This window comes from Rissa tridactyla, chromosome 17 (genome assembly GCF_028500815.1).
Source record: "Rissa tridactyla isolate bRisTri1 chromosome 17, bRisTri1.patW.cur.20221130, whole genome shotgun sequence".
NCBI lineage: Eukaryota > Metazoa > Chordata > Aves > Charadriiformes > Laridae > Rissa > Rissa tridactyla.
The window spans coordinates 1,647,296-1,935,653 of NC_071482.1; the positions used below are offsets into that span (position 1 = coordinate 1,647,296).

General features: G+C 42.2%; 3 protein-coding genes and 1 long non-coding RNA gene across 19 annotated transcripts in view; all 4 read right to left on the reverse strand.

The window, feature by feature from the left end:
* Positions 1-3,367, reverse strand: part of ANKK1 (ankyrin repeat and kinase domain containing 1) — a 7,171-nt gene extending 3,804 nt beyond the window's left edge. The window contains exons 1-3 of the mRNA XM_054223130.1: positions 3,180-3,367; positions 1,121-1,415; positions 549-700 (exon numbers count right to left, since the gene is read on the reverse strand). Of these exons, the coding sequence (XP_054079105.1) occupies positions 549-700; positions 1,121-1,415; positions 3,180-3,367 (635 nt within the window). The remainder of the gene's footprint in view (positions 1-548; positions 701-1,120; positions 1,416-3,179) is intronic.
* A 2,008-nt stretch (positions 3,368-5,375) lies between these two features.
* Positions 5,376-9,214, reverse strand: LOC128918709 (uncharacterized). The gene is made up of 3 exons (XR_008469667.1): positions 6,122-9,214; positions 5,754-5,943; positions 5,376-5,506 (listed from the first exon to the last, which is right to left on the reverse strand). It is a non-coding gene; the product is annotated as an uncharacterized LOC128918709 (long non-coding RNA).
* Positions 9,215-29,464: 20,250 nt separating this feature from the next.
* Positions 29,465-46,390, reverse strand: TTC12 (tetratricopeptide repeat domain 12). Of its 8 annotated transcripts, none has more exons than XM_054223181.1 (21): positions 46,263-46,390; positions 45,651-45,802; positions 45,041-45,071; positions 44,406-44,483; positions 43,794-43,915; positions 42,902-42,961; positions 41,863-41,934; positions 41,074-41,134; positions 40,606-40,794; positions 40,108-40,177; positions 38,907-38,995; positions 38,340-38,508; positions 36,860-36,952; positions 36,586-36,649; positions 35,471-35,605; positions 34,929-35,030; positions 34,109-34,177; positions 33,195-33,296; positions 32,211-32,310; positions 30,628-30,853; positions 29,466-29,743 (listed from the first exon to the last, which is right to left on the reverse strand). In XM_054223181.1, the coding sequence occupies exons 1-21, from the start codon at positions 46,324-46,326 to the stop codon at positions 29,668-29,670; spliced, it is 2,124 nt and encodes a 707-aa protein (XP_054079156.1). In that variant the 5' UTR covers positions 46,327-46,390; the 3' UTR covers positions 29,466-29,667. The 8 variants fall into 8 exon arrangements, with proteins under 8 accessions (XP_054079159.1, XP_054079156.1, XP_054079155.1 ...); XM_054223180.1 differs by having other exon boundaries at positions 34,109-34,216; XM_054223182.1 differs by lacking the exon at positions 41,863-41,934 and having other exon boundaries at positions 34,109-34,216.
* A 9,761-nt stretch (positions 46,391-56,151) lies between these two features.
* Positions 56,152-201,055, reverse strand: NCAM1 (neural cell adhesion molecule 1). 9 transcript variants are annotated; one of them, XM_054223112.1, is made up of 24 exons: positions 200,698-201,055; positions 113,046-113,120; positions 111,330-111,548; positions 110,443-110,586; positions 109,430-109,567; positions 108,814-108,931; positions 108,139-108,308; positions 107,141-107,283; positions 102,050-102,079; positions 97,461-97,611; positions 96,666-96,850; positions 96,210-96,306; positions 95,264-95,434; positions 94,104-94,235; positions 92,833-92,847; positions 89,935-89,970; positions 87,598-87,639; positions 82,744-82,746; positions 74,790-74,914; positions 73,029-73,209; positions 62,366-62,573; positions 61,830-61,946; positions 59,227-60,009; positions 56,152-56,410 (listed from the first exon to the last, which is right to left on the reverse strand). In XM_054223112.1, the coding sequence occupies exons 1-24, from the start codon at positions 200,747-200,749 to the stop codon at positions 56,290-56,292; spliced, it is 3,456 nt and encodes a 1,151-aa protein (XP_054079087.1). In that variant the 5' UTR covers positions 200,750-201,055; the 3' UTR covers positions 56,152-56,289. The 9 variants fall into 9 exon arrangements, with proteins under 9 accessions (XP_054079087.1, XP_054079081.1, XP_054079088.1 ...); XM_054223106.1 differs by lacking the exons at positions 59,227-60,009; positions 82,744-82,746; positions 87,598-87,639; positions 89,935-89,970 and having other exon boundaries at positions 200,698-201,047; XM_054223113.1 differs by lacking the exons at positions 59,227-60,009; positions 82,744-82,746; positions 87,598-87,639; positions 89,935-89,970; positions 92,833-92,847 and having other exon boundaries at positions 200,698-201,047.
* Positions 201,056-288,358: the final 87,303 nt, after the last annotated feature.

Below are 288,358 nucleotides of genomic sequence, written 5' to 3' on the forward strand. Positions count from 1 at the left end.
TAAGGAGCTGACAGATTACCAGAGCATACATATGTAGCTTTGCGTAAGTGAGCTGCAAAGTGCTTTGACCAAAAGGAAAAAAGTAAAGTTGAAACCTTTTCGCCACCTGTTACTGACCAAAAGGAAGCTGAATACTAAAGCAGACTGGCAATATTACAGTTGTTTTAAAATCAATGTAAGCAGCAAGTGCTATGAAAGAGCAGACACTGTCTGTTCTGAGCTCTAATCTTACTCCTTTTCTATAATAACGTCCAGCAACCCAACAGGGTGTGCTGGAACCTAAGGCAATACAGCCTGCCGCTCACATGGGATCAGTGCTGCACAGGGGCACATCTGGTAAGAGAGAGATGTTTATCCACAGAAAATCCCACTTGCCATCACTGAGGTTGGAGTACCACGTCACTCACAGCGTGTTCCCCACCAAGGACATTATGCAAAGCAGAGAGCCAGAATATAAACAAAGCGAGGCAATGTGCCAGTCTCTCCTGCTCTGCACAAGAGCTAGGTGGCAACCCTGTGTGACCACTGAACAGAAAGGCAGCCCTTACCTGTACACATCATATTTGATTCCTGGGGGCTTGCTGTTCTGGAGAAACATTTCTGGTGGGATGTAGCTCAAAGTGCCTCTCAAAGCAGAGCTTTCAATATATTGCATTCGGCTAGACTGCTCCATCCATTTTGATAGCCCAAAGTCTGAGATCTGTAATCAGAAAAAAAATCAGAGCATCCCGCGTAATGCTCACCATCTCACCCCTCCTTATTTTAGCTGGGAAACACCTCCATCCTTCACGATCAGGGATATAAAGAGGTACCTAGCAGCTGAAACTTCATAAAACCCTGGTTAAATTGTAGTCAGTGCCTTTCACTTAGTCCAGGAGATCCGCATTTCCTCCTAAATTGGAGCCTTAAATTCCCGGTTCTGGCACAGATTACTTGTATGCTCTTGAGAATACCATGTAAATTGTTTACCAGCTGCTTCTTATAAGCCCCACTGGTCAATCTTTCACTGAGTGCTCCTGAAGAACCTAACTTATTAGGATTCTGGACTCATTTGGCAAAAATAACCTGTCTCTTATTTGAGAAATAAGCTGTCACTACAAACACAGCACTAAGGTCATACCTTGACATGCATATTCCCATCTAGGAGAATGTTCCCTGGTTTTAGATCTAAGTGCAGCAAAGGAGGTGTCATGCTATGCAGGAAATTCATAGCCAGGCTCATCTCATGGATAACCCGGAATTTGAGCTGCCATGACATTTTGTGAGTGGGAAGAATTTTCTCCAAGGACCCTCTTGCCATATACTCCATTACTATCCCCAAAGGACTGTTGCAGACCCCATAGATGGTGACAATGTGCTGGAATTTGATTTTCTCCATCTTGGTTGCCTCTTCCATTAGACAGTTCATACTGGTCCTGGAAAAATAAAAAAGAGAAAAGTGGAACCAAGACATGCTATCAGTTGATTCACAGGCTGTTACTGTATAGTAGCTTAGTGATATCCAGCAGCCCTGTCTACCCCAAAAAGATTCATTCCAATTTGCCCCTTGAATTGGTGATATTGCAACCACACACATCATGATCTTTCACGGATTAAAATCTAGCATACAAGGTGTTATGACTTTTGAAAACGAGCCAAGGATTGCCTGGGCAAATTCAACCACTAGGCTCCTAGAGAAAGCGATCCAAACTTCCATCTCAGTCCAGCTCTTAGAAGACCTTCAGTGATCACCGAAAGCCTGGTCCACGTGCTTGTTTTCACACTGTGGTGAAATTCCCAAGTGATGCTTCCCTGAAAGCATGATGTCAGGAGCAGGCACAGCATGGTGAACCGTGCCTTTTTCATACACCACATGTCCACACGGCAGCCGCAGTGATGGCCTGCACGCTTCTTGCGGGCAGCCAGGGTCCAAAGATACACTAACCTGCTGAGCTTGAGTATATGGAGGCTTGTATGGCCAGAGGGCATGCCTTGGCCATACCTATACCTCTGGCTGAAGCTTTCTGTCCATGAACATAGTGAATCTGGTCCCAGAGGGAGTCTAGATGTGTCTGTCCATTATTGCCAGTTTTGGCAGACCTGTTTCACTAAATCTTTACATTCTCCAACCTGCTAAACAAGTTGGGGTGCCTGGAGCGTGCTGACAGCAGCCAAGCAGTAAAGTGCCAAAACTGCATTTAAAAAGCACACCCTGGGAATGAATCTGAGCTTGCAACAACATTATGCCAGGCCACTAATAGCTCTAAACATAGTTCAGCTAAGCAAATCCTTCTGCCAGACTTCCTCTAGAAAGCTCCCCACAGTGAAACGTACCTCTGTATTGAGGAATCTCAAGTATTGTCTTTCCAACTGCAGAAGAAAGGCTTAACACAGGAAGACAGTTGTAACCTGCAGCATAGAGGATTACAGATTGATTCTTCCCCCTCCCAGGAAAATGATGGGTGTGGAGAAAGATTTTTAACCAGGCAGGATCCTTCCAACTTGAACAAAATACAATTTTAGAATAAATAATTTCATTGTCTTGGTTGTTTCTTCAGCAGGACTGCCTATATTGTATGTGGTATTGGTGGTGGCCGCGATTACCTAGCTTTGTTTTATCTCCAGACCCAAGGTAGTCAGCAGAAGAGTCTCTGCAGGTGAGAGACAGAGCAAAAAGTAAACTGAAGGTGCAGGTGCACCATTGAGAGAAAAAAACATATTTGGAGGGTAAGACAAGTGAGGGAGCAGAGACCTTTGCTAGCCCAGCAAAAACAGCTGGAAATTCTCTGTCTCTCAGCATTCAATACGGTGATTTTAATGACTAATTTAGTTTAATATATACTCATTAGTCCAAATGTCCGGTGAAACCTGCAAACAAGTAATCAGGATGCTTTTAGGCACGTGCCCATGTTTAGTTTAAGATGGCTACACTTCAACCTCCAGATTTCAACCCCAATTGTTCTGAATAAGCGTTCCTTTCCCACTTGCACATGCACATCACGCACACACAGAAAGAAGGAATGAACAAACGAACTCCAGATCACTAGTGTTTTTTCCACTCCCTTTAGGTACTTAAAAACCTTACTTCCCAGGGAGAAGTAGCCACATAAAGATTTCCTTCGGGGTTTTAGCACCACATCACCGCAGGTGGCTCTAACTGACAGCTTGAACTGCTGAGTGAAAAGAAACCGCATGGTTACCTCTCCACGCCGGAGTCCTGCAGCAGGTATGGAGAGCATTTCACTGCATAAACTGTCCTCCACCTCTTGTGCTTGACTTGGTACACATGCCCAAAGCCTCCGCTGGCCACTTTAATCCAGTCTTCTTCAAAATCCTCCTTATTAAAAACAGTTAAGCTGCCCAGTTGCCGGTCTTTCTCCGAAGTCATGACAGAAAAGGCAGCCTGGCTATCTGCCTCCTGCTCAGGCGGTATCAAAGAAGAATAAAGGAGCTCTTCCTACTTCTGACTTGCATAGGGAAGTAGGGGGTTACCTGAGGTGAGCGATGTTACTTACTGCCAAGAGGTGGATCCCAAGTGTCACTCTCATTTGGTAGGCAGAGGAGCTACATTACTTAATTACAGGCACTCCTGCCAGCCTCCTGCGCTGAGCTTGGCCAGGCTGGGTACATGTCTACACTTCCATAAGGCTGCCCTTCTCTTTCACATCAAGCACTGGGTGGGTAAATGCTGAAAGAATACAAGATGAAAAACTGTGCAACGCAACAATCCTTTAGCAATTGCACTGTGCTGAAGATGGGATTCCTCACCTGAGGCACGAGTGTACGCTGAGTGAAAGTGAGACAGACTGATATTTCAAGGGAAGGAAGGCCTTACACAGAGAGAAATCCACAAGGCTCCTATGCAGCACTGCATGTGACCTGGATAAAGAAGAAAAGTGGAAAACACTCCAAAAAGCTGAAGTACAGAGAAGACCCCAGAACTAGCATGTGGCAAACATGAGTGTATGAACCTGAGAAAACACTTAAACAGAAACGCAACTAACATGGTGAGCCAGAGCGATTACCTCAGGGATAAAGTATGCCATCAAATGCCTGCAAAGGGCATTTGAAGAGACAAGCGAATACTGAAGAGCTGGTCTGAGCAGTTTAACCATTGCCATGTGAGCACTAGTAACAGCTTTTAGTTGTTTTGTACCTTGACTCCCCAAGCTGTAAAAAGGGTTTAATGACACTCATCTGGGCCTTGGGCATATATGTCTTTAACAGCTTAACAGTATGTAGATAAATCTATGTTAAATACAATGTGATGCTGGTTTGCTTAGCGCTACTGCAGTACAAATAATAATTAGTATTTCTGAAGGGCAATTATTATTGAGCCTTGATCTGAAATTTTTAGCTAGACATCAGACCTGAAGAAATTCTTGGAGGAAGACTGATCCAGGTGGAATTACAAGCTACTTCTCTGTTACAGTTGACACAAGGTGCTCTGGCAATGGCCCATCACTAACTGTGAGGCTTTGGGGAAAGAAGGAAAAGGAAAAAAGCCAGCCAGGCTCTGCAGCCTTTTAGGGGAAAAAAAAGCATCAGAATCTGCCACAATTATAACTAATTCCCTGCCCACTCCTTGGCTGCTGCCCACCAAGTGTGATGCTTCTGGCCCAGGTACCGCCCCTAGCCACCTCCACTCCCACTTACCAGCACTCACCTGCCAACACAACTTCAGAGCGGAGGACAAGCGCGATGGGGGTCCATTCGATAGTGGTCAGGCACAGGCAGGACAAGACCTTACCGAAATGCTCAAGTTTTATTGTAGAAAGTTCAAGAGAAGATGAGGGACTGGAGAAAAACACTCCACAGTTGCAGAGTGGCAGCAGCACAGCTGCTACTTCACTTCCTCCACAGACCTTACAGCTGTGCTGCATTTCTTGGCAATTAGCTCAGGCACCTTCCAGAGTCTGTCTCAACTTTAATGGCATTAAAATAAAAGGTTAAGAAGTGAGACAGTCACGCTGATCATTTACACCTTTGTTGACAACAGCAACTTCCATTTCTTGAAATGAACCTTTCCTGCTTTTGCCCCAAACTGGGGAGCAATTTTACCCCAGTCCATGCCAAAGAACACCTTGACTGTGGAAATGGTGCTCAAGCTCACTAGTTTGCAATTGTGATGCTTTCTTTTGAATTTCCTAAGGTGCAAGCTTGCAGTGCTGCTCTGAAGCAAATGGGAATACTGCAATTATCCATAGCCCTCCTCAGCCTCCTGAGGCAGAACGATAGAGGCTGTGATGGTCAGGGCTGTGGCCTTGCCCGCCCTCAAAAACCCACCCATTTGCTCTGCACACATCACGTGTGCGGTGCAATTTTGCTGGCATCAGCTAAAGTACAGCTAGGCAGGAAAGTAGCTAAAGCTAACACACTAACACACCATCGGAGAAAGCATTTTATTGGGTGCCTGCAGCACTGAATAGCTGCGAAAAGGGAGACAACAGAAGCTGTTTCGGGACAGGGAGAAGGAACATCTTCTTCCAGAGGCTGAGGTCCAGCGGCTTCCTCGCCTGTGCAAGTGCTGAAAGAGAAGCATTCAGAACAGGGGAAACCACCTTAAAATCCCTGCTCCCGAGTACTCGTTCCCCGGGGTGCACACAGCCTCAAAGGACACTCTGGGTGTCTGCGCAGCCCCTCCACTCCCCACATCTGGTGCAGCAGTATCAAGCTACAAAAAGTAGTTTTGAGACAACTTTGGGAAGTCACATCATCTTAACACAGAATCGGAGCACTCCTAAAAATCTCGGGAACTGCCATGAGCCAAGTACCTGCTCCAGAGGCACAGAAAACATCCCCAAAGGGCCAGGGATGCTTTAGGCGACCGCAGCTCCGAAGACAGGGAGATCCCCTGCCCAAGAGTGCCTTTCTCGTGCCCTTTCTTCAGTCTGCTGCTGCTCCTCTTCTCCCTCGCTCTTGCCTGGCGGTTCCTTCCACAAACGACGGCTCCACCATCAGCTGCTGCAAAGGCAGGAGGACGCGCTCAGGACCGAGAAGCCCCCGCTTCCTGCCTGGAGGACAGAGGGACGCCGGGCTGGTCCCCGCAGGGAGCTCTCCAGAGCACCGTCCGACCCCGGCCGTCCTCCCACCACACACCCCCACCCCCCTGCAAGAAACCTCGCAGATCGGCTTTTCTCACCACATTGGTGTTCCAGTCCCAGCGCTGCCGCCTGTGGAGTTCCAGCTGGTGCCAGAGCTGGGCTCGGAGGTGGACGCCCTGGGCAAATAGGGCTGGGCATGCACAGTGGCGGCCAAAGAGGCTGCACCCCTGCTTACAGGGGGCTCGAGCCGCTGCCTGGAATTCAAAGTGCCTGGGACTGCAGGGAACTGGTCCGGCCCTGACTTACAGGGCAGCCCTGGTCCCAAAGGCCCTCAGAGGCTCCTTCTCTCCGATTCAGGGACACCCTGACCCGCACCCACTAACAGGGTGGTCACCCCACACCGGCTGCCAGCAGAGCACTATTAAGAGTGTACTTTCTGCCCTGAAGGCAGGAGACCCGGCAGCAGTGGCTGGTAACTAGCAAGGGCTTTTCCTGGGAGGTTTTAGGGGCTTGGGCAGAAGAACGTTCTGAGGTGGGTTCCTTGCCACTTGGGAGAAGCTGCCGCTTCAATGCAGAGCAGCTGTTTGGGAAGTGGCTGGTGTTTGGGGCCTGCAAGTGACGCTTGCCACCCTAAACCTGCTGCGCTGCCCTGCCCTGCCCTGCCCTGCCCTACCCTATCGTGCCCTGGTCCCCTTTGCCTCTGCTCTCAGCTGGGGAGAAAGAGAACCCCTGGGGAAGGCAAAAGCTGGGGGGGAAGGGGCCCTTTCCACGGGCCTGCAAGCAGGGCCCGGGTCCTGCCCAGGAAACCCTGGCACTGGGCTTAATGTCATTGAACTGGGCCGCCCCCCCAGAAACAGGGCCAGGGCCTCTCCTCTGTAAAGCCCCCAGGATGCTGGGCACCACGCGGCGCCCAAGATGTCTAAGCCAAGGGGGGTAGGGGGCGAAGGGGGGAAGGACGGCCAGAAACCAGGGACCGGGGACCGCCGTGGGGAGGTCTCTCCGAGGGCCGGCTTCCCCCTGTTCTCCGGGCGGAGGCGCTTGCACTCCTGTGAAAAGACTGCACCGTCCCCCCCAGCAACATCTCCTAGACAAGAAAGAAAGAAAGAAAGAAAGAACAGGCATCAAACGTGTGTGTGGAACCACGAGGCAAGAGCGAATAGGAGGAGGAGTGGCAGGCTGAAGAAAGGGAAAGAGAAAAGCAAAGTGAGGCACTCTAAGCAAAGGGAGCTCCCTGTCACCAGGGATGCAGTCAAACAAGAGCATCCTTGGCACTTTTGGGAAGGTTTTTATGACTTTGGGGGAGGTACTTGGCTCAATGCCGTTCCCTGGGTTTTTAGAAGCCATTGCAATTCTGTGTTAAGAAGATACAACTTCCAAATTTTTGCCCTTGAAGGGCCAGGACCAGGGACACCCACCTGACTACAGGGGGTCCCTCCCAGCACATCCTGCCAACTGCAGGGGACACGCACAGCCCTATTTACAGGGTGGTCGCCCTCGGCTCGGCACTCCCAGGGCACGCCCAGGGCTGACTTACAGGGCAGCCCTGGTCCCAAAGGCCCTCAGAGGCTCCTTCTCTCTGATTCAGGGGCACCCTGACCCGCACCCGCTAACGAGGCGGTCACCCCACACAGGCTGCCAGTGGAGCACAAAGGCTTCCAGACCTGGACCCTGATTACAGGCAGGTCGACACCCAGGGAGCCAGAGAGCTCAGCCTTCCCCCACAGCAACAGGAACGAGACTCAACAGCCAGGCAGCGGAGCTTCACAGCCAAAGGCCCCCATGCCTCTGAAAGAGATACCCGCCTGATTACAGGGGGTCCCGCCAAGCCCAGGGGACAGGCACAGCCCTACTTACAGGGCGGTCCCCCTTGGCTCGGCACTCCCAACAAGCTCCACAGAGCCCGAGGCTCCAACCTGCGCCCCACTTACGGGCCGGCCAGCCTGGCTGCAGCACAACACCATCTCTTCGGGAGCCCGGGGGGGACCTCGACCCCAACCACGGGGAGGTCACCCTAGCCAAAAGCAGCGCCAAAGGCAGGCCTGCACCCTCCAGCACAGCACTTCCTCAACCTGCACCCTCAAAAGAGCCAGGGAGGGCTCGTTCCTGTTGGCTGGCTAAAGCAGCCTCCCCAGCCCTGCTTACAGGGAGGACGGGCTGCTCCTGGGGACACAGGGCTCCACGGACTCGTGACACATGCCCCGAGTACGGGGCTGTCACGCTGGCAGGTCGCCAGCAGGACAGGCAGCCGCGCAGGCAGAGACCCGGCCCCTGACTACGGGCAGGTCGCCTTGACCGCACTCTACGACTAAGCGGCTTCGCTCTGTCCTTAGAAAGGAGGGGCAAGCCCGGACCCTCCCTCCGCTCGTGGCCTCAGAGGGGACCCCCTTTTTGCTGCACAGAGCCCTCTCTCCCTCCTGGGAAGTTTAAGCTAAGTACGCTGCAGTAATTTTAACAGGGGCCTAAACAAGAAACTCATTTGCTCTCTCACTCCTACAGACACAGACACAGACACAAACAGGGACAAACAGAACTTCTGAGAAGGGAGAGCGAGCTCTGCGCAGCCCCTGTGTCTGGGGAGCCATCCCTACCAGCGAGCGGGAGGGGAGAGCCTCAGACCCACCCCGTTGGGGCTGCATGGAGGCGTGAGGGGCCTCAACACGCCAAGGGGCTTCACGGGTGGCCAAGGGGCAAACAGCATCACGCGCCTGACTCCCGGGGGGCACACAGGCCAGGCCGCCAGCAGACAGAACGCTGCCAGGGCCGGAGGAGGGAGCTGGGGAAATGGCCCTCCCTTGCTTACAGGGTGGGCTTGGGGTCCAGCAAACTCCATTTCCCCCTTGGGTGCGGAGACGGTGGCCCTTGCCCTCCTTACAGGGTTGCCACTCACTCCGGGCAGCCAAACCATAGGGCAACATGGCAAAAGGCCAAAGACCTGAGCCCTGGTTACAGGGAGGTCGCCCAGCGCAAAGCCAGCCGGGGCACAAAGGTGCTGGCAATGGTCTTGCGTGACCACAGACCCACTAACAAAAAGGTCCCTTTGCCCAGAGCACCTTTGTCCTTCCCCCTCTCCAACCTCCCACTCCTCCTCTCACCCGCTCTTGCCTCGCACTTCCTCACCATGCCTTGTGTTTCTTCTCCAGGAGCTGCTTCCAAAGAAGGAGGGCACACTCAAGCACCAACTCCTCCGCCCGGAGGAGAGAGGAATGCCAGCCCCCAGAGGGAGGTCCCCACAGCACTCCCCAGCCATCCTTCCCCCCTCCTACCCTTTACCCCCCCAGGCTCAGCCACCTTAGACCTATTTTTGCCACCGCCATAGTACCCAGTGGCCCAGAGGGAGGCAAAAAAACAGAGGCCACAGCTCCGCTTCCGGGGCGATGGCCCAGCTCAAGGCAATAAAATGGCCACCCAGAAACAGGGCTTCCAGGGCAGGACCCAGGCCCCGCTTGCAAGCACAACCCAATGCCTGGAAAAGGCCCCTTCCTCCCGCGTTCCCCGGTGGTTCTTCTCCCAAACTGCTCCTGGGGCCAAGAACAAAGACAAAGAGGCCTAGGGCAGGGCACGCCCAGCCCCACACATCCCAGCCCCACGCCTCTGAAAAGCCGGGGCCAGGGGCACCCGCCTGATTAGAGGGGGTGCTGCTGAACACAGGGGACAGGCACAGCCCTACTTACAGGGTGGTCCCCCTCAGCTCAGCACTCCCAATGAGCCCCACGGAGCCCAAGGCTCTGACCTGCGCCCAAGTTACGGGCCCGCCAGCCTGGCTCTTCCCCTCTTCAGGAGCTCCACTTCCCCCCCAGGTGTGGAGATGGTGGCTCTCACCCTCCTTACAGGGTTGCCCCTCTCTCCGGGCTGCCTAACCATGGGGCAACATGGCAAACGGCCAAAGACCTGAGCCCCGGTTACAGGGAGGTTACCCAGCTCAAAGCCAGCCAGGGCACAAAGGTGCTGGCAACACCCTTGACCGACCACAGTCCCTCTGCCCAGAGCGCCTTTCCCTTTCCTCCACGTCAGTCTCCTGGGCTTCCTCCGGCCCTCTTCTCGCTCGCTCTTGCCTCGCAGTGCCACACGATGGATGCCTCCTCTGTCTGCTCCACCAGCTGCTGCCGAGGCAGGAGCACTAGGTCAGAACGGAGGCACGCCGGGCCCCGTAAGGAGCTCTCCTCAGCACCCCTCGGCCCCTGGAGGGAGCTCTCCTCAGCACCTCCCGGCCCCTGGAGGGAGCTCTCCTCAGCACCTCCCGGCCCCGGGCCGTTCCCCCCGGCCCCTACCCCGGGAGGAGTTTCTTTCCCACAGAGGCTGCGGAGCTCCATCGTTAGAATTCAGAAGAAAAATTTCCAGATTTAGAATTACTTACCGGTGGAAGAGTCTGACAGAACCGCCTGGTCGTTCTTCTTCACGTCCGAGAGTGACGCCGTCCCCCGCAGAGTCTCCCCTCAGCACTGCCCGACCCCCGGAGGGGGCTCCTCTCAGCACACCCGGTCCCCGGAGGGAGCTCACCTCAGCACCGCCCGACCCCCGACTGTCTTCCCGCCCCTACCCCATAACCCCTGCCCCGGAAAAAACTCGGAGATCGGCTTTTCTCACCGAATTGCTGCTCCGCTGCTCCCTGCAGGGACGAGTGCGAAGTGCCTTCCGCTGCTCTGGCCGCTCCCGGCGGGGTCTGGACCCTCCGTACACCCTGTGACGATGGGCGACCGCACCTCCCCGGGACGGCACCTGAGCCCCAGCCCTCCCCACGGCGCTCGCAGACCCCCGAAGGCGATGGTCGACCCCCGCTCGCCCGCCCCGAGACGATCGCGGACCCTCCCCACGAAGTCAGTGGCCGACTCCTGCCCTCTCGGCCGCCCCGAAGCGACGGCGGACCCTCCAACAACGGCGCCGACCCCCGCCCGCCCGCCAGCGACGGCGGACCCTCCCCAGACGGCGCCGACCTCCGCCCGCCCGCCCTCCCCGAAGCGACGGCGGACCCTCCCCAGACGGCGCCGACCCCCGCCCGCCCGCCCTCCCCGAAGCGACGGCGGACCCTCCCCAGACGGCGCCGACCCCCGCCCGCCCTCCCCGAAGCGACGGCGGACCCTCCCCAGACGGCGCCGCCCGCCCCGAAGCGACGGCGGACCCTCCCCAGACGGCGCCGACCCCCGCCCGCCCTCCCCGAAGCGACGGCGGACCCTCCCCAGACGGCGCCGCCCGCCCCGAAGCGACGGCGGACCCTCCCCAGACGGCGCCGACCTCCGCCCGCCCGCGCCGGCGGGTCCCGCTCCCCTTCCCCTCAGGTGCCCGCGCGCCCCCTCACAGAGGCGCGAGCCCCCTCATAGAGGCGGGAGCGAGACCGTCGGCGACCGTTGGCGACCGTTGGCGCCCGCTGCGCGTGCCCCTGCCCCGCGAGCCGCCCGCGCGAGGGGGCACGCGTCCCGCGCCTGCCGCAGCCTCGCGCCCGCCCGCGGGGGGCTCCGAGCAGCGGCAGCGCGGAGAGACCGCAGCGCTCAAAGTGCCCCGGGAAAGGGGAAGGCCCACCCTCCTCCCGGGGACTTGATGCGATCGCCACAACAGGGCTCTGGGCAAACACTAGCCAGGGCAGGAAAAGCGAACCGGCACCAGCAAGGAGATCACGTCCAGTCTCACAGGACCCCAGCAGAGAGAGGCTCCGCTTTCTGAAGTGAGGTTTCATGACACACGCGCAGAACAGGAAGGTGCTTGATCTTCATTAACAGGGATTTCCACCGCCTTCGTAAGGGTCTTAGGTCTTAACAAGACATAGGCCGCGTTTCCCAGATCAGCAACAAGCGCAGACGCTGCTCGAGCACCTGAGAAGAACTCTACTAGGCTCTACCGAAGAGCGACCCGCAAGTGCTGTTTTCTTTCTTTACGAAAGAGCAGCTGCATCTCTGCCACCTCCTGGCGGCTCAGTGCCTTGTCACAGGACTGAAAGGTCAGCCTGTAGCAGAGGCTCTTCCGACCCGTCTCTGACTGCTGGAAACTGTCGATTAACTGGATGGATACGACCATTTCACCTGACACCTGCCTAGCAATGGTGTGAAAGGCAACCTCATCAAATTGTTCCCCATCAGGAACCCAAAAGCTGACATCATGCACACAGGCAGGTGGGCAAAGAGAAAATACTTGAAAGGCCACATGGCAGTTACCTGCTGCCTGCACGTTGACACCCTCTGCATTGAAGACAGTCAACACAAACCTGGCTCTTGCTGACACCGCCAAGTGTGTGCCAGCAGTTGTGCTACTCTGTCCTTGGCTGAGGACGTGTCCCACCCTCACCCACTGCAGAGCTAGAAGGAAAGCCAGACAATAAAGAAAATTCTGCTCAGACAGTCAAAAATTTTAGTGCCAACAAAACATCTGCAAAGTGGTAGAAAGCTGTATCACAGCAGTTGGCATAGCACTCTATCTGGTTTATTTAGCAAAAAAAGAAGGCAAAATGCTGCTGCTGACCAACCTCTAGGGTGGTTGCTGACCACTCCCAGCTCTATGACTCTGAACCCCCTCACCCTGAGATACTTGTGCCACCCCTCACAGCAAGATTTATGCTGAAAGCGCCTTCCCTGAGACGCTCAATTACTGTACTCAAAATGGTTGCTGCCAATCCTTTGAAGACGGTTCCCAGCCTGCCTGAAGAGATAAATTGCCAAGGTGATTGCTGACACCTCACAGCGAGGTGGCTGCTGACCCCCCCCCCTCCTCCCAGCCATGGCCCCCATTGTTTCCAGGACGCAGCACCCTGCTCTGCCCACAGCTGTACCTGGGCACCAGGTCAGACTCCTTCAGAATCACAAAGTGCTGGTATTTGTGTAACGGAGAAGCTGCTGTACTTCAAATGTGACTGCATTTCAGGTACATTTTAGTGCAAAAAGTAGTACGGCTTTTTACGTTGTTATTCCTTTACCTGCTGCTTTGTACAGAACCTGCTGTGTCAGTCTCAGAGACACTGTTTACAAACTTATTTCAGGAAAGAGAACAGTCCTTTGGTTAAAGAGCAGGGTTAGGGCACAAGAGAGATTAATTCCTTCCTGACTATATCAGGGTAGTGATGTACATGTGCTTTTATTTGCTTTATGCCTTGATTCCCCAGCTGTAAAAAGGGTTTAATGACACTGGTCTGGATCTTATGTACATATGTCTTTTATGACTTAGCACAGTGACTATCTCTGTAGGTAAGTCAATGTCAAATACAACGTGATGCTGGTTTCCTCAGGGCTACTGCAGTACAAATAACAATTAGTATTTCTGAAGGGTAATTGTCATTGAGTTTTGACATGGAATTTTTAGCTAGATATCAGACCTGAAGAAATTCTTGGAGGAAGACTGATCCAGGTGGGAGTGCAAGCTACTTCTCTGTTGCATTTGACACGAGGTTCTCTGGTCGTGGCCCCTTTCCTGCCTGCATTCTGGCAACAACAGTAAATAAACTGGACCTAGAAGTTCAATGTGGCGAGTTCTTTTCATGTGCTTTCAAATCCAACCTTATGGACAATGCTTTTCCACTCTTAACTTTCTTCCACTATGTGGATTTTACAAACAGGCAGTTAATGGAAACTTGCTTCCATGAGAAGTGAAAAAACAGTACCATGAATAAAGCAAAAGAATAAAGGGACTCAGTTCCTTAGACATGAGAAAAGGTGGATCTCCGGAGCTCTTGGGTCCTGTCCCCATTCCCAGTCAATAAACTTGGTTTTGTCATTTTTCCTAACAATATGTTCTCCTTGATGACATGGCTCTAGTCTACAGTGCTTTATTTTATGTGGCTCTTCTGCACCCCAATATCCTGTCTGCTTTCCTGTTTCTGTGAAGAGACTGCATGCTGGTGCTTGCACATACCACATTAAGCTCTGCTCTCCCTTATAGCTGAACCACTACTACAGTTCATTCTCCAATCTGCAGTTTGTGGACTTGCTCAGGTGGAAGGAAAGAAAGGAAGAAGGAGAGACGTGCTTAAAGCAGAGATTGAATATCTTGCTCCCTGGGTCAGCAGAAGCTCTACAAAAGCAATACAGCGTGCAAAGCAAAATCAGTTGCTTTTCTGATCATTGTAGCAGTTGCGTAGGATCTGCAGGATCAGTCAGCTCTCGTAGTTCACAGGCCACGGATTTCTCCAAGTTGTGGATAGCGCGTGTTTTTGTTTTTCTGTCTATGATGTAGCCAAAGGCTTATGAAAGCACTGCCCAAGACAGCAAAGCCAGTAAGGGATCCCAGCAGAATGGGTACCAGCATGGCAGAATCAGGACCTGGAAATAAACAAAGAAGTAATCAAGCAGTGCACAGCATTAAGAGAGGGAGGGGGAAGAAAAAGGTTAAACTCCCATTCGTCTTTATAGCATGCCGAGCAGGTATGGCTGTTTCTTTCCAGCGGGTAGCCTGAATGAGTAGTGCCTTTTCAAACACATGACCTTCTTTGTCATAAGATCCCAGCAGTAAATACTCTTTGCACAAAAAAAGTAAAACCATAAGAAGGTAGGTGATTCTCAGGTATGATGCCAGTGAATTTAAGAAGTCTCTCATGCTCATGATGTACAAGGTTCGACATCACTCCTTTCTAATATCTGGACAACATCTAATCAACATTAACCAACTGATGCGTTTTACCTATGAACAGAAAGAAAAAAGAAAACACTCCTGACTCATGACCAATCTCATTCCGCACCTAATGTTCTCAAGTTAGATTTTTTGTTCAGTTACCTGTGAATGTTGTTTCCTCTTGCTGTACTACATCACTACCTCTAAATATGGGGACTCTTCCCTAAGCTCAGTACAAAAAATGACTGCATTGCTCTTTCATTCTAGAAGGTGCAAAGCTAACAGAAATCAATATTTAAAAGGAAGTCCCTATACCTTGACTCCTCCCATCTCATCTCACCTAAAACCCAGCCACTTGAAGGAATGAGTTAGTGAATATCTCTCACAGTTATTTTAATGACATTCCTAATCCTCAGTCAACATGTTTCGCCAAAATGCCAAGATGCAGGAAAAGTCTTTTCAGCTAGAGGACATGCTGCCTTATTTTTTCCCCCCTCTCCGCCTCCTAAAGCTTCAGTTCCTGCAGAGGATGCATTTGGCTGTGTCTCCTGTCTGAAAGTCTATTGGATCTGATACTGAGTAACCATCATGTTTGGAATTTAGGAAGGCCAAAGCAAACATGAGCAGTTGTTGGAATATAATCTAGTCATACCAGCTGGCTGTCAAGAAAGCTGTTAAAAGCGTACTGTTTTTCTTACAGCAGGAAAAGTCGAACAGAAATTTCTGCAGAGAGGTACAGAGAAAGAGAGAATCAAAAACAGGAGACCCACTTTCCACAGGTTTATATAGAAACTTGTTCTTCGTTCTCAAAACTGGACCAAATGAGATCAAGTTGTGCAGGTTTCCATAGCCGTTCCTGTCACCTGGCTGGAGAAGTGGCTCCACACTTTCAAAGCAGTCCTGGGAAAGACATAAGAAAAACATTTGAGAGCTTACTGGCGCTGCCTGACCAGAATCTCCTGCACTGGTGACTGTGCGCAGTCCACAGCAACCACAGTGCTGATTGGAGCAGGTCTCCTCAGATCCGGTCTTTGTCCAGCTTTGCTCTCATTCCAAAAAAGTGAGATGCCTAATGCTTGAACCAGCTCATATGTAAATCCCTATTCCCTAATTCCGTTTCCTTAGGGATTAGCAACTATTGCTACCATTTCATATCATTAACTCATCTTCCAGACTTTTAGCAAAGGGATTGACCAGATATGGGGTGATCCTCACATGGTGACTTTGTTACAGGAGGCTGAGTTCTTTCCCAGAGAGCCCAACTCTCTTTTCAGGACCGATGGTTGTGTCTGCAGGCCAGGAAGTACCGTTAGAGCAAGCAGGGCATATGCAAGATGCAGACATTCATCCTTCACGTGGCCATACAATGATTTTCTAATTTCTGCCAAAGCTTCATATTAAAAGCAGGCTCGGCCTGACTGGCTGAATTTTGGGAGCTTTTCTAGCTCTACTATGCAGCTCAACCACTCAAACTTTAATGAATCTGTCTTCTACAGCCCTCTCAAACGCTTCTTTGCACTACTTCTGTAGTGCTGTACCCTTTAAATCCACAGCATGGCCTATGGCTAAGCACAAGACACTGTGCCAAGTGTTTCACAGCAGCCTTATCCCTAAGCCCTCCAAGCTTGTGGAAGCCTGAAAACTTCCAGATCCCAGACCCAGGACAATCCAGACACCTTTCACCCTTCACCTTTGAACCCTTTCACGTAATTCTGCAATGTAAAATGATACAGTTCTGCTAAGCTTTTGCCTTGTGATTCTCCTATAAGGTTGCTACTTGCTTGTTTGTTGATACTGATTACGTGTAAAGTGAAAATACAACACTGTGAGCTCAGTTAGCTTAATTGAGAGTAGAAATTCAGCTGGGGAACTCTTTAAGAGACACAGAGTATGCAGGAGCTTAAGAAAGTACTGTATGAGCTGGAAGGTGGAGCTCTATAATCCACCATCAAGATTCTTTACTGAATCGACTGTACTTGCTAGAAGCACCAAATCTTTCCAAAATTTCCTTAGACGGTCAGAACGGACCTGTCCCACGTACCTGTTCACATCCTGTTTTGTCATGCAGGCAGACATTAAGCTCACAGTGCAAATAGGCCACTGAGTGATCCAGCATCTGGAACAGCTGGATGGTGAAGCTAGCAGCTCTGGATTTACTGCTCTGCAGTAACTGGATGTGTCTGCATTCAAATGGCAACCTGGCAAGGACAAATAGCAAACAGTTTCAAATTCCAGCTCTCCCTGATTAAAGGCAGGGAAGAGGGGGATCTGCTCACACAGGTCTGCACAGGTTCTAAGACAGATACGTGCATCTACAGAGTCAGAGTTAAACAAAAAATCCACAAAATGTCAGCGTCTTAGGCTGTACTTGTCCCTGCTGTAGAGGCCACAGTCCTAGGGCAGCAGAACTGTTTCTTAGAGGTTGATTTTGTTACAACCATTAAAATGGCTGCTATAGTGTGATAATCATTGCCTGACCTAGACACTGCAGAGGTGATCTCCCGCCATAGCCGACACAGGCAAATCAGAAAGCTTTTACTGATGACAATAATGTGTAGCACTTCAAATGCACATTTTACACCCCCCAGTGGTTTTACAAACATCGACTAATGAATCCTCCAATTTCCCTGTGTTCAACCCAGACAGGTTAGGCAAAAAAAAAATAGCTGTGAAATGCTGATGGGGAAATGGAGGCCTGTGGCGAAGCCTGGCTCCCATCCTTGGACTGCTCTGCTCCACTCCCAGGCCGTGCCATCCCCTAGCAGAATGTGCAGGAGGATACTGTAAACCTGACATCTGTGACAGCATGGTGTGGAGAAGCGGGATGGCTTCTTTACATAAATCAAAGGGTGAAGGGAGATTTTTTTTCCCCCTGAGGGTTCTCCGTCTTATCAAGCCCTTGGTATTAATTACAAGACAGCTAAGGGAGCAGAGCACTCTCAGACTCATTGTCACTGCTTTGAGCTTACTCTCAACTCCAAAGAGACACAGGATACAAGAGATGATAGGCTCCTCTAAGGACCAGCCCATTCCCAGCCCAGGCCCTTTGAGCAGTGTGATGCTGCACCCACCCCTGTGGCTCCATGTCTGACCTGCGGAACAGGCAGCACTTGCCACCTGGTCCCCGTGGGCTGGCAGAGGGTGTCACACAGCACGACCGGACCTGCAGCATGGGCTGGCTGCTGTTGCTCTGCACAGTGATTAGAGCCAGGAAAGTCTCCTGGGAAGGCGCCGACCCTTCGCCCGCAGGGTCTACTTCTGCAGCAGGGTGCAGGCTCATCTGCACGGTGTAGTTACCGGAGCCACAGACATCGTCACTCACAACTGCAAGGCTTTAGGGAAAGAAGGAAAAAAAGCTGAGGCCCAGCCAGTCTCCACAGCCTGTTAGCACCAGGGGTGAGTTTCCTCAGTAAGCTGAAACAAATGAGCAACACGCAGACCCTGACATGACAGAGCCTCCCACCTCCTGCCTCTCTGCACAGTCATATCATTTGAACTGAGGGGAACTTGGAAGTGTTTTACTGTGTGGGAATATCTACCTCCTTTGCTAGCGCATTTGAGCAATATCAAATGTTCCCACTTGCAAAATTTTATGTAGATTGGTTTTGGGAGGAAAGGCAGGAGAGTCAAAGGCTGTTGTGACAAAGAAAACTAGGTCTGAAGGACAGTATTAATATCCAAAATGTGAAAATCCCCCCCCCCTTTTTTTTTTAAAATGTGATATCATTGCTACGTGAACTAAGTGTTTTTAAAGCCACAATACAGCATACCCATGTTACTGAGCCCATGGAGCAATTTAGATACTAACCTCCCCCTTCTTAAATCACACAGCATAAACATGCAACAACTACTACACTGAGGTAATTACCCATTCAGAATGGTGGCATGTGACTGCAAAACCCTCCTCTGATGTGATTCACTCAGCAGTGCACTGGGCTCTGAATCCAGCAATGTTAGAACAGTTACTAAGCCTTCAGCTGCTTCTTCTGTTACTTCATTTGTTCTAACTATCTCTTCTGCCTCTGTGTTCAAGAAGAGCCTGTCTGATTGCCCAGTGCTGGCAACATCCAGCAAGGAATTCCCACGTGGTGTAAGTGCTACCAGGCTCTGAGGAGAATATGAGGGGCCCTCTGGGCTTGGAAGGAACTGGATTAGATCTCTGTCTAGAAGCATCTCAGCATCATTGACAGCTACTTTATTGGAACCAGTGGACTGATAAGTAACCTTATTTACAAGCCTGTTAGCAGAGACAGAAAATGCTTTTGTTGTAGATAGCCCAGTGGTGTGCATAACAGTGTTAGGGCTGGAATGACCAGTCTCATGTTCAATGTTATTTTCCAATGTGCACTTCTCCAAAGTGCATCTTGTTGATGCCTGATGTGATGAAGACAAGGGTGCCTTCGTGGGCAGCTGGCTATCAGTGGCTGCATCTCCTTTCACTATCATGTCCTCATTCTTCCCCATTGATGTAGAGACCACAGTTGATTGGTTCACTCTGGCAATCGTAGGCAGCACCATGCTTGGGTCAGATCGGATAGCTGATGTTGGCAGGGGAAACGTTTTTTTGGTTGCAAGTGAAGTAGTGATATAATCATCCTTAGCTGCAGAGAGAGGAGTCATTGCTAATGGAGACCGTGATATGGTCTGGATCAATTTAGGCTGTGTCTCAAGAGCAATAATAGCTTCTGCAGACACAGATGGTTGTACTGGAGTTAAACCAAACTTATTCCCAAGGGGTTGCTGTGTCCTTGTGTTAAACATGGCTGACAGAGACATGCTTGTTCCCAAGACTTTACCAGTTCCTATTTTTTTTGAACTTGTGCTGATTTCAGTTGGCTTTGTATTTTCTCCCATGTTGGCTTGTGAGAACAATTTAGTAGGGGCTTGATGGATTTGGTCACGTTTCACAGCTGATAGCAGGGGAACATATGGAGACACAGGTGAAGGTGGGCTTGAAGGAGAGTTGGTATACACCCTTGGATGGGTAATTGCAGCCAGAAGTTCCCCAGAAACTGCTGTTTTCATTTGGACCTTCATTGAAAATGGAGTATGTGCTGGTGCTGTTGTTGGTCTCTCTGTCATTATAAAGGATTTAGGAACAATGGGAGTAAATTCCAAATGTTTAGTAAGATCAGGTTTTACAGAAGTGGTGAGGGTTTGTGCTGCTTTAGCATACATAGTGACTTCTCCTGAACAGGTCATGCTGCTCGCTGTTGAATCTTTGCGATCATTTCCAGCTGGATGTGCGGAGAAAGCTGATGATGTGCCGGGTACAAACTGAACTTGTGATGGCAGCTTTTGAAGAGACTCAGTACTTAATGGATTTTGTGAGGTGGACTGCAAAGGCACTATGCTCGTGAACATCTTTAATGGGTATTTTATGGATCCAGCTGAGCGCAAAGTTGAACACACTGTGCATTGTGCATGGGCAGAGGAAGGCGTGGTTGCTAAGCCTTGGTGATGGCCAATGGTTTGCAGCATTTGTTTCTTACTGTGCTGAACCTGACCTACAGATCCTGTGACAGTAAATGGATATTGGGCAGGCTTCTGAAAATCAGGGAGTCCCTTTGCTGACAGTAAAGGAATTACAGAAGAAGGAAGTGGCTTTTCAGTGGTGAAAAATACTTTGGGGGAAACACGGGGGCTATGCTGTGCAGTCTTTACTAATGGTGGCGCAGGGGAGCTGAAAGGCATTAACACACCGTTAAGTAAAAGCAAATCAGACACCTTGGCCTCTTGGGAATTGGGAACAGGTGCTTGCATCTCTTCAGGCAGCCTGTGCAGATGCATGGCCTGCGCTGTAGTGCTCATCCTCACCCCTGGGTCCAGCAAAAGAGTTGATGCTGAGGTAACAGTTTGAAACAAACTAGCGATGGGTGTATGATTAGGATTAGTTAGCACTGACTGAGAAGTTACTTTTGTTGTCTCTGCTTGTTGGTTAGATGCAGCGGAGAGAGTAGTTTCAGGCCTCAAAGACTTAGTTGCGGGGTAAGAGGAACTAGTTTTCATTGGGGTATCATGGCTGCTTTCAGTGGTACCCAAATTCAGATCTTGCTTGTTCATGAAGAATAGGGCGGCTTTGTGATCATCTTCACCCTCAGGAGAGGGCACTATCTGTAAATCTGGTCTATCAGTGGGCAAAAGTATAAATACAGGCTTAACCAGAATTAAACTAGAAGGACTCAGATTTTTTAAGTTGGCAAGGTCCAGCACTGAAGAGTTTGACGCTGCCAGGATTTGATGAATGGAAATCAGACCCCCAACACTGGTATTTGGGAATTTTGTAGGTAGAGCGGAATCTTGCATGGGCTGCAGGCATATCATGCCATTAGTATTTTTAAGCAGGAAGGACAAGTATGGGAATGATGGTAGCATTGTAAGTTGATCAGCTCTAAAAGCACTGAGGTTTTTGGTAGCTACATAGTGTGACATACCGAACTGCTGCGCTACTGCTCGTGCCAGATATGCTGGGATCTCATCAGAAACACTGGGCACCACCGGTTCAGGACGCGCTGCAGTTGAGCTGGACTGGATTCCCTGTGCATGGGGTGAGGGCAGTTTTGAAGCAAAAGTTGCCAGGCTGCCAGCTTGCTGGATCTGGGAAGCTGAAGCGGCAAAGCTGTGAAGAGGAACTTTCTGGTTTCCACTGTCATGCAGTCTAGAGGGGCTGGGGACTGGGGTGGCTTGTGGAGTCAGCAGGGGAGAAACAGTTTTATCCATCTGTTGTGGGAGACTTTTCTTTCTCTTGGAGTCTTCCACTGTGCTCATCTGCAGCATCATAGGGAAGGCTTCCTGAGATGCAGGATGGGCAGAAATGCCTTGAACCTGAGATTCAGAACCAGTAAACGTGGATGAAGTTGGTATGTGAAGTCCTTTCCCAGCAGAAGTGGGGATGCCCATTCGCTGCAGTCCAACATAAGTAGGAAAAGATGTACCTGGTGGATGAAGCCCCGCAAGAACAGAATCAAAAGCGCTTACAGGTTGAAAGGCTGCATTCTCAAAGGTAGATGTACTTGGAAAGAGTGTGGATGTTGCTCTTTTTAGCTCTTTAGTAGTTTGGGAAAGTTTTAATGTAGAAATCCAGGACTGGGTTAGTGAAGATGAATTAGCAGAAGTCTGCAGGCTCTCAGGGGATCGGGGTTTTTCAGGTTTACTTGTCATTGTCCGATGATTATCTCTTTGCAAAACTAGAACTGTGATGTCTTGAGAGCTCCTGTTGCTTTCTTGGGAAACGTGTTGTTTAGTATAGTTGAGAGTCTGGGACAAAGGGAGGGGCTGTTGTTTATCAGTTGTGCTAATGGGCCCTTGAAATGGAGATGGAAGTAAGTCATCATGAACTAGAGCTTCCAGATGCATCAATAATGAAGAAGAATGTATGATGCCCTGTGGACGTGTCTGAAGAGCAGGGAACTGGGTTGGATGTCCAGAACCATTTATTACAGCTGTTGTTGAGTTTCTGGCTTTACTACCTGTTGTTTCTTGCTTCAGAGATAAAATAGGGGAAAACGGAATAACGGTTGTCTGTGTCATTCTGGAATAGACTGCATCAAGGTCCCCTGAAGCTAGCTTTGGTAGGAATGCAGAAGTTGCAACTTTATCATCCATATTCTGCATCTTCTTCAGGTATACAGGTGTCACACCAGCTTTCCTGTCAGGCGGGACTTGTGGATTTGTGTCTTTTGGCCTTTTGCTAGCAGGGGGCGTTCCTGGTGGTAACCAATCCACACTTGCACTTTCAAGAGCAATATTAATTCTAGTGGGAAACGGAGATGCTGCTATTTCTTTTCTTGGAGGATGAAAATATACTGTTGAAGTCAGAAGAGACGTTTTAGGACTTGGCATCTCCATCTGCTTGCTAACAGGAATGGAAAAGATAGGAGAGTCTCGATGTGTCCCTCCACTGAGAATGGGCTGGGGCAGCCCAGCACTAGAGCTGGTAGGACTGAGACCAGCTTCAGTAATATTTTCCATTTTTCCTTGCAGTGAGCTGTCTGGCTGTTCTGGATGCGTGGTAGCCTGTGATCCTTCTGTGGAGACACGGCTGCTTATGCTACTCAAGAGCTTGCTAGGAAATGCGTGCCCATCCTGGCGCTTTAAAGCTGCTGCTTCTGTGTGCAGTTGCTCAGGCACCTCCAAGTTTCTAACCAACTCCTTAGGCAGCACAGCCGTTCTTTTTGCAGCTGTCTCTGTATGGACAGGAATGTAGTCAGCTGTCATTTCATTGGTAGGGTCAACTGCTGGACTCTGAAAATTAAAGGTCACCTTGTCTGAGTTATCTTCTGTAATGGAAAACACTTCGCTGGGCACTGGGCTGCTCTCAGCTCTTGGTTGGACTTCTCCAGCAAGTCTCAGGCCTAATACATCACTTACATGATGTTCATTCCCAGAGGCACCTAGTGAACAGAAAAGAAGCCTATTCAGTTGTACATGAACTTTTAACAGCTTGCAGCAGCACTTTGCAACAGGCTGAGTGGGAAGCGTAAAGTTAAGCGGCTACCGGCTCCATTCAGAACGGGAGGGAGGATGGGTAGTTCTGGCACTGACATTCTTAGAGCCAGCTGCTATAAATCAGATCCTCTGCTGTTTATATTCAATGTCATATGAAGGATGACACTTCATACTCCTGCCATTCTGATGCAAAGCATTAACCAGCCAGAGAGGAACCCTTTATTTTAATTGTATGAGGATATAAATGACAGCCAAAGATGCAGTGAGAATGAAACTCTCAGGTTGCCTGAGGACTGGCTGGTAGCTCTTTAATAGCAAAGCAAGATTAATATATACGTGAATGAGCTCACTCACCTGTCCCTCCTTAACCACTCTTCCTCCCCCAATATCCCAGTCCTGCGATGAGTTTCTTTATTCATACTGGGTGACCAGGCAGGACAAAGCTGGTTTCTTTTGTGGAAGTGACACAGAGCAGACAGAAGACAATAATTTGTCTATTTTTACCTTCTCAAATCAAATGCAGACACTTTGTCATTTAAAGAGGCAGACCTATGGTTTAAAAAGCTATTTTTTTATCCACACATTTTACTTTTTTCTGTCTTCACATTCAGGAAGTTGATATTCCCAATTATACTTTCAAAACCATGAACTAAAATATTAATGTACTTTCCTCTCCAAAAACTTTAAGCATTTTCCATTAGGCTCCTGCCAGCAAATACATGTATCTAAAAGCTAAAAAGTGATTATGCGTTTAAGTGTTATGCATTTCAGTTGTGTTTTTTGACAAAGGCAAAGCAGAGGTTTAGCAATTTTGCTTCAGATGAAATCCCTGGGGTTGGCATCCAAGTAAGGTGCCTTAAGAGGAGATTACAACTTCTCTGTGGTCATTTGGAGAACCAGTACCACTTTCAGTCAACAGTGAGCAGGGTAAGCTAGTATAAGGGAACCCAAAAAGCTGATGCATTGCTAAAAAAAGAAATAGACGTTAACAGATGATGAAGACTGATATGGTAACCTATAAAATATTTTGAATTGTGGTTTTGTATAAAGAAATGGAACTCCCATGGTTTAGCCCCAACTCAGCAAAGCAACACAAGCAATCTGTCCACAAAGGCATGCACTTACTGAATCAAGGTGGTGTAAATATCTACAAATACACCTTTGAGGGGGACAATGTCATTTAAAAAAACCCATAACAAACAAAACCCGCAAACAGAATGAAATTTCTAATTATGTGGACAATTCTTTGACACTTCTTCCCCACGAGTTTATCTTTACTGAAGAGAATAGTCTGCCTGAAAACACAAGACTGCTTTCATTTAGCCAAGTTAATTTTATGTACGCTTGCAGGGTATGCTCACATGAACACAATAAGAGGCAGAAGGCAAAGGACTGACTGGTTCCCTGCAATGAGTGACAGCAGCCGGAGGAACTCACTTGAGGCATGACAGCATCACAAACTCATCATTGATTTCATGCTGTCAGAAATATTTGGCAGGACAGCTGTTCCTAAAGAAAATGCAGAACAATGTGTTACTGCATGGTGAAGAGGGGAGCCCATGCTTAATGTGACAAACAGTGGTGCCTGGAAAAGCATATTCTGAACAAGACATAAGTTTGATCCTCAGTCCTGCTATGGACCTGCTCTGTGAAAAGTGACTCTATTTTTCCTTTGCTTTCCCCCACTTGAAGGGGACAATATATTCTTTCGGGAATGGACTATTTCTTAGCTTGGGTAAGAGCACAGCTATGTCCTGATTTGAGGCCACTAATACTCCCATAACACAAACCATTTAAACTGTATCTTGAGCCTTACAGCGCAACTGCACAGAGAGAACTTGCTCCTTCATCTCCTTGTTGTTACACACCTGAGACTGATGGCATAATATTTAGCATAGTTTTTCTGCTCACGGATAACAGAGAAAAAGAAGGCAGAAAGACAGCAACTGAGATTAGAACAAAACACATCACTCACCAGATAGATCCAATAGTCCAGCTGCAATCAGAATAAAGATAGGGAATTCTTCCTGCATCTCGAGAAGCAGCTCCTGAGTCACCCCAAAAACAATGCAGACAGGAAGCAGCTTGCTAAGGAGTCACTGTTGCCTCTTAGCAGTGGGTTTTTGCTGTGTTTGTTCTGGAAGGGCAGAGTATTGGGTTACTTTATAAGAGTTTAGGCCAGACAGCAACCAATAATCTGTTCCCAAAAAAAAAAAAAAAAAAAGAAAGAAAAAAAAAAGAAAAAAGCCTGCACCAATTGGAATCAATTGATTTCTAACAAAATAAGAGAATGTTCACATGCATAGCAAAGATGGAAAATGTGACTGTAAACATAAGAGGTTGCCTATGCAAGGCAGTTCTTTATCCCTGAAGACAGAGTTAAAATGCTACCTTGAGTATTGTGTGCAGTTCTGGGCCCCATCGTTTTAAAAGGATGTGAATGAAGGTTCTTGAATGTATCCAAAGGAGGGTAACGAAGCTGGTGAAAGGACTGGAAGACACCTCCTCTGTGGAGCAGCTGAGGTCTTTGGGTTTGTCTAGTTTGGAGAAAAGGAGGCTAAGGGTTGACCTTGTGGCTCTCTACAGCTTCCTGAGGAGGGGACAGGGAGAGGGAGGTGTCGAGCACTTCTCCCTGGGATCCAGCAATAGGATGCCTGGGAATGGCTCAAAGCTGCACCAGGGGAGGTTCAGACTGGACATCAGGAAGCATTTCTTTACTGAGAGGGGGGTCAAACATTCAAACAGTCTTCCTAGAGAGGTGGTCGATGCCCCAAGCCTGTCAGTCTTTAAGAGGCGTTTAGACAATGCACGTAATAACATGCTTTAACTTGCTCAGCCCTGAAGTGGTCAGGCAGTTTGACTAGATGATTGTTGGAGGTCCCTTCCAACTGAACTATTCTATAACTCTAATTCTACGCAATAAAAGGGTCATAAGGTTTTGCCAGACAAAGATACACAGGGATCAGTCTGGATCCCAGATAAAGACACTTCACTAAAGCAATCCATTTATACAGGTATTTGGCTTTGTGAGCCCAAACAAGATGGACATTCTCTCCCCATGACCCTCCAGGTAGGGTTAGGCCATGGAGAAAGGCTGCTGGCAGTGCTGCTTCTATTAGTCTGTCAAGCCTACTGGATCCTTTCTTCCCTAGGCCCACAAGTGTTGGCAAAGCATGTTCTTAATTCAAGAGACATGGAGAAAAGCCAACACACACTGAAGAGAAGCAGATTACAGTACAGAAACTAACCCCATCTGTCTCAGAGCAGCCTGAACTAACATTTTGATGAGTCAGGAACGAGAACCATAGTGAAAGAACAAGCAGGACAAACACTTTACAAGCACACAATTTAAACTTTCATAATAACAAAAAAAGAGACCAGAGGCTGCTTAGACAAAATCACCGCTTTCACCTTTAACTGTAAGGCCCTACTGTCCTTGCAAATATTCACCTGAAAATAGCAAGTTGTATACATTAGGCATCTTTTTAGTGCCAGACACCTGCACTCACAAATAGTGACAGAAACTCTTGGAGACAGGAAGTTTAGAGCAATGCGATTTAAGGAGACGAGAGAACATTATTACATAGCCATGACTGTTGCAAGTGAAGTAGAAATATGTAAAAAAATGAGAAGAAGTCAGATAAGTAGCATGACAGCTCAGAAAAACACTGCAAAAGACACTGAGGACGAAGTGATTGCTCTTGAGGGAAATAACAATAAACCATTATCCATCCTTCAGCAAATGATAAAGTGTAGTCTAGCAGATAATACAACAGGTTAAGTGCTGACAGATATGGTTTCCAGTCCTAGCCTTCTCAGTCACCTGAATGGGGTAGCCAAGGTCAGGTCATTTCATCTTTTTCCCACTCTCTAAGTTGTCTGGGGAAGAAAATTATCCTGACTGGCATTTGTATAGCACCTAACACGCAGGGCCCTAATTTTAGTCAGTGCCTCTACCGAAAACCAGCACACAGTGATTTGTCATGTTAGCTAACACGATAAATGCTTTCAAGAAGGATCAATTTCCAGAAGTTCCGCATCTCCAAGATGTGTTTTGCTTCTTCCACCAGTTGACAGTCTAACCATTGCCTGGTCTTTTCTTCACACAGCTGACAGTGAGGCCAAGTCTGTACTACTGTGTTACCCAGATTAGAACAGATGCACTATTTTACATCCTAGGCACCGTGATCAAAGTTTGTGATCTGCAATTCAACCCATATCACATTGTTTGACAGATGAACTGAGAGCAGCATCAGCAGATTTATCAGTACCAGAGCTGGTACTGTTAAGACTAAACAGCATGAAACTTTACAATTATAACTAAAGCAATAATTCTGCTAGAAACGGTAGTTAGTATACTCGCTCTCTGCAGACCGCTTACCCTTGAGAAGGCATAGGTCTCTTCCCAGACTGTCATGAGTTACACTGCCCGAATATCAGTCAAGAACTATTCCTGAACCGTAAAATCTGCTGCAACGGTTTTGCAAGTATAAAGATGCTACAAAAGTGATCCATAAACCCATGGCGACTCACATCTAGGATCTACCAGCAGGTTCTTTGTTCTTCACATAGGACTATAGCTTGTACAAGCTCAACGCCTCTTCTGTAACTGCTTGATTGCTCACATCTACTTCCCATCTCCAAATGGCAATAGTTCCTGTGGCAACCTCATACATTCGCAAAAATTCTGTGATAGCAGTTCTTTTTGAGGAGGACAAATCAGGTCTCAAACACCTTGTGCAGAAGGAAGTTAGAAGCAATTTTCTTACCTGATCACCATTTTCTTCTGGGGACAATAGCAACTGGTGTGTGAAAGGTTCCATTAAGCAAACCCCAGCTTGTCAGTCAAAATCAAGAAAGGTCTTTAGCTTTTAGGCTTTTAAGATGATTTTGACTCTCCTGTAATTTTCTGGTGACACAGTATGCATGCTGTTCCTCTCTGACATCCTGCCTCTGTAAACAAGAGATTCAATAACTCTTTTTCCTTAAGACAATGCTTGGCCTTTGTCAGGTTTAGAGCATAGTGCCTATTTGGACTTGAACACTACATATAGTATTTGTTATATATTTGTCTTGGCAGGGTGTAACTTAGTGGTAGGAGTTTAAAAAAAAAAAAAAGACAGTGAGATTATCAATTGTATGCTTTTCACTGTGTGAGGAGAAAAAACAGGTGCGAGAATTTCCTTCTCCTGAAGTGGGAAGATGATTCAGCTGCTATTTTGAAAAGGAGATGATATAATTTGTCAGCCACTGTTCTAAACGGACAAGATTATATAAAGAATAGACACCTACAGGTGTCAAGAAGGCTAATTGAAGAGCCATTTTAAAGTCAAACATGACTGGCCTGTGCTTCTTCATGTAAGTGTAACACTTGTTTCCTGTGTTCAAAACGAAGGCAAAAAAGAAATATTGTATTTATGGCCAAAGTCCTTGTCTAGCCTAAGTTACAAGCCTTTAATATAGATTTGTGTCTACACGCACCTGTTTATTTACAAAGAGACTATTTGTTAAATTTGACAGGTTTCCGCCAGCAGTACTATAGGTGCTGTTCTGTTAGCACCAGCACCAGAGGCCTCAATAGATATGCTTTCCAGAATCATCTTAATCACCAACTAAAGCTGTGGGTTTTTTTAATTCACAGATGATTTACTTGCATTCCTAGTGCTTTGCCTTGATTCTAAGGCTTTGTTTTACAGATGATGATGAACTTCAGCAATAAAGCTGCTAGGCTTTAGCACAGAAAGCAGGCTCTTTGGAACAACTTCTCATTCACGTGTTTTAAACTGCCTTTTTGGAAGAATACACAAGAGGTAAGAGCAATGCATTACTACCTTTCTTTTCAAATTACACTTGCCGTTAGCAGTAATTAATTTTTGACCTCTCCAGAAAACACGGACACTAGAATGATGTGCCATTTGTGCTACCGTTTAAAAAATGAATAACTGTAGCGGAGATGTGCGATGAACAGAAGGCGCCGTGAGAAAGTACTTAAGATCAGGAAGGTCAACTACTGTTCTTACTCCACACAAAAGTAAATGACAAAGGGATCCCGTTACACTTACTATCTTTGTAAAGCTAATGGGACTAAAATAAACAGCCCATAGTTCATACACAAACCTCATTGTCATAAGTTATCATTAAGACTCAGCGCTTAGTGCAATTAAGACCAACATATTTAAGCACCTGAGCATGAGGATAAGGTTTAAGCAAAGTGTGGTGATATCACATGAGATACTGAATCATAATCTAGCTACTAGAGGACAGGATAGGGGGGTAGGAGGGGGAAGGATTCTTCAAAGTCACAACTCAATTTATTTCTATTTTCTTCTAATGCACTGGGTACCGGACCCAAACTGGAAGTAGACAAGATGAGCCATTGGTCAGTGATTAACCGTCAAGGAACTGACCAAGAGAAAGTTCAACATCATTTATTAAAACAAACACAAGCTTAATACAAGCTGTTATTTTAGTTTTTAGCCTAGATAATAAATTAACTTTCTTCTCCTGGCACTTATATTGATATTGTTTCACTGGCTTCTATAGAGGACCAGCAAACACTTTGAAAAGGGACTGACAAGTTTATATTCTTTGAGTTAGTTTTATTAAAGGAAAGCAGAAAATACTCAACAGCAAGTGGTATTAACAGCACATTTCAAAGTTCTTGAAGACTTCAGGTGCTATGCACGTATTTCATAGAGGAGTTCAGGATGGCCAGTCCATTGAGTTTCCGCAGTTGAACAATATGCCTGAAAAGACGACAGAAAGGTTGCTCTGAGAGAATATAAGATGACTAACAAGGAAAGTTTTAAGCTTCCACTGCTTTGATATACTGCATGCCCAAACCATCAGGGATATCTAATGCTACATTTGATAAATTCTTCCCAAAGTAGCGTGAGAAGCAGAGTTTCTAGATTGCTATTCTCCACAAAAAGGAAAATGAAAGTTCTAAATAACTTCAAATAGGTGACATTTCAAATTAACAAAGTGAAGAAAATAAGGTGTTTCCCTTTTATATCTCTGGAGCGTTTTTCAAATCTCAGAACAGATATTTTTTCTATTGCTCATTTGGAACCTCCAGCAGAAGCAAGGTACTTAAACTTGTGGAATGTAAGCACTATGGCCGTGCTTTCTGTAGTGGTTCAGGATGTATAAAATAACCAATTGAACTCAGTTCCTCTGTCTGGAATGCAGTTCAAGTCCTAATTGACAGTTTGCAGCTAGATAGAGAGCTTGGCATACTGTTGGCAGGCAGCAGCAGACATTCTTTGTTGACATTTATACTTTTGTTTTGCTCTCATTATTGCTCTGACCTCTACAAGCTTATAACATTACTCCTCCTCCTACCAGCAGAGGTAACATCAGAAAGCAATACCAAGTGAGCTCTTTGAAATACGTTCAGACAACTAACAACACAGGAACCCTAAAGCAGAACTGTGGGGAGAGTACCACAAGTGGTAATTCTAGTTGGAGGAAGGGTGTTAGATTTCATGGGGTGTTTATATAAACTAATCATCTGCCCTGTACCTGCTTGCTCTACAAATAGAATCAACTTACAGTAGGCAGTTTTTCAAGAATCATCACGAAATAACAACCAGATGGTGCTGGAGAACAATAGTCTTTTTCACAATACCTTGGTTCAGCGACACAAAGCTTCCCCAGGGCAATCGCTGCATTCTCCTGCACTGAAGTTCTTGTAGCATCACCACCAGCATGTTTCAACAAAATCATCACAACATTGGAATTCAGTAAGGATGTTGCTGCTCCAGGAACTACAAGGCATTGGCCAAGGCAGAAAGCAGCATTTCCCACAATAATTTCGTTCTCTGACTCCAAGAGCTTCATCAGCACACTGAACTCTGGGAAAAAGTGAGATTAATTGTACAGAAAGCACACAGATTTGTTCAAATAGCAATGATATTTTCTCCTGTTTTTACCTAAACTCCTGGAGAGTGAGCACAGTTCCATGTGGGGCATTTCCCCAGAAAACCTGTAGGAGCAAGGGAGTTTCATAGGAAGGTTCAGGACCCAGGATGCTGTCTCAGCTTCACCTGCCTAGATGCCCCTCTCACACACTAAGAGGTTCTCCAGCATGGAGCCTGTATTTCTGCATTTGTTTAATAGTTCTCTGAAACTGAACATGCCACCTTTGCTGCTAGCAGGATCTTGCGCTGGCCTCTCACCCCACCATAATAGCAGGGCAAGCACAGAGCAGAGCATTTACAGTGCCAAGCTAAATGTGTTAAGACAGAAATGCAGCAGCTCAGCTCATCTACTCCTGTAATCTATACTAATGTACAGCAGCAGAGTATTTTGTCTATACTCTTGACACAGAGTTGTATAGCTCTTATTGGCATCTGCTGGCAGGGATGACATAAGTAAGAAATAGTGACTTTTACAAGATTAATACCCAGAGCTTTGGGGGAAAGAATGAGAGTGTTACTGCTAATTTGAGGAAATGAAAGTTTGATCTACAGATGACAGCAAAACTAATATGGGGTATACAAAAGGAAGATGATGTTCTGAGAGGCTTTTAATGAGTGAAAATCCTTAGGGTTCAAGTTGAACTACATGAGCTGACAGTTTCTTGACAGGTTCAACCATTTAGATAAAACTAAGTATTCTCTGTTGTAGTTACATTAACAGTAATTGAACCTGGATTTTAAAGCAATCTAAGTAGCGTTATACCACATGACTAGAGCAAATATACTCAAAAATAACCTAAGACACCTAGTATCGTCACTCTGTCTCCACTCCTATTTCCTTTTAATACCAGGCCAAATATCCACATGTAAATTGAAGGAAATTATAAACAGCCTCAGCCTCTGGAAATCAGATGTCTAAATGGAGTTTGTTATTTTGGCCACTAACTTTGGGAAATTCAACCCAATTCAGTTAGAGTTTATATGTGTATTTTGAAAAAAGTGCTTATTTCTGGCCCTGAAAAAGCACATCAAGCCATTTTTCTAGAGTGAAGTGCAGTTTCTCTAACTCAGGCTCATTATCTGATGTGCCTATTTCCATCCACACACAGAGCTAAGGCTCATTAAGCACTATTTCAACAGGTAAAAGGGCACATTATTCAGAAAACACGGCTAAAATCTTGCAAGAGTAAAATCCAGTGTTCAGTTCCATTCTAGAGGGGAAGAAAGTAATTGGATGATACTGAGATTACATTTCTGCATTCAGCCTCTAAGTACTGAAGTTGTCACTTACTTTTATCTGACTTCACGAGATCTTCTTGAGCTTGTCTGTTACTTCTGGTGCAGATGGAAAGGGTCTTTATACCATAATTGGATGCGATCTGTCCTCCAGCCTAGATTTGATTAGAATAAAGCATACATTAACAAACATGCAGTTCATACCCCAACTTACTCAAGGTTACAGAATAGCTTAGGGTACCAAGGAGATAGTTAGGTATTGCTTACACCTAAGCTCGAATACCAAACTAAGACCTTTGTAAAGTATATATTGCAAGGTGAACACGGGCTGAAAGTGACAGAAGAACCATCTCTTTCTTGCCAACAATGAACACACAAAATTCCCTGAATCTCTGGAGGCCAGTTCCTTTCAAACTATTAACTCTTCTGATGCTTGCTACTTACAAGAGTCAAGCTAAGTGTTGCAACCTTTTTCTAGAATAATTTTATCTGCGTCATAGCAAATCTGTAGAATATGCATCGGGCTGGGTGGATATACATTCTGCTAGATACACAGATATACAGCAAAACAGTGTCTACAGATTAACATATGCATATATCTAGGGAAAAATTGCTCCCAAGCTTGATGTAGCACTCACTGATAATCAGTGGGAAGGGCTCCATTGCTTCTCAGCTGTCCGAATTAGATCACACCAATTTTAAGCTTTAACACTCCAACTGGGCCTGCAGTAGTGGAATCTTGAATTTGCAGGTCTCTGCGAGTAAAGCTGTGCACAGGCATCTGGCTCATATGGAAACAACTGAAAACCTGGGCTACGAACCAGCCTAAGGAAGCAGTCTGGTCTCCAAACTGGCTACCTAGCTTAAAATTAAACTTGAGAGGGCTGTTTCAATGGACAACACAGATACAGACACATGCAGCCAGAGTGACTGCACAGGTCTTTCTCCTAGGGAAAGGAGGCCAAACACAGGGGCAACTATGGTTTTCTTAAGGGACCATACAAGCAGAAATAAAGTGAATTCTGTTAAGTTAATTTACTTTCAAGAATTTGATCATTTTCTTCACCACCCCTCCTTTCACTGCTTCTTCTACTGCTGACAAGGATGCTGGCAGGATGCGACTTAGCACTCCAATGGCTCTCTAAGTAGAAAACAGTGTGAGAGAAGGAAAAAAAAAGTTTATTTGTCCCAACAACTTTAAAGGAGTTTTCAAATTATTTTGTTTTTGCAGATGGCAGAATAAAACCAAAGTAATTAAAGTGGTAAAAGGAATAAAATTACAGAAATATAATGAAGAACATCTTTAGGACATGGCTTTTTTATTGCTTACTTGAAAGTGAACTCAGCACAGCTTCTAAAGACTCAGTGTAGAGAGAGAGAAGACCAAATTGAGATGAGGACAACGCCCTGGTATGCTTATTTACTGAAATAAATTCCTAGTAGAAGCCAGCCCAGCACGGCTGGTATTAAGTAAAACAGATCAGAACGATTCCTCTGAGTTCAGAGCAGTGAACGGACTCCGAGTCCACATCTGCTCCTATCCACTTGCCTTGAGTAACTGCCATCTGTTGGAGTTACACACCATTAATAGGAGTACAATCTCCTATGTGTGATTCACATATAAGAACTGTAATAAGAAACAGCTGCTGAACACCCAAATCGTTCTTGGTCGTAGATTGATTGAAGAGTTTTATATTGAAAACCATTGTAAGAATGATTTGTAAGAGCTTTTATTAAGTAGGTTTCAAGAGAACATTGAGAAAATCTTGCATCAAACAATAAAAGAAACTGAATAATATAAGTGGTATATTGTTTCTTTACCACTAATAATTATGAAAGTTTTAAGCTTCAAAGCCTAGTGTACAGACTTGCATAGGGCAGCAGTTTGTACTGAAGTGTTCAGGTCAGGTCAGCCAATACAATCTTTCATTAGTCCACAGATACCCCACTTACTGTCACAATCCTTCCATCCTTTTCCCTGAGGAGAGACATGCACTTGCCACTTATGTCCACAGCAAAGTGCTGAAACAACAACGTGAAAAACTCAGGTTCAGCTGATTGCTGGGAAGTTAGAGCAGAAATGTGTTAATAGACAAAGTACAAGAAAGAATCCAATGGAGATCAGGGCACACATGGCAGTAAGTTACTAACACTTCAACACTCAGATGTAACTTAGGAAATTCTTCTTTCTTGACGGAATTCTTAGCTTTAAGAATTAAAATCTTGGTACATTTTGGAATGTACCAAGCATCTAAAAATATCCCATAACTGGAGACCGATGCCAAACAAAACATTTATACCACTATGGAAAGGTACTATAAGTACTTTACACTGTATTTTTTCTCACAAGTCGGTGGGTAAATGGAGGGTGGTATGTGGATGAGAGTTTTTTTAGTTTGTAGCTTACTTAAATTGTCAACTACCTTAATGATAACCTTAAACCCCAATAAAAATTAAAAATTAACTGAACACCAGCAAAATCCAAGGTTGGCAGCCTTTAAGCGCTTCAGCACACTTGATGTGAAAGAGGGCTCCAAATCCATATAATGCAGTCAAGCTCTTTTCCCTGTACAGGCTGGAAGGTTCACAATATTCCACGGTCATTCCCTCACCTGTTCAATTTGGATGTTCTAGTATGACTTCGATGACTTGCATCAGGCCCATTTACAGTGACAAGGAAGGAAGATGCTCTAACTGCTCAAGCAATTCTGAATCCCTGAGGAACTGATTATCAGAAGAACCCTACCAAAGAACATTCACAGATCTTGTATACCTGGATGATCCCATTTGATTCAAGCAATAAGTTCATCATTAGGCCTAGCACTGCAAACAAACACTCCTGGTATTTGGGTGTGCCGACATCAAAGCATTCATCCTGTGTACAAAGGAGAGAAGACTGCAATCGATTTAGAGGTTCAGAATATGCGCTGTGAGCACGAAAGCTAATGACACTTTTTCGATAAGTATTCGTTCCTGTGTTTGTTTCACTTTGGTATCTAAAGCTGCACACTCCAAACTTCTGACATTTAGGCAGTTAACAAGATCCTTTCCCGCTCTCTGAATTCTTTAGTTTCTGCAGACTGAGTTCATACTGCATCCTTACATTGAAAAGGGCCACTTACAATAAGGGACCACTCACTCTCCCCCACCCATCTGTCAATCCACAACTTATGTGGACAATTGACCGCTTTGAGACCTCTATCCAGATTTGAAAGATTTCAGTCAAGGGTTCAGACAGATATGATCACACAAGTGCCATTTCCACAGGAGACAGGGCTGAAAACACTATTCTAGGGAGTTGTCAAGTTTCTTTACCACAAGCTTTAAGCATGCCTGCCAGCACTCTTTGCACTCGGCCATCTGCATTCGAATGACTACATCTGCACACAGATTCCCCATGATGCCGATGCAACGGGCAAGGGCTGCCTGGTTCACCAGCTTGACAGAGGTCTAAAAACAGAAGAGTGGAATAACAAATTAAGAACAAATGACAAGGAAACAACAAATAGATGTTCCTGTCCCTCTGACAATGGAAAATGGGATTCCAGAATCTCTTACCTATGTTAAATCCCAACTGTCCAAAGTTTGAAAATCACCTTCATTTTCACAATGAATCTAATGATGTTTTAAGAGTCTTGGGAAAAAGTGACTGGATTCTGTGGTCCCTAACATGAGTATTTCCTACTGTCACTTACTTAGGTCACAGAACAGAACAGCCTCTGCTGCAGCTTAATTCCAGTAAGGTATGTTCAAAGGCGAGAGGCCCAAGAAATGTAAAAATGCTGTAATTATTACATTGTCTTAGTGCTCATTCAGAGAAGCGCAAGTATTTTACTTTCCAGCTATATCTGCTGTTCTGCAACAGAACCAATCTTCCCTATCATCTTCCCTCTTCCCGAGGACAGCTTTCTGTACCAACAGTATTGTAAGCTTGTAGTTTAAATAAATGATAACTAGGAAAGGGATCTGAACCACTAAACATCTTTACCTTGTGACCTAATGTCCTCTCTTCACTCTGATCTCTCAGATTAGAAAGAAACAGAAAAAAGCCGCTATCCAAGATATAACCAGTTGGTGACAGTGGATTAAAGTCACATTAAGAAGAGTGTAACACAAAGCTGAGTGTGAAATCCCAGCCTGACAGATTACCAATGGGAATCTGCAACCAAGCTCAGAGTTTTCACTGAATACAAAACTAGTAATGTGCAGAAATGAAGCACTAAGTACTGGAAATTGAGAACATTTTCCTGAGGAAAGCGTATGACAAAATTGGATTTCTTATGCCTACAGAACTAGAGACACAGTAACTACTCTAGCTCTACACAGAGGGGTTCTATCTAGGAGCAACTGGCTGTAGAACTGGAAGGAGTGGTCATAAGACATATTACACAAAAGTAAACCAGAAATATAGAAACTGAGATCTTTCATACCAGCAACTGGGTGAACAAAGGTAAAACACTCGTGGAAAGCATGAGACGACATTGGGTTTTGAACCTGTTGGGGGATAAGAAAGCCATATTTGGACACTTAAAGCTTTAGACAAAAATCACAGATAAAGGCAACACAACAGCAACATAAAGACAAGGTAAACATCAGTCAGCAATGTACCCTCACGCAAAGACGACCAAGAGCCTCTTATCACTTGCTCATTTAGTACATTTCAACGCACAAATTTATAAAAACGAATGGAGAAATGCAAATTACCTTTCCTCCTCAGTTAAATTGGATAGTATGTTCATGGCACTGCTAGCCCTGGCATCAGTACTGTTGACAAGCATCATCAAAATCTGCAGCCATCTGTTATTACGAAAAACCAACAAAAAATATTATGTCAGCTTTGGTTTAATTATTAAAGATCAGACTTGTATTTTAATCGCACCAACACAATTTATGATCCTAAACTCCTTTGTGTTCAGTAGGGTTTTGACCAAGCTGGATATACTAGGCCCTGCAAACATGCTCAGTAACCTAACTGCCATTAGAACGATATTTTGGCACTAGATTCTCAAGCAATATTGTCCCTTTTTGCTGAAGTACGATGATTTTAATCCACATACCAATTTCTGTCAGCATTACAACATTTCGTCAGTATGTAAGCTTCACAGACATTTGGAACTAAGCTGCTTTGCTGCTGGCAAACATCTTAGGGACAGACAAGTAGAATGCAACAATGAGGACCAAGAACACCATCAGCACAGCCCAGTACTGAACAGCTTCAATAGATTGTAAAGACCTGCAGGGAAAGTCAGCGTTGATGCTTGCTTGTTGATGGCTTAAAAGGATATGCTGAGCAAAGCCAACAGTCTTTGGAGGGGTTTAACTAAAAAGCTTTATAGTAGCAAAGAAATATTAATCTCCTGCCTAAATAAAACGAGCATCATGCCATGCACCTTTTGAGCTTTTGGAATGGCATGTGTTTGCGGCTGTGGAATTTGAACTGCATACAGTTCACAGGACTTCAGATTGTGAACCCATAAGCTCTGCAGAACAGCAGGGGGGTTTCCACATGCTCCTCTACTGGGCCGAAATCCTCTGCCGCTCATCTCCAGATTTGCAGCACAGTAAAAGAATCTAATTAATGTTGTATATAATAGTGAACTGTGTAGAACTGTTGGAGAATCTTTTCTATTCATCTGCTACTTCAAACCATGTAGTGCAAACCAGTAAATTAAAATTTCTCCTCTGCTTAACTGCGGAAGGAAATAGCAGGACAATAGGATTAAGGTGATAGAACGTTGTTTCTTTCTCTACTCAGTAAGTCATGGCAACATTGAAGAATCATAAATACCAATTGCCAAATGAGGAGAGAGTTGCAGTTTGAAACCATGAGCTATTAAGAGACAATAGTGTAAGCTTCTGATTGAGTGTTAGACAAACACACACTTAATGGTTTTAAAAAAAAAAAGGTAACTATGCCTTAAAATTACATGAACATCCTCAGGAATAAGCCCTTTCTACTTAGTTTCACAGACATCTTCAGATAAAAAGTTTACTGAAGCTTTCCCCACACACCTAACTTTCACTTTTGCTTAACTAGGCCTACCTATCCCTCAAGGACAGAAGTCTCAGTGTCATTAAGTTCTTTTCAGAAAGCCTGTCACCTTGGTGCTAGTGGAATGAGTTTTGTACATCTGCGAACCCAGGCATTAAGGAAGTCTGTCTGAGGTATAGTAGTGTTTATTACTTGGTTAGGTCCTGGTGCCTGACAAGCAGTCTCCTCCCATTCTCATTCTCTGAGTAAAGAGAGATTAGTGCCAATGTCTGCTTTTGGATCTCCAGTACTCCAGAAGAAAGCAGTTTTGGCAGCTGTGCATTCACATCAGGGTAAGTCAGTAGAAGACGCTGATTTTCTTCTGAAAAAAAGAGAAGATTTAAGAGCAATGTCACCCACAATGGCACCTGCATTACTCTTATACTTATTTTTTATATTATACTCTTTTAATAATTTTTTTTCGTTAGGTACTGATTTAACAGGTTTAAGGTCTTTATTTCATCCACTAATGTGCTCATCTTGCCTAATACTCCTGCAGAGCAATAGTAAGGCAGAACACCCACTAATCTCTCAGCTGCATTGGTTCAACACATACACTGGTGTTTGAATTTTTACTCTCACTAGCAACATGCTCTTAGGCACCAAGCATTTCTTCAAACAAAAGTGCTCTGGGAAAGTGATGTTCATACCAAATAACAATTTTAGACACAGTAAGTGTCTAACAGTACATTAACAATGATGTTTATTACATAGTTTTACCATTCCCAGTGCAGACAGCTTGCCAAAGGAAGAGAAGAGAAACAGACAGATCCACTTCAGCAGCGTTTTTCCTCTCTGCACAGAAGCCCCTAAATTAGAAATGTTAGTTTGTAAAAAGAGCAAAGGACAGATCAAACAATTAGCTCTTTGGCAAAGCCCCACAGAGACAAGGATCTGCCATATGAGCAATTAAGCTCATAAGCCCTAAACCCAGCTCATTGGTTAAACATTTTTCACACCATCAGACTTGTTTTCCAGAGGACCTCCTCTGAGACCAGATTTGTGATCTACTAGCTCTACTCTACCTAAACACAGGCCCTATACAAGCATTACACAGCACAATACAGGTGATAAATTCAGTTCTGCACTGAGACAGTTGTGAATAGCCAGGGCGTAGTAACTTCGTGCAAATTTGGAAGTGCTTCATCTGTTAAGTCTATTTACAGCCAACACCCAAAATACTGATGAACCCTGAAGAAGTTTCTGTGCTGCAGTCCCACTGACAACCTTAAAGAATAGCTCTCCTGCTCTGTTCAACCAGATCATGCTGTTCTGAACCAACTTAGTTGTGCAAAATTTTCAAATTGCATGTTTTGCACATCTTTCTTGTTTCCATTATCTTTCCGAACCTGACTCAAATATAAAATACCTCAAAAGACAAAGTTTATAAAGCAATAACAGAGAAATATTAGTCAGATTTGTTTCTTGATTACTGAAACACAACATAATGGCAGCCAAGAAAATACAGCAGCACAAGATATAGGTCCCCAGAGATGATGCTCTTCCTTGATTACAAGGTAGACAGTTTCACAGGTTCCATTAAAAAACTATATGGCCAAATATTTACTGATACTTGGTGCTGAATATAGCACCAAGGAGTCTAGCCAGGTATACTTAAAACAACTAAGTGCTTTCCGATGTTCTTTTATATTAAGTTTTTTTACAAACCTGCTCTCACCATGAGAGATAGGGTAACCGTACAGAAATATGAGACAGAAGCAGAAATTCATTAATTTTGTTCACTGCATCTAAGGCAGCACTGTTTGTACAGGAGTCAGATATAAGTCAGTCCATTCAGACATTAAAATATGTTATTACATTATCTTTTGATCATTTCAAGAGGCGATTGTCTTTCTTGAAAACAGTATTTTCATTTCCTCATGCTGTAACACCCTACCGTTTTCCTTTGGAGAGCTCTTACCGTCTTACAACCTCGTTGTCTTTGAGGATACTGAATCCATTGTTTGTTCTAAATAAAGTTTGCTCAGTGCCTGAAAAATTCAGAGATAAACAAATCAGCTCTATGGTCCACCTGGCTAATGTATCATTGTGAAAGCAGACTCCTGCTCTCCTGTGACAGAGTGTTAAAAGAAAAGGTCACTGCATCAACAGCTTTGGAGAAAGAACATCGTTAAAAGAGGGGAAAAACTCCAAGAATGATACTGAAGTGGAAACAGCTTTGAAGCTGAAGACTGCTCTAATTCATGCCTGGTGCTATAAAGCACAATTGAGTTCAAGTTAAAGGCTTTTTAGGAAGACTGAAACATGAAACTGGCTTTGCAAATCAATATGCTTTAACAGAGAATTACAAATATTTCAAACAAATGAAACACTTCATAAGAGACACAAATCCATAAGAAGTCTTAACAGCTCAGCTACAACATTGGTCTAGTTCTAAAAGATGTATGTAAATACTTACAATCTTTAATGGCTCCTGTCAAAAGTCTGATCCCTCCTGTATAGTAGAGGATATTCTGGTCAGGCCTATCAAGTTTCTGCAGCAATTCTTCTATGGACAGAGCAGCCAGCTTTCCAGACTCGACTTCCTTCATTGCTCTCTCTTCATCTTTCATTCTTTTTTCCTCCAAGTTTACCTCATTCATGCAATCTTGGAAATTGAAAGAAAACAAAGCATATCAGTTAAATGTTTTGATCTGGTCAAGTTGCAAGATAAAAAAAAAAAATGAAGTAGACTGCGTGACAGAGAGCGCACTACCTGATAGATACAGATCAGGCAGTGAAACAGAGCTTGAAGAAGAAACGATCAGAAACAAAAGCTACATGAAGAGACTCCATCAAAAGTTCTGAAGAGCCGAACAATGGTTTCCATTAAGTTCCATCTTGATCAGAAAACAGGGACAACAGTGTAAAAATTTCTATTTCTTACCTTTAAATAGGCTTTCCTTTTGGGGATCAATTTGTAAGATCTTCTCATAACACTGCCTGGACTTAAGAGAAAAGAATTGGGCTCTCAATTTAAAACAAAAATGGGAAGATTATAAAAAGTATATCCTAGTCAAAAGTCACCCGATTGAAGCTCAAAAGTTCTTGGGACACAGTCCTTAAGTATGAAAAATAAAATTCATGGAGACACTCAAGTCAAAATTTCCATAATTAAAACTGTAAGTTGAATGTTATTCTCAGTTCCTACATCTAACTGCTGTTTCAAATTTAAAGGAAAATTTCAAGTACAGAACTAGGAACATACTTGCAGGAACAAAATAAGCAAAGTTCCAGGGAGAAAACAGAAAATGAGACATAGCATTAAAACTGCAGGAACTGTAACTATCACTAGGGAACAGACTTGCGCATCTTGTATCTTTATCTTGTATTTGTGCATTTTGTCTGTCTTGAGCATATGCTCAGAATTAAGCCGATCACCCAGCTTGCAACAGGGAAGAATCTTCCTCACAGATGAAACTCAAGGTGGACTTCACGTAGACTTTTATCGTCCGTGCTTTATAGTTATTTTACTAAGATGTGGAAAGAAGACTTGATTTTAGAATTATCAGTCTTTGCAAAGCACAAAAAATTTCTCTTGGGTCTAAAGGCTCAACATACTTTCATTTGTCCAATTGTTAAGAACACAAATTTCAATTTCTCCCTCTCACCCACAACATCCCGCCAAAAGCACAACAAAACATGGTCCCATAGCCACAAGATTTAGTCTGCTTACCTCATTGAAGTGCTTAAGTGCCAGGTGAGCTTTCCCCATTAGAAAATAGGCTTTAATACATTTTTCATTGCACTATGTTAAAAAAGGAATTATTAATTATGTGTTTAGAAATTTTAACCTTTAAATATTTTTTCCACCTTCTGATTAATAGTTATAGCTGCCCAAAGTAACTGTAAGCACAGAAGAGAGTATTCACACTGTCTACTAGAGGCACCTAAAGTTTATATGATGAGTTTTTACCTCCAGGTACCAACTTTCCTTCCCAATGCAAGGAACATAGGCTTTGGTGTGGTTAAAGGTGAAAAGCAGCTGGTGCTAATATCCTGCCCAGAAAACCGCACTTTGGGCAATACAGACTGTTACACAGTTAGGCAGTGTTAAGACTTGTATCAACTAGTCTATAACCACAGAACTTCTATAAAAACAGAATTTCCGTACGCCTTTTGATCAGTTCTGCCAGGAATTAAATAAGCACTGATTTTCACTAGGTGTGCACAAAAAAGAAATATTGAGGAAACATCTAGCTCAACACTAACACATGAGGTGATCTTTTCCAGTTCAGTTATGTATCAAAAATATTGATTTCTTTAAATGATGCTGCTGATATTATTAATAATCTGTTAATTGTGGGCATCACTGATGTAACACAAATGAATCTGGATTCAGCTCTTTAGCATTTTATATAATCTTTGCCTTTTGCACCAGATCTGATCTTTGTAAGCTTAACGAGTCCCCTTTCCAGTTGTAGAAGGATGGGCACGATACTGTATGCCAATGTGTGCAGTTAATATTTTATTATCACTTGTAACAAACTTTTTAATTGAAAGCTCTTAAGAGCTAGAAAAGATTCTGCACGCAGGCAGCACTGAAATATTAACTGCCTTATAACATTCAAGTCAACTTGGGATGCAGGAAGCTGTGCAACACGACCACATTCTTTCATTTCCATTATTAAGTTGTCTCCATATCATCAGTTACACAGAAAATCACCTTCCAGGAGCACTTGAGCTGATCATAAAAGACAGAATCCTGAAGTTACCTTTAATGCCCATTCACAGTCATTGATGGCTTTTTCATACTCCTGCATCTTCAGGTAGGCCTGAAATAAAACCAAGAGAGTCCAGGCAGGAGAATTAGAATACTTCAAAGAACTTAGTGGCCACTAACTATTATAAAAACATTAGTTAATTAAAAAAAAAAAAGAAAAAATTAGACCGTTGATTTGCTTAGACATTGATTTTGCAGTACAATTACCAGCTGTTTCCTAATTTGTCTTCCATCTCCTTGGAGTTTGTAATTTAGAATAAATTTAATAAAACAAAATCAATGCACACATATGGATTATACAAGGCAAGTAGAGAATGCAAAGCAAGTGTTATTCTGCAGTTATAAAAGTGATTCCTAAAAAAAGAACTTAAAAAAATCAGAGCATTTAAATAAAACTATGGACTAGAATGTTTTTTTCCACTTATTCTGGAGGAGCAGGGGTTCACCTGTGCCACATCCAAGAAAGAGGGGACATGAACACTCTCTCAGGAGGGACTAGCCACAGCAGAACTAAAGCCTCCGAGGGATTCAGACACATCGATCACGAGGGAAGAATTTACACCACTAATGATCTTCTTTGTGCAACTCTTTCATAAAGTTTATAAGAAGATTAAAACCTTCAGCCTGCACCGTCTCGCTGTTAACTTCTAGCCACAGTAAAAATTTACTGTTGATAATATGTCAGCAAAACAAAACTCATTAATTCCTGGTAGCAGAGGATGGCCAAGAAAAATTGCTTGCTCCCTTTTTTAAGCTTCTCTGTAACGCAGCAAATGTTCCCTTTTATGAAATTCACTGAGATAACAGAAGAATCCTTTTTGGGTTGTATCCTGGCAAAGTAACACTAAAAGCAGTATAGTGGTAGCTCATTTCCACATGCTGACCTGTGCTCTGTTTGTGTAAAGTTCCTGCTTATCTTTCAGTATTTCCAGACCCTCAGTGTATCTCTGAATGGCTATGACATAGTCTCCTTTCCTGAAGGCATCGTTTCCCTTCTCTTTCAGAGCTGCAAAAGAACATACGTGCATTCAAAATAACATTTGGGTTTTATTTTCCCAAACGGTGACTGCAGAAACAGAGACCATATTCTCCTGTTGGAATGATCATCAAAATTCCAGTCCAGCTCCACTGCAGCTGTCTTCAATAACCACGATTTGCATGGGGCTTCTGAGCTATTCAGTGCACATGATCTCCATCCCTTTTTCTGAGAGAAAACTGAGATTTTCTCTTGCCCAGCCCAGCTCTCAAATACTCAAACTTGCTCCCTCCATCCCAAACCCTTATCATAAGGAAGACAGCATGGAAAAGAACAGAATGCAAACTCTTAAGTATATAACCCTGTTATACCCAGCTAATCAATGCTCTGTCTCAGATAACAAAAGCACTGTCTCAGTGTGCATAAAAATGGCAATAAGTAGCTCAATAACCTCTTAAATCAGCTCGTTCCTGCTAAGTAGTCTGTGAAGGCATTAGGTAGAAAAGCCTTTAGCAATTACCATTTGCTAAGTGTTCGTTTCTCTTCCTTCGTTTAGCTCGTTCTTTTGCATCCTTTTCCAAAATTGCCAGAAAGCCATCTTTGAGCCAGGACAGTTGGTGGTATTTTAGTTTAAAAAAAAAAGAGGGGGAGAAAAAAGAAAAAAGCAAGCTTGATTAAAATCAATCTACAGGTGAGAAAAAAAGTGATTTCTAAGGTATTTCTGAGTTCTTTCTCTGCAAAGGAAATATTAAGGGGATATTTCAACAATTAAACTGGAACACGAATGACAAGCTATTACACATAAAGACCATGTTACCGCTCAGGATTTGCATACTTGGCTTGAAGTATCTCATCTCTAGAGATAAACTCGTTTCCTTTTAAATTCAGAAAACTAACTTTTTAGATGAGAGGCCAGAATATGATAACAAACTATACCAACAAGCTTCCTACCTATGAACAAATACAGCCATACTGGTAAGATCCTTGAGTGTGTTCCTAGGTCTGACTGCATTTTGATTAAAGTCACTAGAAAAAGTTAGCTTTGACTTTGGCAGGAGTACAATTAGGTCTTGCAGGAAGTAACCACAAGCCTTACTCCGTATCTGCTAAAACAGGTTGAAGAGATGCTAAATACTAGAGGGAGCACTGTCCTACCTGCGTTTACTGCTTCTGCATTTGCCACGTCCTAAAAAAAAGAGAAACACAGCACATGCATGTACACATAGAGACATTTTAGTAAACCCCATAGCAGCAAAGGAACACTTGGTTAAATTGTTCAAAGCCACAGAGCCTCTGAAATATCCAGATTGATGCATATTAGGAATATCAAAATAACACTTAAACAAAGGATGGTAAGAACTTAATTATTTTTTACATTACCAGAAACCTTCCGTTTGTATCTTTAATGAGGCAAGTCACCGAAATCCACACCCTACTGCAGGAATCAAAGTCTAATGAAATTAACAAAGAGACTCCTGTGTCTCAACTACTTTTGCTCAAGTTCCTGAAGTACAAGTAAAAGCTACACGTTACAGCAACTCAGTGCTTACGTACAACTTGGATAAATCCAATTCTGTGTTATTAGTAGTCTTAAGACAAAGGCAATAACCCAATAAGATAACTAGTGAAAAACAAAGTCAAATTCAGACCATACTTCGTAAGTTTTGTGCAAGATTTTTTCTCCTGGGCAAGGAATGTGAATTAATGTTATTTAAAAGACCTAAATGGCATACAGCTTTAACTTCAAAGGGAAAAAGACTCTTACAGAAGCTTGTGTATTGATGACTGTTCTGTCCACCACAGTCTTGCTTTCTTCCTCCTTGCTATTTTCTTGATCATGGAGCCTTTTCTCTGCCTCAGCAGTGGCTTTTTCCTTGACACCAGGGTCCGTAGAGTTCAAGCCCTGCACTAACTCGGCTAAAAAGAGGAAAAAAAAAAGGAATATACACACTTGACTCAGTGGACCTAGAAGGACCAGGAGTTCAGTTGTGCCTCTGATGATATATGCTTTTGAAGGCACTGGTGACCAGGAAGGTCTTTATAAATGGAAACATTTACAAATACAACTTCAGCTGACTTCGGAGAACTACCTACAGCTTCTGCTATAGGTTTAGAAAGCAGCTCGTGGCACCTGCAAAGCCTGACCACACCTGAGCTCACACTTTAGTATGGAGACGCCATACTAAACAAACTCGGCGCGGGGGGAGCGGCAGTTTTCCTCTTTTCCATTCCTTTTCTGCCTTCCCTTTACCCGCCCCTTTTCCATTCCGTCCCTAGCGCTCTACCTGAAGAAAAGGGCCGCCGCCGCCGCCTCCCCGCGCCGCCCCACGCCCGGCCGGGGACGGTCAGCTCCGCCCAGGCCCCGTGGCACACTTACCGATATCGTCCACACGGCGGAGGAACCGCTGGAAAGCCTCCTCCTGCTCCCGGTCGGCCAGCATGGCCGGGAGCCACCGGCCGCGGGGACCCGCCGAACCGGAAGACGCGCAGCGGCCACGCCGTTGCCGTGGGGACGACGCCGGGCTGCCACGCTCGTGACGCAGCGTCAGAGGGCGGGGCGCCCGGGGGCGTGGTTATGCAAACGAAGGGGCGGTGCGTCGCCGTCCGCCATTTCGCGGCCCGGGTAGGGATAACAGAGCTACAGAAGGGGCGTTCCTGCCTCCTCTCTTGGCTGATTTCTTTTGAATGCTCTTTTAGAGCTATGCTACAATGCGGAAAAAGTACACTTTTATGTTTGCACTGTACGTCAGAGCATTAAGCAGGCGGTTTCTTTTCTTCCTCCCCGTATACTCCTAGGTAAAATCCCTTTGCCGGCAACCACGGCTTATGTTTCTGCTGCAGCATAATGGCTGCCAGGCCCTGACAGGAGCTGCAGAAGGCCCCAGAAGGTCCCTTGACCAAAGGCCTGCCAGGTGGCCCATAGAGAAATATCTATAGCACAGCACGGCCACTAGCTTCATCCTGCCTTTCCTTGCTTAATTTCTGGCTTGATAACTCGGAGAAATGCTTCGCTGGTCACTGAGGTGAATATGCTCCTTTTCCCTCTGCTAAAGAGGTCAGCCTTTGCCTGGCAGCCTGAATGTATGCAAACCAGAAGCGAGATCTGCCGCTGCCTCCTGCTTGTTGGTTTATCAACACACACATCTGGGGTTGATTTGGCTGAGCGAGGAGGCCAGCTGCCCCGCTGGCAGCTAACAGCAGGGAGCACATCAGCAGAGACACGGGCATGTCATTTCTCCAACGAGCGTTTAAGATCCTTTTGGTCTGGCTTGTTTAAAGCTTGAAGTCATTTTCTGTTCATACACAGGGGAAAGGAATGGGATAGCATGGGCAAAAAATCAGTGCAAGGGACTCCTTTCGTTAATATAAAGATTAGCTGAACTGAATTGTAGCGAACGTACCAACGGGGAGAGGGAACCTGAAAAAAGAAACGCAAACACTCATCCACAGCCAACGCCCTCTAGCCCGCATTGCCCTGATTTTTAAACCAGAATTGGATTATTTTTCTTTTAAGATATCCGTTAAGGACTGGGCTTTTCTCAGTCTTTGACTGGGAAGGGGAGAGACTGGAGTCAGCTGAGGGTTAAACCCTCATTCAAAAGGGGCACTTCTTCCCTCCAAGTTAATGGGATCAGAAGGTCTCAGCAGCGTCTGAGAAGCGGACACTTGACAGCGAGGACTTCCGTATCCTCTGTACTATCAGACAAGGTGGTGTGTCCCTGGGAAGTAGGTTGCAGGGTCTGGGGGGGTCTGGTGCCCAGGGAGGCTTCGTGCCACTCCTGGGAGCCAGCGCAGCCCTTCCCGGGGTGGGACATGCAGCCTGTCACCAGTGAGACAGCCAGAGGGTGGCACCATCCTCCAGCACAAAAAGCCGCTGGCCAACTGAGAGCAAACACTTTTCCTCTTTGTTGCTTGTGTCCCCAAATCAGCCTCCATGCTCCTGCCAGCCAGGCTTGTGCACTGCGTGTGCCGCCAAACCCAAGCTACCCACCCAGCCGTGCTGTGGATGCACGGTCTGTCCGGGTGGGTGATGCCACAGAAAAGGAAACACGGGCTGGCTGATCTCCAGCAGCACATACGATGGCCCAGAGACACATCTTTCAACCTTTTCAGGCTCTGAGGGCCAGCCGCCCTTGCAAGAGAATCCTAGCCCTCCTTTACAGCACGTGGCCCTGCTGGGATGTGTCAGGCTCGTGGTTCAGAGCAGTCTTGTCCTCCAGCTTCCCCTCACACTAGCACTTCACACAAAGCATGTCCCCATCAGAACAAGGACGTGCACAGACATGGCTCCAACAGCCAGATGGATCTTTGTCGCCACTCCTGGGAGACGCTCTAGGGTCATGTTTTTTTCAGAGCTGGAAGATTAGAGGTGGCAGTTAGTGGAAGCTGTCAGCCACCAAAGGGAGTCAGAGCATCACTGAATCCCAGCTGCACTGCCAGGATATTTTAATTCCAGACACGTTATAACCCAGCCATCTTAGGAGAGAAAGGCGAGAAACAGAGAAGGAGAGAGAGAGAGGGGATCTGGCAAATTTCAACGTGGCAGTGTTGCCTAAGGCGAGGGATACCAAGAAGGGCAGGCCACTACTGTGTCTGCTGGGCGCGAAATTAGAAATTTCACTGTGAAGGTACAAACCACAGCTACGTTCATCTGCCTGCTCTTCAGTGTCCTGCCACACTGCCCAGGAAGGGAAATGCTCTCCTGCACTGCGTGTGCCAACGAGGTGCTGAGCTGCCTGACTCCACAGGCAGCGTGTATCTCCTGTCCCTTCCATACCCTTTGCTGCAGGAACTGCCAGACGATCCCTTTCCCCATCCCTCATGCACCAAAACAAAATAGCTCCCTTCTCTCTGTTCACTGCAAGACAGCTCTTGCTCTTGCTTGCATAAGCCTCCATCCCAAAGGTGGCGTTTTTCTTCTCTAATGAAGCTGTTTCAAATCCAGCGTCCATGGTGCCCAATTATAAATACTCATGAGGCAATAGTTATGTCACTGGGATGCTTAGCAGACTAGCTTTTATTTGTTATCCTAGAAAATCTGGGGAATAAAGCCATAGTAGAAAGAGTTCGGCTTGTTGGTTTTCTTTACCTGCATCTTTAGTTCAGCTTTCCCTTCTCTTTCCATCCCAGAAGTTGCATTTCATTCTGCCATCAGATCCATTGTTTATTTCTCCCGTCCATCAGGCTCTGCAGGAGGGCTACAGAAGAAAGAACATAATTTGCTAGCGCTGCATGGAAGCCGCTGCTCCCTCCCAGTGCTGTTCACATGTTCCTATAAAGTAACTTGCAGAGCAGCCAGCAGACGTGGTGCTGTACTGCTGTAGGGTCTCTGATGTGCCGGTACCCCAGCAGTGAGGCGACTATAAAGTGCACCAGCGAGCCAGAGAAACATGAAGAAAAGCCTGCAGGACCTGAGTCTCTGTGGGCAGGATGAAGATAATGTAGCTGTGGAAAATGAGAGTTGGAATTCATTTAGTAACCAGGCAGAGATTTCATTACAGCAAATGAAATGAAAAAGTTCTCAACTCAGCTCTGCTGCCGGATCTGCTAATCCCTTACAGAAAGCACGGCTATGGTGCATGCTCCCTGCCTGGAGCTCTGGGAAGCTGTGCTAGGTGCAGCATTTTCCTGCCAGTTTGCAGCAAACAGCAGAGAGCTTAATCGGTTAATGTGCAGAGGGGAGAGCCACCTTTACTGCAATGGTATCCAGGTCTCTAAATATTTCCATACAGTTCAGTACACTTAAAATGTTGCCCCAAAAGCATGGGCATGAGTATTCGTATATTTATATCTGATGACAAGCCAGCTAACTAAAATGGCTAGAAGAGACGAGAGAAAGAAGCAACCGTTTGCAGCAGACCTCCAGCCACCTCCTTTAAGCCCCGTCCATCCCTGCTTAGACTTACCCTTCAGCCCAGCCTGTGGGACAGGGAGACCTACTCAGCCAAGCTGACATTGACAGCTGGGTGCCACGGCCTCAACAGGGGGAGAGACAAGTTAAAATTACCAAGAAAGGTAGGTCTGAAGACTCACGAATAGCTGAAGAAATACAAAGATCTAGTAAAGAATTTTTCAGTTCTGTTTGTTTGTCATTGAGCACAACCCTGACTCCAGGGAAAGAACTCGTCACTCTTCACACATGGGCACGTGCTCCGCAGCCACAGTAAATTAGGCCAAGTGCTCCAGCGCCTCTATCAGTCTCAGAGCGAAGAGGAAAGACTACCTGAGCTCCTCATGGTTTGAGATGCTACAGCAGGAAACAGGCCAAACACCAGGGAACAGAGTGCATCCAGCAGGCATTACGCAGAGGTGTGATTCAGCGAAGCAGCTGCTAAAGCCAGGAACGCAGAAAAAGGCAGCCTCAGAGACTTCCCTTGAAACAGAATCAGTGACTTTTATCAATTAGTTCTCTGACTTGAAAGCAGTTGAAATTTTTTTGTTCAAATGGTAAGATAGCGAGAAGAAAAGTTTTTTTCACCTAAATGGAAGCTTTCATGTGAAAATAAAGTCTACTTTGTCAGAACTTGTGGAGGTGTTCTCAAGAAAAAGTAAACAGACACCCCCCTGCAGTCCCAGACTAGAAAAATTGAATAAAGTTTGGAATTTCAGTAGTTTTTAGCTTAAATTTTAGGAAAAAGAGAAAGAAAATTGTAACACAAAAAAGAAACAATTTCCAGAGCATCTCTTGACTTTCAACTTTCCTGCAGAAGCAAACTGTACAATACAACTGCACATGTGCATATTAATCAAGGACTGACGTTATACTGCATCCGCCCACTCTCCATTGTTCCTGGCAAGTTCGCATAAAAAATGTGGTATTGCAAACGCAGCATAACAAAGCAGAAATCAGTATCTGAATACAGAACCATTTTGCCCTCTGTATGCCACCGACTGGAATAAGGAGGATCTCTTTTCAAGCGCAAAGCAGGCTGGGAGAACTCCACAAACTGTGTAAAAGAGAGTCGGGAGAGGGAAGTCAGGAATTCTGGTGAAAGAAAAATGACAGCTATAAAGGAGCTGACAGCATGACTCTGGAACATGAATTCAAAAGGAATTCTGCCGTGACAGACACCTAATGAAAGAACCCAGCAAGAAGATGGATTGTTTCCCCTGCATTTTCCCTGCCCCTTTTCTTGGGACAGCCTTTTCTAAAGCAGTAGTACCAAAGACATACGAGGCCAATCACAGCAGCTTTACTGAAATAATGTCTTACTGTAAACCACAGTGTAAACAGCAGTCAAGAATAAAGGGCAAAGCGCTGGACAGGAAGCAGAAAGGAGGGTATTCTCTTGGGATAACAAGTACTATAGTTCAATACATTTACTTTCTTCTTTTTCTGTGAACAATTCTGGCACCCAAGTATTGATACGTGTCAGAGCTCCCGTTTCTCCTTCTGTGTCCTGGGAGATCAATGCCTAGGACAGAATTAAATTTAATTAGATTCATCCCGCATTGATCAAGTTCAGGCACCCAATTCAGGATGGGTTAAGGACACCTTTTAAAGTCAAAACACGCGCCACCTCCCCCCTCCCTTTCGTAGCCATCGAACAGAGGAGCACCTTTTCATAGGAAATCCCACTGTCCCTGATTCACAGTGGACATGAAACTGCATTTGTGTTAGTTATCTCAAGGAAATGATCTACAGTGGGACAGAGAAACAAACTTCAAAAATACTCCTCTCTGTGACACTCAGTACTTCGGAAGAGCCCTGTCCTGGTTTGAGGTAAAACGGAACCAATTTCCTGTTTTGTAATTTTACTTTTTAGCTGGGCCTCTTCTAACTGACTAAACCCTGAAATTAACAGCATATTGTTCAGAAACTGTTCACTCTCAGAGTGATAAGACCTGATTATACCAAGGAATGGTGCGCACAGAGGCTCTTGCTTATACTTACTGCTGTGACAACCAAGGTCGGCTAACTTCACTGTTTGCCCCATTAGAGGGTCAGAAGCGGAGAAGCGCAGAGGGGTCACACCTGCAGGGAGGAGCAGACGGGACAGGTGACCCAAAACTGACAACAGGGTATTCCATCCCATCTGCATCACGCTCAGTGTAAAAGCCAAGAGATTAAATGGGCGAGTCTCTCTTCAATGGATGGTGTCCCAGGAGGACCCTGTCTGTTCGTCTGCCTTTGATTCTGATACGAGCATTCCTGACTCTGTCTGTTGCTGACTCCAGTCTGGGACATTCCGTGTCTGCTGGTGATGTGATCATCATCCTGGGAGCTGGATACAGTTTTGTATATATTGTATACTTTTTTTTAATTTTCGTTATTCTATTATTATTTACTATTTCCTTATTTATTATTATTTTCATTAAAGTAATTTAGTTCTTTTTCTAAACTCATAAATCTCCTTATCTCTTCCACTCGTCTCTTTGGAGAGAGTGGGGGGAGGGCCATCTGTTGTTCCGATTGGCCAACCCGGCAAAAACCACGACAGGCCCGTCAGTGGAATCATGTGCTGGCAGGTGTTCTTTCTGCACATCTGAAGCTTGGAAAGGCGCTACAGCAGCCCACTGCCACCGTTCCAAGGGGTACCAGCTTGAACCACGTAGCACGACTGCTTCACTACCACCACTGTGCAGACAGTTGCATTTCCTGCTTGTTACAGCCCGGAGCCTCGGACAGGTGCTTAACTCACGCTGTGGGCACACCACAGCGGGACTGCTCACTCCGCGTTAAGCTCGCATGCAAATGCAGCCCCGGGAATCCATGTCTGTGCACAGGACTGAGTGGAGCATCTAAAGAAGGGCAGACTGTACGCAGGAGGTTTTTTTTTTGTAATTTTTATTTGAACACAGTATTCTGACAGAATGCAAAGTCAAAATCCTCAGTTAGTATCAGTATTTACACCAGTGAGAATGGGAATAAAGGTGGAATCGATGTTTCACTTGGTAAAAAGATTTTTTGTTTTTTTGTTTTTTTAATAAGATAGAAGGCCCCCAAAAGTAGGGAATGCTGGGTAAGGATGTCAATGGAGGGTCTGAGAACAACTATCAAAACAGCCTAGTGTGAAAATCTGGGGTTTGAAGGCTCCATAGAAAAGTGTGAAAATAAAACTCCACTCTAAAAGCTGAACAACTGGATGCACTATTATCATCTTTACGTATGGTGCAGCACGAAATGTAATCACTCCACAACTAGAAGCTGATCGGTCTGCATTGCCATATACATATATATGTATGGCATGGATACATATATAAACATATATAGCGTAAACGGCATCAGGTTGGTCCCTCTTCAAAGGTTTAAATAAAAGCAATGAAGCCTAAGCTATCTTGGAAAAGGGGTACTTCCAAATTAAAAGAAATTTTTCTCCGTTGAGAGCGAGTATAAAACAACTCTCCAGAATTAATCTACAAGTATTGGGAGGTATCACAAGGGCATCCAAAAGGAGTTGAATGGATGCTCCTAGTGTTCAGGTAGTCACAGGGTTCACTTCTGCCTTGGAATGGTGCTCACCCCATCGATCTCGACACAAACCCACTGCAGTCAGCAGGGTATTTTCTAATGATGCCGCTGCGTGTTGTATCGGGCTTTGAGCTGGTTACCTTTTCAGACAGAAATGCCAATCCAGGTGAGAGTTACTCTGATTTTCACCCAACAGGTGCTGGCCAGCGTCACTGGACGAGTTTCTGGTTATTAGCATTGTACAGCATTTGTTTCCTGTCAGCTGCTCATCTCTCAGTGAGTTAGAACTCAGGAGGTATAACATAGACATGACAAAAGCAGTCAAAAACTTTGCAGAAATGAGGAACAAATTGTGGTGCTCATCCACAGGAACGGAGGTACAGACTGCCTGCCCACTAGTCCTCTGCTGCCACAAGGACTCTTCCCAACCACAGAGAGACCATGGTAGCTTTTTTTGCTGTGTTTATAGGGACTGATTCCTTAGAAAAAAAATCCTAAGGACTGTGCGCCCAACTTCCCCATAGTTATACCGACACTGCTGTGATGGGTCACGCAAGGGCCGAATTTGACCCAAGGGCTTTGAAGTGAGGACACATCCTGCCCTGATATCCTGATCAGGATGGGTATTGCATTGAGTGTCTATGCCTACAAATCCAGTCATCCTCCATTTGCATTCCAGGAGCTACGGAAAAAATGCAATAACCCCCACACTTAGCAAATGACAAGACCATTATTCTTCACAGTTTGAAATTATGTGATGCCACTGTAAAAGACTGCATACTTATAAGAATACACCGATGAAAGTGGCTCAATTTACCTGAGCCAATCTGCAGTCTACCCAACGCCCATCATCCTTCTGTTCATCACCTTAGTGCAACGGAATGGATGCCATAGTCAGCTCAGTTTGATTTTTCATTTAAAGGTTTCTGTTCCTTTTAAGAGTTGTTCTCTTTTTTTTTTTCCTGAATAATTTTTTTTTCAAATCTGAACTATCGCTACACCTTCCACATCCAAACTATGTTGAAGCTTTTATTATTTCAATACTATGACAAAAAACACGTTTCACACTAAAATAGTCACGCACCCACAGTGCACAAGCTTGCAGATCTAAAGTAGAATAAAAAAGAAAATGAAAGAAAAAAAAAGAGAAAAAACCCCAAAACCCCAACAGAAGGAACATCTCTATACAATGGGCTGGTCTTCCCCTATATACCTCTGCCTTCCTTCCACTCAAGCCTCCTTTCTTTTCACCCCAAAATCTCAGTGCTACTCCACGACTCCGAATCATAACCTCCCCTATCCATACTGATAATATATCTACTACAGCAGCCCCCTTTTCCAACTGTTAAAGACACAATGCCAAGACAAGTGAAATCAATGGGAGTCCTGGCATTGATTTCCAAGCACTTGCTCTTGCTTTCATGGTTTTGATTCTGCAGAGCGTACACAGATGACATCACACGTGATGTGACAGAATAGAATGGTTCGGTTGGAAGGGACCTACAACGATCATCTAGTCCAACTGCTGATGGAGCCAGCTTTGCAGGAGGGGTCTTGCACGCTGCCAAGCAGCCTTGTGCAAAAAGTCTTTGCTTTGAAATCAGATTCCCAGGGTCAAAGGAAATGGTAGTTACTGACCTATTAAGGAGGAATTGATATAGTCAAACATCTGAGATGAGACCAGACCAGCCCTAACTGTACAATCTCCCTTCTGCTTCTCAAAGCTCCGGGAGGGTTCCATGAAGGAAAGGGGAGAATGTCCTAAAAAGCAGAGATGATATTTCTCTTATGCAGTCAGGCCCAGGTCCAGCAAGGGACTTAAACGAAATTAAAGTATAGAAGGACTCTTGCCAGCAACTCTCTCAGTCCAAATTAAGTGTGTGTTTATGTGGACTGCTGGATAAAGACCTTGATTGGTGACAAGTGGTGTGAATACCCCCCACCCACCCAAAACAACCCAAACCAAACCCCAGCATTACTTTTCTTCTTACTCCAGTAAGAAATAATAATAATAATAATAACAATAATAATAATAACAATAATTAAGAAAAGATAAAGGGGAAACAACTATTGTAAACATCCATGTTTTAAAATGTCTCCCTTTGCAAAGCAAGCATGCTGCTAACCTAGTATCTATAGACTGTATTTACTTAAAAAAAAAAAAAAAGAGGCAGCTATTTTACACATAAATTTAAACACAACAAAAGTTAAAAAAAATATTTGTCAATTGTAAACACTGGAAAGAATAAAAATTGGCAAAAATTAACATAAAATTTAAAGAAATGTAGAGTCTGAATACTGCAAATTGAAATATATCCCCGGAGCTGCAATTTTGGCATTCTTCCTAAAAGATAATAATTAAACCCAAATAAATGTTTTAACGTGGAGAACAGAATTCAGTCACAAAGAGCTCAAGACGCTTTGCATACTGAACAAATACAAGGTGAACAGAAATTATAACTTATTTATGAGGCTTTACATATTTCAAACTTGACTGAAAAGTATAAAAATAAATTGTGGACTTTGTTCATTAAGTACCAGCCATACCAAGTAGTACAGTGGTTATATCTGCTATACTAACAAAGGAAAGAACAGGGTCTTCTTTTTTTGTCCTTTTTTTTTTTTTTTTTTTTTTTTGCTAGGACTAGTTGATTTTGAACTTCCCAACCATTGCAAATGGTATTTGCAATTTTGCTTATTTGAATATACCCAGGGTCAGCTAAGCCCTGATTTCTTTACGGGTTTAACCCTGTTTTTAAAATGTATTACTTTTTAAAAGCAAGTGCACAACAAATAGAACCTTTCTAGAAATCTTTAAAAAAAAAAAGAAAAAGAAAAGAAACAGAGAGATTCCCCCCTCCCCCCATTTATGCATTTTCTGTTTTGTTTGTTTTTTAAAAAAAGGCAACAGACACCTAGAGGAATGAGATGTGTTTTGTGTTTTAAATGCTTGGGTGAAGTTGTTCTGTCATTTGTTTTCATCTGTCGCTGATCATGCTTTGCTCTCGTTTTCATTTGTTTGTGTGGCTTCATTAGGGACCGTCTTGACTTCTGCCGGAGGTGTCTTAGTTTCCGTTGCTTGCACTTCAGGTTTGTCCTCTACTGGGATTTTCCTGAAGAAGAATCACCAAAATGGCACAGTTTAGAGACAAAGAAATACAGATTGTCTGCTGCTGAATTAGTGATAAGGAAAGAATATGTTTCAGGAACAAGCAAATATATCGCCTCGCTAGAGCAAAAGGAGCATTTCCCAATGCAGAAATAAGTAAAACTGACCTTGCCCCCTGCCCCAGCTTCATTTAGCTCTAGTGAAATCTTTTTTCGTTTCCTCCTGCCCGGAGTTAACATACTAGTAGGATGAGGTCTCAGGCTGCGGCAGAGGCACAAGGTGTGTTGTGGTGTGAAAAAAGGAGCAAAAGGGAAAACTCACAGTTGCAAAGGAATTTGATTTTACCACTACTCATTTATATCACCCAAATGTCCTATTATAACAGACTGCCATTTTAGCAGAAAATCTTCTTCCCTACATGAAGTCAGTCCCAGAATTTCCTAGTGCATGTTGCAGAAAGGGAAACACGGAAGTGAATTTTGTCAAACACATTTTCACAAAGTGTAAGCGAGATCAGCATCTTCACAGGCTAAAGCTCAGGTCCATCAGCCTGTCTTTTGGCACTTTACTAAAGAATGAGAGAAGCCTCTTTGCCCAGCTCTCTCTTCGCAGTGATGAAAAGTGCCACACAAGGCATATCTCGTGGCCTCCCTGAAGTGCCCGTTCCAGCCCATTAGCCGCAAAGTTAGTCTGAGATGACTGCAATCTTCCTTCACCCTGATGAGCAGATGAGATGAATATAAGCCTATGGTTGCAATACTGATTTGCCCCAAGGGAAGGAGATGAGCAGCACAGGTAGAAGGTGGCTGGATCAGCAGAAAGAACACAGCTCTGCATTCCACCATACGAAGAACTCATTCACATGACACAGACCAAGTTGCATTAATCGAGTTGAAACGTTTCCTTACTATGGGCAAACCGTTTCCTACCGCCTTTCTGCTCAGTACCGGACCACAATTCTCTCTCCTGTTCTGTTTGGCTCTCTGTAGCACCCAGCATGACAGGGCAGCGGCTTCAGGTGCAATGAACCTATGTGAACATGGATTTCTCTGCTGAGCTGCTCCCATCAAGGCTGCCTGGTTCCCTCCAACCCTAGGACATCTGTTGTGACACCCAGGCTTTCCAGGAGGGGCCAGACGCTCGATAGCTGCGTGGGGCACAAGGCAGTGCTGTGGAACAATCACACAGCAGGAATGTCTCCTGACTTAATGGAGGACAGGAGCACAGCAGGGAGGTAGGGAGGCCAGAGCTGTAAGATGTAAAGGCTCCTGAATAATATAGTGAAACAGCACGGGTTTTCACTCAGATCTGGAAAAGAGCCTCGTTCTTGGTTGTACAGTGTCGGACTGACTGCTCTTCTGTGAGTGCTACTAAACATTGCAATCACAGTATCAAAGCCAATGATCAAGGCCAATGCTTTATTTCAGATTAAATACAAAGCTTCCAGAATGAGGTAATTTTCCTGGAGATGTGGGGATGGAAAAAATTCTAACCAAAGCCGTGACTTAGGGTACATCTCCAGTGTGGTTGCTATAGCAGAGCCTACATTTATCTGAGTGAGCTGTAAACCTAGCTCTACAACAGCTAATTAGGTTCTTGGCAGCAATCTAGCTGACAGTGCAGAGCTCGGTGTCCTCAATACACTTTCCTTTGCAAAAGCAAAATGCAGTGTGAACTCAGCCTTTTGGTTTTGGGAGCTGCTCCCACAACAAATCTGAGCTGCCTTTTCAGGACTCTTTCTCGTGATAAAGCATGGACCCTCTCAAGCAGGAAGGACTCCCATTTCATCCTACCCCTATCAACACATGGTATCCAAATAGGAAGCCAGAAGGAACAGGGGCCTTAGGTACTTGTCCCCTCAAGGGTGGCTTATCCATTTTCAGTCAGCATTTTCTAGGCTTGTGTGCTCATGGCTCTGTCAGCAACTGCCATCCAAACCGACACAGTAAGAGTGTTCTTGTCCAACATCTGCACAACAGTTGGGGACCATCCCCCCAGTTACCCAGGTGAGGACTTCATGCCATTTTCAGTCCCCAGTTACAGTGTCTCTTGCCAAACACGAGGTGCCAACTTGTCTCAGCTGAGGAAAGTAGATCCTGTCCAGATGGCCTAAGGTTCCAAAGGACCCCTAGGGTTGTCCTGCCTAGGAACGTGAAGGTGCTCTCTGAATAGATCAGCTGGGTAAAGAGGAGACCTAGTACAGTGGATGGAGACTCATCTCTAATACACCAGGACAACACACTGCCACGTTATCCCGACCCAGCTGTGCTGCTGTGACTGCTCCCCACCTCTCAGACAGGATCACACTGCCTTATCCTTTTGCCAGTTTAGGAACAAATCCAGAGGTACCATGCTTTTTACAGTTTCACATGGCACTAGTTTCTGCCCTGCCTTATCCAGAAATAAGTTCTGAAGGGCTCCACTGGTCTGTTAGGAAGTTGAATTTGAGTGTCTCTGCGCACTGAACTGCAGGAACCCAGCACCTCTGAGGACAGCACCTCCTTTGCATCAAACAGAACTGTTTCCCATCTCTTTCATAAAAGAATAACCTACAATAAACAAAGCCGCATAAAAGTCTGAAGAGTAACACGTTTATGATAAATTCCTGGGTTTGTCTTTTCTCTGCTTCCCTGGCACAGCCTATTCCTGCTTTTCTCCTGGACCTTTAAAGCCAAGCCCTGTTTAGCTGGTTCACAGGTGAGTTAGTTTGCTAAGAAAACAATGAGATTAGTTAAGAGAACACCCAACAAGAACACAGCACAAGCACCAGTGCACAAGAGACACAGCACACAACCAACAGAAGATTAAAGGCAGCCATACTCGGTCTTTGCAGGTGCAGCAGGTACAGAGCTGTCTGCAGGGGAAGAAGCAAGCTCACGAGCTTGCCCGCTAGTCACACTGGCAGGAGTAGTAGTGCCAAGAGCTGCAAAAACATCCTTTGCAAGATCAATGTCTGGTGTCTTGAAGGTCCCTTCGTCCATTTTAAAGTCCTCAGTCTGTGAGGGGTTCGTAGTGCTGCCTGAAGCAGCCTCACTCTTCAGATTGTTTGGGTTCTTGGTTGTCTCTGTTGGGCTCTTCACTGTACTGGGCTGCACGGCTTCCTTTTCAGTGCTCTTGATGCTTGAGGCCTCCTGCTTGGGCTCTGATGGAGCTGGAGGGCTAGTGAGGTTTGCAGGGCTTGGGGCAGCTGGCTTGTTACCAGCTGCCGCTTTGGAGGTCTCAGCCACGTTAGCAACAGCGCTGGGGCTGAGCACTGCACCTTGGTTGGACAGAACACTTGAGGACAAATTATTAGTAGCTGGAGTAGAGCTTGGGGTATCGCTGAGATCAACAAGGGGAGCCACTTTGGGAGTGGAGGAGGGTGGTGGTGAAGAGACTGAGGTGGCTGCCCCTTTGGCTGGAGTAGCCTGGCCAGGCGACATGGAGTTTGAGTCAGGAATGGCCGTGGCTGGCAGGGCAATACTGGAGGTCAGCGTAGTGGTCTCGCTGGTGGGGCTGTTCTGAGCAGTGGCAAAGGTTTCAGTGATAGTGTCAGAGTTAGTGGTGCCCGTAGTTACAGAAGGCAGCATGTCCTCAACAGTAGCTGCGGTATCAGCAGGGTGCCTGTGAAGAGGACAGGAGTAGAAGAGAAATAGAGACAATGAAGACCGTAAATGACAGCAGAGGAAAAGGGAGCAGAGTGGAAGAGTGAGAAGGCAGGTAGGTGAAGAAGCATCAACATGGCATGTGGTTACAACACACACAGAACACAGAGAGGTACTCAGAGGAGCAGAAACCTTTCAGAGGTCAAATGTGCAAAGGGTAGCAAGGGCTGGCTGGGATGACTGAAGAATAACTAGGAAGAGAAAAAGAGCAAAGAGGACACGTCCTTCAGGAACGGCTTGCTCACAGAGATTTTGGTCCAAGTCTTAGCCAAATGTAACCCTGTCAACAACTTGCAGAGACTTTTCTACCCTAACTTTCCTCTCAGCCTCTTCCACCTAACCTCACGAGGAAGCTTTCTACAAATTCTCTGAACTTGCAGCCCTGTGCCATCTGTCACCACGCAACAAGGTCCCAGTGTAGGATCCCTGAATCCAGTCCCTCGTCTTGGCCCTGTCCGTTTGCCTGCAAGCCTAAGGCCTTCGTCAAACCACACAACACAGTTCTTTTTCTCACACACACATAATGTGTGTGTGTATATACATATATACAAACACATACATACACACAGCTTTGAGGTGATGTTTTCTGCCCTTTTGACCAGATTCCAGCCTGTTGCGTTAGCTAGAATAAGGTTTGCTTTAGGACAACGTCTGACTGTGTAACTATGCTTTAGCAGTCATGATGTAGCACTGGTTGCCTTAACAAATATATGGATGCGAGGCTGGAAAAATGAATGGTTTATTCCATGAGAAACCAGTATGCCTAAGAACACAATCTAAGGCTTATTTAACAGAGAGAAAACCTTCATAGAAGAGGATAATTGAGTTAAAACTCTGGTAAGACTAGCCAAGAAAATCAGGACAATATAAATCCCAGCTATTCCTCAGTGCTGCACATCCACATTTCAGTGCTGCTTGTGGCCATAGCCTACTTTCTCCTCTCACCTCACAGAGCCTTCCAGCAGAGACATTTAACCAGTGGGCCCCACTGCTAACATAGTCAAAGGAGGTGTTCAGTGTGTGGGAGGAAGAGGTTGATCACCTTGCCACTGGGATGTCCCTGCTGAAGGAAAGGAATGCAACTTGTGTCATCAATCCCAAACCTGACCTAAATATTAACAAGCATTTCAGCAGCCTCCTAAAGTGAATTCCTCCCACTACGACTCCAGAAGCTATGAAGAAGTACTCAGAGGACACTAGAACTGCAGCAGTTTAGGAAAGAGCTTAATATAGACAGTGGGCAATACTTCAACCTTGCCAATCCCAGCTAACGTGGATTCACAGACTCAGGCCCCAAACAAGTTCTCCAATATAAACAAAGCTCGTAGGTAGTTCTCAGCCCTCTCACAGCATAATCAGACTTGCCATGCCTCTCTCACCATCTGAAGCATAGCTACTCTGCTGCTATCAGTAGAGGACTGCTTCCACCATGGCGTGTTCAAGCACTCATCCAGCATTGCTAGGGCAGAGCTCAAGCAGGAGTCTGTGCTAGCTGGGGGCTGCTTTTGCTCTGGATCCTTTGCAGTGAACCTGGACAGGTGCCTGATCTACACGCTGGACAGGCCTGACAGACAGGCCTTTCAAGAAACATTGCTTTACTCCCCTTCCAGTGCTGGAAATAGGAATCACTGAATCTTGGTAAAGAGAGAAGGCATTTCCTCCCTGGCATGTCACAAATGGAGTGTGGAGATTTTACCTTTCTTCCTTTCTTATTAAGGGATTAAGGCAACTGAGGACAACATATTGACCCTGTGCTAAGATTGACTAATGCAAACATACTCTGGCTCCGTCAGTGGGGTGGTCTCATTGGGCTCTGTGTGTTTTCCCCCATCGTGGTTGGGGGTCCGCTCCTCTTCAGTCCGCACCTCCACAATAGGCTCCTTGGACTCATCTTTCCTGTAATAAGGGAATTGCATGGACATTGGTTCCCATTCACACTAAGTATCCTCCTACAAAGACATGCTGCAAATATCGATAGTGAATGACAGAAACAGACTGGCCTAAACAGCAGATTACTTCTTTTTATCACTTCCCATTCCAGTTATTACCTACAGCACAGAAGACCACTGTGATGTCCGGCATTTGGGCCAGCCATTTGACGGCTACTTACAGGAATAGGACAAAACCAGAGACATAGCTGAAGAAATCCCTTCCTGGAAATACAAAGCAGAACCAGCCATTGACCCAGATCTTTTCAGTACTCTCCTATCAGAGATGAGAAACTCAGAACTCCCTAAAACAGTTTTTTTCACCAGAGTTGCTGAGGGGACACACTGATCAACAGAAGGAACAATATAAGTGATGACAGTACTCACGAGAAGGCGGCTTTGCCCTCCTCCATGTCTTTGCCCTTGGCTCCTGGGCCGGATTTGCCACATAAGTTGACAGCAATGCACATCAGCAGGCCACACTTGTTCAGGAAGTAGCAGGTGACATCCACAGCCACCAGGAGCAGCACAAAGATAACAATGAGAATGCCTACAATGGCAGCAGTCCCAAGGCCTGATGTAGGGCTAGTGCTGGCTTTAGAGACCAAAAAGAGAAGAAAAGAAGGCATTGTAGTTAAAAGGTGAGTTGGAGCTAGTTACAGCTCAGTTTTGGCTGTGCTTAAGTTGCAAGCATGGGAAACTTAGAGAAAGTACACCTTCCCTCTAGCAGCCTTGTGCTAAAACCACTGCTATAACCTTGTGCTATAACCAGCAATCCTAAAGACACGCAGGACAATCTACCTGAAAAGACAGATTCGGTTGAACCTAATGGGGTTTTTCCCATCTCTGTTGGGCTAAGGCAGGAAAGCAGATGACAGAAACCTCTTCTATTTTAGCATATACCAAGCTGGAATCCTGTCTCCCTCCACCACTTCCTCAAGATGAAGGCTGTGTCTAGGGTCCAGAGTGACTTTGGCATTGGCAGCCTGGCACAAGGGCAAGTGTAAGTGGAGGCTAGACTCTGTAGCATGACTTGCCCTGGTGGGACACAGAATACTGGGTGATACCCGTGGTGCCTCAGTGTTGATTAGCCCCTTATGTGGTGAAAATGAAAGGAGGAATTAAAACCCTTCCTGTTGCTCAGGTAAGACCCAGCTATCCAGAACTGGAAAGTGGTAAGCTTTTCATGTCTTATCCAGAGACAGCTGAGCTCATCAGTGAATGCTCTAGGAGTGTTATGGCTTCGGTACGGGCAGCAATACGAGTAGCCTTCTGAGGAAGCAGATGGTAAAGATAAGCAGACTGTCACTCTGTTAACATTGTCCTGGTTGCAGCAGCTGCCCACTCCACCATGCCCAACCTCCACCAAGTTTCCCCAGCTATAGGATAGAAAAAAATACCTTGCTTTTTCCAGTAGACAAAAGGACAGCAGGTGAGAGGTGGCGACGGAGGCCTAGAAAATGCCTGGGGTTGCCCATATAGTACTAACTTCAGGGGAAGTGCCCTTCACTTTCTACCTGCTTGTAAAATGCCGAATACTTTCTTAGAAACAGGGAGTGGATAAACACACCAGTTAATCCTATCAAAGCCTTTGATCATCACAAAACTAACAAGCACAGCCTTGAACGTTGCCAGCTGCAGCTTCCCAGCCTCTTACTGTCATACCCTGACACAAACTACTTTTTGTTACTCTGGTTTTATTCAGAATAATTCTTCCCAAGCTGCTGATCTGCAGGCAGAGCATTTGGCTGTTGACTCATACAGTTCAACGCCTATTTAGATGTACCAAACTGCTCAAAACCAACTTACTTAGTCTCAACCATCACATAATCTGTCTCTCATGATGGGACTGTGCATCTGACAGAGCTGCTTACTGATGTTTACTGAGACAGCTGAACAAGAGAAGCATATTTGTCATTGTCCATAGGAGTGTTTTGTTGTTTGGTTGGTTGGTTTTTTTCCCTTTCAATTAAGACCCAATTCTATTCATTTCTACTGCATTTTTTACTACTGGATGTCACAATCCCCGAACACTTAAAATCTTTTCTTTGCAGAAAAGGCCAGCAAAGCACCTCCTTCCACTCAGACGATCTATGTTGACTTTGACAGGTGGAGAGATCGTTGCTAGGGCTCACGGACAGAGCGCCAAACCCTCTGCCACAGATTTTATTACTTAAAAATAGGAGACAGAACATCCTTAGCATGAGGCAGCTAAGTGTTGTTTCATTTTGTGACCCTGATACGTATTAAGGAATCCAGACTCCAATAGGAAAGTTTCTTTCTGCATTTGACTGTATCTAAAAGTCTCTCTGAGGCACCCAACTCTGACACTTACAAGTCCATTAAATGCTCAGCAGAACATTTGTGCCGCAGACCAGATCCCTGCCAGCGCCTTGCAGCAAGCTGCATAATTAAATTAATTAATCACCCTCTGATGCATGCAGGGAGTTAGGAGGTCATGTGTATTTTCCCTCTTCTAATGTGTTCAGGATTCTTGCATGACTTATTCAATAATTAACATGTTCCTGTTCACACCAACTCCTGGAGAAAAAGCTAAAGATGCGTCAAACTTTTCTTCTCATCTACATCATCTTTCTGGGAATGAGATCCTTGGCAGGCTAGTAAAGGTGCACTAAGGAAAGCATCACAGATACCATTACAGGATAATAGTTCCTTGTTGTGCCTCCAAAGTATACCTCATCTCAGTCACCAGAGCTGGAGTGAGACAAAATATTTCATCCTGGGACAAGATGGAGTTTTTCCCATGTGCTAGAAGACACCTTGTGGAAAATTTCATTCAAATGACAGTCCTACTCTTTGCTTCCTCTCCCCACCAGCTTTTACAAGACGTGAATCAGCTATAAGCCCCTTAGGGTCAGGAATTATCTGTGGCATAAACCACATCAATAGCCTTACACATTGCCCACACCTTGTCTGTGAGTCACTGCACATGATCCATGTGAACTCCAAGAACAACTGCAAAACCTGCAAACCCATTAGGACAATCACAGCTTCTGCCTCTGGGGCACAGCCAGAGCTTCTGAGCTCTCAGCAGGCAGTGCAGCAGTGGCTGTTTTCAAGCACTTCAGTGTTTACATGTGGTACTGGACTTGGGCAATCTGCTTTACATGAATAGTGAGGAAGGAACTAATTTCTTCCCTGTGCAGGAGTCAGTTCACTGTGCCATTGGAGGTGAAATGGTTCAGGCATTCCCACAGGAACCTGGGCCAGCTTGTTACCATTTCACTTCTGGCAATACCAAGGCAGATGTATAAACAGGGATGCAAGAGGCTGGAACTGAAAGAATACCTGTCTGTGGTGTTGGTATGACTAATGTGGGAAAGCTGTTTAGAAAAGATGCTGAGGAAGACAACGATTCAGGGCAATCATGGTTGAAGGATTAAAAAAAAAACAAACTTGGGAAACTCAGTCAATGTAACTTCAAAAAAGAAATGTGCAGGAATGAATTAGGTCATTGTAGCCCTATATACAGCAGAGTAGTACATACAATAAAGGCTCTTTATTTGAGCAAAGATAAAACAAGATTCAAAAGCTGGAAACAAAAGGTGGATGAGCTTAGGCTAGGAATAACATAAGAAATTTTAACAGAAATTACCAAATAAGAGCAGAATGTCATATCTTTGTCCACCAAATTTGGCTGAATCAAACTAATATTTAGACACTTAATATCCCTAATGAGTTTGCTGGGGCCTAAAACAATTCATCGTACAAAAGAAGTATATAAATAAACTTTTAGGTTGTTGAGCATCAGGTGCTAACACTGCGCGTGCGAGAGTACATGTGTATCACCAGTGAGTGCTACCATATAAATGACCTGATCCAGAGCACATTCAACCTGATGAGCAGCTTTCCATTGATTCCCTTTTGCTACTCTCAGGACTAAGAGGAATAATACTTCCACAGGTTAAATAAGGAAAACCAAAATGTTAAAAAATTTCTTGAGTCCTTAATTCTAAAGAAGTGAAGAATTTATTAATTACAAATTATTTTTTCAATGGAAAATGAGCTTCCTGCAAGACTGACCTTTCTAATCACCCTTATTTTACAGCATACAATAAAAAGACCCATCACTTTTACTTATGTGCAACTCTGTACAAACATCGGCTCTGTCAGAGAGAGCAGAACCACTCAGATGTGTCTTCCTAGTGGGGTCTCAGCTAGCATGTGCAGAGAATGTTCAGGCACAGGCAGGCAAAGAGACAAAAAAGAGACGGAGAGGAGCAGATTTCAGGCATTTCAGAGGTCCTACAATATTTGGCAGAAGAGAGAAGAACAAACAAAACAAATAAAAACTCATTTAATGCATCAGAAGGAAAAAACCCTAAACCCTAGGAGAAAAGCTATTTGTTCTCAGTGGATGCTAACAGCTTTAATTTGCAAACACTTACAAGTATCTTTCAAACAAGGGGTGACACATTTTGCAGACCTCATTCTCTCAAACACTCCGCACAATTTATAATGGAGAAAAGCAACATGCAAGCAACCTTCTGTTCCAAGTGGCAACAACTTGTTTCCACACAGATTTAGGCTTGACAATGTACGCTTGCTTTCAACTTAGCTATTAGGTAGCAGAAACACACAACAGTCTGTGGAGCATTCCTTCCAAGACAAGGGGCAATGGCTATTTCCCAGAACTGCTACTGAACTCCTTTTAGGTTGTCACCAAAACTGTGTGGCTTCAGTGGTCTGCTCCTGGCTTCAAGCTCTGTTATTTTCCTATGACTGACTCCCTTTCAAGGATGAAAAGGGAAATACGAGCACAGAAGAAGGAAAAACTGTAAGCAAAGAGCAAGTCACGCAATGATCCTCTTTTCAGGAGTAAAACAGACTGTAAAGCTGAACAGCTGATCCGCAGTCTGACCTCTGCCACAGCTGCCCTTCTTCTACACTAGTGCAATGCACACACCTCAGTGCCACTAGCTGCTCATTCCACTCCACCAGCTTCAAGAGTCAGCAAAGCTTCAAAAACTTTTTATCTAGCAGAAACTAGGAGGTGTGAACAATTGCAACTGATCCTGGTGGAGCAGAACATTATCAAACAAGGTCTTCTGTAAAAGGAAGGCAGCCAAAGCAATGCTTTTACAAACATCTTTGAAAATACGTAGAGACTTAAGAACAAACGGGGGATACCGCTGCTGGAATCCCATGGGCCATATGAGATCCTACGAGGTTCTGCAGTTCATCACACACACAGGAAAACATCTTTTCTAAGGGTTGAGGTTACGGTCTTCCTGTAGATACGGCTCGTTCCCACAGAACATGTGCTTGCAACATTGCATGTGTGCACTGAAAATCTGAGTGTCTGAACGTCTTCTGGTTCCAGATCTGAATCTGTGTCTCATCTGTGAGCACCGAAGAGAGAGCTGGCTTCTCTGCAAACTTTCTAAAATTTTATTTACATCAAGAATAAGGCCTGAAACCTTGTCCAGCAGTAACTGTCAGACCTCAAGGATCCAAAGTATATCTAGTATCTGACATGTTACAAATCCACATACCATCTGATGGTAAAAATATCAGTTATGCTCCTTATTTTCACAAACACAGGGACAGAAGCTCTTTTTGTATATATTCCACGTTGACTGCATTCCTGTTTGCCTTTGAGTATGAGATTCATTTCAAGTAACTGCAGCCATGTAAATGATCTCTCATCTACTTGTCTGGGCTTTGCCTAGTCACCACAGAGAGGTGAGCATAATGCATCTCCACTGCCTTAAATCCCCACCTTCTCCTTGAATAGGAAGATCAACCTCCAGAGGTGCTGCTCTCTCTCCACGTGACACTCTGTGAAGTTATAGTTTAGGCAAGACAGTTTTAATAACCTATGAACTGGGTGAGATATATCTCAACCTCGGCTAGTAATCTCTGTCTGTGGATAAGGGGAGACCCACAATACAAGCCGATATCAGATCTACAGATGAACTTAATAAATTCAGCTATAGGGGAAGGTCACAAAACTTTTTAATATTATGATTACTCTTGCTGTACTTCAGTAACACTAAGGTGTAAACTCAAAAAGTCTAAAAAATTTTCTGTACTCTAAAACACTGGAGGTGAGGGTTTTTTAAAAGAAATGCACATGCTTTTGTGTGCAACACCTGCACAAAGGCTTCATTTAGATAGAAAAGCAGTTCACAAATCATAACGAACAAGGTCTGAATAAACACAGGAGAGACTTCTGTGCCGAGCATAAACCGCATAGTTAGACAACACTGATAGCAGCGTTTTTTGTTTGTCCCTTTGTTTTTGTTAGAAAGATTAATCCCATTGCAGACAACTGAGAGTTTTTGAGACATTCTGTACAGACAGTTAAACAACTATGTCAAAAATTTCATCCTTTGCAACCTTAGGCCCATTCACAGAGAAAGAGACATACCCATTTTTAGAAGAGCATCAGGGCCAAATGTATTTCCCATCACAAAGACAATTCATGAGGGGCACAGGTTTTGTTGTTGGGGTTTTTTTGTTTGTTTTTGGTTTTTTTTTTTTTTTTAAGTAAGAACAAGAGAAAAGAAAAAAAAATCAAATGAAATTTCTTCAATGAAATGCAATACACAGAACATGGTAACAAAGATCCATTATATTGCACCAATTTACACCATGGACCAATCCTGGCTGGTAGTGTCACATGCACAGTTAACCATGAATATTAGTAAGGATCAATAATAATAATAATTTAGCTGGTCAGGTAACTTGATCCAAGCTAATCTTTTCTGTTAAAATGGCAAGAAAAGGGATTCTCTATGAAGTTGATAATACAGTAGTGGAAAACCAGAAAATGTTAGACAAGCATCCATTGCAAATCTGTACGCTCATCAGCTGTGTTATGCCCCAGATCCACTATGGGTCATGAGATAATTGACTGCCCAAAAGGGGCCAATGGAGACGCAAGGATTCAACCACATAAAGAAGAAAGAAAGAAATCTCTTCAGTGTAATTCCCACAAGATGTTTATATTCCGACCACCACATCAGGAAAACCTTCTAATGGCCATAAATTTGAATCCCCATGCAAAAGCCCACAGTGACATTTGGGCAACCAGTACGATTATCTCTGACAAATCTTCTTTCTCTTTTTATAGTCTGTGGGTGTAGATTTGTGGGTGGGGCTTTAGAAACCTTTTGCACAATACAGTGGTGATCAGCACCAGATGTGCAGAGAAATCAGTAAAAGCAGTATCTTAAAAGGTTTTCCATATTGTACCTTCCTTTGATGAAAAACAGCAAGGAAACAACAACAAAAATCTTTCTTTACATCCATTAAAAAGGGCACATTCATTACAAGTAACAAAAAACGTTAAAGAGAAAAAACTTGGCTTAAACGTTTTTTCCTTGTTACAAAATACCAAATCTTTCAAATTACACATTTGTTTTTAAATGTTCTGTGTTTGGGGTTTTTTGTTTGTGTTTTGTTTGTTTGTGGTTTTTTTTTTTTTCTTTCTCCCCCCCCCCCCCCCTTTTTTCTCTGAACTGACATGATCCTCTGAAGCAAAGTTATCTGGTTTCATGCCTTGGTGGAACCCAGGCCTTCTCAAGCAAATATTGCTTTATTTTATTTTAAGTTTCTAACAGAGCAAAAGCAGAGTCACTGCAGAAAGAAGCAATGAAACAAAGGAGGACGACGTTGATGGACTTCCCAAGGTCGCTGCAGGTGCCAGACAATGGTTCCCAGGAGGGGAAAATATGGTTGTTTAAAAACAAATTTGGTGTATGTGGCAAGCGTGGATGTTTCCCCGTGAGATCCAAGGTGACATGTATGACGACAGACATAGGAAAGGAGTAAGGGGAAGAAGGGAGAGGGGAGGGAAGAAAGGTCGAGGAAGAAAAAGAAAGAAAGAGAGAAAGAGAGAAAAATAGATAAAAAAAATTAGGTCATAAATATAGAAAACATAAGAATCAAAGGTTTATTTAATTTCGTAAATTAAAATGGCTAAAGGTTAAAGAAGAGCATAAGCACATTCACACCGACAAAAGGGCTAGTTCAGAAGCTCAGCAATGTCCAAAGCTGCAGAGCAGGGTCCAAGTCAGGGTTTATGGGGTTCGCAAGCAAATGAGATTAAAAATGATGGAACAGAGGGCTCAGTGAGAAACAGAAGAAAATGGTTATCTGGTATCTGAAAGGACAACACTGCCTTTTACATATAAAAAAATAAAAGCTTTTGTGTAGCAGACAATCCACCTGCCTGTCCAAGTTCCTCCCCCAAAGCCCGTTCTACCAAGGACTTGGATGATTGATCCAAGTGACTACAACCCTGGAGGAGCAAGAAGGTCTCAAGAATACAGGACTGACTTTTCCATTTAGCCTTCCATCTGCTCGTAAACTACTCTAATGCAATTATTATTATTATTACTGAGAATAATACCCTTATTCTTCCAACCACTTTAAGGACACTGTACAGGTGATAATAACAAAGCACTCTACATAATAAATATACATTTTGTCTGCAGGAAATTCCTAGCTATTACTGTCAAGCAGAGCAATGCCACGTTAGAGGCACTGGCTCTGACTTCTCCTATGTAGCTCATTTTGAAATCAAAATGTAAAAGCTAAATACCATAAAAATGACAAGAGATGCTAAAGGAAAGTAATACACAGAACCTCTTCCCTACTGCAATTTGGCATACTTGCCTTCATTTCAACAGAAGCCTGTGGTTTGCATGTCAGAAAAATCTAGCCTGCCTTCTGGAAATATTTTCGTCAACACTTTTGTTTGGGGATCAGCTCAGGGAACCAAGGGGTCTGGAAACACCTTGGAAGGCCTAATAGAAACCAAATTTCTCTACAAAATGGAAAAGACCCAGAGAAAGAGAGTCACAAATCAGCATGGCCAGCAGTAATCATTTCACCGCACCATGCTCTACTTGTCCCTGAACCAGAGCACATTCTTTCTGAGAATGAACTGCACCCAATCTGTTGGGTCAATCCTGCAGCAAATTTTGCACTCCAAAATGACTGCTTTTCAAAGTGCTTCTGACAATTCCAAGTGCAACATTTGAGTGGCAGCCTCAAATCCTGATTCCTCCTATGCTTCAAACCAGACTAAATGAGGAATAATTTCAGAGGCCAAAGAAGTTCCATCTGTGATAACAAACTGGACCTCCCCCCCATTTTTTTAGAGTGTCCCTGCCCATGTTACTGTTGGATTTAAAGGGCTTAGTGGCATCTAGGCTTGTTCCTCCTGCCATTGCCATGGACTACAGTATGAACACTGTATTCCAAAGGCAACAGCTTTCTCAAAATTTGCTAATACACCTGTGCAAGACATCCCAGCTGTCCCAGGTAGCTTTGCTGTCCCATTAGGCAAGTGACAAAGGCTAAAAGAGAATATCAGCACAGGAAGGCAACAACGATTGCGCACAAAGGAGTGTGGAGGAACAAAGAGACTGATCGGTAATTGTAACTTTCCATCTCGTAACTTGTAGCTTTAACTTGTATCTTTCTATCACAATGCAAAGGAACCACCGTCTGCTGTGTCCAGCCTACCGCATTTGATTGTTCAGCTCTGAACTGACCTTAAGGCACTCTTTGCCAAATTACCCTCACTTTCTCCTGCCATATCAGTCACAGTTGTCCTTCAAATATGCGAGTGTAGTAGGTATTAGAGCTGTTGAAAATGAGAATCAGAGAGTAAGTTGCTTAATGAGTTACTGAGGGTCCTTCCACCCAAAACTACAGCCTTGTTCAAACACACCTCCCAATTTCTCTTTTGATCCATTTCCCTCCTCCTCCTTCTCCTCATCCTCCCTACCATACCCATAACCAACCAGGTCACTCATTTGTATGCTTAACAACAATTTCTGCACAAGGTCTCAGCTGTTTCCTTCAGACAGGAAGGGAGCAGGCGCAGTGGGGGCAGACCAAGGATTGAATTCTCAGTGCAAGCAAAAGACTGAAGAAAACTCTCTAGTTGTTCTAAGAAAAACACGAGACTAAATTAACAGTCTAGAAGATGGAATTAAATCAAATCACTCCCTTTAATATGGACTGTCAGCACCAATCTTGGCATGAATATGCTTAACTCTGGCTGTGCAGTAGGGACTTATCTTGACTGACTCATCAGCTTTAAAGTTTGTCTATCTGCCTTTAACTGATCAGAACTTTAATTTATAGGTAGTCCAGCAATTTCATCCTTGAGGTTTTGTTTTGTGTTTTTTTTTTCTCTGCCCCCCCGCCTTTGTTTTTTTTGTAATGTGCAATACTACTACCTGTGTAGAAAAGATATACGAACTGTCCTTTCCACACCTTCCAGTGAACTGCTACATTCCCAGCACCTCAGCTAACAGAATCTGCTTGCTTTTCGTAGCATTTGTGCTTCTACCTCACTTTTTAAGCACGCTTTTAAGTACAGTCTGTCTGAAACAAGACTTTCCAGCAGCATTCTAATGCTATTTAGTTACTTTTCCCTAGTGCCCTATCCAACATTAAAAGTGTTGTTTAAAAATTACTGTAATTTTATCTTAATTTCATTTGATAATAAAACCTTCAGAGAAAGATTTTAACTCCTTCCCTTTCCAACTGCTAACAAACTCCTTATGCCTTTATTATTTATTTCTCCAAAGGCTGAGCTGGATGGACAAACGAGCAGTAAGCAAGCCAAAAGCAGATTTGGAAGGAATTGGGAAATCCCATCTTCATTGGGAAAAGCATCGCCCCAGAGATTTGAATGGTCTCTCTTGTTTTAGCTTAAAATGGGAATCCCACGTTCTCATTTCAGAAAGTGTTACCTATCCTCTACTTTTCGCATCTGGCAATCCTATTACCCTGATACAAAAAGTCAACATACCCTGCAAACAGTCAGACAAGGATTTGTCACACAGCATTCCTAACAGTGTACTGCTAATGCTGTACATACTGTAACATGGACTACAGTACAGGTATGTACATGGCAAAAACTAAGCTCTGGATGGGTAACCAATTGTGATAATGGCTTTAAGCAAGCAAGTTGTCAGGGTTACTCAGGCACATTAAAGGATGCAGCACTGTTGCATTAATTAGAAGCAGAAAAAAATGGTAAAGCTTATGACTGCTGTACCTGGGATGACAGTAGGCTGAGCAGAAGTTCGGAAAGCATAGTGAGCTGGCTTGGACTTCCCTTGCTGGTTTTCAGCTATCACATAAACCTCATACTCTGCATTCCAGTCCAGGGACTTGAGCATGACGTGGTCACTGCCAGATGGAAGTCTGATCTCTGGTTTCCATTCTGAGGAATGCTTCTGCAGAGCAGCGAGATGGCAGGCAGGGATGCAAAACACACAGCACAACATTAGTAGCCAGCTTTGAGAACACTGTAATGGCTAACTAACAAATGGAGAAGTGGGGAGGTTTCTACACAAGCACACACTCCTTAGCTAATTCAGGGGTGCAAAAATGTCATATGCTGTTGGCTGTACATGGAGAGGACGAGAGATACCGAAGCAGTCGCTTTCCTGCTCAGAATCCTGTCTTCTGCAGCGTTACCACACCTGAAGAAAAACCCTCAGTTTTTCCCCCCATCTTTGCCTCATCACAAGACTACTTCCATTTCAGAGGTGAAAAGCTGCATCTTCTGCACATCTCTGCCCTGCAAAGCACTCCAAGAGTGTTCTTTCATGCCTTAGTATGTCAAATTTAAATAACCTAAGAGACAGAGATTTACCTCTTAACATGGTTCTGGCCTAGCTTACCACTGCCATTCTGTTCTGCACTACTTAAGAGAGATTTTTAAAGGTGCATACAGCTAGTAACTTTGATAATTCCTACTCCAGTTTCAGGGAATCCAGATGTACATTTCACCCAGATGAATTTGAAAAACCCACCGCCAAGATACCTTGAGACAGTCTTAGGCAGTTTTCTGGAACTCAAGTGTACTAACACACTTTTCCATCTCTGCTGGTATTTATGGTTCTGTGATACTAGATTGTCCTTTTGACATTCCAAAGACCACATCTGCCAGACTCAGTCACTGAGAAAGTGTCCTGCTTTCTTAATAGATGGAAAGCTTCCATATTTCAGCTCAAACACACTGGTACAGCTGAGCTGCCCCCAGGTGGATTAAGATTGAGAAAGCGTGTAGACAATAGTTTCAATAACTTCTGGCAACTCTTTCTGCTGCCCTGAAGAGCTTCACATTCTCACCAACCCTCACTCAAGGTCCTATTCCTCAAGGATGTGCTAAGCAATCTTTCTGACCAGCTGTTCTTGTTCTGGTGTGGTGGCGGGTTTTTTTAATGTGTTCCCCCCTGCCCCCATTGTAGGAAAAAAATATCAAATTCCACATAACACAAAACAAGGGCCACGTTCAGCTTACAACAATACTAGCTGCTCATCACATAGATGTTCAATCTGCAGAATAATTAATTTGGTACCGAAGCACCCATTACTCAATCAAATGTGGCAATTTCAATGACCAAAAGAAAGTTATGATTAGATACATGCCTGGAGGTGGGCAATGTTCTACACTATGAACCTCTGGTCCACAGCTATTTAAGTTGTTGCTGGCAATCCCATCTCACAAGTATATGAAATGAAATAACAACTAAGTGCACATAATTACCATATGCTCACAGTTCTAAAAAAAACAGCATGGAGAAATAATCTTTCCTAGTCAAAGTGAAAGAAAGAAAATGAGACAAAGATTTTGTATGTTGCTTCTGTGCATGCCGTGTCTCATACCCTATATACTTCCACCACATCTGCTTAGCATGTATTCCCATACTGGCCTGCCTACAAGCTTCAGGGCTGTCTGCCAACATAGTGAAGCCTGAGTACTGAACAGGCTAAATACAAATCTGGCATAAGCGTCAGTCATACTTACAGCTTTGTATTTGATCAGATAATGTCTAATTGGGGAGCCACCATCATCCTGTTTGATAACGTTCACTTTAATCGAGTTACCATCTTCTCCCATCTGACCTTCCAGTTTGGGTGCGCTGGGTTCCCCTGAAACAATGGTGGATTTAAGTTTAATTGTAAAAAAATTAATTAGGGGAAAAGTACTCATCAAAATCAGAAAAAAATTTCATTATACTCAGCTGCTGCGGTATCAGCCTCACTCTGACCCAGACAGACGACACTGTGTGTCTAGGGTACAAATATTTGCAAGACCCAAGTATTTCTCGCATGTTCGTTTTCACTGATACAAGTTACCGTTTTTGTGTGTGCCAGAATGGAGTCAGAGGCTAAGTGAAAAAGACCTCACCCTTCCCCAAGAATATCCTTGAGCAACGACCAGTTCCTCACTATTTTTGTTGCAAAACATTTATGTGAAACATGCGAAAAATGTCAAAATGTGGCAAACAGGCAGGCTACTCCTGCAGCCATTATATAGATGTAAAGAGCATCATCGAAAAGGGCCATATAGACCTTGTCATACAGACCTGTGCTTGCACTCTGAACGTTGTTTAGGTTTTATAGTTGCTGAACCAGAGACTCACCGGTGTGCTCACTTAAATGAGTGTGGAAAAAACGGTACGGAATCACAACAGCACATCTTTTCACTCAACTTGCACTGGTGTAACTAATTGCAATGAATACGGGCTGGAGAGGTCTAGACCCCTTCACTCTTCTGTAATAACCATTTTTAAAAGAAAAAGCTATCATTTCCCAATTTGCACCCCTGAAAACTGAAACACACTGATTTACAACCACACCTTTTCACACCCATGTCTCTACAACTGCTTTTTCTAGCCAATTCCTCCATAACCTGCACCCACAATCTGCAGATGATGGTTCCCCAATCCAGGCTCAAGTACTTGCTCCTCTTACCTTTACTGTAACACCTCTCCTAACAAGAGTCAAATCCACAGATTGTCCGATTACACATTTACACCCCCACCCCCACAGAAATACTGCAGCAGATCCCTCAAGAGACAGGCATCCTCCTTCCACTTTCATATTACCCCAGGGATCCATTTCTTCCAAAGTGCTCTGACAGCCTGTGAATTTACTATGCAAGAGAAATTATGACCTATTTATTTGTTTTTGTGGAAAAAGAAACACATCAACTGAACAGCCCCCTGTCCCCAACAACATAAGCATCAAATTAGCAAAAGAATTTAAATGATAAAAAGAGTACTGGTCTCTCTTTTGAAAAGTGACATAGACCACAAGAGAGCTCAGATCCTGCTGATTTTCTGTCAATGCCTGTGTGCTTGCTTTGCTCCATTTCGTGTAAAGGCAAGAATGGCTCAGGTTCCTCTAATGCCAATGCTCGTGTGAGACTGGAGTTGGAGCTATTGTTTCTACAGCCCTGAAATGTCCCAAGAGTTTAAATGCTAGTTGACAAAATCATAAATCTCGCTGAAGCTTACTACATCATTTTACAGCACTTAATTCTGTAGTATCAGCTCTGTGATGTAGTCTAAGTGCTTAAGCCATGAATTCTGGGCTTAAAAGCTTCTTAAGAACTTTTGACTGTGTTAGCTGCTATTCTCTGGAAGCCATTCTGCCCAATTTCTTTATGCGTAATTTGAGCAAAACCAACACTGCAATTATTTGTAAGTTAAAACTTACAAATCAGCTGCAGTTGGCAATTCTAGCAAACTCCTGAGATTAACTACACTCTGTTGGTTGGTCTCATTACAAGGTCCTAATTGTTAAAGATATTTTATATAATAATTATAGTGGTTGAATGTTAAAAAGCAAAAAATTCCTACACCTCTGTTTAACCACAGTTACGCATATTTTATGCATTTTGGAAGCATTTCTATTTATTCATCTGAGTGGTAAACAGCTCATTTGGAGCTGACTACAGGAAATTTATATACCAAGAATACAACAGACAATGCACATCCTGTGTTTTGCTGTGCACCTTGACAAATGTTTACAGCCCCAAATGTTTGCACAGGTCTGCTAACGCTGAACACACACTTTACTGTTCTAGCTCAAAGTGACCTACAGTTCTGCTAAAGCACCTCTGTCTTCACTTGCAGCGCCGCTTGTGATTCGGACAATAGGCTTTCTTGAACACGTGTTCACGGATACACCGAAGTGTGGTGAAATACAGTTAAAAGATGATCCAATTCTGAATGTATCCCAAAGAGAACAATTCCAAAACTCTGAAACGTGATATTTGCAACTTAAGAGCCTGAATGTTACCAAATGTGAACAGAACCAGGACACTGAAGGAACATTTGTGACTTTTTAGAAGCTCAGCCTGTTGCCTAGAGTAAAACTTTTAAAAAGATTTAGTTATGTTGCGTTATACTAAAAATGAAAGGAAATAATAAGCCTGTAGTTGTATTAAGATCAACTTTGAAAGATAACATCGGTCTTGGGAATTTAGAGGATCTTCTTTCAACCCAAAAAACATTCTCAATTCTATATCTATTCTGTCTGGATTTGTATTCAGTTACTAATGGAGAGCACATACATTTCTGACTAGACAGAGAAAGGTTAATCTTTCAATATCTTTAAAAGTTGATCTTCAGAAGTAATTTGAAGCCCCTCCTCCGCCCCCTTCCCCTCCAAAGAAAGAATTCAAGCACGGTTTTTGTTTTTTTGTGAAACATCAATGAGAAAACTGCAAGACCTAGACTGAAACAGTAATTTAAGATTAATTTGATTTTCTTGCAGGCTAACGCATGCTCTAACATACTAACTGTTCCAAGAAGGAATTACAATCCATGGATATACAGAGCTCTTTGATGTGAGATACATACATTCCTGTTTCACAACACAGTAACTCCTCTTGAAGATGTAAAGAGGGAATACTCCTTTTTTCCATGTTACATTTTTCTTTTCCAAATCCTTGCCTCTGCCTATATCCCCATTACAAGAGTCCCATGATACAAGTTGGACACTCAAGAGCTGTATTCCACCCTGTGACAGGTTTCTTAGTGACTGTACATTGAAAACACAAAGGTAATGCCGTCGAGGTGACCGTGGTGCTGCCCTTGCATGGACCTCTAATGCGGTTTGAAGCAGATGGCGCACAGGAATAGGTCCTCCTGGTTATGGTGCAAGAGGTACTATGCACTCCTCTGGAGTTCTCCTGGTTCACACGGTATAGGGCCATTCATGTCTCAAGAAAGAATGCGAGAATTTCGTGTTCAAGCGATGACCACCCACATTTGCCATGTGCTTATAGACAAGAGAGTGGATTTTTATCTTTACTGCCAACTAACTGAGGCTGCATATTTAAAAAGCCCTTGCCAGCCCATGTTTCTCCTGGAATTATGAATGCTGAAAATTACCACAATAATCATGTCATTACTATTAACCAATAATTAAATGAAACCAGAAGCAATTGTTCTATCAGTTTTTCACACAAGAAACTAGCTCCCAGTAATAACTGGGGTGAGGCATTCATGGCTACTTATTTTGCTGGACACTGAGATACTGCTGAAACATTTACGAGCAACAATGTTTAACTGTTGCCATATTTGTGGTAGACTTGATGAATGGCTTCACTGATAACTAGGTAGTACAAGATCAACATCTCCTTGGTACTCTTCCCCATTCTCACCTCAGAGAGCTAAATAGTAATAAGTAAAGAGATCTTGAAGTGATAAGGGAACACTGTACTTACAGAATTTGACCTCTTACCTAACACAGGCTAGAAATTTTTTCCAATGATTGAGTACCACGACTAAAACGTGAAGAACATCCTTTGGCAAGATGCTCATTCTTGACAGATTTAAAATGTCAGAGATGCTGCTGTACCTTATTACACAGACATTCCAATGATTAATCACCCTCTCTGATGAAACTTTTCATCACTTTGAATTTTCACTTTTGTGTTTCTAGGTCCCGATTCCTTCCTTCCCCAATAGTTTAAATGCACTTCTGCTCTCAGAAACATTCTCTGCAAATAGGAGAATATGGACCACTCCTAATGGCTGAAACTCAACAGGTATAAAAGGGCAAGCCCTGGTGAAAAATACTTTAGTTTTCTCTCCATAAATACATGGCATTTAATTTATCTTAAGCAGGCAGACGTAATCCAGATACAGGGCTGTAAAATTAAAAATGGGTTAGTGTGTAGTTTCAAACAAAGGAGGAAGAAGTTTAGTGGGAAAAGTTTAGTCCAGCAGAATCACCATCCCTATAGTAAGTCAAAGTGTCAGTAGCTGAAGAGAAAAGGTTGTCATCAGAAGGTTAGAGAAGAAAGTCAAAAGTCATGCTCACAGAACATGCATCCTCCCTACGGGATGGGGGCTGAAAAGCAAAAGTGCATTACAAAGGTGTCTACATGCCTGGAGATCTCCCATTTACAGAGATGACTGGACATATTGCAGAAATCTGCCTATTCCACCCATAAAACGTGGGATCCTTAAAGAATCCCCCTCGTGATGCTGCTGCTTAGCTTATTGAGAGTAGACAGCTCCAAGCATGCCAGACTTCTTCTGTATAATCATTTTACAAACACCTAGCTGCTTAGAATTCACTTCGCTGCAGAAGGAGGGATGCAGGATCTTATGCTTTCACTCTACGGTGCGACAATGCTGATTATGTCTGAGCCAGGTGGCACCTTATTCAGCCCAGCAGCAAGTATCAAATAACGCAAGTGGAGCCCCTGGAGGGCAGCAGACAAGCAACTTAAATTTTCACACCTATTCTTTACTCTCCTTGAGAAATGGAGAAATTTGTTCAAAGATGTAAAGTTTATGGGTTTCAGCCACCCTACATACTTTGTTAGAATTTGACCACTTCCACTGATTTAAGCTTCACCCATAGGACACTCTTCAGCAAAGGAAAAAAAGTAAACCAAATAGGTGCTTTACCTAAGAGAAAAGCCAGTAGACACGCATGGCACACTGCCTGCTTCTTGCAGTTTAAACTATTTTTGAGCAAACCTTCTCTGGAGCTGAATTCAGGAGACTTCATGAAGTCCTGTATTTTGAAAGGCGACTCATCGGCTCTATGAAGGCTATTCCAAAGGCACCATTGCCCAGAAATTACGAGGTGTGAATTAGACAGCCATCAATTTCATTAGTGCCTCTTAGTAAACTATGTCTGTTTCTGCGCTCTCATCTTCTGTGGCTCTGGGGCCTTTTGCTTTTCATTAACTCTTCTTTCTTTACCTTTACAACCACAAAGAGCTGCACAAAAAAACCCAACCAGACTCAAGCTCTTCAACACTCATCTGTCCAGATCCCTCCCCCATTCCTTATGGCTGACTTCTCAAGAAACAATAATGACATCAGGAAAGACTCCTGGCTGCATTGGTTTGCCTAACATCAGATTTTAGGCCAGAAACATCTTGCTGGCCAGTATGAGACACAAGACACTGGGACTAGGTGGCTCCAGTCTTGCAGCTCCTATCTTCTTAGGAAGCAGCACAATCATTTTACTGGTTTCTATGAGAACTAATCAATTGCTGCACTGTACTGGATTACGATGCAGGTCCCAGGAGTCATCTAAGTATCACTGCATGGTCCTTCTCTGCCAGCAACCAAGTTTGTTACTTTCAGAAAGGAAAAAGCCAATACTTTGCTCTCATAAGAATACAGAACAGTACATTATGATTTATGATGGCCCTGCCCTGTCAGGGTGCACATCATTGGGAATCCAGTATTAAACTCAGAGATCCATTCTTTGAGCTTCAGATGTAACCCATAATGAATATAACCAATTGTACTTGAAATAAGGAACCATTCTGCAGGCTCCTGAATCACTCACTACCTCTTAGCTCCTACACATGATGTGAGGGTAGCTGAGGACAGTGCTCTGAGCCGTTACATTTTCAAATTATTTTTTATCCACTCCTGTAAGCCAATAGCACCAATAATCTCCTGCTGCAGGGAAGCACTAAATGCTTCCTGGTATCTTTCCACCATTGTTTAATTTATATTCAAAGTGCTTCCTTGATCTAATGCTAGTCTGATGTGGTTGGATTTCAGAAGCTAACTGTTTTTAATTATCTGGGTTTCAGAGAGCACCACAAGCACCAGGACTGGATGCAGCTGTAGTGAAAAAACCTGAGGTGGGTAGAGAAGAGACTATGAAAAAGCAGCACAAACTTTTCCCTAGTCACAGGACACTGAACACATGCAGTACAGTGATAGCAGTGCAAATGACAGAGACCTTTTATCACATCTCTTCTCCACTCCCATCAAATGTGTTCCTTCTGACCACCTTTGAAAAGCAGCTCAAATTGGTTACTAGACAACTGCAGCACTTTAGACTAGGAACTTAAATCCTTGCCCAGCTGGCACTGAAGAAAGATCCTGCATCCTTGCTGTGCTTAGAGAATACAACTGCAATCTATGGTAATTTATGCAACACATGAACAAGGAAGCAGCTGATTTCTGCAATCTTTGAGCATCATGTAAATACGACTAGATTGCGACCTACAGCATCACGATTTGAAACAAACATCAGCCATACCTATGGAAAGTCTCCATGAGTGGTAAATATACAGGGGTGAGAAAGAATAGGTAGGGAGTCTTCAGAATGCACATAAGAGAAGCAAATAGCAACAATCAAAAATAAGGAACAAAACCAGAAGAACATGCAAAAACAAGACAACCAAGTCTTCAATCCTCCTGGATTTTGACCAGAGCGAGAAGACACTAGGGGAAGAGGGGCTGCTTTCATGCTTGCAGTCATGTGGGAAGGTTACTGGTGTTAGTTTTGTTTTCCTGGCAAACTCCAGCCAAATCCTTTCCTGGTGGTGGTCCAAGACAATAAGGTGATTTCAGAATTCATAGATTGAAAGAAGCCAATTGATTCCTGGTTTTCGAAATTAGTTGTTTAGTTGGGGAAACAGAAAAGCAGGAGTTTCCCTCCCTCCCCCACTTTAGATTATGCACAGAGGATTAAGTGAAGTTGTAAAAATCAGTAAAACATAAAAAACATTGCAGAAAATGTTTTCACTGCCACACACTTCACTTGGAGACTCATTTCATCTCCATAAGCTGCAAGGGTCAATCATTTGCTTCTTGATTTCATGGAGATCACCAGCTACTGTAACTGTTGCTGGTCAATGAGTTTAGATTAAATCCCTTGCCAGGCTCTGAGACAGTGTGTGGGAGGAATGAGGTGCTCTGGCAAGAAAGGTGCAATAGAATGCACTTCTGATGCAAATTGTGTGAAGTCTAGCTCCCATCGTGTACTCTGTGTGCCCCCACATATACTACTTTATAAAACATAGTTCCCACTCTAGCTATGTTTAAGTTTTACTCAGGATAGAAAAATTTCTTAAATCATAATGTGACTTGCGTACCAATAACTAAATTTCAGAGATAGGTAATTTCGGATCCTTTTGATAGGCTACTAAGTATGTATACTGTGAATGGGTGTGTGTGTATATATATATCTCAATATAAATATATACTGTATTGGGTCAAAATGTTGCTAAAGCAACAGGAGATACGGTGTTGACATTATCTGAGCATCTTACCCACAATCTCCCACCAACTAGCAGTCTGTAGTTGGCACACTGCTACCCTGAAAGGCAAAAGGATTTTTACCATTGGTGTTAATGCCAGAGAGAGTTTTAGAACCTTACTGGAATGCCGATTGTTGGATTCTGATAGTGGAAGAAGCAAATGACTGAGCCACATGATTTTTGTCTTTATTGTTTTTTTCTTTTTTTTTTTTCTTTTTTTTTTTTTTTTTTTTTTTGTCCTCCCCCGCCCCCGGTTTTTTCAAGCTCAGTGTGGAAGACTGAAGTTGAGTTCTTCACATGCAGACAGTGGTGAGCAACTTCTCCAAAAGGCTTGTAGAAGGATTTTGGAGTGATGGAATTTGGAGATCCCTGGTCACTGGCCAGAGGGGAATCCTCATCCCAGATCTAGGCAACCAATCAGAACAAAGTATTTTACCTTCTGTTCACCAGCGTGGACGACATCATCAGCACCATGCAAGCCACATGACAAAGTCACATGATACGCACGCACATGATTGGTTGAAAGGAAAGTGGAGGAGGTCACATGGAAAATATAAAAAAATTAAAAAACTGATGTAAACAATGGGCAAGGGAAAAATCAACAACAGAATTACAGACTAAATAAAATAGAAACAAAATTAAATTAGCCAGTATATATCAGAAACACTGGGGAGACAGTAAAATCACCTGGAAATACAAGAATATTAAACCATAGAAAGCACTGAGTTATGACCTTGTGAGTGTTAGGCACAGCTGCATCGCTGCATATTAATACCAAGTCAAAGAAGAAACAAAAATTATTGTAGAATGTGCACCAGAACTTGGACAGCTGAAGGAATCCACAAGACTGTTGGAAAGAAAAAGGGAATACATTGTTATTCAGAAACAGCCCACGTAGCAGAGGTGAAATGGTCAAAATCATAGCCCACGCAGTTCAGTGAAGACAAACCTTGGCATTTCATATTGATGTATTCTACCCCCTGCAGAAACAATTATCTTCCTAAATACCAACAACAATAATGACTGAAAAAGAGAAAAACCCGCTGCGCGTATACATTTGCAAGGACAGAGCTTTCGATCAAAGAGCTGCAACCAGATTTTGGTCAAACTGACAGTTGTCACTCAAAGTGCATAAGCTCCGTCCAACTCATTCAGCCTGAAGATCTGAGAAATGGCACGAGTACAATGAATTACACTGATGATTTCATGTGTGCAAGGGCTTTTTCTATCAACGAGGAAAGGAATGAAGTGCTCTGCACTGGAAATTAATTACAATTGATGGCACGAGGAAGACAGCTACTGCTGAAAGAGATGAAAAAGAGTGCAGACTGCATGACAGGGGAATGAAAAGAAAAGAAAAAAGTAAATCAGTTGTCAGGCTGGAGGACACCACTAACTCCATGCTCCATTTCCCTTCCTAAATTACTATCTATAACTTGCATTTTTCATGATCGTTCCTTTGTCTCATCTTAATGAGGCTACTTCACAGTGCTCTGGTACTTCCCTGTTAATTTGGTGTAAAGAGAATTAAACCCCTAATCTTTTGGGTGCTTCTATCTGACAAGATTAAGCGCATACCATTACTGGGGAAAGAACTGATAGTACAAAATGCAAAACTGATTTGTGATATCTAAGCTTTCAATCCATTTTCTCTAGTTATAAACACAGACTCACGGAACTCCAGGTAAGCGTATCATGAAGGAGAAAAGTTTAAGAGTTACTGTGAGATTACCTGAAAAAGTCTTCAGTGTCTTCTGCTCATGAGGAAACATACTTCCAAATCCCCAGTAAGCTTAACATAACACGAGATATAAAAACAGGCAAGTGAGGTTGCCTTTGAGATCACTTCCTCCCTACAGAAAGCTTTAGTTAAAGATCAAGGGCAAAATAAGTAGTATAAATATAACCAAAAGCTACCTTGGATGACGCTTCTAAGACACAGAAGAAGTTTGGAAATACTGTCTTTATCTTACAACCCTGAAATTCCTCCTGTTGTCATGGGTAGAAGTCAGCTAGTCCAAACACTGTTGTCTTGGAGCTTGCAAGAGGAATGAGGCCCTGGTACACATAGATTTCTACTCACAGGCAGTACTTAGGTGAATCTGAGAACACAAGGGCTTTCATAGTCAGCTCTGTCTCTCTCAGGACTATTCGACCAAGGAACCTGATAAAAACATCTTTTATAGCTAACATTAATATCAGGGTTTGTTAAGAGATACGGACCATTGACCAGCTTACTTGCAGATCATATTTTTAAAAAGGATGAAAAGAAGAGATGCAGTTTTGTCTGTTCTGTGAAAATGCTTCTCTCTAACTCCATAGCTAACTAGATCTTAGAGTTGTCTCTTAATATCAAACTCCTTTGGAGACAGGGACCTCAGCATTGTTTTCCTTGAGGCACTGCAATAGCAGCTCTTGGATTCTGGTTGGACCCAGGCAGTGGCAGCAAATACACACATCTGTACTTATTTCCTGGTAAATCTAGAATGAGTGAAAGGAAAAAGAAAAGGAGTGTGAAAGACAAATGAATTAATGAACAGCTTTTATCAAACTTTCACATGTCATGTAAATAGGCTTCGGACACACACACATGTCTATCTTCTAACAAATACTTGGTGGCCAGGCCCATTTCATGGGGAAAGAAATTCCTAAGCAAAAAGCATCACCAGCTCCTTGGTATGCCCATGTGACCTTTTTCCCAAGACTGCAACCTATTTTGAATCGACTACATGCACTGTGCAAGATAAGACAGAAAGAAACACTTGGCTTCCACCTGCTTGTCTCCTGCTCAGTGTCCTCCACCTCCCGCATCCTGCAACTGTTTGAATCTGTTGGCCATTATCTAGTACATATGAAAAAAGTTCCTATAGATTCTGGAAAACCAGGAGACTGGGTAGAAGACAGACCCAAATTAGTACCTCAACTGAAAAAAAAAAACCACCACAAAACACCTCTTCAAGTAACCTCAAACATTGGTAGGCAAACCAGATTCCACAGTGGAGAGAGCTACAAGATAAAATTCATTACTGCCACTGATGCAGAACTATTGATCTAAGCAATCTAAGAGGATTAAGTCAAAGGAGATATATGTTCCTAAACCTCTTACAAGACTATAGACATCTCCCATATGTTACTGATCACATAAAATCAAAAACCTCACTAAAGCCAGTTAAGAAACTTTCTTCAAGTTTGTTAGATTTCAATTAGTTCCACTGCTTATTTTCCTGACTTCATGATGCTACACAGCAGCTGTCAATTTCTAATTGATCTTGATTTCATTCATTTAACCACTGAGGTTAGGTTAGGGTAAGACACAAGATCATTCAGCATCATCATCAATAATTAAACGATGCAAAGTTATATGAGCACCTGCTTTGTGCCAATGCCCTTTTATACTTTTTGATATCGCATATTCATATGCCGCAGAACAACATAGCATACAAAACAGATGTGTCTACTATTTGCATAAATTGACTATGTGCACAAATGACAACGAGGCAGTAAGAGGTCAGATCTGCTTCTGTTCAGTATAAGGCTTGAACTTCAACTTAGGTGAAAAAGGAAACTTTTACCTTTAAAAAACCCAACACACACCCCCAACAAAAGTGTAGAAAATGTTTATCATGAACTAGCTCTTAGTGTCTTTTCTGAGTAAAAAGGCCCATTCTTTTTAAGGAACAAAAAATGTTCTGTAAAACATTAACACAGCATTTTCCCTCATAAGTCCAGCTATCTCCTAGCCCCACATATGAACAGCCATAATGGATTCTCTGCTTCCTAAGAAAAAAAGAAAAAAAAAAAAAAAAAGATTATTAGAAGACCTGCTGGTTGCGACCTTTCCCCTGCCCTTCGCCTTCTCCACCCCACCCTCCAAACTCTGATCCAAATTAAAAGTTCTCTCCAGCAATACAGAACCACTACCACTTCAGATGCATCAGTAATTACGATTTGGAGTATTGTATACAGGAAAAATAAGGAAAGCATTCGTTGTGGTCACTGGCAGACAAAAGGACATTTCATGCGATGTGTAAGACCATGGAATGTGCCAGTCATAAATGCAATCATAATTTTTATTCTTATAATTCCTTTGACAGTTCTAGACTAGCCGTACTATCCTCTCCCTCCATCCCAAACCCCCAAATTCTTGCATACTTCATGCTTTTAGTATTTTCTATTTAGAAGTGATGAACCATTTCTAACCCACTACAGGTAAACACACAGGTATTTATCTTAAAGACCATATTAACAGAAACACATACATTTTATTATTGCAAATCAAAGAAAACCAACACAAAACCATAGGGCTTTGTAGAAACGATTTAGCTGCTCAAAACACACATATGCACCATATAAACCTATGTCTTCCTGAAGTATTTGTCTTCCAGGACTACGTTGCAAATACTTGCTTGGCTTTCATATTGGCATGTGATTGTCTATAAAGCTTCTCCTACGTGTAAAGATTAAAATCACACTTGATACACCCACTCAGTATCAGGAAGGTGTGTCACTGAACTCTTAACAGCTAGTCTAAACCAGACATTTCAAAATGGTTCTTTTACGTACAAATCAACTAATGCAAGTTTTACCTATTTTTCCTTAGACTGCTCAGATCCAGCGTGGAAGCATCTGCTTACCTGACCCAGTCTCACTGGAAACGGCTATCTGAGAAATGGTACTGAGCAAGACCTGAGGGAATCTGAATCCAATTCCCATTTCAGATACGGACTTCTGAAGTCTTAGATCTCTTTTAATGTGGGTGGGGTATCAGTGGTAAGATGGGGCAATGCTCCCTCTCCCCACAGTCCTCTCTCCTGTAAGATATTCTACATCCTCATTTGCATCTTGTTTCAACATCCAGCATCCATAGTTGTAATATCAACTGGATCTCCCTAAATTCACAGAAAACAGACCGAGGCAGGGTAGCAAGAAGATTATTTAGTCCACATCTCTTTTGCAAAGGCAGCTTTAACACTAAAATCACTAATGGAAAACGTGAAAGGAAAACATTCCTTTTGGAAAAGATAATTTACATTTTTTCCCCCTACATGTTTCTTCTAAATCTTGTATTTCCATTTTTTACTGCATGCTTGGTAGGACAACAGGAAGAGAAGGAAGAGTGGTACCATGCTGGGTTCTTAACAACTACATGCTCACACAACACATTAATGCCAGATTGTTGGTTAACAGACATCAAAGTAATGCAGTATAGTGCTTTAATTCCCTCAATAGAAGGGCTACAGCATAACAAATAGCACTCCGGACCAAAGGGGAGCAGTTCCCATCTACTCACTTGGTGGCTCTGAGCTTTCAGATTCAGCAAGAGTCTGAGTTGCTATGGAAACATGAAGGATAGATAGGACACGTAAAGGTGAAGCATACCATGTAAATACGTTATAAGAGGCAGAGACGGGATGAAAGAAAGGAAAGAGAGGAGGTCTAATGAGGAGAGAGTGAGAATTATACTGAATCCTTATGGCAGATGCGTATTACCTGAAGAGGCTGCGAAAACTGTGCTCTGCTACTGCTGTTTTCCAACCCCTCTCCACAGGGAGAGTTGTGCCGCCAGATGCAGGCCCTTCCAGGTGACAGGGAAGCCAGCCTGCACTGGCTGGCTCCTGCAGTAAGCCAGGGCTCCAAGAGTCCCTACTGATGATTTTTCATCCTGAAGAGTTTTGAAGCTCTGAATCCAGTTTCAGAGACAGCTTCAGCATTTCTGCCTTCTTTTGATCCAAATAGCAACCTAGGTTCACATCCTGCTAGCCCATTAAGTACTGAAATTTCTGGAAGACCCTCTAAAGCAGCACCCCATTGCTAGCTTTTGCCCAACTATAGAAGACAAAGGAGCAAGGACTAATGGGAACTTACCCTTCCAATACATTGTTCTTTCTCACCTGCACTAGGGCCAGGGTACAGGCAGAGAGGAGGAAAAAAGATCTAACAGTGCAACAAAGTGTGAGCACCCTTAAGGAAATAAGGCAGTTTTGAGAGAAGCTGACAGACCGAAAGCCCCTTGGGAATGCTGCTAAGCACTCCACTCCCTACAGCAAAGGCAGACTGTACAAACGCCAAATACAAGGATTACCAGGGCAGGACAAAGAAGCAAGTCTCTACTTCCTGAAGTCATGGGAAGAATGCAGCATGAGACACATGAGCTGTGAGGGATTTCTCTACTATTTTAATATAACATCTTTAAAACCAAAAGAATTGTCACTGTCCTGTCTTCATGACCAGACAGAGAACTACATCTACAGAGGGGGGTAAATGAGGCGTCTTAAGAGGCTGGAGAGCAGCCCTGCGGAAAGAGGTCTGGGGATTTGGGTTGATGGCAAGTTGAATATGAGTCAACAGTGTGCCCTGGCAGCCAACCATGTCCTGGTTAGCTAGCCAGTTGAGGGGGGTGATTGTCCCACTCTGCACTGCAGTGGTGCGGCCCCACCTTGAATACTGTGTGCAGTTTTAGGCATGTTAATATAAGGAGGACATCAAACTATTAGAGAGTGTCCAGAGGAGGGCACCCAAGATGGTGAAAGGTTTCGAGGGCAAGACTTACGAGGAGCAGCTGAGGTCACTTGGCTGGTTCAGCTTGGAGAAGAGAAAGCTGAGGGGCGCCCTTACTGCAGTCTACAATTTCCTCAAGGGGGGCAATTGAGAGGGAGGTGCTGATCTCCTCTCTCTGGTGACCAGCGATAAGACACAAGGAAATGGAATGAAGCTGCATCAGGTGAAGTTCAGATTGGGCATTAGGAAAAGGTTTCTTTGCTGAGAGGAGAGGGTGGTCGGTCACTGGAACAGGCTCCCCAAGGAAGTGGTCACAGCACCAAGCCTGGCAGAGTCCAAGGAGTATCTGGACGATGCTCTTAGTCATATGATTTCATCTTAGGTAGTCCTGCAAGGTGCAGGGAGTTGGACTTGATGGTCCTTATAGGTCCCTTCCAACCTGAGATATTCTATGATTCTAAGAATTCCTTTTGGTCCCATGGTGATATCAGTGCTGCTGGTGTGAGGGGAGAAAAGAATAGACCCTTGTGTGGTTTGCAGCCTAAATCTGATTAGGTAGATTTTAAAAACCAATGAAGCAGAATATAAAGAAATGAGTTTTCTTCCATGGCACCAAAAGATGTCCTAGTAACAAGCTTAGGGAAGCACAAGCCATTCCCTGCTGATCACTTGAGTATTTTCCACTCTATTTAGCTGAGAAATTAAACTCTTTATTTGCTGTGCTAAGTTGATTTCAGGAAATTTAGCCTCACACCACAAAAGCCGAGTAGATCTCATAAAATGCCCCCAAGAATGGAACACAAATTTATCAGAAATCTTAATGGTAAAGGCCAGTGACAACAACCAGCTTTGACATGGGCAGGGTTTCACTCTACTCTTTATCTCTTTCCTTCCATGAGTCCAGCATATCTGGGAGAAGGCTGTGACTATCAAACTTATGCTTATCTGCAGTTCCTCTACCTGAAGATTCAGTTTTCGCTAAGGGGAAACCACCCCCCCCAAACATATATACATATACAGAAAAGAAGGAAAACACCCAAGGATGTTAGGCAGACTGCACCGCACTCAGTGAGGAGATGCATGCAGAGCAAAGTGGAACAAAGACAACAGCCTCTTCTACCATACTCACTCTCTGCTAAACGGGAGGTGGGTACAGCAGTACTTGCTAAAGAAAGAGAAAGGAAGGTGAAGAGGGGAGTTGATTCCTGTTAAATACTGCCAAGAGATGGAAAATTAAAAAATAAATTGGTAAGATTTTGTCAGACCAAGCCTCTCTGGACACAGAGCGCAAGCAAAGTAAGAGCACTTTGCCAGACCTACATTTTGGATCCCCTGGGACTTCTTGCTTTAAACCAACTTTCTCATAACACAGGCTCATTAAACACACACCACTGTTCAGCAGCGCTCCCAGGAGTTCAAACCAATGCTGTTCAAGGCCAGAAGAGATTCTGGCCAGCGCTGTGTGTATGGCAGCAAAACACAGCCTACATGACCACTGTTTTGGCGAAGGCCATTGCTAACTATCCTATTGCCAGCTTTTTTATTTTTTTTTTAAATTATATTAAGGTATTTTGATATCAAACCCACACACCATACACATACACTCATGGTTTAACACATATTTGAGTTGCACTTGCACAACAGCTAGAATAGCTGGGGCTCAAAAAGAAACTGTTCACAAAGTCTGTGTGCAGCCTTTGTTTGCCTTCAGATTTATAAGGAAAAGGAAATGCAGAAAAACAGTGAATTGTTGGGATGAAAATGCAAACCCAGGTCAAGTCAGACAGATATCCTCCCAGCCCCACAATTCCCATCTGTGCTAGTATAGTACATCATTAACACTAACTACTTGGGCCTTCATGTGCGTAAGATAGAAAAAAAGTACTTTTTGCTTATTGAGGAAAATGAAAAAAATCAAAATAACTATGGACATATCCCAGCAGGCATTAAAAAATGGTGTCAGTTTTTACACTGAAGTAGAAACTTTAAACAATAGCACAGGGAAAACTAGTTGCTTTGGCTAGTCTGAAAATACAGCCTTGGCTCGTGTCAAAACACAGTTTTTATATTCTTCCCTGTAAAATTTGTGAAACATTTCTGTGATCTTCAAATCACACCAGACTAGGGGACACCCAGCTTCCTCCTGATTTTGACTTTGCCCACAAACAGGTAATATTGCGCGACTGAAATTCCAGCATGGATGAAAAAAAGGCATTTTTGCTGTGCCACCAATTTCTTTACCAGTGCTGCAAACCAGTTCATGATCTGAGATAGGTTTTGAGAAGCCCAGAGAGCAGAAAAAGAATTAAGAGAACCAAATACTCAGAAGGATCACAGCTGCAAGGCATAAATGTGCTTGAAAGAGCATTAACAGAATTTAATTTGTAAATGAAAAAAACCCACCATCATAGCTCACAAAGAAGGAAAAGAGAAACCAAACTTACCCTACAAGGGAGACCAGTTAGGGACTACAGACTGATTGATAGCCAACTGCCACGTTAAAAAAAAAAAAAAAAAAAGAAAAAAATTCCTCTACAAGTGTGATTTAATGGTCTTCAAAGCCACGTACCTGTCCCCAAGTGATGAACATGAGGCTTAGCAGACAGATCTGTCGATGTGGCTGAAACAAAGCTTTTAATGTTCTTTTTCCTCTCTTCTTAATTGGATCTTTTCCCTTTTCCTGTGGTACTGATCTGCATAGAGACTGAATATCTAAGCCCTTATCTCCCTTGTGTATCCTTGACTATGTCCAATTCAGAAGGGCCTACCAAATCATTTGCCTGACAGTTAAAATACTAACCACAATTGACTTCATGTAAGGGATATATTACTTCTACCGAAATTAACAAGCTCCAAACAATTTTAGGCAACGGGCTGCACATAAGTTCTTGGAAACGTGTCTCCCACTTGACTCTTTGTAACTACTGCAATTTGGAATTCTGTCTATCCATCTGTCCATTCATTCATCTAGCTTGACTACCAATCCATTCATCTTGTTAGTGGTTCACCAAGTCCAAGCTTTTGGGTAATACAATCCTTAAGGAAAAATAGCACAAGCATGATTCAAACTCTGTTATTAGGGTTAAAAAAAAATAAAAATTCTTTCCTTTTTTACTTCAACTTCAGAAATCTCAAAGATTGTGATAGCAGCTTCATAAAGCTTACCAATGCAATCTTGGGAATAACAACAGTTCACCACAAGGACATATACTTTAATAAGCAGAATAATGCTCACTTAGATAAAGAGGTTTCTTTTGGCTGCCATTGTTTAACTCTGATTTGAAAGGCACAAAGCTATGGAGCATACAATGTTTCACTGAACCCAACTGACAATTAAACTTATCCATCAAATCTCTCTAACTCATTTTGCACTGGGAAGGGGGAAACATGCATTTTTTTTTTTATTTAGTATGAGGTTTATTTATTTATTTGAGTATACGATCTACACAAGTGCTGGAAGACTTTCCAAAGACCACAAAGTATTAGTGAGAAGAGGCAAAAAATGTTAATTTTTTCTTGAAGTTTTTACTTTCAAAGAAAGTAAAAGGTACTAAAAATTCTGAAGTTTTTGGTTGGCTCTTAATTGGTCTAAACCAGATCTGCAATTTAGCTAAAACTTTCTACTGGTTTGTTGTTGTTTTTTTTTTTTTTCTGAATTACCTACATTTCATTAAAATTTGAAATTTTTTCATCGATTCATAAACATTAAGCCTTCCACTACTCCACTCTGTAATCAACAAGCTAACTATTATTATTAGACAATCACTAAGTTAAATATTTGAATTGCATGCTTTACAATAAAGACAAAGACGTTAACCCCTAATTCTGTTCTAAAAAGAGCACTATTACCCATAGTAGGATGGCTATTCTAGTGTCAGTCTTGTTAGGAAATGGACAGTACCAGTTACTTCATTTCTAAAGACCCTGAGAGGAAAAAGGTACTAGATTAAAAGCTGATGTTATGTATGTTAGAGGAACACTCTAGGAATATAAAAAGAGAGTGGAAGAAATGCAGAGAGGCACTTACGTGAGTGAGGGATGCCTGCAGTTTTTCCATGGATGGAACAGATAAAAATAAAAGACAGATAGACAAAAAAAAATAAGATGTAGAAGAGGTGAGGAGATAGAGAACATGGAGCTGGAAAATCAAAATACCATCAGCTGTCTCAAATCCAACCCTAGGGAGTCGGTAGGTTACAGGAGTTATCACAACAGACGGGACATCAATTGTGAGGGCTACCTTACTGCACAGAGCCTGGGATTTCCAAGCAACAAGGCATGTGTACTGTCCCATACTGCTTGGCAATTCTAGTGAGGCAGAAGTTGGCAGACTATAATCAAGACCATGCACAGCTCACAGGGCCTCAAAGCATGCACGTAAATTGGCTAGGAATATGACTAGCTCTGAATTCAGGAAAAGATCCTGCATAGTCCTTTCAGAAGAGCTATGAAACAGGTACATGAGTACAGTTGTGATGGTGGGAAAAAGAAAAGGCTGTAGATCTAAACGCAAGTGTAATGGGAAAGAAGAACCCCAGGGGTTGGGGATGGTTGAATATAGATCCTAATACTTGGATGAGGTTGTGTACCAAGGATAAGAGGCCACCTCCCTCCCCTGCCTGCTTTCGGCACATCTGCCCTACCTACTCTGCACTTTTTTTCCCCCGTTTCTCTACCTTCCTGTCTTGAATAACTCTCTCTGGTTTTTGATTCTTGTCACTTTTGTTCCTAGTTGAAACAGAAGGGAAAGTGTTATGCCACAGCAGAGCATCCTGCCATTTGAGTGAAATATTACCCATTAAAGCAGAAAAGAGGTTGTGGAAATTGCCTTACATGCTGCATGGGTACCTTATGCAGTGATATGCAGAAAAGAGAAATCTCCCCCCCTCCCCCTCCTTCCACAGTTCATGGCCAGTCCTACGCTGAACCTCTAAACTTCCAATTTGCAAAAAACCTGCCTTGTGATATGACATTACATGCTCTATGACCAATGCCCTTCTCAACTCACTGCTTTTTCTTATTAAAACTCTCCATGGCACAGTCCCTCTCTTTGACAATATGAAGTTTATATTAGTAACCCAGGGCTCAAACTAGTAGAAATAAAATAGCTCCTCTACCTCCTACCTTCAAAGAAGGTTTTTAATTAGTAATGAAATTCACTACAATCAAAAAGCACAACAAAAACAAAGGGTGCAGAAGAAGGGTCTGCAAAAGAAGATGGTGTCATCCATGCATGGCAGAGATTCCCTGGACAGATGCAAGGAAAGAGAGCCAGAGGGAGGTCTCAGTTTTACTTACGAACTGGTTGTGTCTTGAAGTCAGATGGTAGGCTAATCTCACCCACACCCTTGCCATTGACCGCAGACAGTCTCACGGAGTAGGTTGTTTCAGGTTTCAGGCCAGTGATAGTGATCACACCCTCCACATTTGCTGTTGCAGAAACAAGGGAGAAAGGGCAAAGAAAGGCTCAGGCTTTAACTCAACAATAAATGCTATGTTTCTATCATACAGTTTTGCCACGCTCACCCCAAATAACAGAGTCCTCTTCTGGGCCCAGCCTCACATAAACAGTGCAGACAAAGAGAAAAGGTCAGAGCTATCACCTCTGTGTCAACCAGCTGATTAGAGAGGTGTATTGCCACAGCCTCTCTAGAGGGTTTGTAGCAGAGTTCGTGATAGACACCAGAGGGCATCAGCCCTTGGCCTGTGCCAAGGAGCTCCTTGAATAATGCTCTTCAAGACCACTGTCATGTGGGGATAGTAGATGTAACACCTAGAACTGCTCATCTGTTGGGCTGCACGATCCAACTGAAAGCAAAGCCTTCAGCAGGAGAGAAACCCATCTCTCTCCTTTAACAATCCGTAAGGAGGTCAGACGCAATGTAAGAGATGGAAAGAAGCTGCTGTGGGGTCATCGTGATATGAAGAAAGAAATAAGCTCTTTTTTTCCTGCACTCAAAAGGCGCTCAAAGCCATCCTATCACTCCCCCTCCTCAGCAGGACAGGGGAGAGAAAACAGAACAAAAGGCTCGTGGGTTGAGATAAGGACAGGGAGATAACTCAGCAATTACAGTCATGGACACAACAGACTCGACTTGGAGAAAATTAATGTATTGCCAATCCAATCAGAGTAGGGTAATGAGAAATAAAACCCAAACCTTAAAAACACCTTCCCCCCACCCCTTCCTTCTTCCCAGGATTAACTTTACTCCCAAATTCTCCACCTCCTCCCCAAAGCGGCACAGAGGGATGGGCAATGGGGGTTGTGGTCAAACACAACATCACAATGACATTACATTCTCTATGACCAATGCCCTTCTCAGCTCGTTGCTTTTTCTTATTAAATCTCTCCATGGCATAATCCCTTCTTTTTGATGCTCCGCTCTGACTTTTCCCTAAAGAAAGAAAGTCTTTTGAGATGCAGGTGGGGGAGGTAACATCTTGTTTTATCATCCTACCTTCTTTTGCATCATACAGCCTCGAATGCCATTCTCCCTCACCCAGTGCTCTCCACTCTGCTTTGTACTTGAGGATGGGCACCCCTCCAGTAGCTTCAGGCTCATCAAACTCCACCTGGGCAGTACTGGAATAGGGCTCCACTCTGTCAATGGAAGGAGAGGATGGAGTATCTGAGGGAGGAAGAGAAAACAACCAGTGATACAGAAGACAGCAGGAAACAAGGATGCCCAGTTCCATTGGCAACAAAACCAGAAAACTAGGAATATCAAACACACTCTTGTCATGACTTCACAAAGGAGAAGGGTAGGCCTAAGGCCCCCCTCAGGGGGGGAAGATTGTTAAGAGTGCTTTTAAGAACGCTAATTAGTGCAGAAACCTTCATCTTGTCTCTCCTCTAAGAGGCTAGAGACTTGCACTACCTTCTTCAAAGGGGACAACCAGAGCAGAGTAGCAAGAGCATCCTGGATGCTATTCTGTCCCCACAGTCTCTTCCGTAGGGCACTCCAATGCATAGCTTGACCATTCTTAAATCTGCCTCTATAGCAGCCATGAGAGGACACCAGAGGCCCTTCCAGTCTGTCGTGCAGTCAGACACTCAGCCTCTTTGGCTGGTACACAGTACTCCGAGGTTTCTCTCTTGCACTACCTGTACTATTAGGGATATTTTGCTGATTTTGAGAAGCACACGTGCATGCATATGCACATGTGCAATGGCTGTCAGAAATCAAAGATCACAGCTCTGTCAAAGAGTACTGGAAGCGCAGAAAAGAATGAGACCCTTCAGAAACAAAGAAACAGAGATACTGAGGATCTTCTTGTTTACAACCCATCCCAACGCAAAAATCTATGAACAATCTCTCTGAAACTAGAAAAGAACGGTCACTCTGACACCTCAGCTCAAGGGCTGCGTTTGCATTTCCTTATCTCCCTGCCTGGGATGCTCACCTGCCTGCACAAGAATGAACTCTGAGGACTCTTGGCCAATGCGATTCACAGCAGTGCAGTTATAGTTCCCAAAGTCATTTTCAGAGTCCGGTGTCACCTGTGGAAAGAATGAGAAGACTCATGCTTGGATCAGAAAACCCTTTTCACTCTCTGAATGCACTCTGCATTTTGATGGGGAGAGAAGCTGCAATAAAGTACATGTGCTAATCTTCTAAGGGCTGTCCACAGAGGGGGGAACTGCAGTGGGCAAGAAAGTCAAAGGCAAGGAGGGGTTGGTGTCTTCTGTTACCTGATTTTCTTCACATTTATGTGCCAGAAACAACACACAACTTCTTGCCTACCAACAGGGTGCCCTGACAAAAGACTTAACTCCTTCAACATCAGGAACATAAATTATTTGATAGCACCGAGCCTTCCTGGCTGCATATGCCTTCTCTTCTCCTTGTTTTTCCTCACCTCCAGGTAGCTTGCTGATGGAGTGTTGTAGATCTTGATATTGCTGTAGTTTGAGCTGGGAAGCAGCTGTCCATCCCGGAACCAGGATATGACAGCACTGGGGTAAGCAAATACCTCACAGGTGATGTTCACTTGATTCCCTTCCCAGGTATAGACAGCCACAGGGCCCTGAAGCTTGGGGGCATCTGAAAGATAGACACATCTGTGAAGGCAATTTGAGCCAGAAAATCTCCTAAAGTAGCGAAGTCAGCATCACTTTGAGGATCTCTTGGCTGGGGTCCAGTTTAATGTGGGGAACAGAATCTAATATAGGAATCTATATATATAATCTAACAGGAACTGTCTTCTCATCTGGGGGGGGATAAAGGGCGTCTTTTGACAAAGGACATGAGGACGAAACCTACTCAGTCCCAAAGGCTGCTCCTAACACAATGTGGGAGGAGGAGCAGAGAGCATGCTATGCATCTAGGGAAATGCATACCAGAAAGTTCTCCTACAGAAGAACTCTGATGCACCCAACAAATCGAACTGTGGCAGATTCATGGCCCATAGTCTTCCCAAGGTGCAACTAGTATCCCAGCTGGAGACGGCTAGAGCAAACGTTTGCATGTATGCACACAGCAACATGCCTCCAACAGCATTATTTCAGACCGAATTGCCTCCCATGCCCTCTACCTAAACAACACACATTTCCCTAGCTGTAAGCGCCTTGGTCTCATCACTGAAAAAGGAAATCAAAACAGTCTGCCCTCTAAACATATGAACACCCTTCCCACCCCATCCTCCACTTCTTACACTGCACTTCAAGGTACATGGCTTGGGAGTCCTGCCCGATGGTGTTGCTGGCTGTGCATACATATTCTCCAGCATCTGTGTACTGAATTTCTTTGAGAGTCAAGGACGACACCCGGGCATGGCTACGTACTATGATGCGTCCATCCAGGGTCTGGCAGGAAAGGAAAAAAGAGTTAGAGGCTGAGCTCTGAGCCTGTGGTGCAGACTAAAGGGATGAGAACAAATGCAAGCCTACCTCACACCCACGCTTCAGTGCTCAGTACTTCAAAAGTGATCACCTGAGGCCAGGTGAAATCATGGGCACAGAGAGGCGTTTACAAAAGCAACAAGAAGATTCCTTGTTGTATGGGACCAATTGCAGTGATTCAAAGCACTCAGGAAAAAATAAAAAATGAAACGAAGGACCAAAGTATCAGATGCTACTGTGTGTCTGAGGACAGCTGGATAACGTCAAGCTTCTTCCCAGAAAGAAAACTGTAGAGATCCAGCTCTGGTTAAAATTTTTTGCCAGCACGCTCTTGTAGAAAACCTTCCCAACAGCTACTGTGTTTCTGCTCAGAGAATTCAGGCCTTCCTCTTCTCTCATTGATACTCCTTTTATTTTTATGTCTTTGAAATGGCATTAATAAGAACAGATCCAGCCCTCAAGAGCTGTATCAGGCAAAATGAAAGCTCTGAACTTTCACCTGAACGTGGCACTGAAGAGAGCAAGGTACAGTGAACAGGGCATGAAAACTATGTGACCCTTCTAGAGACAAGTCTGCTTCAAGGTCTTGTGACGCATCAAGAAAATTCTAGAGCAATCTGCATTGGTTATATGCCAGTTTAGAAATTGCTCCCACATACGAGAAAGTGGGGGGATGTCAATGACAGAGACAGAATGTAAAATCCAGACTACCATCTGCTCAAAGTGATTGTGGCCACCCAGTCATTCCATCCCATTCCACATCACTTTGTTGGTTTGTTTTTTTTTTCCCCCCTCTCCAATTTGTTACCAAAGCCCTAGCGCTTTCTTAATACATGAAGTGCACAAAGCCATGGATTCCGCCTTCCACTCTGGTGCTTGTGCTTCAGCTTGGAAGCTTTAAAGCACCAACTCTCTCATCTAGTTTCCAAAGTGGCACAAGCGAACAAACTAGGCACCCTCACATCTGTGCCTGCTGCTGCAGCCTGCCACACCTAATGCAATTAATGCTTCAAGAACGTTAATTTTCTTGGAAGATACAGGACAAGTACTGAGATTATGAGTAAAAACCCTGCGGATATTAAACAGCCAAATGCACTGAGCTGTAGCACAAAGTACATCTCTGGTACCTCAAGTGGTCAGATCCTCTGGGCCAGAAGCCTCTTTCTGTTGTGAGCTAGTGGTCTCAATCTCTAAGACTGACAACGTTTCTACAAGTAAATGTGATTACCTCTGTTAGTTCTGAATAGTACTTCATTTGAGCTAGTCAAATTTCATATGCACAAACCCAATATCCTTTGATGACACAAAACCAATTATATGTATTTTTCTTCTCTCTTCTACACTGCATGCGGGTCTGCTGCAATCCCCAACCAACACCACGAGCTACAAGCTCCACTCCTTCTCCTGTGCGTGGTCCCTTGTGTTGCTGGGAACAGTTCTATATTTCATGTACATGTGGTGTTGTGTGCCTCATTTCCCAGAACCAGGGAAGGAACCCTTAACACAACATTAGTCCATTGTGGTATCTTACACAACCAAATTCCGCTTTTATCTTTCTTCACTGGTTGACTACATTGTTATCCTTTTGTCTGACTTGTGATTTGACTCCAAAATCCATCTCACTTCTGAAACTATTGCAGTAGGATCCATAAATATCAAGATTCCAGATTTGCAGAGGCTCCCACAAGTTGAGTGAATATTCTAAATACTCATCTTTGAGACCTCATCAGCAGGCAAGAGTATAAACATGGCAAAATATCAGCACATGATCATTACAGCAAACCTGCCTTTTCCCCACTTTGTCAAGATCTAATACAAACAAAAGAGTGATAGGCAGTCATGGTTGAATTATAACTTTACAAGTAATGCAACTGATTCTGAAATGAAGCTCTGTTTCTTAGTGCAAAAAGCACAAGTAAAGAAAAATCAGGGAAAAATACTCCAAAGAAGAGAAAAATGTCTACCCAAGAAAGCATGCTACTAGTTTTCTTTATTCATATTTCAGGGCATCAGATGCTACCAATTCCCGGCTATTAGAGACATAGGATAGGTAGAAACTTGTGAGACAGGTGTAGACACTTGTAATCCCTTTACCTAACCTCTTTGATTTCGAGGATTTTGGATAACAAAATGCTTCATAGTCATGAAGGGACAATCCTAACAGACAGAAGCAATAATTCATGCCATAGCAACTGCCACTCTACGGAAAAGGGTATGATGGTTCTCTACATCAACAATTACTACAACTTATCCTGAGATACATGGAGGTGTTTTTCTCCAAATTCTGACAATTCCATATGACACATAGTCACTATGTACAAAGCTGGCCTAGATTTCAATACTTTGGTGACAAAGGGGAAGAGGAGAAACAAGTAGGAAATGCATTTACCCCCTCCCTTCTCCACCTTCTGGATTTTTCAGTCCTTTCACGAACAAGTATCCATGACCTAATTTCACATCCATGTCTTCTCCTCACCCACTATTGACACGGTGGACATCATTACAAAACAGCACTTGGAAATCCTGACCACAGCTACAAATTCCATTGAAGGAAGATGAGTTGTCTCTCCTAATTCTGGGCTTGCACTGCACTAACCAGAACTCATCTGCAGCTCTTAATATTCGTAAAGTTGCACTAATTCTCAGTTACCAGAAAGGCATCACACCAGTTTGTGGTGTAACCGAGGTATGATTTTGCATGTAATTCAGTTCTTTAGCATCTGTTGATGATAATGTGAGGGGGTTTTGTTAGCATATGCTGCTAATATGACTTTCAACAATTCTCCAGTATATGCAGGACCAGAATGGTGAACTGAGACTATGGGCTGTGCACAGTAAGTAGAGCTGACTGTCGTTCAGAGGAAGAAGCAGCCAACTGCAATTGTGCCTCCAAAGCAAGGAAAGCAAGATTTAACACGCATATATGCTGCTATGACCAAAGGTCATAGAGACTTCCTTACTTTAAACTAGCTAATGCATTTCTAAGAGTGAAATGCTTAACGCCAAGTATTCACTCAGCTTCCCAAGACCTGAAATCCCTGCCACTCTACTACACTGCTAAAAGACCCCATGCTAGCTATTTAAAAAAATATGTCTACACAAGCTGTGACAGTAAGCTTCAACAGCATTCTCACAGAACCCCACTTAGATTTAAGACAGAGACACAATAAGAAATTTAGAGACAGCAAGCTTAATAGTATTAGTGCTCATATTAATAAAAAGCTTGAGACAGAGAGCACAGTGAAAACACTGGGGATGGGGTTGCGGGGAGTAGAAGGGAGTCAGAGACAATTGTAATAGAAATTATCACGAGGCCTGAATAGATGCAACTACTCAAATTCCAAATTCTTCAACGCAAACTGGTCTGAATATCCAATGCCTTCACTTGCCACAATTCAACTATTGCAACAGATTATTTTGAAGTAAAAATGGGCAATTTCTTCTCAGTCTCATATGAAACAAAGGCGGATGGTGCTTAAGTTAGATGTTCACTTTGTTTAGGCCACACTAGTCTCCGTGGTTTAAGACAGCTTAAAAATAAAAAAGAATTCAGGATACCAACTCCTCAAAGTTGATCCTAAAAATACGAGTCACCCAGTTCGAATAGCTAATTTTGTTCTCTACCTAAGCCCTATTATTTGCTTGGAAACATACTTTCTGGTTGATTTTGAAGCAAGAATGCTACAAATCAGGTGCATGTAAAGGTAGGTTATTATAATTATTTTCAAAATACAGCACTGAATGTGAAATAAAACAGCAACAAACCACATTTGCACCAAACTCAATTACTGCATTATCCTACACCCTCTCAATGACCCTTGCAAATCAAAGACAAATAAAAATTAAGCAATTTGGAGCATTTTCTGGAGAAATATAACTTGTGAAAGATTTATCTGCATTGATTTTGAAATGGAACATGATGCAGTTGTCCTTTAAGAGAAGGTCAAACTTCAGGAGCACCATGAGCAAACAGATGAGTTGGCTGGAGCAGAAGAGGCTATCTTTGGGAAAAAATATGTTCCCAGAATACATGCTGTTGCTAATTCTTTAAACTCTAGAAGAGAGATATGATGCACAGCGGTAGCATAGAAGAAAATGGCGAAAGCAGTGTTTTTCAGATTTTACATTTGCTTTTATTTTTTTATTATTTTTTTTAAAGTGACAACCTGAATTACTCACCCCAACACAGCTAGTTTGCTCATCCAAAAATGCATTACTATATGCCAAGCAACTTCTAACTCTATAAGCTGTTTCTTTTATGTATCGATATTTAATTTGTTCATATTATTAATGCTGGTTTAGTTGGCGTGGTTACTGGACTAGAGATTTGTTAATCTGTAATGCTTAAAACAACCAAAACCAAAAAACTAAGAAGTTTGCTAAAGGTCTGGTAATCTTATACCTCTTGTTTCTCGGGCCGCGTCCACGAAGCCTGGAGAGAACAGATATAAAACACAACAACAGAAAAAAAGCAATAAAAGTTTATCAAAGGTTGCTTTTAGGTATCATAGTGTATGCACCACATTGTGTTCTGTGCACATGCAGGCTCCAAGTTGTATATCTCATGTTTGTGGGGTGATCACAATTTCCATCTCCCAACAAAACCTCAATTTAGATTTGCATTCAAAATTTAATATCCTATGAATCAGCCTTAAAATGATAAAGCAAAGGCTACTGATACCTAAAGATTGCTTCTGTTTTTACATATTGAGTGGCTATTTCCCTTGGCACATCTCACTGTTTCTAGAAACCTGTTCCCAGCATGGCGGGGAAGTGATTCTGATGACCTCAGTCACTAAATTTCGAAGAAAGTTATGGAACTTACTTTCTAACACTGGCTTGTTAGCCACCCTCACACACTGATTAACATTAACACTCATATCGTTAATGTGATCATGCATTTGTACAAATTTTTACATGCATACTGTGCCAGGAGTAGGAGACCTTGAGCTGCAGAGCAGTGAAACAGCATGACCCCCCTGGACAGGAGGTAGCAGGGCAGAACCTTGTACCTCCAGTTGATAATGTCCAGCTCATTATGCTTAGGGATGTGTGCACCCAATCCTTACTGGGCTTGGGACAACCAAGCAACAGGCATCAGTGAAACATGCACAAACCTTACCAATAAACATACATTTCCCATTCAGAGAAAGCCACCAACTGTGTGAAACATATTCACTGTGGTTCAGAAAGACCAAAGTTGCTGGGTTCTGTTTTTCCCCTATAATTTATCTTTCAAATATTTTTCTTCTGGTCTCTATTTCAGTGGCAACTTGATCCATTTTAGTTCAGGAGTCAAAAATCACCTGCTAATATCACAGCCATGATGGCATTATTGAATGTGAGGCACAAGCATTGCTGACATGTGGTTATAACAGCACACACAAGAATGACATTACAGAAATGGAGATGAAAGCTTAGGAAATGAGAATTAAAAACATGGTATTGTTTTCACAGTGCTTTTAGTGAACATTGTGAGACTTTAGTATTAACATATGGTACAGACAGCCTCATTTTAGAACGTTATCTGATAAAAGCAAGTTATTCACTTGTAACTAGAGGCCTGAAGTGCAGCCACTTGAAGAGAAGCTCACCAACATCTATACAGGCTAGGACACTCCCATCATCTGCTCATTTCTATGTACATATATATCCTGTTGTGCACAAGTTCCTTGAAAGCTTAACAGGCAACCATATTAATTCAGCATAATCCCTTTTTGATGTACAAGTCATTCTCTGTACCTGAGTAAGCTAGGCTAGCTACGGAACTGCCTTGCTTATACCCATGCAAGTTCACTTCCGATCCTATTCACTCAGTCTCTATGGTGTCAGCACAAATGGATTTAAAAAAAAAAAAAAAAAAAAAAGAGAGAGAGAGAGAGATATCTTTTTATCTGTTGCTGTTCAGTACCTGTCAGCCTAAAGGAAGATTAAGGAGAAAAAAAAGCCTGTTCCCACACTCCTGAAGTTTGCTGATGTCACTTGTGGGTGTGGGGAAAAAAGGCAGAACCACATTCTCCATCCTGGAGAGTTTCATACTAATTCTCCCTCATCAATACGAAGAGATACACAAGCTCTACTCAGCACCAAAGGTAAAGGGCCGATAACACTGTACAGGTTAAACTGCAATTAAGGTAAAGGCGGAAGAATACCAGAGCTGATATCTTCCTCTGTTCTTTGATTCCTTCATTCTGGTAAGAAAATGTTCACTTTATTGTTGACTTTCTGTAGAGAAAATTGTAATGTGATGCAGGTCACAATAGCTAGCACAGGAGGCCAGACAGCAGTACTGGGTGAGATCCTACACTGAAGATACGCCTAATGACAGCTCTGGCAAGAAGTTAAAAGGCCTGCATAAAAGCATCACCTGCTACCTGTTCCCGTTCCTCACACGCTGGGCTATACTGCTGGATAAGAAACGTAGGACTGTCTCTGCAACTGTGTCATGAAAGTGTGTTTGAGAGTAGCCAGCGACTACCTCACCCAAAAATATGACAGGAAACACACTCCTGTCTGCACTAAAATTGTATCACTTGTATACACCAATACACAACAGATCAAAACTATATTTGCTGTATCACAGTTAGCATTCTGCTAGAGCAATAGAAGAAACATGTCTCTTAAAAGGGCGTGAAATATACTGAAGGTGATGAGGAATACGCATACTGGCTTGGTCAGCTTTACATCTGGTATCATTCAAAGAGAAAGCATTCCTCCTCCCTACAACGGCACAGCAATAAATATCTGAGGTAAGATAAAGCCAAACCATTTCAAATCATCATGTTGATGACTTTCCAGGCCTGTTAGTTCTTGCTATGTTCTGCCGTAGTGATAGACAGGAATCTCAGACTGACAGGGCAAAAGTTTGTCCTAAGTAGTGTGTTCCCACATTGACAACCAAAGTAAACCACACATAAGCAATTTGTTTTGTTTTAAATTCTACTTGCACTCTTAGCAGGGCAGAAGAATGCAAGCTGCCAGCTTACTAGTAAAAGGAAGTTTCCACCATGCCAGTATCTGGAACTTCGGTCTGCTCATTTGTGTTGGTATACAGTTCCCAATCATCTGATTTTGCTAGAGCACAATCACAACAACTTACCTTTGCGGACCATCCTCAAAGCAAAAGACTCTTTGTCCAAGGGGTGCCATATTATGTAGGCATAGCCATAGAGAGGAGAATCTTTTGCTATGCATGCTAGAATATCAACAGGCCTCTCAGGAACGCGTGGGAATGTTGAAATAGTTGTGACATTGTCAACCTAGGTGTTTGGGCTATAGCACCTCCTGCCCCTTGCCCACACGTCAGACTGTCTCCGTTCATGAACAAAGACTGAAGGAGGAAAAAAACCTCTAAGCCAGAGAGGGGTTCTTTTTTGTTTTGTTTGGGGTTTTGGGTAGGTTTTTCTGAAGTATAAAATGTTCATGGGAGTTAAGGCACCTGTAGGCCTTTAAAAAGCTGGACTGAAGTATGATTACAAAAGTAAACAACATGTAGCAAGACAGATGCATCCAAGTATCTAAAGCATATTCAAAAGTAGGGCCTGATAATTTTAAAAATAGTATTGTTCGTCCCACATCAAAGACCACCCATTTCCCTGACCTATCCCAGAGACAGTAAGTAATAGTAAACTGAATATACGTATTTGGTTGTACATGTAATAGAATGCTTATCAGAGCTATTTTGACCTGACGATTTTCTGGACATCTGTACCATTCACGTAAACTTACAGCACAAGATAGAGAATGGGAAAAAGTAAAAAACAAAACAAAACATACACGCAAAAAATTAAAATCCTGCCTAGAAAGTGCATGGTATATGATCAAAAAATAATCTTTGCCCGGAAGGTTTGAACAAGTACACGAGACACATACCTCAAACCTTCGATTTCCCCATCTATACATGAAACTATTAGAGTATTAACATTTTCCTTAATATTGATCACCAACTTAACAGCATCAAATGGGATATACGAGAGTCTCAAAAATGGTTAGCAGTTTTGCCACTGAGATCTTGTTAGTTTAATTGCGCTGGACAAATGGGACTCTCTGTAAACAGGCTCTCCTACTGACTTCTACTTGATTTAGTGTTATTTCGGTTTTTATATTCTTCTCCATGTAAAAGCTCTTTTCCATGGCTGTGAACCAAACTCCAGTACTAGAAGCACTAGAGCGCTTAGCTCCTCCCACTGCTCTCCCAGAAAGAACAAGACCATGAATAACCTTATCCTGTCAAAACAGGTCCTCCAATCATGCTGTAGTGACAGCCCAAGCCAACAGCTTTTGAAGACAATGGAAATCTCTCTCTAAACATTGCAAGGATTTACACTAGCCTGTGAATCCAAGATGATGTTAAGAAAGAATTAAGGCTGGAAAACTTTGGCACCCCGATTAATAAGTTACACGTTAACAACATGGTGAAGAGCTGACATCATGGGGGCAATTAAAAAAGCTCATTTAGGAGGCTATAATGCAGAATGGCAGCTGTAGGGATGACTGACAGCAGGTACCCCTGTCACTTTAAGACTTTCATAGTCTATCAGCTGCTGCCTTCATACCAAGTCAGAACCCCTGGTATGCCCAAATTAGCTGAGCCTTGAAGCATCCTGTTATTAGAAGATTATTAATAAGCAACAAGTCCTTACTCCAACTTTTATCTAGGCTTTCTTTGGCTCTAAACTACGCCTCCTGATCACCTTATGCAATTATTATGAAATATCTACAGTAACACAGCACATCCTAATCTTGTCTAGTTAAGGGGAATTGTGGCCAATAAAAAAAAAAAAAAAAAAAAACAACACAACAGCACTCTCTTTTAAAAGAAAAACTGCTAATTATTTTTGCCTTTTAAGAACAAAATGGTATTGATGTGATCAACAAAACAGTGGAACACAAAGGCAGCCAGGCTTTTGTGCTTCAGGATCATGCAGTATTAGAATACAATACAGAAGGGCAAGAAGGAATTAACAGGCTCATTTTGGTCCACTGCACCTTTGAGAGATAACACCCCACACCTCTCCACCTGCCACCCTCCCAGAACACATCATCATGATGATGTCAGCATGGACAACATCGGAATCAGGGTGCTCATTCCCACCTCTCAGCTTGGAAACAGACAGAAAATACGCTTTCACAAGCTTCCTGCAACTGTAGGTCCCTTTGGAACTTCCTATGAAAAGGGTCTAGGGCCTATTGCTTTCCAAGTTCATTCAAGTGAGAGTGATACCGGCAGGAATTAAAAAGCCTATCCTCAGTTGTTACAAACCGAGACGGCTCTTTGTACAAAAGGACACCTATGGCATTACTTCAGCTGTGGAGCTAACCCTTTAGCAGATTGTCTGTGCAGAACATGTGTCCTCACTACAGAGAGGGGAATCACCATGATTTCCATGTGCATCTGCATGCGGCTATCATGCATTCTGGACCAGCAGAGGCAGGCAGATATAAACCGCCCTAATCCCAGCAAATGAGACCATGGTTTTGGGAAGAGTTATACCTTCTCTTCATTGCTGATGTTCCGGGTGGAAGTTCTCCAAGTGATGGAAGGGATTGGGTCCCCAGAGGCCTCACAGGTAAGTGTAATCTGATCCTCCAGCTCCATGGCTGTTTTATTCTCCACATAGGTGATTTTGGGTTTTGCTGAAAAGAAAAACCAACTTTCATTCAGTTGGTGCTCAGAATGAAGCTTGCTTGTCAACAGCAATGTTTGAAACAAGCAACATTGGGGAAAAAAGGCTTTTGAATTGGCACAAGTTTACTCCCATATGGGGAAGGGAGCAGAGCGACATTTAAGAACAGGTTACCTCCTTGGAAAACTAGAAGACATTTTTTACACGTGCTTACAGCTGAGGCTTGTAAGAGGACTAGAAGAGAGCATATCTGAAGTAGAACCCATTTAACAACGTACAAATGATCAGTTCCTGGGATTATCAGCTAAGTCTTCTTTCTGTCTACTTTCTCTGCCTCAAATTAGCCTTTTAATAAGCAGCTTTGTCAAGTGGCTGCAGGGCGATGGGACTGGGAGAATTACATTCCTCAACGCTCCCAGATTCATGGAAGGTAGAAAAGCTGCTGATTCATTCCTGCAAGGTTGAGGTCATTCACACAGTGGTGGGGTGGAGTTCACCTCCCTGTCCAGGTATAACAAGTCTCACTGAAGTGCTAAAGCCCTTTTAATAGCAGCCTTAGATTAGGATTCGGCCCTCTAGGCTTGGAGGGCCTCTCCAATCTCCAGTCTCACACCAACCCCTGCACCAGATTGAATTTCTTTTATTAGAGAGGAAGCAGAATGGAGTTGGCATCTGCTTCAGACATACACAGACTCCGTTTTGCCTAGCATGATGGCAGAGGTGCACAGCATTACTTGGGAAAGAAGCATCTCTGGATAAGCCACATCAGGCATTATCTGGGATAAATAGGTTACTTCCAGCTTGCAGTAGTAAGTTACTAATACCTAAATGGATTGTAAAGGGGGGATGGTAAGAATGTGCTTACCAAAGACTTTGAGATGAATGGTGGCATCCTGCTCTCCAGCCTTGTTCTCAGCGATGCAGATGTATTCTGCTTCATCACTCTTATCCACCTTCTTGATGATGAGCTCAGACCCATCGTAGTTAAAACTGTATTTCTCTTCATCATCGGCCTGTTCTACTGGCTCTCCGTCCCTGCAGGGCACAAAGCACACTGGCTGTGTTGGGGAGGAGAAGCAATCAAAGGCTATTTGTTTTAGGCTTGTTGTTAATGCTAGAACTGTGTTACTACACAAACTCCTCAGGCCTACATTTTGATCTATTCCTAATCCCTCCTGTCTTAGAGCTCTTGGCAGATGCACCTTTCACCTCCTGACACGCATCATAGCCTATATGCAAGAGCTATAAACACCTCAGAAGGTGTCTTCTGTCCTTGCATATCAAGTCAGTATTCCAAGTTGTCATTAACTTTTTCAACATTACAACTTGTCCTCATAACCTTCACCAAAGGCTACACAATTTCACGAACAGTATACATGAAGTCTGTATCACTGCCCGATAGAGAAATTTAGACCCTATCAAATGAAGAGAAAGACTTTAGATGTGAATCTCCTGGCATAAAAAAAAAAAAAAAATTGCAATTTACAGCATCCACTTTTGCCTGCCACACAGAATCAGGACATTGTACACAGCATCTTACTTTGTCCACGTCACAGTTGGCTCAGGAAAGCCATCAGCATCACATGCTAAGGTGACAGACTGGCTGAGGTTGGCAGTGGCATTCATAGTGGTCTGCCTGGCGCGCACAGAAGGAGGTACTAGAAGAGAAGAAATCCACATTCAAGTTAGAAAGGATAGAAGATGTGAGCAAGAGTGACCTCTGGAAGGCTCACTGTAAATCTCTTCAAGTCACACAGATGTCTCTAGTAATTCAAACCCATATGCCATCACCTGCATGTTTCAATCAACAGGTTTAGAGCCTGAACTCTCCAAAGCAATTAGCACAGGGAAGGAAGGGCAGGGGGTGGGGAGACGCACAGAAAATCAGTACTGTGGACAAAATTACTTGAGTCCCAAAAAGATCAATACCTCACTCTAAGTCATGAGATGCTTAAGGTTTCACTTGCCATGATAATTTCCTGTAAACATCTGGTAGTCAGTCAATTTTATGGACATTTTTATTAGACACAGCAGACAAAGATCAGTAAGATGATGGTAAATCGTGAGTGTGAATTGAAAGCAACGTTTTATCAGCAGCCTGGAATGCAGGTGCCCTATATGCTGTCCCCATACTAGCCTTACTCTAAGCTGCTCACCATTTACGATGACCTGAATATCTTTGAAGTTTATCTCCCCACGAGCCAAGATTCGTCCCTCACAGCGGTATGTCCCTTCATCTGTTTTCTTGATTCCCCGGATCTGCAGGTAGTTGTTGGACAGGACTATAAATCGAACTAGAAAAGACAAAAGGAAGGTTCATCCAAGGATCCTCAGAAAAGCTCACTGCAAGTATCAGGTGGTTCTTCTCTCCACACCTTTTCTGGGTTGAGACAAGGCTTAGTGTTAGAAACTTCACCTTCCTATCATTTAATGGAGATGCTGCTGCAACTGGGTCTGACAGTGCCAAGAAACAAACCAGATGTGGGTAGCAAGCAAACTGCTCTGATGCTTTATACCGCAAGTATGCACAAAGAGATAAACAGATAAATACACACACACAAACACATTTACATGTAATTAGTATCAGACAACAAGCTGTTTGAAACTTGCCCCTCTTGCCCAAGGGTGGCAGAGGTCAAGTCTTTCTAGAGTTCCCATGTGCCTGCAAAGAGCAGATGTGGGAAGCACAGCTGAGGCACGAATGCCCAACTGGAGTCAGGGCTCTGGAGTGCCCTCTGACAGTAAAATGCCCCTCTGGGTAAGACAGTCTGCAGCATTTTGAAAGAAAGGGAAAGGTTGTTTCAAGGAGCTTTTAGCCCCTTTTTTCTTAGGAAGACTGGAGAACGTCACAACATGCAGCTTTTCTGTCTGATGGCATTTCTTTTATCTGAAAATTTTTTCTAGCATTCCTTGGTCTATTCCAGTATCAAAGCCTGATGGCCATTTCTGTGGGAACATTATTGTTTTGCCATAGCCAAACTACAGCACCTTGAATAATTAAATTCACATCCTAAGATCTACTGTTAGGTACAAATTGCTTCTCTCCTCCCTTGTGACCACCACCGTTTTGTTCTCCTGAACCCCTTGTATGAGCCTGATTTAAGCCGTGATGGGAAATGGACATTTGACCCCTGAATGGACAAGCACTGAGACACCTCTTGTGCCTTACCATCTTTTTTTAGGATAACATCCCTGCCTTTGTGCTTCCAGATGATGGTAGGAGGCAGTGAGCTGACCACATCACACACAATCACAGCATCATCCCCTTCCTTGAATTCCTGAGGAGTGGGAGCATTCTTGAACATCAGCTTTTCTGAAAACAACAGAAGGAGAAAGTCACTGCAGCTTTCTCAGCACACCTCAAAGCAGTGCTCCTGACTCAAGCCTGAGAAAAGCAAAGAAACCCCAGAGGACATGTTCTCTAGAAATCCTCATGTACCTGAGGGGATGATAAAGGTGTGCCTGACTCAATGCACTGCAACACAGGAAGCCCATTTTCCAACCCTGCCTCCCAGGCACATCAGTGGACAAATCAATACCTAGCTCACCAATTTGTCCACACTGCAAAGAGAAAAGGTGATCTTGGAACTGCCCAGCTTCCAGCAGGAAGGGGAGGAGCTGCCATCATAGCTCTGAGGGACAACATGCTGATTCCTTATTATAACCCTTCGGAATGTGTGATCCTCTTCACTGAAAACTAGCCTTACCTCATAGCATATCTGTCATCCACAAAAGCTACTCTCTCTGCTTACTCCTCCCAGACATTTATGATGTGCTAGAATCTTCTCCTTCTACCCCTTGCTCTCCTGTCTTTCGGGAGAATGTAAGCAGTAGACATGCTGGTAATGCCCCGACAGGCCAAGGTCCTAGTTCTCACTTTCTCCTCAAAATCAAGAAAGGAGAAGGCTGCATCCTCTTAACATCCCCTTTCTTTTCATCCTCCCTTTTCCCCTTTAAAAATAGCCTTTTCTAGGAAGTTAAAATTGTAGCCTCCCTAATCTTGCCTCATAAGTGTGCAAGGTATATCAGAAAATAGCCTCGGAGCCGCTCTCTTACGGAAAATTTTCACATTGACGGTGGCCTCAGAGTCTCCCTCCTCCACGCTACTGACAACACATTTATAGATGCCAGCATCATCAATGTTGGCGTTGTAGATGGTGAGGGTGGAGGAGAAGTCATCATTTCGCACCACTGAGATGCGCTGTTGGTTCGGCGTCAGCTTCTCACCATTAGGGGAAAACCAGGAAATGTCTTTGTATTTGGCCTCCCCTGCCACTAGGGACAATAAAAGAAAACAAAGCAAATTGAAATGAGTTCCCAACAAATCTGCACAGAGGAAATAAATACAACCAGTAGCGCTATGTGGAAGATTGACCCAGGGGAAGGGCTTCCGGTACCTCAGAAGCAAGCAAAGAAAATTCTCTTTCACAGCACTGTGAATGGGCAGCTGCTGTCCTGCAAAAACGCTATTAAGTTAGTTTTATAATCTAAAGGGGTGCACCCATTTCAGCCCATAATGGCCTTCTATGCATCCTGGGACCTCATGTCCCAGTCCCTACACTATGCAGATCAGCCCAAGAAATAAAAATCTCTTCCTGCTTAAGCTCCATCATTTTTTCAATACATACCTGTATTTGCAGACTGGGCTACTTTGCATATCAAAATTATGACTTTGCTGTAGCAGGAGTTCTGGCATTGATCAGCTTAAATCTCTTGCTGCATCCAGTGTAAATCGGAATTGTTACTAAGTGGTCCCAGGCTGTCTCTTTCTTGCAGCTCGCATGTCTGCATTCCTCAGAGTGGCTTTGTTATTTGGGACAAACTCCTATTACTGGAGGGGCTTTAACTGATCCCACAGCTTTCCGAATGCAAATATCATCACAACAGCACTTGCTCAATGTATACTTTCATTTTTAAAGCAGTGGCATTAACAAATTACTCTGCAGTTAAGCACTCCTGGATCAGATGACCTCATCACTTGTCCCAGTCAGTATGCTCCTGCTCTGGCATTTTGCTCCCAGAGCTCACTGTTGCACGTATTTGCTCTACGTTATGCTTCAGGATGCTACCATGTCAGTGCTCCAACATACTCAATTCCACCCACGAGAAACCAGACCAGCTGCTTTCAGGAAAACCTCTAAAGAGGACATGTGGATTCTAATTTGGAAAATGCCATAAAATTGTAGGACCCGCTTTGGGGCACATGGAGTGTGTTAACACTGCACCACATTGTGCAGGAGAATAGCCTGGGGCAGTTGGTGGCCTGAACAAACAGCAAATTGTGTCACAAGAAATGCAGGTTTTCAGCAGCATTAAAATCCTTAGTTGCAGAGGTAACAACTCACAAGTCACCCAGCACTCCCATTACTGCTGTTACCAGTTTCTTAGAGAAATAATTTGGAAAAACAACAGGCTTAATTCTAAATTCAAAAGATCAAAAAGTTGTGGAATAATGCAAGGTGCCATTGTTGTGGCTATTGCTAAAGCTTAGAGACAACGCTTCAGTACCTGTTTTATCAATTTAAAATCTGTTTGCTGGAGCTGCTTTCTGTTGCCAGCTCTCCAGGGAGAATGCATTTACTGTTTCCAGTAAACAGCAAGTGTTGCCTTTGCTACTCAAGTCTTATAAACCATAAGGGCATATGAGAAAGAAAGAGCAAGTGATCTTGCAGCGAGACCTGACACTGGAGTTTTTATCCCAGAGTAAATACATTGATTGACCTTGCCAGCAAACCCATATGGAGACAGCCGATGCCATAAGCCATCACTCACCTTGGCATAAGAAGAACTTGGATTCTCCAACACTGATCTCCCCCTGGCTTGGAACAATGTCCACTTGTAGAGAGGCTGCAAAAGAAATGAGCACACACAAGAGGGTTAGACAATAGGAGTGGTCTTCAGCAAAAAAGCTTTGCCAGCCTTCCAATCCCTGTGGCTCCTTTACTCACCAAATGGAAGAGCATAGGGTGGAGCATTCTTGGCTTCACAAGTGTTACCCTTTATCAGTATTTATCTGAACGTACAGTGACAAAGATCCCCGAGGACCCAAAAGTAGTAGCTAACATTCAGAGTTACTTCCAGCCCTTTATAAAACCACATGGAACGACACAGAAAAGGCTGATTTTCATTCAAATCTCTACCATACTGCAATACTAGGCAGCACGCTTGGTGTGCACACTAGAACATCAAGCAATCTGTAAGGACTCTTCTGAATTCAAACTGGAATTGGCTGAAAGACCTACCCTGGCAGCAAATACAAATTATCTTTCCTTTGGAGACTTCTTGTTGCTCTATACGATACCATATTCATACATGCCCCAGTTACCAACCATCACAAATGCAAAGTGGGATTGACTGGCATACTCCAGGTCCTTGATCTTCCTTGATCTCCTACTCTGATCTTCCAGTCAGAAACCTAGTCCAAACAGCCAGCAAATTGGAGATGTTTATAGCAGACAGAGCATACCTGAATTAGAAAGGAAATTTCCTCCAATATACGCTGACAAGGACTATTGACAGTTTGTGCTTTCTGCCTTCACAGTACTGGCCGAGACTTGCTTCCAAGTTCATCCAGGCACATTTCACCTAACTCCCTTTTACTGCAGAGATGAGAATATTAGCAATACTTTGGTCTCTTCCACTGTCTTCTTATGGAATATCATCAGTGCTTTGGCTTTCATGTTACCATTTTTTAGTTGTTGTTTTCTTGATTTTTTTCTTAATTTAATTTTCTTTTTAAATAAGAGACTGAAGGTCTTCTGGCAGCAGCGATGGAACAGATGTTCCATGGACCAGAGCGAAGCATCTATTACATGCTTGTCTGGAATTCAGGGAGCCTGGAGAGAGTGAAAGATATTGTACCTTCTGTGCTCCCTACGAATGAATCCAGCACAGCCTCAAAGGAATCATTTAAAAATAATCCAAGTTAGATAATAATTCCAGAGAGAATATTTGAGGATAGTGTTGCTGAAAGAAAAAAAAAAATATTCTCAAGACATTTTCAACTTCCCTTTGGACATCTTTAAGTCATGTGCCTTGTCTGAGGATACCCTCCAACCTTCCTTGTACTTTTCACTGAAGTACACATTACCCTTCTAGCTCCTGCATTCAGACTTTTTTATTTCCACGTAATCTAATTTCTCTTAACTATACTACTTTAATATAATTCAGTCTCAAACAGAACTGCAAGTACAAAGAGCCAAATATAATAAACTGCTAAAGGTTTATTAGATTAATTGCAGAGAGGACTAAGTAGCCTGCTTCTATAGGCTCATTTTTGTTGTTGTTGTTTTCCTATAAATCTTTCCAACATTTGAATTTGACATTTCAAATCATATTCTGGGGTGCTCTATTTGGGAAGGTCTCTGCTGTATGGAATGAGTGCAAAGGTACTACAAAGAGATCTATGATTCTATGATCTTAAATGTCTCAAATTCAGACCTCCAAGTTCCTCCAGACCAGATTTCTGCTTTGTATTATCTAAAACATTTCTCCTTCTGCATTACAATGGATCTAGATTTGAGCATAGACAGTATTACAAACTCAATGTCTTCGGGCAGCAGCTGCAGCAATGTGCAGTGATGCAAATACTCCAGAATGACATTACAGTAGTTTCCAGTATGAACAATCCAGAAGCTGGGGGAATCAGCAAAAGACAGGCACTTTCTAATAATGGGACCTTTTTAATATTTTCAAATTATCAATTAAACTGTCTTTTATGATCTTGTCTTTGGCATGTGAGTGATAGCTCCTGTTTAGAAGTTAAATTTACAGAACTAAAAATCCTTAGTCTCACCCAAATGAGAACAAATTATTATTAAGGAACACTTAGAGCTCCTGGGTGAACAGTTAAGATGTTTGTTAAAGTTCAGAGTCTCCAATAATTGCTGCTGTAAAAGCCTTCTCAACTTCACTCGGAAAGTGAAAAAGAAAGGCCAACATTGACAACAGAAGTCCAAAGTTCAGGTTTTGAATCTGTATTTAGGTATCTAAATTAAAAGTTGGGCTTTCAAGAATAACCAACCTCTCTGAGCAGCTCTCTAAGAAGTATGGCAAGTTTCCTGCCTCAATACTTAAGCACAGGGTAGGAGCTTACATTTAAGTCCCACTACTGAAAACCACTGTATTTTTTCCTCGTTTATTTACGGAAGTGAAACTGATTAGCATTTGACGGACAAAGGAGAAGGAATGTACCATTTTGGAAGTGTCACTAGAAATCAAAAAGTCAAAGATGCTGAATTTATTAAAACAATCCTATTTTAATACTGTAAAGGGAGAGCAAACAATCACTGCAAAGCAAGTTAGACAGCCAAGATGAAAACTAAACAGATTTCTGGCCCGTGTTGTGTATAGTCCAGTATGAGTATTTATTTTCTGATTTTAATTACATTGGTACTAAACAAGTGAGAAAGGAAAGCAAACCTCCCCATTTTCATGTTCATTTACAATCAGCCTTCCACAATACATATCCAAGTATGCCCAATGCCCTTTTCCCCCAGCATCATCACTGCCTTCTTCATAGCATAAATTATGACCCATTAGGCAGAAAATATAATTTGATTCTGGCTTTCCTCCAGCTATAGCTTAATGCTGCAACAGCTCTGTGGCCTAACAAGTCCTAGTTAAGTATGGATTTCAAGAGTCCAAAACGAATAGGTTTCATTTTGAATCTGCAGCCATTAACTTGCAGAAAACAATCATCTTAATTGAGCTATTCCTCTTCCCCATGTAGCCAAAGCACTTCTCTGCCACATTACTGCAAATGCTTTGTCCGTAACCCTCCACGTTTTCATGCTGTAGTGCATGAAACCCCTTCTCTCAGAGCAGCTAATTTTACCTCCAGACCACAAAGGCATTAGTTTTAGCTGCCAAACACACCTGGGTTTTTAAGAAACATGCACTGCTTCAGAAATGAAAACCTGTTTGTATGTGCCAATGGCAACATTCCTTACAGTACTTGGGAAACAGACATATGGACTGTGGGGTTAGACGTTAAGTATATAGCTATACACAGAATGAAGAACTTGCTATCATTAAAAAAGGACATAAGTAGCAGGATTTTCTGATAAGGAGTCTAAGAACATTTCTTTAGCCAACAACCATTCTGACACAGCATTTCTCTTCATAAGTAAGACGGAAGCAATTAATCTGAACCAGTGGAGCTCCGCAAAGGATAATAATAGTGCAAGGTCCATGCCAGTTTTCTAGTTTTACTCTCACCAGATCTTAGTGGGCTAGACTGATAAATGCTAGTATTCCATCTCAAAAGACTGAGATACAGCAGTAAACAGAAACGACCCAGCCAAGATTCAATTCAAACCAGGGCTTGCGAGTACTGTGCACTCTAATTCTGGCTAACATTTGCAGGTATGCCTGTATGTCTTGCCTATCCAAGAGGCTTTCAGAAGGAGGGGACATTAAAGTATCCCTGGATCTCTTGAGTAACAGCAAGGGGTATATTACAGCTCCTCTTGGCCTGTCCAAGACACTCTTCTGAGCCTTGCACTTTTTATCAACTGGGAACATGATGAAGTTGTGACTGAATTCCCCCACAGCACTGCCTTGCAAAACCAGATCAGCCCAAGGAAGGGCATTTAGACTAGTCATCAACTTTTCTACTCAGCCAAGCACCGCTAGCGAACAGTGGGGTGCTAGTAAAATAGCTTTGAGCTAATTAAGTTGTAATATAAATTCATACTACTTTTCTTTCATTCTTTTTTGGCCACACTACACTATATAAATATACCAATGGACCTCTTCCACACTTTTGAAAGTTGCTGCATGCTGGGAAGGCAGTGGCAAAGGCTAGGGTTATTAATGCCTTTCATTCCATTCTCAGGTGCTTTCTGTTAACAGCTAGAAATAAGAAAAAAGACTGTGTAAAGCACTGAACTTTTCATCACCCCAGAATTCAGCATCTGTGCTCTTCCTTGAATCTTTTTTAATGCATGTCTGTGCCAGAGTAGATGCAAAGAATAGAAGGAAATCACACAATTAGGAAACATCTTACTGTAAATTCAGCTGAAAGGCCCAGGCAAGAGATCTGAGCACAGGCAACGGTGTCCAACTCTCAAGATTTCCCCTTGTTTTTTGTAAGGACTCAGGTCCTTCTGTATATTTAAGTGACAGGCAGTTTTTCAAGAAAATGAGACCTAGAAATCACTCTTGGGACACAGGAAGTTAAAACTTTTTGGAGTCTTAGAAATGAGAGAAGGAAGGACATCCTTGGTTATGCCTCATTGAGTCAGTGCTCTCTCTGCTTCACCAGCTGCAATGTTATCATTAAATCTCCCAATTAATTACTCCTAAGTAACAGAATTTCTGAAAAGGTTATGCAGAGGGGCAACAATTCCTTCACCAATAGTCCCCCTGTATGTCAGCACAGTCCCTCCAACCATGACACAAGAGAGGCAGAGGAAACCTCCTGATATTATTACTTACACTGGAAATGCACTTTTCAAACCTAGCAATTACCATGACACAGAAACTGTGACCTCATGAATAGTAGGAACCAGACAGCCGGTATTAACAAATCTACTTCGCACTGCACTTCCGTTTCTTCAATCTAATACCAGGAACAAGATGCTGAAGTACCCTGTGAGAGGATCAGGTAAGTCAGACGCACATTGTGTATCTTGGGACTTTTCTTGAAGGAGACTGCTGAAACATATAGCGTTGTATCTGCATCACTGCCAGCTTAAGGCCTAATTAATCCCTTTTACAAGAAAATACTTACCTGAAAAATCTTCTCATTGATAGACACTTCCTGCTAACCAGATTTCATGAGCTGACTTGAGCAGGTTACATCACGCAAATCTCTGATACAAGCAGAAGAATGGTGTGATTGCTGCCTCGGTACTAAACACAGTAATTCCATTATTGCCTTGTTCATCCACTAGCAATCCATATGCACTGGATTACATACTATTTCATCGTATTGAAAACATGTTATCTCTGTGCAGCATACAAAACAACAGGGATGCCTCTCAAGCGCTTCAAGGGGTTCAGCAATATACAGTATTCCGTTCACACTGTTTGAAGAAAACCAACAGAACTTGGCAATCTACTGCACATTAGGAAATGGGACTGATTTAAAAGGCGCACATAGGTAGCTGTGTGGCAGATGACATGCTAGAAGCTCGTATCCCAGTGGTACTTTGCTCACATGTCCATGGTTCTGGGTCACTACCATACTGCTAGGACTGTGTCTTTCTGTTTTAAGATGCTCTCCCTGCTTTCATCTCTCCTCTAGCATTCGTTTACGTCCCTCAAAGGACAAGCTGTTAAAAACAAAAAGTCTCCCCTCAAATGCTTATTCTAAGAGAGAGCGAGCTGACACACATGAATCCACATCCTTTACACTTGATTTACCTTACCCCAGAAAAACTGCATAAGGCCAGTGTCATTCAAGAAACTGACGCTGTCAGAAGCGCCACTTTGTCTTTTAAAATGTCAGTGTGTTGTTAAATGCTGCTATTGAACAGCAACAAAGCGACAAGTCACTGGCAGATGGTGCTATACTATTAAGCTGGTTTGGGAAATAGAGCAGAATATCAGCTAATGGTGCTGGGCTCGCCCTGGAATGGCAGACTGGAGTTAGTATAGTATGTTCTACTTTTGAGGGTACCTGCTGCTCTTGTCTGTTCTGCTTATTTAGTGGCCTGTACAGAAGGTGTATTACAGAGCTTCCATCCAAGGAAGGAATACTTCCCTCTAATTCTTTTGACCCAACAGGGACACTCCACAGAGTTTATATTCTCTGCATACCTACATTGGATGTATCTGAAAACACACAGGCACAGCTTTCAATGGACATACTGATACTGTGACAGTGTTCTGCACCAACACAAAGCTACACTTAGATCCTACTGCTAAGCCGACAGATATGTGGGATCCTTAGCAGTAGCAACTTCCGAAATGGTCTCCAATACTTTCATTACCCTCTAAACAGAGAGGGCTGGGCACAGCAGATTTCCTATAGCAACCCATCCATCCTATCAAAAGCACTCCTGCAGGGCCTTATAGAATTACCTGTGCATTTGTCTCAACCTCTTTGTAATTTAGGACATTATGGTTATACGAAGTACTTTGACAAGGCAACATCATTGTTTTTCTAGAAGTTGCTCTGTCCAAGCTTGCTACCTTAGCAACTTCATAAACTCAGTCTTTACTCAAAGTCACATACTGAAGGGTTCCCTAATTTGCAGTGACACAGCAGGGCTGAAGCACAAGAGGGCTTCCTTTCATAGAATCATTTTGGATGGAAATGACCTTTCATACACAAGTAGGTCTTACAGGAAGGATTAGCTGTTTACCCACCTAGAAGAAACATGCTGCTGAAAACATTCACGTTTCTTTAGTAAAGACAGGAGGGATTTCTCATATGTGGTAATAAGACTTCATGATATGAAGCATATGGATTTATTTTTTTTTCTGTTTTTTCACTCTTCAGTGCAGTAAGGTTTTTAAAATGTATTGATTTTTTTTTGAATGGGAGAACTTGTATCATCGGACTGCGGCCTCTCTGCTTGCACTGGGTAGGGTATTCTTTTCCATCGAAGCACTTTTACAAAATCAGCTCTGTTAAACAGACTAAGGACAGGAGACTCAGCCTCAGTTGAAAGCAGGCCACACACCTGAAGAAATGAACTAGTACAATAGGTCTTTTAGAGACAGATGTGCAGTGCAAAAGCAGGAGAACTTCATTCTTTACTGTGATGGTGAAAAAGGAACAGGCACAACCCCCCCCCCCCCCCCCCCCAAAAAAAAAAAGATCCCATTTAGAGGAGCACAACAGAGAAGTCATCTGCACCAGAGAAAGCCCCAGCTTATTCATTTCTTCTCTGGACTTGACTGACAGTGCAGAGCCACCCTGACTCATGCTGTAACCCTACCCTGTCCTCGGAGCAGCATAACCACATGCCAGCCAGGCACCTGCAGAGCACAATACCACATCACCTGTCACATACTTACAGTTTAATATACCAAACCCAAATAATTTAGATGCTGCTTCTGCTGCCGCCTGTAAGACATCACAATCAGAAGACCCTGACGTTCCTATGCAGCTCAACCCCCCTCATCCATTTGAGGGAGGCCAAAATTATCTGCTTGGGTCTGCCTTGTGATCATCTGCACTCCAGCCTGAACAATTAGAAGCTGTCACAGTTGTCATGCATGGATTAGGTAACTCCATTGGCTTTTTCTGCATCACCTTCACATGAGAATTCTCCCCTTGCTGAGGGCTAAAGTACAATGATCAAAATGTAACTGCTATTTTGCTCCTGTTTCCATTGGGATAGGAAACTCCTAGTGCTTATATAAGCAGAAATACACCAAGGGGAACCTGCTGGACTAGAGAACTGAGTACAAGCACTCCAGGCGAACTCCAACTCCTCCTCAGAACTTCCTAATCAGTCTGCCTGAGTCACCTGCATCTTCTCATCCTTTATTTGTATTTAGGCAGCAACCACAGCATTTTTTTTTTGCATTTACACTGTGCCTCGCACAGGGGAATCCAAGATACTGCACTACTCTAAGAAACAGCCATAAGAACCTTAAAGTAATGTCCGACTGCCATGCCTTTGCTTACATCCAGTCAGCAATCACTCCCTGCTGAAAGACTTCTGATTGTTAATCACCAGGTGTAGCGAGCGAGCAACCATCCTGTAGTTGTTAAAGGCGCAAACCATACTGTAAGAAATCTCAACATTTCCATTCTACCATAGATGTTGAGAAGCAATATTATACCTGGCTTTTTTCAATCTCTTGTGTTTTCTTCTGGTGGTGGTTCTCTGTATGAGTCAAGATAACAGACTGGATAGGCTGCGGATCTGCTCCAGTCTGGAACCTGTCCTGTTTCTTCTTCTCAATGAGTTTGCAAACAACGTTAAGGCTTTCTCCTACAAACTGAGTCAACAATGGGCTGGGAGGCTGACCCCGATGATGAAATTAGGCACAAAAGAGCCCAGCTGTGTTTGTCCAGCAGCCTTCAGTCCTGAAAATTGAAGATAACTTCTGTAAATTAGGTATCATTCGAGAAGAAATGTTCCTCTGAGTTATTCATATCAAGCTCATTTGTACTTCTTTTACACCAGGGAGAGTTCAACCCTAATTCTTTCAACCAGCCTTTATCAGCAGAACAATTTGCTGACATCATAACCTGGATAAACAGGTTCATCATAACAATGAACTATGTCTTAAATTACACAAACAATTGCTCCCTACTTGCTAAACTTCATTGCTCAGTATATGATCAAACCGACAAATGCAGCACTGCCATGGTTTTTAATCACTACTTAATCGTTATTTTTGCTTTGCAGTTCAGGGAAACGGAGACTATTTTTTCCACTCTTCATTTAATAGACACTGTGAGCCCATTTGTATTCTGCTTCCAACTTCAAGCAATAAAGGCCTTTTTAGCATCACATAATAACCGCATTAAAAGGCCTCTTCATAATCACACAATAACACTTTTTATAGCTCTACCCTCCCCCATATCTTTTATCTGGTTACAAAGTTCCCCAGCCCCCAAATAATGCTGAACAACTCCCCATTGATTTGAAAAAAACTCTGTTAATGCAACATCCTGTTCATCTGTAGTTAAGTACAATTAGTTTTGCATTTCAACAAAAGAAATGAGCTCAAATTAAGCCATGATTTTGGTAATAGGCAGGGAGCATGTCTCCCTGCTGGGCTAAGACTGAGGCTAACACAGCAGGCTTTACCTGTTAAGTAAATAACATGCCACTTTTAAGTACAGGATAAGTACAGGAAAGTGTATTAATTGCTGGGTATTGGTTCCGTATCTGTCTACGTTCAAAAGGACTCAAGTGAAGCAGAGTGTGAATGAACTGCAGTAAGCTGCATCACCCACATTAGAAGCAAGAAGGCTTCAAGAGCAGCACACACTGCTCTTGAAGATCTATCTGGGGCCATGCAAACAGAATGTCTCGGAACACTAATAACACTTAACTAGAGATTTGCATTAATGCAAATTTATTACAGAGTTATATCCATTGTGGCTCCCTAGGATGAATGTGAGTTCATCCCCCCCTTCCTTTCCCATAAAACAATTACTCCTTTTGCCTTCCACCACTTTGCCACTGACCTTCAAGGTTCTGATTTGAGCTTCAGAACTAAATAAGGACCTAAATCCTTCTGACTTCACAGCATGAATTTTTATCATGTTCAGCATGTGCTACATGAACAAATCTACCATTTCCCTGTAGCTAAAAGAAGTGGGCAGGAATCTACGGGAGGACACACTTGCACATCCAAGGTAGTCTGCCCCTTCTCTGTATTTCTGGAGAAGCTCTTGCCAGAACAATTTCATATCTTTGTATTTGCTTTTGGAAGAGATACAAACCCTCCAGCTTCAGGACAGCTCATCTCAAGCAAAGACAGGAGACACCAACTGCAACCTGGGACCTGACTAAGCCAGTATCATTAGAATTTTTCACCCTTCTCTGACAGAGCTTGTTTGTCCATCTTCTCAGCAAGATTCAGGGCTGAAAACCAGAGATCTGGCTTTTCTGCTTCATCCAGCTACCATCTTTGTTATACAAGAATTTGTCTATGGGTTTGGAAAATCCACATTGGAAATTACTCTTTGGTGGGTATCTGTAGAAAACTAATTTCGTCAACAAACACTTGTAGATTCTACATGAATTTTCTGTCTTTTCTCTATTTACCTTAAATCAACACCTATTAACCACATAACTAAGCTTTAGGGTGATGAAAAAATGGGGAGAGGAATTGTCTCAGGTTCCTTCCCCATGTTCACTCTTAACATTCTCTTCGCATAATATTATTACAAACTGAAACACTTTCTGACCCACATTTCATTTCTAATCTCATCTGAAATGTCTCTGCTTATTATCACTTCAATCCTCAGGTTAGTCCATAGACACGCCTCCACTCATTCAAAATCTTACTCTAAATATGGCAAGATATTCAGTCTTTTGGCCATTGAGAAAAATAGCATAGACATGATCGGAAAAAAAACCCCAAACCCCCAGAAAATAAAACTTGAACTTGGCCATGAAACCCCAGCTGCGCCTACAGCCAGATCAGGAAGAGGCACACACTGAGATAATACTCACAACACAATAGCAAAGTGGCTTAATGTCTGTGGGGCTGGAGATTAGGGAGGAAGGATATAGCACATCACAATCAGATGCCCTCAAGGAGAAAAAAGCACAGTGTTCATCAACTCAGTTGTGTCAGCAGAAAAGCAGTGACAAACACTGACACCTTCTGCAGTGACAAACACATTTTTCATATCACTTTCGATATCTCTGAGTGAAGACTGAACAAGCATTCTCTGTACCACGAGTCGAGCGCACAACTTAGAATGATTGCAAAGTGCACAGTGACAGTGCAGCTACCCAAAAATATCCCATTCCTAGTCACTTGATCATACCTAATTCTCTTACAACTCCCTGGAAACGTCCCCTTTCAAGACATAAATTTGAAGTTCATCTGACCTTCCTAGTATGGAGAGAAATTTAACTTATTTTGTTTTCAACACTTAGTGCTGGCTGCGGCTATTCTGTTTACATACCATAAAGTCACCTTTATGGTATCACACCACCCTTTCCGACGCCAGTGTTTCAAAAGAGTATACACATCTGAATCCTTGCTCAATGGTCTGCATATTACTCACACATTTTCTAGCTCCTGCCAGCAGATTTATGCCCTATGCATTTGTGTGGTGTTTCCACTGTTGCGTGAAAAGGGGCCAAGCGGTTTTGGCAGAAGATAAACCCCCTTGCGTTCTAACACTCCCCACCGAGGTGGGAGGCTAGGTGCGGCTAGGTTTAAAATCTGAGTGATGCCCAATTCAGCACTATCAGTCCAATCGCGTTTAATATGTATTAAACTACTACGATTTGGATACACTAACAGTGGACTGCACCTTCAGTCTAGTCACGCTCCTGAACTAGCACGGCCTCTCTCGAGTCTTTGGTCGCGTTCAGTGAGAAATCGAAATGACTAGCTGTTTAAACAGTGCAGTTTATTTAAACAACAGATATACAGGTTCTTTAGGATTGCTGGTGATAAATACACTGTCTGCAAAGCACGTGCAAATAAAGATATTGTTAAGTATACAAATGCGTGACAAAATTATAAACAATACAGCCTGGCTATAAATGTAGGGTAGAGATTCTCTAGAGAAATTTCTAAGTCCCTGAGAAAGCACTTGGTGTAATCGAAATCTTACCCAAAGGCATCCCTATGGGGGGGAAGAAAGGGACTGATCCCGGAAATCAGTGATGGAATTCTTCACGATGGTGTCTTCCCTGGCATCCCCTCTCTCTTGGGCTATTTTTATACTATTTTTTTATCTTCAAAGTGGTGTTTGAGTGACTTTAGTCATACGTACTTTTATTACGATTAATGTGCTCAAGGAGGAGTGTTCGCACCTCGGGGGCGGATAGTCTCTGGGATGGAGGTGTGTTTTGGTACATTGTGGTGAGCAAAGTTCGCACAAAGGACAGCATTTCATCAACATTTGACGAAATGTTGGCTCAGGTAGCGTGTAGGCTGCTTATCTGTTCCGTAGTACCATCTCGTCCCCATATCTGCTATTCGTCACAAGGGAAGGCCACGAAACAAGCGCGTTCCGTTCCATCCCTCGTGTAGTTTCACAAACAACCTTCTACGGGGAATCATAGATGTGGCATTCTTCGCGTGCTAGCTGCGTCTGTATTCTACCTCAGAAGCCTCTTGATTTTATGACTTTCCTTAATGTGTGAACAATGCTGTATTTTTGTATTCTTGGCCCATTTAGTAATTATTCCACATCCACAAGATCATCTCTTACCAGGATATTCTCAAATGACAGGCCATAGTAACTCCAGCCTAAAGAGAAACCAGGGTGAGTTGCGGGGGCAGCAGGAAAGGATGAGGGTACCTGAGGAAAGAGCATAAAGGGACATTCAAACCCTCAAACCATCTGAGTACAGTCTCTAAATGCTCTCTTAGGTACAGAATATTGATACTTTCAGCGAGTAAGTTTGAGGAGTACGCCGTGTTGCTTTCACGGGAAGAACCAAACAGTCTATGCAGTCCACACTGGAGAGTAGTACTCGTGTAGCTGGTTAGGGGAAAGGAAAACTCAATTCTAAAACCAGCTGGGATAGATAGGTAACGATGCTGTGTTTCCCTGCCAAGACATACTCAGGTTTCCTTAGCAGTCTTTATCCGCCTTTTCATGGGTATTCTAGGGTTGAATGAATTACAAAGGTAGGGATGTGGGTATATTACAGTAACGGTGCCTTCAGGAGATTAGATAAATAGGAAACAATTATGTGTAACACTGAAAAGCAGCAAGGAGGATTATTACAAAGCAAGAAAAGGAAAGAACTACACAAAACAGAAATAAAAGAAAACAACAAATACTAGGATTGCATCTACTGCAGGATGTAAAACTTGCAACAGAGAGGGAAAGGGGAGGCAGCTATCCTAACTCAACATTTGATCAGCTCACTCTAGCACCAGGGGTCATTTAAGATTCTTGATAGACAGCTATCTCTCAAGAGCTGAGGGCATTTAATTTATTTGTTTACCTTTTAAGTCCCATTAATAGCTAACTTCCCAGTTCTCAGTGCTCTTTCTGATATTCGCTACTTTTGGCTTTGAATACAGTCGGCAAACTTGGACAGTATTTGCCTTTGAGGCAACAGAGTTCCTCCAGCAGTAGGAACCCCTGTCCTCATGCCACTTCTGTCACAGGTAACCTTCTGGCAGTAGCAGCATATTTCTTTCTCCCCAAACAAGCAATCAGCCCCTAAGATTACAAAGATCTATTGTAGCAACCCTCTGAAGGTCCAGGCCCTCTACAAACAGCAGTTACCTAGCATGCTATGAATTCACAATATGAACGAGCTTCTGACTAATACCAGAATGGCAAGTGAACAAAACATAGAATAGCTTTCAAGGAAATTCTTGTGAGATTAGTACCTCACTACCACTTCTGCCTTTGAAAGCCTACCATCTATAACAAAAAATTGCTAGAAGATGTCCCTCGAAGTATACAGGCAATATATACATATGTAAAGAGAGCGAGTGTAACAGGGTATTTGTCTATGGTCAAACTCAGATGACTCAAATTCCTGGGCTACCCACAACCCCCCCTAATCTTATGCTAGGTGTATGACAGCTTTTTTCAGAAGACATTGTGTGCTAGCATCTACTAGTCTACCTCTTCTCCCTTGGATCCAGTGCAAACACTCACAAACACCAAAAGCAACAGTTTCCTTTTCTGTCATTGATATGCTTGGGACAGCTGTCACAACAAAGCAAGCAGTCTTTCACAAGATGTACACCATTCACTGTCACCACAACACAAGAGGAACCACAGCAAACAAAGGCCTGCTTTCAATAAAATGGAGAGGGATTTGAGATGGGTTAGGACAATACAGGTGGGGATCCACACATGAAACAATATGCCTCTTGAACAGACGTATTAGGAAGCAGCCTAGAGCTCCAACAGTTGTTAGAGGTTAACTAAACTCTTGAGTTTTCCTTCCCAGATATTAGTCAAAGGGAAGTGAACCCAAATATAGAGCCATCCAAGTATGAAACCATTTGTTGGTTATATTTCCTGAACGGCCTTAAGAAAAGAAATTGCAAAGGAATAATCCCTTGGATAAGAATTTTTCACATCCTGCTGCTATGCTTATGTGATCAGCTACTTCTTTTTTTGAATCGGAGGCAAATGTCCCTGAACCCTTCTCAAAAAGGACCCAGACCATAAATCTGAGTCACACTGCTTTCATGACAGCAAGCACGGAACAAAGCATTGCCTCTGCCACACCTTTTATTTCCCCAGATAAAGAATTATTGGGATCAACTGGATCTAAACAGCTTTCAGCACCTTCAAGCTCGATTAAACAATTCCCTAAAAGCTTGGGATACCACCCTACCTTGGTGTAATGACTCTTAACAATAGCCCAATAAAGCAGACCGATGGGGCGCTTCATATTTAGAAGACTGTCGCTGTGGCTGCAGCAAGCTGAAGCAGGTAAAGAAAAGGAGATAAAGAAAACTAGACTCATCCCTTTATACAAACACATCAGGCAGGACTGCAAAGAACAAACCTGGAGCCTTGCAACTACGATACAAACAGAATTGCCATTTGTAAGAATCTGCCACTGATGCTCTTTCACTGGAGGTTGTCCATTTCACAGTGCTCTAAGAAGCATCACCTAGCGGATAACTTGACTGCTGTGACTGTTTAGAAGAAAAAGCTTTGTTTAAAGAGTACCAAGAACACTTTCCAAAACACTTTCCTTTCTCAACAACAGTCTTAAAAAAATAAGCTAAATATACTTGAGTTACTGTTTCGAGGAGGAAGGAGATAGGGAAGAAAAGTAAGTACAGAGCAATAAATAACAGCCAACACAAGTCTGTTTCCAGCTGTCTGAATTCTGTCATCCAACCTGTAACAGAATAGCCGACAAAAGCCTGAGTGAAACAGTACTAGCAGGATGTCTTGTTCCTATGCACTGAGGTCATAAACCAAGGTGAATTTCTGAGGCCTGGAGGTCAGACTGTGGTATCTTCTGGCATCAAGGTTGCGGAATTTGAACAATACACCCAGTTTTTATATATCTAAAGGCAGCCCTAAATATGTGCAGCTAGAACTGCGTGGAGAAGGATTTAGCGCCCACTCAGGTACTGATACAAGCACTGGGTTTTCAGAGGAGCTCGCCCTGCCTACTGACACCGTCTTTGACAGCTGGAAACAAATTGAATTTATGGAAGTTAGTGGAAAGAAATACAGGCTAGAAGTTAAAGTCTATAAGCAAATGCACTAACAGCACAAACTTTCAGTTTTCTGTTCCCATTGTTTTTCCTTTGGATTACATTCCTCTGCAACATGCAAGTGAAGCTAAGAGAAAATGCATCACCTTTTGGCAAATAAAACCCAATATGGATAAAATGGGTTTTAAAGGCAGAACCCTAGGTTCACTTCTTAAAGACTATACCTCTAATTTCATGTACTTCTAGGAACAGTTCCTCAATTAAGCTCTGCAGTGCATGCTAAATTCCAGAAAGAAACAAAATTGATTGGGAAAAAATATCTACTGGGTCTAATGCCCACAGCTCTTTGAGTAAGGGTAGGATTTGTAAAGCTTGTGAGTTCAGCAGATTATGGTGAAAGCCCTCAGGATTTAATATACAACAAAGGCTTAACAAGACAAAGACATGCCCCCTGTACATGGTCACTTTATTAAAAATACGCTGACTGCTCAGGAGTAGTAGGCAGGCAGCTGGGATTGATCTCAGATGGTCTGCAGATCCAGTTCCTCCCCCTGTCACCATGGTAACCGCTCAGTAATTCTGCCATGAATTGGGAGCAGGGGATTGTTGATACCTTCAGGGAATATCAGAACATAAAGATTCAGAGAGGAAGCAAAGAGCAGCTTACCATAGTGCCACAACAAAATGCAAAGAGAAACACATAACCAAAGCAACCCTTAGAGGGGAACCATCTGAAAAAACACCCCAAACCTCAAGCTAGTGGCCTGAGGTGACCTGCAGCTGGTATGTGTGGGAATGCACTTCATCCTGTTGCTATACATGCCGTACTGTAGTCAACACAGACAGCACTACACACTGCATAGAGGGCATACGCCCTGCCCATCACTGCAGTATCCCACTTCTAGTTGAGCACAGTGCTGTCAACCACAGGTTTTTGAAATGGCTGAGACAGCAGTGGCTCTTGCAGAGCATGCAAAAAGCAGGGGCAGCTCTGATCCTGTGCAGTGACTCTGGCTGCAGACCCCCTTCTTGCCCAGCCAGCTCTAGTGCTAGACACAGTCTTCCATTGACTACCCTGGCCTCAGCTGGATAAAGAGGTACCCGTAGTACGTCCAAGGTGGATTTATGGGATGAAAAACGCCATTTGCAAAATGACTTGGTGGTTGCTGGGGGTGGGAGAAGGCTACCTCACTTGTTGCTTTAAGGAAACCAGATGCTGTCCTCTTTTAAGGCAAACATACTTCAAATCATCATATAAAATAGTGTAACCTTGACATTGAAAAACGTGCCTGCACGTGGTCTGGGTGCAGGCCCACAATATACTCTTACAAGGGACAAAACTAGCTCTCTGAGATGAAAGCCTTGTCCATTAATCCATCTGCCATTCTGCAAATGTCTGTAGATTACTTAAAACTGCACCCTGCCAGACAAAGATACGCTTGCTTGCAGCTGAAATCAGTGAGCCACCCAGCCTATGTAATCACAAAAACATAAACAGGGAATTCAGAAAGATTTCTTGTATGCTTAATTTAAGTCAAAAATACTTTGATTCTGGACAAAGTGACACGCTCAAGTTGATACAGGCAATCTGTGCAGAAAAGAGGGAATAATTCAGATTGTGCCCAGAGCTCTTGCCCAGGCTGTGACCCCATCCTTTGTACGTACAGGATCTTTGCAAATATTGCTCAGAAGTGCTTTTAATTTTTGATGTGACCACAAGATACACCAAAAAAAGAAAATGATACCACTAACACCTTTTCCTACAGAAACTTATAAACCAAAGTAAAGCTTCTCAGACATACGAACAGTTTTACATGGAACACAGTTTTATGTCTCTTCTGATAACATTCTTGAAAAAAGCTTTTTATTGCTATGGATCGTAACACTAATAGCCCTATTTGCCACAGCAAATATTTTCATTTACCTGAGGCAGAGTAAGCCAAGATGCTTTATGGAGCCATTAAATCAGAGTGCGGACAATTTTAATTAAAAACGAAAGAAGTTACAATCCTCTGCTGAAAAAGACATGTGGGTGAGTGACACTGCATTGGGGGTATATTAAGAACCCAGAAAAGATGAGGAAAAAAACCAGGATTTGTAAAAGCTCACGATTCAACTCTAATCTTGCTGCAGCTAGTTCGTCTTGGCAGTCTAGTGAGCGACATGCACACATATTGCATTCTTTTGTGGAACAGAACTATTACTTCACTTGGCAATGCAGCAGCAGCTAACAAGCCTGCAAGAGCTGAAGCTCTTTGGATGTCTGTGTCATTCCTAAAATGAGGCAATCCCTATGACCTGCAAGCTTCATTTCCCCTGCCATCTATCATTTAGCCTTAGTGAATGCAGTAGTATTGTTAGCATAAGATTTGATTTTCAAGTCTTGAATAATTCTTTCCCAACCTTTTTTATATAGTGACTTAGTTTTGGGACATATTTTTAGCAACAATTAAACTTGGACTAGCTGAAAAGCTTGAAATTAAGCATTTACTTCATAGAAATTATTAACTTCAGTATAACATTTCCATCACTGCAGTTACTAGATTCACTGAAGGAAGCTCTTTTCTAGGTCTAGCTCATTCATTCCATGAGTGGACTGTTGTTCCCATATTGTATAGTGATTTCTCCCTTTGCCTGACCTAGCAGGGGTTAGCACCAGAATCTCTCAGGAGAAAAAGAAACCTTTTTCTTGTACTTCAGATAACTGCAAGAAGAAAGAAAACATGGAATGTAGTTTCTCTCTCTTCTCTCCGTTTCCAAAGAGGTCAAATCACAGGCAGAAGCAAAACTCTCTAATTCTTAAATCCTTGTTTATGAAGTATCTTCGGGTGTAAAAGCACTGGTGCATTTTGGTCTCACTGATCAAGCTGAAGCACAGCAGGTAAAAGTCACTGACATTAGTGAGAGTGGGACTTGGCTTCTCCTGCTTCCTCCCAGGTTTAGCAGCTTCTGCTTAAGATCATATCTCTTCCTAAAGTACTTAGATATCAAGGTAACAGGAACAATACAGTCCTCATCAAGAGACCTGATATAGCAGAGCAGACATCCAGGCTCCCATTTCCACGAAAGGTTCAATTAGATGATCTTTTGAGGTCCCTTCCAACTTAGGCTGTTCTATGATCCTGTAACATCTTTTCCGCTGTAGACTATATGTTTTTTTTCTTACAGCTCACTGTTTCTGTTCAAAATTAATGAGAAGTGGCTGTAACAGTACATGAAAGGTCATGTCAAAATCAATCCTATCACTTGGGTAGCATTGTTACATTGCCATAAATCAAGCAATCCCATAGTACAGTAGCTCTGATTTGCTGACAGCATCCTGGAAGACTAGTTACACACACAGCCATTTCTAACTTATAGGTCATACATTTATTATCTATGAATCTATCCTGTGGCAGCTGAGGGGAAGACAAAAAGAATTTAAGTGTTGAAGGGAGAAGACAAAGAATTGCAATTTTTCAAAAGCAAGAAAAAATATAAAGGGCCTTCATTTTCCGATGCCTCTTCTAAGCTGCTTCAAGGAACCCAACTTGAGGCAGGTGTTCTGCACTTAAAAATACCAGGATCTGCAGAAATTTCTCCCAAACATCCAAATCCAAAGCACCCTGAAGACTTCCTACCTGAGTTTATGTCAATTTTATTTCCTTAGGAAAGTGAACCAGCTTCAATGCTGTCCCCCATGTGTGGGGTTAGCATCCCCATCATCGGCCAGTGTAATCACAGGTTTCGGCCAGCTGGGACAATGCAGAAACAGTCTCAAAGAAAAATATGCTCTTCAGAGATTAATTGGAAATCAGAAAGAAACCTATTACTGCCCCTGTTGAAGAACAGGCTGGAAAGTAAGCTTACTTGGCAATAGAAAATTCCCATCAACCACAAGTGTCATCTGTGGGAAAAGCACTGGTCAGTGTCCACAATCAATCCAGAGACAGGACACCATACTTGACAAGCTATAGCAGTCCGAATATGGATTCCAGCCTCAACGGAGGGAGGTTCTTTCCATCTATGGAAAACCCTGTTCAGTGCAGATTTCCCACACACAGAATACCCAGTTCTAGCAATGCAGTCCAACTTGTGGCAATTAACTGGACATGACTTATCAAGTATTTACTTCCTAGACAATGACTTCTAATCCTCTGAATCATACTTTATGTCAATCCATCATTCTGTATTACCAGCACTGAAGCAACAGCCCTTTGTCTTATTTGTCTCGGAAAGGATTTCACAATGTCCAGGTCCTTAAATGTTCCACACGCATTTCAGAGACATACTGCCTCTCAAATTGTGGCTCATAAACAGGCTTCAGAGAGAGTACTGTATATTTTAATCGTTTAAATTCATACCTGGAGCCATCTTTTGCCAAGTAAAAAGTGCCAGAAATCAATACTTTATTTATAATCTTTCATAGCTAGTGGGACTTCGGCATTCTTTGATAGCTGAGTATCACTATATAGTTTAGAAAGAGATAAAAGTCATAGACTTAGAAAGAAAACATAATACTTACCGAATTTTAATAGCAATAATAATAAATATGCAGTTACTGCTACTCAACAAATGGAAAGAAAAAAAAATCTCACTTTTAGTCTCAGTTTTAATTTCAGTATGAATCTTTGAAGTACTCCGCCTTTAGATGCCATCAGAGTTGCACAGCTGAAAGAAAATAATCTTCTTGTGCTTGAGTACACATCAAGACAAGTTATCTGCATATACCTACAAATTCAATGGTCTGGTGCTGTTGAAAATAAATAAGATGCACAGCTCTCTCAAAGGATTTGCAGTCTGATGAATACAGGTACAGAGACTTCTTGAACATGTGACATACGTCTGAGGAAAGACTTTCAAGAGGTTTGGCCTATTCAGTAGCCTCGTCAGATTAACAGTACTGAAACGTACTAGATACTCTAAGTAGCAAAGAAGCTTTTATAGAAACATGAAATGGTACCTTTCTATGAAAACATAATTTTCAGTGAAAAGGCTTAAATCAGAGAAGGAAAACATAGCTGGGAAAAGACTGCCCACTCTTCCATTCAGCCTAAAATTTTGAAATGAAGTCTGCTGGGTTTTGCTGACATTATTCAAAAGCTATTACGCAGTGTCATGATCGGAGCAGCTCTTTTGCAATGAAGATTAAAAAAATCAGCATCAGCTACAATAGACATAGAACTATTCTTATGCAAACCCTGATATTCACACTGCAGTAAGCCTGTGTGCTTAAAGGCAGCATTCGCCAACAACCTCAAGGCATCGAACAGTAGTTATTACAGGCTCAGTTACCTCATCCTGCATAACACTTTACTCCTCCATTATCATCAAGTCCTGGAAATGGCTGCCAGCAAGCTGCTTGTTAGGACAATGGATGTTAAGAAGATCAACAGCCACATCTCTCAGTACAGCCCCTAGGAATTCTTTGTACTCAGCATTCTGTAACTACAACACAGAAAAATAACTATGGCTATATGATTATCTCTGATAATCCTGTCACTCACTCTCTCAAGGCATTTAGCTTTAGGCAACAAGCCTTCCAGGGCTTATACCTTTGCTCAGTGCTTTACGCACTTATAGAGGAAAGGCAGCCAAAGGAGTATGGCTTTGGGTACGCTAGCGTATAGCAATGTATACTGCATAGACAGCGGTGGTTGTCACGTGCCACCTTTCTTTGCAGAAACATGTTCTGACTATGAACTACCAACATAAAAAAACATAAGCTTTTTTTAACTGAAGTTAGTTCACCACTGAACTGAAGAAAAGACAACTGATCATTTAGCTGCTTCCTTTCTCCTGGGCCCAACTTCAGGCAGGATCAGGAGAGCTGTATCATCCACATTATTTGGAAAAGAGGAGAGACAGCTGCATTTTGGATCCAAATGGCCTTTTCACATCAGCTGATAAAAAAATCCCACACTGTTACTGATTCGGTGAGCAACGAAAATTAGTTTCTTCTTGTCATACATTATAACTACACAAGACAAACAATGGGGCTATATTTGCCAAACATTCAAACATGCACTGTTCTCCACATACTGTCACATACATTCTTGCAGTTTTTATTATTTCAGAGCAATATCAAGAGTGTTCTCTGGTTGGTTCTTTTTTGCGTTATAGAAACTGACAGTAAGATTAGGAAATATATTTAAAACAAAAACTAAACCATGCTGTGCAAAGAAAGTTTACAAAATTTCTGTCCTGTTGCCAAACTGTACATACCAAACACATGCCTCCTTCAAGAAGTCAGGTAAAACATAGGTGGTACTGCACACAATGTCATGATGAAAACATCCAGTTGGAGCTCTTTCACTATCTGTTTTGCAAGCTACTTTGAATATATGCTCACAAGTGTCATTCTGTGGAAAGCACTACAAACAGTGAGAATCAAATCAATTCATAGGTCTCATACTCTTAAGTGAAACATAATTTTTGGATGGAGCTGCTTTCCAGCACCAGGCAAAATGCTACAGAAACTCTATAAGCTGCAGAGGATGGATGACAGAATCAGTAACACAGCCTTTGGAAACACTCCTAGTCAAGGGCAAGTATGTACAGCAGTAATAAGACAAGGTACATTTTACAATGCTTTCCCCTTAAAAAATCAGATCAGGCCACAGGAACTCACAATCTGCCATCAGTCAAGAAGGATAACAAACCTGCAGGATGAAGAGCTGAAAGCACTTTGAAGATTAGTGACATGGAAGAATCTGTTTCTCCACCTGACCCTCTCAAGAAGCCCTCTCATTGAGGGCTGCTAGTTTTGGAAAAGCCTTGATTAACATGGCTCTGTTCTTCATGCCGCATTCTGGAATCTGTGCGGTTTGCGCTGACTGACCTGAACATCAGGCCACTCTGTTGACATGTTTTTGTAATCTTCTTTGCATCTGGAATACAGAGTTTCTCTCAACAGGTCCTTCCAGCAGAACATTCCCCTCGCCAAGTCAGAGCTAGCACAAGAAGATAAGGAGACATGTGAGATGGTCTTTCTTTTCCTTTAGCTGCTGAACGCAAAAGGAATGTTTAATTTACCTGCTTTCTCCTGCACATTCTCCCTGGCTTCCTTGTCACTTGCAAGACAGAAAAGAACAACACAACCTGCAAAGTGCACAGCTCTGCCCTGTTGCCAACCTAAACCTATTTTTCAAGTGTTTCATTTGTTGCAAAGTAGCCTTTTTTATCCAAGCAGCACCTCAGATTGAGGCTGCTGCTTAAATTTAATTTCCTTACTACAATTTCCTTTAGAGTTCTAATTACTCATGTAAATTAAGGAAATCTGTAAACTGGAGTATTTCATTAAAAAGTACAGAAATGCTGAATTCCTGACTCCACCACTACTTTCAATGTTGATTGCAGTTGTAGTTTTAAACGAAGGGTTTGTATAACATGCTTTGTCACCATTTTCCCCTCTCACGTCGAGATGTCAGTGTTTTGCGCTTAATGGTAAAAAATGGTAATAAAGCATCAAGCCAAATATCTGGGTATATCTGTATGCTGCAATGTCTCCTTTTACCAGAGGACAGGGAAAGTAATGTTTAATGCCACTTCCTACAGATAAACTGCTGTTGTAATGTAGTTTACAATAATATTTATTAGAAAATGGTCTACCACACCTGATTATTTAACTCTGTTCTTTAAGGGTCAGCAAACAATCAGTTTTCCAGATCATCCAGTAGCTATTTCCCCTGACATATCATGCTACTTTTCCTCTTTGCTGGGATTAACAGTAATCAATGCAGAGCATGTCAGGCTCTTTTGTTTAATCCTGCACATTCTGAGTATTTATGCTACTTGCCAGGCCGTTCAGGGCGGCCAGCTGACTGCCTCACTTATCTGAACCTCTCAACGAAATCCCTCTGGTCGTGGAACAGACTGTGGACCCTTCACCACAGTTCTATGCTGGGAACTGTCTCCCCAGTACAAATTAGCAACACTTACTGGTTTCTGTCTTCTGAGACAAATGTCAGCTTTCCAACAACAGAAAACCCTACCTGGCTAATCATCTGTCAATGAACAAAACTGCTTCTGTTTACACAGATAGAAGAGTAGCAACTTGTAGTCCTGCACTGTTCCCATCCCAAAATCCTAAACTGAAGTCAGGATCTCAGGACTACCACAAAACTACGTATGCTGTAAGAATTTATGCAGAAAGTTTTCTTTAAAAGCTTTCTTTACTGAGTACTATGCCTGAGCATGCATTTTTAAACCACAGATTAAGATAAGAAGTTCTTGCTTTTATTGCTATTCATCTCAATATTTAAGTAACCTCATTTCATCCAAACTCCTAACTGATGGACTGAGACATTATGCAGTGACTTGGCACTTCATATTCAAATATAGCATGACTTAATAGGGTCAGCTCCCTCAGTGGCCAAAGACTGTACTCAGGAGTCACACGGTATCACTGATTTTGCGCAACACAACATTAAAAAAGCCTGTTAGTTGCCTGTTCCGGTGCGTGCCAAAACAGACGCTTTTCATCTTGAAAAAAAATAGAGAATACATGTCGTATGCTTGCACTTCTTCACTTACCCCAGCTGAGGAGGACACTTCAAGAGACTTATCAGGCCTGACTTGGGCTCTGGTTACTCAGAACATAATCAAAGCCAGCCCTAAGAAAATGGGAGGAAGGTATGAAAGATTGCACAGGATTTCAAGAGAAAGATACCCAGTCAAGTCTTGTGCAGTGCCGGGGGGCCAAATAGAGTGCAAGTGTAACATGAATAAAGTCAGCAATATTACAGCAGGACTTGATTTGGCTCACACCCAATAAAGTCCACAGATGCACACTTGTTATTCAAAGCATTTTCTACATGCATAAAAGTGTTCTTGCTCTATGGGACATGCTGTGTCAGCACCTATTTTATAAACTTGTACTCTCCAGGATTTGTAACTTGGTTATAAAAATTCACCCTGGCAGAATCTTGGCATACAGTCTGGAGCTGTACCATTAAGGAAGGCAAATAAGTCAGCATAACATTAATAGTGGAAACTTCACCTGGCAGAGTGAGGGTACCTAGGGAGCTTTTTCCTTGCTGAATGGCAAAGCTGAAGGAAATGGGCAAGAGTAGCCAAAAGTAGTGTGTAAAGCATGCTAGCCTTGGTGTATCTCTCAACAAAAGGATTGGCCCATAACATTCCCACAGGAAATCTTGTTCAGCCATCAGTAAAAGCAGGATTTGTCATGTGAAGCAGCCAAGCTGGATCGTGGCTGCTAATGAACAGAATTTGGCCAGATAACATTCACAGAACACAGTTTCCAAAAGGTGATTCCTGATCATTTATAAATGACACAACAAGCAGAAACATGCTGATAACTAGCAGGGTCCCAAAGATACACACAAATAAAAAGCAAGAACAAGTATGACTGATTTATAGCCAACTCCTCTGTAGTAAACAGGAATTATTAACATTGACTTACAACCTAATATTGCAAGTTTAGAGAGTCCCATTTTTCCGTGCTATATCGGGTGAAAAAGAAACTTAATGATTTGCTTTTACATTAAAAACATGGGAAAGTTGCTTAACTACATAAAACCATATTGGAAGAGTAGAAGACATAGGAAAGCAAAAGAACAAGAAAATATGTTAGTATTTGTAAGGAAATATTATATTACTGTCCGATGATTTTACAGAGGAGAAATTAAAAAACGTGCATTTTGCAGCAGAAAAAACACAATGCTACAGTGTTGAACTGCAGAGGCAGACTGAAGCCACCACCGCCCATCTCTAGGGATTACTTCATCTATTCTTCCTACTTTTCAACTTAGAAAACAAGCTTTTAGCATTTAGTAACTGCAGAAAACTAGAAGCAGTTATAGTAGGGCTGGCAGCTTTGAGATAGTAAAGTAAGCTGGTCACAAAAATCAAGGCATAAAACAGTTTCAAGAGTTACTCCAAGCCCCATGGCATCTGGCCTCCTTGTACAACTGTAGTTCTCACTTTCTCCACTGGTTCTTTCTGCCTGGAGACAAACGACCCAAGCAAGTAACGGAAGTAAAGGCAGTCAGTAAACTGACGAGACTGCAGACACAGCATAACTGGTCAGAAGCGGGGAAAATCAAGCGGTTTGTATTTGGGGTTTTTTTCAGCTCCTTTGGTTACAGCATCTTAGTGCCACACAACTGGAAGCTGAAGAACTACTTTCAATGACAGCAGAACCAGGCCACCACTGACGATACCTAGAAATCCTCACACTACTATTTTTTTCTACAAGCCTTCAATCATGGTGAACAAAGCCAGCCTAGCCACTTATACTCCACGGACAAAGCACTGTAACAGGGCAGACTATTAAGACGTTTCTGGGAATTTGGTGAGTTGCTAAATATGTTAGTGCCTCTGGAAATACCACTATAATTTGTGGTAGGCTGTGGTAACATTAAAGTAGCGTGTTAACCTTTTGCAACTACCATATTGATAGAACCTTCGGAATTTCAGAAAATCATTAGGACTATTAGCATCATTAAGACATCTTTCCCTTGAATAAAACCTAAAGTATTAATATAATGAAAACAGAAGCCAAAAGATTAGGAAGAATAACATGCTAATATGCTGGCCTATTTGCTCAACGAACACAGGAACGAAAAACACCTTCAGGCAAGAGTGAGAAGAGCTTGTTTACTGCTGCTTCTCTCTGCTGCTGCATTACTATTTTAACTATGCAGTTGTCAGACTACTGTCAAGTTACAGACAATAAATTAGTGGCCCTCCTCATATAGGCATTACAACTTATAGAAGAGGAATAGTTTACACAAACTCAAATGTAGACATCATTTACTGCTAAGAAGCTCAAAAAGGGGTAGATCCCAGGGAAGAAATAACAATAATATAAAACCAATCAAACCCGCCCCCCATCCCCCACTGTATCTAAATGTCTTACAGCATCAGCTGTGACTGACAGGATAAACAGTAACCAAATTGCCATAAGGCAAGAAAATGCTTACTATTGTCCACTGGGAAGTCTCCTGGAAACCTAGCAAGGATTGACCACAGCAAATATGAGAAACTTAATTCATGCTTAATGACAGGGCACAACTCTGAGCAGCTTGGAGTCTTTTCCAAAATTACCTCAGCTTTAAAAAAAACATACGGCATCTAATTTGATTTCTACTGGGACAATTACATCTGTTAAGGGGTTTGTAGTTAGCCTCATCAGCCAGTTAGTTTGAGTGAATGCTGATGCTCTTCTGCCTGGCTATCTACAATGCTTGGCTCTGGTCTTGTTATATTTCTCTTCTGAATCTCTGCAACTCATAAGTTATGCAAGTCAGACAAATAACATTTTAGTTGAACGTCTGTGCTTCAATAATTAAGAGAATGGGCAGAGTTCAGAACAGAACCTCTCTTGGTCACTACAAGCAAGGCACTCCTTGCAATAACATCAGCCTTGGGAATGAAAGAGGGATCAGGTGATCTTTTTGAATTGTATTCATTACGGGGCCAAACAGCCTCTTCAATTTTTAATGTCTTCTCTGTGTTGTAAGCACCAAATCAGGTGGCATAAAGCAGAGCTCTTCATCTCACATTCCATCTGTTTCTGTAACCCATCCCCAGACTTAGTAACGTTACATGAGCAATGGGCAGGAATAAGATCTCATACCTTTACTACTCTTTTTTTTTTTTCTTTTAATTAAACAGCCATGAATTCAGATACACACCATTTAATCTTATATAAATGCCAATAGCAGGTAACAGTCACCAATTATCAAATAGTGGAACCAAAGACACATCAAGCATGGTCTGAGAAAATGGATTTCTACTAGTAGATGACACCATCTCTAGCTTAATCAATGGCTTACACATAGGACTAAGTTAATCTCGAAATTAACTATAACATTGAGAAAAAAATGCTTTATTTCCTTAATAAGCACATGATTTAAGGTTTCTATCACAAAACAGACAAGCTGTGTCACAACAAAACACTGTATACAGATTAAATCCAGGATCTGGGACATAAGTAATTTGCATTTAAAACTGCTCCTTGGAAGAAGAAGGACTGAATGAAAATGTTTCAGAGTTGGCTGTTTAAGAAGCAGGCAGTTTGTTTACTTTTTTATTGGGGGAGGATGTGGAACACTAGAGGAAGAAAAAAAAAAGAGTTTAAACAGTTCAAAGTAACATCCTGAACTTCCTATCTTTCTGTATATACATAGGGCTGATGGCAAGACTCATCTTCACCATTATCAGAGAATGTATCCTTCTGTGCCTTTAACAAGTATAATACAGAAACACAGTCTGAAATTCTAAGGCTAGAACTCTACCATATCCTTCTGATATTTGAAGGATATACCGAGCAGAGATAATCCTTCCTTGTACCCCCATCAGGAGTCTTTCTTGCTTTCTGTAATATTGGCATGAAGACCCTGGATTTAATAGCAGAACTCCAGTTACCTTTCTGCATCCCAGAGGCCACAAAAACTGAAAAGCTAGTATAGCCAGAGGCTACTCGAATTAACATTGGAGCATGGAAGCACACACACAGACATAAAATATCACAAGCTCAAAGCATTTTTAGTTTAAATATCACTTTCCTTTCACTACTCCCAGCCCAAATACAGAAAAAAACAAAAAACAAAAAACAACAAACCCATGACTTAGACCAAGGACAATTACACTGGCTGGTATCTGTGTCACCATCAGAGGAAATGCTTATGGTGTGGTAGCTGTGAGCTGGCATCTCCAGTCTGTGGATTGTGAGGAACAGTCCCTATAAGAGAAACTGGACTTGAAAACAGCTGTTATTGTTGAGACCCTAGCCTAAAGTTTTCCCCTTTGCACTACACAATCATCTCTTCTCAAACACAAGCTATCTGCCATATGCATAAAGAAATAAAAACAGAGAAGCCTGAGGGCTGGAGATCTGCCTGTTCATAGCTTCTGTGACTGAGAAAATAGATAAAACAAGTAACACAGAAATACAGAATGGTTTGGGTTGGAAAGGGCCTTTAAAGGTCATCTAGTCCAACCCCCCTGCCATGAGCAGGGACATCTTCCACTAGATCAGGTTGCTCAGAGCCTCATCCAACCTTGAATGTTTCCAGGGATGAGGCATCCACAACTTTCTGGGTAACCTGTGCCAGTGTTTCACCACCCTCGTCATAAGAAATTTCTTCCTTATATTTAGTCTGAATCTACCTTCTTTTAGTTCAAAACCATTACCTGCTACATGCCCTTAAACTGTATTAAAATATAGGTCACCTTAAACTGTGTATCCAAGAGGAAGAAAGGGAGGGAGTAAATGTCCACAGGCAGCTCCTAAGCAAACATACAGCTATCCCACACACCACTTCCATGCACCATATATGGGAAAATCTTGCTGACTCAAAGGTGTTGCTGGGCTTCTCAATCAAGTCTCAGCTGAGTCTGCAGAGCTCCTGCTGAGCAGCTTTCAGATCATAGCCACAATCAGGTGTATCCGATATTTGCTAGACTCAAACCCTTAAAGACAGACAAACATATTCCAGGTTGACAGGTGTCCAAACAGAGCCCTTGAACCAAAAGATCTTAATGGCCCAATTCTCTCATCCTCCATCCTCTTGTCCCTTCTGGTTATTTACTCCACTGGATTTTCACACCTCTCCCTGTGCAGCAGGATACAGGATAATGGGGAACTAGAGTCCTGCTGCTGTTGCTGAGTGCTTCACGTGACACTGCTTTTCTAACAGCCCTCTGAAAAAAAACAAAAACAACAAAACAACCCACAAACAAATAAACAAGTCACACACATCAATTCATCTTCTGACCCTACTGTGCAACTCCTCTACACAGATCCTAACGCTTTAACCACAAATATGCATAAGAGTTGGTTATCTTTATTCATATAGTACTGTACCCTGATTTACATCTCTCCCGTACATTGGTCTCTCGCAGTGGAGTTAGAATGACTTAAATCAGAGTAGTGGCTTCAGGCATCAAGTGTTCTGCATGTATAATTTACACTGCACACGTAACATAACCCATAAAAAAATGAACTCTCTACTACAGCAGTTTTGATGGGAAGGAAAATAACAGGTGAAGATTGTAAATTATGAGAACTCAGCCTAAGCCATAGCTAAAAGAGGCAGCCTTGTATTAAAACAACCATAAAGGATTCATAAACCAGGACTATCTAATCTGTGCTAAAACCACTGCAACTCTACCAAAGTTACTTATCAAAATGTATAACCCTAGGGAAGCAAAATCAGCCACACACATTAATCCATCGCTTTTATGTTCTTCTAACTTTGCACTCAGCTGCGCTCACATTTTTTGTTCTATCTCAGTCTCCTCCAGAACCTCTCTTCACAGGAGGGTAATATCTGAACAATTTGGCCTGTGAAGTTCACTGCCTGTCACAAGCAATAAAGTCCTTCTTTATTGGCTCCCACACAATGCCAGTACACTTCTCTGACCATTGTCTTCTCTGAAGTAGGCTACCTTTATTCCCTGTGCCACTCCAAGTCTTTTCTAGGATGCAGCATTTGCTTCCATAGTAATGTCATTGCTTACCCTCCTTCTTCATTGATTTTGATCAAGGAATGGCTCTGCCTTGCCTAAACTTTATTTCCTCAGTGTAATAAAATCAGCAAGAGAAGTGAGTCTGCAAGTGTCTTGATACTGCGATAATGCAAGAGGCCTGTGGTGTTCTTAATGAAGTTGGCTTATACTTTTATTTAGTGGATGATTACTCCATCTGAATAAAGACGGTGAGAATCCAGCCTCAACCTTTTATAACGTACAACATTTGCTTTTAAAAAAACCTACATCTCACATGCAGGAAAACCAAGAACAGTTATCAGATCCCTTTCAGTAACTCATGAAAATTCAGTTGGCGCTCAGCCATAATTGCTGCCCAGTCTGACAGCAAAAGTTTGAAATTAGTGGTAATATAATTAAATGTAAATAGCAAATATACTAGAGTGGTAACCACGATTTTCAGAATATTGGATCTTAATTTAAGGGTCACAGGCAGTATTTCTCTAAAGCAGCTTTTCTCCTTCAGGCTCCATGAAACATCTCAAACCCTGAATCCTTATTTAGATTTACAGTGGTCCAATATTCAGCACTGAACACCTAATGTCAAGATACATTTGATGCCTTCTCTGCACTTTCAAAAATCAGATCTTTTCAATAAGATGTGTTCCCTAAATAGGAAAATAGGAACCGTCACGTGGCATTATACAGACTAGAACTGCAGCTAAACTCTTTAGGGTAGGGACAGTTCTTTTGTTTGAGATTTAAAGAGCACTTAGCGCAACAGTACCCTGATCTATAATTGCAGCCCTTGTGCTCTCCCACAATATGGATGAGTCAGGTGCAATAGCTGGTCTCCAACTGTAGTCAGTACCAGCTTTTGAAAAGAAGTAGGCAAGGTTAATCCCTAGTATAATGTATATCCAGAGACAGACTCCACCTGACCCCTATTTCTTAACGGTTGGTGGGAAGCATACTCTGAAGCCTGAGGATTTATCTGTCTTCTAAAGCTCCCTTGTATATATTAATTTCCTTAATTATATCAAGTAGTCATTTACACACATTTTGCTAAGAGGTCTACAAGTTTCAAAATCTAGATATGACTATTGAACACAGATATATATTTTTCTTGTTCTAAGAAAAAAAAAGTCAAGCTGTTGACTTGGCTTTATTATTCATTTGATGAATGAATGTTAACAACTTCAGACAACTGAAAAAACACTTCAGTTATTCTGTGAAACCTGAGGATCTAACTAAGCCTTAAACCCAGAACAGTAAATTGTTTCTCTTAACATAACCATTTCCTCCTTCAGCTATCTTTCCCTGTCCCTCTCTGTTAGAACTGTAGATGCTGTGAGACTGTAAAACTTCAATGCTGACATGAATAAAACACTGTTTATCACTAATGCTTTAAAACAGTGCTTTATAGGAGGTTTTCTGCAGGGCAGATAGAAATGACACTTGGAACCCATTGACATTTAGCTAGAAGACTTTTTAACAGAACCTATGTCCTGTCTGCTCAGCCAGCTCAAGGCATAAAATAGCAGTGAAATGAATCCCAAGCAAAGAATTAAATATATTCAATATATTCATCAGTGACCTGGATGAGGGGACAGAGTGCACCCTCAGCAAGTTTGCTGATGACACAAAGCTGGGAGGGGTGGCTGACACACCGGAAGGCTGTGCTGCCATACAGAGAGACCTGGACAGGTTGGAGATTTGGGCAGAGAGGAACCTTATGAAATTCAATAAGGGCAAGTGTAGGGTGGTGCCCCTGGGGAGGGATAACTCAATGTACCAGGACAAGTTGGGGGCTGACCTGCTGGAGAGCAGCTTGGTGGAAAGAGACCTGGGAGTCCTGGTGGACAACAGGATGACCATGAGCCAGCAATGTGCCCTCGTGGCCAAGAAGGCCAATGGCATCCTGGGATGCATCAAGAAGAGTGTGGCCAGCAGGTCAAGGGAGGTCATCCTCCCCCTCTACTCTGCCTTGGTGAGGCCGCACCTGGAGTACTGTGTCCAGTCCTGGGCTCCCCGGTTCAAGAAGGACAGGGAACTGCTGGAGAGGGTGCAGCAGAGAGCTACCGAGATGCTGAGGGGGCTGGAACACCTCTCTTAGGAAGAAAGGCTGAGGGATTTGTGTCTCCTCAGTCTGGAAAAAAGATGGCTGAGGGGGGACCTTATCAACACTTATAAATACTTAAAGGGTGGGTGTCGGGAGGATGGGGCCAGGCTCTTTTCAGTGGTGCCCCACAACAGGAAAAGAGGTAATGGGCACAAACTTGAGCATAGGAAGTTCCACCTAAACATGAGGAGGAACTTCTTTACTTTGAGGGTGGCAGAGCCCTGGCACAGGCTGCCCAGAGAGGTGGTGGAGTCTCCAACTCTGGAGACATTCAGAACCCGCCTGGACGCGTTCCTGTGTAACCTGGTCTAGGTGACCCTGCTCTGGCAGGGGGTTGGACAGGATGATCTCCAGAGGTCCCTTCCAACCCTACGATTCTATGAATTCATTTCTGTTCACATGATACTTAGTATTAATTCTTCTACCAGGTCAACTCCTTTATTAGTCTTATGAAACATATTCTTCCAACTTACTCTTTTCTTCAAAACTTAGCATAACCAGCAATCATATCGATGATCTGCTAATGCCTTTTGGCATTAGGGCAGGTGACTAGCCAAATGCCATCAGCCTTGAAGATAAGAGAATTCTGTAGACAATAGCACAAACTGAATATTCACCTCATATTTCGTAACCAGAGACGAAAGAGACAAAAGAAAGGTATTTCTGACTAGCATTGAGTGGAGAATTATCAGCCAACCATTTAGCACAGAAGGTATGTGCGTGTATAGTAACAAGCTACTCACCTTGCAGTCCTAGGATGGATCCGCTGTCAACATACTGGGGAGCATGCCAAACCTCTGAGTCTATTCTAACGCTTTCCTGTCTCTGCATGTGCATCTCTGAGCCACTCACTCATCCAAATTAACTCTTCACCACATCTTACTGAAATCAAGCAGATGTCAGTGCAATACAGACTTCACCATCTCACTTTCAATCTGTTTCAATTTTCTGACTGTAAAATGGGGACTGTATTGTCTTTTTCTTAGCTTGTCTTGCTTGTTTACAACTGGGGACAGTCTATCTCTCTGTATCACACAGACCTTGCACACAGCAGCTATCAGGACTAATGTAGTTAGATTTACCACTACTTACAGTGTTTGTATCACAACTGTAGTGTAGGAACTACACACTGAAAGCAAGCAGGGACGGGAAGGCTGAAGAAGGATGATCAGCTGGAGTGTTCTGCCCAAGGTGGCTGCAGTGATCTGTGAGGGCAAAGGCTTTTGGGCCACCAGAGGTTTCCTGCTGAATACCTTTCCTTCCATACCCCCTTCTACTTTCCAGGGCGTGAAATAATAGCATAAGAAAAACACCACTATTATGTAATACATAACTGCAGTAGAGAAAAAGCAGAAAGAATAAGGCAAACGTCCTCTGAGAGTACAACAAGAACAAAAGTGCCCTCAAACTGAAAAAAAACTGACACACACAAAGTAATCAATGTAGAGGCTTGCTGAAAGAACGAACCTAAGTATCATTGTATTGCCGTGATTAAAAGTAGCAAAAGTTAATGTACCACTAAAAACCCTTTCGGAATCACTGTTACCATTAATTGGTCTTTACTATAAAGAGTCCCCAGGGAACAGTGAGATATGCAAGTCTCTGGATCTCCCAGATACAATATCCTGCCTTTTATCTCCATCATCAAGAGCCAATATTTGTTTTTACAGCCAAAGTCCCAGTACTACATTTCCTAACCTTACCCAGATCCACAGCTATGCAAATAATCACCAGCAACACGGGTCAAAAATTAACACAGGTCAGTCTCTACCCATACGATTCTTACATTCTTTTCAGACTGAGAAACAGTTGAGCAGGAAGGTGCAAAAAGAGCCTTCCAGAGACTATAGGGCTGAAGATTCTAACAGTCTCTCACAAAGCTTTGAGGATGATGTACTACATAGAAACTAAATGGATACAATGAAGTTGTCAGAGGTGATCAATAATTCTGATTACCAATCTGCTTTGAAAGCCACAACAGCAGTAGTTAGCATGTCCGGGCAGCTAACTGACCCCTCCTTGCAATAAGGTCAGTTCTTAGGGTCCAAGGAGCTTCTACTTCTCACCCAGGAACTGTCATATCACCTACACAGCTCCGTGGATGTTTCCAGTGATGTATAAAGAGAGAGGGACCTATGTCATGGAGGGAGTTGTGACAATAGATAAATATACGGAAGCAGTCACTCTATCACTGAAACGATACAAGATAAATAACTGAAACAAGCACGGGAGATCTTTATGGAGGAGCTATTACTTCACCATAGTCTACACCTAGCACTAGGAGGCCTTTTGATCTACCACAGAAAGAAATAACCTTGCTAGATGTTAGCTGCAAAAGATGGACAAAAAAAATCTTGCCCAAAGGACTGCCCTGCACCACTGTAATACCAGAAAAAGCCATGCTGGATCTGCTAAGGATCCTACCCTAATTCCTATTTTCTACACCTAAGTTTTGTGTGCTAATTGTTGGAGATGAAATGAGAAAACATCAAAAAACCTTAATTCTGCTCTCCATGAAGCTTTTATAGTCAAGTTAAACCAAACAAGAGTAAGCCTTCTATTACAAGATAAAGCAGGTACATTTGTCAGTGACTCGGGCCAATGCAAGTACCACACATGAAGATTAAATAACTACTGTAAATGCCATCTTCCCTGGGTGTTGCAATTATAGTCCTTGAGGCCGTTTACTTAAAAAGGAATCTTAATAGTACACTACAAAACTTACATCGGTATAACACAATGTTGCCAGTCAGCAAAATGTCAGGCTCTCATCAGCATACACGTGAAGACAGGCAGTATGAAGACCAGCCTTAGAAAAAGGTTCTGGATGTGCTTAAGAGCATGTATAAAACTGGTACACCTTGTTTCCAGCAATTTCCATCTGGACACAAAGCATGTTCCTCAATATCTACCATCCTTTGGTTATTTGCAAGGTCCTTTTCTCATCCCCCCAAAAAACACAGTTCAGGTCTAAAAGCTTCTATCAACAGTGTTTATCACTTGTAAGCTGCTTTTGACAAGACTGACATGTCTGTAAGCGCCACCTCCTACTCAGGTCCACTAAATTCACTTGTTTATCTGTATTTCACAATGACAAGGGATTCAAATAATTCAGCTTGTCTTCACATTAGCTTCATTATTTTCTCTTACATTCCCATAAAGATTTACACAGTCCTACACTTTAATCTCCTCAACCATCTTTCAGGGTAGCAACATGAGCTAAGCATGGGCTTCGCCATGCTAACTTAACCAGGATGCCAGTGAGTTTTCATGGTCAATGCTTTGGAAACGGAAATTCATTCCATTTCAGCTTCCACAAAAGCAATGAATATACACCTGTCTAAACCAATCCTGTAACTATGAAATAACCCAACCAACAAACAAACAACAAACCTGGATATGACAAATACATTCCTGAGTTCTGATGGACATGCATTTTTTGTTGTGCCTTAATCACTATTCTGTTAAGTACCTCAACACACCTTTTCTGTGAGAAAACTTGGCTATAAATGAACTCCCTATCAAGACAAACCATTCATTCATCCATCTGATAGGAGACAAGTAGAGTAACTACATCAAATGAAGGTATAAAAATCTCAGTGTTCTGCAGTCACTCACACACACACACTGGGGCTTCTCAGTTTACCAACAACCAAATAAACACTGTAAGAATAACTGAGAACAAACATAATCTTTGGAGAAGGTTGTGAAGACTGGTTAACTACAGCTTTCACCCTTAAGTAACGTAATGCAGCACAATAATAATGTAATGCAGCTTTGCAGAGCAGCACAATAATAAGACTCAGCTCATAGGGCTACAACTTAGTAGTTGTTTGTTTTTAAAAATTGAACGCAATTTATCTGAACCAAGAGCAAAAGGGAGTGCAGTACAGTCCCCATCTTCTATTGTTTTGGTTAGAAGTATTATCATCATTATAAATTTCCAGGTCTAAGCAGCAGTGGCTGACATCTCTGCAGAGAATCTATTTTACTCAGTTCTCTATTATGCATAAGGTTAGTGGACAGTTAGTACAGCAGCTGCCTCCCACTGAGCATCACTGAATGAGAGTATCTCCACTGTACACAAACAATACATCAGTAAGGACCAAACAAGTCTCTTCAGAAAAGTTTTTAGAAACATACAGCATATAAAATGTGTTTCATTGTGGGCACCAGAAATTTTACCAGAAACTAAAAAAATTATTTAAACGTTTTCCTTCCAAGGAGAAATTAATGGGAAAAAAGAAATCTACTTTGTTTATTTGTTTGAATGAACTGTAAAAGGTAAATGCAATTACTTATTTGATTTGCATTTTAAAACAAACAAAAAAAATCTCTATCAGTAGTATGTAACTACATCTACTAAAGCTCATCCACTACTGAAATGCAACGTGCTAATCAGTGGGCTGCCACTGTGCAATGAAAACGCTGTGTCAGTGACTGGATGGCTGACTTCCCTTTCAGCACTGCTATGGAACAAGAAGTGTTATCGGTTTTAGGCAGCACAATCCCAAAATGCCACGAGAGGGAGTACGTAACCTACATCACAGCAGAGCCTGCTGTGTGGACTGCTGCGACAGACATGGGCAGGAATCATAGAATGGTTAGAGTTGGAAGGAACCTTAAAGATCAAGTAGTTCCACCCGTCCTGCCCTGGGCACGGACACCTCCCACCAGCCCCGGTTGCTCCAAGCCCCGTCCAACCTGGCCTTAAACACCTCCAGGGATGGGGCATCCACAGCTTCTCTGGGCAACCTGGGCCAGGGGCTCACCAGCCTCAGAATGAAGAATTTCTTCCTAATATTTAATCTAAATCTTCCCCTCTTTCAGTTTAAAACCATTCCCCTGTTTCCACTCCACTGCCCAATAAGGAGTCCCTCCCCATCTTTCCTGTAGGCCCCCTTTAAGTACTGGAAGGCTGCTACAAGGTCTCCCCAGAGCCTTCTCTTCTCCTGGCTGGGCCACCCCAACTCTCTCAACCTGTCCTCAGAGCAGAGGTGCTCCAGCCCTCAGATAATCTTCATGGCCTCCTGTGGACCCGCTCCAACAGGTCCATGTCCTTATGCTGGAGGCTCCAGAGCTGGATGCAGTACTCCAGATGGGGTCTCACAAGAATGGAGTAGAGGGGCAGAATCACCTCCCTCAACCTACTGGCCACGCTGATTTGGATGCAGCCTAGGATGCAGTTGGCTTTTTTTTTTGCTGAGGGTGCACTCGATACCACTGTCCATGTCACCAAAGATGATGTTTAAGAGCACCAGCCCCAGTACCAACCTCTGAGGAATTCCATTCATCACTGGTCATCATTTGGACATTGAGCTGTTCACCACAACTCTTTGCGACCATACAGCCAATTCCTTATCCACCGAGCAGTCCATCTGCCAAATCCATGTGTCTCCAATTTAGAGACAAGGACGTCGTGTGGTATAGTGTCAAATGCCTTGCACAAGTCCAGGTAGTTGGCAGCAGTTGCTCTTCCCTTATCCACCAATGCTGCAATGCCATCATAGAAGGCCACCAAATTTGTCAGGCACGACTTGCCCTTAGTAAAGCCGTGTTGACTGTCACCAATTACGTCCTTATTTTCCACATGGCTTAGCATAATTTCCAGGAGGATCTGCACCATGATCTTACCGGGCAAAAGAGGTGAGACTGACTGGCCTGGAGTTCCCTGGGTCTTCCTTTTTTTCCCGTTTTAAAAATGGGGGTTATGTTCCCCCTTTTGCAGTCAGCAGGAACTCCACATTTTTGGACGTTGTTAGAACTGAAGGCATAACAAGGCTGCGGAAAACTGTGGGGCAAGACAGGGCCAGAAAGGAGCTAGAAAGGAGAAAGAGCAGATCTCGGTTATAGAAGAAAATCTTGATGGAATGAGCAACGCCCCAGAAGCTCTTTAGTGGCAGTAAATGTGGAGAACTGAACATTCCTTATGGCAAGTCCCCATTCATTCTGTTACTGAGACAGCACAAAAAAAAAAAAAAAATTTTAAAAAAAGTCAACTGCAATCCACCCCAATAACACATGCTGAGGGTGACCGGTTCCTTCAACAGAGCTCTTAAGCTATAATAAATCTCATATCCACTGTTGCAGCTGTGCAACGCACTCCTTAGAGCTTGCAAGTACCACTAATTAAATGTCTGGGCCTTTCTGTTTTAAAATGAGTCCCTAACATCACAATGCGTGTCCTGTACAACGGAGAGGATGTTGCAAGCTCCACAAACCCTACTGAAACAAAAAGAGCCATAGTAACATTTGCCTCAAGCACGGAATGCACAGTGCTCCCAATCAATAGATTAGAATTCAACTCATCTAGCTTAGCACTACAAGTTGCTATTTTGTATTTCCTGTGAAGTATTTTTATTTTATGCCAGTTATAAAAAATAGGTTTTCAGAGACTTGGCAGAAAACTATTAAAAAAACACCAGTGCCAATAACGCATAGGAAGAAAAAGTTTCCCATAGAAAGGAAAACGTGTATTCAGACATCCTCCCCTCAACCCTTGCCCACCAAGCACATGAAATAATCCTTTGTCACTGCCCATGAAAACTAGGACTCATGCCAATTTCCTGGATTACACCTAGAAAGATTATATATATAAATGGGGATTCTTCCTCCTAAACCCATAGATTTTTAAGGTCAGAAAGGACCGGTATGCTTATCTCCTCCTTTGAAGGATCTAAGGAGGAAAGGCAAAATCTGCCAGGAGTGGCTTAGTTCAGCCACATTATTAATTGTGGTTAGACTGGATCTAATGTATAAAGGTACAGTAATTTGGTTCCTAGGCTGCAATCAGTGATTACCAGTGCACTTCTGAGTCAAAGGCGGGGGAAGGGGGGAGGGAAAACCCCCAACAAATCCAAAGCTGCACATCCCCTTCATTATTAGAATGAGCAAATACTTCATCTGAAAGGGGAACACCTAATATCAGTTTCACAAACGGCTGCCTCTGCTTTCCAGCACTGCTCTTCTTTTTTGTGTGGATGGTCCATCAAAACAGCTGTTTCTCAAGCACATCGCTAATTCCTTCAGACACTGAGACACTTAAGTAACATGTCACAAATCACACTGACAATAGCAGTTTTGCTTCCATTTCATTTCACACACAGAAGCCACCTGCTCATAGATTATGCCATTCGGATACCGCATGACAGAAAAAGAAACCGCCCTTATTTCAATGAACTTAATTTCCCCGTGCCTACAAGTCAGCCATTCATAACATACATACACTGCAGTTGGACAGACTTGCTGTCTGTATTACAAAAGGATCTCATTCACAATTATACCATCATGCCTACAGGTCCTTGCAAACTAGGATCAGAGTTGATATGACACAAAGTATAAGTAAAGTCAATAAAGCATTTCCTTAATTATCTGCATGGTGTAAAGCTGTACAGTACTTAAAGCATATGCAGTTATTACTTGGGTAGACTCCGGGGTTTCATTCAATGTTACTGCCATGCAACCAGCAGCAGCTGCTTTCATCTCTCTGCATCAGGGTTTCATCCAAATACACCTGTAATTTCAATCTGGCATGAGGCCTAGACTGCTCTTTCTACTGAAAGGACACCGGGGCACTTCTGAAGTACTCTCTCCTCCCAAAATGACCTGTTTTAGTAGTTAAGGATCTGCCTGTTATGCTTCATTTATCTAGTGAAACCTAGGATTGCAGATCACAAGTTCACTGGTGACGAAATCAGTAGGAGCCTACTTGTTTTCCAAAATGGCAGTATGACAACATAACCAGTAATTCATTTGGACTGCCTGCCATTTGGGGGAAGGTACATGGCTAGAATGCCTTTCTGCACTCTAGAATGAGCAAACATGAAGAGTCTCTTTAATTTCCAGGCTATTTCCAGCCATTCCATTCCTTATTCTCTTTTCACTTCTCAATGCATTCAAACCCTGCCTTCTTTTGCTCCAAGAGAAATTAAGTTCTCCAAAAGCATCACCTGTTATTTTTGTCATATGTTCACATAACACTTCATACATAAAGACCATAATGCTTGCATGGTATGCAATTTCTAAGCAAAAAATCAAAGCTCAGGATGGTAACAGACTTGAAAGTATCCATCTCCTGGGAGTCCAAGTATAAACACATACCATCCATTACAAACACACACCAAGGCTTTATCACTGCAGTCAAGGACAAGCACACTTTCCACTATAATTCAGATAGGGATTTGACTCAGTAAGACAACAGAAGGTTAATAGCCATGGAAGGCCAAAGAAGGACCTTATGTTCCCATTTTCCACTGTCTCAAGAAGCCTTCATGTGGAAGGAAGAACTGGCATCAAAGCTAATTCAGTATAGTGAAAAAGTAATATTAATTTGTTCCCACTGAGAGCAACATGTTTGAGATGCCCAATTCCATCAGAATGCCTTAAAAATTCGAGTGTAAGATAACAGGGTTCACAAACTTCCCCACTCAACTGCCTCTCATCCCATTTGTGACTGGTTCCACTATAATTAATCACAGTTGTAATACAGATTTTGTGTTACAAAACTAGAAAATTTGAGAAAATAAGTTATGGCTGGTACACTGTTGCCTCCAGTCTGTGGCTTTCATATGAAAGCAAGGCAAATAAGAGTTTCAAATTCTTTCTAAAATAATCTTGTTACCTTATGCTTTAAGTTACGCCACTTGATTTTTGAACTTCTGTAGAGGTGAAAAATGTTCCATTAAAACTCCCACCTGATCTGCTTGGATATATCTTATGACCAGGCATTTTGAGAAGTTCAGTAGCAGACAACAAACCTATACGTTTCATCTGTAGAAACAGGACTGAACCTACACTGAATGCTGCATGGGTTTAACAAGATCCATTGCTGCTTGGTTTCCCAGAACCGCAGCTATGCAATGTACATTCCTACAGCTCATGTTTCAGATGGCATTCAGGTTATAAATAACAATCCATATTCTTAGTAGGATGAAGTGCAGTATCTCTCATCCCTCCTTAAACGCTCACTTCTCATTGTGAAGAAAAGGAGGGAGGAGAAGTGGCAGCAGACAACTCCCGGGACTCACCTCCCAATCTGCACAACTGCTCCTGCCTGCCACTTTTGCATATTATTTTTTCTCTACGTGTTTTATTAGAAACAGATGGGGCCCCTGGCTACTATATTATCAAGTCCCCCTACACAGCTGCACAACTCTGAAATTGCAGAAATAGCAATCTCCTGAATAAATTTCTCCTGCCCTAACAACTGCTTTCTTTGCTGTAATGAAGACCATAGCGGGCCTGGAAAGCTTTCATCCAGTTTCAAGAGCTGCAGATGGGTTTATTTTGAGCTGCAACGTATTTCTGTATTCCACAATGAAATTCTACGAATGTGTGCCAGATGACGTTCCCCTCCCCAGAAGTCACAGGGAAAAGCAGCTAGTACAGTCTGCGAAAGCATGAAGACAACACAGACTGGAGAAGTAAAATAATATACATTTCTTATCCAGGAGTCATTTGATGGGCGAGAAAAACATGTTAACTAATCCTAAGTCGCTTCTGTTCTCCTTGGGTCAATCAAATAAAAAGCCTATAGCCAAACGAGAAGTTTCCAAAGCAGGAAATAAAGCTGCAGTGATTTTCAACACCAGCAATGGGCACTTAAAGCTCTTCAGCCAGTACTCTCTGCGTAGTGGCCTTATCTTGGACATGGTGACTCCAATAATTTCAGAGCAGAATTTTGTCAAAAACTGGAAACAGATCTACAGTTGCAATATCGGAAAAAAAGGAAAAAAAACAAGCCCAAAACCAGGTGGAACTACAGCACTACATTCAGTGCTTACTAAATTTTTGCTGTGATCATACACATAGGTGAGGCCCTTTGTCTACTCTTGTGATACCACTGAGAGAGTCTAAGCACTCCTTTTTACCACCCCACAAACCACAAGATGCCTTCTAATTTCCTGATAGGAAAACTATCCCAATTATTCCAGACAAATAAAACTCAGTCACTAACTCATCATTACAAGAGATATTTTTGGGTTTGAAGCCTTCTTTTCTGTACCATAGGAAAAGCATGAAAAATTTTCCCTAAGATATGACACAAGGCCCTTCCTCCTTGAGCTTTGGAAGCAGCAGATGTGATACTAATGCAGATTCCTTGGTCCTTCAAAAATCAGACTGCACATTTCAAATTCTGCCCTGTTTAGCATCACTCTGTATAAATGAAATTCACTGTGGCTCCTCAGCAGATGAGGCAACAATCAGGGAAATCACTGTTAAGTGAAAACTTTACAGACACCTGCTTATTTGCGCAGAACATAACTTGGAAAGGAAATTTTTAACACCAAGTTCAAGTTGTGGGGAAGCCACCTTGACGTAGTTTTCAGCGTGACCGAAAACTAAAGGCTAAATATTAGATGAGTGAACCTGCAATCCCTAGTTCTGTCTTTCAGTGACTATTCCCCATATTACCCAATAAAGCCAGAGAACTGATTACAATTCTTTATTCAAACAAATTTGGCCAATGTGCTTTCATGAATGCACAAGCAACCATCTAATTGTTATCTTTCATGTTTAGTAGTTCATTCATGTCAATAGGTACAAGATGCTCCTAAGAAAGGAACTTCAAAGGAAGAGCTTAGCCAAGTTTCTGTAAAACCGCCTGTTCAACCTCAATAAGCCTTCAACATGGAGCAAACCTTTCTAGCCAATAGCTCTTCGCTGTCCTGGACACTAAAAAGGTGCTAGGAACCAAAACTCATATGAATGCCTGATTCTCACCACAGATTTGCAGACTGGCAGCTCGCAAATGCCCACAGTCTCAATTTGAATGTACAGGTTCTCTTTTCCCAGCCTATACTCCTAGGGTTACTTACGATTACTTATTCAGCATCAAGGTTGCAAGCCTCCCTACAGATGACACACACTGAAAGACATCCTGAAGAACGAATGATCTGAAATAGTAACACATGTAGTTGGCTTGTGACATCACACATCAGCCCAGGGGCATAGACAGGAGCAGAAGCTGACTTTCAAGCAACGGCCATAGTGCTTTATACACTTATCTAAGACCCCTAAAGACAGCTGCTAACTCAGATTTCCATACAGACATCTCTAGCTTGCTCAAGTGAGAACTAGGAGGAGGAGCCAGATAATACGTGATCTACACTTAGATGTCAGCAGGCTTTGTCTGGCAGCTCAGCCAGCTGGTGTCTAGGTAGACAAGCTTAGCCAGGGGCACAGCAAGTTTCTAACAGCAGGACATCCAATGCCAGCAGGGTCCTTGTTTCCCTGATAAGGGAACAGATTTTGATCCTAAGAATAAACCATACTTGCCTATCTTGGTGCGTATGTTTTCCGCATACGTAAATTAGTAACGTAAGCCCTTGGAGCCTACTCATGCTGTCTCCCCCTGCCCCAATACTATTTCAGACTTAAAACAAAGCTTTGCTAGAGCCCCTGGAAATTACCTGCATCACATGGCAGAAATCAGTAATATGTAGCGCAGACAATGCAATCATGTTCTGAAAATTAACTGACCATGAGAACTATACATGCACTGTGAAAGCTGGGCTGCCTTACTTTCACTGCAGATCTCTCCCCTATCATCTGGAAGTGCTGTGAGGCCCCAGATTCAACCTGGTTACTGAAGTCCAGTCTTTTTAAAAATATCCACAGAATCCTTTCTCTTTTTTCTTTCTTCTTCTCTTATGTATGATCTATGCTTTTTGATCTCTAAGGAGAAAAGGTAGTGTGGGGAAATCTGTTAACTATCCAATGCTCAAAATGATTCCACAGTAGCAACCAACCAACCTTAAAGAAGCAAACCAGCATCTGTGAACAATGAGTGAAGGGAGTGGAGCGAATTCTCACAAAGAAACAAAGACCATCTAGGAGCTTACAACAGGAAATATGTCTGAAAACAATGAAACAAAACCTTCACAGAATCTTCTTTAAGGATAATGCTAACAATCATTCTTAATAACATCAAATTATTTATTCACTTGTGTATGTGACAGAAGCGTAATGTGAACTGCAGCCACAGAGATGACTAACTGCTTTACTTTCAGGGCCCTTCCCTTCACAGCACACAACAAAGGCAGTAAAACAACCCATGCTTCATGCAAGCACGTATTAAGCCACAGACTCAGGTAACTGAATGATTTGCCCTATGAAGAAAAGCATGAAAAAGAAAAGAGGTCTCATTGGGATGTTAATGAATGCAGCATCATTAACACTAAATTACTGGCTCCAAGTTACACACAGAATGTAAGCAGACTTTGAACCAAGCCAAGCAAGCTAATGGCTGCATCAAACAATGAGGTCAACCATTCTACTGCCCCAATTATTAAACCGGGAATTCTTCTTGTTATAGGATGGCATTAAAAGGAATTTACTGTTGCTTTTATGTTTTACATTCACTCTTGGAGTGCTATGGTTATTCAAACTATTTGGCATGCTGAGTTTACAGCCACAAAGGATGTTTTGTTTCTGGTAAAGTGAAGGACAAGACAGACAGGGACAGATAAAAAGAGGAAGAAAAAGAGACAGAAGATGACGAAGCAATGCAACTGTAATGCCACACTGAAGGGAGCATCAAACTGAATATTTGAGTGGACAAGCTTCTTAAAACAATGGCAAGTGACATAGACTACTAAGCAAAGGAATTACATTACCAAGGGTAATTCCATTACTTTTCAGTATGTTTATACTGTACGCCAAGCATAATAAATAGGAACAAGCCAGAAAGACAACATTTTCAGTCTGACCCTCTGTGTTGTCTCTGTGCTGCACTACCACACCATGTTTCACTACAATGTTCTGCAAAACACCCTACATTTTAGTCTTTTACTTTGAGACTAATCCAGCTAAAGGCTGGATAAAATTTGAGAAAAATAGTGTAATGCTCAAGGTTGGGAACTGGATCCAATATTAACCTGATCATGATTAAAGGAAAGAAAAGAAATCTATTGCTTTTTCCCCACTCCAGTTCTGTGGTTTTTTTCAGGCAGCACTTTCTTTATTGGGCAAGTTCCTTTCCTTTACTAAGATGGATTTGTTTACTTTCTGCCATAAAACAACTTTCACGAGAGGTACCTATGCAATTTCTTACAAACAGACTAATCAGTAAAGACAGTCACCAATTAGACAAGGTCTAACTCGAATCCTCTACTGCTTTCTCACTGGAGAGTGGTAGCCAGCCCATCCTTCCTCCACGACACATAGTCACCACCTGGTAGAGAAAAGGCAGATCCCACAGAAGGAAAAAGGAGAAAGAAGAAAGAAAAAAGAAAAAAAAAAAGGAAGAAAGGAAACTCCAAAATAGGAAGCAAGTTCCAGAGACTATAGCGGGGAGTAGTCTGTGAGTTGTATCCTCATCCTGCCACCACCAACACTTAGGAGACCCTGCTGGCTACCTGTGTGACATGTTTTCAGCAGTGCTCACCATGAATAAGGATGTCATTCATGACAGCTTATGGTGACCATCACACACCTCCGGAGGGAGTTCATGAGCAAGATCCTACTTAGTCCACCTTGTGCTTTGCTCTTGAAATACTTCCAAGAGGGAAACCTTAGAGGAACAGGGATGGCTGCGGGGCCCTAACTGCCTCACTCTCCTTACAATAAGATATAATACCATGTTTCACACGAAAAAGATTCCTTGGCTTTCCACCTGTTGGAAGAAACATTCCAACAAGAGGAGGTGGCGACGGTGGCAGCAGATAGAGTAGTGAAAGTGGAGGAAGCCCCATACTATGTGATACACTACAAGCTTCCTGCCAAATCCCCCTATAAAAAGTTTTTCCTGCAAGAAGTCCTACAGGATCCAATATGTGTTTCAGTTAGCAGTCTTACAGAATAAGCTAGGTCTTGTGCTATACTTGGTGCTTGTGGGCATCATCTGCATTGCAGGGTTTCTTCTGTGGTTAACCCAACAGTGTCCTCATGAAAAAATAAAGGCTTATGGGGCTTTGTGTTTTCAGCACAAGAAAAAAAAATAGCAGAGGCCCCTTGATTTAAACAGCATTCTCTATGAAACAGCATCCTAAACAATACGTGTTAAAGAAAATTTTAAAATCTCTAGCTACAATATAAAACTCTGAACATGTTCTATGTAAGTCCACAATTAAATGCCACAAGGATATGTACAAAATTACAGCAAAGAGACAAGGACAGCAGGTGCACATCAAAAATACTACAGGGGGAAGGATGGAGACAAGCAATCAGTGAACTGAGCTCCACATCCCCTTGTCGTCTTAGATAAAGGTCTACTAAGCAGCTTTGTGCTTGTGAATATTTTTCCCACGGTTAACAGAAATGGGTTGGACAACTGAGCTGGAACACACATCCTGAATTTTGTGAAGAAAAATTATTTCCTAAGAATGCTGAGCAGCAACTTGTGACAGTCATCATTTCGGAGACTGTCCACAAGCCTCTAATGCTGACTGGGGCCTTTCTACTCCATGCCCTCCACCATCACTTGAGATAAGAAAATCTAAAATAAATCTGTGTAATAGCCAATTAAAAAAAATAATAAGAACCTGTCCCCCTTCTTCACTCAATGAAAAGCAAAAGGCTTCAGCATCTAGGGGAAAGCTAACACACAAACCAAAACTACCTAGTCCTTTAATTGCACCCAGTAACTCCACTGACCATCACTGTGAGCTACTCGACACCAGCCCATCCCTCACATATACAGCAGTATGTTAGCATAACTAAAGCACCCAGAGGAGGCACAAAAAACCAAACCAAACAAAAAACCATTAGCTGTAAATGAGAGCACTCAGGTCACTGCAGTAAATCACAGCCCTTAATTTCATGTGAAAGAAGGGAATGTTAGACTACCATAGGACCCTCAACGGGTCCTTTGTTAGGATGGAGGCCTGTGCATAAATACGATTCAGAAGCCTATGGAAAGGAGGTTTAGAAAGGAAAATGCCTCTGGATCTTTTTTGCCTTATTTTATCACCTTTCATAAAGTAAAGAAGCTGAAAATCAAGCAGAGATAGAACTGACAACTAACCTATTAGCACACACGAGTAACCATTTTATTTGCACTATTTCAGTAGCAAAGAGCTCCTCCAAAGAACCCTGTTACACCTTTGAAGACACAAGAACATAGAAGCAGCAGAATAAAAGCACAGACCAGAAGAAACTATTTCTTTATTAATACCGCAGATCACACAATCACCAGTGATATGGATCAATACAGCTAAAAACCCTTGCCATGCTATTCCACCAGATAAATCTCATAATTAGTCACAGACAACAGTTGCACACTGCACTTCTGTAATATCTTGGACTGCTGATGATTGCCCCCTCCCACCCCATCTCAGAACTGATATTTTACAGTGTTTTTTATAGCACTACAGATCTTGTCTTCCATATGAACTGTTACTCTTAGTGAAGTTATGTCAGAAATGTCCATGTGAATGTCTGTGGTAAATTGGGGAATGCTACCAAAGATCCTCAGACAGCGCTGTTGTGGAAAGTGACTTATCTCTTGACACTTGATCTTGAGCTTCCCATTACTTAATTGAGAACATCCCAAAAGGTCATATGTGACCAAAAGCTAAGCCAAACACTGCAGCTGGAATTCCCCCAAGATGATGTGGCTCCATGGAGCCACAATGATTGAAATACTCTTGAAAAAAGCTTTCAGATAGTAACAGTCAAAAAGCCAGAGGCATTAGGATGGAGCTGAAAAAAATTATTTAAAACCCCACTGCAAAATGCCACATCAGAAATAAATGGATGGACCATTAAAATAAACGTTCTATGTTTACAGCCAACGAATGTAAGCAGTTAAGAAGGGAAAACAGTCTCCTGCACAATGATTATGCTGCATGCAGAATTGATATGCGCTTTACTTCTATCAGTAATTCTGACAAAGACTGCAATGTGTGCTGTCTCCACTGCGCTATTCCAACGTGGATTTCACATTTGACAGCTTTTTTCTCTCTTTTTCCCTAAAAATGAACATTTGTGTGGGAATGGGAACATTTCTAATAAGAAATGAATTACCGTGTTCTCTGACACAGCGTGCTGAGGTCTATCATTAAAGACCTTCAAAATGTATGCAGCAGTTTTCTAAAACTGAATCCCACATTAATTATATCCTCCCGAGATGATCCTGCATTGTTACGTGTTACAAATGGAACGGTTATCAGCACACGATGTGACTGGTCATTAAATCACTTGGGAATAAAGTAGCTGAACTTGTAATTCCATAGGCACATTCTCTGTGCTTCTTCCTAAGCGAAAAGACAGTATGCCCAGACAGTAGTTGGCAAAAATTTTATCATAAGCTTAGACTGTTTGGTAGCAGACATGTCAGACTGCAAGTCAGACAATAAGAATATTCTCAGCCACCCTACAGCCTTTATCAGATAGGCTGATGAATGCTAGTGTTAGCCTTTTGAACACAGCAATGCTTTCCCAGCTGTGAACTGTTTGCCTCTAGGAAACCTTTAGCCCTTAAGCTACCGTAACTGCCTGCTGCTTCAGGAATGAATTTCGCTGTCAAGCCCTAAGATTCATACCATGAAGCTAAACAAATGTTTGCTCCATTTAAAGGGCAGCATCTGCAGATGACAAGCAGTATCCTTCTGAATTTCCACCATTTCCCTGCTTGCCCAAAGATTAGAAACAACATGGTGGTACAGGGGTAAAAGCGCATCTAAGTTTTTTTTATAAGTACACCTCAGATGTACACAGGCCCTTTCTCATACTTCCCCCATTGCAATTCAATTTCTCTTTAACAAAAAAGACCAGTAATATGTGTTAGTGTATGAAGTATTACAACATGGTAGTTATCCCTACAGAATCAAAGAGCTCCTTTTGCTTCAATGAAGACTGCAGTCCTAAAAGACCATCACCAGTTCACGGTGAATTCCTCAGAGGAGGTGCCAGGAAGTGTCACAAGTCGGAGTTTCTTCTTGACATTATGGGATTGGGAGTGAAATCTCCTAGCAGGGCAAGTTAAGAAACAAGATTGCTGTGACTGCAATGCATGGCCCTGAGGCAGAAAGCAAACAGAAATGCTAACCTGATTCAGACAGCAGGTCCCAGCCAGCCTCTAGAATACTCTTATCTGGAAAATGGATCAGAGCTGCAGAGATGCTGGATTGCATTGGAAGAAGTCCACCCCAAAAGCATATGACAGATTTTCTCAGTCTAGCAAAAATCTAGCAAGAAACATGCAAGTAAACAGGTGACACGGGTCCAAACTCCTTGGCTTTGCATGCTCATTACGTGTTAAACTCCAAAGATTCACTGAAAAAGGAAGTGGTTCTATTGCCAGTTAGTTTTTGGTTACGGTTTGTAAGACACATCCTAAGAAAACTGGCGAACCACCCATTTTTAACAGAAGTTTGAGTTGAACCTTCTATGGCCTAGCTGTTCATTCACTGGTTAACAAAGAAAATCCAAACAGGCAGAGCTTCAGCGCTCTTCTCAGTACATGAGTTATGCGTAAAATGTTTGCCTCTGGACTTCACCCCAGATAAAGAAGAAGAGAAGCAGCATATTCTCCCCTCACCAAAAAACAGGAGCACAAAACCTTATCACAGCAGGCTTTTTTGAGAAGCGAAACCTCAACCATTCCAGTTTAGATCTAAGGAAATCTCCCTTACCAACTTTCCAGTAAAATACAGTCTTGAAAGAAAACCAACAGATTCCTACATTGTATGACATAAATAAAAGAATGCAAGCCATGCTTGTAACTCTCTGTTGAGTGAAGGAACACAGCAATATATACTCATTTAGGATATAGTTGAGGAGACACAGAGAAAAGAAACAGCTGCTTAAATCGAGATTATAACCTTAACCAGGTAGTAGATGCCAAGAAATTTGCAAATATCCAACTCCAGGATGAAAATCTAAATAGCAAGTTTCCCACTTTAAACTGTCTCCTCTTCCAAATCGTCTGTTTGATTAACACTCCTCACTGTCTTCCAATCTCTCCTTCCTCCCCCTCAGAACAGAAAAAATCTCCCATTTCATCAGTTCTCTTGATTCTTAACCAGATTTCCTCCATTACCTTCAGCGCAAGGCTTCAGATGTGAAGGCAAATTTCAAAAAAGTAAGGTAGTTAATAGTATTACCATAGGTTGACATTACAATCAAAGCAGGATTAGCCCCATTCTGCTCTTCTCCAGAGGCATCACCATTGCACTGTTTATTCCCCATTTCAAAAAGAAATGAAAAAGCTTCAGGGATCCAGGAGAACAACAGGTAGAAGCACATTTCTAATCACTACATGAACTGTTTACCACAATATCAAAGTTGAGAGTCAAATTCGAAAAGTCCATGCAGAAAAAAGTTAAGCCAAGACTTGCCTAGGAAAGAAAATGCACAGAGAGCTTATTAAAATGAGCCAACTAAAGTAAATGTTTTTTTGTAAGCGATTGAGAAGAGCAAACAGAACAAGGAAATTACACAGCAGATTCCTTAACAGTCCTGAGGAACTTGTAAAACCAAAAAGGCCATGCCATTGATTTCACTGGAAACAACGGACTGAAGCGCTGTGACACACATCTGTGTTATCCAGTCTTAAGGAGTTAACATGAAGCAAATACAGCAAATATATTAGCTGAAATACCCACCATCAAGGTCCCATGTGCCTTCAACAAGCTGAAAGGTGCAAACATGACCATTATAATGGCTCCAAACATAGCCCACTAACTCAGTCACATTGGAGCCAAAAGACATTGTCCTCCACAGACAAACCAGGCTGGGATCAGTAGTCTTTACACATATCCAAGAGACAGAGCAACATTCTGAACTGTGGTCTGAAAGACACCACTACGTAGAAACATCAATAAACCATCATGTATGGCATTTCAGTTCCATTAAAGGACAAGTGATGCCATCTCTGTCACTCAGAGATGAAGTCCTGCCTTTAATGCAAGTAATTTTCACCATTGCCCATGATGTGCTCACTGAGAGCTCTGGAAGGTTTGCTGAAAGAACACTGTGTTATGGAATGTAGTGCTCTGCTGTGGAAAACCGGAGGGAAAAACTCCATATCCTCATGCCCAACTAATTTCCCTTATTTCCTAATATTTTTTCCTCATGCCTCATATAGCAAAATTTTTTCTAAGGGCCTGTTAAGTGATGGGGTGTGACAGACCATCTGCAGTGCTGAAAGAGGCCGACTGAGAATCTTTACAATAGCACGCGGGAGACTCCATTTCATTGTTTCCAAGACGTAGAGTCCATGAGGGTATCCTGAGGATCCAACCACTCCTTTAATAATTTCAAACCAACTCCAGAAGACTGTGACTTCTGTCATTGGTTGGAATCTTTCCAGACTTCCAAAATCTCTTGTGGAGAACCTAACTTTCCTTGCACAGCATTAAAATCTACAACATTTTTCTAAAGACAAAACACTCTCACTTCATTTGCAGTTTAGTTTCTGGAGAGAGAAGCCTGAAAGATCCAAACTTGCAAACTTTAGTCATAGTTATGAGTCAGATTTAATATGCAGCCTGGAGAAAGCAGGATGCTCTTCTGGGCCTCAACTTAAAACCACTAACAATGTAACCACAATAAAGGATGCCATGATGTTACTCAACTGATTATCAGAGGAACATTTCAGATGGAGAAATCAGCCGATTCCTCTAAATGAATTTTTTCTTTATTTGATCACAAGCAATGCTCATATGCAACATACAGAGAATAAATGCACTTATTTGCTTAAAAATATGCATTGAGTCAGTCGCCCAAAGTTAAGAGGGCTTCTGGTCACTTGATGTTTACTTACCGATATGTTCTACTAGAGAGCAAGTTTAAATCAATACGCTTGTTAGGGTACCTGTACAGGGTTCATAAAAAGAAAGAAGCAAATTAAATGGTGGTTGTCCTTTCAATCTGCTTTACGTTTCTTATTCCTTTTATCAAGATAGCCTAACGTAACACAGAGTTCGGATCAATAGCAAGTAATTGACAGATTGCACAGACTGTGTTATCTCCATCTAAACAATTACAGAGCAGGCCCCTTATTATGGAAGGGGACTTAATACCTGCTGCTCATAGTACTGAGCTTCATTCATATTTTTAGCCAGTAAAACATGCTAATTTGCCTCATCTCTCCAAATGGTGAATGAAGAATTGTATACTTCCTTACTGAATGTCAAAAACATGCTGTGATGTCCCTTTCAATCCCAAGGAAAGTCTGCCTCCATATTCCTCATTCTTCCCCCATCTACGATCAGCTATGTCAAAGTCAATCAAAGCTAGAGCATAAGACATAATAAACAGTGAGTCATTACATTTGTGTTGAATTACCAACAATTACATTTCATAATAGAATGACTAGATTTTCATGATCAAATTAGCCTTTGAAGATGTTAACTCAGAATGAAGAATCATGATTAAAAAGCTTAATTTTGAAATATCAACAGTACGCATTAAATGTATTTATTATAAACAGCTCTCAGTTTATGGGATATTATGCAACTGACTACAGCCCCTATCTGAGGTTGCAAAGAACATCAATGGTTTTTACTTCGTATAGACAGATAAGACTGCTTTGTATTCTAACATAGTTTAACATATGCAGAATCATTTTTTACATGTACTACGAAATAACTGTCTGTTGTCCTCCTAATAAGGCATTGCAAACTTGTGGAAGCCATAATTGGTCAAATTCTCACCAGAAGCAAATTCAGTGCCATGAAGACATGGGCTTATGTACTATGTGTGAACAAGCATAATAAACCCTTAGAAAGCGCAAGAACTAAAACCCAAGCATTAAATCACTGTAAATGTAATGTTTTGGCAGAAACAGAAGAGAAAGGGAAATGAAAGGCTGGCCTACTTGAACAATAAAATCAGAACAAACAGCGTTATCAATGGGCAGTCAGAACCAATCTGCAGAATACAGGTTCTTGCTGTATAGACCCATCATGCTTGGCTGTAAGACAGTGGACAAACCATTAAACACATTTGTGTCTCAAAACTAATAAACACCTACCCTCCATCACATAAAAACAATGAAGAAATCTAAGCGTTAATGGCAGCCAACTAACCAAGAGAACTAGAACTGGCATAATTCCAGATCCAAAACTCTTTCAATCAGAAGCAAAATTGGAACTCAACTACTGAGCATGCTGAAGAGAGGAACAAGTTTGTTATCATGGAATTAAAACAATGCTATTTTACAGAAAATGCAAAAATCCTGCTCCTTGTAAACATTCAAAGGGATGAATGGATAGCTGGACAGACAGTTGGGATAAAAAAAATTAAGACTAGACATATGGTAGGGAACAGTCTTTCAAAAGTCCACAGGGAATGGATTATACATGGCTTAAACCGTCTAATCCACTTTACTTTCACAGGTCCCATACAAACAATGCTAGAATGCATGTTAAATAAAAGCCCCATGAAATTTTATTGAAAAGCAATATGCAGCTACAGAAACTAATCTTCTGAATGAAATCATTTCACAAGTGGCAAATTTCACAAAGCCAAAGACAGTTTGAAATAGAAAACACGAAATAACTTTATTTAATGAATGTGAGCAGAGATGGAAATTTCTATACAAGCAAGCATTTAGGCATGCAGTGGTACTGCACTGAACTTTTAAGACTCCCATTACTAGTTGTCTGTAAGTGCAAAGGAACAAGACACATTGGGAGGACTTGGACTTCTCACTGTAAGGGGAAGTCATGGTGAGTAGGTACACAGTTCCAAAAGAAACAAAAGGTGACTGACAGATCAAACACACTGTCAACACAGCATGGATTTCAAGGCAAATCAGAATGATATTACACCTCCTCTAAGTTCTGATATATTTTGCCAAATCCTATCACATGACAGAAATATCTCTCGAACGACTTCAGCTAATTGGTAAAATCTGACTCAACAATACAAATCTGAAAGTGAAAAGAAAAGCAAACAACTACCCCTTTACTCTGCCTGCATTCTCAAATTAATATAACCATTTTGTAGGAAGTTCATCATTTAAGTAATTGCTACATGCTAAAGACAGATTTCTTAGGTATTATTTGATTCTTAAGAGCAGCAAAATCTGTCCTTAAAACAATAGGCAGTGAAGATAAAAGACCTGTTTAACTACATAAAGTTGAAATATCTCTTTCCTAAATGCAGGAGCTCTGCCTGGAGATTCCACTATGAATATGTCCCACCCTATATATAAACACCACCTCATGTTTAAAACATTCTTTCCAGTACTTTTCTTTTAACGTGTTCTATTTATCTATACTGAACTGTAGTATTTTACATTTTAAGAACAGACATTGAATTTGCCCATCCTTCTCAGATAACAAAGATTATCTGACGGTAGTATGAGGATTGTTTCTAGGGTAAAACAGTGCAAAACAGATACAGTATGTTTTTTCTAGACCAGATTACTGAAACTATGAAGCTGTTCTGAACTGTGCCACTGGACATTCTGCTTTACCTTGGGCAAAATGCTGAACACCTTTGTGTTTCTCCCATAATTATTTAACTTGACTTGTTATTTTTATATATCCTTTCAGTTAGTGACAAGTGCAATAGGGCACCGGTCTTACCAGGATATTGGAGATTACTGTCATACAAATAATTGTATTTATTAACAAAAGCAGGAGACATACCACAGTGACACAAAGAATCCTATGTCCCTCAGCTTTCAAGTACATCTCTATACAACTGCCATTTCCTTCATTATGGAAATGAACACACAAAAACTAAATCTTGCTGCATTTCTGACAGGTCATTAATAAAAATAACATTTACTTGCATCAACGTCAGTAGGCATTTATAAAAATTTAGAAGCAGCTTTTCAAATGACTGTGTGCCAGCCCTGTTAAAAACCAACAAATGCAAGAATAGATTTTGCCACAAGGTAAAACAGTATTAGGAAAAAAACTTTAGTCTTATTTTCACGGTTGTGCTACTTCCTATGACTGTATCCAACTCTACCAGTAGAAAGAAGAACCACATAAAGAGTATTAGCTGGGTGATGGACAATGTGATCTCAAGAGGTCCCATCCAACCTAGATGATTCTGTGATTCTACATTAATGCTTTATACTTTCTCCCAAATTTTATTTTGGTGTATAGAGGCAGGGTGTACAGGTGTATTTAGACATTAACCTTGCTAATGCCTACTTTGCAGTGTTTCTCTACCCTTACCTCTCTATATAGACACAGTCAGATCTTACTTCCACATACATTTCATTTCTTACCTCTTAAAAGGGAAAAAAGACTGCTTTTCAAGACAGCCGTACTTTGGTTCAGGCTGATAAACAACAGACCTCATGATTGAACATGAACCCGTGGGCATAACAGCCCCTGGACCATGGACAAGAACCTCAAACTAGTTTAAACCAGATTGTCAGAGACCTCTGCCATGGTTTAACCCCAGCTGGCAACTAAACATCACAACAGCCACTTGCTCACACACCACCACACCATTACCACTGTGGTGGGATGGGGAAGAGAATAGAAAAGTGAAAAAATTTGTGGGTTGAAATAAAGACAGTTTCATAGGAAAAGCAAAAGCCGCACACACAGGCAAAGCAAAACAAGGAATTCATTCACTACTTCCCATCATCAGGCAGGTGTTCAGCCATCTCCAGGAAAGCAGGGCTCCATCAAGCGTAACGGTTACTTGGATAGACAAACACCACCACTCCGAACATCCCCTCTTCCTCCTTCTTTCCTCAGCATTTATTGCTAAGTATAACATCATATGGTATGGAACATCCCTTTGGACAGTTGGGGTCAGCTGTTCCAGCTGTGTCCCCTCCCACCTTCTAGTGCACCCCCAGGCTACTAACCGGCAGGGTGGCGTGAGGAACAGAAAAGGCCTTGATGCTGTATGAGCACTGCTCAGCAATAACTAAAACATCCCCATATAACCAACACTATTTTAAGCACAAATCCAAAACATAGCCCCATACAAGCTACTATGAAGAAAATTAATTCTATTCCACCAAAAACAGTTCAAAAAAAGGATACATATACTTGTGGTTTGACTAGCAGCCAGCTACTTCAAACTATAAATATTAGCAGCCTTAATGGGACCTTGAGCTCTGCCTCCATAGCAGCTGGCTGCATAGTGATCATCTCTACTTGAGTAGAGATGCCTCTCAAGGACAGCCCTCAGGCTGAGAGATCCCTTACCTAACACCAGACATTGGTGGGTTGCCAAGTGACACTCTTCTGCATGCATGTAACATTTAGATATGTATAGTAAGCTTACGCGATAACCTTTGTATCACATATCAACTTTGTGTAGTAAATAGTATTCACCACCAGTCTGTCTGTACTTAGTAAATAATTTACATACCTAAATTTACTGACTAGAACCTAATAAGCTAGTGACTAAATCAGACCTCTATGAGTGTTCTCTGACATCAAAACATCTCATTTTTCCTGTCATTTCATGGAAAAAGAACCTGAATCCAGTCTTCATGGTTTCTGAATTTTCTATTTTTCTTATATAGCGTTTTAATGAAAATTATGCAGTACAAAATACATATTAAGTTCAGACTCTACCTAGCTTTCTTGAATCACTTCTGTCCCATACAGATCAGTCATTGTATTAGTAGCAGATAGTAATATGAATATTGTAAAGCAAGTTCAGATGCTGTTTACTGAAAATGCTGATGGTGTTCTAGAAAATACTTGGCTACAAATACCAGGAATCTTCCTCTAGAGGAAATGACCAGTTTACTTCATAGTTAAAGGTACTTTCATATTATTCTGAAATCTGTCTTCACAGCCCGGAGGGGGAGACACACTGTTACCTGCCTTAATATACAACGATAAACTGAAATGCCACCGCAAAAAAACATTCACAGATGCATCAAGCCAATCAGGAGTGTTACAGGAAAGAGAGGAAAAAAATGCAGTGATAAATTAAATTAGTCCTTTGTTCACTGTGTCACATCAGATTCTCTTGAAAAAAACTTAAAAAATTAACGTGTCACAAAATTGGTTCTGTTTATCAGTTCAGCAAACTGAAACACCAAAGAAACCAGATAAATAGTGTCATTTTTTTCCCCTCTGATGTGGAAGATAATTGCAGTAAATCGTATGTTTCATTCATTAATTATTTTCAATAGGGAACAAATAACAAAGAATGAAATATTAAGAAAAAAAAAAGGGGCTGCAATAAAATGAAGTGAGAAGGAAAAACGCTATACATAAGCAATATTACACGGGCATTTGATTTCACTTGCTGACAAAATTTGATTCTGTCTGATCCTACAAATGATCCATATCTAGACCTCCCAAGCGGATTCTCTAACATCTGCAAGACTAGCTTTCTACCTGTCGCTTTCTAAACAAAAAGAATCAACAAAAAGTGACTATGTTCAATTGCCTTCATGTTGCAAGGGCCAACAACACTGTCTCCAGAGCTCAGTTCTTGACAATTATACATTTTCATTGTATTTACCAGACAACTAAATACAGTAGAGATCCTCACCTGCATCTATCACAAATAGGAAGCCACAGAGCGTGGCAGAGCATGTTTTGTTGCTGCTTTGGAAAAAAAAAAAAAAAATCAATTAAAAAAAAATAATCAATGCACCTTACACAAGCTCACATGTGTTCCTACCAGAAACATATTTTCTACCTGGGTTTGGAGCTGTTAAAACCTAAAGCAGCTTTGGATTGCTTTTAGGGTACTTTTTTGTATTCTTTACCTCTAATAGTAAATAATACCGTACAGTTATGTTTATTTTTCAAGTGAGTCCCATTAAAAAAAATCATCGCAGAAGGCAGATTTTTCACAGAAAAGCCGTAATGTTACAGTTAAGCTAGCTATACATCGAGGCAGCTATCAGGCAACTGTTGTAGTAACCAAACTGAGAGAGGAAAGTATATTTCTTTTTTCCTATGTCAATAGAAACACAATTAGCAAAAGATGGGTAATTTCTAACAGCTGTGCATATGCTGCAAAACCTTCAGCTTCCTTCCTCATAGCTCTAACTATGCAGCTTCCTCATATGCCTTAAAGACCAGACAACTGTTATCTCCACTGGTTGCATTTATCTGAGCCTTTAACAACTTCAAATCATTCAATATTCAGCAGACAAGGTACCTCTGTTTGCCGCAAGAGTATTAAAAGTGTTATCAGCTTGAATACAAAACACATGCATCTGAACGATCTCAACAGTATAAAACAAAGACTTGTTTTGCCAACAATACAAGACTTCCATTCACCAGCAAAGGGAGCTCGCAAGCAAAACTGTTCTCAATGGCTGCAACAGCAGGTTTGCATGAATTCCTGGGGACAGACTACTTCCCAGGCTGCTTTAAACATATGAAAGCCAATCTGATGTTATGCTTCTTTCAGGTACACAAAGAATGCAACAGGGTACTGCACACGGTGTTCCAAAAGCAGTGTCCTCTTACCATTTCTGGGAGCTTTGCTCCTTTCAAAGATACAAAAAGACACTGGTGCCAGAGACCAGTGGCAACAGAAACTAGGACAAGTCCCAGGAAAGAAACAAACAAGCAAACCCGCCCCCACATCAACAAAGATATCCCTACCACCTCAATTTCCTCACCTCTCTGCTTAACCAGTGGTCAGTGCCGATGAACTAGTCCAACATAGCCATGACTCCAATAACACAGTTCTGATCTTTTTTGCAACACCAGAGCATTTAATATACAAAGACATTATATTCTTTAAATATGTTATGCATATCTTGGGAGTGACCAAAAAAGGCAGAGTCTATATAATTTATAGTCCAGGAAAAAGGAGATCAAGGAAAAGTCAAACATCTCGAATATGTTTTGAGACAAGAAGTGAAACCAATTTATTTATTTTCCATATTGTTTCTGTAATAAAATTCTAATTATTAATAGCTTTCTTGTTCGTTCTGTGGAATCATGAAGCACAAGCTTCTAGTCAAATCCTTCACCAAGCTATGGATGACTCAATTGAGGATGAACAACAAGGAAAGATGGTTTCTCTTTGTATTACACTGCCACTTCCATTAGAGTCGCAGTCACAATACTGCCACTAATTACAAGTCTATGAACTCCACCCCCCCAAGTACTCAAATGAGTTTCCTTCTAAGCAGATGTGCAAAGAATTCACAACAACACTTTGCAGAGCAACAATTATTAAAAAGATAAACTAGATACAGATTACTATGAATGACTTGAGAATTATGTTTCATACATAAATAATACAGTCTGTACTTCCTAAAGACTGAGACAGTGAGATAATGACAGGTCTCAGTGACAATAACATCGATGTGGAGAGCTCCCTATCGATGTGGAGAGCTCCCTTCAATATCTACACATATGACATACTGAACTAATGATACTATACTCATTATAAAAAGAAAGAAAGTACCTTTTGCTCGATGCTAAATGAAGTAAGAGCAAAGAAATCAACTGGAAACTCAAGTGGCGTGGTAAGAAAGATACTTTAAATACAATACAAACCCTATGAGCATTCCATACAGACACACAGAGCACTATCTACAACAATTAAAAATAAATCAGAAAACCAAACACTTGCATTATCCCACTGAGAACAGACATGTTCTGTTCCTTAAACAGAATCCTTTCTTCTTTCAAAGGTCAATGGTTATTTTGTTTCTATACCCGTAATTTTAAAACAACAATTTACACGTTTCTCTGGTAGAATTCAGACAAAGGAAGATTATGCAGACACCCCCACACCTTACAATCAAGTAACTCCTTCCAGGACTGTGCTGTCCCCATCTCACTCCCTTGAGGCTGCATACGGCAGCCAGACACAGAACAGAGAAAACGGTGCTTCCAGTAATCAGCTTGCATGACTGTCTAATCGCTCAGGAATGGGCCCTTCAGCAGAGAAAATTGGATAAAATCCGTTGTTCCTCCAATTATAAGAATTTAAGCCTTTGTACTGTCACAAGAGACCTCTGCAATCTTCTTGAAAGCCAGCTGTAAAACCAAAATGCTGCAATGGTCCTTCCCAGGATCACACGGAGACTGGAAGGGGTATCCCCGACTCCAGTGGGCTCACTTACCTCCCCATTATATTCATTAGAGCAAAGCCACCATCTTTTGTCAGTTATTTTTGTAGAACTCAGTTTTCCCAACCCCTTCAGCTACACAATTTGGACTGATTTTCAATAAAGATATACCAGGACTAGCTTTCCCACTCATGGAAAAATCTAGCATCATCACGTTGTAAGCTGAACCACAGCACTGACAAAATCTTACCCGCAATTGAAAATTCACTTTTTTTAGCAGCTCACATTAAATGGAAAAGATCTTGTGTGCATAGTTTTGACAAGGTTTAAAACAAGGAAATTTAGTCAAGAGTCTTCTACAGGAGATGATCATTTAAATGAATTTAAAAATAAAAATCAAGCAACTGCTGCCAAGTTAAGTCTTGGCTCTAACTTTTTCTGGAAGTGCTTTGTGGGTAGACAGCTGAATGGATCGCTATACAGCTTGTGCTGCTGGCATCTAATTATTTCCGTTTTTCTGTGCTTTGGCTGCATATGATAGTTTTGCTTGCACAAGAAATGTCAGTTCTGTAAAAGGGCATCTGTACTGAACAGTGTTTTAATGTTCATTTTATATCATCTGTGCACATTTCAGAAAATAGGTCTTTTAGAAAAGCTTCCGCAATTTCAAGTTAGACAAAAACCTGGTCATACACTTTAGGTTCCAGAGTGCGAAGGTTATTTACTAGAGTGCTGTGGCTTTCCAGATGATCAATCTATTTCACCGAAATTCAAATACGGCAAAACAAACTGTTCCAGGTTTGGTCTCCAGTCTGAGGGATATGAGTTCTACAAAAAGTTTTGAAGAAGTACCTGAAGGTGAAGCAAGGAATATAAAGATGGTAATAGCTTCTCTGTACAAACTTAATCCTTGGGGAGAAATGACTGAGTTCACAGATACACAAAACCTTTGTCTGAATGCCAGCTATCCAGAGCTTCTGCTAGGACATGAATAGCAAATATTAAATAATGTGAAATTAAGACAACTTTTCACCTAAAGGAATGATTTAGTATCAACACAGCTTTCTTGATGTCTTCCACCTTGTCACATATGCTATGGAACAGTGGACAAATACACAGATGATGACATCCACCAATAGCTTTCAACTGTCTGTCCGCAGACAAAGGCATAGAGAAGCACCAAACTAAAGCACTCTTAATCTCCTTTTAAAGTGTGTGCATATGAAATATCTAGTTGGCTGAAAGTTATGCAATGTGAGTACTTCTCAGTAAAATACTGGCCTTATTAGAAACCAGGTGCTGTGTGAAAATGGAGGTGACTAACAAAGTTACATGTATTTACAGCTTTTCTGAATCAAATCATAGAATCATAGAATTGTTGAGGTTGGAAGGGACCTTTAAGATCATCGAGTCCAACCTTTAGCCTACCCTGACAAGAGCCACTTCTAAACCATGTCCCTAAGTGCCCCATCTACCCTTTTTTTAAACACCTCCAGGGACGGTGAATCCACCACCTCCCTGGGCAGCCTATTCCAATGTTTAATAACCCTTTCAGTGAAAAAATGTTTCCTAATATCTAATCTAAACCTCCCCTGACGTAACTTGAACCCGTTTCCCCTCGTCCTATCACTTGTCACCAGGGAGAAGAGGTCAGCCCCCATCTCTCTACAACCTCCTTTCAGGTAGTTGTAGAGGGTGATAAGGTCTCCCCTCAGCCTCCTCTTCTCCAGGCTAAATCTGTCTCTGAAAGTGGAATCTAATATGCATGGCTCAAGAGAGCTCTGGAATTGAATTAGGAAGGCTGGGTTTCAGAATTCTTTTCTTTGTGAAAAGCACTAAACAATCTTGTGACACAGAGAGACAAAGAGAGACAACTCATCATTTACTCCTTAGATTACCAAAAAAAAAAAAAAAAAAAAAAAAAAAAAAAAATCATCTGTCTCTCCTGAAGATGACAATAGTTCTCTTCAAAGCAATGGAAAACCTAACACATCCTTCTGTCTTACAAAATTTTAGGTGTACTAGAAAAAAAGGACCTTCCTTTGGTGTTCCATGATTTAACTCAAACAGTAGTAGAAAGGGTTAAAAAAACCAAACAAACAAAAAAACCAACCCAAAACCAACTGTGTTCCTTTAAGAATGACAGAGGAGTCTGACAAGAACCAAACATGGTATTCTGCTTGAGTGTACCATCAATTAAAGGCTGATGTTCAAATATTGTCATTATTTTATCTTGTTCTTTATACACACTGGGGGCGTACCTGCTTTAACTGTAACTGCACAAAACTTTCCATTTTCTGATATAGCTTTTATTTTGTTTCTGTAGGTAGTTGAGTTTTTCTCTGTCTTGTTTCTCTAGTGAAATGAATATGCATTAAGCTACTTAATAGTTCTTGATCACATTTTCTGTCAAACGTAGAAGTAAGAAATAACAGGTTTAGAAATGAAAGACTAGAGCCTTAGAAAGATTCTGTCTGACAAAAGCTTGAAAAGACTAGGATTATTTGTTTTAAGGTTAAGATGAACAGAGCAATACAGAATAACATACAACATGAAGAAAATATTATAAAAAGGTTAATATCTTTTTGCTCGTTAGACACAGCTATCAAAGGACAGAGAAAGACAACACATGCAATGCTCATAAGAACATCGTTAGTATTCCTACATCAGTCTTTGCAGAACACACAATAAATGCCCAGAATGCACTAAATTGCAGAACAGAATTGTACTTTTACAGCGATACTGACGACATTCCCTACAAGTTGTTTCCAGTTGCAATTATTTTTTTTTTCCCCAGAGTAGAAAATCGATCAAGAGCCAGTGTAGGTAGAGACTGCCCTGACTGCAAAATCATGCTTTTATCATTCAAGGCAAGACACCTAGAAGGCAGCTGCTGCCAGATACAGGAAAAACAGACTGGATGGTGGACAGATCTAATTAGGCAAAGTAATTAAGATGTGACAAAGTTACTGCTTTGTATCACAATAAATCAACACAGACTGTTAGTAGTGTATTTTCACACCTTAAAGAAATTCTCTTGAAGAACTATTCTTTCAAGAGCAGCCACCATACATTATTTAATACCACTGATGCACAATCAGTGCAGCAGCAGTACAGGATGCTTGGCACCTTTCAGCATCAGATCATTGGTACACTTACTGAAGATGCTCAGGAAAGCTACCTTAGGACTGATATTTGTGATTTTCTGAGTACTTCACAGCTGCTAGATAAAGGATTGCTCTTGTGAGCATATCATTAAGGTACACAGACACATCTCCTACAGAAACCACAGGGGAATAATAGGTCTTGACAGCTTTTTTGTCTTTCCTTTATCAGACAGCTAATAAAATTCCACAGACTATATGGCTTCCATGTTGAGACCACACAGTGAGGAGCTGTAAGCATTTTTTTTTCCTTTGACTAATGCTTTTACATATCACCTTTTGCACTTTAATAATGCTTAGTCTGTTAAGCTTCAACATATTACTATTAGCCAGGTCTATTTTCATAGAATCATAGAATGTGTTGGGTTGGAAGGGCCCTTTAAAGGTCATCTAGTCCAACCCACCTGCAGTAAGCAGGGACATCTTTAACTAGATCAGATTTTCCCTAGACTGCAAGAGGAGCTGTCACTGTTAGATAGGTTTCGTTCTCGTACCCATGGCTTACTGACATTCTGGAAAATACTATAATCCTTAAGGCTAGCCAAGTTAAAAGCAAAATAAACAGGAAGCACACAACATACACAGAAATATTAACACAGATTTCTAATACTGTGCAGACTTATAATTTCCTTTAAACAAATGGATTAGCTGATAGATTTGGAGGCAATTGGAAAAACTCTACAAAAGACACTCAGCACAGCTAATAACATCTTACATGATGCAGAACACCCAAAGCTTGATATGACAATCACAGATACAGTTATTTCCCATATATCTAGACACATGCTGACACATCCGTTATGCGAGAAGTATAATATGAATAACTTCCAGGCTGCTCTTCCCTGAAGGTTTCAAAAATATGTGAATGAGATCATTCATAACTTTTAGAAGAAAAAAAATAAAATTAAGGCTATTAAAGATGTATTGGGGGCTAGGGAGGTGTGTCTGAAAACAGAATTTGAGGAGCCACAATAGTCACCACATTATAAATCCAGACCCACACTTTTAAACAGTGGAATTGTTTGCCAAATTTTAGAGACCAAATTCCCCAAAAGATGCCTCATGAGTTTTTGAACTATCTTTCCAGCCACCACTCTCTCCAGCAGGCATAATCACTCACATGGGGCTACCCTGTAGCTAAATGTTATGCATTCTGTTTAAACTAAAGAGAAAAACAGTATCTGTAAGAATAGCAAAACCAAGACACTAAAGTATCATAAAGGGAGTATTTCAGGTGCAGGAGAGTTCAAGACTATAAATATTCTGCAATCTTAATTTACCTGTATGTACAAAAGTCTCTTCAACAACACTTGATTCATGTGCTAGATACAGTAGTGCAATACTGATGTGGACCAAGACTTCATGTCCAGGGACAAAATTGCTTAAGTTCTGTCATATACAGCAAGTCTTAAACAGAAATGCCTTCCAACTGAAAACATTCTATTATATTCACAGTGTAAATCAGAGGCTGTTCACACTCACAGCTTAACAGCCACTACAGCAAGGGTACAAAGCAAAGTATGAATATCACTGCATCTCAACCACAATTATGTACGTAGATCATACTCACAAGCCCATGACAAAACTCTAGCCTCTCCCATATTCCAATTGCTAAATTGGACAAACAATTCAGATTTTGCTTAATATACCATTGTTTTATACACCAATACATGAGAAATGTAAACAAGAAACTAAAACTGAGCAACCCATGTGAGCAGTGCTATTCAGCTGAGATCAATCTGCTCCTCCTTAAGACTTATACACCATTGTAATTTGAACGACCTAGGAACAAGCACAGATGCCAACACAGGAACAAAAATAGGAACTGAACCACAGAAGCATAAATCAATTCTAAGCCTAGCCTTAACAGATTCTTCTGTTTAATACATATGCGCATCAGCTGCGATAAAATAAAGAGAAAAAATGATTTGGTGCATAAGTTAGTAGGGTCAGAGAATCTCAATTGTAGGTAGAATTTGTCTGCTCAAGATTTGTAAGAGAAAAAGATAAAAACCAAAGCTTTCTAACTGAATATTTGAAACAAAGTCTCCCACTATAACTGAGGACAAAATTGGCTCTACAGAAAAAAGAGCTGTAGGCGTGATACTCAGCTAATAGAAACTGTGCTTAATGCAGCTACACCAAAAGACATCCACAACTCATCTGGCTCTAGGTGCCATCTAGATCTTACACCAGTGAAGGCAAACCACAGGTGAGGGGAAGCAGGCTGGTAACTTTATCCTCCAAATAAAGCCCTGCCTGCAGTATTGCTTGGTAAGACACTGGACAACATCATGCCATTGACATTTATAGGAATGGAGGACTCTACTCCTAACTGAATTTCTTTCGTAAATAAACATCCTTTTTAAAAGGACTGCATATTTGTATTCAAAACAAAGCATGACCAGAATTTATGTCTCTCTCAGTGTGTGGAGAATATAAGAACTACAGTTACAAGAGGAACCTGATAGAAAGTAAACATTATAGAATCATAGAACCACAGGGTTGGAAGGGACCTCTGGAGATCATCCCGTCCAACCCCCTGCCAGAGCAGGGTCACCTAGACCAGGTTACACAGGAACGCGTCCAGGCGGGTTCTGAATGTCTCCAGAGTTGGGGACTCCACCACCTCTCTGGGCAGCCTGTGCCAGTGCTCTGCCACCCTCAAAGTAAAGAAGTTCCTCCTCATGTTTAGGTGGAACTTCCTATGCTCAAGTTTGTGCCCATTACCTCTTTTCCTGTTGTGGGGCACCACTGAAAAGAGCCTGGCCCCATCCTCCCGACACCCACCCTTTAAGTATTTATAAGTGTTGATAAGGTCCCCCCTCAGCCGTCTTTTTTCCAGACTGAGGAGACACAAATCCCTCAGCCTTTCTTCCTAAGAGAGGTGTTCCAGCCCCCTCAGCATCTCGGTAGCTCTCTGCTGCACCCTCTCCAGCAGTTCCCTGTCCTTCTTGAACCGGGGAGCCCAGGACTGGACACAGTACTCCAGGTGCGGCCTCACCAAGGCAGAGTAGAGGGGGAGGATGACCTCCCTTGACCTGCTGGCCACACTCTTCTTGATGCATCCCAGGATGCCATTGGCCTTCTTGGCCACAAGGCCACATTGCTGGCTCATGGTCATCCTGTTGTCCACCAGGACTCCCAGGTCTCTTTCCACCAAGCTGCTCTCCAGCAGGTCAGCCCCCAACTTGTCCTGGTACATAGGGTTATTCCTCCCCAGGTGCAGCACCCTACACTTGCCCTCCCCTCATCTATCCGTTCAGTCATGCCATCATAGAAGGCTATCAGATTAGTCAGACATGATTTCTCCTTAGTGAATCCTTGTTGAGTACTTCTGATAGCAATTATATTTACAACAATTCTGCCTTCAATCATGCACTGTAACATGCAATGCAGCTGCACAGCTATAAATACCCAGAGTAACCAAAGATAATTTAAACTCTGGAGTAAAGTGTACATACTTATGTCCAAACAAACTTATCCCTAAAATCAGTACTGACTCATAAGTGACGGTATTGGAGTTCTGTTGAGAAGCATTTTCTTCTCTTGTGGGAAAAACACTAAGACTTGTTTATTCTTGTTTCGATTGTACTTCCTCAAAAGCATGTTTCAAACATTGTCTGTATCAAACAATAAAGTGTAAACTTTATACCACTAATACACAATTAAAAGTGTATTTTAATGTGGTTTAATTTAATCTATTGAAGAAAAAGCCAAAACCAAATGACAATGACCACAGCAAGCAAAAAATTCTGTCCAATCATAGAGCTCCAAAATAGTACAAGCTAGCAACTGTTTGTGTAAAGAACAATGTATCTTTCCTGTGTGTAAGTTCATTAAAAAATGCGCTCAGGAGGACTGTTTCTGAATCAGAACTAACATGCAAAGTGATGTGGTTATCAGCCAGTATCTCCTGGGACATCCTAATCCTTTACTTCATCAGAACAGAGATAATGAGCTTCAATTACAGCAATAAACAATTTTAAAAAAGAAAAGAAAAAGGTTAATGACAGGGTAAATATAGTGAGTGATCTGCAGTTTTTGTTGGAATAATTCTGGGGTAAAATCATCTACTTGATGATGCATACAATACTTTGCATCACTGAATTCCCACTTGAGTTTTACTTTTAATCACCTGCACTGTTTCCCCTACTCTTCCTAAAATTGCTGCAAACTGGAAAAACCAAACTCGCAAAGACGGTATGAGAAATGTGGTATCTTATATATGCATGAAAGCATGGATTTAGTCAGTTCTGTCATTTAAGTTAAAAAACAACAAAAACTCTACGAGAACATGACTCACTCTGATTCTGAAAAAAACTATTACTATTTTAAATATAAGTGATAAATGAGATAGGATGTGTGGGAACGGTTCAAAGCTGTGCCAGAGGAGGTTCGGACTCGACATTAGGAAGCATTTCTTTACCGAGAGGGTGGTCAAACATTCAAACAGATTTCCTAGAGAGGTGGTCGATGCCCCAAGCCTGTCAGTATTTAAGAGGCATTTGGACAATGCACGTAATAACATGCTTTAACTTGGTCAGCCATGAATTGGTCAGGCAGTTTGACTAGATGATTGTTGGAGGTCCCTTCCAACTGAACTAGTCTATTCTACTGTGCTTTTGGGGAATAAAGTAACAGTACTTCAAATCTCCTTGTAAGAAGAGAACCACACAGTGGTCAACAGTTGCCTTCTGAAGTTTCCTCTTGCTATCCATGTTTTACATTCTGTGTTTACATCCTTTTTCACAATTCAAGCAGTCTATTTTACTAATTGCAGTACCTGAAGACCACTACCAGAATCACTTCTTCATACTGCCAGTATGGGGAACACACAAATATAATAGAATAAAAGCAATTCTCAACTAGTACATAGATATTCCACTACTGTTTTTAAATACAGGATAATTGCTATCTTTGCAACCATTTAACGGATATGAATCAGGACTTCACACCTCAAGTCACTGTTTCTGGAAGTTGACAGCCACTGTTACTTTCAATTATACTGCCTATCCATACACCCCAGCATGACAGAGGTATCTCAATTTTATTAAATCTTTTCTCTTCAAGGCATTCATCAGTAACAAAAACTTTTCAATCTCTCACTGCTGAGTCCAGCTTTCAGCACACATCTGCCACAATTTCTGGACGTATTAGGCAAGTAAAGAGACCATTTCCTGAGAAAGGAAAAAGAAAAATCTTCTACTGTTGTTGTACACCAGCTCTAAACGTTAACCCAAACCACTGTGATGGTGCTTCTGTTATCCCCTCCCTAGCCCTCCCAGATGCAATTGCTTCCCCCTTCTTATGAACATGTAAATTAACTGATAGATCCATTATCTCTGGTCTTCTTGCTGTTTTTTAAAGCACATAACCTTTGAGTGCAAGAAATAACAATTTTCTGCAGAGAGACACCCCTTTCACATGCACAAATCAGGAGTGAATTACTCAGTTCTCTCCACACATTCTGGTCTGTCCATTTCATAAAATACCACAGGAAAGTATGTGCATGTTCTCTGAAATATCAGACAGAAACAGCAGAATTTTATCTATGCTCAAGTAATGTCACTCCTATTAGAACTTTTCCTGAAACGTAACGCTCAGCGCTCTCCGTCTACACTAGACGTTTTCCCCTCTTAAGTACGCTTCCCTCTGAATTAAGCTGTATTTTTTTTCCCTCTTCAAGGACAATTTTTCCCTCATTTTCATTTATTTGTTAGCATTAAAAGTCTGTGCTTTTAAAATGCATCTCTGCTAAAATTCTAACATAGTACTGAAGTTTAAATGATAGACTTTATAAGCAATTTCCTGCCAAAGATTTATATCAAGTGTTCTCCCTCGCCTCTTACGCAATACCATAAACTTAACACTAATCAAAGAAAACAGCAAGGAAAAGCAGTTTCAAGTTAGAACAGTGATCTCGCTGTCTCTCTAAGACATCAAAGCACATGATGCAGCTGTTCATAATGGGCAAGCGCTCAAGAGAACATCTGAGCTTATGCCTGAATTTGATTAATTGGAAGTGACATCACGATTTATAATACAATTTTCTAATTCTAAAGTAGTAATCTAGAATGATTAGACAAAGCTCATGTAGTACCTGCTTAGCTTTTAATGAGAAATGACTGCATTGTCACCTTTCCCATTTTCTGCTTTTTCCATGCAAAAGAGGAAGAAATATAGGAAAGAAGAAAAAAGGAAATGTGACCTCATGATAGAAATTGGAAAGAGCAAGTCAGAGCTTCAAAGGTTAAAATTCACACTCAAATGATGAAAATACACTATAAACAAGAATGGCAGAGTACAAGTGGTTGATACTGAAACCTTCCATTAAAATGGAAATGCATTGTAAATGCATGAAAACATGACTTTTCTACTTCATCTATAGTTAACGTTCATGCTATGCCTTTTTTTTTTTTTTAATTGAAGGATAAACCAAACCCAAACAAACATTAACCTGTGTTGCCTTCGGAGCTGTAAATTGAAATCTCAAAATCAAACACATTTCTGATGCAATTCCACATACCCAGGAATCAGGAGACTCTTGATTCATGGTACTCTCTCCTCCATAACTACATGATCGTGTGGGTAGTAATTTCATCCTTTGAGCTGCTCCAATGGACTGCTCTGCCAAGTTGTACATTTAAGAAAGAATTAACATCACCTAACACAGCAGTTTAAACTATGAGTCGAGGGTCCCCAGACCTCCCAGACAGTGGAATGGGACAGGTGTCCTCACAGAGCATTCAGAGTACTTAGGTTAAGTAACCATCTGTGTGATTCCACACTTTAAATTGCCTTCTGAAGGCTTTTACCACTCTTTCCTGATTCTGCAGTAGAAATAAACACCACCTGACATAGACAGAGTAACTAGCTTCAATCATAAACACTCACTGTTGTTTCCATACAATCTATATATTTTGTGGCCTTTAGGGACTTCTGTAATGTCTGATCACAGTCTGAAGATTATAAGGCAGATGCCCAGAGGACACTTACTTGCCACAAGGAACAAATTCATAATGCACAAATACTCTTATCTACATCTATAGCAGACTGTACTGTTACATCAATGATGTTAAACTTAGTGTCAGAAAAAAAACCCAAAACAAACCAGTAAACTTTCCTCTTATCACACAAGTAAAATACAATGACGAAAGTAACGCAAGAATCAAGTCTAATTAATCTAAAAAATCAAGCCACTTTGAAAAAAGCCACAAACAAGTAAAACCAAATCATAGTACAGTACACAAATGTGCCATTACTGTAAACAGGCACACATACGTTGCCTACTGATTCATGTGCCATTTATTCAGCTCTTCTGGTTTTTTTTTTTAAATAGTAGGCATTTTTAGCCTTTAACAACTCCTCTTTCTTCATGAGATAAATATCTCCAGTATAGAGTTCCTTGCTGCTGCCCTTTGTTACATTAAAAAAAAAATGCGAATTGTACTAAAAAAATTATGCATAACTCACAGAACTCATTGTATTTCTTGGTCATTCTTACCCTATTCATACATTTTCAATCTATTTAGCACATTCAGGTTGCATTGTTTGGGGACTTTTTATACATGCTACCCATCTCAACAGCAGGACTCAGCTAACACCATACAAGTTTGCTTCCAATAACCAGGACAGACTTAACCGTACTGGTTTTTTAAGCATGCATAAAAGAGGGGGAAGGACATATGCAAAGCCTGCTTCCAAAATTCTTCTCTTTGCATATTTATCAGCATAGTATTTTCCATCTGTTTTCAAAGAATGCCAGATAATAAATTACTATTCCGCCTTCTGTTCTGGAAAACAGACCTTGTACTCATCATCCCCTGTCCTGCCCCCACACCACTACCCACCTCCGTCATCAGTCCTGATTGATTATCCCAACAAAACAAAACAAACAGACCTAGATATGCTTCAGTAAATTTCCCCTTTTTAGGCCGATTTACAATTAGATTTGTGATATGTCCATAGAACAGCAGGCATCCGGTCCCCATCAGCCTCAAAGGACAGACAGAGACTATTCCGAAGTACTTGACATGATAAAGTTATTAACAATGCATTTATACCGTCATATGTAGAATGGTAATATCAAAACTTCAAATTGATAAATAACATGCAGCAAACAAGATCCAGAAAGTGTGAAGAAGAGGCAAAAAATGTCAGTGGAAAAAAGTCACTTGGAAATATACTGATTATAAACCAGAACAGTAATATATTTTCACAAACCTGTAAAATCTTTATTTGGTAATTTATTCCCGAATAAGATCACAGCATGCTATGCCTGGTGAAAAATAACTATAATTATGTATTAGGAGCCAGACTAACAATTGAATCTACAGTTTAAGAGGAAAAAAAACCACACCAAAGAAACAACAAACCCTAAAGCAGACAAAGAATATCAGCACATAAATCAAACTGTTTCATGGTACTTAAAACATAAACGCCTGAAGGCAGATTGCCAACTTAACAAAAATGTATTTCAGTTCCCTCATGTGCATCACTATAGTGTCTTATCTGATTAAGCCACTGTCCGTGCAAACATCTCAATACAAGTTTTGAAGAGTTACAACCTCATCATTTGTGTTTTAACCTGTCCTTGCCCTGTCTCATTAATAACTTCAAGCAAAGAGCTGGCTGGCACTGGAATAAGATTTGAGATCCTGGAAACTGGTTTCAGGTGTGAAACTCATTTTTCTGTACTATGGAAAACCCCCACACCAGACAGGAGGAGGCAAAGCCACCAGCTGTTGGAAAAGTGCATTGACCTATCCCAACAGCACAGCAAGCCTCTGGGGAAATGAACACTTCAGCGGGTACACACAGCTCCAAATAAAAAGTACAACTGAAGGATTAGAAGCCTGACAGTATAAAGCATTCAACACCTACAATACTGATAAATGGCTTAAGATTTACTATGAGATTTTTTACTTCTGAGATTCCAGGTTCTCCTGAAAGACTTCATCCCTTCAAATACAGGCCAAACAGAAAACGGACACTGTCAACGGCAAAACGGGGAGCCTGTTTTCTTTGAAGACCACTTACTTGCACACCACTTGCCAGGAAGACAGAGGAAATACATAGCCTTTACTTGATGGAAGGATGGAGATTGGAGATCTTTTGATCTCTTGAGTTCAGACAAAAATCCTAAGAGAAGCTCCGTTTCTCTTGTGCAGCACCAGATTAAAGCACCCATCAGTTCTGGATTCAAAATCAATAGAGGCAAAACTGCAACACTGCTTATAGCTCACCATCAACTTGATGGAAAACAAGATCAGACGAAGAAAATAAGGTACTGTTTGGTAGAACAAAGCTTTATTAAAAATTTATTCTCATAGAGCATCCTGAAAATCTCTCTTCCTGGCTTGAAACCAAGGTCTGTATGAGACTCATGCTTTTACAACACCATCAAATGCAGTATTTGCTGGCACAGACAATGCAGAAAATAGCCAGGAGAGATTAAGTTACTGCATGCCCTCCTCAAGCACTACCTCTGCAGAGCTAACTAGCTAGTTTTCTACCCTCCCACAACTGTAATCAGCAGAACACCTACAGCTTTTGCAGGCAAAGTTCTCTGATACACAGCTATACAGTCTACCAACTGCAAAGGGAAATTTCTTCCCAGCAAGCCAAAAATGGTCAAGTGTTAACTGAGGCAAAGACTACTCCAAATGTCCTTCTCAGAATAATGTTTTCAAGCATAGCAAGGGAACATACCAGTCTAGCTCCTCTGATTAGGCTGTCATCTTTATACACTACACATAGAGCTTGGCTCAGCATGATACAGGGGATCTTTGTTGAAAACTCTTTGTGTATCAACTTTACAAACGTAACTGTCACAGCCATTTCTACCCCTAGTGCTGAAATAAAATATGCTCCAGTCATATCCAATGCCCTTCAGCACTATCACATTGAAATAATTTTGATCCTAACCAAAGCTAGTATTTGCATGATCACAATTCGCCAGAAATACTTTTTCCTTCTCCTTATCAGAACAAGCTTATGAATGCTGAGATGTTTTGAGACACAACTATGGAAAACCCAGCTGTCCATCAAACACTGCCTGCGCCAATCCATCAGACCAGTTTCTTGACTTTAACATCAGCAGAGGACGTTTAAGCAAGGAGGAGACAAAAATCTAGGCAAGTATTTCTTCTGATAGATCTTCCCAGTTCTAAGTATTTAAAAGATATGCCTATGACTTGCCTATCCCATCCAAATTATCAGTTCATTACTCCACTTCAAAAGCACAGGGTCATGAAGGAAACCATATATGTATACACAAGATAAATAGGTAAGTACTACCGATCTTTGTCATCTTATTTATGCTTCCTATTCAAAAAGTAAAAGTCTCCCACAATAATTCACAAACTGTATTTGGTGTTTTTTTTCCAGAGAAAGCACCTTTATGAACAGAACAATAAGTTAGTGCCACCTAGTGGAGTTCAAAATGTTAACTTGGACCAGAGCTTTCAAATCACACCTGCCTTTTACTGCACTGTCTTTAATTTATGACCTCTGTAAACATCTAAATGAAATGAAAACAGAAACAATGATAGATCTTCTCTGTAGCACACACATCTGATCAAATAAATCAGTATAACATGCACTTAAGTCTTCTTCAACTTCCAGAAATCTGCAGAAGCAACAAGTGAAGACTAATGTATGTCTTCAACATCAGCAGAAACTCATCTTTAGAGCTATTCATCATGCAGCCGATAGCTCTGCAGTTATAATAAATATGGGCCAAAAATTAACAGAAACGTTCAGTATAACGGAAAAAAAATTGCATCAATTTATAACTATTTTTTCCAGCAGTACTGAAAATAACAATGCGTAGGGAGGTTTTAGCATAGTGGTATCATCGCACCTTATTAAAAAAATAAATATTACTCTAACTGTGTGATTATGTATTCCTCTGTTTCAGCCCCTCTGCAAGGGTGCCAAGATCATTCATCTGCTATATGAAAGTAAAAACTATTACCATTAATCCACGCATCTGTGAGTTAATTCAAGCAACATTTACATGAGCTTCCCTACCTCTGTTAAAATTTAGGATTGTTGCACCCAGTAGACTAAGAATGCTAAGTCCAACTGTAACACTGCAATCTCTTTTAGCACTTATGTTCAGAATCGGTTTGAAACATGCATAAAAAAATATCATTATCCCACGTTCATAATGCATGAGGAAATGCAAGGTGACCAGCCTCACCCAGTATTCCTCACACAGGACATGAAAGAAATTCAATGCAGAAGAAAACCCCAAACCATTTTAGATCTTTTGCCTCACTTCTCTTAACAATTGACTCTTAAAAACCAAATACTTCTCAAACCATTATACAATTTTGAGGCTAGCTGCACGAAAAAATCTCATAATATGCAAATGTCATGTCCCAAATGAGGAAAAAGTAAATCAGATGATGTAATGTACTCTTCCAGTGTCTAATATGATACATAAAGCAGCACCATAACCAAAGCTACCCCCATTTCACTGGTCTTGCTTCCGATTCTTGTAATTGTAAGCAAGACAGCAATCTGGTATTAGATATGGTGTCCACAGTATCTTGTAATCATCTCAAGACCAGATCTCACCTATAAAAATGGAAGGCAATTACAATGGCATTTGTCTAGCAATCAAAGATGAAAGGGCTTTTCTGTCTCAGGACTAACAAACCAAACACAGTCCAAACAAAACAGCAGCACATACCACAATTTAAATCAAAAGATCATCATTTGCGGTAATGAAATTCCAAGCTTTTAGATAAGCACTAAATAGGATTATTTCACTTCCATTGTTAGAATACCATTTCTGGTGTTTATGCGATTATAAGCAGGACTACACCTCAAGCCATAATGCAATGTTAACACACCATCATGTAACAAAAATAGGAGCTATGGATGAATTGGTTGGCACTGGAATTGAACAGCAAGACAAAAAATTATTTACAGAGAAATGCAAGAATAACAGTAATTTCCTTGAGAAGAACCCATGTAACCAACCACCCATTCCTTTTTATTGGTGTAAGCTATGCATTCTTTTCTCGCATCCCCACATTTTATTCATCTTGCAAAGGTACAGAGGACTACAAACACAGAGCAGAAGTATGTACTTCAAGGCAGTAAGTACAGTGCAGTTACATGTGAAATAGTAAGATATGGTCAACATGATGAAAGATATTACACCATCCCAAAGTCACAAAAGGAGGCTAATTCTTCTTAATGCTTCCACTTATTTAAGGAGTGAATGATGCATCCTGCATATAACAAAGATTACATTTTCCTTCTGAAACACTTGTTCTATGGGCTACCATTTTAGCAAAATACACGTTGATTTTACAATTATGTCCAACATTCAGATGTTCCAATAAGAATACTGATGCCCAAAGAGCTTACATTTACAATGCTATCATTTAGCTCAAATGTGGGAATCTTTTTTAATTTACATCAAATATGTAAATGCAGATACTTTAAAACGCTTCCGGATCTGATGCAATGTCAGGCAGAGATATTTTTAGTTCTAATCCATTTAAAGTGCTAAATTCCAAGGGAATCAACAGCATTGCTTTCACTCACCACTTCAACTAAATTCTTCTGGTCCCGCTGCTCACTGCAATCTTCAAGAAAAAGGAGACAAGATAAAACTATTCCCTGATAAGAAAATGTCTTTAACCTGTATTTTTAAATACTTGCAGGTGCTTATGTATGTCCCAATAAATAATAAATCACAACTGCATTTGCACACAAAAGACATTGCAGAAATACATAAATAATGCAGTAAACACACCAAATAAGTTAGTGTGGGATTTGCTATTTTTATCCCAAATCTTACTTGTATGTACCAATTTAGGTTCATGAGAAACAGCTACCAGGAATACACAAAAACTTCTGAATATGGCACTAATCATTCTCTGACTAGCCCTGACATAGTGACTGCAGCTAGCTACAAAGCCACAAGAAAACAAAATTTAGTGTTCATGGATGACTGCAACAAAAAGAGTCAATGACTTGGTATACATTTGGTTTGTGATTTCATTTAAATCTAGATCCATTCTCATAAAACAAGTATTCTCCATATACAGATAGTTTCTTTCAACAAAAACAAGTTTTGAAATCAGAATACACTAGGACTTTCATCTATAGATAATTGGCATATTCAGTCTTTTCTCTGGGGATTAACATTTTCAAAAGGTAGACAGTAACTAAAACAGAGTCGGGTTATCAGTAACTTAAGTACATATTAAGAAGAAAGTGACTGCTTTCATTTATTGCTATTAGGAGAACAGTACAGCATTTATAGTTTTCTCATTTACCACAAGTTATTATTTTAGCAATAAAATGATGCAAATGCAAGACCAACAAGCTTGTGTCTAACAAGTTTATGTCTACTATTGTTCTATAAGTGAACATAAACAATTTCTATTGATAAAAAGAGAAATATTCGAAGTGTGTTTGCCCTGCAACTATGCACAGCCTACAGGAAAAATACAAGGTAAACATACTTCAGATATGGTTTCAACAGCTTTTGCTCCAAGTACAAAGGTCATCTTTTTAACCTGAATACTTAATGTCTTTTAGCAAAATAATGGAAACATAACTGCTTCAGAAAATATGTATTTTTAAAAAGATTACAATTAAAACTTTTCAGTACGTTGCAAGTTATCGTCTGGCAGAAAGACTGAGTAAAAGAATGAATCAGACAGGTATGAGTTTGTTTAATGAATTACTCGATGATCAGATTTGCTGGTGATAAATGAAGAGTAAGATTTTTGTTCTTACAACAGAACAGAACGTAAGCATGAAATACTATGAAATGCTGACAAAGTGTTTTAAATACTAACAATACTACTGTTTAAAAGAAATGAGAGCATCTAGCAAGGAAAAGATGACTGTATACCTAACTTTTCTGTATTTTTTTCCTAAACACCCATAGCAAACCATTACTGGAAACAGCAGGTCAAATGAATTTTAGTGTGAGCAGTAAGGCAGGACCTATGCAGAAAAAATGCTTCCTCATAAGGCTACTTTTTTCCTCTTTAAATTAAATCCCGATTTTTTTCCAGCAGGTTTAAGAAGGATTACCACAACTCACTTCAACGCACAGGAATGCCCAGTTATCTGAAAAGCATGGTCTTTGGTCGGTCTGCAGATTTACATTCATCTTGACTCAAGTAATCACGCAGAACCTTCTGCAGTAACGACGTTGACAGGGTGCCCACTTGACATGGTCCCTCAGTACAGTAACTCAGAACAGGTGAGACAGGTTCCTTCCTGGCTATTATGTGAGACTACCACTGATGTGGATAACAGCTTTCAACACATGCCTAAGTATAGGATTTAGCTCCTAATGACTGATGCTATGCAAAAGCAAACTGAATAAGAGCACAACCATAAAAACACACTTCTTTGCTGGGAATAAAAGCATCCTACCACAGAAATACCCATTTTCAAGTACCTAGACAAAATAACTTTTTTCTATTAAATAGAAACATTTTGCAGTATAGCCTTAATCTAGAGCTAACATTCATGCTAGCCTGAAGCAGAAAATTAAAGTCTTCTAGATACAAACACAAGCATTCACCGCAGCACTTCATTCTTTGCATTATTTTTGTCTGTAAAGCACAAACTACTCTCAATGTGCTTGTATAAATGAAACATTTTATGAAACGTTCTTTTTACAGAGAAACAGAGAAAAATCATAGAGCTGACTGGCCAAAGCCCATCCAAAAAAAAAAACCAAAAACCCCCCAAAAAACAATGGCAAAGCTAGGAAGTGAATCCATATTAAATTAAATCTCTACTGCATATGCCATTCTTCTTCTTAGAGGCCAATGAGTTCTCTTAAGCAAAACTCAGCTTAAACACCAAGGCTGAAAAAATTCTGCAGCCAATCAGCTTTTAAACTGTAGATAAAAAAATCCCTACAATAATAAACAAGCAGTCGTTACAAAACGATAAATAACATCCTTTCTTTTTCTTGTAGACATAGCCAGCTGCAGAGAGAAAAAAGCTGCAACAGAAAAAAAGCTAGCGAGCTGAACACAGCTAGAGAAGCTTTACAGATGTGAAACAAGGTGTATACCTACCCACAGTTCAATCACGATAGAAGGGACAGAGAAATGACCACACAGAATTCCACTAATGACAACAGGGAGAATAGCTAAATAGCATTCATACCTCTTCATAGTATTCATTAAGATTTTCATTTATGACGTCTTTCTTGGTATCTGTTAGTCTTGCAGACTAGGTGTCCATAATAAATACACGTATGCATATTATTTTCTTAATAGTATTCCAGTACCCCTGGGATTTTTTTCTAACAAATACCAACCACTAGGGCGTATATAATAAATGCTTAATGCCTTCAAGTTGCATCCCACAGATCACAAAAAGATTAACTCCAAAAGGATTTGGGGGACTATAGAGTAATTCTGTATGCCTGTTCACAACCCCTAAAATCATGTTATACTTCTAAGGGATTATCTTCTGAAAACACCACAACTGAAATATGGTTACAGTATAGTCTGTTCTGAACTTTGCAGGCTTATAATAATTTAATAAGTTACTTGGACAAGCTGCTGTTGATTATATTTTTCTAAAATGGTATAAACAAGTGTCTGATGACTGTTTCAGTATTAACATATTCAAAAACACAAAATTAAGTTCTTGAAAAATTATAATTACCCAATACTGTGAGCATGCATTTTGCATGCTAGATCCTGAACTGCACAAAATGAATGTTTTAAGCACATTGATAAGTGTTATTTATACCCACAGCAAGAGAGAAAATTTTAAAAAGGGTTACTTAATAAGGCTTTCAAAGTACGCACAGGAGCACACTGTGTAAGTGCATTGTTTTAGCATAACAATGCCACAGCTTGCACAACAATTCAATGACTAAATATTAAGGCAGCTATCATTAAAATGCATCGCAGATGGAAATATAACATCAACATTAGTTGTGTATATTATCTGCTACTACACTCAACCTCTAAATACTGGAAGCACAATGTGCTTTACATAAACATATGAAGAAAATAAATGTGCAAAGTAACAGAAAGTGTATTGCATAGATGGTTTGGGTTTGTTTTTTCTTCCCTTCTGACTGAAGATGCGGTCATTGCGCCAATGACATACAGGCAAAGCTTTGATGCGTTATGAAAATCTTTCCATTTCAACCCTAGAATATACGCACTTGCATACATACATTATAAACCAAACTGTTCTCACTGAAATACAAAAAAATGTTAAAGTCTATCAGAAAAACGTTCTTCCTGTTTTCTTGCATTAATAGCGTTACCAAATTTACAAAAAAATTCCTCATATTCACAACAAAACTCTGTTAAGATATCATTTTGTATTACAGACGGCAACAGTAAAAACAGCAAAAGCTCCGTTCCTGTGATTCATTTCTGGAAAGACTTTTTCCAGTTACAATCAACATTAGCCCAGCCAGAACGTCAACACTCAAGACTTTTCTGCTGTCTTGAGTTCACAAGACTACTGTTTTTAAAACTCCTACTGATTTAGGTTATGCCACTCAGAACCTTGTGAATTTCACATTAAAAGGAAGCTCTAACAGAAAAAATTACATTATTTCGGTCTAAGAATATATGCTCAAGTAGTTGCTAATGCAAGGGTAAAAAAAAGAAATAAGATACCAAGGACTTCAGCAAATAGTAGAGCTCTCAATATTATTGATTAAACACAAACATGATAACATCTTTGGATTTGGGAACTACGGTGATTATATTTGTTGTCTGAGCTGCAGTTTCTCCCTCCAACAGATGTCTTTATTTCTCCATTGACTTCAGCAGAAACAATGTCACCAAGAAATAGATTAGGTTTCTTGGTGATTACATTAGTGATAGCTCTCAAACATCTTTACCATTCCCTAAAGTCTGTGTTTCAAAAGCTCAGAACAAAAAGTTTTGAGGTTTTGTTAAGACTGTCAGACACCTTCCCTGCTTATACAAAGATGTCTAACCTAAAAGTAACAGAAAAGCTCACCTCTCCTGGATTTACAGCCAGTACAGAAAGACTACAAAGGTAGCAAGACTCATGTCACCCCACACTGCTCCAAAGTAACAGCTGAAATACTGCAAACCACGTTACCAGAGAAGTGATGGAGGCCTAGGAAATCTTGTAATTCCAAAACTTAACACAACCTGAAAATTTTCCTAATCTTTACGTCTTCCACATGTTTTCCAAAGGTATCAAAGCCTACAGTTTTGGCCACTGCATTCATAAAAGGAAAATACTAAACATTTCACCAATATTTTATTTTAAATCCTAATTGCCCAATAATCCACAGAGTATTTGTACACTTAATTGGAAGTATCTTGCATCCTGTAGATTACATCATACAATGATGAGTCACTCCCCTCTTAACCCTAGCTCCAGTGTTCAGACTCCTTACAAGCCAGGGCTGCTCCACATGAAATGCAGTGACCAAATGGGACTGTTCTTCCACAAAACACTGCGCTAATTCTGCTGCATTCAGTCCTTCCACTTGAATAGAATAAAAACCCTTTTGAGAACAACAATTCCAATTCCCTCCCACCCCCCCCCTTTTTTTTTTTCTCAGGCACACTATGGGACTCCTCAGTGCATGCACAATGCAAATAAGGCAAACTTCCTTTGAAAGAGTGATTAATATGCAAAGACAGCCTGCTTTTTAGTGGGATGTGAAGAACCACCAACAAGCATTTCCAAATTCTGAGGTTTCTTCAATTATTTCCAGTGTTTATTTTAAACATAAGATTATGCAATAATACCACACATTAAGACCAATTTGCCAATATTGTGTAAACAACACCAAATTGGCTGTTCATCCTTTGTATCATATTTAAATGCAGCCTTGAATATCCTAGATATGAAAGCACTGAAAAAAATAGGATTTAAATTTTTGAATCTTTAATGTATATCAATCTTAATGTTAAAAAGACTGCATTTAAAACCCACTGTAAATAACTGCACTTTTTTTTTTTAAGAAATGTTTAGGTTTTTTTAAATAATCTGTAATATTGTCAACTTTCTTGTTTTAATTCCAATGACAATTAACTAATTTATGTGTGAATATATTGCAGTTCCAGTAACATTTAAAGTATTCTTTAATGTAGTTGCTTTTGAGACAGGAGCTACAATACATGAAACATCCAAAAAAGCCCATTCAGATTTGGAGACATCGATTTTCTATTTCTCTTGTATAAAATTTTCATCACTGTTTTTCATCATTTATCACCGGGTCAACTACACTTCCTATATATAACTCAGACAGGACTCTCCTATGGAAAGGACCTTTCAAGTGCCAATATACCATACTCTGCCCAAAATGAGCTCAAAATGTAGTCCAAGTATGTTAACTGACTCATTTCTTATTCTAACCCTTTATTTCACACACTTCCCAACGTTTTCACACAGGTTTAAACACGCCCTTTCACATCTCTGGAAAGGCATTTCAGGTTAACCAACGTGGTAAATTATTATTAAATGTAAACCAGTAACCTATAATTACCATTCTAGTTTATCTTAAAGATTTCAAGGTTGATACATATCACTAATATCAGCTAAAAAAAAGAAAGAGTAAATATTTAAATAAGCATCTATTATAACTATTTTCATAGCAGTAGGTTTACTAAAATCACAGAACTATCAAGGTTGGAAAGGACCTCTCGAGATCATCTAGTCCAACAGGGGGAAGCAGCTACAGCAGCTTACCCAGGAGTCTGTCCACGTGAGTTTTGAATGCCTCCAGGGAGGCAATTCAACCTCTCTGGGCAACCTGATCCAGGATTCAACTACCACCCTGACAACAACAACAAAAAAAAAAGGGGGGGAGTTGTTCCATTTTCTTACGTTGGACAGGATTTCCTCTATGCCAACTTGTGCCCATTGTCTCTTGTCCTGTCACCGGCCATCGCTTAGGAAGACCTGGTTTCCTTCTCCATTCCCTCACATCAGGTATTTATCCACATTGATTAATATCCCTTCAAGTCTTCTCTTTCCCAGGCTAAACAGTCTCAGCCTTTCTCAGCCTCTCCTCATACAAAACATGTTCCAGGTCCCTTCAACATCTTGTGGCCCTTCACTGGGATCACTCCAGTAAGTCCATATCTTTTTTGTACTGGAGAGCCCAGAATTGGACACGGCACTCCAAATGCGTGTCTCATCAGTGCTGAGTAGATGGATTTTAAGAAAATTAACTTGTCTTGTGTAATTTTAAAATCAATAACAAACCATGAAAAGTACCTGTCCTGATTTACAGAGACCCAAATGTTGTAACAGTCTTAAAACCTTATCTATAAAGAAAAAAAAATATTTTTGTTCAAGACATTATGAGACTGACAATTCTGGAACACTTAAAACAGTCAAGAGTTTCTTTATATACATTCTGTCCTGGCAAAAAATAACCTGATAAGGTGATGGATATTTGTTTTAACTCAGAATAAATCAAAAAGTCTCTCCATTCTAAGAAATTAACCATTTCGATGGATTTTCAAATTACTTTCCACATCATTCTACCAAGTTTGTACTAAATCAGGCAACTCCCAGTTTCCACAACACCCTGCAGATCTCCGTATCTGTCTTGTCTTCTGATCTAGGATGCAAATAGCTAAAGGATCAAGTATGACATGTATCACATTACTGTCTCTAGCCTGAACTTAATTTTCTTTGCATCGGATGTACAGATATAGGGCTTCATCCCTGCCATTACAAACTGCTAGCAGAATAGAAATGGATCAGTTTCTGACATTCCCTGGGTTTGGGTCCCTCTGTAACCTGGCTTTATGCCAACTGATACCAAGTTTACTGCTGACTTCTGCAGACAGTCAGAGCCTTACAGACCTTTAGTACCTTAGTTATCTGGACAGGGAAGAGACAGAACCTGCACTGAAGAAAAACTGAACAATTACAGACCTGAGCTGAAAATCTCTCTCCCTTATTTTTAAATCTGAGGTCTAATTTTGAACATACGGTAGAAAGTTGAGACATTATTCTTCAGGTGCAATCATTTTATTTTCTTCAAACATGGCTCCCTTGTTTCTGCTACAAATACGCAGGCCTAAATGATTACCAGATATCCATATTAATTATTCACTTTTTAAGTGTGATGGTTTAAGAATTTGGATAACTCATCCAGCTATTAAGTACAGTACTATGTGAATATATCCCACAGCTAAGGCTTCTTCAGAGAGGGACTCTGGTATCTTAAACCAATTTGCACTTACTTAGCAGGATAAACTTTCCATTATTAGCTATTCCCCAAAAAACAGCTTTTCCATCAGCAGCTACCTAAAGATATGAAGTTATAAGCACTAAGGCAACTGATGTTCTACATTTGTCCAAACAATAGTTTTGCAAAAGTACCTGTAGTACGTATCTTGCTTGTGATAAAACAAAAGCAGATGCCAAAGCCCATAACGAGGTCCAAAAAATGCTGTAATGGAAGCTCTCAGGTAGCCTTGGTCATTTTCAAATACATCATCATCTACCCTGTAGAACCTCAACATGTTTTGGTACAAGCTTTTCTTTCATTTATTTATCCTTGGAAGTTCTAGAAGCTGCAGGTATGATTCACTGTATGGATAGCAATTATCTGCCTTCTCATCATCATCTTCGACAGGTATAGTAGAAGCTATTGGACTTGAACTGAAAGTGAAAAAAATATTTTAATCTGAAGTTTATCCTTGTTTTTTATCTATTGCTTTTTCTTTAGGTACCTATATTGCAAACTAAAAACCACAGAAAAATCTCATTCTGATACTTGGTGGTGACTGCCACAGACACTTAAAAACGCAATGTATCAAAAGGGCCTGAAAGCTTGCCATTTGGCTCTCACGGCAACTTCAAAAGGAAACGTTCCTAATGAGCAGCTGCAGTGGGGAGGCTGCATTTCAACACCATGAACTGAAAGGGCATAATGGCACTACCGCCAAAACCACCTAATTTACATCCCTTTGCATCAGCAAGGGCTTTAAAGGATAGTAATGTGTTTTCCTAAACAAAAGAAGCCAGAGCCAGGATAGATCTGACCTTCAAATTTGCTTCTTTGTTTTTTATGTCTCAAAATCTATTTGCCTGGTGGCTCTTTTTTTCCCCTCTAGGACTTGAGAGTGTTGTGATGAAAACCGACACATCAAGTCCTATGAAAACACGGGTAAAGGACAACATTCAGGAAAGTGGAGACGCCTGGGAGCTGTAGTTCTCTTTACAGACACACCCTCAGCCAAGTTACTTGCAGACGTTTTCCCTGTTATAGAAAGCTATTGTAGGAAGACAAACACAATTTTATTTCCTTATTGTTTTCAAACTCCTATATTTACAATTGAGCTGCTTTATTTATTTTATCTCACATTTCAGATATTCACGAGGGTACAGAATTGTGAAAACAACAAAGACACCATCTTTTCACTGCACCTGAAAAATACTGTAATGGCCCCTACTTGAATTTTTCTGATAGTTCCCTGCATAAATGCTATGATACACAATTCCAAAGACGACAGCTTCTCCCAGTCTGCTTACACAGACGTTTTGTGAAGTTCATAATATCTGTCTTACTATTTGCAAGTTTTAAGTTAGAGTAAAACAAAATTGTTATTGACAGATCAAATCATACTGAAGTATACTGCCCTGCAAAACCACAAAAGCCACACAAGAAAACCAACAAAAAAACCCTCTAGAATTGTGCATTCTCTATATAATCAGTATCACCAGGCACATTAAAAAAAGAGTAAAAAGGCAGGATGGCCTTTTAAGTGAGAAAATAAAATGTGCTTTTGTCTCTCACTAAAGCTATTTTTCTGTTCCTTGCAGACTGATGGCAGCAGATGCAGTATTCCCTCCTCCTCCCCCATCAATTGGTTCTGCTTTCCTGCCAGCCAGTCAAGGCAAACCCATGGCATTACCCAAAAAAACCCCACCCCAAAACAAACCAACCAGCTAGCCCATCCCCCAAACCTCCATGCCATTCTCAATCAACAAGAAACCAATCACTTACACCCAATGGCAGAAAAGTCTACTGTTAAAATATGTTTCTGGAGATGAGGCAAGAAAAGTGAAGGCACTTTCAGTCTGGAGAGCAGCCACAATCTTAAAACACTTAAAAACTGGGTATTTATTGAATTACTATTATAGTATATGTCCTAAAAAACCCACCCCCAAAAAAACCCAAACAAAAAATCAACCCACAAAAAAACCTACCCCAAAAAAATCCAACAGTCAAGTCAGGACTTTTCAAGTTTGTACATCAAGAGGATAAAGTTTATACAAAATATTCTCTATTATTTAAGAAAGCATAGTTCTCATGATGTAAATGAAAGGACATGAGCCATCTGTTGTGTCTATAAATCAGCTTTTAAATTATACGAGAATGTTCTATCACAGGCCACAGGAATACATACAAAATGCATAATTATTCTAAAAGATGTAAAGGCATGCTTTTGTTCTGAAACTACCATGTAACTGTTACTCAGACAACAGTCTCTTCAGTGATTCTTCACTAATAAGCATCTATCTCTTTCCTCCTCTTACATGTAAGGTACTGTAAAGCTGCAATTAGGGTTGCTTTATTAGCATCATCGTAGCTGCTCCCCCTCTTTCACTGACATCTCCTTCAACATCATAGCTTCCAAAGCCCAAAGCAATAGCCCTTCTCCCCCCATCACAGACTGTGGTGACCTTAGCTGGGAAAAAAAGCTGACCCTTTTTAAAACAAGCTTTAGCAGACCAAAGCATCCTTTAGCATGGAAAGCATAACTGATGTGCTGGGTACTGCTTTTACCATAAACAGTGCTGCTTCTTTGTTCTAGCTTTTTAATATTTTATTTGGGGTTTTTTTGTGTTCTCCATTTTATGCTGATTTAACAGTCCAATTCCAGCTGTGCAGCTCCCTAGGCACTCTACACGTTCATAATTATTATTATTGGATAAACATGTATTTGAGTGGGGCACCAGATCGTATGCAGATAATTTTTCTTTGCTTACTCCCATCTATATCCCCTGAAAAAAAATGCTTTATTTTCCCCTCCCACAGCTGAGAAAGCCTGTATGAATGTGTCAGAGAGGCGATAGCTACGGAATCACATATAGTCGTCTGGCATCTTACAATGGTTGAGATCAAAAATGTATGCAGAGATGGTGATCAGAGGGCGTGGCTGAGCCAGATGCAGAACTGGCTACAGGGAAGGACTGTGCTGGAAATGGAAAGACAACCCCCCCTATCTGTTATATATATATACTCTAATAAGCAGTATTTTTTTTTTTTAAATTATAATAAGGAGAAGCTATATAGTAGTACTTATGACACGGGAGAGCTGTGTATCATTAAGAATGGGTGTTGTGCTGATGTTAAACAGGTGGCTTGATTTGGCAACAGACCTGAGCACGCTGGTGGCAATGGTCCGCCATGACAGGAGCTGGAATTAAGCCACAACAAGATAGCAAACAGAGCTACAGCAGAAGTAATTGCTTAAGGAGATAAGGAATCATCAGTATGGGAATGAGGCAATGGAGGAGTTATGGTAGTTAAGGACAGCACTGAAGCAAGGGGTGAAAAGAAGCTGTGCAGTGAGGTTTGTAGTTGCAGTGATGGGAATGAGCACATTGCAAGGACACAAAAATGGGTACAGGAGCTACCCCAAGAGAGCAGGGATCCGGACAGAGAGCGAGCTTTACTAAGCAGCAGCAGCGATTGGGAAGTATGACGGAACAATGAGCTGAGAAGGGGCTGCAAGAAGTAAAGGCAAGGACAGCCTGGGCAATCAGCGTGGGTACTTTAGGCCACGATGCTTGCAAGAGGGGGCCATGTGTGGCGGTGTAAGTAGTTTGTGAGCTGTAGGACAGGACAGAGAGGAACCCTGACATAGCCAAGAGCGGGCACAGAAAGCTCTGGGGAACACTTCCCAGTGAGCGTGGAAAAAGACAGCACAGAGCCAGGGCTTTGGGGCGACGAGGCTCGCTGAAGGATGGCGAGAGGAACCGCGGCACGTCGGGGCGGAGAGCACGGTCCGGCTAGCGGAGGGGGCGGTGTCAGAACAGGCGTGGCCGTAACCGCACCCAACCAACCTGCCGCCTCCCGGGGCCAGCGGCTCGGCCCGGGGCAGCCCGCCGGGGCACCGGACCGTTACGGACGCAGGCGACCCAGGCGGCTAACGGCCGCTCGCGCTCGGCGCCGCCCACTCCCCATTGGCCGCCACCGAACCCTCCCGTCCCCGTTCCCCCGCCCGCCGCGAGCAGGGGCGCTCGCGCCCGGCTGCCGCTCCCTTCGTGGCAGCGGCACGCGGCCCGTGCCCCTCCGCCTTTTTTATTTCATTTCGTTTGGGTTTTTTTACAGTTGCTCTAAGCCCCATCGTTAATTGCCACCGCACCTCTCCATTCGCCGCAATCGCTGCCCCGCACACGCACCGCTCGCAAGAAAGAGGGCGGCGGCGGCGGGGGGGCGGCCACCGCTGCGCAGCGCAGTGGCATCCTCAATATTCACAATGAAGCCGACGCGACAACGACAATCCACCGCCTCCCCGCGCGGCGACACCGCGAACACAGCGCACGTAGCATCCTCTCCGCTGCGCTCGCCTCCCCCTCCCATTCCCCACCCCCCCAACTCCATTGTCTGGGATTCACCGCACACCGAGACCCCCCCAGCCCAGGGGAGGTGGGCTCCCGCGGGGGGAGCGGTTCCTCCTGTCGCACCCGCGAACAGCAGCACCAGAGCGCAGAAGCAGCCGCTCGCTCACACCCTTCTCACCTATCTCCCCCCCACCTCCGCTTTCTCCTGTCAAATTCGCACAGCCCGAGCCATCTTTTCCCCTCCATCTCCCACGATAGCGAACAATGTGCACGAACCAGCCACCCCGTCACGCACACCGGGCGCGGCTGGCAGGAAAGGGGCGGGGGACGGACCCCACCATGGCCTGTCTCCCTCCCCTCAAAGCCCGGCGGCAGCGCAGCGGCGGCGGGGTCCGCCCGACCCCATTGTTCGCCTCACCAGGTCCCAGCAACACCCCACCCCACCCCACCCCAGCCCCGGGCAGCGCCCCACCGCCCCGGCCCCGCGCGTACCTGCGGCTCCAAGCAAAAACAATGTCCAGGGCAGCACAGTGGCTAGCAGCATCGCAGCGGGCTGTAGTAAGAGGGAGCCGCTCGTGAAATAACCTTTTCCTGCCGTTCGGAAGAAACGCAGCCCGCTTCTTTTTTTGTATAGACGTATTATTTTTTTTTCCCCGCGTCTTCCTTCGCTGCTCCTCCCCGCTGCCGGCCGCGCTCCGGCTCCGTTACCGCGCGTACTCCCGCACCGCCTTCCGCCGGCTGCGCCCCGGCCGCGTTCCGCCGCCGCCGCCGCCGCGCTAACTGACAGGCGGCCTCAGCACCGCGGCCCGGATCCCTGCGCCGCCGGCCTCGCGCGGAGGCTGGCACCACCGTGTCCTTCCACCCGCGCCCGCCTCAAATAGTACAGCGCAGCCCGCGCGCAGGGGCACCAGAGGCGCTGAGGGGCGCGCCCGGCCGCCTGCGAAACGCGGCGCGGATCCGGCTGGACGGCGGCCCCGGTGTCCCCGGTCGGCGGAGGAGCCTTCCGGGCCTCGGGCACGCTCAGCCCCGGGGCAGGGTGGCAGCCTCTTCAGAGGTAGTTGATTGCCAAAAATAAATTAATTAACCGACACACGGGAATTTGGGAAGGGATTTCCGTGCTGGTTTGGCCGGTGCCTGCCCAAAGGTGTACCTGCAGGAAAACAGGTGGGAATCAAAGAGGGTAAGGGAGGAGACCTCAATCCCCAACGCTTCAGCTGGGCTCTTGTTCCATTTCTGCAGGAAGAGGCCAGAGCCTGCTCAGAAACCGCAGAGCCAGGAGTTTTTACAGGCACCATTTTGCCATGGCTAAGACTTGTGGCAAAAGGCAGGAGGAACTGCAGTTGAAGAGATGCTTCGGCTCTGAAAAGACCCAGCTCTGAAGGAAGTAGGTTGCCTACTTTTTGAACCATTTCTGCTAGGCCTCCTTTCACATGGCTCCACACTGACCCCTACTCACAAAGACAGACATCAAAGCTGGTCTAACACATTACACGTTTGTTTGTGTGTATATACAGAATATCTTGCCCTTCAACTTGTCTATACCAACACCCACAGCAGCAACTCTTCTTCCTTCAAGATCTGAGAGGCAGTGGGCACTGAGGCACAGTACCACAGGTAATGTACATTCAGTAGGGGCTGCACAGGAAAATGGTGAAAAGACAGTTTTGAATTAGATTTACAATCAACAAAGCCTGTCTTTTTCAGATTATCATGTCTTAACAATGCTCCTCCAGCACCTTCCCAAACTACAGGAGTTGCTAAGAGCCCTCATTACTCAAACATAGCGGTTACTCATTTTGGGATCTGTGAACAAGGGGAGAGAAAGTTCTTAGGAAAAAAAAATAAATTTAAGCATTTATTTTATTCAAGTGTAGTGTTTTCATTTCATTAGTATTAGAGAAAAGAACTTAAACTGAAGTAGACCTTTGTCATAACATGCAAAATAATTTGGCTTAGTTTGCTAATTGTAGTTGCTGTTTTAAAGTTAAATTCAAAACACCTAGAGTAGTTGTGAACACGTAAGGACTTCTGATGACACGGAGACTTTATTAGCAGAAAACTGACAAGTAGAAACCATTTAGACAGAAGATAGCTTGCATAGATAAAGAAACAATTCCCTTTCAATACAATTTGACACCAGTATTTCAACAATATTTTAATATAGTAAATCCATTCCAGTATTTTGCTGTTAGTGGTCTAAAGGATCATTCCAGGCCAGATCATATTCTTTTATTGTATCCTTTTCTGTTTGAGAAATCCCTTCCCCCTTTCCATTTTATAAAAATCCTTCTCTAAAAGAAACAACAAAATTACTTACTGCACTGTGATTGAAAACATGCCTTCTCTGCTCCTTTGGTCTGCCTAGCCCATGGCTCATATTGGATTGATTATCTCCAGAGACCAACCTTGCTCAACCACGCCATGTGCTATTTACTCCATTCCTTGCTCTCCCAGTTCACACTAATCCCTGCTACTATCCTGTAGACTTGCATTCTTGGATACTGGATGCCTCCCCATGCCCCTTAACATAAGGTCATTCATCCCAGGAAGACGCCAATATTTATTTAAAGTTTTTCAGGTCATATAGATGCTCAGCTCAGACCGTTTTGGAATAGAAAGCCAACCTCTCCCTAAGAGTATTTGGGATAAAAACCCTCAGAAGAAACAGAATCCTTTATCCTGAAAATAGTAAACCAATTTCTGGATGTGTATTAGATACTTTTCCTCTTATAATAAAAAATACACTGAATTTACAGTGATTACTACACAACTTTAGCAGATTAAATCAACTAGTGGCTGTAGAGGAGAGAGGCAGCATCTCTATCATCCATCAAACTAGAACATCTTGCAAGACTCCCACCTTGTTTCTCCATCCTTTCAACTGCTGGTTGACAAATGTGGATAAACATAGTGGCAAGCCATCTGCTTCTCCTTGAGTCTCCCCTCCCCTCTGCCATCAACTTTCTCAATGAACTTGCCCCATAAAAAGTAACCCCAAAGGATAACAAAGCATGGTTTAATGAGATGTGGTCTTCTTTTATGCCAGCTCCACCAGCTGGATTTCTGGCACTAGGGAATTCCTGAGTCTCTACCCTGAGCAGTTGGATAAACTCTTTTGCATCCAGTCAGATTAGTGCCCAATCATTTCCTACAGAGAAAAGAGACTGAGTTGTCATACTGTGATTAGTACTGTCAGAAATAGTTTGTAGAATTAGTTCTAGTTCCCAGAGGCCTTACACAAGCTTCTATTTCTTTCCATTCACAACAAAGAATATTTAGATAGACAGTTACCTTGTAAAAAATTAAGTTTATAGCATTCAAAATAAGAGATTGTGGGAGTGCATAGGTCATTATATATTGAATGAGGAAGCTATAACGCTAACTTATACGATGCAACGGTCCATTTTTATAAACTGCAACTGAGATTTTTCCATGAAATCTCAGTCATCTTCTCTACCAAAGAAGCAGCAAAACAGCAAAATACTTGCAAAACAGTAGTATTTGTATGTATTGAACTGTAGTCTTGTACAGAACATTAAACCAATTAAGGCAGCTTTATTCCCCAAAAGCCGACATTGCATGAAATTGGAAGAGATATGTGAAGAGAGACTGTTACATACAACAAATAGCATGAATTATTATATACTGTGAGTGAGTAATTGTTTGTGTTAGAGATATCTACTGTATCTTTATTCCTATTAAGAAATACCTTAATCCATGACATAGTAGTATTAATTCTCAGGGTAAGTAAAGGGAGGTACTCACATGGAAATCAGCAGTGTAAGAAACATCCCAACCCCTCTCCAACTCAGTGACAGAGCAGAATAAAGGAGAAGCAGGGGGCACTATTTCATTTGTAGCAGACTTCCAGAAACATGGTTTCCCCCTCGCCCCTTCAAAAGATTTGACAGAGCAAAGACGACAAACGAGGAGTCTGAATTTAAGCTTCTAAGTAATTCAAAAATAAAATTGTGGATTTTATGATGAAAGTCCAATAGAGACCAGTGCCAAGTACATCCCATCCAAATGAGATGTTCTAAGTACATTACCTGAAACATTTCCCCCTTTCTTGCTGTTAACAGACATCTGTGGGCCATACCCATGCATTTCTTTTCCTTAATCTATAAAATAAAGAGGGCAAATCACACAAATCAATAATTGAAATGCAACTTTCTATTATTGACTTCATTGGATACTTTGAATAAAAATGAACAAGAAGTTTGGATCAAATTTTCTCCAATGTTTAAAAATGGCATCTACCAAATTAATGCTACTTCTACTGTGCAAATAAGCGAACAAGTGAACTAGAGTTTTAACTATACAAGCATTTCACAGAGTAGGTGCAGCTTCAGCATCATAAAAAGATTGCTAAATAACCCTCTCTATAGCCAGCATCCCCCTTTTTCTGACATTACTGTTCACTGGTTGGCATTTGAGGCAGGATTATTACAGGATGCACTGGAAATTCTCTATGACATTAAAGCATCACGTAGGGTCAAGAGAGGACTTCAGCTGTCAAATTAAAAAGAAAAAACGTAGCAGACAGTTATGCTTTGTAGTCAGACTTTGAGAAGAAAAGTTTACAATCTAAAATTGCTACTATGGTCAAATCCCAAGATTCCAAATCTGATGCAACAGGGCAGTAATAACCATTGCTATAATGACAGATGTTGTATGTTGCTGATCATTGAAAAGCAACAAAAAGCATTTTCATGATTTAGGAAAAAAATATTAGTATCTCCTCTTCCTCCTTTAGGCAATACAGCTTAGAAAACTAACTATTACGACTCTTCTGGTGATGTAAGCCAGAAGAATGGAGATGAAGTCATCAGAATTTGAGAGATAAAATTACAATCCAGAAATCCAGAATCTTGCAATTAAAAACATATATGTTTTATCTCCATACCTGGAACAAACTCCGAAGTTGATCTCAGCATTTGTCCTGCTCTGGGATTTTGCTTGCTGCATCTGTGCAAATAGGTAATTGTTACCTGCACAGAGCTAAGAAAATATACACATGGCTGCTGTTAGCCTACTCATGAAAATATCCAGGGAAAGAAACTTCATGAAGATAGTCTGTCAGTCTGACTCACAATGGAAATGTCATCAACAATCTAATGGCATTCCTAGAAGTTATCTGGCAGTTACTTTTCCATTTAGTTTTGGAAATAAATCTTCCATCTTTGAAGTTAAAACGTGAAGTTTAATGTGTATGCTTCCATGTATAAAAGCATTACACTTACATTGCACAGTAAATGTCTCATTTTAATCTTTTTAATCTCTCCAGTCAACTCTAATGTTTCAATTCAGAAGAGATAAAGACGCTCAGCTGATCAGAATCACAGAAAATAAGAGGGCTTTTAAAAAGTACATCAGGATGAATTGCCTGTTCTTTTACACTCTTCCCGTGGTATCACTAGTATTTGTTTTAATTTGAAGCATTCTGATTAGCCAAGGCATTTAAAGCACATCCATCACCCAGTGCCTCTAAATAATAGCATAACCATCACAAATACCTAGCTATTTTAAAAGAACAGCTGTTCTAGTTCTACTGTTATTTATACTAATGTTAATTTGAAGACTCACTATCATATTATGTGGAGTAATACACGTGTAAAATCAGTATATGCAAAATTAAAATAGAAGACACTAAAACATTAGGGTGCCTCTGGCTAAGTGTTTGGTAGCAAGCAATAAATGGTTATCTTAATTGGGAAAAATCCATCCCTTAATCTGTTTTTACTTTAAAAAGTATAAATATGCCTGACAGGAATGTTCAAGCACATATGACAGTTATGAGAGACCACACCCTATCAACATGGAGGTCCATTTCTCATTTAGACCAAAGCTAAACAGACTTTTTTCCCCCCAGAAATGGATCTAAAGCATAAATGATCAGTGGACTCCACTTAGCAACTTAATGAGGGTTCCCCCATCCTCCAACAGTAAACAAGTTACCCAAGAGACAGCATAAAAGGGTCTTTTGCAACCCTTTGCTCCTCTTCTTCCTTACCACAAGAGTAGTACCCGTTCCTTTTGGAAAAGGGCAGAGATAGCTCCTTTAAAGTCAAGGCTCCAGAAGATGAATCTTGCCATTCTTTCCGTTTCTGCAGAGTAAAATTATACAAGTAGGTGACATAATAGAATAATTCAATGGGTGAAGGGGGATGCAAGTTATAAATAAACTGCAAAATCCGTCTTCATCAGAGGGAGAAAGTAAAAGCATAAACAGATTTGAAAATATTGTAGTGTAAAGGAAATAAAATGTTAAAGATGCACTAATAGCCCTGCAAACAGTTTTGATGTTGTTTCATAACTGGCGCACTGTGTATATTTTCTGTATTTTGGAGAAGACCCATCTGCACTATAGCCTGAGAAGACTGCCAGTTGCTGGGGATTTTTCCCCTTAGAGGACTTAGTGCTAAGAAGCTTCATTCTCAAAATCCCCTCCATGCAGACAGAGAGAGGGTCTTCAGCTTCCTACTAGGAGTCTTAGCTGTTCCCCTTCGTTTCTATTACTTACACCCTACTCTTAAACAGTAGTCAGGAGGCTTTGTCCTCTGCTATTCCACGACTGTACAGTTGTATCACCAGCTAAAGAACTGCAACCACCCCTGAAGTCAAGTTCTCTGAAACAACTCAGGCGCTACTGTGCTTTAAACTTCCCTCTAGCTCAAAGGCGACTAAATAGGATTATGCTGATTGCATAAAAAAACCAACCCTCAAACACAGGTGGACAGTCACTCAAACAGAAAAAGGCAGAATTCCATTTAAAAATCAGACCAGAGCATAGTTTAAGGCAACATGCAGCATTTGCCCCTGCCTTTCAGGGTTACCTTCTGTTTCCTCAACATTTTCAGTTGAAACTGATTTAAGTTTGAACTAGATTTAAGGCATAGAAGAATAAGGTAGTAATAGAATCTCAGTCTCTGATTTTGTGTTGTCTCAGCCTGACGTTTCTCTAAAAATATTGTAGAGAGGATAGAACTATGAGGAAAGTAGTATTTCTATTTTTGCATAATGGTCTTAAGATGGTGCTGAAATGCAGTGAGAAAGAAAAGATCCTAAAAAAATTCTTGCTGTTAAGGCAGAATCATTATTCTTGAACTGAATATATTCTCTGCTTTATTACTAAGACTGGATCTAGGCTCTGGAATATATAATATCCTGTAACAAAATCAGGTTGTTTTGCCTCATTTGGGCTGTTGAGGTTCAGCTGTAAAATCTTTTGGCACCACATTAGGATTTTAATCTTTGCCATAACAAGTCTGGTAGCATACATAGGGGCCAAAGTCACTTGTGAGAATCACTAAGTGATGCCAATGCAGCTGTTGCCCATTCAATCCAAATTATGATTTTCAAAGGTTTGTCTGATAAATCTTTCCTTGATATTTGAAGTCACTTTTTATCACTGCTGTTCTTGTACTGTAAGTCTGCAATCCAAATTAATGTAATATTAAATAATCTCCTGAATGCTAAATGGTAGAATGTAGACAGGCACTTCATGCCTTTGCAGGACATTGTCTGTTATATAAAGCATTTCGCAGTAATAGATGTGGCAGTTTGTATCTACATGTATAGGTAAAAGGTCTTAGGCTAGCATAAATGCTAATCAAGCCCTCAAAATAGGATTAGGGCAATGTCTTGGATGTGTGGTATTAGCTCTCTTCACAGAAGGAACTTTCATCTCTTAACAAGGTAGCTATTAGGTAACACAAATGGCTCTGTGCCTATGGTGATAACACGAGCAATACCAGATGACGTAAGATGATGCATTTCTTTTGCAGATGTCTACCATCTGCAGAGCAGCAGCAGCTTTTTTTTTTGGAGAAGGGCTGTGCTTATTATGGGAAGGAAAAAAAGAGAAGATTTCCTAACAGTCAGGATCCTCTTTGAAGATTTTTGAGATCCTAGTCAGGTAGGACAATCAGGGAAGGATACTGCATTTGGCAGTCTGTTTGTCCCTACTGTATATAACTAATTTTGTTCAATCTCATGAAGATAACGTATCATTATACCTAAATTCAACTCATATTGCGTAGATTTCACTGCACTCCATCAGAAGTATTGGCAAGATAGTTTAATTCAACATCCTCCTTTCTATTATTTCATATTTCTAGTTTAGTCTTGGTGAGGACTGGTAAACCAAATTTTATATTGTCAAAGTCCTTATTATTTTAGTGGAGCGCTCAGGAGAACCAAACTCAGTAATTTTTGAAAGCGTTCAGGACAGCATACAGTCTAAATAGATAAAACAAAGTAAGTCACCTTCGCCGAACATACTGAGAAATTAGATTTAGTGATGGGCCTTGCGCTTCCCTACAGGAAATTTGTGGCCAATAGGAAACTGAAAACAGATCTCCTGAGCCTCAGTTTAAACCATTAACCAAAAGGCCAATATTGAAAGCAGTAGGGTGGAATTAAATGCAAGAACAACAAAAGATTATTTCCCCTCCCCTTCATCCACTTTGCAGAAAGCTCTATTACAATAATGTGAGTAATTAAGAGGCTGACAGCAGAGCAACTGGAGTGTCATAAGGGAATGCAGACTCACTGATTTCCCTACTACACACTACCCTTTCCTGGTCTATGTGCTCACCGAATTTTGTAATAGGGATTAGTTTACAACAGTATATCTGCTGTGGTCTGATCTAGATCAAGGAGGTTTTTTTTTTGGTTTTAAGTATTTATTGTATCACCACTTCTAAGCATGACTACGTGTTTTCAGCAGCCTAGTAAGGACCACAAGCAATCTAGCTGATTTCTCTGCCAGTATCTGCGAGACAATTTTCCATCATCCTTTATTTTCTTATGCGAAGTGTCAAAAGTTTTATTTTCATTGATAGAACAATTGGAACAGATTAGAACAGGGTCCACATGCCATTATATTTATCTGTGAAAAGTAATTCCTGATGGGGAGCAGCAGCACAGAACCTAATAGCTGTCCTGATGGTAGCAGATCAAAAATGTATTAAAAGCTATGAAATGTCATATTTCATGTGACAATCAAATCTAAACCATGATTTTTCTTTCAAGTGTATTTAATGTTACAAAACCTTTGGAAGTATGGCATCTTGTTCTCTTTTGCCATTTTAAGTTTTGTTTCTTATTATTCCAGCTCCATATTACAAGGGATGGAAATCCTTTTCTTCTCAAAGCCAAGCTATACCGTAAAGTTGTTTTCTGAATGAAAGTCACTGCGGTTCTACAGGGCACACTCCCTTTCTATTTCCTTTTTTTTTTTTTTAGCCTAAAACAGCCCCTTGGGCATCCTAACCTTCATTGGCACACGCATTATATCAGAGGAAATGACTCATAATTACACTAGCAATCAATATCTACAATGCATTTCTTTCACAGTATTACTAAGAGTCAGATATGTCCATATAATCAGGCCATTAAATATAGCCATTTGTAATGTGCTTAAGTTTGAAGACAGCATTTACTTTATAAAAGGTAAAATGGTTATGAAAGTTGTTGCACTGGGCAAGGAATTCACACTGTCAGTTTTGCAAGTTCCTGTCTTATGTTTCTGACCAAGCTTCATTTCTAAAATAATCCTACCACAAAACAGGCTTCTGATCCTGAAGACAGCCAGAAGACTATGTGCCTGCAGCCAGGTTGATATTTCCTTAGCACCATTTGACTTTAAATGTACATGGGCATGCTTAAAGTATTAACAAATCAGCCATGTATTAGCAAATACCAAAGGGCCACACTTACACGATCAAAATTCCAACTAAGCCAGCGTTCTCCAGGGCTTACCTGCTTCACATAGTTCCTCTGAGTTGCTCCTTAAAGTTAACTGGAGATCTGCGTAAAATGGAAGAAATTGTTGAAGTCTACCTGAATTTACTGATATTGGCTTTCAAAATGTTGCAGTTGCATCCCTGATGTTATACTATAGAGTACTGTGGATAACACGTGACATGAATAATAGGTGCACGCAGTCTTTCCAAAGATGCATCTACCTGAGCCTGCAAATGTTTAGCCAAACTCCAATTGCAAATTTCAGTGCAGTCATTCACTAACGGATGAGTGGTAGGCCCATAATAGGGATGGACAAGATGGATTTTTTTTATAGTAGCCAGTACTCCCCAAACTCTTTTGGTACAATCCAGCTATCAGTAAGCTGATTATTTTCTCTGTCTTTGTTTTCCCTGCGAGTTGGAGTAACTACATGCATAATGAGAAAATCTGAAGAATCCCCAGAAAATAGAAAATCTGTAACGTCTTACCTGGAGGAAGAAAATAACTGCCTTAATTCCATTCAGAGAAAACCCAAGGGGAATGCCAGTTGTTTCATAACACTACCGCCAGAGTCAGATCCTTGTACCATTTTGGCCAAGAAAAAAAAAATCCCAGTAATATTAGTGGCATGGTAATTTCACCCTCATTCTTTCCTTCTTGTATATTGCTGCATATTTCTTCTGTGTTATTTTTTTACTCAGATAGGAGCCTAAACTTTCCCAAAACTCTTCTTCATGGTCCTGTGCATTGTCTAAGGAATTTAGGGAGAGCTTTGCTTTATTATTCCAGACAGAGCAGCAGCCAACCCTTTCCCATTGCTAAGCAACACTCCCTATCTTGTTCAAGCAGCAGCTCCTATTTTTGCTACAGAGTAAAGATCAAAATACTCAGCAGAGGGAGTAGAATTGTTTACATTACCTTTAACATTGCATATGGAACATGCATCTTCCTTGAGAATACTTGTTGCACATTTAAACTGTAATTAATATCTTAATTCTAGAGCTCTTCTTCCTCTCACTTTTAAGTTCCGCATAACGTGTGTGAAGTTATTTACACCATTATCACAGCCTCAAGGTAGAAATATAAAAAAATCCAAAAGGTTAGAGGCTCAAAAGCATCTCTAAAGTCAAAAAGAGATTACCATTGCATTTCATCCCTCATAGTTTATACTATACCGGATTGGTTTGGGTCAACAGTTTGCCTGGCTGTCCAGCTTGACAAGCCTCAGGAGGACTTAAATTCATCCAAGCCCTTTCCTATTTTGCCTACCACACAAATGCTCCTGCATTAGGATGTGTTATGTGCTTTTGGCACCTTTCTCATTACAGCTTCAACAGTGCACTGGGGCTAAGAAGCCACCAGTGAAGCCTTGGCATTGTTTCTGTGCTTGCTTTGTTGGCACAAAGGGAACACCGCCGACTCCTAACCCAGCCTGTCTGTCCATCCCTATAGCCTCTCTATCCACCAGCACACCTTAATAATCTGAAAACTATTGAGTCACAATGAGGAAGGATTAATCTGTCTAGAGTTTTGTCATCACGATATAGCTCACCAACTGAGGTCAAGGAGTGTTATGTTTTTGCCTTTGCTGTAGACAGTGATCCTGACTATTTCAAAACCAAGATCCATTTTAAATCCTGCATGACTCACTGAAGTACTCACTTATACTCCACAGCTGCTGCTAAGAGCAGGAGGAACAGCTGCAGCACGACTGACTTCTCCAAGAAAACTCTTCCCTGAGGCCTGTAAGAAAATATCTTGTGGAGGTGCTCTAAGGCACAGGGGAACATGGGAGGTCTGTGACCACCAAAGATTTCTTACCAAGAATTTTCTAGAGTAGCAGCAGGAAATTTGACATTGTCTTGTTTCACTTTGCCTTAATCCCACTTGAAGGTGCTGGGTGAAAGCTCAGGAGCCCGGTGGTCTTCTAAAACTATTCACAGTATTTGGCTTACCTCGTGTTCTTGCTCTCCCCTTAGTATCAGCATCGGTCTTGTCCCATCTTTACAGACACTTGTTTGTCAACTGCTGTTCTTCATGTTTCTCCCCAGATAAGCACCAAAGCAGTAGACATAGGCTGAAACAGTTGTACCATTTTACATAATTTCTCCATATAGGGAATAGCTACCAGGTAGCGTCAGGGAGAGGATGAGGCTGAAAACTATCATTTAAATAGAGGAAGGTAACATCCTTAATGTACCACACTAAGGGTGGGATTCATTTCAGCTGGGTTAATCTCATTCTAGAGCAGATGTCAACAATAGGTCAAATAGAGACACCTGTCAGAGAAGCTGTGGGGAAGTAGTACAGGTGTAAATATTTTCATTGTAGAGTTTCAAATTTTGAATCACTTCAGCCTGAGCTTTCAGATACATCTTGACTTTTATTGCTGTGCAGGTTAATCCAGAAGTTGTTATTTTAGAAAGCAGGTCATGCCTTTACTCTGGAAAATTATCTAGATACTTAACATCAATAGAAATATATTTTCAGCTTCCTTATACAATTAATTTCTGCTCTCAATCAGGGATAGTGGTATTTGATGAAGGTGAATACTGTCATTCGTGGTCTGTGGCCTGGATTCAGCTCACCAAGGTTTATGTAATTTACTGAGGCAGTAAAGTCAGGCCCTTGTGTCTGCCTCACTCTGAATGGAGGGAGAGAGGTGCTTCAGAAGAGAATTTATACCCCCTTAAAATCTGAATTATTGTTTTCCTCATTAATTGCATAAATTACTGTTTTTTTTCTAAAGTGTTTTCTATTATGTGATCCAAAATATTTCAAAATTTGTAAATCCACATGAAACAGGAAGTCCAATTTAAACACAGATCCATTTTCTGCCCACTACCCCAATTCATGATTTAATAGCATGGACAAAGTTGCAAAATAATTCATCTTGGTGTAAGAGAGTCAAAAAACATTGTGTGGTCTTACTGCTAGCACAACAACACAGTCTTCCAAATTGCATTCTCCATATAAATCACCAAAAAAATCAAGCAAATCAAAGAAAAACATAATAGCAGAAGATTCTGTTTTGCATTTTTGTGGTCTGTTTCCAGTTCACATCTATTCAGTCTCAAAACAAGACTAAGGCCATATCTACACCCTGGCATGTGGGTCCCCTGCATGTGGTCAAACTCATTCTATTTGTGTATTTCTGATACTTGTGGAATTTTCTTTACAGATGATATCATATGCTATAGTACTCATCACAAATGGCATTAACTTCAAAAACGAGACTCACAAGATGAAATGAAAGTTGATCATGCAGAAGTTCTTAGTCCGTGTTTTTAACAAATCCATTGAGGATGAACAGCACAAAATAAGCAGACTTTTCCTTCAAGATAAGCTTTGCTTTCTTGCCATGTGAGATTCTCTTGTAGCCAGTGAGATGAACATTTATTAAAATTTCAATAAATAGTAATTCATAGAAGATAAGAATTTTCTACCTCTGAGCTAGTATGTCCTCCAAAAGTTATTTTTGGACAGATGTTGCTGAAGTACCAAGTCCTGTTGTTGAGGTACTGCTTTGTCCCTGGTGTCTTTTACACTCAGAGCATGAAATTACAACAGAATCTGTGAAGCAATAACATTAAAGTAATGATACAGAAGAAATAATAGTGGGAAATTCAGAGGTGATGTCTAAGCCTCTGGGTTTGAGTGGCTATTCTTTTTTGTTCTACTTATGATTATCGCTGTTATCTTGTGGTTTGTGTGCTTTAGTGATTTGGTCTTATGGTATACATACACTTCAGGAACCATATTTTGACTGGTGTTTGGAGTATTTAATAAAATTATTTACTAATACAAGCCTTTAGATATTACAACACCACAAATATTAACTAATTAACACAGAACACCATCTGTAACCTTAGATGGATAGAAGATCTTTAAACTATGTTGATTTGCACTCTGAGATTAATTTGTCATTAAATATTTTGGTAATACATAGAATCAGTTGTGGTAAGCTGACATTTAGACACCTTTCTAGAACTGGAAAATAATCAAATTTATGATTAGCCAAACGACAAAATTATTAGCTGAGACTACTTTTTTTTCCTCTCTCTCTTTTCAGACTTCAGGAGAAAGAAATAATTTTCAGCCATAATTTCTGGAGTTTGTCCCAGGACCTTATCTTGGAATTTTAGTTTGAAATCAGTTTCATGAGAAATTCGGGCTAAAAGTACAACTCAATGTATTTTTTTTGTAATGCAGCCCCAAGCATTTGCCCTAGCTTTTTTTTTTTTTTTTTTTGCATGGCTTATGATCACTTGTACATCTAGACTGAGTATCACCTTATTACTTGACCTCAGAAAAGAAATAATTTTGTATTTCTGGATGTCTTTGTAGACACTTGAGTAATATCCTAGTTTTAAATTGGTGCTTACATATGAATACAGGCATCAATTTCCATGCTGCCCTGCCCCCTCTCTAGCATACAAAGAGCAGTTGTCAGCTGTTTGGTCAGTGCTTGACGTAAACAATCACAGATGAGTGCTTCAGCGCATTTCTCCCTTGAATACTGATCTTTAAGCAAAGATGTCATTTGAAATCAAACATGTTTTTATAAAACAAGGAAAGAGAACAAACCTTAAAGGCATCATGTTTGGTTTTGGGGTAGCTTGCGAGGATACTGATAGCTAACAGCTCCTAAGAGCACTGCCACGGAAGAAATGTTCAAGCTGCTGCCCATGTGGAGCAAGCCGAGGGAGGCAGTGGATAATTACCTGGCTTGCGCCTTTGCCAAGAGGATTATATAAACACTATGCTTGTCGTGTATAACATTATGGGATCTTTAATGTTATTAATTTGTTATAGTCACTTACTAAGGTAAGAACATGGCTTCTGCTTCATCTGTAGACTGACACCTATCAGTGTGACAGAAGGTCAGCATATGGCAGCAAAATGTGCTATTCACATCACTAACAAAATACTTTGCACTGTCTGAGAAAGATTCCCTTCTTCTGATATGAGCTTCATCTGACTGTTCAACCTGCAAGAGCAGACAGAGTCACAACTCAAAACACCCTGCTGTCTGTGAACAGGAGTGTATTCAGACTGTGCTGCTCATAGAAAGACAGTTTATTCTGTAAACTGATTAACGTATTATTCCCACCAGTTTACTGAAGGAAGGAGATTGCCCTGTGGGCTGCCTGTCTCACTGTCTCACTGCCCATCTAGGATGTTGCCAGTAGCATTCAGTGCTTCAGTGGCTGACTAGTATAAATCCTTCACAGTAAACTTGTGACATTCAGATCAGTAAAAAACACAGCCCTTGAAGTGGTCTAGCCATGGCATTTGCTTCCCGCATTATGTCTATTGTATAATGGAAAATAAAGTAGGATGCACTGTGAATAGTAATGGTAGCAGTCAGTGCTGCTGGAACTGGCTGTTCCATTCTGCAGTGCAGCATTCCAAGCTTGCAGCGCAGGGATGTGCTGCTCGGAGGAAATAGTGGTTTGCTTTCTGCTCAGGAGGATATTACATGAAGGTTACAGGAACGGAAGGGAAACTCCAAGTCAGTCTTCTGCAATGACTTGTACAGGCGTTACATGCTCACTGCAGGTGAGGCATGGATGAAAAAGATCCATATTCCATACTTGCATTTCTGAAATGTATTGTTCTGAGCCAATTGCCCCAGGGTTTTTATGGAACATGGTCTTACTGTGTATTTACACAGAATCTAATGCAGTTGGTTCTCAGGCATGACTGGCAGCCATGGAAGCCACTTCAGAAAGAACAATTTTCATGGTCTTCATCACCATCATAATTAGAGTTTTCACTTTTATTTAAATGCTTACAGGTAGAAAAAAGGCACTAGAGAGCTCAGGAACCTCAAGTTTCTTGACTTCAGAAGCAAAGTCATCCTGTGGCTGAGCTGAACAGACCTGCTGTGTTAACTAATCCATTGCCTGCCGCCTTCTGCTGTGACCTTCTGCAGTACATCACAGTGCTTCAGCCTGTGAAATTTCCCCATTCTAATTAGCCAAAGTATTTAATAAGGAACAGGAATATTGCTAGTAATTTAACATCTCATTAATGGTGTATTGCATTAATGCATGTATCCCTGAAATCAACCATTAATTCCAACAACAAATTTTTTGGTATTGAAAAGATAATGGCTTCCAAATTTCACTCGTTCAGCCTCTTGCAAATCTGCAAGACTTTCTGTAAGACTAAATTCCATTAGAGTGTATGCTGACTAAGTTGTCTGATTTCCCAGAGAAACAAATAAAACACAATGAATAAAGGATAGAATTAAAAATGAAAGGTTTCACTCTCTCTGCAGAAAGTGACACAGGCCAACTTGGAAAAGTTCAGAATTTGTTACAAGCAGACTGCATTCTGTCAGGCTAGTAAAATGCAATTCCAAACAGCTGGCTGAGATAGAATTTTGCTGTGTTATTATGGGGGTACTCAAAACATAAAATTTGTTAGATTGACTACAGACATACAAGAAGTTACTGAAACCATCTGCATCTGGTGTTTCTGACATTCCAGTATTACACCAAGTAAAGCTGGGAGTTGGGATAGGGCAAGTTCATGTCCAGCTTTTGGAGCAGTGTAAATCTGAGGTTCTTAACACTGCATCTAATATGGAGCTAGTCCACAGTGCAGTGACGCAAACAAAAAAATTCCCACTGACTTGCTGGAGTTCTGGGGTCCATCTAAAGATGCCAAGATGCCCTACTGCAAGAGCAGTGGGGAATGCTGCTTCTGAAGACTTCTCATGAAGGCATTGAAATAATTACCCATCCTTCCTATTTGCTGCAGAGCCATTTTTCGGAGTCATGTTTTGCCTTTTCTATACTGCCGTTCTTGATTACTGCCCTGGCATTTCTGTGCATCCCTGAACAGGTGCTTTCTCCTGGAAAATAGTTTGAGGCCCTTTGGAATAAGAATTTCTGTACACATTAGCTTATGTCATTCTTGTGGGAGGACTAACCCCTATGCCATGTAGGCAGGAAAGTATCTCAGCCCTGAATGATCTGCAAGCTCTGAAAGTCCAAACCCATGTGAGTTTATAAGATAGTGACCTTGATTTAAATGCAACAACAGAGAGATGGCAAGAGGCAAAATGGTAAACATGGTGTAAATTTTGCTACTATTTTTGAGTAGGATTTGCTTTGAGGGTGAATGACTACTGCTGGAAGGCTCGGGGTCTCTCTTGTGGCTGTGATTTTCCAGTTCAGCTCTCAACTGGTGAGAAACACTTGCCTGGTGTTTGTACCTTTGCTTTCAAAAACATCTTACTGATATCTCTCTGCCACTAGCTGTAACATCTCAAAACTAAAATAATGATTCATCCTCTCTCAGTGACCCTACACATGAAATGGAATAGCCAGGGGCACTCTGGTGAAGGGGTCAGGGGCTGGATCTTTTTCTGCATACATGATTTGAAACTGACTTGCAGGAAGGTCAACGACAAAACCATTTAAGCATCAGTTTGAAAACTGAAGGCAGGATGCTTGTCAGCTACAGACGCTGCATGGGTTAAGGGATCATAGAATCATAGAACCATAGGGTTGGAAGGGACCTCTGGAGATCATCCCGTCCAACCCCCCTGCCAGAGCAGGGTCACCTAGACCAGGTTACACAGGAACGCGTCCAGGCGGGTTCTGAATGTCTCCAGAGTTGGAGACTCCACCACCTCTCTGGGCAGCCTGTGCCAGTGCTCTGCCACCCTCAAAGTAAAGAAGTTCCTCCTCATGTTTAGGTGGAACTTCCTATGCTCAAGTTTGTGCCCATTACCTCTTTTCCTGTTGTGGGGCACCACTGAAAAGAGCCTGGCCCCATCCTCCCGACACCCACCCTTTAAGTATTTATAAGTGTTGATAAGGTCCCCCCTCAGCCATCTTTTTTCCAGACTGAGGAGACACAAATCCCTCAGCCTTTCTTCCTAAGAGAGGTGTTCCAGCCCCCTCAGCATCTCGGTAGCTCTCTGCTGCACCCTCTCCAGCAGTTCCCTGTCCTTCTTGAACCGGGGAGCCCAGGACTGGACACAGTACTCCAGGTGCGGCCTCACCAAGGCAGAGTAGAGGAGGAGGATGACCTCCCTTGACCTGCTGGCCACACTCTTCTTGATGCATCCCAGGATGCCATTGGCCTTCTTGGCCACAAGGCCACATTGCTGGCTCATGGTCATCCTGTTGTCCACCAGGACTCCCAGGTCTCTTTCCACCAAGCTGCTCTCCAGCAGGTCAGCCCCTAACCTGTACCGGTGCATGGGGTTATCCCTCCCCAGGGGCACCACCCTACACTTGCCCTTATTGAATTTCATAAGGTTCCTCTCTGCCCAAATCTCCAACCTGTCCAGGTCTCTCTATATGGCAGCACAGCCTTCCGGTGTGTCAGCCACCCCTCCCAGCTTTGTGTCATCAGCAAACTTGCTGAGGGTGCACTCTGTCCCCTCATCCAGGTCATTGATGAATATCTTGAAGAGGACTGGACCCAGTACTGACCCTTGGGGAACACCACTCGTCACTGACCTCCAACTAGACTCTGTGCCCTAATCACGACCCTCTGAGCTCTGTCTTTCAACCAGTTATCTATCCACCTTACTGTCCATTCATCTAACCCACTCTTCCTAAGCTTCCCTATGAGGATGCTGTGGGAGGCAGTGTCAAATGCCTTGCTTAAGTCAAAGTAGACCACATCTAGCAGCCTCCCCTCATCTATCCGTCCAGTCATGCCATCAGATTAGTCAGACATGATTTCCCCTTGGTGAATCCATGTTGAGTACTTCTGATAGCCTAATTGACCTAATTGATCCCTCACTCGATCCTCCTCAATACAGGGGAAGCCTTCTTCTTTCTCCATTACTTTCCCCAAAGCCTGGGCCTCCTGAGCGCTGGGCTGAGCCGTAAAGACTGAAGCAAAGGCGGCATTCAGTAACTCTGCCTTGTCTGCATCCTCCGTCACCATGGCTCCTGTCTCATTCAACAGTGGGCCCACAACTTCTCTGGTCTTCCTTTTGCCTCCAATATACTTGTAGAAGCCCTTCCTGTTGAACTTGACATCCCTTGCCAGGTTTAATTCCAAGGCAGCCTTGGCTTTCCTCGTTTCATCCCTGCACACTCTGGCGGCATTCTTGTAATCCTCCCAAGGGGTCAGTCCATCCTTCCACTTACTGTAAACTTCCTTCTTCCACTTGAGCTTTTTCAGAAGCTCCCTGCTCAACCATGCAGGTCTCCTGTGTCCCTTGGCCGATTTCTTGCTCTTAGGGATGCACCAATCCTGAGCTTGGAGGAAGTGGTCTTTGAATACCAACCAGCTTTCTTGAGGCCCTTTGCCTCCCAGAGCCCTAGCCCACGGGACCTCTCCAAGCAGTTTCTTGAAGAGGTCAAAGTTAGCCCTCCTGAAATCCAAGGCTATAATTTTACTTCTTGTTGATTTGTGCGTAGTACCCATGATCCTGAACTCTATCATTTCATGATCACTACGACCTAGGGTGCCCCCAACCTTAATGTCCTCCACCAGTCCTTCTGTGTCTGTCAGTACCAGGTCCAGGAGTGCTCCTCTCCTTGTCGGCTCCTGTACCACCTGTGTCAAGAAGTTGTCATCAATGCACTGGAGGAGCCTCCTGGACTGTGCGTGCCTGGCTGTGCGGTCTTCCCAGCAGATACCAGGGTGATTGACGTCCCCCATAACAACCAAGGCCTGTGATTGCAAGGCTACCTTCACCTGTCTGTAGAAAGCCTCATCAGCTTCCCCATCCTGATCAGGTGGCCTGTAACAAACAGCCACAACACTGTCCCTCATATTTGCCTGCCTCTTAATCCTTACCCATAAGCTCTCAACCCTCTCTTCATTCGCCCCTAGTGAGAGCTCGATGCATTCCAGTTGCTCTCTCACATAGATTGCACCTCCACCACCATGCCTCGCTGGCCTGTCTTTCCTGAAAAGAACACAGCCATCCATGACAGCATTCCAGTCATGTGAACTGTCCCACCACGTCTCAGTAACTGCAATGAGATCGTGGCCCTGCAACCGCACACAGATCTCCAGCTCTTCCTGCTTATTCCCCATGCTGCGTGCATTGGTATATAAGCATTTCAGAGAGGGAGTTGTGTGTGTAGTTTTGACCCTTGAGATGTGGTGTGCCTTCTGGCTCTCAGAAATACTGGCACACTTGGCCACAACCGCTGAGCAACTATGCCCTGGCACCTCACCAGCAAGCCCAGTACCATCCCCACCCCCCCTTCAAATCTAGTTTAAAGCCCTATCAATGAGCCCTGATAACTCTTGTCCTAGAACCCTTTTCCCCCTGGAAGACAAGGTGTTCCTGCCTGTTACCAGCAGGCCTGCTGTTTTGTACTGGATCTTTTTGACTGAGGCATTAGTTATTAGTGCCCATAGTTGCTGTGAAAAGAGGTCACTGCTGAGCATGCTGAGACTTAGGCAGGTTCTGCAGCTTTGCAGCCAGACACATTGTTATCCTCAGCTCTACTCATTGCCTGAAGCATGTTGATGGCTAGAGTAAGCACAGAAATGCTTTTGGAGACCGAATCTCTGTCCATGTCTTTGGTCAGTAATTGAGGAGCTGCATTTCTTCCTTATTCTTGATTAGTGTCCCTCTGCCCCTCATCTGTGAGAGGAATATTGGTTATGACTCTGACAGCTTGCAATGATCTGGAGACACTCTGGATTGTTTCAGCTCAGCTTCATCTGGTGCTTATTATGAAGTATGCAAGTCTGTGGTTTACTTGCCTGTCCGCACTGGACCCTTGAGAGTTCAGCTCTTGGTTTGGGCTAGGATGTGGCATGGAAATTTTAATACACGAAGAAACACTGCCAGCCTGCATATAGAGATGGGTTTGTGTGGGGGGGGGGGGGGCGGGGGGTTAACAGAGGAATGGCCCTTGCTTCCTTAGCAGCCTGTGCTAAGGACACACTAGTGTTAGCCAGGGATCATTACAGTGATCACACATCATGCCTTTCTCTGCCAACTCGGCAAGGTGGTGACATTTTTGTTTCAGTGTTTGCCAAACATACTGGTGCTGCTCTGTGGTGGGTTTTTTTTGGGTGTTTCTGAGGATTGGTTGTTTCAGGCTTTTGGCTTCCTGGAGAGTCACAGCACCATCTTCTGCCTACTGCTCCTTTTAGTTCCCCCATCTTCTCTTGCTTTCATGCTCCAAGCTTTTCTACACAAACTTATGAGTCGTGTTTCAGAGTTCCTGAGTAACTTCCTTGCATTTTCCCAGGAAGTAATTAAGCCATTGTACCGCAGCTCTGCCTGATCTGACAAACCCAAATTCACGTTAATGCAAGCATAGGCTCCATCAGTGTATGGATTCTGAGTTGTGTATGATAATCTTTATGGGAGAAGACAGTTCTCTGGTTATGGTCACAGTCACTCAAAAACTCCCTTCCCAAAAGCTGGGCATCTGGGAAAAAGCAATAGCTGAAACTTAGCTGTTACATAGCAGAAAGAAGAAAAAAGAAAAAGAAGATCATTCAAAAGAATTTTCTGAAACAAAGAGTTTATTTAGAGAGTAGTTAATTAATGCATTAGGAATAGATATCTGTATGGAAGCTGTTCTGGGTGATCTGGGTGATTCCCTGGTATGTGAACAAATCCATGATTTTGGTGAATGTAATGGAGGACCTTAAGACCAGTTATTAAACCTATTTTTCTGTACTATAGCTGTCTTCATCTCTCGTAGTACCTCTCCAACTATAAAGAGCTCTGTCTCTTTGCTACATTTTACTGGTATGGAGTTTTGCCAAACCAGATACCAAACGGCTGACGAGACACAAGCACTGTTGGTTAGTCCGGTGACCCTCTGGATATTGATTGCTGGTGCTGACAACTTCTGTTACTGTGATCAAGCAAAACCCCTGGGAAATTCCATGCTTGGCAGACAGCCCATATCTATACCTAGTACAGGGTCTGTAGTCTAACGTTAATGTATATCTAAAGTTCCTAAGAATAAGCAATCTTTTGCACAAAAAACCCCCAGACGGTACAGATTGTTTTCCAGCATCTCTCTAGGTCACAATGCTGTTCAAAGATCTTCTTCTTCTGTATGCTGTCTGGCTGTCATCTCATGCTGGAGTTATTGAAAGATTTTTTTTTTGCTTTAAAAAACACTTACTAGCAAGCCTAGATGTGATTGCTCAGTAGCAACTTTCTTCGCATGCCAGGTAGTTTAAACTGAAAGCACATCCCTGGTTGCAATCTAACATACATATTGGTTTGGGAATGTAGAATTGGCTCTGTTACTTCAGGAGAGTTTGGACAAACAAAAACAGGGAAGCCGGACAAAGTCACCATTTTAAAGCAGTTTGGCTTTCCTCTTCTAGATGAAATATCAAGGGCTAGAAGATGAGTTTAGTAAACAGATTCAATTCATTGTTCCTTCAGACAGAATTCCCCCAAGAACAAGGAACGTATCCAAGGCACGTAACATAGCTTAAATCCCAGCTTCCCTCAGGAGCATGAACCTTGTGTTAACCAAATGTACAGGCCTGAATTTCACCCCCAGTTCCTGAGCAACTAAGGTCCTTAGGAAACCCATAAACTACTGGGGCTAGAAAGAGATGGGGAATACTACCTTTTGACAGATTAGTAAAATGTCTTAGAGAAAAGAAAAGGAAGAAATTAGTTACCCTTTGTCTCATTGTTTCCTTAATGAAAGCTGGTCAGGGTAGATGAGAATTTTGCCTGAAAAAGCCTTAAATTTCTTTAGACAAAATAGTGCTTTCAAGTCAAGTGACATCAGTGGGAACTGTAGCTACATTGTTGCAGTTGACTTGTAGGAAGAACAGGTTCTCTGGACTCACGCGTAGCATCTTCTTTCCCTTTTGGTGTAAAAATCTCTCTGCTCTATGTCCAAAAATGGAGGCAACCCTTTCCAAAAGCAATGGACATCGATACAAAGCCAAGAGGTGCTGTAGAAAATCTGGAGCTTTAAAGACAGATCAACACAATCCTGATGCAATTTCTTTCAGAGACAAATCAAAACTGCTAAAAATAAAATGCTCAGGTTGGGATCTGTCTTCTGCTATTTCAGTTGATGTAGGTTTTGGCAGTGATTTTTTTGGAATCATGATTAGACTCACAAAGCATTATTAGAAAAACAGTTCAATGGCCAGATATGACTATATCTATGGCCCATTGTGTCCTTGTTATTATCTGTAGTGAAAAAAGTCTATTACAAGTTGGAGTTAGAATATAAATAAGTGTAATTATATTTCTTGATATCGGCAGCAAACTTGCTACAAAGTTTTAATGTTGTTTTGGTGCTGGGGATATTTGATAGTGTTAAAAAAACGTAAAATAAAGGAACCATAACTGACAAAATACAGACTTTCCCTTCTGCTGCTACCAAACATTAAGGAATAAAGACAGTAAACTGTGACTAGGAGACAAAGTGTTTGGTTTATCATGGGTTTGAACTTTATAAAAGACAACAGCTGAAAGTTGTTGTTTGGGTGTGAGTGGAGATTGTGTCCCGGCTACTTTGTACCAGCTATGTCAGTACATAAAGCCTGTCTTCTCATTTGTGCCTGACAAAGCACTGTACTTCCATGGAAATCAGATTCCCGAGATTTAAGATGGACTGGGCCAGATTTCCCGTCCTGTTAATAATCTAGAAGCACCTGCAAACTAGAAAATGGATCTTCCCTTGAGGAAAACACCCCAGTACCACCTGGGCCCTAGGTTCTCTCAAAGAATTTTTTTTAATGTTTGCTTTTCAGTTGTGGTTTCTTTTGATGAATTCATTTGCCTTTGTGTGGTATGTCTGATTGCAAGGCAGTCCTCCACAGAAATAACAAAAATATTTACATCGTACCTTACATCAGAAATCTCTTTTATAATAAGATTTCATCATTTACAGTCTGCAGGTAAAACTTGCAATTAACTGCAATGGGTTGCTAGCATTAGCATCCAAGACATGTATGAAATTTACAGGGTCTGATATCACAATGATTGTAGGTTTTTTTTAATGTGCATCTCAAGAAAACATGTAGCCTCTCTATTGTTAAAGGGCAGTTTAGGGACAAATTTCTAATCGAACATATCAGCTTCTGATCAGCCAGTGAAACAATACAAAAGCGAGCTCTGTAAATTGTCCCTCTTGTATTAGCTTTGATTTGGTTACAAATAAGCATGGCAGATGACGGGACAAGGCGCCCACCTGCATGATCTCATCCCTGGGGAATCTACACACTTCCCTGGGGAATCTATAGCGAGCTTCAAAGCCTGCTAGCTCCAATTACTACACTTCATTTCACAAGAAAAACAGTTGTGCGTGACGACAAGAGTTTCATCCTTGCTCAGGCCTTCTGAAGTGAATTGCAAGTTACATGAGGAATTTTTAAAAAGATAGTCCAAAGCTTACAGTGAACAAGGTATCACTACGCAAGTCACATCTTAGGGATAAAAGTGTGCAGGACTGCTGGGGACAGTTACAGGTTATCTTCCTTAATACTTGCCAAGCTCTGCCTCCTCAAACATCTTTCTTTCGCTGTCCCTAACCCATCTTATTTTCCCAGAAATATTTGGCTTTGGTGAAAAAGTGATGGTTTAAACTACCAAAGATGAAGGGTAGAAAGCAGTCAGCACCTTTTCTAGCACAGGCCTTCCTGTTGCTATGGCAACGTGTCACAGGAGACATTGGTCTCGGAGATAAAGTTGAGCTCAGTTGAGCTAAATCTGGGTTTTCTTCGCTCAAATTGTTATCCACTGGTAACAAAGCCTGTTGAATCTTCTTATGAGGGCTGTTCAGTGTTGGATGGCTGTTTGCCAAGGAGTAGTAGGAAGGACACCCATGGCTGAAGACATCAATAGTTGCACTCTATCCTTTCTCTCCAAAGAGTGATTCTGTACTTAGTGTATCTATACTTTACTATGCTGATCTTTATTAATTGTAGTGGTATTCAAGCACATATTCTGGTAATTCAGTTGCTTGGTTTTTTTATTTGATACGTAATAAGACTACAGGTACTGCTAGAATCTTTCCTGCTTTGCCTAAAACCAGCTGTAAGCATGTCATCAGCTCTACTAAGCATGTTTTCTTTTTGAGGTCTTTCTCTTCAGGGAGTGGTCTTGATGAGAGGTTTCCCTGCAGGCTCCCTACCTTGTTGGATTTCATTGAGTAGAGCAGAAGAATTCTGACATTGATGCAACATGGAGGTGAAGCTAAGACTTCCCAAACATGGAGATAAACCTGTCCGCAGATGAAATAAGGACCCAAGATTCCCCTCCAGTGCTGAAATAAAACTATTTTATGCATCTAGTTTCTGGCTAACAGACAACGCTGCTTTACACTGCCCTTTGGATCCTGAAACTCCTAATTCCTACACGCACAGCTGCCCTTACAGATGTGGTCATGGCATAGCTCTTGCAGAGTGCTCTCTTGCTGAACCATGACTCCCTGAAAGCAGACTTCCTCCTTCCCACAGTCTCTGACCAGTGAACTGCGGTGAAAGGATGGTTAGGCCCGGATGTCCTCCCTGCTTGTGGGAAGACACATTTGCCCTGGCAATCTTGCAGGAGCTGCACAGCTGACAGTGTCGCTGTCAGCATAAACCAGTCTTTACAGCTGCAAATCTAGAAGAGGTAAAGTAAACACAATGCTATCAAAGTTGATCTCAAAGGATCAACAGGAAAGTAGGCAGTATTTATTATTACAAATATTTAATTATTACACTGAAAAGGTATTGACTCATACAATTGACCGTTTAAGGGTCAAAACTTGAAATACTTAAAAATCAGTCAAACACTGACTGCCTCTCCCTTCCAGGCCCCCTCCTTGTGGGATACACCACAGTCTGCTCCGTGGGCTGGTCCCGTCATATGCATCTGTCTTGCAAATGGAAACAGCAGAGCTTCTGTCACTCACTGAAGTTTATTGCCCTGCTTGGTTACCTCTGCTGCTTCTCTCTGGTGCAGTGCATCTGTCCTCAGGCCTCCTGCTTCTAAAATACAATTTCCTTTGGCTGAAGCCAGTTGTTTCTGGCAGTCTGTTCTCTTGAGCCTTCTGGCCCTGCAAGCTGCTGTGTCAAAGTAAAACACAATCTCTCCACTCCTTCACGCTGGAGATAAAGGAAGCTTGTTTGCACAAGGTGCTGTATTTTCAAATAGGAAGTTCTGCTCGGAACCCAGCAAGAGGTGCAGTGAGGCTGTCAACTCATTTTTCACTAGAGTTCAAATCTGGGCTAACAAATGAGTGCGTGGGCCTTTCCAGCACGCATCATGCTGAATTACAGTGACATGTAGATGCATCCTCATGCTGTGAAGAGGGTTTTATTCTCCTCCCTCCCTTCAGGATTCTGCACATTTCAGCCCCTCATCACTTTGTGTCTTCTTCAGACAGCGCACAGAATTTCGTGTCTGACAGTTCAGGTTTAAAGTGCTCTGCATGTTTCCTCTCCCCTAGGACAAGAGAGTGTTAGTGGGACAAGGAGTCAGAAAGTCTAGGAACCCCCCTAAGAAATTCCCAGTGCCGGAGTCAAGCAGGCTTTCTAACTTGGAAAGGACTGGGGGAACTGATAAGTTTCTCCTTGCTATCCACCCACCTGCCCCAACCAAGGCAAAGAGGATCCAATATCATGTGGGCGTGCTTTATGGGAGGAATGCACAACAATGAAAACAAACATGGTCTAGCGATTAAAGTATACATCGAAGAGATCCGCAGAGAGCAGGAGGAAGAGGGGTCTGAGAAGGGAAGTGGGAGCTGGCTTCTGTTCCTGGCCACTGATCTGCTGTGTGACCTGGAGCAAATCCCATCTCCTTTCTGTGCCTGCTTTTTTCTTTTCATGTCAAGTGAGATGATGTCCCTTACCTAGTTCCCAGGCAGGGAAGAAAGGCAGACTCATTGCTATTTCCCATGTTACAGTTACTCTTGGCAGCCACGTAGAGGTCAGACCCCTTTTACTGGAACATCTACATGGTGAGAGCCCTTGTCCTGAACATTAGGCAGGCAGAAGAAGGAGCCGTGCCATGTTACAAAAGGGGACAGAGTCGCAGAGTAACTGGATTGTTTACCAAGAGTCTTTGCAGAAGACATATGCATCACCACCCGGTCTTTTGAAGAATTCCTCCCCTCAAAGGCAGTATCATTTGCTAGCAGCTGTGTATTTATGTTATTACCAGTTTATTGGTCACTTCAGGCTGTGGGACAGAGGCCAATCAGTAGAGAAACAGCAGAAATTCTTAGAATGTCATAGTACATGAAATGTGTTGATGTCCTTATACGAGGCTTTTAAAAAGTATTTGAGAGCACCAGTGAAGTGTTTTGACAAAAGTGCAAGGCTATGACACGATTGTTCTTCTTTTCTGCCTGATCTAAGGTGCTTTCATGGTATGCTGGGGAAACATACCTGAAGTGCAGTGGGCTCCCTTTGGAGCTATCTATTTGCAGTTGTTATCAGGGAAGTGACGGCTTGTACAAAAATGTCTCTGCTTCTTACTGCAGAGCATTTATAACTGACGGGATCAGAAACAGCTAGATGCCTTCTAAAATGATGTGGCCACTGCAACAAGAATGGGCTTAATGCTAAACAAGTAGGAGTAGAGGGAATTAAAACTATTTGCTGTTTTGGAGCAAGAAAAATGGCAGGGCTTGGGTAAGAAGCACAGCTCACTGACATCAAGATACAGCTTCAAAAGGAACACTTTTTTTTTTTTTTTTTTTCACATACATGTGATGGGATGAGAGGTGTTGAAAACAGTCTCACCTCCACTCGCATCCTGGCTTGCAAGGTCATTTCTGTCAGGCTGTGGATTTAACTGTTCTTTGCAGTCTCAGTTGATGAGTTCCTCACTCTCGGTATTGCAAGGATCAGTCCACTTGCCAAAGTCTGCTGGTGCATTGAAAACCTGCCAGAGTGAGAGCTGAAATGCCATTTCAAGATCTCCAATAGCTGCAGCAGCAATGGGAGAGGTAGAAAGGTATCTGGGAGATTTATAATGGTGAGAATAATGCTGCTGGCAAACTAGATGGTTAGAAATAACTATTGGTTTAAAGAATCAAAGGAATGCAACTCTGTTAACAAGCAAGTAAACATAGAAGTAACTATCAGAGCTGTATAGGGACTAGAGGAATATGTGTCCTACTCATCCCCTCTCGGAGAATAGCTTGGACGGTATTCCCAAAGCTGTAGATGCTAGAATGGACACTATGGAACTGGAAGATGCTTACTAGTGCCAACTGTCACAAGAAACACCTGTGAAAGTAGGAGAAAGATCAGTGGAGAAGACAGAGAGGTGGGAGTGTTCAGCCTTGTGTTGATTACCCAATTAATCCTCCACACCTTAAACGTTTCAAATATTTCATGAATGACTCCCCACACCTTTCAGGCTTGGGTTTTTTTCATCTGCACAGAGAGATGCTGATTTGATAAAGCTTTATTTTCTTATGCCTGGTGAATAGTTACCATGGGAAAACAGTATCGCTGTCTTTTGCAAGTTGAGATAGGCAAGCATTTCATGACAGCGTTAGGTAGTTCTATGTACCCAGCTACCAGTAATGCCTATTGTATGATGCTTAGTGCTTTCTTCATTATCGGTCTTGCAAAGAAACTACAGAGACACAGTTTCTTCTAGTGGTTTGAAGAAACTCTGGAGGAATCTAGTCCAATCGCTTACAAGGCTGGATGGGACAAGATTCACATTACCTAAGCCGGGTGGAAATTATCCTATTGCTAAGCAATTTGACTTCTGTCTTTACCAGAACGTACCTTTGGAGTTACAGTTGAGAACACTTTTACACAAGGAAAGTGATAGAGTGGATAGAACTCATGGATGCAGTAGATCCTTTCCCTATTATTATCTGGGAATTATGGTCATGATAAGTACACAGCACTTCAACCGTAATGAAAGGACAATTATTGAGTGAAGTGCCAGCGTCTCCATGAGGCTTGTGCAATTATAAATTCTCCTTAATCCATCCTCTACTGTGGATTTATGAAGCAAATGCAGTTGTACAAGTGACTCAAAGGTCCGTATCTCTCTTAATCTTTATGCTGTGTGCATGCTATCAGGCAGGCAGAAAGCTGTACCTCATCGTGCTTTCATTTATCTCCATAATACAAGTGAAGTCAGAAGGGACCCGGCAACAGTAGTTCATTGTTGTTTCTCTAGTTATTTCATGATGTGCCCTACTGCAGAGCTCATAAATTCATGAGTGGGGATCACAGGACAAGATTCCCTGCCGTTAGCAAGACTTGATGACTGGAGAAGCCCCTTCCTGACATTTATGTGTAATTCAAACCATTTAAAATCCCATTGAGAAGAGGCTTTGTACAGGAGGTTTCTTTCAAAAAATAAATATGAGGGTGGGAGTTACTTCTCTGGTTTTTTTGGTTTGGGTTTTTTTGGTTTTTTGTTTTTTTTTTTTTTTTGTTGTTGTTGTTCTGAGCTAAAAACAAGCTTTATAGAGCATTGCTTCCATTTGGGAAGGGTGTGTTTTATTATATTAGATGAGATTATCTTAATCTCTTATTTTCATCTTTATATTGTGATATTTGGGAGTGAGCCTTTTCATACTAGTTTATACATGAGGGAGCATATGCTCTGATACATTCTGTGTGTAACTCAAACTAACTGTTGTTCCATATGGACAAATAGGTAGAAATTACCCAGCACTACAGTAGAAAGATTGTGCTTTCCAGGCAGCGAGAGGCTGCACTGAAATTTGTGAAAGAACAACTCTTTTTCTGAATATCCAGGCTTCAACCAACTCCTCAAAGCCTTCAGTCCTGCTCTGTGTTTCGTATTTTTCAGTATGGTGGAAATGGTATATTCCAGGAAGCCACAGTAATAAGGACAACAGACTTTAAACTCAGCTGGGACCTCTGTGGACTAATGAACACTGAATTTATTATGAACACTTAGGCATTTCCTCAGAGGCAGAGATGAACCTGCAGATTTAATGTTGCAATCTTTAACTGGAAATACTTTTTCTGGACCCAAATCCTTGCTGTACACCCAGTCATTCATCTCCTGCTCGGCAGTGATATCCCATGCCATGTTCTTTTCTGGGTTAAGCAGTGTTCACTCATGGGGTGCCAGGTCCCAGGACTCAACAGCCCTGTCTCCACCTATCTGATTAGACCAAGAGCAGGAGTACAGAGCACCTCTCTTCTTTACTCTCTTGCCCAAGGAAGTAGCAGAGGCATACATCTTGTGTTCCGGTTAGCTATGTTTTATAGGATGACTACTCACCTCTTTCTAGCTGTAATTTAATTGCCTCTACAACCACATGGTAAACGCAAAGTGCAGAGAATCCATTCAGGGAGAAAAACAAAGGACTAGCAATAAAGCTGGCATTTTCTAATGTATTCTTCCTCACAGAGACTTCTGGCAATACACTGGCCTGCATGAACTCTTCTTTCAGTGCAGGGAAGATTTGAAAGCATTCAGATCATGCACACCTTATCTGTTATGCAAGTAATAAATAATAATAATAATTTGCAATTACTTCCTAATGCAATTTAGTTTTTAAAGAAGAGTTCAAAGTAACCTTCCTTTTTCCTAAAGTGGCTATGACACATGCCCTAACGGGGCTGATAAGGATTTTAATTGTGGCACTAAGTAATTTATTTGATGTAGAACATTAGGAACTGAAGTGGAGCAGGTTAGCAGAGTAAGTATCACATTGTCTCAAGACCTTTGCTGACATTCAGCTGTTGTGAGAATAATTGTAAAACAGGAAGGTGACTTTTTGCTTTTTAGGTCTAACCTTCACTGGTTTGAGCTCTGGACTTTGCAGGAGAGTTTCACCCTTAAGGTATCCATAGCATTAAAAGCGCAAAGCTTTTGGATTTAAATTTGCAGGGAGTTAACGAATCTCTCCTCAGTAATTATGGCAGTACTTCAGAAGATTTCCATATTGCTATATTCTTCGTGATCCCCAGGGAATGAACCATAAGCTGCTTTGTCGCAGCGATGCGACACCTTCAGCATGAATCAGATGGTAATATTTAAAATAGCGGCCGTGCTAATTTCCTTAAACTTTATCCTATAAAGCAAGACCCCTGTGGTACCTGCTGGACAGTGAAGGAAAATGTCTAATGTGATTCCCCTGTGACACATTGTTTCTGGTTTCAGCTTGGCAGAATGCAAGTGGTGGTCTAATTGTGCAGTTCCAGTTCTGCTAGCTTCACATGGTCAAATCCTATGGGTCAGGTTCACAGAAAGAGGACTGGAGGCTACCTACATAACCTCAAGCAACACATTCAGTGACACAGCTGACAGCACAAACCACTGAAACAAATGCACCAAAGCAGAAACAATGCCAGTTGCAAAGATGCGTGGTAGGGCAGTTTGTTCAACAGCCCTGGTGAAGTATTGTATGTGTTTGAAGTTTGACAGATTAACTTGTGTCTGCATTTTTCAGTCCTAAGGACAAATCATACAAACTGTAGAGTAAATAATTCTTTCTGCCTTCATAGCTTCGTAAAAGCTTCTAGCTGCCATCACACATTATCCCCTGGAAAATGCAAGGATTCTGTTAATGTTAGACATCAGATTTTTTTTGTACTCGCGCTTACATGATAGAAAGCTGGAAGAGCACCAGATAAACTGGACTATCAAAAATTAGGGAGGAAACAGACATGAAGAGTAAATTCTATAACCAGATCTTTCGTGAAAATATTCCACCTTTTCTTTAGGGGCATCAAAAATCTTGACTGTTTATCAACTTCCTACAAATACAGGATTTCTTTGATAGATGATTACGGTTCAATTTCTGGACTGGCTGAGACTCTGCTGACTTACACCAGTTGAAAATGTGAGCTAGCTGTTACTACTGCCTCTGACACTTCACACTCCAAAATGAAGGCTCTCCTCTGTGCTGTATTAGTCTCTTAGCCCAGTCTATATCCTTATCGGCTACTCTGTTTCTTTGGTCTTCCCATGATTCTCCTTTCACTGCTTTGTGGCCCAGTTTGCAGAACTATTTTTGTTAGCAAACAGTCTTCCACTCCCACGTCGCGAAGGATTAAGAGCTTGTAATTGCTGTTGCTTTAAACTCCTAGTTTAAGAGCTGGTCAAAGCAGGTTTAATCAAGACAGCAGCAGCTGCCTGTCTACAGAAAGGCTCCCAGTATTGGCAACAAGCAGTGGGAGTTTTTAAGAATACATCCTTGGTACCTGAGGGGCCTAGGGCCTTTCAGGGCAGACTAGATGCGCATAAACAAGCCACTGCCCCCCAGAGGCCTTCTTGTGGTATCCTGAGGTGGTGGGGTTTTCTTCATACACTACACTCACCACTGAGATCTCCTTGTGAGTAGAAGCCAGCAGCACACGATGTGCTCAGTCCAGGCTGTATTAACACACAGCGGACCTGATTGCGTGTGCTCAGCCTCTGCAGACAAGGGATTTGGCCACAAACACTGGTTCAGATTTTTCTGAAAATAAAAAAAAAAATAAATAACCTCATCCTAAATATGCATCTGAGAGATTTTAAAAATCTATTTCTCACTTTTGCACTGAGTTTCTCCTTCACAAGGCTTCTTCCTTGCCCCTGCTGCCAGAGTGGGGAGGGACTGTGCAAAATTCCCCAGCAGTCTTGCTAGCAGCATTCAACAAATTCCTCCATTGAGAGTCTTTAATAGCAATCACCCACAACTTGCTTGTTCGCTCCTCTCCCAGCTGCTGCCAACGCAGAGCCTGCTGACCCACTTCCTCTGCGAGCCTCTTTCATCTTGGGTTAATTCCCAATGCCTCACAAAAAGTGGGAAACCAAGCTATCCATAGCATTTGTGCATAGAAGGGAGCACATCCATGTGAACACACAGCAGGAGCTGAGATTGATTGTTGATGCAACATAACTATATGTGCAATGTAAACACTGAGGCAGCAGATGATTCGATGCTGAATGAGGCAGGTTGTTCAGTTATAACTGAAATGCAATTCCTTAGTTGCAATGGTTGCTGTAGCAAATGGAGAGAGAAGCAGGGGATGGGAGAAGAGACGGGAGAGCTAGTCTGTTTTCCTAATGATTACTGTCAGCGGGATGCACACTGGGTGTTCTTCAGCTCCCTCTCTTGCTTGCTCCTTTCCCTGCAAGGACTTTTTGGCAAGTCTTCATAAGGGCAAAGAGAGGTTCAGTTGCAATCAGGATTTGTAACTTTAATTCTTGCCAGTATCTGCATAATTATTGCTATTAAACGTCTGTCTCCAAAGTAACCCTCAGTTTCTGTGTGGCTCAAAATCAAGGCTGCTTGGCTGGCAAAACAGTGCTTCAGCCTGAAAGTCCCAGGAATCTTTGTTACTTTCTTTTTGGAAGAGCACAGTGAAGAAATTCAAAAGTCTAAGCTGTAGAGGGAAATATTGTTTTCACACAATATGCAAATAAACTGTGGAACTCCTCACAGCAAGTCCAGAATATGGCAAGATTCGGGAAGGGAGCGGAATCTGCACTTATATCGCACATTTGAGGAGGGGTGTTTAGTGTCCTGTTTAAAAACATTGTCTAACTTCTAGCAACTATGAACAGACCTGACATGCAGTATCTGTTAGCTCACATCCTTCCAAAACAAGGATTCTTATACTTGTCTTCAGAGCAGAGGACATAGGCTGGGCTGGCTTCAGAGCTTCTTTTGTTTTACATCCCCCTCCCACCTTTCCCCTCAAACAAAAATTTACTATTGCTTGAAGTAATGTTATATTTTTGTAGGAAAATATGCACTGATGGCATGGCCTGAAAGATCAGTGATGAATACTCTGCATAGCCCTGTGGAAAGCTAATGCTTAGGGATCAATTAACCTGTCACACCAGAAGCACCATCGTTTTCAATGTAGTCACGCCTGATTTACCCCAGTATGAGAGAAGAATCCCATTTCTTAGTGGTGGGAAGCTGACGTGATCCATATGTTACAGAAAAAGAACATCTGAGAAACAGACTCTAGGACTCCAAAGAAAAGCTGCATTTCTTCTATCCCTTTTGCATAAACTCATGGCCATGATTTTAATCACAACACCAGAAATATGATGTCATTCCTTACTCTCAGATTTCAGTTCTATGCAAGGTCTGTGCCGAGATGTTCATGTCTCCCTCTGAGTTTCTTGGGACAGCCTGTGACCCGGGAAACTCTGAACAGGCTAGAGGAAGCAGTCATAGGGGTATTCCCCTAGGCTTTCAAATCTGTCATTTGGTGGTTTTGGAAAGAGCAAGGTGAGGACACAATGGAAAGCTCTAACAAGGTGATAAAACATGACCCCAAACTTCACATCAGTTTTTGTTATGGTTGATTTTCTTCCACAGTAGCTATGTATGTGAATAACAAACTTGTCAAAGCATTAAAAATAGCTCAGTAATTGAGACTACCATGAAAGATTTTTGAGAAGGGAGAAATTTGTTTGGAACAATGGGATCTTAATTTTAAGATTTTGAAATCAGATTTCTTTAATTGGACAACATTTATTATTAGATGTTGCACATAAAGTTTTTTTCTTCCCTAGCCCTGTTTATTTTTCTCCCTCTCTGATCTCATTTGCTGATGCAGATCTCAAATCAGCACACATCAGAAGCTCCCTTGAAAGATAAAGCATATTTTCAGTGTCTGAATAGATTCTGGTAAACAGCGAGGCATATCTTAAGCAGGGAATTAGGGAGCATCTCATTGATGAAACTGCTTATGGGAGAAAATGCTGAAGGGCAAAAGAAAGAGACTTGAAGCTAATGACAAACGCGCATAGACATCCAGAAGAATTCTACCTATAAACCTTGTCTAGATAGACCTTCAATCTTCTGTTTCAGGGATGGGAGAGATGCAGCAATCATCATATCATAACAGCAAGGATGCTCAACTTAATGGGCTTTTTTCTGCACTAACTTCTTTATGGAGTTTAAACAAATTGAGCTGACCTTCTCATATGCTACACCTTTGGATGTGCCCATTGGAATAGTGAATCAACGAGGGATAACTGCTCTCTCCAGACTGAGACCTAGTGTTCAGCATTAGAATTGCAAGTAAACAAAAAAAGTTATGTGACATCTAACATCTGGTAATTTTCAAAGCGGGATGGAGACTTCGGGAAGGCTGGTTGCCTATAGAATGATTAAAGACTATGTGACCAGATCCCAGTTGAGGGCCTCCTTGACTCTCCTGGTATTAATCAAATATATTTAAGAGTTCTGCTGGAGGCTGTTTCTCTCCTGATAGATACCTCCATCACCTGAACTCATCTTGAGTTTTGCTGCAATGAACAAATTTGCATTTCAACTTTTCTTACGCTATCAAGGTAACATGCATTTTCACCAACCAGAGCTGCCTCACTGCAAAGCCTCAAGGGGTTAAGGGACATTCACGAGAAACTAACTCTTAAAGGCTGATTATTGGGTAAAAACAATGGTTTCAAGAAACATCAAGAGAAGCAGGCAACATTTACTACAGCAATGATTCTGTCTCTCTGCTGGTCAAAACCTTTCTCATTCAGCAAAATACAGATCAAACACTTGGTTAATTTCTGACTAAAATGCTGTTAGCTTCTTTTTGGAAGAAATCTTGTCTTAGCTGCAAGTATGGTTTAGATTACAGTCTGACTTTGAAGCAGTCTACAGTCTTTCTGGTTTGGAAGGATGAGGATCTAAATATTCTCTAATTAACCTATTAGTTTTAATTAGATATCACAGCCACTTATTTTCTACTCTGGAAAATGAGCATTCCAGATGCAAAGGGGAGGATTTCTTTCTTTCTTTCTTCCTTTAATTTTTTTTTCCTGCCTTGCGAAATGTTTAAATGCCTTGTCAACAAAGAAGAAACACAGAAAAAAAAAAAGTGACACTTGATGAAAGATTAAGGAAAACGGGGAAGATTAACAAAGCTTGATAGGCAGGCAATTAAAATAGAAGTGAAGGATCGTTAGTATTCATTACTAGAAAACACATGCAGGGAGGACTATGCAGCTGTTGGAAATCCCCAGTATCTGACTGTAGAGAAGTCATTCCGAAATATAACTTGCTGTTTTCGCTGGTGAAGTTTCCACTGGAAGTTAAGTGGATTAGCTGCTTTTTGTTGCCTTTTCACCCTTCAAGTCTTATCTGGACTAAAGGCTGTTTGAAAGGCCTTTGAAACGTGGCACTAGTAGGCTCTTGTCAAGGAAGCTCTTGCTTTCAGGAAGGTGAAATGGCTAATAACTCCCAGCAATAGCGACGCATCCTGATTAAATCAAAGTCCAGCGAGGAACAAGCTGTAGTAGAGGTGCCAGAAAGTAGGTTTTAGAAAAGCAAGCAACCAGTAGGTAAACATGGGACTCAAGTTTCCCCTTGTCCCAGTTTCTCTCTCTGTTTTCTGTAATGAGAAGTTATTACAAAAAAGGAAAGAACAAGAAGAAGGAATATACAAGGTGATAAGGGTGAAGTCTGCACTTGTGCAATTATTTCAGGCTTAAAGGAAGACAAGCTCGCTGCAGTCTGCAAACGAAATTTGTAAGAGGTAAACCAGGACTGGATTGGAAGGTGATCTCCACAGCAGGATTGCTCTAAAGCAATTGCAGACACCAGAGAAGAGTCAGATTGTTGCAGGCAGGGACAAGATCCTACATTCAAAGAGATCCCAAGAGCACAACACACCAGTGGTAACCCACTTCATTCTAGCATGGGAAAGGAACAATCATTTCCACCACTAAGGTGTAGAAATGCTTGCGCGTAATTCAAAGCTAGAGTAAAAACAAGGCACCTTGAACATGGGTCTCAGATGCCTAGAAAACCTTTCAGTATATCTTGAAAACAGAGCAACAGTGTTCTGGTGCAACATCCCCCAAGGTACTGTAAGACAGAAGAAGATTCAGAAAGTTTGAATTGTTTCTTTCTGAGAGAGGAAAACATATCTGATCTGTTCCTCAAGGACAACAGAAGTACATGAATTGATCCTTTGGGCTTTTTTTTTTTTTTGTTGAGAAACTAATGAAAAAGCATTCCTGTAGATTCCTGAAAGTCTCTGGATAAGAAAAGAGGGATATTTTCCGCCTCCCCCCGCCCCCCGGAATAGTCATGGGTATGAGGAGAACAGGAATTTCCACCTAGCATCACCTTTATCCCTAGAACGCTAACATCGGTTTTCCTGGCACCCATTTAACTTAAGCAAACTTGTTAATCAAAAAACAAACTGATAATCGCTTACAGCACAGAGTGCTAAACACACAGATAGGAACGTGGGATAGAAAATGAGCCAGAAAGCAGTGGGAAGTCTCTCTTGCTAGAGGATAACTTGGAGCCCTGAACAAACAGCAAGAACCACAAACAAACTTAAGGAATTGCAGTGGCTGTATCCAGCCAGATCGTCTGCAGGCAGAGATCAGCTTGGCTCCCTGAGTGCCAGTGGGGGCTGTGGTGTTACACCTATTGTGAATTACACATCTGCTTCACTGACTGTGCTAATAAGAGCTTCTTTTCTAGTTCCTTTTCCTAAAAGAGAAGCAAAGATATTTTCTTCAGGAAACCTTTCCTTCAAGAAAAGTGAGCTGGAACATGTCTCAAGGAGTAGGGTGTAGGTGGGGCTGTGGATGGCAGCTCTGGTCTCTGCAAAAGAGCACACCTCTCCAAATTATTCCCACACCTTTGTGGCTGTGGATATTTCTTCTTTATCAATGATACATTAAACCTCTGGTTCTGAAAATACCTCGTGTAATGCTTCCTGTGTTACTACAGTGACAGCCATTGTGAAAGAGTACCAAGTTAAAGCCTGGGTGGACTAACTGAGCAGTTTTGCTCACACCAGTGCTGCCAAACTCCTTCCTGCTAAGTGAGGTTCTTAGTTCAGACGTTCCCTAGTTTTTCATCATTTGTGGCCTCATGATTCTGCTGCTGAGAGAGAGCACAAATCCTTCCTTCTGCCACAGAGGAAAAAAAAACCCCACAACATTGCAGGAACTGCCCACTTGCCCCTCACTTCCAGTCTGTGAAGTCAGGACCTTTCTGACAATGCTGTTAGTCCCAGCCTAACCCTGACATGCCTGAGCTTTCCCTGTCTTTAATTCTGGGGTCTTTCAGCACAAGCATTGATTTGCTTCTGGGTCGCTTCAGGCTCATCGCTTTCATGTTTCACGATCTGTGGTTTGACAGATTAGGGGAATTATTTAGGGCTAGACCTCAAATTAAAACTACCCCGGCTTTCCGTCTTCCTCTTGTAAACACAGACTTTGTATTAGAACGTATCTTGTACAGCATTTGAATGGAAACACAGGCAGAGCTTGTTGGACCAGCTCCTGGAGCTGATAGTACAAAGCTAAGATCAAAACATATGTGCACAGGGGGGCCTGTGCGCACAGTGTGTGCGTGTATCAACAGACAGACGGAACTTTCTATGCACATGCTGTGCTATATGGCTCTGGGCACAGCCCAATTCAGCAGCTACAACTTTCATTTCGTTTCCGTTCTTCCACTGAACAGAATCAGGTTTTCCCTGTTGGTAATAGGTCCAAGCTGAAAAGAGGTGCTAAAGACCGTTCATGATGGCTTAGCCAGGGATAAAGCCCTACTGGCACAGGGTAGCTCTACAAGACTCTACTGCATACAAAGGGCAGTAGTTTCCACTCAGACCAGGCCAGAAAGGTCCCTAGTTTGCAGAAATAATTTTGCTTTGTGCTCATCTCATCTGGCTAGTCTAGAGGAGGATGGATGAACTTCCACAAAGGATGAAAGAACCTTTAAGTTCCTTGGAAACACTGTAGTTTGCCAGTCACTTCCCCAACACAAGTACAGTAAGAACGACTAAACGTTTTGCCAGGCCAGCAGCAGCACAGGCGCCAGCTAAACCAGCTATTTTGCTTTCTGTCCTGGAGGGATGAGAGGGCCAGGGGTCATCACTTCACACTATGCAGTCTGTTACCCTGTCAGTAGCTGCTCAGAGTCTCTCCTGATCTGGTCCTGCTGCATCAGCTGTCTTTTTATCAAGGTTTTGGGGCTCTGACATGGCTGCTATGGAGAGATGCAAATACAGATGGGTGTTAGGAAAGGACATTATCAGCACGCAGCTGCAAGGAAGGATTTGTTGCTCAAGAATCTCCTTTCCTATACTTTGGAATCTTTTAAAGGGCTCCTTTACCTGAAACTCTAATCAGCTTGACAGTCTCCTGGTTTGTGCCAGAGCAGGGCTGTGGGCTGGTACCCAAGTCACATTTTCTCTCTTTAGAGCTGGTCAGGCTTGTTTTTAAGGTTCAATAACATTTGTTCTTTTCCATAAGTGAACACGAAGACAGCTATTCCAGCAGATCCATTTCACATCAGTTCAGCAATCAACTTTGGTCTTTGTTTTACCCTGAAGTGTTCATGTAACAGATGAACAAGCACGTATAAGTAAAGCTTCCCTAGCCCATCATGTCCTGCAGACTTCTCACGCATTCCTAAATTGGGTTTGGATCCTTCACTTAGCACCCATCTCTAAAAGAGGGCTTTAAGTGCAGTTCTATCTTCCCAAATCTCCCCTGTGCTTCTCATTGCAAAGATCCAGTCAAGTCAGGCAGAAGTGTCATTCCCTGCTGCCTGCTAGTGCTCAAACAAGGCAGCGTTTGGTTTTGTTTTGTTTTTGTGGGTGGGCCCTTTCATCATGAGAAAGGAAGGGGGAAAAACTTGCTTTGCAGAGGGAGGTACATGCTGTACTTGACTGGATACTTTATTAGGAATGAGCTGAGCTGGTAGATGTCTGCTTTCTATTCCTTATTTCGTTCGAGTTTGCTGGAGGCTTCCAGAAATTCTCCACTTACAGACCGTGCCTGCAGAAGAGGCTCAATTAGAGGGCTGCCTCAGGGAGATTTTAAGGTATTTTTGGCCAGGGTGAACTACTGTAGCTCATACACAGAATTGGAGCTTTAAACATGGAAGAAAGACAACAACCCAGCTTCAAGTCAGGTTGATAAACCTCCATGATTTGTTCCATGCCCCATTGAACCTTCAAAGAAGCAGGAATACATGGCAGCTGCATGTATCTGTGAACTATACACTTCATAGGTTCATAGAAGAAACATTTAAAAACTTATTTTCTAATTCTGTTAGAGTTTTGAAAGCAGAAATAAGGCTCAGTCTATCCATTTCTTTAGGGATACTTCTCTTTTTACATGCACCTAGTACCCTAGGAAGCCAGTGTCTGACTTGCAGCCTACAGACACACAATAATAATGAGAAATAGATACTACGAAAGATATAATCAAAGTAATTCAGTCTGAAACAAGAGGCAGGACTTCACACAAAATTTTTGGATACTTCCTAATCAATGACAACAACGAACAGCCCTCCTAGCAATACAGAAAGAAGGACCTCATGTTTGAAACAAAAGACCAGGAATCAAAACCAGCACATGTTATTTCTGGCACAATGTTTCTGCAAACTTGCAGACCTTTGGATACAGCAGTTACCTCTATCCACAAGGACAAAAGGCACAGATCTAAGTACCACAAAGTGGATGCAAAGAATTTGCATTATTTTTGCTTACCATTGATACTACTCTTCCACTGCTTCACTTCTCATTTTTTCCAGGAATGCTGTTTGAAGCAAAGGTGAATAGTACTACAACTCACCTTTTATTTAAGCATTTCCAGCTGTCTGTCAGGAAGCCTATAACAAAGGGCAGGGCATAAGCACAGCTTTTCCAGGTTAGGGTTTTTTTTGGTTGTGGGTTTTTTTTTGGCTTCTAACATTTCAGAAGTCAGGTGAAAGCGTAAGTGTAACCCAGCTGCAGCTTGCCAGCAGCTGAGTAACCTTGCATTGGCCTTGCTATTAGCTGCCTTTGCTTCAGATCCAGGTGGCTTCAGGTGACTCATGCTTCTAATTAATGCCCTTGCCTGTCTAAATGAAGCAGTGCTTTGAAGCTGGAGCCAAACAAATTGGTCCCTAGAGAAGAGAATGATGTGTGGCAATGCTAGTTGCATCACCCAGACAGCATCATCCAAACAGTGAGGCTGCTCCACTTGGCACAGCATGGGCTTTTGTGAAAGGAAACTGAAGGAAGCCCCTGGGGACCTGGGTCATCATACACCCATGAGCGTGCATCATTAAAGCATTACCACTGTGCTGCTGGAGGGGCTTGCTAGGGCTTTTCTCTATGCATTTTGGGATTTAAAACCTCTTCCATTTCAAATCTGGTCAGGCTAAAATGATATTGAATACCCTGCAGCCCAAGTAAAGAGTTCAGGCAAGAGGGGAACATGAAAACGTTTCAAAATTGCAAAGCTGCCAAAAAGATTCCTAAAATACTTGAAGGCCAGTACTAAAGCAAATATCCTTCCCCCTGCTGACTTTGGTGCCTGGTTGTCAGACAGCTGTGGACGAGATCAGTTTCCCAAAGTTAGAGGCTCACTGGAGTCTGTGCACAGTCAGTACAAACCTGTCTGGTATTCCCTGCCCCCACACCACGTGTGTTGCTTTATTTCTGAGGGGAAGAGAAAGTGCTGTAGTTATTTGTTTGCAGTGGTATCAGTCATTTAGCATGTCACTTCACAGCAGGTTATTGCCACTTTTTTCCCCCAGCTTTGTCAGAATGCTGGTGTCTGGCTAAGGTCTTGAGCTAGGCCTTAGGAGAGCAGTGTTCTTTTTGTGTGTCTATCACAATTTTTCCATATGAGTCAGGGCAAGTTATTTTGTGTGTCTGCACTTCAGTTTCTTATCAGTAAAACAGGGATAATTACTTTCCTTCTGTCCACTTTGACTGAAAGCACTTGAGAACCAGATCATCCTTAAATGTGCATGTCCGTGACAGGGCTGAATGCAGCAGGATTCAACGTAATCATCTGAATCCCAGCTGAATCAAAATGTATCACAAATAACATACTAACACTAAGGAATTTTCCCTTGGAAACTGGTGGGAATATTTGGCAGGAGGCAACGGCAAGCTATCCCTGTACACTGCTATCTCCTGTGCTCTGTCAGCTTTCAATGGATTATCTCCCAGTGCATGGTCTGCCTGATTTTGCCTATGTCCCTTGCCTTGGTGGACTGCGTATCAGCTGTGCAGCTGAGTCCACTTTCTCTTAACATTCACCTCGTTAAGGTCTGACTAATGCTTTTCACTCCCAGCTAGGCCTGTCTAGCAGTAAATGGGGTAATTATTTGCCTAACCACAAACAAAGATGATGAGAAGGATGTCATCCTGCTAAGTCTTGTGGTTCAAAGGCAATATTCTCCTGTGCCCCTGAGCAGGCACAGCAAGATCTTCACATTGCTTGTGTCTCCAGAGATCTTGTGCTTTCCTCATGGATAAGTAAACCTTCCTCGCCCCCAGCATCATGTATCAGCTACAGACTGCCTGCTTTTGTCTTTTACTTGCAAAGGGTGGGGATCTCCCTTGCCCATGTTTTCGTAAATTGCCTTTTTTCACCAGAAACATTTAACTCCGGTCACCTTTGCTGGAGACACTGAGAATAACCCATTATTACACTTTGTGGAAGTCAGTGCTTTGTATTCTCTACCACTTTGTCATCTCTTGCTGGTACTCGTTAAAAGACTGCCTGGAACACAACCCATTTCTGATCCAAAGGCGTCATTCTACTCAGGGGTTTCAAATTTGTTTCTTAAGGAATTTTTCTCTATTTTTCTTAAGGAAAATCTGAAGGAGGACAGTGTAACCTAGATCGCCTTCTTATAATGGCAGCTGGCTGTTAGGACTCTAGCTTCTAATCCTGTTAATTATGAGATGCATATCCTTTTTGGAAGAAGAAAAAAAAAAGGGAAGATTGTTCTGCAGTAATAGACCCAGCAGAATTTGCATGGCAGAAAAGGACAAAGCAAAATTTCTATGCTGATGAAATGGAAAATCAAGCACCTTGGTGGCCTAAAGGTTTGCAGATTTTAAGGACCAATTCTTTTATTGCATACTCCAGCTAAACTCTGCTAACTTCAGTATAGTTTTTTTATACACAGGACTCAACTGAGAAAGAGGAAATCAGTTCTGGCAAAATAATAGACTGTGAAGATCAAATCGAATTTCCCACTGAAAATACATTTCTTGTGAAAGATGTCCAGTCATAGCCAGGTGTTCAAAAGCAACAGAGTCTGTTTGATTAAAAAAAAAAAAAAAGAAGAAGAAATATACCTTGGTTAGGAAGAACTGTCAGATTTCATTTCATAGAATCAATGCCAAAGTATGGGGATTGTGCTTGCAGCCTTACCTTGCAGCCTCCTTTAGCACTGATGGAAGACGAATGGCAGAGATTCGGGACGTGGAGCTATGCCTAGATCCCCTCCGCTTTTATGTCACTGCAAGGCAAAACTGCACTTATTGAAAACCCTGCAACCATTACATGGCTTCAGTTGCCAAAACTGCCATCACACGTGCAAAATTACTGGCAGCTACAGGACAAAAACAGTTTTCTTGGTGTTGGAAGCAAGGGAGATGGGGAGAAAGGAGCACAGCTATGACAGAGAATCTCAGAGCACGTATTGAGGCCAAAACAAGATAAGGAGCTAAGCGGGAGCTCTTCAAAAAACACCAGGGTGCCCTGTGAACAAGTTTTTCCTGTCTCTGCATAGGATTCACATGCAGGAATCTGTGCGCCACGGTCCCTAGAACAGGATCAGCATTCTTCACAGCCACTACTGTGTTGCTAATTACTTTTAATAAATGCATGCTGTGGAAATCACACTTTATTTATGCCTGAATTAAGCCACATAGTTTCTATTATTTTCCTCAGATCATGTATAAAGAAAAAGCTTATCAATAGTAAATAAATGATATCAGCTTGTTTGCAGACTCACTCCCTAAGTGAAGCATGGGGGCTTTCAGGTAATTGCTTAGAAAAGGTTATGGTGTTTGAAGTTGGGTAACTGGAGATTTTATTTCTGTGAGGAGTAGTAACTGCCTTACACCACGGTATCAAATATCTTCTTTATATGCGTAGAAATCCTGTATGCAGCTGTGCTAAGATGTTCCTTGAGGTTTCAATCTGCAGTACTTTCAGTCCTTCCGTTGATTAGTTATGGACATTGCCATATGATAAGACTATGCTTGCCTTTGCAGGAGACACATATCTGGATTATTAGTTTTTTCATCCCAATGTCTTATTGATAAAAAGACCAAATTTCTTCACTTGACCATAAAAGGTAATGAATTTCAAGGAGGAAAACCTGGAAATGTTACATTTTTTGATGCAGAAGCTGTGTTTTCCAAAACATCCTTTCTACTCTTTCTGAAGAGATGTACCCACATTCACGTACAGTTTCTTTCTTAGATTTGTGGAGCAAAGCACTGAAACCATCGTTCAGCCATGGTCTTCTCTGTCATACTGTGTAGATTATGTACGAAGTTACAGAGGTTTGTGAGCATTTATAACTACAATATTCTGGGAGTGGCAGAGCACTGCAGCCAGGCTGGCCAAACAAGTCAGTCCGATGACATTCAGAGGTGTTTAAAGGAAAAACACGGACCCCTTTCTAAAAATTTCCTATTCAAAATTTATTTTCAATTAAGGACAAACACACAAAAAAATAAAGGCACTCTTCCCAGGGGTTTCTCTGCCTTGTTTTTTCTGTCCAAGGTACCAAATCCACACCTCACTCCCAACAAATAATCAGTTATTCTGAAACCCCCATCCAAAACATCCCCCTGTATCATACAGAACTGAGAGGTTCAGAGGGGAAAAAGGTCTAGTTTAGTATGGTAGCAAGGTCTATTGCTTAATAAATGATAAGCTTTTGTTCTGTACAACCAGCACCAGAAAACCAGTAGAGGTTATACTGGAAAAGAAATGTTTCATTTGCAGAGTCCATGGTTCAGCACACAGTACATTTTTACAACTCTTTCAGGTACCCTCATGCGTTATATGACAATACCTCAGCACCAATTCCATCTGATTAGTAATATAATGATTAAGCAAATGAATTGATTCCTTTGACAGCGCTCGCTGTGTTTTGCTACAACTGCCTGTACAAATGCTTCTGTTTCTACAGCATGGGCCTGTCTTCATCAATGCAAATTACTTATTAAAATGGTCACCACAACAGATGTGTTTTTCACCCGAATACAGCTCAAAAATTTAGTAATTCATGCCTCATAATGTTTGTGTTTCTTCATGCCCTGGAAGGCTTGAAAAACGTGGAAAGCAGAGTCCCATCATACTGAGGAGACAGCTTGATTTTGACTGAACAGCAGGCTTGGGGTTAGCTGCTTTGTGTTGATAGAGAAAGAGTTCAGGAAAGATATGAAATTCTCTAACAGCTGCTGCTGGCAGTGAAATCCCGAACACAGTTGTTTCTCTCCTGTCCTGAAACAAGAGGCCTGGTTACTTTGACAGATTTGTACTGTGCTCTGTTTACACACCATTAACAGCCCCACAGATGCTCAGTAAAACACAGTTCCTCACTCCCACTCCTTCCCTGCCCAATAGAGCCTTCTTCATGATGCATTTCTGTGAGCTTTCCCGTGCAGAGCTCCTCTTTGATATTTGGAAATGCTGCCCTGCAGTCCTGAAGCTGGAAAGACTGCACATCTAATGATCACTGAGGAAGATGGCGCAACTGCACCCCTTGTTTTCATTGCAGTGAAATGAAGACATTGTCCTTTCTATTTACTCACCATTTACAATCTTTACAAAGGCTCTGTTTTGTTACTTGATGGGGAGAGATGCATATTGCTTAGCACGGTCCAGTGCAAACTCCCACCTGAGACTCTCATGATTTGGAAATATTTGGAATCTTGAGACAAGCTGCACAGCTCTTGTTCAGATGCTTCCCACCTCCTGCCTGGATTTCCCTCACATTGATCTCCACTCCAAGTCATCTTACACGTGTCACAGGTACCTTATATATCACAGTGCACCATTCACATTCACTTTCCCTGATTAATAAGATGATAAACAGCCATTGCTTTTTTCATCCTTACCTTGAAATACGGTTTTTGGCTTAGACTCTCACTCAGCATATCATCTCTGTGCCAAAGACTATCTTGTATAGTATATTGTTAGTAGGCCAATAACTTAAAAATCTTTTTCCCCAGTGAATTCCATACTTGAGAGAAACAGTATTCTCCAAAGGCTGTTCTCATGAAATGAAAGGGTTACGTTGGTTCTTGCAAGCCACAGTTTATTTTCTCTCAGCTGTCTCCCAGCTGTTTAACTGCTAGTTAAACAGCACGAGGTGACAATTTTTACTATTCCTTGAGACGTTAGTAAAGTTATGAACTAATGGCAGCACTTTGGTGCTATGCACTGGTGACATCTCTCTTGTCCGTCATGGAATGATTTACTAGTGTTTTCTTTTTTTCCCAATCTATAGTTCTAGATGAGCTAGAGCTTTTTGTATCTGCCATGGACCAACATGGTTCAAGATTTTTACGCAGTATCTGTTGATGTAAATAACCTGGATAATCTTGTCTGACTGTACTATTATTGGGAAACAAATTATCCATGATTGGTTTGTGTAATACAAAGCATCAAACTCATGAATTCCCATCCTTGACAAATGCGAATTACTCTCTGCATGATAGCTGAAAGTTAGCTAAGGCCACTAGTGGAAATAATCAGACACCTTCAAATCTGTTACCTTCCCCAGTGTGATGTAAACAAGTGTACCAGTCACAAAAATGCCACCCTGGTGATAGAAAAGCTTTCAGCTCTCACTCCTCCCAATTTCCCTGTCTTTAACCCAAGATATTAGGAAAGCTACAGGCATCTTCCCAGCTTTGCTGGAACGCCTTATACTTTCCAAAATCCTTTTATTAATCTGAATTACTAGCCTCATATAATGAAATGCATTATTGATTAGTAAACGTATTATATTTGAACGAATTTTTTGAACTATGGTAGTAGACAATACAGATTTTTTAGCAGCTCCACAATATTTAAGAAGATTCTCTAGGTGGAGGTTTAGGTTCTTAGGACATACAATGCTGTAGGTGACTGTAGATGTGCTTGGTCAAAGAAACATATGGCCCCCATTTAAAATCATGATGCTACGCTTATTTGCACGCACTGACTGCCTGGTTTTCAAGTCTGCTGCAAGTGCGGTGGGATCCAGGCAGCAGGAGATTAGCTGGAGTCTGGTAAGCCTTGCAAATATTCCAAAGTGCCACTAACCAGTGTTGCCAATGCGAATGACATGACACCTCATGCCAGCCAGCCAGCAGCTGGCTATGCCGGTGATATGTTAATGCTGACCGGTATCTGGGGAGGGAAGGAAACTCAGCTGCTCTTGGGTTGGAATGCAGGGCTGAAGGATGTTTGTGGGACTGATCATAAGCAATATTCTGCAGTAAAATCACTTGTTCAGGTAAATTCAGGCTACTTAAATGGGAAACATGAACTATGTGGAGTTAGATCTTGCAAGCACTTTGATTCCGGACTGATCCTGAAACCAGCTATCTGAGGTCGAGGCTAACTCAGCCTTCATGATTTATTTTCCATTTATGAATTGAGAAAACTGGTTAAAAAGAAGAACTTGGCAGCAATGGGGCAAAAGAAATATCCCTTAAACTGAAAAGATGAGAACTAGAGTGTAAGTGGAGCTTAAGTTATAAAGACGGTATCTTTCTCTTGCAATTGCATGTGGTGTTTATTCCAAAGTTTACTCTGCAATTGAACTAGATGGAAAGAGAAGAACAAGTTCTAACAGAGCACTTCCGTCACAGAAGCAGTCTCTTCTGGTGCAATACTCGGCCATCTGTGAAATTACGAATGCTAGAGGTATTCTCACTGGAGCTCCCTGACTCTTCCTAAGCTTACAGGAATGCTGAGCTGGGAAATATTTCTTCCCAGAGCCGGTTGATTGAATCCATGTGGAAATCTCTACCTGACAATTAGGCTCACATGCCTGAAACCGAGCAGTTTCCCAGCAAGTTGCTGCTCTGGAAATGTAACTCTTGGAAGAAGTGTTTGCTCTTTTCTTGGAGGCAACATTCTTCCAAATATTCTGGATAAAATAAAGCCTGCGTATCGATTACTGATGGAAGATGTGACACAGGAGAAAACCAGAGGTAAGTATCACATTCACCATGGGTTGCTCTTATTGTGTCATTTCCCTAGAAGTCTCATGTAAGACATGGACATGGACTGTGCTCTTGCCGGTGCCAAGCAAGAAATGGATGGGGGTATGCTTGAACTGCAGGCAATTTGCACTTTGATGACTCTCTGAATGAAGGCTGGGCCCATCCAAGTCTCCAAGCAATACAAAACCAAGTAAATGTCTCTTTGAGGCAATGACGGGATTTGCCACTAAAATGTCTGAGTGAGATGAACTACAGGACTAGGAAACCCAGCAATATTCTGTGATTGCGAGAAGATCCAGACCTAGTAAGAGACTTGGTTTGGATCCTCTGTCTTGGATAACAAAGAGATCCCTGGGATCTACACTTGAGTCTGGATTTTCAGCTGACGTAAATTGGGTGAACTGCAGTAATATCAGCAGAGCTGTGGTGATTTACATTGTCTCAGTTCTGACCAAACATGAGTAGTTGCAATATTTTACTATTTCATGTCTGCTGGAGTGTTTTGTGACCATCGCTTTGCATCCATTGCTTCTGTAAGGAAAAGAACGTGCTTTCAGCTAGTTACGCTTTGGTTAAATTTCTGGTAGTATGACTGCTGTGTAATGGAGACATGCAGAGATGAATCACACTACAGCTATTTTGGCCTGAAAACTGATCCTTGTGATGAGACACACTCACTGACACTGGGGGAGTCATCACTGGAGCAGGTGGTTTGGGTGTCTGCAGGACCAGGCTGGTAGAATTCAAGAGAGACTATCTTTATATGGGCAACCATTTCCATGCAGTGTTAGAGGAAACAATCCCCTTCTCTCCAGTTTTAAGCCTTGCCCCCAGAGAAGGTGCCATTCAAGCCTCTTTGAGAAGCATTAGGAGGGAGCTCTATGTCTGGAAAAGGGGGAGCTCTTATCCCGGCCTCCTGCTGCCCCCTTGATTTCTCAGTCCCATTTCTTTGACCTTGAGATAACGGCCATTTCAAAGCTAAGCCTAGTCTCTTTGCCAAGTCATCTGTAAAATATTGGGGAAATGTTCAAAGTGAACAACATATTTATCCTTTCAAAGCAAATGATAGGTTTATTTCAAACCAAGCCCCATTCTGCTGTGATTTATTCTTGTAGTCTATATCTCTCTTTCCTTTTTAAAAAATGCAGGTGATGTATTTTTGACATGATTGATTTAGACCCGAATGTGCCTGAGCTAAATGAATCAACGTTGCCAATTTCCTCTGCCTGTGACTAAAGAACAGCCAAGTTGATAAGGCCATTCTTCTTTCAGTTGAAATGTTATAGCAATAGCCCTTGTTTTCCAGCTGAGGAGTCATCTGCATTGTAGCCAACTGCATTCTGTGAAATGGTGGAAATTTCATAGAGCAAAACTAGGGATGTTGCATTTCCTTTGGATTCAGCTTTCACCTGTTCTAAGGCAGTTTAGTCCAGGCTAAAAAAGAAAGTCAAATGGATTGATACTGGCCGATCTCACCCCTTATGGCTCTCACTGAGCTTCTAGGAGTCAGGCTGCTCATGAATATTTCCATCTGAGTCTGGAGGCACTGGACTTTTGGTGAGAAATTTTGTTGCCTTGCAACACTTTCACCTTCATAGTGCAGCCTACAGAGGCTCAATTAAACAGCTCAACTTACTGTTGCTTGGGGATCCTTGGGGGTTTTTTTTCCTAGCAGACAGCTGCACCATGGAAATGCAAGGTTCCCAGATTAAGAGTAGATGCCTAGGACGCAATCAGTGCTGTTTGCTCAGTTTTTAAGCAGGAGGGGAATGCTCTGTGACCCATACTGGTCTTGAGCAACATGAGAACTGTAAGCCACTCTTCTACACATGGCCCAACTTTTTCCTAATAGGAGGAAGAGGTATTTTGAGTCTGCGTCCCTTGGGCTAATGCAGAAGTGAAGACTGCCTTCCTCCCTAGGCTGACCTGCTCTTCCTACCTCAATTGCTGATAAAGATCCCCCTAGGGCTGAGGTTTTTCTTTTTTCCTTGCAGATGAAGCCAGATCAGAATTGCAGTGTGCCTGGTTATCATAATCATGGCTTGCGGATTTTTCATTTCCCATCTGCTACCTACTTTTCTTCCACTTTTTGCCTCTTCTTCAAGTACATGAATCACTCCCTTTCTCCCAGTCGCTCTTATTGGTGATGTGGAGGATGTAAAGGAGCAGATCTGCTCTTGGATCTTATTACTCTTTGCTTGTTGTTTTACTTCTGTGCAAATTTTACGTTTCAGCTCCCAGTACCACTTAGATCATCTATTCTGCTCTGCAGAGTGAACATTGAGCTGCTTGCCTCTGCATCCTGTGACTTGAGTACACAAAGGAAACCAACAGCATGTTTCTACAGAGAAGTTTATCAAGCAGTTATAAACTGAGGTTCCCAAAGATGAGGTTTTTGCAGGAAAACAGCTTCTGGAGCCAGCCACTGGAGGGAGCCACTGGCAGGAGGCTGGACTTGGGCAATACCAGTTAAAACGCAACTTAAAACAACTTGAGACTAGGACACAGGGGAACACGGGGAGCAACAGGATACAAGTATGTAATTTCGCAGAAGGAAGGGACCCTCTCAAGCACATGCAGCTCTCTGGAGCCGGTTAGGGCAGGTAAGGAGCAGCACCTCCACAGTCCCCTTCACCTTATCTATGTCCCCCACCCGCCACGTTCTACCAGAGGGTTCTTTCATCTTTGCCTGGGATCGTGGAGGTGCATTTTTATCAACAGTAATAATAGTAGCGGCCCAATTTACTCACTTGTACCTTATTCTGGAGAAAGTCAGCCACAGCAATGCAACTGTATTTTCTACTCTGTTGTTTCTCAATCAGGGTATTTTATATTTCCGGGAAGTTCCTTGCTTCCTATTTCAGACATTGCTACTGAAGCCCAGTCAGATTACTTTATATGGAATGAGATAGATATGTTAAAGTGTAAATGCAGGTCAAAAGCGTAAATGCTTCTTTAACATCCTTTCACTTCTGTGCTGCACTCTGGTGCCTTCAAACTGACCCATCCCTGGGTTTTATTTTGCAAAACCAAACCCCAGAAGGCATGGCTTTGCAAATGTTTTAAAAGGCAGCACTCATTTTTGCCTCTTCTGACTGTATCCACTACCGGCAGATGGACATTTCTCTTTCTCCCTTTCCATGTAACTCTCCTTGAGCTGGAGATGAGCCCCTGCAGGGATTCAATATTGCTTTAGCACCCGCCATAAATAAAATCTGCTTTCAAGGAGAACAAAGGCAGCCGTGTAGGGTGAAAGAGCAGTCCAGGCAAGGCTAAATGACAGGCTGGACAACAGGGCAGACACAGCTACATCTGGCGAGTGGCTGGACAGCCCAGGGTGGGCCCCATGGGGTTGGCAGAGGGACACCTGGCTCAGACAAGGGCTGCCCAGTATTGATTTCACACCAGGGACGCACAGATGCACATCTGCTTAAACTAATTAACAGGGTAGAAGCTGCCTCCTCCTCTGGCTTTGCTGAGGGCTGGCGCAAGATCATTTTTGTATTGGTTTATTAGCTCTGATAGCTGATCTTATCTAATTGAATTATCTCCTAATGATGACTGCACTTTGTATATGCATTAGGAAAAAAGGAACTAGAAACCCAAGTCACTTAGCTTTATCTCCTCCGGAAAGAAAAGGCGTGGGGGAGGAAGGGGAGGAAAGGAAAGCTTAGTCTGTTTCTACTAACGTTGGTAATGTGTTATTAGGGAATTTGAGGGCCTGGGTTGAGAGTAAAAGACACGGAGAAAGGATTAATGGGAGTTCAGGCCAGGATGCAAGAGCAAATTCAGACTGAGGGCTGAGTCATCTTTTCAAATGGATGAAGGAATGAATGACTGAGAAATGGTGACAATAATAAAAATAGACCTAAAGAAACATAAAACCCAAGATCCACAGCAGGGAAGTGTCTGGGCAGACATGCGGCTCTGCCATGCTCATTGCAGACCAGTGGAGCAGCGTTCTGGCAAATGATGCTCCCAGCTGCCTGCAGACTTGAAACATATAGATGTCAAACCCAGCTTGAAAAGGAAGGTAAGAACGGAGGCAGAAATTAAGTTCAAAAGCCTATGCTATGTTATTTAATGTGTGTATGCAAGGGCATTTCTCCAAAGCATTGCAGTTTGTTCTCTAGTATCCTTCTGCAAAAAGTAAGTCCTGAGGGGCTTGGTGCATCTTTCCCAGTTTTGAGTGTCTCAGAAACAGAGGGATGCTCCATCAGGCCATCCTTGCGTTCCTGCTTTATTCTTTATTTTGGCATTATGTTTAAGAATGTTTATATTTAGCACAGTGCTGGACAGAAAGATGCTTTTGAAGAAGTTGCTTCATGCACATCTTCTCTTGTTTTCTTCTCATTTTATGAAACTAAAATTCAATGACAGTTCCTGGACAGAGGATGGTAGTGTTAGAAAAATACCTGCAAAATGCAGCAAAATCACTACAGCCTGCAAATAAGCAGAAGCCACTTGGAGTTGCTACAAAAAATGAACTCCTCAGACAACAGGCTGCAAAGCCAGGACAGCTGTAATGGGATGGCACTGAGCTCTTGATGTTTACAGTACAGATGTCTCCACCTGAGCTAGTTGTCTGGACTCTTTATTTTCAGTTGCGAGAAGCAGTTGTTTCTAAGATGCATTTCACCTAATCTGCAAGCATCTAAATTAAGCCAAAAACATTCCTCAGGGTCTATTTCTTTCTCTTGGCTGTAGAGGGAATCCTGTTAAGTAGTTTAGGTGCAGATTTATTAGGGTGGGATGATTCTTACTGAAGAAGGGTTTGGATTTGTGGAGAAGGTCTCCATGTGCTTTCTGATGAAAGTTATCTTTTGTCTCAACCATGCTGTAAGACCAGCTGGGCTGATTTCCTCACATTCCTAATGGTTTGACAGGTGGTCAAAAAGCTGATAAGTCTGCTACTTTGACTGCACAATATGTAAAACAAAGAAAAGAGACATTTCTGAGACAACAGTCTCATAACGAGGAATGCTGGGGTCTAAACCCTGGAGAACAAAAAAAGGCTGTCAAATGTCACACTTGGAGGATTTTAAGAGGGGTGAGAAAGAGAAGCTGTTGCAGTGCTGCTCCATGAATGTTTGTTATTCTCTCATAGGCAGAACGTGTCGATATTGCTAGTCATATTATGGGTAGTTGGTGCAAGGCAAGAGTAGGCAAGGGAACTATTCAATAAACCTTCTTCTTCCTCATATGTCACGCACACTAGATATCACCAGCATCTTCCTCTGTTGCTCCTGTTAATCTCCTTGTGCAGTACTTGCCTTGGAGCACTGCTTGTGATCCCCTGGAAAATGAAGCTAGAAGAAAAGAAGGTTCTTCCAACATCAGCGAACTTCCCCTATGCAATCATCGAAAGTGCTTGGTGTTTACAAGGAAATGAAACAGAAAAGCACTGCTGAAGGCAAAATTAAAATGGGAATCAGCTGGGAATGGAGCATAATGCTATGTTTAGCTTTGCTAGGCATGGAAAAATATTTATTTCAAGCCTCAGGGATATAACGAGGGCACGTAATTAACCAGCATCAGCAATGAAGGCCACTGTTTTAATGCATTTCTGATCCCAGGGACCAGCTGCAGCAACTGAGGAGAGAGAAGCAGGAAACACTGGCTATGCTCTCAATTGTTTTGTGCGTAATTGCGCAAATACCGAATCACAGAATGATAGGGGTTGCAAGGGACCTTCAGAGACCATCTAGTCCACCCCCCCTGCCAAGGTAGGTTCACCTACCAGGGAACTTGCATGCAGGCAGGTTTTGAATATCTCCAGAGAAAGAGACTCTACAACCTCTCTGGGCAGCCTGTGCCAGTGCTCTGTCACCCTCAAAGTGAAGAAGTTTTTACTCGTGTTGAGATGGAATTTCCCATGTTCCAGTTTGTGCCCGTTGCCCCTTGTCCTGTCGCTGGGCACCACTGAGAAGAGCCTGGCCCCATCCTCTTGCCTTTAGATATTGATAAGCATTGATGAGATCCCCTCTCAGTCTTCTCTTCTCCAGGCTAAACAGACCCAGGTCTCTCAGCATGGCTGGTTTGAGACTGGCAGTGCTAGCCTAAAGCAGAACAAATGTCACTACTCAGGATTTCTTGAGGACTTTCTCTGTGTGTAGCCTCAAGGCTAGGAGGATACTGGTTTGAAACTGGAGTGATCAGTCTAGTGGTGAATGTTCATCAAAGCCAGACCTTTAGGATAAATTTATCTTTGATTTCTAAGGTCCTTAGGTGTGTGGATATGTTTGAACTTGAGGGCTGAACTGCTGAGAAGTGACAAAACTTAATGTGACAGTTCATGAAAGGAGGGAGAGGAGGAAACAGAGAGAGATGATAAAAAAAGCCATGTGAGAACAGAGACTGCAGTATTGTCAGGCTGGGAAAACAATGCCAGTTCCCATACTGAATGGGAAATAACTGTAAGGACCAGAAAAACCCAAACCCAACCCACCAAAGAGACATAAATAAAATCTCCATCTGACTTTCAAGTAAAATGTGGGGATTTAATTTAATTCCTAGTTGGAGCAGCTAATGCCAAGGAAGCACTGAGAACTCAGACATCAGTTTGCTTTAGGAAGGGAATGCTACCATCCTAATAAAATATACAGAGCACAGGGACTGCAGCTTACAGGAAGGTAGCTCACGTAGGCGAGGGGACGGGACACCCATGAAACTGGGGGCCCTAGTCCCCTGCTTCTGGGGGGTGGCAGTGAGTGCTCTTAAGGATTATGTGGCATTCCTGTAGCATGCTTTAATCTTTTAATGAAAAAGCAGAGATAGCAGCACTTCTTTCCACCCAGTCCTACTTGATTTTCCAAATTGCATGCTATGTTCTTTTAGGAGCAGAGACTGTCTCTTTATGTAAATGCACAGCACCCAGCACAGTTTGAATTTTCTGTGATAACAGAACAGACTTTTTCGTCTGTACATATCTAAGGAAGTGTCAGCTTTCCCAATTTCTTTTAAAGCTTCCCAAATGATGCTTGGGTGCTAACGTGTTATGCAGTTGCTGAGTCATGCCAGAAAACAAACAAAAAAAGGGACAGGGGAGGAGAAAAGGGAAGGGAAAACAAAGATGTTTCCTGGGGATATTGTAGCTGCTTTTCTGTGGGCCGTTCAGACCATCCTATAAAATTATTCAGCAAATTAATTCCTTAGCATCAAATTCATCAATATCTTTAAAAAAACCCCAACAAACACCAGAAGGGATCATATTATTTCTAGTTAACATTTTTATTTCTATTCTGGGACCCCTCCTGGTTTGCCTTCCTGCAGTCTCCTATTCATACTATAGCATAAGAATTTTTCTTTACTCAGTACAGCTCTCTGCATCAAGCATTTAGCACGGAGTGTACAGTGTCTTCCCAAGACCTTTCCATACCCCAGGACAGGTATTCTGGAGCAGCGATACTCTTATTTGTATGGGGCTGTATTTCCATTTGCTGCCTGAGTCCCTGCACAGCCCTGTGCAGGCTGGCCCCAGTATTGCTATAGAAACAAGAACGCAGCAAGAGATGTGCTGGAATCTCTCTATCTGACTGAAAATAGCTCCTACCTACCCAGCGTGCTAGAGCCTTTAACAGCCTGACCTTTCCACTGGAGCCTCCTGTGCTTTGTAGCAGAGACGCAATTAGCTCTCATTTGGCCCCATTAAAACTCACTTCTCCAGCCAGCCATTGTGCTGCCAGCTGGATTCCCGAGATGGCTGCTTGGAGGGGTAGTAAATGAGGAGAGTGTGCTGGACCATATCCCAAGAGATACTGTCCTCCCTCCCGCTCACTGCGTGCCTCTGACCTCAAGCCAGGAATGGCAAAGATATGTCTCAGCCAGAGGATATCAGAGGACAGAGAAAGGGACCAATTCTGAGTCTGAGCTGCTCTCTGCACCTCTCCCCAGTAACAGGATAGGAGCAGTCCCCCCTCCTCTTAAGGTGCCTGGATATGCCTGTGTATCTGCATACATTGGACTGGTAACACTGCAGACTTTGCAGCAGAGAGCTGCCTATTCTCAGAGCTCTAGGCTTGTTGACTGAATGCAGCTGGGCTCACGTTGCTGCCCATCACCATGGCATCAGGCATCACCCAAATGCAAGCGCAGCATCCCTGCTGGATGCTCTGTAAACAAAGGAAGGAGGTCTGTCATTGAAGCCTCTGGGGAAACAGCCCTTCCAAGGAAGCCTGTGTCTCCCGGGCCTTGGCAGGATTAAGGTCTCCCAGGGTTTGGATTTCTCTGTGGGAACTGCAGCACTGTACGACTGGTAAAATACACTTTGGTATTTCTGAGGCATATGTCAGACAACTGTGGGATCTGAGAGCGCCCCATGCTAGTTTCTCTTCCTAGGATAGCCTGAGTCATGGAGCCTGTGAACAGGGCCACATTATGTGCCCCACCAGGGGCTTTCCTTTGGTCTACATTGGGACAACAAGCTCAGACTCCCTAAGAAAAGAGAGAGACAGAAGTTCATCATTACATCTTGTCCATTCACCAGCTGCTGCCTTCCATGATGGGCGGGACTGGGACCATGAGAGTCAGCCCCTTTTTCTCCCATGCACACACTGTGAAGAAACACTGCTCCAAAATGCACTCTCCCCTCTGTCACCTCAGATACTGCTCTCAATGCTGTCACGGCTCCAGTTTTCCCAAATTCCCAAAGAGCACCCGGATCTCTGCCTTCACAGTAGCTGCCCTCTTCAATCCTCCATCCCCACAGCACCTCTGGTATCCCTAGGCACAGCCCTGTGTTGCTCTGAAACCTGCTTCCCTGCATGGCCCAGGCCAGCTGCGAGGCCAGTGCCTCATATAGCAGCAGCAGCACGGCCAGTCTAGGTTTAAATATCTCCCTGAAGCCGAGGGCTAGAAAAGATATGGAGAAATAGTTTATCAACAGCCACCAGATTTAAGTCTGATACCCCATAAAGCTGTTTTATTTCTCCTCCGGCTTTCAGAATCAGATGGATTTCTTCATCCATCAGCAAAAAGACTGAGGAACAAACATGCCTGCCTCCAGTGTAATTTCTTTAGGGTCCAGTAATGTCAGCTCTCACAGGACTGCTTTCCCCTGCATAGGAGGGGCAGGCAGGCATTGACACACAGAAGAACAGATAGTGTGTTTACAGATGCTTCCCCCTGCTGCCCCCCTGCCCCCCCCAAAAACTGGTGCAAGTTTTTTTCTAAAAATGAGTTAATTTAAAAGCTTCTCAGCAGTGGAGACAAAAAATACTTTCCCTCTCTTGCTCAGCTGTAATTGCAATAGTCTGCAAGTGGACAATGCCTAGGGAGCCACAGCAAATGGCCACAGCAATCACAGCGTTAATCAGTAACTGACAGTAAAAACAGGCCAGCATTTATGACAGGCTTTATTCTGTGGGAATAGAGCTTTGACTTGTTATCTCCTGAAAATCCTCACTGCCAAATCCTGCCCTGTGTATTGTGAATCCTACCTTCTGTCTAAGCCAAATACTCACTGGACATGTTAGAGCAAGTTGATGAGAGCTAATGAGGCTGGGCTGATTTATGGAGGCCAGCTTGTTTGTCTTTTCTCCCTCTAGGGCTGCTATAAACAAGGGGTAAATGCACTGACATCATTGGTGTGAGTCTGATGTAAAGCCAGGGAACGGAGTGGCAAGCACACACTGTTTAATCAGATCCTTTGGCTGCACATCTGCCTGGCATCCCCTATTTGTTTCACTTTTCTCAAAATAGGAATTGCCAGCAGTTTGCTAAAGGTAGTGGGAATTCCTTTTCTTCCAGTGCTGGGGCTGTAAAATCTCCTTGAGCTTCCTCTGTTACACCACTTCTGAAACATCCCCCAAAATGCTCCTGGAAAGAGTGTATCAGCAAGCTCTCTCCCCTCTCTGGCAGGAACAGTGTGCTAGAGGGACCTCTTCTCTTCTTTCTCTCTGTGGTGGAGATTTCCCAGGCTGTGCTCAGAGCCCTGTGCCTCCTCGCGCTATTGCTGCTCTGCCCAAGGTCTCCAAGCACTTCCAGTTGGACCAGGGGCTGAATACACCACTTTACAGTCCCTCTCTCAGACTTCCATCCAGAACTTTAAGGAAGTAAAAATGGGGTTTGCAGCTACAGCTATTTGAAGTGCTTCCAAGCTGGCTGGCCGGCGGCTTGTATAATTTATATTGCATGTGCAGCAATAGTCCTCCTGGGAATGTTACGACTTTAAGTCCCTGATAGAGCCATTCTGACACATGCTCTGCATAGGTGTTTTCTTTCACCACTTAATCTGCAAATGGTTGATCTCTTGTTCATATTTCAGCTGAAATGTGATACAGTCGGACCTAGAGAGACAGAGTCATCTTGGTGACTCAGTCCAGGACAAACAGAAACGCATTACAAGTTCTCCACTGCTTAGTACTGCAGCCGTCTTTACGCTGTGCATGTTTGGTACGTTGCACAACAGGAATCTATCTCTGTTTTTGGCTTTCAAGGTCTTTGGTAATATAAATAAATCATCTCATAAAATAGAAAAAAGGACAGGGAGAGAGTTTTCCTGTAAGACTCCCGTGGAATACTTCATCCTGAAACCTGCTCACTGCCAGTCTGGAGCTGCCATCACAAAATTTCAATGGGAAAGCAAATGATTTCTATTGGATCAGCACATATGTCGTTAAAAAGTGGCACTAAAAAGCTGGATTTCCAAATTAGTTGCTTAAAGAGCCTTACAAAGCACTTAGATAACAGCTTGTTTTATATGTCTCTGAAGTGCCATATACATTCCTGATGGCATATAAATAATAACTAATAATAAACATGCATATGCAGAGACAGAGCGCCTTAATCTCAACACATGTATGCATATTTGCAGTACAATACAGGGGGTCCATTCTTCAAAACCTGCCCCAAAGCTGCAGCATTAAAAATGAGCATCAGGATTTTTATGGCCCTTACTCCTCTTCAGGTTTTTAAACACTGACTTGTCTCCTACCTCCTTTCCATCTGAGCCAAGACCTGCTTCTGGTGGCTCCTGATGCAACATGCTTCCAATTGTAAAACAGTGAGCAAACAATGCATCTCTTGTGCCTATGCCCACACAAATAGTTGTATAGAGTTCTTTATAATAGAAATAACACCAGTATCTGCCCTACCTGGGTCACAAACCTATAGCGGAGACTTTCATCAAACTTTCATCCCCAAAGCTTTTAACTCTGCAAAGGCCCAGGCTATTCCATTCTGGGCGAGAAGAGGAAGCGTAGCTGCCTGCAGTGGTAGTCTGCCAGGCCCCATATATCATCCACGAGAGGGATGAAAGAGCCCCACAGTCTTGAGAAAGGGGTCATAGATTTTCTTCTTCTCAAAGCTTCCATTACCTCTCTTTCCAACATTATTGTCCCTGAGACCAGACTGCATCGTCAGTAAAAATTGTTTTAATAAATTATATACTGCATACAACCTAATTTTTGTGCTTTCCAAATAACGGAGATTGGAACTTAAAAAAAAAGGTTTTCAATGCCTCATACATTCTTTCTTCATAGGAATTAGGCTCTTATGTAAAACAGGGTTTTATTTGCTGATTACAAATAGTGCATTCATGCATTCAAAGAAGTTATGCCTTGATTCTCAGCAGGCATGAATCAACATGGGTTCCCTGACTCAAGAGAGCTCTACTGATTTATGCCCGCTGAAGATATGACCCTTCCCCCCACCCCTCCCATGCAACACTGCCTTTCTCAAAGCAGTTTCCAAATTACGACTCTACCCAAAGAAAAAGAAGTTGATTAACTCTACAGAAAGCAAGTAATTTTTGGCTTGTGAGGGTACTTTAATTTCCTTGGTTTGATGACTAGCTCATAAAAGCTCCTCCTGTTAAACTGGAACTCAGTAAGAAAAATTAAGCCCAGTGAGCTCCAACTGGGGCATGGAAGTGAGAAGGCAGAGACATCCTGTTGTCCAGGTAAGTTCTGGGACAGTTGAACAAGAGATCCTTGAGACCACAGTACATTTCATATAAATCCTTGCCGGCTTCTGTCCTCCCCTTTTCCCAATGACATCTTGTTAGCACCAGCTCCACTACTAAATCTGCCCTGTTTACAGGGATGATGTTAGGGCACGTCCATTTAAGAATTTGAAAAACCTCTCATATTCAAGGGTTGTGGAGGTACCTCCTGAGAGAGAGCAAGATTCACCACAACATCAAGGACTCTTAACTCCCCTTGACTTTAGTGCCTACAAGAAAATACAACTGAGGCAAAACTGTCAAGGAAAGGAATATACAGGTCCTCATGCAAAGGTATTTCCAGAAACTACAGGTGGAAAAAGCAAAATCAAGAGATGATGTTAAGCGGGCTTTATTTATTTATTTCATATCAGCAACTGAGTCATAGACTAATTAATAAAAGCCCTTAGAGGTGACAGTTTCATGTTTAGCAAACCCATTTACATTTCTTTCGCCATTCTGCAAAGCCAAGTGACCCCTGGGGCTCTTCTACAACCAGCTGCTTATATCTGCATCCAAAATCTGATCCTTTGAAGAGGGACTTTCTAAGAGGGCTCCCTTAACTCATGAGGGAACTGGTTCAATGTGGTACGCTGCCTCCCCCAGTATGCCAATACTAACTTTTGCGTGGAAAAATTTCTTCTTTCTTCTGCATTCTTATCTTAGATGTTTTTTTGCAAGGGAGCACCCATCATTGTGGGTGGCTGTTCATGCTTCATTGGCATGATTACTATTTATCCTTCTGTTTGTTGTTCTATATTTCATTTTCTCTCCTTTCTTGGTTTTAAAATGCCCTTTGGTGAGTTCAGCTAGTGTTCAACTTCATTTATTCCTACAATTGCAAAACCGATGTTTGAAGCCAGGCAGGAATACTTCCACTTCATGGTCCAGTAACAAGCTCTATCGAAATTATGCTGCCTTGAGAATATTCTTTTTAAGGAAAGACACACAGCATCTGAATTGACCAGGTGTTTTAAAGTTTGATGGATTTAAATCTTAGCTTCCGCAAATTTAATCTTCTGTTAAACTCCTATTTTGATTCAGCCCTGTAATGTCACATGCTTGAGAGTGATTTCTCATTTCCTAGTAAATATGTAGCTGAATTTGCTCCTTTCACGCTTTCCTGACCTATGCTGTGATTACACATCAAAGATTTGGGCACATGTCCGGGAACAACTTGTATTCCAGGCCTCACCAGTGGTGCTGCTTTATATTTTGATCTGCATAGATAGTCCACTCTGAATTCAGCCATGCCAGAAACTGGAGCTGCCAATTGTAATTTTTGTCTGGGGCAATCAGGCAACTTTCAGACATATGTTAAATTAAATTTGAAAATTAGCGTTATTGCTCCCAACATAAACAGGAGAGAGAGAATGGGCTTTGCATTTTCTGCTTCATGGGATTTGAGGTAGTAGGAAAATATTCCAACGTGTGATTGTTTACCAGAGTAGCAGTCCCAACATCTAACGTACTCCAGATTTTTTTTTTTTTTAAACATTTGTAACAGCAATAGTCCAGATCTGTATCTTATGAGAAGCTAAAGAGAGCCTTTCAGTTGGATTCCACTGAGCCATACCCTTAGCAGGCAAAAAGTGGCCCAGGTCCAAAAAAATTAACAGAGCTGCAAGCATTGACACCAACTAAGGATCTGGCCATATGTGGATTTGGATGAATACTTTGATTTTGTATTTTCCAGGCATTGTGCAAACCATTGGCTAATTGGCAACATTTGTATTTATAAGGCAGTTAAAATAGTAACTGTATTTATATATCCGTGTATAGAAAAATAGATGCAGAGTGGGAGGACAGAGCCTAATGTATGTAATCTTCAGGAATGAGGAAGCAATTTAGGGCAACAACAGATTCCCTTTGTAACCTCCTGTAGTTTAATTCCAGCCCATTTCTTTGCAGTCCTTAGATTCCTCTAGGAGCTTGTTTTTTCGTGTAGGAAAAGTAATAGTGATCCTTAAAGAAAGGCCAAGTAGCTTTTAAGCCAGTATTTTTTTTATTAACATGTTGGTCCACGCATTTTAGTAAGTTGGTGTATCAGACAATTATAGAACTGTTTTGCTGCTAACTTTTGCACAAGGAACCCAAACAGAGCGTAAGTCAACAGACAGTGTCTGAAGAGTGAAATTTCTCTGGACAAAACATCTGAGTACCTCAGTTAAAAAAAAAAAAAAAAGAGAAAGAGTAGCAGGAGAAAAGCAAAAGCATCTAAAGCATCTTTGTCCTGGCTCAAAGAGGAACTGGGGTATTTTGGAAACACACTATTCCAGGCAGCTGAGCTGGTGATTTCAGTCTTGCTTGTGTTCTATTTTTGTTCCTTGATTTATCATTAACATAGCACAGGAATGAACTGTACACTTTACTTGCCTCAGACTCTGTTGCCATCCATGCCCGCCTGAGATAAAAACTTGCACGGTGAAGACCACAACAGGTTGCACCATTTGTTGCATTTCAAGAGTTATTGCAGAAGCAGGCAAAATCACAGGTAAGACGGCCAAATATTTACTTTAGGTTTGTTTCTATGGAGCCCGATATGAATGCCCACAGAAACTCAGCTATTTATCAAGTAAAAAACTATCCCATTATGAGTCCCTACTACAGAACCAATATTTGATTTGAATATTATGTGTACAAGCACTTATAAAATAAACAGGCCTGTTTGCATTAGTAACTAGGCTCTTGGAGACAGTAAATCAGATACACTGTTTTGCTCATTTTTCCCTTTGCAGAGCAAGATCATACAAAACTTTTGGGAAGAGAATAAGAATTGAACCAATAAGTACAAATCTTCGTTTCAAGGCTGAGAAAGATGCAAAGCTGTGCATTTATGAAGAGGCCTCTGGCTTATATTAGTGATACAGGCAAAGTAGTTGCTATTGCTTCTACCAGAGAAGACCATTGATTTAACCTGCATTTCCCTCAGCTGTCACCCCCATGTGAAGAGTGCTTGTATCAATAAAATTGCCTCTTTCAGGACTGCAATGCCTTTACCAAAGAAATAAGCACAGAATAGAACACAGTATTTCAGTTGGAAGGGACCTCCAACAATCAGCTAGTCCAACTGCCTGACCACTTCAGGGCTGACCAAGTTAAAGCATGTTATTAAGGGCATTGTCCAAATGCCTCTTAAACACTGACAGGCTTCAGGCATTGACCACCTCTCTAGGGAGCCTGTTCCAGCGTTTGACCACCCTCTCTGTAAAAAATGCTTCCTGATGTCCAGTCTGAACCTCCCCTGGTGCAGATTTGAACCGTTCCCAGGCATCCTATCGCTGGATCCCAGGGAGAAGAGCTCAGCACCTCCCTCTCCGCTTCCACTCCTCAGGAAGCTGTAGAGAGCCATGAGGTCACCCCTCAGCCTCCTTTCCTCCAAGCTAGACAAACCCAAAGTCCTCAGTCCTCCCTTACATATAGTGCAACATCTCTACCTTGCCTGCCTTGCCTATCCGTCATGAACAGCCTGTAGCGTTCCATCTCAGCACGCCAGTCATGGGACTCATTCCACCAAGTGTCACTTACACCAATGATATCATAGCTCTGGGAGCTGACCAACGCTTCCAGTTCATCCTGTTTCTTTCTCATACTGTGTGCGTTGGTGTACAAGCATTTCAGATGCACTCCTGAGACCTCTGCACTCGCAGGAGTGGTGTAAATATTCCCACTAGCATTGCCACCCTCAGGCAATGCCATGCCAGCCCTTGGCTTACCTGCTGCAATCCTGCTAGTACCCTCTTCCCCCACTGATTCTAGCTTAAAGCTCTCACAATCAGTCCCTCCAGCTTACATCCAAAGACATGTTTTCCCCACCCCATCAGACCCCTGCATACCTTGTGTCTCAAAGGCTCTTCCATGGTGTAAAACCCCAAAGTTTTGGTGGAGGAACCAGTCCTGGAGTCAGATATCCCTTCAAACATCCCACAGCCAGAAACCTGGGTGGTCACATGCTGGAACAGGAGCCGTGTCTGCGTGGCTGCATTGGTTCTACCAGGTGCTAGCAGCTCAGGAGCAGCAGATGACATTGCTTTTTGGAGGATGGTCAGCATGCTGCTGCTGGAAAATAGCTAGGCTCGTCATTACAATCAGCTGGGCCGATTGCTTTCACCTGCTTAACTCTCCCCCGCTGCCGGGCGCAGGCTCCGCGCCTTTCCGTCTCATCCAATCAGCGGCCCCGGGCTCGGTTGCTTGGGAGTGCCCCCCATTCAGAGAAGCCACCGCACGTCCCATGTGTCCCGCGTCCCTTGCGAGCGAAGCAAACCAAAGACAACCTATCAATGAGCGTTCAAGGAAACAATTTCTCCATAAAGCTTGCTTTTTACATCAGCTTCATCTCCATTCCACACAGCTGGATTCGGCATCAGCTGGTTGCTTTCCACTATCTGCATACTATTCTTCCCAGTACTGCAGCAACATAGTATTTTTCCTCTGCTTGCTTCCCATGTATTGCTTGCTGCTGGCTGAGGGAACTACAGATGCTCTGGAACGCATTACTGGGCACAGTCAGCGCTAAAGTTTTAAAGGTCATATATAAAATACACGTTTCCAAAAAGCCTCTCCAAACAGATGCTTTGAACCAGGCAGCTCTGACGTTGCAAGCTTTTGCCTCCATAAATGATCATGATCCAGTGTAATTTTGCTCCTAAGATCTTCCGAGTTCTATTACAGCTTCATGAACCTGAAATAACCCTTTCAAACTGATGGGTTTGGTCTTGTGCTGATCCTTCCCGGGGAGAGTCTAGCTTGCAATTTTCATTTCTTCCACAGACTTCACTTGCAATTTATCATTTGCATCTGTAAGCTACAAGGCTCACTGCAGTCTAGACAGATGTTTTAAAAGATATAAAGGATATGAGAGGAATAATCCAGCTGTGTCCTGCTGGACTTAATGTCTCCTCCGTGTCATTCCTGTTTTACTCCCTGGGTCCCTCAGGGAAACTAATCAAATTCCATTTGCTTTGACCAGACAAATGTTTCTTTCCCAGTAGTTTGAACTGCATTATTAGGAAGCCTGTTTAGAGCCCCAATTAAGGTTTCTGCCACTTAAATCACGTCGAACACCATGCAGAGTACTGAGTAATAGGACCCTGCACTCTACAGCAGCTTTTTTTTCTTTTTTACATAAAGGGAAATAAATCACATTCATGCAATTCTCCAGTCTGCTGTGCATTTTCCAGCAGTGGTCTCCAATGCAAACTCTCAGGGTTTGGTCTTTTGCCTTTTCTGTGCCAGGGGACAGAAAAAGGGGAGGAAGTGAGACGTATTGCCTCCTGCATGCTGAGATGAAACACTTGAAAGAGGAAAGTCCTCCTTTACATGCCAGAAAGGCTGTAGTAAGTGTGACCTGGTGAAGTCCTCCTTGCTCCCTAAAACTGCCATTCAACCTGCAAAACACAACATGTCATCTGTATTCCAAACCCTACTTTGGATGCTCTTGCTGCAGGGATGTCCTTGCTATCTTCCGACTGATATACAAGGTGGTCCTCAGAATACGATCAAGGCCATGTTGCTGTTGCCATGATGAAGGTGTATTTTTCAGATGACTTCTTTGTAATTTAATTTTGTCTTTTTGTGGCTTGTGAGGGATTATCTTCTTTTGGCTTTTATCTTTCTGGAAAGCAGCAGGTGTTTTCAGTGTCTCTAATTTCTTAGGATAAACATATTTGTTGCTTCACCTATAGCTACAGCTTAGTAGTACTCCTGTTTATATTATGTCTGGGATGTGCCAATCTCAATCTGTTTTTATTTCCAGATTTCATTCCACTTCCTTATGTAATGAAGAGCCAGTAAATCTCATTTCATCAGAATGTATTCATAATGAATCCACATCCAAGCCTCTTTACAGACTTTTGGTTTTAGTTATTGTGTTTACACCTCCAAATAAGTAAATTTTTTTCCTCTTGCACAAGAATAATGTTGTTTTTTAAAGGATGTTAGAGCTTGACAGGATAACTGTGATAGTGCCTAGGAAAACTATTTGGTGAACCAAAGCTGGGCTGTGGATTCCCATCTCTAGTCTGTCCTGTGCCTTGCACATGAAACCACCCTCTTTCTTCAGTGTACTTATATTTGTTTCAAGTCATGTTATTGTAACTGAAATATTGCTTCTTCCCATGCTCTAGTAAGCAAGCCTTTTTTTGTGAAGCATTTCCCAGGTGACCAGTATTCAGCTCATGGGCTCCGGCTGGTACTGACTTTTCATTTTTCCTCTTGATTTATTTGCAAACTTCAGTATCTCTTTAGGTCTTCTCTGAACAATGTAAGTGGGTTGACGAGATCTAAACTCTCCAAACACCAGCACCCTAATTAATGTTTGAAATTAAAGTGCTAATTGTGAAATAGCATATGATTCATGTGTCTCCACTCAAAAGCCCTTTATCAGTGTGCTTCAGGCATGTTTTTGCTTTGTTTTGAGGCTACAAAGGGGGACTGCATGAACCTAATAAAATACAGAAATATGTTAGGGGGTACCAACATGCGCTGTGACAACGTAGAGCTTAGTAGGTCAAGCACTCAAACAGTGTTATGCGCTAGGGAAAATTATGCCTTTCACTGGCTCAGCTGCAGAGGGAACAGCACCTCTGCTCCAGCCTTGGCCCACTGAGGCACACGTGAATAGCACCAGCCCAAGGAGCCTTCAGGTGCTGATTTCTAGAGCAACGTCTGACACTGGTAGGCTTTGAAACCCAAATACCAAGCACTGAAGCTGCTCGATTGCATGAGTTGGGAGCAGTGGGAGAGCAACTCTCCTTGCATTCGCTGCATGAGAGCAATGCAATTGCTTTCAAGTCTTGGAAACACTGAGGCTAGGGAATTTATGGTCCTTTCTTCTTGCACCAGCTAGTCTTGAAGACTGTTTTTCCCATTGACTCATCAAGTGCTTTGTATCATTTAATGCCTTCAGAGATAAATAATCCATGACATCATCTAACAAAGAAAGCAACTGTAAAAGAAAATCAATTGCGCCTGGCACCTTTTGGGAACAGAAAACCTTTGGTGGCATATATTGAATTACTTCGGTGTTTTAGACCTTTTTTGGCTGATACTTGGTGCCAGAGACTTCCAGAGCATGAAATAATTTCTTCATGTGGTGGGTTAGTCAGGGATATCAGTGACTTCTGTATCAGCAGGACAATATACTGCACTTCCCTGTGAGTCATCAAGCTTATTCCCAGCTTTGTGCTGTGACTTGCGTGACGTTGAGGAAATCACTTTGCCTTTCTCTGCTGTCCTATCCCCTGTGCAGCTATTTTGCCCTTCTGGCTGTTTGTGGCAGGGCCTTTTCTTACACTTCACCCATAAGTCATCTAGCACCACAGAACTAACCCTTGTTTGGCTCTAGACCTCTTTTATAGGCTTCTAGAAAATATGAACAGTAACATCAAGGTATAGAATATCAGCACAGACACAATAATCATGAGATCTGCTTGAAACCAGTTACCTCTCCAGCAAAGCCCTGCTTTGTGAGGTGTTAAATTAGATTAGGCTTTGGAGAATAATGAAGGCAATCCAAAGTATTGTGGGTCCTTTCCAGCACCTTACACCGAATTCACAATATGCTGCTATCTCCTCATAAAGGAGCTGATCTTTGGATCATCCTGGTTTAGAATACCCTCTCCCCTATCACAGTTTCCAAGAACTCTGAGAGAGACATTGCTGCTTATAAATCAGAAATATTTGGTACGAAACCACGTTCCTAAAGATTAAGGACCATAACCTTGGATCTGAAATAACCAAACAGTACAGTCCCAGGCTCCTGAGCGCCTCACTGCCCCAGCCCATCACTTATTCCTTTGAACAAAGCAACAGCCGCTTCCTAGGAGTTTTGGCACAGGCCTGCCTTGTCCTGGCACTGTAGGACTTTGCTTACATTCATCAGTGCTGTATTGCATTTGCATAAGCAATGTCTCAACAAGCATGGCCCTTTATCACTGAGATTCATGGAAATGACACAGTGGATGGTTGTGCTAACTTTGCCTTGAAATTAGGATGATTTATTCATTAGGGGTGTTCACCATGAAGTCATTGCCATTGCTATTGTGTCTGCATACAATTAGAAACAAGGGTTGTATAAGAGAGGTACAGAGCAGGATGAAAGGCTCCTGGGGTCCTCCCTTGTCTGTGCTCTTCAAAGTGTGCAAGCAGAGGGCAGGAGAAGAGCAGAGCATGGCTCAGATGCAGTGACAAAAATTTTAGGGCACAGAGTAGATCATTACGAATTCTTGTGGTATCCGCTCTAATCTCATTAGTTGTGATGGATTCTCATGATGTCCATGTTGTAATTTCCATTGCTGTTCTGCATTAGTCCACTTAACGTCCACTTTCTGTGAAGTGTTTCCAAGCAATTAGTATTCTCATCTTTTATCCAAGGGGTCATGGGCTACAGTGCATTAGTAAGAAGGACGGGCTGGAAGGAGAGAAAGGGGGGCCAGCATCTCTTCTGCAGAGAAAGAGGATAAAACAGAACTCAGCTACAGAGAAAGTAACATGCTGATGTCCCACCTGCTGAGCTCTACAAGGGTGACCTGTAGATTCATACCCTATCATTTTCAGATTAAATCCTAGCTCCATCTTCTAGTTTCCCTGAAAGACTGCTGTGGGAGAAAGACCTCAAAGCAACGTGGTGCAAGAGGTTTATTTCCATGTCTTTAGCTGAAATTCACATTGTACCTTCTGGAACTGGGCTTTGAAGATCCAGGCCAGGATGGTATTCACGGGACAGAGCCCTAGATGGTCCCAAACCAGATGAAACTGTGTTTAAAAGAGACACAGTTCACTTAATGCACTCCCTGAGCTACCTGTGCTTTTGTCTTCCTGCCCTCAGAGACCATACTGGACACAGAAATGCCCACTGACCTTCTCTAGTCCCTCTGCTTCTGAAGCATGCCTTGGGTGAGTTCCCAAAGGCATGATGTTGCATAAACCAGCAGCACTGTCTGGCTCAGGGATGCTGTAGGATTACTGCCGCTCACACGCTAAAGCAGCCTGGAAATGCCTCCTACCCATCTGCAAACAGCAGATATGTCACCCTCTTCAACACTGTGGGATCTGTGGTGGTGTTGAAGCAGCAGTGATGTCTGGCTGCACGAGCCTGTCTTGGATGACACTTCCAATCTGATCACTTATTCACTCCTAAGGAGCCATGGAGTGATGCATACACTTCTTTTTATAGCCCAGTGACATTAGAAATACACACCATGGTCTGCACCTAAAAATCCAGGGGAGAAGAGGGTGAGCAGGCATCCACCTTGCCTTCAGCAATGCCTGAAAATGTCAAGCTTTTTTTTCAAGGCTCTCAGTAATTAGCAAGCCCATGTGTTGCAGATTTTTCCTTACTTTTGGAGTTTGAGCCGATGCACTGTTTACTCCTCAAACTATGCAGGATGGTGGAGGAGAAGACAAGTTTCCTGAGGACAGCCTGGGTGTGTTAAAGGAAGGTGATAATAAACAAGAGAGAGCAGGAAACTCCTGCACGCTTTCTCTGCTCACTCCCTTCACTTTTTTTCCTTTCAGGCACTACCTCAACCGAGGAAAGCCAACTGAGTATGGTTCCACGTGGAGTATATTAGCTTTGTGGAACATGGTGCAAGTGCTCCCATGCTGCACAGGACAGGATGCTGAGCAGGGCTCCCACCAGACTCCACCCACCCCTGCATCCATGTAAGGACAAAAATCTCTGTTTTCAGAGATTCGTTCAGAGATTCAGACATTCATGTCTGAATGGCATGGAGGGGGAGGTTGGGGAGAGGATGAAGAGAGAGGCCTGTTTTCAGGTCACTGGTGTGTGCCCATGAGCTTCCTACAAACATCAGTAAATCCAGTAAATCACCTGCACACTGCTGGCAGGTGTTCACGCCAGGGCTGGAAAAGAGCGTACTGCACTTCCCCATGCCACCTCATTGGGCAGGGGTTGAATGATGATTTTCGCAGCATGCATAATCACATTGTGGGACGGGTTACCTGAAACATCAGGTATTGTCTCCTATCAAGGGACCTCAGCCTCTCCTGATCTTTGTGCTGACCTACTACAGTGATTAGATCCCGGGAAGAGCAGCGTACCACCAACTCCTGATATTTTGCGAAGTACTCCTAGTATTTTCCTTTCTCAGAAAGGAACAGCTTGCCAGGAGTATTTTAAAACGTCTGCTGATGGAGAGGTTAAACCCAAATGTTGTTCTCATCCTCTCATTCAGGAATAAATTGTGTTGCTCTTCCAAATGCTCAGTCTGCTTGAGGGACAAAGTGCAAGCAGTACCATCAAAATGCAGCCTGACCTCTTTGTGTGCCAAAACACATTTAATTCTCTCCTGAGATCTGGTTACAATTTGACAGGACAAAGTAAAACATTTCTTTGTCAGAAAGAATTTTAAAATTATTTTTTTGCTCATGTGTTAACCGGCAGAGTTTCAGAAGCTGGCCTGAGTCTGGCAGCAAGGAGCTCCACAGAAGCGGAACAGTGAAAGCCTCTCCCTGCACTTGCAAAAATACAGTTTGAAAATAATTTCCATCCTCTCTCCTCTGTCTTTGGCAAGACACTTTGCTTATTTCTCCCTCATGTGAATCCTTCTGGCACTGAAGAGGGAGGCACACTGCTTCCTTGATCTGTGAAGCTTTCTCACAGAAGGGGTCAGGGAATTGAGCTTGCCAGAAAAACAGCTTTGGGAAGCGCCCGCTAATCTCAGCTCCTGCTGTGCTGGGGCAGACACGAGCAATTGCTGGCCACATGTTCCAAGCTTGCAGTGAAGACATCAGACTGCATATGCCACGTATATCCCAGGAGATTTATCACATGGTCACGTGGTGGAGTTTCCTTGGGAACCCATCTTTCAACCTGGGGAAACCCTCACAGCTTTCCTTGTATTAATTCCTCTTTCATTGCCCGACCGCTCCGCCTCTCTGGCAGAGCACATCATACTTCGCTGCGCAGCTCACAGAGCCAGTGAATGGAGCTGATTCTTGTATCCATAATCCATAGTCCTTCAACAGCCCTCAGGAAAGCTAGTCCAGCCACGTCTCCCTGCAAAGAGATCCTCACCCAGCAAGCCATTCTGCAACTCCCTTTGCAAACTGCAATCAACTTTCTTTTTCCTGGCGAACTCTGCTGCTGTTTAATGCCAGCATGTGTCTTAACAGAATTAAGCAATGTTTCTAGGCATCTATCAGATGATATTGCCAGCAGGTATTGCAGATATTTTAGACATAAAGCAACCACACAAGGAACAAGGTTACCTAAAATTGCCATTAAACCATAAGGAAACCAACACAGCCCTTGAAATTGCGTGCAATCCACAGAACAGCAAACTAATCAATGTCACTTGAACGTGACTGAACTGTATGAATCCCTTTGTCATATTTCGTTTGTGTATGGGATGGTAATGAAAATTGATTCAGTTTCTTCACGCAAATAGACTTTGTCTATCTTAATAAGATGGATTTTTTTGTACATCCCTCCCCCATTTTAAGAGATGAAAGTATGGATATGAAAGACTGACTTTTCTCAAAGCTACTGCAAAACTTCTCCAGTAATCCCATTATTAGGAAAAAACCCAGGATTTGTAAATGACAGCTCAAGTGTTCTATCTGAATGGTTATTTAAAAGTATTTCAGTACCTAAGGATTCAGACAAGCCTTCGGTGAGTTTTTCACAGGCAACTCTGGGAATTAGATATCTAACTGTACCTAAATGTGTTTACAAAAAGTTGACCCCTCAGGCCCGGTTAATTTTGACTAAGCTTAGCACGGGATGGAAAGTCTCTTTAACGGCACTGACTTCTGTTATCTCTGAACTGCCTTTGAGTTTCTGACACTTGGGTGATCAGACACCATGCAAGGAAATTATTTTTCTGGCAGGGGATGAGGTAGTGAGAAGGCTTAATGCTGACACCTTATGATGAAGCCCACAATAGCTATGAGACTCTGTTGTCCACTGTGACTCCCCATCCAAAACGCGTTGATGGCCTGGATAGAAGTGTCTGGCTCTGAGCCTGAAATTGTGAGTGAAGTTACTGTGTGCCTGGATGGACTGTCTTGCTTGAAGTGATGCAGACAAATGGTAAATTGCATTTTTTTTTTCTTCTTTCTTTTCTCAGGGCCAAAAAAAAGACAAAAATGGATTTGTGCCCCCTCAAGCAGTTGACGGCATGCTGTCTGTGAGCTACTGAGATGCTAGCTGCCGCTGTGCTCTCTTTTCCATCTTTCCTGGGATGTGCCAAGGCATCCCGTGAAGAATTGCACCCTAACCGGCCTCTTTACGCTGCTCTAATGTAAAAGGAGGCTTAGAAGATAATCAGGGCCAGGATAATCAAAGTAGGTCGCTCCCTAGTGGTGGGAAATCCCAGAGGGCTACACAGCGCCTCTGGAAGAAGGGGTTGTGGGTTTTTTTCCACCTACCTGCCTTCCATTCTGTGCCCTACATAAACAGCACAGCCTAATCAGCCCTTTGAGGCCATGGAAAAATTGTGCTGAGGGAAACCCCTGAACTTCTTATTTCCCAGACCTAGGAAGGTTAGTCAAAGGTGTGAGCACGGTGGGTGACCTGATTTTTGCAGATAAAGCAGCTCTTTTGCTACCTTTGGGGAGTGTGTGAGGGGAAAACCAACCATTTACCCTCTAGGTAGACATGCTAACTTGATTCTTAACGTGCAGTAGCTGTTTATAGTTGTACCTGTAAAGCAGTGCTGCTGGGGTGAGGCAAATAAGACAATCCTCAGGGGCTACAATGAAACCTTCACCCCTCAGGTCTCATCCTTTCTTTGACGTCGTTCAGAAACAACGCCAGTGGCAGATGCTGTTTGGTGGCCTGAGTCAGGCAGACGCTTCCCTTACTGGCACTGAATTTGGCTCATTCATCCAGATCAGCAGCTGCCTCCATCGACTCGGGAACAGATGACGATGGGGGAAGGGAGGGCACATACCGCCTGTCTGAAGCCTTGGCATGAAGTGAGTCTTCTCTGTGTTCTGTTTCTTGCTAGTGAGCCAGAAATCCTGGTGTATTAACACAAGTCCAACACACAGTAAAGGCTCACCATTGTTCCTTCATTAGCGGCCACTGGGACAGGGACCAGCAACAGCTTCAGCATGCGCTCATCTCATCAATTCCTGATGAGTTCAGAAAGTAACTCCTGGTGAAGCACCTTATTGTATCATCTTGGCAGCTATTTAATCCATAGATGTCAGAAGAGACGAAATAAACTTGCTTAATACAGATTGGCCTGTCTCTCTTTACTGTATCTCCAGGTGATGGATGAGTGCTACCTGTGATCTTTGAGTAGCAGCCATATCTTTCAGAGGTCTAACTACAGCCAGGAACTGTAAATGCTGCATTGCTTCACTGACAGAACAATGAAGAAGCAATAATCTTTGCCTCCTGCAAAGGTTAACCCCTTCTTATCTTCACAGGACAAAAGAGAGTCAGAAACAAAGCAGTTCCCAGGTTCATCAGCTGGTTTCCATTGTAAGCGGATAGGACCTGTAGCAAGGCATGATGCCTTTAGAGCCAGAAAGGGCAGACTGATGCCCCATTCCAGAACTGGGTACCTAATCCTCTTGAATGATGCCTCTATAAATAAGGAAGCAGAACCTGCAGCTGTCCTGCCAACTGGCTTCCCTGGAGATTTCACTGACTTCAGCTGATGGGCCACTGAGTAGAGGGAAGAAAGTAGTTGTTTTCATTATTGCCAATGACAGAGCTGTTGCGAAGCAGGAAGAGTTGGACTGTGGAACCAGTAGAGCTTGCAAGGCATGCCTGGAGGATTAGCAGAAGGCTCTGGAGAGTGAAAAAACCCACTAAACCCAAAGAGAGATAAGCACTGGAGAAGAAAGAAATACAGGAATCGGCGTGGATTGATTTTTATCCTTCCCTTTGCTGATCCTAGCTAGAGAACACTGATGCATGCTGTACATTTGAAACAATGCAGGGATTAAGCATGGCTGCCTAGCCAGGATGCAGAGCAGCGATATTTCAGTATGCAGGTGCTACTGTTGAGCTTTCTCAGTCCTCACTTATTGCTTTAAAAGATGCCATTCTCTCTTGCATTTTATTCTGTGCAAAATGCTGCTGTTCTGATTCTGTAGCATGTTAGGTTGACTCAGTACTAGAAGAAACACTAATGCAAACATGCCCTTTTGGAATGTATGGATGCGTGCACACTGTCAGGCTAATCGTATGTCTGACAGATGATGGCTATAAGGGGGATGTTTGGGTATGTGTGGCCTGTGCATGGAGGAGAGAAGGAAATGGCATTTTGCAAAATGGTGGCATTAAGTGTAAAAATAGTTCAGCATAACTATTAATCCTGAGGAAAGATTATTATGAAGTGCCACCAAATCGCTGGGATCCAAACTGCCCTGAATGCATGTGACTGAAGGGTCACATTTTCGACTATTGGCCAGACACGATCACTCCTTTCTTGACAGCATCTTCAACACTACCCTTCCGAAAATAATGTATTCAAATGCCCAGACTAGAACAGGCAGGGGCTGCGACCAGGCAACTAATGAAAAACGTACTCCTTTTTGTTTCAAAAAAATCATTCGGATCATGTAACTGAATGGTTGTGTACTGCTGATTTCCACAGCCACAGGTAGCAAAACAGAGAGAAAGCAAAGCAAAAGTAATTGAAATTCTGTTTTTGTCATCAAAGAAGATATCAAGAGAAAAGCTATACCAAAAATGGGGACAAAGGCAGAGAAAATGGGGCAGAAAAACTGGAAGAATAAGAAAACACTAGCCTTTCCTTTTTCTCTGTTGGCCTTTTGATTGGGAAAAGCACCAGTACTAGGTGGGAATCATAGCCCATGAGACATATTTTCCATATTTCCTAATGCTGCAAAGAAAAATGAGAGCCTTTTGTATTGTGGGCTGTGTGTATGCATGAATCTAGATAGTTTCTGCACTCTCAACATGCAGGACAGACAAAGGAAAGAGCATGATCCTCACTTTATAAATGAAATGATACAGACACAGATTTTTAAGCAATAAGTCTTAAAAGGAATCTGCATCGGATCTATGGATCAAACCACAACTTCCTCAGCAATAGCCCAATGCTTTCCCAGATATTGGGAGCAGCGGCAGACCCTCCCTGGACGCCATCCAAACGGACATGAAGGGAACAGGAATACTTGCCAGATTTCAGCTTAGTCTTGCAGTGCCTGAAGACTGCAGCTGCTGTTTCCAAGTTGCCTGACATATCTTGGAGCACATTCTCAAGCCCAGGGACATACACAATTTGTGTTCATACATGGGTGAATGCACAAGGTGCAGAAGTCAGTCAATTCCAAATAGCCCTTCTCACCTCTGCTCCGCACCTTGTGCCATCATTTACTGCAGTGTAAGGCACAACTTTTGACACCTTTGGCATTTCTCCATTGATATTCTTATTAATGACTTGTACTATGTCTGTGTCTGTTGGTCCTGACTGATGTAAAACCAATAGTTAGCCTAAACTCTAGACTGATCTCATAATTTGAAGCAATACAAATCCATGACTGATCTGGATCGAGTAATGCACAGGTGTCAGAGCTGTGACCCAAGTGCCTTCATTAGGAACGTGGTTACTTGAATTTCCCTCTCTTGTCAGTGGAGAGAAAGACAAAAGAAACCTTCAGAGAAAATATCTTTCTTTTGAGTCTAGAGCAAGCTCAGTTCAATGTCTAAGTTAGAAAGAAAAAAATCCTCCAACACAGGAATCCAAGAATTATGGCAGCCAGAGTCACTGGAACTTCTTAAAAAGCATAGCTCTTGTCTGTGATCCATGAACTGAAGCCTTGTTTCTTTCTAGTCAGAGCACAAGTGTTCATTTGCTACAATTCCTTTTGCTGTGATTTAATTGATTGTTTCTTTTTGAAATTCAACAAAACGTTTAGAAAAATAAAACTTCCACACCTAATCCTCCAAGAAACAAGCAGTTTCTTGCTTCTGCTACATAGAAGAAATTATGCATTCAGCATGGCTAAAACCCAACAGAATTGCAGGTAAAAAATATGAACTGCTATTTAGTTTTGGTTGCACCATGTTGAAAACTTGTACACAATGAATCACAGAGCGATCTTGAGCTCCTGTAATTGCAGGTGATATACCAGAAGTGAGCACCAGCCATAACACTGCCTTGTTGTAATATCTGTTGGCCTTGCGGTGTCATCCCCTGGGTTCTGTGTTTGTTCTGGAGGGATGAGATTCCCATGGAAATGCAAATGTACCATTGCAGGCTGCACTGTTCTGACTGTATCATTTTCAGGTTAACCCCAGCTCACGAATGGAACCAAGAGTCATTCTCTTCTCTCCAGCTTCCCTGCTGGCGCCTCTGCCTCTCTATAAATGCTTATGGCCCTCCATGTCTTAGCTTTACTGAACCAAGAGCAGAAAGCAGAAGCAAGACCCTGTTTGACTGTAGAACTGTCTCCATTGAGGCACAGAGTGTGATAATAGCGTGAATGACGGTGGTAGCAGTGATTGTAAATTTTATGCCATCTTTCAGGTCTGCTTACAGGAATTTGGTTTCTCTGAACAGTGAACTGCTCCAGACACCCGAGCACTGGTTCTGTATTTCATCTCTCTATTAAAGGAAAGGAATATTAACCTCTTTGCCTTCTGATCCAGACCCTCACTAGCATAGATCAGTGTAACACCATTGCTTTTTAAGTACACAGTGCTGATTTACACCCTTGAGTTGTGGTCCTTTTTTGCTATGATTGGAAGTTGTTTTGATTGTTCCGTTTTCCTGCTGACAACTAGTCATACCCAAGCGATCCAAATGCGACTGGTGAGGTGACTGCCAGCTGTACTAGCTCCACCACCTACCTCTTCTGTTCAGACCCTCACGGTAAGCTTGCGTCAGTAGGAGTACTACACAGACTATAATTTAAAATCTATTAACTGAACATCAGTACAGCACATAAACTTAACTGGCCCTTGCAATACTGCAGTAAGTTCCTGTCCCTAGTTATTCCTATAAATCATCCCAGATAGGCTAGGACCCAATCGATGGGAAGAAATTACACCACAACATTAGATTTCATCATACATGACATGAATGATCACTTTTCTGTCTTGTGGTATGAAGAATCATGAGAATTAGTAGTCTCTCTGTGCCCAAATGAAGCGTTTATGGGTCAGTGTTACCTATCCTGTATTTCTAACTTAAAACCATACATTAATTTCTTTGCATTTGTAACCGGTCAATCGTTTTATAAATTTACTGTTGTATCAAAAATACTGAAACTTTATGGGATTTTTTTTTAAATTGTTTTGCAGTCTCCTTCTCCAGAAACCTTTTAATGCCCCTTCCATAAAAATGTTACGTCCCACTAGACTCTGTCTTGTGCATCTGCACACAGACAGTCAGGACTTAGCTCTGGCCAGTAACCCTCACTTAACACATAGTTGGCCTTGTGCAAACAGGTTGATGCTCAGAGCCAGAGGCAGGATGGGCACAGGTCATATCAGTGTGTCTATTCTTGGGACAAATTAATGTCTCCATGCTTCAGAGCTGTCGGTTTAGCATGACCTAATGTGTACCATCCAGAGAATACAGGGCGCTAGCCTCAAAAAGGTGACTGGGCTTAACTGGATTTTACTAAGCATTGAATTGTGTCAGCTTTGGTGATAATGCAAGTTAAGGATTCAAGCTATGATTTTATATTGCAAATATTTATCTGTGTCATAAAATGCCTTTGACAATTTGTTTCGAGTAACTGGGTATTTGAAGCCTTGTGAAAGAGAAACCAAACATCCTGTGTTTTGTTTTTTGGTCTCCTTACTCAGCTGCTGGTTGGCATGCTTAAAATTAACCCACCTGTGCAATTGTATGGGTGAAATATTTTATGCAGCTGCAATGAGCAGACACTATGTCACCTCTGAGGATTTTTTTCATGCCTTGTTTTGAAGACAAATCAATATGTATGCAGTTAGGCGGGGGGAGAGAACAGAATGAACAACTGTAGTTAGAAAAGAGCAAGACAGGCGTATGTGGAGTACCAGGCCTGCGCATGTCCCACAAGGAGCTAGCTCACTGCACATGCAGAGCTCCCACTTCTCCCTGGATACCAGTGAAACAAGAGGTGAATGTGGCCCCTTGATCCTCACTGTAAGCTTTGCAGCCGACCCCTTCTAAGGATGAAGAGGACAAGATGAAATGGTCTCAAGTTGCTTCAGGGGAGGTTTCAGATAGATATTATGAAAAATTTCTTCACCAAAAGTGTTATCAAACATTGGAACAGGCTGCCCAGGGAAGTGGTTGAATCACCATCCCTGGAGGTATTTAAAAGACAGGTAGACCTGGTGCTTAGGGACATGGTTTAGTGGTGGTTTTGGCAGTGTTAGGTTAACAGTTGGACTCAATGATCTTAAAGGCCTTTTCCAACCTAGATGATACTATGATTCTATGAAAGAATATTCTCAAACTACCTGCTGTGTTGCAATAATGAACCAGGGAAGCCACTGACTGTAGCATTTCTGTAAAGCGGATAGCTCTTTTCCTTAGTGCCTCTGATTAGAGAGAAGTGTCTTCTTATTTTTATCTGTAGCCTGAGGTTATTGATGCATATGAGCAAAAGAAGATTAATGCTTGCTTGGTTAAGACTGTGCACTTAGAAAGATCTGGTTCCAGCTTTCAGCCTTACTACAGATTTTTGTGCAAGTCACAGGCAGATTTCAGAGGTATTTTGATCCTTGAAGATGCAGTATTTTTTGACCTTGGCATTCTTATAAACAATATCATACACTTACCTGGTTTTAGGTAGCAAAATCTCTTCCTTAATTTCTTTGGTTCCCAGCTGTCAAATATTTCTTTGCATCTTGCAAGCTCCAGAGATTAATTTGCCCACATAAATGGTATAGTCTGTAATGTAAGACACAGGGAGGAAAAAATCTTTAGTATTAGAGAATAGCTAACAAGATTTAAACAAGAAATGTTTTTTGATGCAGGAACCTCCAGATCAAGGAGAAGGGAAGAGAGGTTCATTTTCCATTTCCTTTCACATTTGTACACATTCCATAAAAGGAATGAAAGAGTTTTTAAAAAATCTACTGTAACAAAGCGCAGGCTGTCAAATTTTTCAAATTATTTTGATGTTGAAAAAAACCTTCATTTCGAAACAACCTTCTGAAATGAAACCCCCCAAACTACTCCGAAAACGTCACAACAGGATGTTTTGACGCTAAGGCACTTTGCCTCTATTGTGTATATGTGAAGTGTTGTCAGAATTGCCACGTATTTCTAAAACACATCGGTTTCAACAAAGACAGACGCTTTTGTTGGAGTATACAGTAAAATGGGAAAAAAAATAATTAAAAAAATCTCAGCCTCTTCACGCAGCCCATGTCAGAAGGACGAGCATCCAAGGACACAGCAGCAGGCCCTATGATCTCTGTCACACCACCCAAACTACTGCAGGAGAGAGCACCCCTCTCACTTGCCAGCATTAATATTCACATAAGCCCTTCCTGAAACACTTCTATCAGTTCTCTTCAGTAACAGGCCCCTGTCTGAGAGCTGAGACTATGGGGACAGTCGTCTTTGCCAGGAAGGTCATGATAACCAGTTCAAGACAGGCTAAAGAAAGCAAATTGCAAAATGCACGTGCAACCACTAGTGAGCTAGAGCAGTCCTGGGGGGTGGATGGGAGCGGTACCAGCCTCCCTGCTGATGTTCAAACCCAATCAATTTGCAGCTAATGACAACCCCAAAGCAGAGCATTTGTGGCCAGTGAAAAATCAATTGAGGCATACGTGACAAAATGGAAAATACCGTAGTGCACTCAGCATATTGCCTTTGGGAAAAGACTGCCGCAGCTCTCGGGCTCTGAGTCACAGTAAGCACAGAGGACCAGTTCTCTGTTCACGCTTTCATTCTGCGTAGTCCCACCTGGACTGCTGACTCTTAAACCTAATATGAGAGCACACAGGCTACTGGGAAGAGTAAGAATTATGATTCAGAACAGCACTGTGCCACTAGGCCCAGCCCCAGGCAAGGGCTGCTGCAGAAAGCCAGACGGGGCAGGTTTGCTCCTTTGGAGCTGCTACATCTTGTGGGTGGCCACTCTGCAAGGCATGATTCTTCCCTTGCTGCTGGACAGCATCGTTATTGGCACATACCTTAAAACAGGCGCAAATTAGACTCTGCCTTGTTGCAGCTTTATATATACTTCTGACTTCTTGATTCTCAAATACCTGTCCAGAGCAGCTCAGTGCCTGCACACTATATATGTGGGTGGACTGTATGTATGGCTGCACAAGGAACGCTACCTGTTTCTCATCATAAAAGACTTAATCCTTTCAGTTATTTGTAAACCACTCATTTTCTTCTGTTTGGAAATGGAAAAACTAAGGATAAGTCTATAAATAGCAGTGACAGCATTTCCTGTGACGGTTTGCAGAACAAGAATTGCATATGAGGAATATTGGTGTGAGCTCAGTACCTTTGAATGTAGCTGCTTAATTTGTGCGTTGCGGCAGGCTCATAATCTGGAACACGAGCAGCATGAGCTCACGTCTGCAAAACAGTGTGTAAATGTACTTGATATATTTAGGAACTTTGACCTGAAATAGCCCCTTGTCTCAGTCTGTGACACCCAATATTATTTCATCGTGGCTTCTCATTCTTACTGTTAGTAACAGCAGAGCCAAGCACATTTGCGCCACACAAAACTAGACCAACACGCAGTCTGTGCCCTGGGAGTCCTTCAGCACAGAGCTCCCCAAGTGCCTTCTGTGGAACCCAATGTTGTAAATTCTGTCCTGTAAACGGATATTGCTGACTTCAGGACTTCGTGCTAAACCCTGATTTGACTGTCTACTTCATCTCCTCATTTTCCCACCCACTCTTTCCTCCTCCTTATGTCACATTTGTTTTACATTTAGTCGTTACAGAAACCTCAAGTTTTGCAAATGTAATAACAATTTCCCTCTAGAATATTGAGTTCCCCTTGGCAACTGTCTCGGACCCTGGATTCAAAAACGTATTTTCTTGACCTCTAAATAGAAAAAAAGAGAGCAGCTGTAATGCAGATGAAATGTGTACTACATCATCTGGGATTCTCTTCCAAGTCCTGGAAGCTAGAAACAACTTCCCTTTTGTGTCTCTCTCTCTCCTCTTTTACGTTTTTGTTAAGAAGAGTTGAAATGTAGTATAATAACATGACGACCTCCAGGAACCTGGACTCCAGGCCCGTCATGCCTAATACTTAATGTCATATGTCAGCGTTCCCTTCAAACTTAGCAGCACTTGCTGTCATTTCAGCAAAGCAGAAACCTAAGGTATATTTTTCAGTCACCTTTCTTGACGTGAGTTTTGCCCATACACTGGCTGCCTTGTGGGTTTGGAGGGAGAATGGCAGAAGCCTTTGTTGCTGTAACAAACTGATAGGAAGAAAACCTGCTTCATAGCACAAGGAGCTCCCTGACCATTAGTGGCACTACCAGCTGCTCTCTATAGGCTCCACCTCTCCTTTCTTTCAGTTCCTGTTGAAATGAACTGCTTGTTTGTTTTGTAGCCCAGATGGCATCTGTTTTATAGTGAGATGAAATCACAGTGATGTCCTTATTGCTGGGATAGATTGGTTGGTGTCATGACTGAAACACTACTACATCACCTCCTCCCCTCCAAATACTTGATAGCTTTGTCACCCAAATGAGACTAGGCAATGAGAGGGGATGTGGGATGCTCTCATTATGGAGCATGCTCTGGCGGATTTAGAAGACGACTTCTGGTTTTAAGCCTAACACCAGTGTAAGTGTTCCCTTCATAGTGCCTTCTTTTTCCTTGGAGCATGCTGCTTGCAGTACCATGCACGTTTTTATGGGTTTTTTTCTGCAAGTGAATAGACTCCAATTCCTGCCCTTGTGGTGCTGCTCAGCTTGCCAACTAGTGAGAAGCACTGTCACTCCACTGAGGTCAGTGATTTGTGCCTGGTTAATGGCTGGGGTTGGCAGAGGTCTCTGGAGATTATCTAGTCCAAACTCTGCTCCGGCAGGGGCAGCTAGAGCAGGTTACTCAGAATTGTGTCCAGACAGGGTTTTCTTATCTCCAAGGACAGAACTCCAAAACCTCACTGGGTGACCAACAACCCTCACAGTAAATATATATATATTTTATTTTTTTTTACTGCTCAGTCAGTATTTCCTGTGTTTCAGTTTTTATCCATTTTCTCTTGTACCATCGCTGAGAAGAGTCTGGCTCCATTTTCTTTGCACCCTCTCATCAGTGCAAAATCTGTTTTCCTCCTAAGCAAACCAACATGCTAACTATCTGCAGAGGGGATGAAAGTCCTGCCAAATGACAAGACAAGACAACCTGCTGGGATAAAGATGCTAGAGCTGGAACAGAAGTCTACTAGCTCTGACAGCTGGATACGCCTGGGTTGTATACAGATTATAGTTATAGATTAAGAAAATTAATTGGCAGTAAAAAACCATGCTGGTTGTGACTGAGAAACCAGCGTGGGAGATTTCCTGATCGTCCCACCTTGGTTCAGGTGTATCGATGAGTTCAGAGTAATAACAGTGGTGCAGAGGTGGCTGAATGCAGCAGGCAACCTTCTTGACCACTTCATAGACTGCTTCAGTGCACTGCAGGTGGCACAACTTGGGCTTCTCCAAAGCGATCTGTGCAAAGATGATAAACCTTTCACAGTCTGCAGTGTGTCTTTCTTTTCTAACCCCTCCTATAGCACAAAAAGAAGGCAGAGCCAAAGAAGATACATCTTCTTATCAGGGAAGATAAAGCTCATCTCTGCGTAGCAGGTATAGGAGGTGCACTGGAATTACAAGCCTCTCTGAAACCAGAAGTGAGCTGGAATACATGCAACTTGCCACTTTTCATTTGTATGTTAGGTGTCACTACCCTGTACAGCCAGAGCAGTACAGAGACAAGTAAGCTGTCTGTAAGGGAGCTAGCTCTGCAACCACAACCTGTTCTAGCACTTAACCTAATTAACTCCAGAGAGAAGCAGCACTAACGAAACTGCACTGCTGCTAGGACCTATGGTGGTATCTCTGTAAGGGGACGCACAGTGTTACGCAGACCTGGTTGCTTGATAATATCTATACAACTCAAGCGGACAGCCCTGGGCAACACCAGACAGTACAGGAAAAGCAACTGAGCAGAGAAAGTGTAGCCAGCAGAGCATGTATATAGAAACACAGGCCATGTTGCCGTTATGCTCATTCTTGGTAGTTACAAATCCCCTTGGCAATAGATAGTCTTCATCCTGTGGCTGTTGCAGAAATCACGTAACCGTTTAAAATGCTGCTACTTCTTCTAGGAACTTCTTCCCTATCTCTCCCTCTCTTCCTCTTGTCTTCGATGTAGGTTTCCCCCTTACATCCTGCCAGCCCCAGGCTGCCGGGTTTTCTCAGATACTTGGTAGCATATCAGACATGTCACCTCCTTTCCTCTGTGCCTTCCCTTGCATGGGGTGGACTCCCCAAAAACACACCCAATATGCCCTGCTGCTGGAGTTGTTTGTGGTAGCCAGTCCTGGTGTTAATTTGCACATGATAGGAAAACAAGTAATAATTGCCTGCTGATGGATCAGAGACTGTTTCAAACTAAGAAAAAAGCAGGTGAAACACACAGGAGAGGGGAAAAAACAGGGGCACTCACAGTTACTCTGCTTATAAAGGCAGTATAGCTTTGGGAAGTTCTGCTATTCTGGAGGCCAAAAATCAATCATAATTGCTTTGCTCAACTCAGAGTCTTTATAATAGAAATCAAATACATCCAGGAGCTTTGGGTTCAAGTCACCATGGCAACCCAAGCCTAGAATGACTGCAGATGGTCCACCTTACTTTTTCCATTGATCCTTATCTTTTTGTGAACAGGGTTTCCTGGTGCTTCGTGACAGATGAAAACCTGAAGATACTGTACTTTCCCTTAATGTCTATACTTGTTTGCCTTGCAGCAAATATGCACAAGTGCATGCTGCCTTTGTGGTATTAATCCAGTCAGAGTTTAACTGAGCACTTTATTTTGTGTGACATTATGATTCAACATGTGGAATAAAAATACAGTCAGGATTTACACTTTTATAGCCCCTTTCATGCAACAGCCATGAAGTCGTTAAAAAAAAATCCTGGATACCGAGAAATTGATAGCCCTACCGTTGTTATTTTGGCCTTGAATTCCTAGAGTTTCCAAGCTCCTATCTCTGCCTGAGCTGTGGATTACTCACAGGATACAAGACTAGTTTTCTATCCAACCCTGCTTCATTTCCATTATATTTAATGAAAACTAACTGGTTTAGGGGATTATTTCAAGATGAGTTTAATGGAACAAACTTTAGTAGGAAATGTTCCGATGTGCTCATCAAACCTCATAACAAAACTGCTTAGAAGTGGAATGATTAGCCAGTTTCCAGAAGGGTAGCCTTGGTCACAAAGAAATCTCCAAAGAGGTCCCAAAAAATCAGTTAATACCTAAGGCTGAGGTGACAGTCCTCAATTCCTGCTTATGTCACTAACGGATTTTCTGTATCTCCCTTTTGTAAAGAGGAAAAAAAAAGCGTCCTTACTGCTTTCTGCCAGCCACACAATATTTGCCATGGAGACACCTGAAATTGAAAGGTTGTTAGACTTTTCTGAGAATAGTTTAAAGTAAGTATTGCCTTATACATAGCTTTTAATGCTAATGAAAATTAGACTTATTTTGTGGTATTTTCCTCTCCTGAGCTTTTTTTTCTTTCCTGTTCACCACTCCTTCATGGTTGTACATTTCCCACCAGTAAAAGCTATGTTTTAAAATAATTTTTTAAAGTTCAGTATAAATGGTTTAAAAATAAAACCCTGCTGTATGTGCATCTCAATCATAATCCCACTCCCTCAGATACTTGAAGGATGCCTTTCCCTCCACATAGTTACTGTTGCCAAAAGGTCTGTAAAGCTGTGTTATTTCTACTTTAGCAGTCACTGTACTCATCATGGAAATTAAAAACAAACAAAGAAAAAAAATCAATCACCCCCCAAAAAAACAAACTACCAACCCCACACACACACGAAGAGGGGAAATTGTCTTTCCACTGTTTGAAGAAACCTTCTCCTCAGGTGGAACATCACAGAATCATTTAGGTTGGAAAAGACCTTTAAGATCATCAAGTCCAACCGTTAACTTAGTGCTGCCAAGTTACCACTAAACTATATCCTTAAGTGCTACACCTACATGTCTTTTAAATACCTCCAGGGACAGTGACTCAACCCCTTCCCTAGGCATCCTGTTCCAATGCTTGACAAACCCAGTCAGTGAAAAAATTTTTCCTAGTATCCAATCTAAACCTCCCCTGTCGCAACTTGAGGGCAAAAAAGACAACCCAGGGAAGACTGGCTGCTGACAGGAAGGGTTGGGTAGAAGCCCACCCAGGACAGGCTATCTGATACACGGTCCTGGAGTGGGAAGATTTTTTTTTTTTTAAAGAGTGACAGAGAAAGAAAGAACAAACAGAGAAATATCCAGTGCGTACTGAGAGCAGAGGCAGTCATGGAGAAGCAGCACAGGGGGATGGAGAAGAACAGGGCAAAAGAAAGAAACTCCAGGGAAGAGATAAACACAGGCCTAGGGTAGCGCAGAAAATGCAGCTGCAATGTCTTTGTGTAAATCACATTAGGGAGTTCATAGTGCTTTGTATGAGTATCTCCCCAAAGAGTCATGCATTTAGCGCTTACTTTCCCATAGGTATTTGCTGACTCTCCTTCAACTCATTGGAACAATTAACCTTTATGAAAATATAATTAGCTTCAGTTAGAAACAAAAACATAGGGCATTACAATAAAGGTGAGGCAGGATCAGTGAAGGCAGAAGGCCGTTCTCCCCTATGGATTTGCTCCCTGTCAGGGGAAGGGTTAGCTTAGGGCCGGGGGGGAAAGACAGTTTAAGCCTGCTCTTGGTATCTCTGTGACTTAAAGCTTGTCTATGTAATAGCTTAGTCCTCCAGCTTTCAAAGCCAGGGAATGATCTGCTTGCTGCTCTTTTGGTTAATGACTCACATTGGCTGAGGGAAGGAGAATCAGGTTGCCTGCAGACGACCTGCTAACCTCGATTTTAATTACATTTGTCAAGATAACAAACAGAGCAGGTTTCATCTCTGAATGCTGAGCAATCCACAGAAGCAGTACTGGAGACTAAGTTCCCTGGGATCAGAAGGAACAAACGTGGCTCTGCTGATGAACCTTCAAGCAAATCTTTTGCAGGAGGCAATGGGTAATACTGGGAATAGAGTTGGGAAAATTTGGGAAAGGACAATACAGCACACCACAAATGTGCATCTCTAGCTGAGCAGTCCTGTCCATATCTCCTCTGCCATTGCCTTTATCAAATACTCCCAGCACTTACTGTTAGCATTTATGTAACAGTTTATCTTACACAAATTAAACTGCCAGCTTTCATTTATAAATAGTCAATAAATACTTAATATGGATACTGCAGACATGGCTTGACCATTCTCTTGACGTCTGCAAGTAGATTACTAGGAAGTTTTTAGATACACAGAAGTACACTTACCCAGGAGGGAAAGGTAAACACACGTTGATCACAACTTTGACATTCCATAATGGTATTTTGTTCTGATTGTCATTGATAAAATGGTATCCCTAAATGCTTTGTGCTCTCATCTGTAGCGCAACCCATTACCAGCCTCTTGCCTTCACGTGGACTGCTAAGGGATCAGACAGATGAACCTGCCCACTTTCCCATGGCCTTCAATAGAATCAAACGATCTTCATGGAACACCATAAGCATATCAAATCACACTTTTCCTACAAGAGAGTCCTTCAGAGCATTTCCATTCCATTCTATGATCCAACAGTCTTCCAACTAAGAGATTAAAGAAATGTCTTAAAATATCTTCAAATCACTTGTATTTATATTCCTTTACAGATGATGTTTTAATACAAATGTGATTTCAAGCCTTGGTTTTCCAAGGAGCTTCAGAGAAGTAAACACATAATATAAATGAAATCTCAGTCTTTCAAAAAGCTAGGTGTCCTTAGAAGCTAACCCCGAGCTGGTAAAATCCTCTAAAGCTTCTTGCTTTGGTATAACTTACTAAAAGCAAGACTTGCTGTTCTAATTCAGGTGCAATGGAATTGTATTCTCTAGTTTCATCAGAGAGGAGTAAGACAATATTGAGCTTAAGTAAGAACAGCTGAATCTGATCTTAAATTACCAAGGAGTCAATTGTTTTGGTAATAACATGCAGTGATTCAGAATGAACTCATGTGGAGGTTTGCAACAAATTTTGGTTTTGTGTCTTGTCATTTTCAGCATTTCCTGATTTCATCTGAGATGGGAAGTAAAAGCCATAATATAAGCAGAAGTTGGAAAATCCCAGAACTTGCTATAGAGGCTCATCTAACATTAGCTAAGCTTCAAGAATCCCAAAACAATGAAGAGGTATTACCCCTCACAAATTATCTGATACATGCTGCTTAACCCATGCCCTCCTATTTCCTCTGGGAGAGCTCCTCAGAGTCAAACTACAGCTGTGTAATTTCAGGATTTGTGTAATGGGACCAGGATGGGGTTCACCCAGAGAATTAGTCCATCTGTAAGAGCTATTCCAACTTTTAGACATTTTCTGATCTCTAACTAAAGAAATTGAGGCAAATACAGCAAAGCAAAGCATCCACATTGTTGCAAACACAAAGCTGACTGAAATTAGTTCTGAGCTTTTACTATAGATGGTCCCATCAGCAGCCTGACATTATTCTGGCAAGTAAAAACAGGGCACAAAAGCCTGGAAATTTCTGGTCCCAGCTGGAAACGTGTGCTCTGACAAACCTGTGCTGGCTCTGCAGAAAGAGCTGACCTATTGCCACTTCCTAGAGGGAATGGAGCAAATCAAGGATTTCTGGTTTCCCTCAAAAACGCAAACACGAACAGTGGAACAATTCCGCAAGGCTACCAGCGCATCAGACACACAATTGCTTTCTTTAAAAAAAAAAAAAGGCAAGAAAGCAGCTGTATAAATCCTGTTTGATCAGCATCTATATTTTCCCACAAATTATACTCAGATGATTTCAAGCGCCATCATCAAATGGGAGACTATTTGGTAGCCTACAGACCCACTGCCAGAATTTGTCTGGTAAAATGCTTTTGAGCTTCATAGTGAAATTAATTTCTTTCTGCTTCCTCTGTTCTCCTACCTATTGCTAGTTGCAGGAAAGCTCCCATACCCTCCAGCTAGAAACTGTGTCATCTCACACACGTGTAAGTAAATAAACACTGATCTAAATTCTGTAACACGTTGAGAAGAGCTTGTTTTCTGACGTAGTCTTTTCCTCTCACTTGTTGTGTATTTCCAAGGATAGTACTCCTCTTAGCCTGATATGGATCATTCTGTTTCCTTTTCTTTTCATTGTTGAAAGCCTGTAATCCCTAAAATTAAGAGCCTTGCAGATCCATTTACAGAAAATTGATTTCTTTTATCTTCAGCTTTCTTGCATGGAAAATTATAAGCAAAGCTCTCTGAAGTCAGAGGGTGGTGTTTGCAAGCACCTACTGCCTTGCACTGTTGGCAGCTACAGAATTACGAGTGTGGCAGGTCCAAAATACTTGGAGAAGAAAGGTTTTTTTCTGTTTTGGCATAAGATTTTCTTTGTTTTTAAAAGCA

What these genes read in the sequence shown, in the direction of transcription:
- TTC12 (XM_054223180.1), bottom strand. Translation starts at nt 46,326, where the DNA reads ATGCTGGCCGACCGGGAGCAGGAGGAGGCTTTCCAGCGGTTCCTCCGC. An exon ending in CCGCCGTGTGGACGATATCG is followed by an intron (nt 45,803 to 46,262) that starts GTAAGTGTGCCA and finishes TCCTCTTTTTAG; the next exon opens with CCGAGTTAGTGCAGGGCTTG. An exon ending in TCTCGTGAAGTCAGATAAAA is followed by an intron (nt 30,854 to 32,210) that starts GTAAGTGACAAC and finishes ACTTTTTCCCAG; the next exon opens with AGTTCAGTGTGCTGATGAAG.
- NCAM1 (XM_054223112.1), bottom strand. Translation starts at nt 200,749, where the DNA reads ATGCTGCTAGCCACTGTGCTGCCCTGGACATTGTTTTTGCTTGGAGCC. An exon ending in TATTCAGGTCATCGTAAATG is followed by an intron (nt 108,932 to 109,429) that starts GTGAGCAGCTTA and finishes CTTCTCTTCTAG; the next exon opens with TACCTCCTTCTGTGCGCGCC. An exon ending in CATCAGCAAGCTACCTGGAG is followed by an intron (nt 96,307 to 96,665) that starts GTGAGGAAAAAC and finishes TTCTTTCCACAG; the next exon opens with GTGACACCGGACTCTGAAAA.